Raw genomic sequence first — 288358 nt, 5'->3', positions numbered from 1 at the left:
AACGAGAACGTGGACGGGGAATACAAGCAGTGGCACACAAGCCGCAAATCGCTGGGCCACATTGCAGACAGAGACAGCAACTGAATACTATGAGCAGTATTATTCCTAGGAATGACAATACTGTCCAGCCCCATCCTGCTATTACACTCCAGAGCCAGCCGGACCAAGACCATGAGTCCTGATGCATTTCACGGGCTATCTTATGGAGTCTTGTTATTGCTGCATACACTGATGGTGCATTATTAGGAATAAACACACAACAACTGGAGCCGATCACTCTACAAGCTCCGCCCCTATCGGCCAGGATGACGTCAAGAACAAGGCGGTTCTGAAGAACAACAATTCTCATAGCAGACTGCTCCTCGGTTAAGTTTCCTAAGACAAAAGTAGTCTCATTCACTACTGCTTCCAGTGTTCTTGTTAACCTGCGTATTAACTTACTATTTTGAACGGGACCTATGAACCAGAAATATCCTTTAATATAATCCTTGTACTGGTCCCACGCTGACTCAGTGTAATCGATAACTGGGGGAAGGTCCCTCTTATGTCTAACATGTACAAGTCGGGAGTCTCGATGATAAATGGATGGGGCTAGAAAAACAGGTGGCAGTAGGAACGCAACATAACACGTTCCACCCCAGTCTAAGGGCAGACGTACATAGGCTGTCTGACCACAAATGAAATAGGAATGGCGGGAAGCTTTGAAAGTAGACTTTCCTTTATCATTTAATTCGACCACAGTATTACAATCACTGTGTCCTAGGTGCACTGAACCATTCTTTCTAACACATAATTCACCTTTTACTGGTAAGACTGTTATAGATGGTGAACCTGTATTGGTCTCGGACTGGACGTTCAGAATCATGAGGTTAAGGGAAACATTCCCTAATTCGTACACTTCATTTTCTAGATCTGTTCCTTTCCTTTGGGGAAAACCATTTTTATCGGGAAAACATGCCTTCTTCATAACTGTATTCAGGTCCCCCCAAATCCATTCACTCTGGGGGTTTGTGAACTGTCTGTCTTGTGTTGATGACATTAAAGCAAACCAGGCTCCGCACGAACCATTGTGCGAAAACGGATAAGGAAAGAGGGGCAGAACTCCCTTCATTTTCTGATAAGGTGGGAGTCGGCCGCATACCCAGCAATTTGTTACGTTGCTGGCCTGGTGAGAATGGTGTAACATACGAATAAAAGTGTTATTGCGCAATGCTAGTCGATATGACAATTCATGGGGTGGCAGGTCACTAAAAGTGTGCTCTACAGTGTCATTGAAGGAAGAATGTGTATGTGAACCAAGAGGAGGAAAGAGAACATGTAGCGTCAAGCTTATACATATAATCGATATACTTAGAAAAAACATAATGATCAGAGTTACTATGCATCTGCTGTGTAAGTTCTTGCAGTACTTCTTTTTCATCTCTTTCTGCCTATCTCTCTGTCTATTTGGGTCTACGATCTTATACATGTCAGGAACCTGTCTAACCGCTTCACCCGAGGGGGACTTAAACAATTAAACGCTGTCTGACTTACTAGACCGTAGCTTTTGTCTATATTCTTGTTGCGGAGTCTTTTCTAGCAAAGGGGGTTTAGAGTCAATGTTTTCGGGACAGTTCTCAGAGTCCTTTACTGAACCAAGTCCATGGAAGCGTTTCACGTGATGGGCATGGAGCCATCCTTTCCTCCCCTCGACCTTGACGGCGGTTCTCGTTGTTAAGAGGACCAACTTGGGCGCGCGCCAGCGGGGCTCCAGAGGACTTGAATGGTCGAAATTACGGACACACACCAGGTCCCCCGGAACAATTGAATGAGTCTTCACCTGGGTGTTGTCGGGGAAGGCAGCTGCAACCTGGGAACGACAAGAAAGGAGTGCAGACATCAAGGAAGCCAGGTAATCTGTCAGCATAGTACTGTCGACATTGGTTATTTTTCTTGGCATAGGCGTACCCCACATATTCGACGGTCTACCAAAAACCACCTCGTACGGGGATAGTCCGGTTCTGGAATGAGCTACCATACGCATGTAAAAGAGGGCAACCGGCAAGGCTACCATCCAATCCACGCCTTTGTCTGCACAGACCTTCGCTAACTTTGTTTTGAGTGTCTGATTGTGTCTCTCGACGAGACCTGCTGCCTCTGGGTGTCGTACGCAATGGAATTTCCACTGGTACCCTAACAAAAGAGATACTTGTTTCATCAATTCAGAAGAGAATGGCTGCCCATTATCTGAGTACACGACACGGGGCAAGCCGTATCGCGGAAAGAATTCTCGGACCAACTGCTTGGCAGTGGTCACAGCAGTGTAATCTGGAACTCGATACGCTTCTGCCCATCTAGATAGGGCACATACAACTACGAGGACATACTTGAATCCTCGACATCTGTCCATCTGAATATAATCCATCTGGAGGGCTTCAAAAGGGTGGTCAGGAGGATGAAATCCACCTTGTTCCACTGGAATGCCTTTGCCTGGATTGAACTGACAACAGATCATGCAGGTACGCACTTTCTGTTTCGCTGCTGCATGTAAATGCTTGTTGAACCAGATGTTCTGTATACTGTCTAACATGGCTTTTTCTCCTAAGTGTGCTGGACTATGTGCTGTGTTAATGATAGCTTGAACCATGGAGTCGGGGAGAAACCATGTGGCTTTGCCTTTTGTCTTCCATCCCTGATCTGTCTGGACCCCTCCTTGTTCAGTCCATTTCTTGATTTCATCTGGAGTGGCATGTGTCTGTATGTCGAGTACATCTTGTGAGGGATCCCTGACTGTCATACAATTTGTCAGTGATGCTACTTCAGTCTTTGTCGTGTCAGTTGGAATGTCTGTTTGAGTCTGAGCTGTAAGTTTAGCTGTTCGGTCTGCCAGGTCGTTACCCTGGGAAATGGTGTCTGTGACTTTTGTATGTGCTTTGCACTTCATGATGGCTATTGCTGTAGGCAAGTGTATTGCATCTAACAGGGCTTGAATGAGGGGACCATGCTGTATTTTGGCCCCATGGGAGGTCAGAAAACCTCTCTCTTGCCAAAGGACTCCAAAGTTGTGTACGACTCCGAATGCATACTGTGAATCCGTGTATATGTTTACTTTCAGGTTTTTGGCTCGTATGCAGGCTTGGGTCAGAGCGATGAGCTCTGCTGCTTGGGCTGACAGGGTGTCAATTCGTTGTGTTTCTATGACTTCAGTATCAGTGGTCACTGCATATGCGGCCACCAACTCTCCTGTGCTTGTTCTCATGCATGAACCATCCACATAAAGTGTCAGGTCTGGGTCGGGTAATGCGATGTCTGTCAAGTCTTGTCTTGGCTTCGTCACTGTGTTAATTACATCCACACAGTCATGTGGTGTAGGGTCTGCTGTGCTCGAGGGAAAAAGTGTAGCAGGGTTCAGGATATTGCAACGTCTGATCTCTATGTGTGGCTGAAACAATGTCAGTTCATATCCTGTCAGTCTTGCTATAGTCAGGTGCTGTGTCTGGGTCCTGTTCAAGAGAACTTCCACTGAATGTGGAACCTGTACTGTCAGGGGATGTCCTAACACTATGGAATCGCTTTGTCTGATTGCTAGAGCTGTTGCTGCAACTGATTTCAGGCACGCAGGCAGAGCCTGGGCCACTGGATCCAATGTACTAGAAAAGTAAGCACAAGGCTTGTGTTTTCCTGCCTGATCCTGTGTAAGGACAGATAATGCTGTGCCATCGCGTTCAGTGACAAATAGTGTAAAAGGTTTGCTGTAACATGGTGTCGCTAAAACTGGTGCTTGACATAGAGCTTTCTTCAATTCATCAAATGCAAGTGTATGTTCCTGAGTCCAAGGGAGGACAGTCGAAGACGCTGCCTCCTGTGTTGTCAACTGTATGAGTGGTTTGGCCAGATATGCGTACTGAGGAATCCATTGTCTGCAGTAAGAAGTGAGGCCAATGAAGGCCCGTACTTCCTTTTGTGTCTTGGGCTGTGGAAGATTTGCAATTAACTGAATGCGGTCAGGTGTCAACTGTCTACCCCTCTTGGACCGCAAGTGTCCCAGGTATACCACTTGCTGGGCACAGAATTGTAACTTTGAAGGGGACACTTTGTGCCACTTTTCTGCTAGGAAGTATAAGACTGTCAGTGATGCGCGTTCGCAGTCTCGGCCTGTCCGTGCTGTGATCAAAAGATCATCAACGTATTGGAGCAGTGCAGTGTCGGTAGGCATGTGAATACTGCCTAGTTGTCTTTTCAATGCTTGACTGTAGATACTAGGACTTTCTGTGAACCCTTGAGGAGCCCTCGTAAATTTGAAGCTTCGTCCATTTAAACAGAATCCAAAGAGGTATTGGCTCTCTAGATGGATCGGAACACTAAAGAAGGCGTTCTTGAGATCAATTACAGTGAAGAACGTCGCTTCGGAATCAATTGCAGTCAATAGTGAAGAAATGTCTGGGACCACTGGGTACTGTGGTATTATGCATTTGTTCAATTCTCGGAGGTCAATCACTAGTCTGTAGACCGGGGGTGCATTTGGGTCAGTTCGTTTAAGAATCGGAATGATAGGAGAATTACATACATTGGAGTCAGTTTCTACAACCACTCCCTGTGCAATGAGTTCGTCAACAATTTTCAGTAAGGCAACTACAGCATCAGGTGGTAACTTGTATTGTCGGATTCGTGGCAGTACAACTCCTTGCTTGAGTGTGACACGGTATGGTGTAATGTGCATGTAACCTACATCAGTCGGACCTTGCGCCCATAAATGCTGTGGTACATCCTGGAGTCTGGGGTCAAAATCTCTCAATACATAATGTCCTTTAAAATCACGTAAAAACAATCTCACTCCTTCCGGAGAACAACAAATCACTGCTCCTAATTCTTTCAATGTTTTTATACCAAGCAAGTTTTCTGGACATGATTTCGTAAGCAACAAGTCTGTAGTGCGGGACAATGGACCAACTCCTAGGGAAACTGGCTTTGACACTTCATTAACAATAGGCTTTCCTGAAAATCCCAGGGAAACATTCTGTGAGCCTGAGAGGGGTGCCCCTGGAACCTCGTCATGACTGATGGTAGTTCTGCTCGCCCCTGTATCAATCAGAAATTTTCTGTCTTTTCCCAATACACGACTATGTACATAGGGACCCTCTTGATCTACAGGAACCTCAATAAGGGGCAAACCAACCTCCCTCTCTAGGCTGTTTCATGAGTACTGTTGATAATCTGGGTAGTCTGACTGTGCATACTGGTACATTTGTTGTGTGACATGTTGTGTGGCAGCAATGGGTTGGGGTACAGCTACTGTCTGTTGCGTGTTCTGTGGCGTTTGCGTGTTCTGCGGTATGTTATCCTGTCTAGGAGGACGCGGTCTTTCTTTCGTCTTGCCTGTAGCTATATTGTGTTTCAGGACAGCACATTCATTTATATAGTGACCTGGCTGTTTACAGTAGTTACAGTTCCCTTTGACAGGTGCCGTGCCCTTTTTATGGCCATCAGCTGGAACTGATTGAGCAACTAGTACTTTCATTTTCGTATCTTTCATGTGTCTCTTTTCGTGTTCCTGTTCTTCTCTAATTCGATTCTGGTGATACTGTAACATTTGTAACATTTGGGAAGGGCTATTTGCTTGCCAGGTACTCTCAACCTTCAGTACTCTATTTTTGATCTGGGGTAAGGAATTCTCTACCAATTTGCTCACAAAAAGATGCGGGTACGATTCACTACTTGTCTTCAGGCCACTGTTAATAAGAAAACATTTTTCGAATCTAGAATAAAAATCACTAGTGTCTTCATCTTGTTTCTGTTTGCAGGCTGAAATAGCATCCCAATCTTCCTTTTTAATAGTCAATAATCTCGGCAAAACCTGTATTAATAGCTCGGGTAATTCTTTAGCTTTGTCCCCAAGACCAGTACCAGGGCCTCGGAGTCTGTCTTCGTCTTCTAATTCTGTCCAGTTAATCTTTTTCTCTCCCACCTCCCACTCTTTTTCTTTAAGCTTTTCGTAAATGCCTGCTGGTAACAGTACTTTCAACATTTTAATGGTATCAGCGTATGTGTACTCCCCCATGCGGAGCATGTCTTTTAATTCACGGTGGAACCCCCCTGGGTCTTTATCGTGACAGGGCAGTAGTTTTTTCATTTCCAATAATTCCATTTTCGTCAAGGGTGTGTAAACGTACACTCGTTGAAGCTCACCCCCGTAGTTCTAACGGGATGAACCTCTCGTAGGGGATTCTGTCTGTCTATGTGAAAGGTCTTTCTTTCTCGATGTGGGGCAGGAATCAAGTGCGGGGTCAGAAAAGTCAAGTACTTATGTCGCTGATCCAGAATGACATTAATTAATTCGGTACCTAGGCCTCTCCATCTTTCCAGAAGTAAATCGTCCAGTATTTTATACAATGGACCTGGATCAGAATGCTGACTCTCATACAAGGTGATGAGATGTTGAATCATGTAAATACCAGCTAAACGCTGTTCTTCCAGGGGAAGACTCAAAAATGTTTGCGCTACTATGTCATCTTTATATATGTTAGAATTACAAGCCCATTGAACTGCTGACCGGGCTAGTTCCTGTTCATGCATAGTACAAAATTCACTACTCCCTACTCGTTTTTTCAGTGCATGTTCAGTAGCTTGGAATAGGTGTTCAAGGGAATATCTTTCTGGTATTGGCGAGAGGGAACGTTTATTGTAATCTAGGCGTATGGGTCTGTTAAACGGCCTTGCCCTACCTACGTAATTCATTTTATTTATTTCCTCTGTTACTGCATCATCCTCATCTGAGACTTCATCGTCCTCTTTCTCTGCTTGTTTCTCGGCTTGTTCTTTCTTGTGTATATCAAGAATTTCTTTACGAATTTTCCTGTACATGCTTTCTATTCTATTCTGTGTATCATGTTTACCAACACCTATATTGTCACTCCAAGTCCTCATACTTCTAGTTACTTCTTTATCTGGCTGGTCTCGTTCCCTGATCAGACAATTAATCAAAAACTTTAAAAGCATGCTTTGAATCTCCACCTTCCTATTTGCCATGGCCTCATGTATACTTTCTGGTCTCTCCCCCGTTCTAATGAAGTGGTCTATTCTGTCTAAGTGTTCCTTCATGTCTGGTAAAGTGATCAAATAATCTGCAACGCGTCTTAAACGTACTGAGTATATGAGCATTATGCCCTCACCTGGTACTGGATCATATATACAATCAGAAAGTGACTGTCTAAGAGATGCTGGTGTCATGGGTTTTGGCGTGCGTTGTAGTGCTATGTCTCGTAATGTTCGTTTTATTGGTGGTGGGGTGTGCGGTGTATGTGGTATGTCTCCAGAGGGCCCCTCTCCCGATGCCCCTAGACTCGAGTCGTCTTGGCTTGATTTGTCTTTCACTGCCGGTGCTGCTGTTAATGCGGGTTGATCTTGTGCTACGGGTTGTTGGCGAAAAGGATTGGTAGGGATATTGACAGGAGCATTGGTCGGGTTAGGAGGAGGAGGAAGATCTTCATTTGCATACTCTGGAGCAGCGTCGTCTAAATAGGAGGAAAGAAAAATGTCCGCTGCTGTCTGTTTATGACTACGGAGTTTGGTCGGGATCAGTGGTGGCGGCAAGTTACTGGGTACTTCCGGGGTCACTCTAGGTAGGCCCTCGGCGAGGATGGGATACATGCCCTTAATAAGGGCATTTCTTTGTCTATCAATTTGTTCTGTTTTAACCCGTTCACCTTCTTCCTTTAGCTCTTTTTCTTTGGCTTTTTCTGATGCTTCTCTACTTCTCTCTGCTTTGTGGATTTCTTTCTCTGTTCTTCTATGCGCTTCTTTAAGCCACAACTCTATGGCATCTTTCTGGGATTGTCTAGCTTTCTTTTTCCACAGTACTTCCTCTACTCTCATGATGCAATCAGCATCCCATGTCCCTGAGACAGGCCATCTATATTTCTCCTCCAGATCCTTTGTGTAATCTACCCATAAGTCTAAGAACAGTATGGCATCTAAGCCATGTTTTTGGTACATAAAATGTCCAGGAGTGTCCCTAGGCGGGACGGGGACTGCCTCTTCGAGTATCCCTTTCCTGGTCCCTATCTGACGTAATTTCGAAAACAACGGCATGTTTGAACTAGCTTGAACGAAAACACAATAAGCACAATAATAGACTGAAAACAATCATTCATACCACAACATTAAAACACTAGAAACAGATACTAACTAGTACATAGAAAAACACAATCCTAAAAATCCTAAAATAAACCTTGTTTACTGGATGCACTGCTAAAACAGTACAGTCATACCGGTCTCATAAAGAGACACGTCTTTACCGCATCCACCTAAATGGACACGTCCTTACCGGATCTGTGTACCCAGACCCGTCTTGACCGGGCTCAGATAAATGAACCCGTCTATATGCGTTCCCAACAACGGTACTCACCGGGAAGCAAAACTGAAGGCCTCGGAAACTCGATACTGGACTGGACTGCTACGGCTTCTTGCTGCTATTGCTGCTGCGCATGCGCCTCGGAACAGGTGGGCCTCGGGATACCTCGGACCTTGCTCTCTCGGCTTGGGCTCTGGTCGGGATGGTCCGCAATCCTCACCGCCTCGTGTGGATGCCTGGTCGCAGTCTCCGTCTCCTCCGTGGGCCTTAGGGAGTTGGCAGGAAATCCTGCTTACGTGTACACTTGGAGTCCGTCACGGCTATAGAAGGGGTAAGGGGGCTGCACCTACATCGCCGGCGCGGGGGGAAGGGGACTCGTCCCTATTCGGGCGCCAGATTAATGTGGTAAATTAAATATTACCCGGACATAGTTTCTATACATTAATAAAGAATAAGGATAGCTCATAAAATGAGAGGCAGAGTCTGTGGTGTCCGAGTCAAAAGAGCTTTATTTCAATGACTCGAGTCAGTGGAGAATCGGGTTCCATCACCACTAAGGTTCAGGAAGGGATATCTAGCATTTTATTCACATAACACATTATATATAGTAAAACCATACAATTGCAATGAATAGAGAGGGCGGAACATTCCAGGCGGAGCAAGTGAAAGAGAGAGATAAGAACACAAGGGCGTGAAAGAAGGCGTGTAGGTAGGCGTACACGTGGGTGTTCACTTGATGAGTCATAGGTGTGTCATAGGTGGGTGGATGCATAGAGGAGGTCTGCAGGGTCAGCAGAAACTTTTACCCTACATGTTCGCGCAACTGGCCATGACGTGAAATTGACGTGTAACTGGGGAGAGCTGGGGGGCTGACTTTAGCACTAGAAGAGGAGTCTGGAATCTGGAATGTCAGAACGACCTGCACCTTTGGCACATCTGATATCTTGTCTTTGGAGGATGTATTGTCTGAAGTAAAGGTCTCTCGAGTAAAGGCTGTTCATCACTAAATGCTAGTGTGCGCATATATTTCTTCGTGCATTGCGTGGGGCCATGGGCCTTCTATGGCAACGGGTTCAGTAAATCACTTGAATGGAGACAGGAAGGCTAGGCCCTATGCTCTGCAGGCGGAATATGTTTACCTCTTTCACTAGACTGGAATGTGTTTTGCGGAGCTGAGCAGATAACTGTAGGCAAAATACCGTCTTGGCAGGCAGGCCAGGCCGGGCACCTCTCGGCTGAGCAGGGAGTAAGGGAGAGGTCAGGGATGCATACCTAAACTGCAGCTTTCAGAGTCAGAAGAGGCTCGGAGCCTGAATTCAGGGCTTGGCTCGGCTGGGCCACAAAAACGTGTGCTTCTCGACTTTTAAACGTGTACCATGCAAATGCATTGGCAACGTAGGCCTCAGTGCAGAATTAACGTTTCATTCATGGAAGGCCTAATGACTGACATGCTAACATTAGACGGAAATGCAGGGGCATTACTATTACAGGCACGGGAAGGGAATTACATGATAACATGGACATACATGGGGCATAGGTACATGGATAGGGTGCGAGGGGGGGGACACACTGACCACATAAAATTTCTGTTTCCTCAATTCCAGCCGTCTTCAGCCCGGCTTGCTTGAATCCAGTGGCAAAGTGAACAAGGGACTCATGTCTGAGCATACCCTGTCACACTTATGGCGGCCAAAAGCGGTACAAAAGGGGGTGGTGATGGACGGAGCATCTGAATCAATCAAACACTCACACCCAGTCAAAAGATCTGGGTTTAATCCATCACTGTTCTTTAGCCCACTCTGCCACCCTAGTTCAGACATGGCTATATGCAAATCAGTCTGACCCTGTGCCTCAAGGGAACAGTCCAGCCCGAACTGCCAAGCCATGTCTTCCCTGGACCGGAAACAAGCTTCTGAGGACCGCTTTCTGGCATTCCAGCCGTCTTCAGCCCGGCTTCTTGAATCCAGTGGCAAAGTGAGCAAGGGACTCACGTCTGAGCATACCCTGCCACACTTATGGCGGCCAAAAGCGGTACAAAAGGGGGTGGTGATGGAAGGAGCTCTGAATCAATCAAACACTCACACCCAGTCAAAAGATCTGGGTTTAATCCATCACCGTTCTTTAGCCCACTCTGCCACCCCAGTTCAGACATGTCTATATGCAAATCAGTCTGACCCTGTGCCTCATGGGAACAGTCCAGCCCGAACTGCCAAGCCATGTCTTCCTTGGACCGGAAATAAGCTTCCGAGGACCGGTTTCTGGCATTCCAGCCGTCTTCAGCCCGGCTTGCTTGAATCCAGTGGCAAAGTGAGCAAAGGACCCATGTCTGAGCATACCCTGCCACACTTATAGCGGCCAAAAGCGGTACAAAACGGGGTGGTGATGGACGGAGCATCTGATTCAATCAAACACTCACACCCAGTCAAAAGATCTGGGTTTAATCCATCACCGTTCTTTAGCCCACTCTGCCACCCCAGTTCAGACATGGCTATATGCAAATCAGTCTGTCCCTGTGCCTCATGGGAACAGTCCAGCCGGAACTGCCAAGCCATGTCTTCCCTGGACCGGAAACAAGCTTCCGAGGACCGGTTTCTGGCATTCCAGCCGTCTTCAGCTTGGCTTGCTTGAATCCAGTGGCAAAGTGAGCAAGGGACTCATGTCTGAGCATACCCTGCCACACTTATGGCGGCCAAAAGCAGTACAAAACAGGATGGTGAAGGACTGAGCATCTGAATCAATCAAACACTCACACCCAGTCAAAAGATCTGGGTTTAATCCATCACCGTTCTTTACCCACTCTGCCACCCCAGTTCAGACATGGTATATGCAAATCAGTCTGACCCTGTGCCTCATGGGAACAGTCCAGCCCGAACTGCCAAGCCATGTCTTCCTTGGACCGGAAATAAGCTTCAGAGGACCGGTTTCTGGCATTTCAGCCGTCTTCAGCCCGGCTTGCTTGAATCCAGTGGCAAAGTGAGCAAGGGACTCATGTCTGAGCATACCCTGCCACACTTATAGCGGCCAAAAGCGGTACAAAACGGGGTGGTGATGGACGGAGCATCTGATTCAATCAAACACTCACACCCAGTCAAAAGATCTGGGTTTAATCCATCACCGTTCTTTAGCCACTCTGCCACCCGAGTTCAGACATGGCTATATGCAAATCAGTCTGACCCTGTGCCTCATGGGAACAGTCCAGCCCGAACTGCCAAGCCATGTCTTCCCTGGACCGGAAACAAGCTTCCGAGGACCGGTTTCTGGCATTCCAGCCGTCTTCAGCCCGGCTTGCTTGAATCCAGTGGCAAAGTGAGCAAGGGACTCACGTCTGACCATACCCTGCCACACTTATGGTGGCCAAAAGCGGTACAAAAGGGGGTGGTGATGGACGGAGCATCTGTATCAATCAAACACTCACACCCAGTCAAAAGATCTGGGTTTAATCCATCACCGTTCTTTAGCCCACTCTGCCACCCCAGTTCAGACATGGCTATATGCAAATCAGTCTAACCCTGTGCCTCATGGGAACAGTCCAGCCCGAACTGCCAAGCCATGTCTTCCCTGGACCGGAACCAAGCTTCCGAGGACCGGTTTCTGGCATTCCAGCCGTCTTCAGCCCGGCTTGCTTGAATCCAGTGGCAAAGTGAACAAGGGACTCACGTCTGAGCATACCCTGTCACACTTATGGCGGCCAAAAGCGGTACAAAAGGGGGTGGTGATGGACGGAGCATCTGAATCAATCAAACACTCACACCCAGTCAAAAGATCTGGGTTTAATCCATCACTGTTCTTTAGCCCACTCTGCCACCCCAGTTCAGACATGGCTATATGCAAATCAGTCTGACCCTGTGCCTCATGGGAACAGTCCAGCCCGAACTGCCAAGCCATGTCTTCCCTGGACCGGAAACAAGCTTCCAAGGACTGCTTTCTGGCATTCCAGCCGTCTTCAGCCCGGCTTCTTGAATCCAGTGGCAAAGTGAGCAAGGGACTCACGTCTGAGCATACCCTGCCACACTTATGGCGGCCAAAAGCGGTACAAAAGGGGGTGGTGATGGAAGGAGCTCTGAATCAATCAAACACTCACACCCAGTCAAAAGATCTGGGTTTAATCCATCACTGTTCTTTAGCCCACTCTGCCACCCCAGTTCAGACATGGCTATATGCAAATCAGTCTGACCCTGTGCCTCATGGGAACAGTCCAGCCGGAACTGCCAAGCCATGTCTTCCCTGGACCGGAAACAAGCTTCCGAGGACCGGTTTCTGGCATTCCAGCCGTCTTCAGCCCGGCTTGCTTGAATCCAGTGGCAAAGTGAGCAAGGGACTCATGTCTGAGCATACCCTGCCACACTTATGGCGGCCAAAAGCAGTACAAAACGGGATGGTGATGGACTGAGCTTCTGAATCAATCAAACACTCACACCCAGTCAAAAGATCTGGATTTAATCCATCACCGTTCTTTACCCACTCTGCCACCCCAGTTCAGACATGGCTATATGCAAATCAGTCTGACCCTGTGCCTCATGGGAACAGTCCAGCCTGAACTGCCAAGCCATGTCTTCCTTGGACCGGAAATAAGCTTCCGAGGACCGGTTTCTGGCATTCCAGCCGTCTTCAGCCCGGCTTGCTTGAATCCAGTGGCAAAGTGAGCAAGGGACTCATGTCTGAGCATACCCTGCCACACTTATAGCGGCCAAAAGCGGTACAAAACGGGGTGGTGATGGACGGAGCATCTGATTCAATCAAACACTCACACCCAGTCAAAAGATCTGGGTTTAATCCATCACCGTTCTTTAGCCCACTCTGCCACCCCAGTTCAGACATGGCTATATGCAAATCAGTCTGACCCTCTGCCTCATGGGAACAGTCCAGCCCGAACTGCCAAGCCATGTCTTCCCTGGACCGGAAACAAGCTTCCGAGGACCGCTTTCTGGCATTCCAGCCGTCTTCAGCCCGGCTTCTTGAATCCAGTGGCAAAGTGAGCAAGGGACTCACGTCTGAGCATACCCTGCCACACTTATGGCGGCCAAAAGCGGTACAAAAGGGGGTGGTGATGGACGGAGCTCTGAATCAATCAAACACTCACACCCAGTCAAAAGATCTGGGTTTAATCCATCACCGTTCTTTAGCCCACTCTGCCACCCCAGTTCAGACATGGCTATATGCAAATCAGTCTGACCCTGTGCCTCATGGGAACAGTCCAGCCCGAACTGCCAAGCCATGTCTTCCTTGGACCGGAAATAAGCTTCCGAGGACCGGTTTCTGGCATTCCAGCCGTCTTCAGCCCGGCTTGCTTGAATCCAGTGGCAAAGTGAGCAAGGGACTCACGTCTGAGCATACCCTGCCACACTTATGGCAGCCAAAAGCGGTACAAAAGGGGGTGGTGATGGACGGAGCATCTGAATCAATCAAACACTCACACCCAGTCAAAAGATCTGGGTTTAATCCATCACTGTTCTTTAGCCCACTCTGCCACCCCAGTTCAGACATGGCTATATGCAAATCAGTCTGACCCTGTGCCTCATGGGAACAGTCCAGCCCGAACTGCCAAGCCATGTCTTCCCTGGACCGGAAACAAGCTTCCGAGGACCGCTTTCTGGCATTCCAGCCGTCTTCAGCCCGGCTTCTTGAATCCAGTGGCAAAGTGAGCAAGGGACTCACGTCTGAGCATACCCTGCCACACTTATGGCGGCCAAAAGCGGTACAAAAGGGGGTGGTGATGGACGGAGCTCTGAATCAATCAAACACTCACACCCAGTCAAAAGATCTGGGTTTAATCCATCACTGTTCTTTAGCCCAATCTGCCACCCCAGTTCAGACATGGCTATATGCAAATCAGTCTGACCCTGTGCCTCATGGGAACAGTCCAGCTCGAACTGCCAAGCCATGTCTTCCCTAGACCGGAAACAAGCTTCCGAGGACCGCTTTCTGGCATTCCAGCCGTCTTCAGCCCGGCTTCTTGAATCCAGTAGCAAAGTGAGCAAGGGACTCACGTCTGAGCATACCCTGCCACACTTATGGCGGCCAAAAGCGGTACAAAAGGGGGTGGTGATGGACGGACCTCTGAATCAATCAAACACTCACACCCAGTCAAAAGATCTGGGTTTAATCCATCACCGTTCTTTAGCCCACTCTGCCACCCCAGTTCAGACATGGCTATATGCAAATCAGTCTGACCCTGTGCCTCATGGGAACAGTCCAGCCCGAACTGCCAAGCCATGTCTTCCCTGGACCGGAAACAAGCTTCCGAGGACCGGTTTCTGGCATTCCAGCCGTCTTCGGCCCGGCTTGCTTGAATCCAGTGGCAAAGTGAGCAAGGGACTCATGTCTGAGCATACCCTGCCACACTTATGGCGGCCAAAAGCAGTACAAAACGGGATGGTGATGGACTGAGCATCTGAATCAATCAAACACTCACACCCAGTCAAAAGATCTGGGTTTAATCCATCACCGTTCTTTACCCACTCTGCCACCCCAGTTCAGACATGGCTATATGCAAATCAGTCTGACCCTGTGCCTCATGGGAACAGTCCAGCCTGAACTGCCAAGCCATGTCTTCCTTGGACCGGAAATAAGCTTCCGAGGACCGGTTTCTGGCATTCCAGCCGTCTTCAGCCCGGCTTGCTTGAATCCAGTGGCAAAGTGAGCAAGGGGCTCATGTCTGAGCATACCCTGCCACACTTATAGCGGCCAAAAGCGGTACAAAACGGGGTGGTGATGGACGGAGCATCTGATTCAATCAAACACTCACACCCAGTCAAAAGATCTGGGTTTAATCCATCACCGTTCTTTAGCCCACTCTGCCACCCCAGTTCAGACATGGCTATATGCAAATCAGTCTGTCCCTGTGCCTCATGGGAACAGTCCAGCCGGAACTGCCAAGCCATGTCTTCCCTGGACCGGAAAAAAGCTTCCGAGGACCGGTTTCTGGCATTCCAGCCGTCTTCAGCCTGGCTTGCTTGAATCCAGTGGCAAAGTGAGCAAGGGACTCATGTCTGAGCATACCCTGCCACACTTATGGCGGCCAAAAGCAGTACAAAACGGGATGGTGATGGACTGAGCATCTGAATCAATCAAACACTCACACCCAGTCAAAAGATCTGGGTTTAATCCATCACCGTTCTTTACCCACTCTGCCACCCCAGTTCAGACATGGCTATATGCAAATCAGTCTGACCCTGTGCCTCATGGGAACAGTCCAGCCCGAACTGCCAAGCCATGTCTTCCTTGGACCGGAAATAAGCTTCAGAGTACCGGTTTCTGGCATTTCAGCCGTCTTCAGCCCGGCTTGCTTGAATCCAGTGGCAAAGTGAGCAAGGGACTCATGTCTGAGCATACCCTGCCACACTTATAGCGGCCAAAAGCGGTACAAAAGGGGGTGGTGATGGACGGAGCATCTGAATCAATCAAACACTCACACCCAGTTAAAAGATCTGGGTTTAATCCATCACCGTTCTTTAGCCCACTCTGCCACCCCAGTTCAGACATGGCTATATGCAAATCAGTCTGACCCTGTGCCTCATGGGAACAGTCCAGCCCGAACTGCCAAGCCATGTCTTCCCTGGCCCGGAACCAAGCTTCCGAGGACCGGTTTCTGGCATTCCAGCCGTCTTCAGCCCGGCTTGCTTGAATCCAGTGGCAAAGTGAACAAGGGACTCACGTCTGAGCATACCCTGTCACACTTATGGCGGCCAAAAGCGGTACAAAAGGGGGTGGTGATGGACGGAGCATCTGAATCAATCAAACACTCACACCCAGTCAAAAGATCTGGGTTTAATCCATCACTGTTCTTTAGCCCACTCTGCCACCCCAGTTCAGACATGGCTATATGCAAATCAGTCTGACCCTGTGCCTCATGGGAACAGTCCAGCCCGAACTGCCAAGCCATGTCTTCCCTGGACCGGAAACAAGCTTCCGAGGACCGCTTTCTGGCATTCCAGCCGTCTTCAGCCCGGCTTCTTGAATCCAGTGGCAAAGTGAGCAAGGGACTCACGTCTGAGCATACCCTGCCACACTTATGGCGGCCAAAAGCGGTACAAAAGGGGGTGGTGATGGAAGGAGCTCTGAATCAATCAAACACTCACACCCAGTCAAAAGATCTGGGTTTAATCCATCACTGTTCTTTAGCCCACTCTGCCACCCCAGTTCAGACATGGCTATATGCAAATCAGTCTGACCCTGTGCCTCATGGGAACAGTCCAGCCGGAACTGCCAAGCCATGTCTTCCCCCGACCGGAAACAAGCTTTCGAGGACTGGTTTCTGGCATTCCAGCCGTCTTCAGCCCGGCTTGCTTGAATCCAGTGGCAAAGTGAGCAAGGGACTCATGTCTGAGCATACCCTGCCACACTTATGGCGGCCAAAAGCAGTACAAAATGGGATGGTGATGGACTGAGCATCTGAATCAATCAAACACTCACATCCAGTCAAAAGATCTGGATTTAATCCATCACCGTTCTTTACCCACTCTGCCACCCCAGTTCAGACATGGCTATATGCAAATCAGTCTGACCCTGTGCCTCATGGGAACAGTCCAGCCTGAACTGCCAAGCCATGTCTTCCTTGGACCGGAAATAAGCTTCCGAGGACCGGTTTCTGGCATTCCAGCCGTCTTCAGCCCGGCTTGCTTGCTTGAATCGAGTGGCAAAGTGAGCAAGGGACTCATGTCTGAGCATACCCTGCCACACTTATAGCGGCCAAAAGCGGTACAAAACGGGGTGGTGATGGACGGAGCATCTGATTCAATCAAACACTCACACCCAGTCAAAAGATCTGGGTTTAATCCATCACCGTTCTTTAGCCCACTCTGCCACCCCAGTTCAGACATGGCTATATGCAAATCAGTCTGACCCTGTGCCTCATGGGAACAGTCCAGCCCGAACTGCCAAGCCATGTCTTCCCTGGACCGGAAACAAGCTTCTGAGGACCGCTTTCTGGCATTCCAGCCGTCTTCAGCCCGGCTTCTTGAATCCAGTGGCAAAGTGAGCAAGGGACTCACGTCTGAGCATACCCTGCCACACTTATGGCGGCCAAAAGCGGTACAAAAGGGGGTGGTGATGGACGGAGCTCTGAATCAATCAAACACTCACACCCAGTAAAAAGATCTGGGTTTAATCCATCACCGTTCTTTAGCCCACTCTGCCACCCCAGTTCAGACATGGCTATATGCAAATCAGTCTGACCCTGTGCCTCATGGGAACAGTCCAGCCCGAACTGCCAAGCCATGTCTTCCTTGGACCGGAAATAAGCTTCCGAGGACCGGTTTCTGGCATTCCAGCCGTCTTCAGCCCGGCTTGCTTGAATCCAGTGGCAAAGTGAGCAAGGGACTCACGTCTGAGCATACCCTGCCACACTTATGGCAGCCAAAAGCGGTACAAAAGGGGGTGGTGATGGACGGAGCATCTGAATCAATCAAACACTCACACCCAGTCAAAAGATCTGGGTTTAATCCATCACTGTTCTTTAGCCCACTCTGCCACCCCAGTTCAGACATGGCTATATGCAAATCAGTCTGACCCTGTGCCTCATGGGAACAGTCCAGCCCGAACTGCCAAGCCATGTCTTCCCTGGACCGGAAACAAGCTTCCGAGGACCGCTTTCTGGCATTCCAGCCGTCTTCAGCCCGGCTTCTTGAATCCAGTAGCAAAGTGAGCAAGGGACTCACGTCTGAGCATACCCTGCCACACTTATGGCGGCCAAAAGCGGTACAAAAGGGGGTGGTGATGGACGGACCTCTGAATCAATCTAACACTCACACCCAGTCAAAAGATCTGGGTTTAATCCATCACCGTTCTTTAGCCCACTCTGCCACCCCAGTTCAGACATGGCTATATGCAAATCAGTCTGACCCTGTGCCTCATGGGAACAGTCCAGCCGGAACTGCCAAGCCATGTCTTCCCCCGACCAGAAACAAGCTTCCGAGGACCGGTTTCTGGCATTCCAGCCGTCTTCAGCCCGGCTTGCTTGAATCCAGTGGCAAAGTGAGCAAGGGACTCATGTCTGAGCATACCCTGCCACACTTATGGTGGCCAAAAGCAGTACAAAACGGGATGGTGATGGACTGAGCATCTGAATCAATCAAACACTCACACCCAGTCAAAAGATCTGGGTTTAATCCATCACCGTTCTTTACCCACTTTGCCACCCCAGTTCAGACATGGCTATATGCAAATCAGTCTGACCCTGTGCCTCATGGGAAAAGTCCAGCCTGAACTGCCAAGCCATGTCTTCCTTGGACCGGAAATAAGCTTCCGAGGACCGGTTTCTGGCATTCCAGCCGTCTTCAGCCCGGCTTGCTTGAATCCAGTGGCAAAGTGAGCAAGGGACTCATGTCTGAGCATACCCTGCCACACTTATAGTGGCCAAAAGCGGTACAAAACGGGGTGGTGATGGACGGAGCATCTGATTCAATCAAACACTCACACCCAGTCAAAAGATCTGGGTTTAATCCATCACCGTTCTTTAGCCCACTCTGCCACCCCAGTTCAGAATTGGCTATATGCAAATCAGTCTGACCCTGTGCCTCATGGGAACAGTCCAGCCCGAACTGCCAAGCCATGTCTTCCCTGGACCGGAAACAAGCTTCCGAGGACCGCTTTCTGGCATTCCAGCCGTCTTCAGCCCGCCTTCTTGAATCCAGTGGCAATGTGAGCAAGGGACTCACCTCTGAGCATACCCTGCCACACTTATGGTGGCCAAAAGCGGTACAAAAGGGGGTGGTGATGAACTGAGCTCTGAATCAATCAAACACTCACACCCAGTCAAAAGATCTGTGTTTAATCCATCACCGTTCTTTAGCCACTCTGCCACCCGAGTTCAGACATGGCTATATGCAAATCAGTCTGACCCTGTGCCTCATGGGAACAGTCCAGCCCGAACTGCCAAGCCATGTCTTCCCTGCACCGGAAACAAGCTTCCGAGGACCGGTTCTGGCATTCCAGCCGTCTTCAGCCCGGCTTGCTTTAATCCAGTGGCAAAGTGAGCAAGGGACTCACGTCTGACCATACCCTGCCACACTTATGGTGGCCAAAAGCGGTACAAAAGGGGGTGGTGATGGACGGAGCATCTGAATCAATCAAACACTCACACCCAGTCAAAAGATCTGGGTTTAATCCATCACTGTTCTTTAGCCCACTTTGCCACCCCAGTTCAGACATGGCTATATGCAAATCAGTCTGACCCTGTGCCTCATGGGAACAGTCCAGCCGGAACTGCCAAGCCATGTCTTCCCCCGACCGGAAACAAGCTTCCGAGGACTGGTTTCTGGCATTCCAGCCGTCTTCAGCCCGGCTACTTGAATCCAGTGGCAAAGTGAGCAAGGGACTCACGTCTGAGCATACCCTGCCACACTTATGGCGGCCAAAAGCGGTACAAAAGGGGGTGGTGATGGACGGAGCTCTGAATCAATCAAACACTCACACCCAGTCAAAAGATCTGGGTTTAATCCATCACTGTTCTTTAGCCCACTCTGCCACCCCAGTTCAGACATGGCTATATGCAAATCAGTCTGACCCTGTGCCTCATGGGAACAGTCCAGCCCGAACTGCCAAGCCATGTCTTCCCTGGACCAGAAACAAGCTTCCGAGGACCGCTTTCTGGCATTCCAGCCGTCTTCAGTCCGGCTTCTTGAATCCAGTAGCAAAGTGAGCAAGGGACTCACGTCTGAGCATACCCTGCCACACTTATGGCGGCCAAAAGCGGTACAAAAGGGGGTGGTGATGGACGGACCTCTGAATCAATCAAACACTCACACCCAGTCAAAAGATCTGGGTTTAATCCATCACCGTTCTTTAGCCCACTCTGCCACCCCAGTTCAGACATGGCTATATGCAAATCAGTCTGACCCTGTGCCTCATGGGAACAGTCCAGCCGGAGCTGCCAAGCCATGTCTTCCCTGGACCGGAAACAAGCTTCCGAGGACCGGTTTCTGGCATTCCAGCCGTCTTCAGCCCGGCTTGCTTGAATCCAGTGGCAAAGTGAGCAAGGGACTCATGTCTGAGCATACCCTGCCACACTTATGGTGGCCAAAAGCAGTACAAAACAGGATGGTGATGGACTGAGCATCTGAATCAATCAAACACTCACACCCAGTCAAAAGATCTGGGTTTAATCCATCACCGTTCTTTACCCACTTTGCCACCCCAGTTCAGACATGGCTATATGCAAATCAGTCTGACCCTGTGCCTCATGGGAAAAGTCCAGCCTGAACTGCCAAGCCATGTCTTCCTTGGACCAGAAATAAGCTTCCGAGGACCGGTTTCTGGCATTCCAGCCGTCTTCAGCCCGGCTTGCTTGAATCCAGTGGCAAAGTGAGCAAGGGACTCATGTCTGAGCATACCCTGCCACACTTATAGCGGCCAAAAGCGGTACAAAACGGGGTGGTGATGGACGGAGCATCTGATTCAATCAAACACTCACACCCAGTCAAAAGATCTGGGTTTAATCCATCACCGTTCTTTAGCCCACTCTGCCACCCCAGTTCAGACATGGCTATATGCAAATCAGTCTGACCCTGTGCCTCATGGGAACAGTCCAGCCCGAACTGCCAAGCCATGTCTTCCCTGGACCGGAAACAAGCTTCCGAGGACCACTTTCTGGCATTCCAGCCGTCTTCAGCCCGCCTTCTTGAATCCAGTGGCAAAGTGAGCAAGGGACTCACCTCTGAGCATACCCTGCCACACTTATGGTGGCCAAAAGCGGTACAAAAGGGGGTGGTGATGAACGGAGCTCTGAATCAATCAAACACTCACACCCAGTCAAAAGATCTGTGTTTAATCCATCACCGTTCTTTAGCCACTCTGCCACCCGAGTTCAGACATGGCTATATGCAAATCAGTCTGACCCTGTGCCTCATGGGAACAGTCCAGCCCGAACTGCCAAGCCATGTCTTCCCTGGACCGGAAACAAGCTTCCGGGGACCGGTTCTGGCATTCCAGCCGTCTTCAGCCCGGCTTGCTTTAATCCAGTGGCAAAGTGAGCAAGGGACTCACGTCTGACCATACCCTGCCACACTTATGGTGGCCAAAAGCGGTACAAAAGGGGGTGGTGATGGACGGAGCATCTGAATCAATCAAACACTCACACCCAGTCAAAAGATCTGGGTTTAATCCATCACCGTTCTTTAGCCCACTCTGCCACCCCAGTTCAGACATGGCTATATGCAAATCAGTCTGACCCTGTGCCTCTTGGGAACAGTCCAGCCCGAACTGCCAAGCCATGTCTTCCCTGGACCGGAACCAAGCTTCCGAGGACCGGTTTCTGGCATTCCAGCCGTCTTCAGCCCGGCTTGCTTGAATCCAGTGGCAAAGTGAACAAGGGACTCACGTCTGAGCATACCCTGTCACACTTATGGCGGCCAAAAGCGGTACAAAAGGGGGTGGTGATGGACGGAGCATCTGAATCAATCAAACACTCACACCCAGTCAAAAGATCTGGGTTTAATCCATCACTGTTCTTTAGCCCACTCTGCCACCCCAGTTCAGACATGGCTATATGCAAATCAGTCTGACCCTGTGCCTCATGGGAACAGTCCAGCCCGAACTGCCAAGCCATGTCTTCCCTGGACCGGAAACAAGCTTCCGAGGACCGCTTTCTGGCATTCCAGCCGTCTTCAGCCCGGCTTCTTGAATCCAGTGGCAAAGTGAGCAAGGGACTCACGTCTGAGCATACCCTGCCACACTTATAGCGGCCAAAAGCGGTACAAAAGGGGGTGGTGATGGAAGGAGCTCTGAATCAATCAAACACTCACACCCAGTCAAAAGATCTGGGTTTAATCCATCACTGTTCTTTAGCCCACTCTGCCACCCCAGTTCAGACATGGCTATATGCAAATCAGTCTGACCCTGTGCCTCATGGGAACAGTCCAGCCGGAACTGCCAAGCCATGTCTTCCCTGGACCGGAAACAAGCTTCCGAGGACTGGTTTCTGGCATTCCAGCCGTCTTCTGCCCGGCTTGCTTGAATCCAGTGGCAAAGTGAGCAAGGGACTCATGTCTGAGCATACCCTGCCACACTTATGGCGGCCAAAAGCAGTACAAAACGGGATGGTGATGGACTGAGCATCTGAATCAATCAAACACTCACACCCAGTCAAAAGATCTGGATTTAATCCATCACCGTTCTTTACCCACTCTGCCACCCCAGTTCAGACATGGCTATATGCAAATCAGTCTGACCCTGTGCCTCATGGGAACAGTCCAGCCGGAACTGCCAAGCCATGTCTTCCCCCGACCAGAAACAAGCTTCCGAGGACCGGTTTCTGGCATTCCAGCCGTCTTCAGCCCGGCTTGCTTGAATCCAGTGGCAAAGTGAGCAAGGGACTCATGTCTGAGCATACCCTGCCACACTTATGGTGGCCAAAAGCAGTACAAAACGGGATGGTGATGGACTGAGCATCTGAATCAATCAAACACTCACACCCAGTCAAAAGATCTGGGTTTAATCCATCACCGTTCTTTACCCACTTTGCCACCCCAGTTCAGACATGGCTATATGCAAATCAGTCTGACCCTGTGCCTCATGGGAAAAGTCCAGCCTGAACTGCCAAGCCATGTCTTCCTTGGACCGGAAATAAGCTTCCGAGGACCGGTTTCTGGCATTCCAGCCGTCTTCAGCCCGGCTTGCTTGAATCCAGTGGCAAAGTGAGCAAGGGACTCATATCTGAGCATACCCTGCCACACTTATAGTGGCCAAAAGCGGTACAAAACGGGGTGGTGATGGACGGAGCATCTGATTCAATCAAACACTCACACCCAGTCAAAAGATCTGGGTTTAATCCATCACCGTTCTTTAGCCCACTCTGCCACCCCAGTTCAGAATTGGCTATATGCAAATCAGTCTGACCCTGTGCCTCATGGGAACAGTCCAGCCCGAACTGCCAAGCCATGTCTTCCCTGGACCGGAAACAAGCTTCCGAGGACCGCTTTCTGGCATTCCAGCCGTCTTCAGCCCGCCTTCTTGAATCCAGTGGCAATGTGAGCAAGGGACTCACCTCTGAGCATACCCTGCCACACTTATGGTGGCCAAAAGCGGTACAAAAGGGGGTGGTGATGAACGGAGCTCTGAATCAATCAAACACTCACACCCAGTCAAAAGATCTGTGTTTAATCCATCACCGTTCTTTAGCCACTCTGCCACCCGAGTTCAGACATGGCTATATGCAAATCAGTCTGACCCTGTGCCTCATGGGAACAGTCCAGCCCGAACTGCCAAGCCATGTCTTCCCTGGACCGGAAACAAGCTTCCGAGGACCGGTTCTGGCATTCCAGCCGTCTTCAGCCCGGCTTGCTTTAATCCAGTGGCAAAGTGAGCAAGGGACTCACGTCTGACCATACCCTGCCACACTTATGGTGGCCAAAAGCGGTACAAAAGGGGGTGGTGATGGACGGAGCATCTGAATCAATCAAACACTCACACCCAGTCAAAAGATCTGGGTTTAATCCATCACTGTTCTTTAGCCCACTTTGCCACCCCAGTTCAGACATGGCTATATGCAAATCAGTCTGACCCTGTGCCTCATGGGAACAGTCCAGCCGGAACTGCCAAGCCATGTCTTCCCCCGACCGGAAACAAGCTTCCGAGGACTGGTTTCTGGCATTCCAGCCGTCTTCAGCCCGGCTACTTGAATCCAGTGGCAAAGTGAGCAAGGGACTCACGTCTGAGCATACCCTGCCACACTTATGGCGGCCAAAAGCGGTACAAAAGGGGGTGGTGATGGACGGAGCTCTGAATCAATCAAACACTCACACCCAGTCAAAAGATCTGGGTTTAATCCATCACTGTTCTTTAGCCCACTCTGCCACCCCAGTTCAGACATGGCTATATGCAAATCAGTCTGACCCTGTGCCTCATGGGAACAGTCCAGCCCGAACTGCCAAGCCATGTCTTCCCTGGACCAGAAACAAGCTTCCGAGGACCGCTTTCTGGCATTCCAGCCGTCTTCAGTCCGGCTTCTTGAATCCAGTAGCAAAGTGAGCAAGGGACTCACGTCTGAGCATACCCTGCCACACTTATGGCGGCCAAAAGCGGTACAAAAGGGGGTGGTGATGGACGGACCTCTGAATCAATCAAACACTCACACCCAGTCAAAAGATCTGGGTTTAATCCATCACCGTTCTTTAGCCCACTCTGCCACCCCAGTTCAGACATGGCTATATGCAAATCAGTCTGACCCTGTGCCTCATGGGAACAGTCCAGCCGGAGCTGCCAAGCCATGTCTTCCCTGGACCGGAAACAAGCTTCCGAGGACCGGTTTCTGGCATTCCAGCCGTCTTCAGCCCGGCTTGCTTGAATCCAGTGGCAAAGTGAGCAAGGGACTCATGTCTGAGCATACCCTGCCACACTTATGGTGGCCAAAAGCAGTACAAAACAGGATGGTGATGGACTGAGCATCTGAATCAATCAAACACTCACACCCAGTCAAAAGATCTGGGTTTAATCCATCACCGTTCTTTACCCACTTTGCCACCCCAGTTCAGACATGGCTATATGCAAATCAGTCTGACCCTGTGCCTCATGGGAAAAGTCCAGCCTGAACTGCCAAGCCATGTCTTCCTTGGACCAGAAATAAGCTTCTGAGGACCGGTTTCTGGCATTCCAGCCGTCTTCAGCCCGGCTTGCTTGAATCCAGTGGCAAAGTGAGCAAGGGACTCATGTCTGAGCATACCCTGCCACACTTATAGCGGCCAAAAGCGGTACAAAACGGGGTGGTGATGGACGGAGCATCTGATTCAATCAAACACTCACACCCAGTCAAAAGATCTGGGTTTAATCCATCACCGTTCTTTAGCCCACTCTGCCACCCCAGTTCAGACATGGCTATATGCAAATCAGTCTGACCCTGTGCCTCATGGGAACAGTCCAGCCCGAACTGCCAAGCCATGTCTTCCCTGGACCGGAAACAAGCTTCCGAGGACCACTTTCTGGCATTCCAGCCGTCTTCAGCCCGCCTTCTTGAATCCAGTGGCAAAGTGAGCAAGGGACTCACCTCTGAGCATACCCTGCCACACTTATGGTGGCCAAAAGCGGTACAAAAGGGGGTGGTGATGAACGGAGCTCTGAATCAATCAAACACTCACACCCAGTCAAAAGATCTGTGTTTAATCCATCACCGTTCTTTAGCCACTCTGCCACCCGAGTTCAGACATGGCTATATGCAAATCAGTCTGACCCTGTGCCTCATGGGAACAGTCCAGCCCGAACTGCCAAGCCATGTCTTCCCTGGACCGGAAACAAGCTTCCGAGGACCGGTTCTGGCATTCCAGCCGTCTTCAGCCCGGCTTGCTTTAATCCAGTGGCAAAGTGAGCAAGGGACTCACGTCTGACCATACCCTGCCACACTTATGGTGGCCAAAAGCGGTACAAAAGGGGGTGGTGATGGACGGAGCATCTGAATCAATCAAACACTCACACCCAGTCAAAAGATCTGGGTTTAATCCATCACCGTTCTTTAGCCCACTCTGCCACCCCAGTTCAGACATGGCTATATGCAAATCAGTCTGACCCTGTGCCTCTTGGGAACAGTCCAGCCCGAACTGCCAAGCCATGTCTTCCCTGGACCGGAACCAAGCTTCCGAGGACCGGTTTCTGGCATTCCAGCCGTCTTCAGCCCGGCTTGCTTGAATCCAGTGGCAAAGTGAACAAGGGACTCACGTCTGAGCATACCCTGTCACACTTATGGCGGCCAAAAGCGGTACAAAAGGGGGTGGTGATGGACGGAGCATCTGAATCAATCAAACACTCACACCCAGTCAAAAGATCTGGGTTTAATCCATCACTGTTCTTTAGCCCACTCTGCCACCCCAGTTCAGACATGGCTATATGCAAATCAGTCTGACCCTGTGCCTCATGGGAACAGTCCAGCCCGAACTGCCAAGCCATGTCTTCCCTGGACCGGAAACAAGCTTCCGAGGACCGCTTTCTGGCATTCCAGCCGTCTTCAGCCCGGCTTCTTGAATCCAGTGGCAAAGTGAGCAAGGGACTCACGTCTGAGCATACCCTGCCACACTTATAGCGGCCAAAAGCGGTACAAAAGGGGGTGGTGATGGAAGGAGCTCTGAATCAATCAAACACTCACACCCAGTCAAAAGATCTGGGTTTAATCCATCACTGTTCTTTAGCCCACTCTGCCACCCCAGTTCAGACATGGCTATATGCAAATCAGTCTGACCCTGTGCCTCATGGGAACAGTCCAGCCGGAACTGCCAAGCCATGTCTTCCCTGGACCGGAAACAAGCTTCCGAGGACTGGTTTCTGGCATTCCAGCCGTCTTCTGCCCGGCTTGCTTGAATCCAGTGGCAAAGTGAGCAAGGGACTCATGTCTGAGCATACCCTGCCACACTTATGGCGGCCAAAAGCAGTACAAAACGGGATGGTGATGGACTGAGCATCTGAATCAATCAAACACTCACACCCAGTCAAAAGATCTGGATTTAATCCATCACCGTTCTTTACCCACTCTGCCACCCCAGTTCAGACATGGCTATATGCAAATCAGTCTGACCCTGTGCCTCATGGGAACAGTCCAGCCTGAACTGCCAAGCCATGTCTTCCTTGGACCGGAAATAAGCTTCCGAGGACCGGTTTCTGGCATTCCAGCCGTCTTCAGCCCGGCTTGCTTGAATCCAGTGGCAAAGTGAGCAAGGGACTCATGTCTGAGCATACCCTGCCACACTTATGGCGGCCAAAAGCGGTACAAAAGGGGGTGGTGATGGACGGAGCTCTGAATCAATCAAACACTCACACCCAGTCAAAAGATCTGGGTTTAATCCATCACCGTTCTTTAGCCCACTCTGCCACCCCAGTTCAGACATGGCTATATGCAAATCAGTCTGACCCTGTGCCTCATGGGAACAGTCCAGCCCGAACTGCCAAGCCATGTCTTCCTTGGACCGGAAATAAGCTTCCGAGGACCGGTTTCTGGCATTCCAGCCGTCTTCAGCCCGGCTTGCTTGAATCCAGTGGCAAAGTCAGCAAGGGACTCACGTCTGAGCATACCCTGCCACACTTATGGCAGCCAAAAGCGGTACAAAAGGGGGTGGTGATGGACGGAGCATCTGAATCAATCAAACACTCACACCCAGTCAAAAGATCTGGGTTTAATCCATCGCTGTTCTTTAGCCCACTCTGCCACCCCAGTTCAGACATGGCTATATGCAAATCAGTCTGACCCTGTGCCTCATGGGAACAGTCCAGCCCGAACTGCCAAGCCATGTCTTCCCTGGACCGGAAACAAGCTTCCGAGGACCGCTTTCTGGCATTCCAGCCGTCTTCAGCCCGGCTACTTGAATCCAGTGGCAAAGTGAGCAAGGGACTCACGTCTGAGCATACCCTGCCACACTTATGGCGGCCAAAAGCGGTACAAAAGGGGGTGGTGATGGACGGAGCTCTGAATCAATCAAACACTCACACCCAGTCAAAAGATCTGGGTTTAATCCATCACTGTTCTTTAGCCCACTCTGCCACCCCAGTTCAGACATGGCTATATGCAAATCAGTCTGACCCTGTGCCTCAGGGGAACAGTCCAGCCCGAACTACCAAGCCATGTCTTCCCTGGACCGGAAACAAGCTTCCGAGGACCGCTTTCTGGCATTCCAGCCGTCTTCAGCCCGGCTTGCTTGAATCCTGTGGTAAAGTGAGCAAGGGACTCATGTCTGAGCATACCCTGCCACACTTATGGTGGCCAAAAGCAGTACAAAACGGGATGGTGATGGACTGAGCATCTGAATCAATCAAACACTCACACCCAGTCAAAAGATCTGGGTTTATTCCATCACCGTTCTTTACCCACTCTGCCACCCCAGTTCAGACATGGCTATATGCAAATCAGTCTGACCCTGTGCCTCATGGGACCAGTCCAGCCTGAACTGCCAAGCCATGCCTTCCTTGGACCGGAAATAAGCTTCCGAGGACCGGTTTCTGGCATTCCAGCCGTCTTCAGCCCTGCTTGCTTGAATCCAGTGGCAAAGTGAGCAAGGGACTCATGTCTGAGCATACCCTGCCACACTTATAGCGGCCAAAAGCGGTACAAAACGGGGTGGTGATGGATGGAGCATCTGATTCAATCAAACACTCACACCCAGTCAAAAGATCTGGGTTTAATCCATCACCGTTCTTTAGCCCACTCTGCCACCCCAGTTCAGACATGGCTATATGCAAATCAGTCTGACCCTGTGCCTCATGGGAACAGTCCAGCCCGAACTGCCAAGCCATGTCTTCCTTGGACCGGAAAAAAGCTTCTGAGGACCGGTTTCTGGCATTCCAGCCGTCTTCAGCCCGGCTTGCTTGAATCCAGTGTCAAAGTGAGCAAGGGACTCACGTCTGAGCATACCCTGCAACACTTATGGCAGCCAAAAGCGGTACAAAAGGGGGTGGTGATGGACGGAGCATCTGAATCAATCAAACACTCACACCCAGTCAAAAGATCTGGGTTTAATCCATCACTGTTCTTTAGCCCACTCTGCCACCCCAGTTCAGACATGACTATATGCAAATCAGTCTGACCCTGTGCCTCATGGGAACAGTCCAGCCCGAACTGCCAAGCCATGTCTTCCCTGGACCGGAAACAAGCTTCCGAGGACCGCTTTCTGGCATTCCAGCCGTCTTCAGCCCGGCTTCTTGAATCCAGTGGCAAAGTGAGCAAGGGACTCACGTCTGAGCATACCCTGCCACACTTATGGCGGCCAAAAGCGGTACAAAAGGGGGTGGTGATGGACGGAGCTCTGAATCAATCAAACACTCACACCCAGTCAAAAGATCTGGGTTTAATCCATCACTGTTCTTTAGCCCACTCTGCCACCCCAGTTCAGACATGGCTATATGCAAATCAGTCTGACCCTGTGCCTCATGGGAACAGTCCAGCCAGAACTGCCAAGCCATGTCTTCCCTGGACCGGAAAGAAGCTTCCGAGGACCGCTTTCTGGCATTCCAGCCGTCTTCAGCCCGGCTTGCTTGAATCCAGTGGCAAAGTGAGCAAGGGACTCATGTCTGAGCATACCCTGCTACACTTCTGGCGGCCAAAAGCAGTACAAAACGGGATGGTGATGGACTGAGCATCTGAATCAATCAAACACTCACACCCAGTCAAAAGATCTGGGTTTAATCCATCACCGTTCTTTACCCACTCTGCCACCCCAGTTCAGACATGGCTATATGCAAATCAGTCTGACCCTGTGCCTCATGGGAACAGTCAAGCCCGAACTGCCAAGCCATGTCTTCCTTGGACCGGAAATAGGCTTCCGAGGACCGGTTTCTGGCATTCCAGCCGTCTTCAGCCCGGCTTGCTTGAATCCAGTGGCAAAGTGAGCAAGGGACTCATGTCTGAGCATACCCTGCCACACTTATAGCGGCCAAAAGCGGTACAAAAGGGGGTGGTGATGGACGGAGCATCTGAATCAATAAAACACTCACACCCAGTCAAAAGATCTGGGTTTAATCCATCACTGTTCTTTAGCCCACTCTGCCACCCCAGTTCAGACATGGCTATATGCAAATCAGTCTGACCCTGTGCCTCATGGGAACAGTCCAGCCCAAACTGCCAAGCCATGTCTTCCCTGGACCGGAAACAAGCTTCCGAGGACCGCTTTCTGGCATTCCACCCGTCTTCAGCCCGGCATGCTTGAATCGAGTGGCAAAGTGAGCAAGGGACTCACGTCTGAGCATACCCTGCCACACTTATGGCAGCCAAAAGCGGTACAAAAGGGGGTGGTGATGGACGGAGCATCTGAATCAATCAAACACTCACACCCAGTCAAAAGATCTGGGTTTAATCCATCACTGTTCTTTAACCCACTCTGCCACCCCAGTTCAGACATGGCTATATGCAAATCAGTCTGACCCTGTGCCTCATGGGAACAGTCCAGCCCGAACTGCCAAGCCATGTCTTCCCTGGACCGGAAACAAGCTTCCGAGGACCGCTTTCTGGCATTCCAGCCGTCTTCAGCCCGGCTTCTTGAATCCAGTGGCAAAGTGAGCAAGGGACTCACGTCTGAGCATACCCTGCCACACTTATGGCGGCCAAAAGCGGTACAAAAGGGGGTGGTGATGGACGGAGCTCTGAATCAATCCAACACTCACACCCAGTCAAAAGATCTGGGTTTAATCCATCACCGTTCTTTAGCCCACTCTGCCACCCCAGTTCAGACATGGCTATATGCAAATCAGTCTGACCCTGTGCCTCATTGGAACAGTCCAGCCGGAACTGCCAAGGCATGTCTTCCCTGGACCGGAAACAAGCTTCCGAGGACCGCTTTCTGGCATTCCAGCCGTCTTCAGCCTGGCTTGCTTGAATCCAGTGGCAAAGTGAGAAAGGGACTCACGTCTGAGCATACCCTGCCACACTTATGGCAGCCAAAAGCGGTACAAAAGGGGGTGGTGATGGACGGAGCATCTGAATCAATCAAACACTCACACCCAGTCAAAAGATCTGGGTTTAATCCATCACTGTTCTTTAGCCCACTCTGCCACCCCAGTTCAGACATGGCTATATGCAAATCAGTCTGTCCCTGTGCCTCATGGGAACAGCCCAGCCCGAACTGCCAAGCCATGTCTTCCTTGGACCGGAAATAAGCTTCAGAGGACCGGTTTCTGGCATTCCAGCCGTCTTCAGCCCGGCTTTTTGAATCCAGTGGCAAAGTGAGTAAGGGACTCATGTCTGAGCATACCCTGCCACACTTATAGCGGCCAAAAGTGGTACAAAACGGGGTGGTGATGGACGGAGCATCTGATTCAATCAAACACTCACACCCAGTCAAAAGATCTGGGTTTAATCCATCACCGTTCTTTAGCCCACTCTGCCACCCCAGTTCAGACATGGCTATATGCAAATCAGTCTTACGCTGTGCCTCATGGGAACAGTCCAGCCCGAACTGCCAAGCCATGTCTTCCTTGGACCGGAAACAAGCTTCCGAGGACCAGTTTCTGGCATTCCAGCCGTCTTCAGCCCGGCTTGCTTGAATCCAATGGCAAAGTGAGCAAGGGACTCACGTCTGAGCATACCCTGCCACACTTATGGCGGCCAAAAGCGGTACAAAAGGGGGTGGTGATGGACAGAGCATCTGAATCAATCAAACACTCACACCCAGTCAAAAGATCTGGGTTTAATCCATCACCGTTCTTTAGCCCACTCTGCCACCCCAGTTCAGACATGGCTATATGCAAATCAGTCAGACCCTGTGCCTCATGGGAACAGTCCAGCCCGAACTGCCAAGCTATGTCTTCCCTGGACCGGAAACAAGCTTCCGAGGATCGGTTTCTGGCATTTCAGCCGTCTTCAGCCCGGCTTGCTTGAATCCAGTGTCATAGTGAGCAAGGGACTCACGTCTGAGCAAACCCTGCCACACTAATGGCTGAAAATAGCTTGAATGCCAGAAACCGGTCCTCGGAAGCTTGTTTCCGACCCAGGGAAGACATGGCTTGGAAGTTCAGGCTGGACTATTCCCATGAGGCACAGGGTCAGACTGATTTTCATATAGCCATGTCTGAACTGGGGTGGCAGAGTGGGATAAAGAACGGTGATGGATTAAACCCAGATCTTTTGACTGGGGGTGAGTGTTTGATTGAGTCAGATGCTCCGTCCATCACAACCCCTTTTGTGCCGCTTTTGGCCGCCATAAGTGTGGCAGGGTATGCTCAGACGTGAGTCCCTTGCTCACTTTGCCACTGGATTCAAGCAAGCCGGGCTGAAGACGGCTGGAATGCCAGAAACCGGTCCTCGGAAGCTTGTTTCCGGTCCAGGGAAGACATGGCTTGGCAGTTCGGGCTGGACTGTTCCCAAGAGGCACAGGGTCAGACTGATTTGCATATAGCCATGTCTGAACTGGGGTGGCAGAGTGGGTAAAGAACGGTGATGGATTAAACCCAGATCTTTTGACTGGGTGTGAGTGTTTGATTGATTCAGATGCTCCGTCCATCACCACCCCCTTTTGTACCGCTTTTGGCCGCCATAAATGTGGCAGGGTATGCTCAGACGTGAGTCCCTTGCTTTCTTTGCCACTCGATTCAAGCAAGCCGGGCTGAAGACGGATGGAATGCCAGAAACTGGTCCTCGGAAGCTTGTGTCCGGTCCAGGGAAGATATGGCTTGGCAGTTCGGGCTGGACTGTTCCCATGAGGCACAGGGTCAGACTGATTTGCATATAGCCATGTCTGAACTGGGGTGGCAGAGTGGGCTAAAGAACGGTGATGGATTAAACCCAGATCTTTTGACTGGGTGTGAGTGTTTGATTGATTCAGATGCTCCATCCATCACCACCCCCTTTTGTACCGCTTTTGGCCGCCATAAGTGTGGCAGGGTATGTTCAGACGTGAGTCTCTTTCTCACTTTGCCACTGGATTCAAGCAAGCTTGGCTGAAGACGGCTGGAATGCCAGAAACCGGTCCTCGGAAGCTTGTTTCTGGTCCAAGGAAGACATGGCTTGGCAGTTCCGGCTGGACTGTTCCCATGAGGCACAGGGTCAGACTGATTTGCATATAGCATGTCTGAACTGGGGTGGCAGAGTGGGCTAAAGAACGGTGATGGATTAAACCCAGATCTTTTGACTGGGTGTGAGTGTTTGATTGATTCAGATGCTCCGTCCATCATCACCCCCTTTTGTACTGCCTTTAATGGTGTCACAAGGTGCAAATACTGAAAACGTTTTGCCTATAAATTTCTTTCAGTTGTTTATGGGCGATGTAGTTTTGGATGATATTGTTGAGCAACAAATTTGTAAGCTGAACAGTATTTGAGGGCCAACAGTGCCAGACTTAAGCCCCACTCTAGAGCTACTCGATGGACTCCCACAAATCTGGTTGAGCTGAAGAAGTTCTGGAGTATAACGTTTTTGATGGGATTGTTAAGGAAGGCATCATTTGCTTCATATTGGTCTACTAGTCCCTTGATGGCAACCACTATATGTACTGCAACCATGAGTCGTGATCAGTATTTGCTTCTGCTTTAGATGCTGCATTTTGTTCATAATGCCTCAGCATTGCTACGGGATCACCTTGATTGTGACTCTCTCTTCAAGGTTCCGCCTGTCCATGATCATTTTGTAGATCGCTTTTCTGAGATCTATGTTCCAGAGAAAGAAATAGCTGTGGATGAGTCTTTGGTCCTGTTCAAGGACCATTTGTTTTTTACACAGTACATTTCTAGCAAGAGGGCATGTTATGAAATTGAAATGTATATGCTGTCTGAGAGTAACACAATATGGCTATAATTTCAGGTTGCACACTGGCAGGGATTCCACTATTGACCCCCCTGGTTGTCTGTCCACTTATGGAATCAGAGAGAAAATTGATTGTGTGGGAAATTGGTAGAGTAATTATTAACAAAAGGCACAGTTTATACATAGATACATTCTACACTAGTGTACAATTTTTAATGCAAATCAGTCCAGCCCGGAAGTCCAAGCCATGTCCTCCCTGGACCAGAAACAAGCATCCTAGAACAGGTTTCGGGGTTTCACCCCTCATCAGCCAGGCTATCTTGGGGAGCATGGGACCCATGTTTGGGCATACCCTTTATACTCAGGGTGACAAATGCAAAAAGAACAGATGATGGATGGAATGCTGAACGTATCAAACATTTATCCTCAGTCACAGCTCTGGGTTAAATCAATAGTTCTTATGTCTGCCATTTCAGTATCGACCCAGCAATATGCAAATGAGCCTTAACCCTGCTCCTTATGGGAAGCGCACAGCCCGAACTGCCAAGCTAGCTCCTCCCTGGACCAGAAACAAGCATCCTGGGAATGGTTTTGGGGTATCACCCTTCATCAGCCAGGCTAGCTTAATCTGGTGGCATAGTGAGCATAGGACCCACGCCTGGGCATACCCGGCACACTTAGGTTGACAAATACAAAAGACCAGATGATGGACAGAATGCTGAACAAATCAAAAATTCACCCCCAGTCACAGGTCTGTGTAAAATACATAGTTTCTTTTGCTTGCCATGCCATTCCAGTTTGGAGCCAGTCATATGTGAATCAGTCTTTTTTATTTTTCTTGCATATTGCAAAAACATACCATCATCAAAACATTAACTTGTGTCGCGTGAGTTACATTCAGCATGGACAGCATACATTCAGCACTAATGTGCTCCATCAAATGACCAAGGATAGCACAAAAATCTGGTAATCCAAATATCGTGGCCTAACCAAGAACTCATCATGATCAGGTAAGTGAATAGTTTTGTTATAACATTTTATATAGTGCACAGCTGCTCCAGCAAAGAGGCATCCCGGCGCTGACAGCTGTGAAAGAACGGGGGCTCTGGTGAGAACTAGAGCCTATGGCAAAGGAAAGAGGTGTGTTTTGATTGCCTTCCGGAACGCTAGGTAGTTGCTCAAGCTGTGGGTCTATAAAGGAAGAGAGTTCCAGAGTTTTGTTACTCTAGTGATGACTCCCCTGAGTAATGTTGTTCATTTGGCTGGTGGCGGATAGTGTGGGTGAAGGCACATTGTCTAACAGGTCAGGGGTGGCTCTAGGCTCATGGCGGCCCTGGCCAGGGAGCATAGGTAGGGGGGGCCGGAAGAGGAGGCCCCGGAAGAGGTGCAGAGGCCAGTGAAGAGGGGGTCAGGGTGTTTGTAAGTGGAACAGAGCCGAAGGCCGCCAAATCCCTGCCACTGAGGTAGCCATGCAAATATGTATCCATCCTCAGAGGATTATTATATTAAGGATATATATTGGTGTGGCAGCCCCTGGGGTTTGGCGGCCCTGTGCAGGTGCACAGCTTGCACATGCCTTATGCCGGCCCTGAACAGGTCCATGATAGCGTCTCCAGGGGCCCCCTATTTTTTAAAACTTACAGGGACATCCCCTGCTGGTGTATGCGTTATGTTCAGCAGTCATGTAGAGGTTCATCCCTCTCCTCCATTCCTGTATTGTAGGAGTCTCCTCCACTCCCCACCACCATGCCACATCTCTCTTGGCCACAGCCAGACCCAATGAAGCAAAAAGAAGCTGGGCTCTATTAATATCACCCTCACTCGGGTTCCCCAGTAGGATTAAGCCTGGGTCCACTGGCAGGGGTACCCCCAAGGTATTCCCCAGCTCTCCCAACCCTTCACTCCAGTATGTCTGCAACGCGGGACAATCCCACACAGTTTGGTAGAAGTCTCTCTTGACATTCCTGCATTTAAGACAGTATGGTATCTCCATTCTACCCATCTTATGTAGTTTCTATCTGTCATAGTATATACTATGTAGAATTTTGTACTGGACAAGGCACAGTCTAGCTTTAATGGTCACTTCCCTGGGGTGCATAAGGGCTGCCTCCCAGTCAACTTGTTCCAGGCTGCCCAGGTCACTCTTCCACCTCTTACACCGTCTCCCAAGGTTGTCTGGTATGTTATTGTTTAATGTTTTATAGGTAATGGAAATCGCCTTTCCACAAATTCTTCTTGTAGCAAATTTCCTTCCAGTGGGGCATATTCGGGTAAGTCAGAGCACAATACTCCCTCAGTCTGCCAGGCATGGCAAAGTTGTGCACATGAGAAACTGAGATCTAAGGAGCCCATATTCTGTATTGAGCATGGACCAGGTTTTAAGTTCGGCTTTTTCCACAATATCACCTATCGTGGAAATGCCCAACAGGTACCAAGCCCTAAATCCTATAATTTTCTCAGTTCACTAAACCATCCTCCACCCAGATCGGTGTACTCTTTGTAATTCGTTGTGTACAACCCACTGCCTTTGTTGCTCTATGCCATACCTCCAGGGTAACCTGCATCGCTGGCAGTAGTGTGGATCACCCCTTGCCACCGTAAAGGTAGTGCAATTGTTTATGGGGCTCCATCACATTCTTCTCTAACCTATATGTGGGATGATTCGGTACCTGTGTAGCCATTTGTTGTTTTGGGATTAGATGTGTGGACCAGTAGAATGCCTCGATGTCTGGCAGTGCAAATTCACTGTTGTAGGGTTTGCGCTGTAGCGTTTTCAGAGCTTTCCTGGGATGATCTCCTTGCCACAGTAGGGACCGGATATCTCCTTTTATCTTGGTAAACTCCTCCCGTGGGAGTGGGTGGTACGTGTTCTGGAGAGCGCACAGTAGTTATGCAAAGTAATCATTTTAAAAATAGGGGCCTTCCCCAGCAAGCAGAGGGGGTGATCCCTCCATCTCTTGGCATCTTGCTTGAATTTTGTGATTACCTTCCCAAAGTTGCTTTGCCTGCATATCTCTTTATATGATGTGATAAAAATACCCAGCTACTGGAATCCATCAGAAACCACTTTCAAATCACCGGACAAGGACAGTCCCGGAGGGATCTCACCTTGGCTGTATAGTGTGGATTTAAGCCAGTTGATCCATTACCCAGAAGGCCTCCCATACCTTCTATAGTATCAAACAGAATGGGGATAGTATTATCAGGATCTGAGACATACAGAAGGACATTGTGTGAAATCTTTTCTTCTTCCTCATCAGTGGGGGTAATTCAAAAACCCTGTATTCGAGGGTGGCAACAAATGGCACAGGCCAGTGACTCCAAGATGAGCACAAATAAAAGCGGGGAGAGGGGGCACCCCTGCCTCGTATCCCGACCAATGGGAAATGTCAAAGATGACACCCCATTCACACGAACTGTGGCAGTGGGTGCTCTGTATAATAGTGCCACCCAGCTTCGTAATTTAGCCCCCAAACCAAATTTTACTAATGGAATGGCCAGTGAACTACATCAAACTCTTTTTCCACGTCTAATGATAGAAATAGGTGTGGTGTGGTACGGTCCCTAACCATCATCAGCCAGTTATGGGTTCTTTTAAGGTTCCGTCTGGTGGCACAAACCGGCATGAAACCTGATTGGTCATCATGTATCAGCGCAGGAATATGTTTAAGGAGGTGTGTTGCTAGGATCATAGCTAATATCTTCACCTCAGTGTTCAGTAGAGAAATGGGGCGGTAAGAGTTGCACCGATCACATGGTTTGCGCTCTTTAAGTATCACTACTATTGTAGCCAGCCACAAAACTAAGGGTAAAATGCCTTCTTCATGCGCATCTTGATACAGATGCAGTAGGGGAGGACCTAATAAGTCTATGCACCTCTTACACAACTCTACTGGTATACCATTAGGAACAGGGTTTTTTCCATGCCTTAACTTGGCCATTGCCTCTTGTATTTATGCTAACGTCAGGTCGGCTTCTAGTTCTGCTGCCCCATCATCGCTCAACACTGGGGTCGGGATGACCGCCAGGTATTCTTCTATCTCCACGTATTCTCTTAGAGGACATGCTTCGTAAAGGTTCCTATAATAGTCAGCGAACGCTTTGGCAAACTGGGTATCCGTGGCATGGGTTATCTCCCAAGCATGCACGATGTCCCGCATCCATTGAGCCTGTGCCTTTTTTTTACTAAGCCAGGAAAAGAACTTCACTGTCTTGTCCCTGACCACATGGAGCTGATGTAACATTGCCAGTCTCTGCTTCCTAGCATTTTTCATGGCCAGGTCTCTATATTCTTGACACAGAGTATCAAGCTGTCAGGTTAGCTTGGGGTCCCTATCATGTCTTGCCTGTCGTTCGAGGACCAGTATCTTTTGCTCTAGTTCTTCCAGCAGCTTAGTCTTGTTCGTCTTCTCCCATGCAAATTGGTTTTGGCCTTTATCCTGTAGGACAAGCTTATAGGTCTCCCATGCTATTACGTCGAATGAGACTGAGTTCTTGATTTCAATAAAATATATTTCTGTAGCCACCACATACCTCTCAGCACCTTGCCCTCCGGCAGGTCCAAAGCATTGAGGCGCCACTCCGTGCGATGGCTGTGGCCTCGGGTCCCCAGTCGCACCAATAGCAGGGAGTGGTCCGATAAGCCCCTTGCAAGGTATTCCACTTGCCCCACCTCACCTATTTCATCCCCAGGAAAAAAAAGTAGTCTAACCTAGAGTATGCATTATGCGCCCATGAGTGGTAGGAGTATTGTCTATCTTGGGGATGGCAGAGCCTCCAAAGGTCGGCAAGCCTGAGTATACAAACAAATCGTGCCAGCAGAGTGACACCTCCTGGGTCCCCGCCGGCCCCTGAGCAGTCAAGCAATAAGGTCATATCATTAAAATCACCTACTCGCACGTGGAGTGAGGAAGGTGTCTGGAGCAGGTTGTCCACGACCTTGCCAAGAGTAGTTGCCTGGAATCTTGGCGACTCATATATGCAAATTAGGGACACTTTTCCCCTTCCACAATGTCCCGGGACACCCACCGGACACCCATGGGATCTAGCCAGTGACGTACTGCCCGGGGGAGTGGGGGGAGGGATCTCTTGATTGTATGGCCACCTCTGTGACCCAGTGGAATAACCTGCATGTGCCAACACTGTGTATGCCCCTCAGCCTAGGGATCTACGGTGGGTGCCCTGCATAGGTGCCTCCTGGAGCATCACTACATCTGAGTGAAGTCACTTAATGTATTGCATCACCAGGCCCCTTGATGATGTTGCACGTCATCACCGTGTGGGCTGGCCTTACATCAGGCGTAGTCCAGGCCATGGGGTATATCCTTTCACTCATGGATGTCAAACTCATAACACCATCCTGCACACTTTGGGGTCTCCGTCCCTTAGTAGCCCACGCGACCAACAAAAAGCAATACAAAAACACAATCATAACTTGTCTTCCTCCCAACCAGCCCCTCACAACCTCCCTTCAGCATGTCAGAGAAGATGAGAGGTCTGTGGTCCACCCCCAAGGAACTAATCATCACCCAATAAAGTAGCTCCTAAGAAAGTTCAAACCATGTAACAATGTTCATGAATGCATTCTCACAACCCTCTGCTAGGGCGCGGTGGAGTGCTAAACATTCGACTGAAAGGCCCGTCTGGGTTTGGTAGGTTTCCCTAGATGGCCATCGAACAAGGAACCAAAAACGCAGGTATCCCCTTTGCAAAACTAGGTCAGATGTTGCAGCTTGATTATGAATGATGTCATAGAACAGCAATGGATGATGTAATATGTGAGGTGATTAGCAGTGCATAACGAGGCAGAGAGTTACAGTTACTTTATGGCACGAGTTATAGTCACTTGAGAGAACTAAAATTGGTGAATTTCTCAGTGGTTTTGTTAATTTAAAATGGTATTTTTAACTGACATTTTCACCTAACTATATCATCCCTTTAACCATTTTTTCCGTTAAATTTCAAAGGCTTTTAAAAAAACATTAAGTAATATTTTTTTACCATACATAACGCCAAGCCCGCGCCACACACAGCCTTTGGTTTTGTGCGGCTTGGAGTTTGATGCAGGGCCTGGCCTGGGCCAGGTCCAGCATCCAACCCCCCGGCACACAACATTTTTGGACATGCACCACTCAGGGTTGGCCCCAGGCCCAGCATTCAACCCCCATGCACAGCGGGGTTGGCTAAAGAGCCTGGCTTTCAATCCCCTGCAGGCTAGTCCGTGTTCCCAAACACCATGCACAGCATGGGTTTGGCATGGGCTTGGCACCCAACCCTCCTCCCCCGTGGGCACGCATGGCTTACTATGTGATGTTACAAGATAAAGAGTGTCATTTTAATTAAGGCAGACCTACTGACTTTGTCAAAGGGTCAGAACACTAAAACATAAAAAGTGTGCCTATGGGGTTTAGGAAGGGGTGAGCATATGAATTAGAAAAAAGACTTTCTGTCTTTGTCAAAATATCATCTAAATTGAAATGAAACGTATATTTTAAAAATAATTTACACAGTGCAATGTTAAATAAAAGTTTTCTTTTAAAAAACGCATCAACCTATCTTTGAGTTTTTCTTTTAACACTTTTCAGACCACAAAATGCAGTCACATAAACAAACATGAGAGGACCCTGCACTCCAACTGAAGAGCATCGAGCTCCAGCAAGGAGTGCCTTAAAAAATAGTGTAAGCTCTTCTGGGTTTATGGATATAATGACCCAGGAGACTTACTTTTTGTATTAATGTTGCTGGGGCTGCTACACTTCATGCAGCCCCCTGCAAGATTAAGAAAATGCTTGGTGGTGCCGGTGCCCCTAGGGGCACCACTAGGCTCAAAATTAATTCAAAGCCTTGCATGGCTTTATGGTGCACTTTGTGCTTGGAGCAGTGAATAATAAATAGTCATTTATTAAGCTTTTAAAAAATATATTTTGGGTGTTCCAGCACCCACATCTTTCATTTTTGTTGTGGACTGCGGGTGGAGCCCCAAGGGCCCCTGCGGCCCATCGGCCCCCTGCGATCAGCCCCTTGGGCTGCAGAGGAGTTGGCAACGCTTTCTTTAACATATTTTTTTTAACTGGGGTGCTACACTGGCCCTTTGCGGCACTCCACATCATTTTCTTTTATTTGGGGCTGCTGGGGGGAGCTCAGGGCCCTCGTGGCCCCATCTGCTCCATGCAATCGCAGGACCCGGCATCTTTATTTGAAAAACAAATTGTGGGGTGCCCACACGGGGCACCCCACAGCATTTCAACATTAGGGGCTTTAGGGGGGTGCCCCATGGCCCCACAGCCCCGCTAGCTCCCTTGCCAGCACCCATCTCAGGTTCAGCGGGAGCCAACATTGCTCCAACCCAGCGGGAGCAGCTTTTCTTTTGCTCCCACCTGGTGTGAGCAATTCTGTGTTTCCCTGGCTGCAAGAGTGCGGACAGGGAGAAACCTTTTTATTCCCACCCAACAGGATCAGCTTTCTGCTCATGGCATGTGGGAGCACAATAGAATTTAGGCAGGGAATCCATTTTGTCCCGCGGGTATGGGTCCCTGTCCAAAAGCCGGCCCAGACGGATGGCCGCATGCCCCCCTCTCCTCAATTTAATACACAGCTCTGGGGAATGGGGTCCCTGGGTCTCAATGAGGCTCGAGGAGGGGGCCATGTGCCTCTGGGTCTTAATTTGTAACTCAACCCCAGGTATGGGGTTCCCGGGGCCTCAAGTAGGATTGGCGAGGTGGCTCCCTCCCGTTTCATTTAGATATCCCTTCTGGGGCTGGAGTCTTTTTTATCAAGGAGACACTGGTAGATCTTAATATGACATTTAATGAAGTGTAGAAAAACAGTAAGTCACCAAGCTACTCACAAGCACACAAGTAAGCCTCAACTACCCCATGGTTGATAGAACAACATTCTAACACAGAACCCAGGGAAAGGAAGGTTCCAAGAAGGTAAGCATATATACTTAATATATTACAACAAAGATCAATAAAGTGTGGGTAGACATTACACTTACCAACCAGTTCCGCAATGCCTAAATCACTAATCGAACAAGCTACAATAAAAGACCAAGAACAAAAAGTCCACAGGACTTATGAATGTTGGCTTCTCTATAGAACTCTTGTCTGATAGGAAGATGAGACAGTCTCTTGCAGTGAGGTGAGTGCCTGCTAGGTTGCCTCGCCCACAGGACCTTTCTACAAGTCTCCCGACCGCAGACACTTCAGAGTTGTAGGACATTACAAGTTTGTAGTAATTTTTCTGAAACTGATCACTCCTGTTACCCGCCCCATCAGAACTGCAAGGTCCACAGACTTACTCCGGAGATGGACATTTCACCTGGAGATTTCAGCTGCTGAAATCTCCAGGGCAGTTGGAATTCCGGGGAGAAATGAATTACTGGAGGAATTAGCATTCAGCCAGTATATTGCCATGTCTAAAGGGACTCTCAGGGTACACCTTACAATCCCATTTGATGCCGCTCCCAGAATTGCTAGTACCCCTCTCTTGGTAACTCCTGGGGTCTGGCAAGGCACTCGCAATGAGACCCTACTTTTCTTGAGTTGATGGTGACTAGACAGAAACCAGTGCCTAGTTTGTGCCAGTGGTTTCCAGTGCTCTGCACCAGCACTTAATTGTCAGCATCGGCTCTAGTGGCTGTCCACCACATGGTGGCGCTGTCTTTTTAGTTTGAGATGAGCTGAACAAAAGTTATTATTAAGTGAACATACATTGAGAATGAATAATATCAACCTCTCATGCCATTATTATAGCTTTGTGTGGCCTGGACTTGTCACACTTGTAGAAGTGTGAAGGTTAAGTGTTATGTTGGTACTGTCATTGGCAGTGCTGGCATCGTATGGGTGGTGCAGGTTGCAGTGGCCTTTCAAGAAGGGCCCTGGTACTTAATTTCTTTTACAAATTAAGCAGTGAGAGAAACTCCCGAAACATGCCTGAGGCCACGGTCTCAGGTTAGAAGCCAGCAGAAGAGATGTCAAACACGTTGCAATCCGAGCAAACACAGAAACCTTGCTATCTTACTTTTCAGAAAAGCTGACACAAGAGGGGCAGCAGAAAACAATAACCTCCTTTCCGGGTGGCTGGTTTCCTGAGCTATTATGACAGCTGTTGGCAAACTGGCTTCAAAGCAGGGATGTTTCCCACCTGTTTCCTGTTCGAGTTACTGCCTTGGCCAGGGTTCAAAGCCTGGAACCCTGCATGCTGCTTTCGAAAGCCCTGCGAGAAACGACACGTCAGCCTAACGGGAATTCCAGAAACAAAGAAAGAGCGCGAAAGAGCAGTGATGAGCAGTTATGTAACATTTCATGACTGATTGGTCGCCATTTTGACCTCTGAGAAGGTGGGACTTTGCCACTTAAATGGGATAGCGTTTCCAACTTTGGAACCCGAACACCAGTGTTATTAAATTATCCACTTGAGTCTGAGCAAAACAGTTCATCTCCATAAATGCGTAAACCAAAACTGTCCGGTGTGTTACCCCTCATGAAATATATTCCCTCCTCAATGTTTTTGTAAACTGGTCTGAACAGGAAGCTGCACCTGATCCAATAAAACTATACTGTGTACAGCGCCCTGGCCAACCTTTGTTCTTAAGGCCACGCTATGTCAAATATTTTCAAACTGCCCTTAACCCCTCCCATGCTCATGACGGAGCCGCTCCGTCATGAGCATCGGCTGAGCTGTGCTCATGACGGAGCAGGTCCGCCATGGCCCTGCCGCCGCGCCTGTGCGGCGCTGATTTCACGCCTGCGCGGCGCGTTCTATTGAGCGGGCGGGGCCATGACGGAACCGCTCCATCACGAGCACAGCTCAACCGCGGCTCGTGACGGAACGGCTCTGTCACGAGCATGCGAGCGCCGCTCGTCTCACCCCGCCCCCCCTAGCGCTGCGGAGGAATTGCAGCCGCAGCGAAGGGGATAAATTCCTTATGACTCACTTCAACAAACCCAAGGCCTTATTTACAAGAAAGTGCCACAGCGCTGCTTCGCAAACCCTTTGGCTGCCCCATGCTGCAGCACTTTCAAAATACAGGGATATGTCATATTTACAACAATACGACGCATCCCTGTGCATTCCCATGCGCTGGTGCTCAATCGGCTGCCATGCACCATGCAGGCACTCTTGCGTCATGGTGCAAGGGTGCCTGTATTGCAGTGAGATTGTTTCTGTGCAGCAAGGGGTACCTTTCTGCACAAAACCAATAACAAAAACCATAAAATGAGGTAATTTCCTCTTCCTATGTGTGCTGCAGAATGCAACAGCCCTAGAAAGAGGAAACAACAAGGATTTCTCCTTGTTGTGCCTCGCTATAGCACTCTGACTAATTTCCAGGTTTAAAAAGTCTCATAAATCTGAAAATGCTGCAGTATACATGGGTGTTGCGTGGGAACAACCATAGCAACACCCATGTTACGCCCCTTTCACGCAGTGTTGTGTGAGAAGGGGCCATATTTACAAGGAGAGGAAAAGCCAAGCAAGGAGGCTTTAGGTATCCTTGTAAATATGGGTTAGGAAGCTGCGCCAGGTGAGGTGTGCGTCACAAAAAGTGACGCACCAGTGAGAAAAGAGGCTTGTAAATAAAGCCCCTAAAATGGTAATCTCATCTGACAATATTTGGTTACATCTTTGTCAAATCCTTGTAGTGCTACGAAAGGGGGAGCGGTGTCCAGCCAGTGGCATAGCAAGGGTGCCATGAGCCTGATGCAAGCAAGGTTAATGGGCCACCCATCCACAAGTTTGTTAGTAAAGTACAAGCATAATATAGGTGCCTAGACCCCGAACGACCTTGAGTCCTGGTGCCATTGCACCTGTTGCACAATTGATAGCTACAGTTATGTGTTCAAAGCTCCATGCAAAATAGATAACTTTTATGCCTGCCCATTCCACTAATAAAAAGACAACATTGAGTCCTTTTTTTGTAATGTGGAGCACTTAGTGGAGGCACCCCACAACTACTACTGTCTTCGGTTTATGGAAGTACTGGGTGGCTGTAGGACTTGGCCTTTTTGGCTACAGTTCCCTAAATTTTTTGCTTTCCCCATAGACCGTTTTCCTGACAGGGAGTTGCCAATTTAGATGCTCTGGGGACTTTGCCACAGCTGATCAGTGTCAAAGTACAAGTGTTCCGTATGTAAAATGTAATGGTAATTGGTTAGCCAAGATTGGTAAGTTTACCTTACTAGTAAAGTCACTAGTGATGTGCACTGTGTGTGCCAGGGCTAGTAATGCAATGGCGCGCGGAGAAGGGAACTCAGGCCTGCAGTGTAGGGCCTGCGCGAAGAATGCTAAGTTAGCATGTTGTCCTGACAAGTGCAACCACTTTTCTGGCCTGACTTTCCCTTTTACATACACATTGGGCACCCATGTGGTAGGTCCGGGCTAATCCCTGGGCAGGGTGCTGTGTAAGTAAAAGGCAGGATATATACTAAGGTGTGTTATGTCCTGACAGTGAAAAACACTCCATGTTGTTTTTCACTGCTGAAAGGCCATCCTGCCCATAGGACAGAATGGGGGAGGCTTGGTGTTGTGTTTATTAGCCTAGTTTCCTGTCAGTTTATAATGGAGAGGTGAAGTTTAGTATGTATGAACTCACAGTGTCATAACACATCTGTCTGCGAAGGTGGTTTTATCATTGTGTGTTCAGAAACCACTCTTTTAGAAAGTGGCTGTGTTTGTGCTCTGAGCGTTTCTGAGCGTTTCTGTGTGTCTCTGCTGATATGTGGATTGTCTGTCTGGATCTGAAAGGTGAGAGGAGCTGGGAGAGTTCTTGACCATGGGAGGGGTTGAGATGGCACCAGGCTGCCCAGCATCTGGAGAGTAGGGGGAGGAGAAGCCCGGGAGGTGAAAAGGTCTGGGATGGTGCTATAAACCAATCAACCTGTCTCCTTCTGAGTGATTAAGGATCCAGACACCCAGTATCAAAAGGAGAGAAGTGACACTGGGAGGGAGACACCCAGAACTGATTTAGGGAGGGGTCAGGGACCCCTGAGTACAAACAAACTTCAAAGACAGTAAGGGGTATAACTATGAGAGCTGAAACCCCTGAACATTGGAATGAAACAGAAATGGATTGAGACTGAAGAGGCTTGGACCCATTCTGTGGTCAAGAGGAACCTCTGCTAAAGAAGGAGCAACTGAAGAGACTTCTGTGGAAAGACCAATCCTGGCTTCATGATCTGGGGCAGGTCTGCCGTTTGCTGTTCTAACCAAGGGTGAGGCTGTTGGGACTGTGCTTGGAGGCGCTGGGTCCCCCTGCTTGAAGACAACTGTGATTTGTGCTGTATCTTGTAACCCCAAGGGCCCGAGGTGAACTGGCTCCCAGTTTGGAAATACAGGGTCATAAACGTTTCTGGAGAAATTCCAAGCAACGTGGTGTGTGTGTGCTTTCTGTAGCTTGAGACCCTCAGAAGTTGTGCCTTGTGACCATGGGCATACAGTCAGCTGAGTCTCAGACGCGCAGGGTGCGTGTTGTGGTGCAGACCAGGGTGTTGGTGTGGAGTGCCTGGCCGTTGTGTGCACCAAAAGAAAAAGTGAGTCTCTGACGCGCAGCGGGCGTGTCGTGGTGCAGGCCAGGGCATTGGTGAGGAGCGCCTGGTCATTTTATGCACTGGGCGAAGAAGTGAGACTTGGACGCGCAGCATGCATGTTGTGCTGCAGCCAGGGCTTTAGTGATGAGCGCCTGGACATCGTGTGCACCGAAAGAAGAAGTGAGTCTCGGACGTGTGGAGAGAGTGTTGAGGTGCAGCCAGGGTGTTGGTGAAGAGCGCCTGGACATTGTGTGCACCGGGAGAAGAGGAGAGACTCAGAAGCGCAGCATGCATGTCAAGGTGCAAGCAGGGTGTTGTTGAAGAGCGCCGGGTCATCATGAGCACCAGAGAAGAGGCGAGTCTCGGACGTGCAGTGTGCGTGTCGAGGTCCAACCTGAGGCACTGGTGAGGAGTGCCTGGGTAGGGTGTGACCGAATTTGAAGTTAAGTCTCCTCAGTGCGGAGTGCAGGTCTTGGTGTTCACTGAGACAGCCGGAAGGAGGGCCAAGTCATTGGGCCCTCGGAGTAAAACAGCAGTGGGCCGGACCGGCGGCCCCACAGGAGCTGAGCCACTGGCCCGAGCCCGGCGCACCCCGTAATGGAGTTATGGATCAAGGCCCAAGTCGCTGACGTCGGAGAGGAGAGTGGGGTCGCATCGCCAGGTAATGTGGATCACCACCTAGGGTGGGGTGCGGGCCCGAAGGGACACTCTCTCGGCCTCTGGCTTCTGTCAGCTGCGCAAGCCTGTTGCTTTGGCTCGGATCTCGGCTCATGCTGACCCAAGGAGGGGAGGGCCAGAGTGGGAAGCAGTACCTTTGTGTCATCATTGATCCATATTGGGGGCGCTGTTAACGGAGCACCTAAATTGTCGTATTACACTTTGCATTATTGCTGCTAACAAACTATCGAACTGTCGTATGACACCTGACCTCATTTGTGCCTGACAACTACATGCTTGGTGCGCTATGCACTGCGTTATTTTTCCCTTGCAAATTACCTGATTGTAACGTGGCGTATTGCATTATTTCTTCATTGCACAGTATCTGATTATAACGTGGCGCAGTGCATTCTTTCTTCATTGCACAGTACATGATTGTAGCGTAATGCATTGCTTTGTTTCTTCCTGGTACAGGGCATGCGGGTAGTGATACGCATTGCATTATTCCTTTTATTACAAAGTACATGACAGTGACACTATGTATGGCATTGTTTCTCTGTTGACACAGTACAAGAGAAGATCGTTACGCATTGCAGTATTTGTTTTCTGTTGCAACGTGTGCGATTCTAGCAATACGACTGGCCTAACCTTTTGGAAACGGTTAGAACTGAGCATAACCCGTTCCTTGCTCGCGCGGCCTACGGCCGATGCGAGCACTACCTTCAGGGTGCTGCGCACGACCAACGGCCGACGCAGCCCCTCCCACTATGTAGAACGCCCGCACCGAGGTGGAATGTCTGCCGCTGTAAATGGGTTAACTGCTGGTTAGAAGCGGTGGTTGGGATTAGAACCTACCAACCCACCGGAGAGAATACTACCCATTCTTATATGTTGATTTTGTATCGTGTGGTCATATCGTATAACTTCTTATATAAAGTTTATACTCATTTTATAAAAACTTGTGTGGAATCTTTTTGTGGGGACATCATTGGGTTACTGTGAACGTGGTTGCACATACTGTACACTCGTGCCTTGGAGATAAGCCTGGCTGCTCGTGCCAAGCTACTAAGGGGGTGAGCAGGGCTATCTCAGACGGTGCCCTTACTTAGCCTAACATTGTAGCGAGGGGTCAGGGACTCCCGCCTCCAGCATTCGGTGGCGGCGGTAAGCGATAATGACCCCAACTTCCAACAGTGGCTCTGTGAAGCATACACATCACTGGGCTCTGCAAGGTCAAACAGATCCGTTGTTGGTGTATCTTCAATGTATGTATTGCTGAGGAGTATCAGTTTCCTTTTCCATATAAAAGATGCTAGTATATAAAATATTGGCAAAAGCAAAACAATATGGTACACCATATACACTTTGCCCCAGTGCAGTGCAATTTTGCTTCACCATTTCCACCAACCAACCAGTATAGAAACACCATTTGCACAGGCTGATTGGTGAAATGGTTGCTTTTTTGCCCCACTCGGACTGGGCAAAAGTAGTTTATAGATCTGTTTTGACAACACAGCTGTCGCCTATCTTATGTGATTAAAAAAAAGAAAACTAACATATACTGCTGAGGGAGGGGCTTTGGCTCCTCCCACATATTGGTCTTTCTGCCTACTGGATTTGATTGGGCAGAAGTTGTGTGCTTTCGCTGAAAGAGTGACTGCATTGTACAGATTATGCTCAACACAGAAGGCCTGAGTTGGTTATAATGACATGCCAAATATCAAGGCTGTGGGCTGAATGGTTAACTGGGAAAAGTTGTGTCAGGTTCCATAGGTCTGATCTGTTCATTAGACAAAGCTACAACAAAGGCAATAGGACTGAATTATTTCTTGAGAAAAGCATATGTTAAAGCTAATAGGCCTCCATGGGTGGATTGAGAGGCCAAAGGGTTAACATTTGTAATTCTACCAGAAATGTTACAAATATTTGTCATTTTGGGTATAATATTTAGTTGTGTGTGCTTTAAAGTGCTTTCCCCATTTACTGGACATTGATTTATTGCATGTTATTTTTGTGTGTTGCTTACTTCTGAGTTCCCCAAACCGCCCTGTGTCTTGATTGGAATTCTCTTCCTCATTGCCCTATTGGTCAGGTTTTACATTGTGAACTCTTCTGTCAATGCTCTAGGAAAATGGTTTAATTGTAAACTCTATTATAAATGCAAGAGGAGGAACTTCCCATTGTGAACTCCTTGGCGATCACCAATCAGAAGGGGTGGCTATGCACTGTTTAACACTAAAAGGACTTTTGACACAGATCTCCAGTTCAAGTTGTGCCATAGAGGTCTAAAATTAATTGTACATATGTGTAATTTTATGATTAGAACTTAGTTGTGTGTGCATAATAGTATTTTTTTCTCTAAGAAGTAAAATTATTGGACATTGATTACGAATTTGTGTGCACTTTGTGGAGTTATTCAACATTTATTTGAACCACATTTACTTTCATTTAGTTAATTCTTTCAGCTTTACTTTTCTTTAACTACACTGTTGATATTCAGTCCCTGATACAACAAAGTGGTAGTAACTCTGACTCTCCTCTCAAACTTTGGGAATGTTGTGTTTCGGTCAAATGCTTGATGCCCAATGACCTTTTGAAGTTTAATCCAAAATAAAATAAAATGTTTCTAGGGAATCGTCATTAGACCCGAACCCCTGCTTGGAAGTCACTGTTTCTTGTCTCACCCCTGCTACTATGACTGAACATGTAGGTGTCAGTATCAATGCTGATCTTACCCTTTGCTCGCTTGCCAGTAAGGTCACTGGTAGGTGTTACTCCATTTTGAAGAGCTTAATTAAAATCCACCCTTGTCTCTGAGTTGATAGGTGAGATTTGGTGATCCAGGTAGCTATGTCTACCTGTTAAGTGTATAGAAATGCAGTTTTGCTCAACTTACCTAAATATCTTATCTGTTACCATCTGATTGTGCAAAGAATAGCTGCCACATCTGTTACTTAATTTACCTCAGTGCAATGCTGTTAAAGGCCAGTTGTACTTTACCCCTTCCCTGTGGGGGTTTTTCACCTCCTGTGTGGGGGAAGGGGGGGCCGCGCGTGGCGCCGCCGTGCTGGTGACGAGCTCAGCTCGGCATGAGGCACAGCGGAGCTGCACTCATGTCGAGCTGAGCTCGTCACGGCCACACTCGTTTTTCGAACGTTCAGCACAGTGGGGAAATTATCCCCGCGTGCAAACGTTCCAACGGCCGTGACGAGCTCAGCTCGTCATGAGTGCAGCTCAACCGTGCCTCATGACGAGCTGAGCTCGTCATTAGCACGTAACGGGTTAATTACATGTAGTTTAAGCAACTTTGCATGGTGCACAAGGCACTGACTGGCACACACCCTGAGCATCTAAGCTTCAGCCTTACATGCCTTCGCACCAGCTTCATTCCTCCTCTAATGCACTCACTGTTGGTTGTGCCTATTTTACATCACACCAGAGCAGGCAGATGCTGTTTCTTGGAGCACAAATCCACTAGTGGTAAATGACTCTACCCATGTACGTTCAGGGTGAGCAGTGTGCATGTGAGAGTACAGGGTGGAGCACATTAAAGCCAGACTTACCGATATAGCCAATGCTGGTTTGCATTGCAGCCTTGCCATAGGATGTAAACTGGCCTCATCTAGTGAAGCAAGGCTGTTTTATCAGCCATAAAAAAAAAGAAAAACACTTACACACACAAAAGAGAAACTGTAAAACCGAAAGCTAAACAAATCTGATTCACCAGGTCACTTCAGAGAGAAGATGAACACAACTTCCTCCACAAGTTCACTTACATTGTAAAACGTTGACAAGTCAGGAAGTCCTGTTTAGAATACTTCTTCTTTGTTTTTTTGGACAAAGTGGCGACGGCAAAAATCTGTATTTTGCCAAATCTACAAAAAACAAAAAAGGAACTGAAAGTTCCGTAGCTGTGTATAGCTTCTGAAGCACCCAGAAAGGAAAAGGGCAGTTCATTAAAAAAAAAAAGCATAAGTACACGCAACGTAGGCTTGCACCATACATTTTCAAATATTTAAGCATTTCAAGAGTTTCAAACAAGCCCACAGGGTAAGTAGATGTATTTCTACTGTCCTATAATTACAACGTAAAATTGTGACCTTTGCAGACACTCAACACGAGTTCTGCGAGAGGAAATGTTCCCTCACCTTTTTTTCTCCACTGGAAAAATATTTACAACACTTCACCTACACTTATTAAAATAAGAGAATTTAGAATTTGTGCACAATTTAGTTCATCATTCGTGCTGCTACTGTAGGTGCATAGTTTGGTTATGAAATAAAATCAGTAATGTCTCTAAATATCCACAAGGAGACAGCTGTGAAGGTGTTTACTGCCATCCAAATGGCTACTCCCTGCCTCTCCACTGCGAATACGTGTACCCCCTGATGCTAAACATACTGTTGCAGAAAAGCAAGCTCTGGGCAGTGCTTAATTTGAGGCGGTGGTTTCCGGTGCTGGGCACCTTTCACTAAATTGTCAACACCAGCGCTTATGACAGCTGCCACATGGAGTTTGTCTAATTCAGAGATGAACAGAACAACAGTTGTTTATTACTTAAATATACGTTAAACACAACTAATACCTGCCGCCCAAGCCATTCTTATAGCTCCAGGGGCCTTGAACTGTCTGAGTTGTCACACTAGCATTGTGATTGTTAGTAGTTGTGTAAGTACTGCCATTGGCAGCCCTGGCATTGGCTATGGGTGGTGCAAGCTACAGTGGCCTCCTGGCGAGGGTCCTGGCAGTGGCGTAGGAAGGGGGGTGCGGTGGGTGCAGGCCGGCCTGGGTGTCATCACTGAGGAGGTATGACAAAATGGCAAAATTGGGTGTTTTAAACACATATTTCTGCCATTTTGTCAAGCCTGGGGTGACAAGAAATTTTCCTCAGGTACCACCTGACCTTGCTACGCCACTGGATCCTGGCAATGATTTCCTTTTTTTTTTTTACAAATAAAGCACTGGCTATGGGCAGATTTTGGTCATTTTCGGTTCCATCTGTTGAAGCTACTTTTCAGTAGATCACGATTCTGTGAATCAGACTCTGACATTGACTCCTTCTGATGGCACTGAGGATACTTAAGTGGGCAGAAAGCGTTGTGAATTAGCCCTGAAACTATTACTTTTAAAGCACATATACCATTCCATTAATTACAAGAATCCATAGTGTGTGTTCACGTCTAATACATTGCCAAGGATCAAAGCACAAAAACTGCAGAAGAAAAATATGTAAATGTTCATATGCTTAAATAAAACGAATAATGCGTGAAAGAGGTTATGTAAAAAAATGTATTATCCAGGCAATTCCTTATCATTTATCTTGTGTTTGGAACAATGTACATAGCATTTGTGGTATATTCTACCATCACCTCCACATGCATCTTCCTCTTCCCAGGCCTTAGTGACTTGAGGAGAGATGACTCCCAGAGACAGAGACAGTAACGGCCACATGCATCATTGTTGCCGTTTGCGATTTCTTAATTGCGAAAATTAAGGAATCGCAATTAAGAAATCGCAAACGGCTATGCATCAATAAATCACAATTTTTTGCGATTTCTTAAATTTCCTTAATTGCGATTCCCAATTTGGGAATCTCAATTAAGGAATCCCTTCCCATTGATTCATATGGGCCTAGAGGCCCATAGGAATCAATGGGAAGTCATTTTCAATTTGCGATTCGCAATTTGCGAATCGCAAATTCAAAATGCAATTTCAATGGTGCAGGGGGGTCCAAAGGACCCCCCCTGCACCCCTGAAATATAACTTTAAGTGCATTTTTCACACACACATGCCCCAAGGGCATGTGTGTGTGTAAAATGAAACTTTCTAAAATACACTTTTGTGCATTTTTGAAAGTTTTCGCAAATTACCATGAAGGTAAACTTCATAGTAATTTACCTCTCCGTATTTGCGAATTCGCAAATTTAAAATGTTCATGCATTGCATTTAAAAAATCTCAAATTGCGATTTCTTAAATGCAATCGCAATTTTAGAAATCGCAACATGATTGCGATATCTAAAATTGCGAAAAAAATGATGCATCCCAATTTGGTCAATTGCATTCGCAAATGGCCTAAAATTGCGATTCGCACCATTTGCGAATGCAATTGACAATGATGCATGTGCCCGTAAGTGTACATTTTGGAAAAAGGCTACAAAGCTTAATTTCCCTGAAAAAGAGCCTATTTCCCTTTCTGGTGCCTAACCTTGCTTAGTGGTCCCAGACCAGTGCCTTCAGCTACAACCTGTATGCTTTCTTCTGGATAGACGTTCCCATAACTTCCTCCTGGCAGTGGCAGCCGCTCCATTACAACGGAGGAAGGCTGCCCCCACTGCTGCCACCAGCAAATAAAACAATAATAAAACAGGCTTTAACCTCTTAAGTGCTGCTGTCTGCTGTTGGACGTCGCGAGCACTACCTTCGTAGTGCTGCGCACGTCCAACGGCCGACGTGGCCCCGCCTGTTTTGCGGAAGTACCGTACTGCCGCAAAATCACGGCCGCGGCAAACGGGTTAAACCTGATATATTATTGTTTTATTTTAATCCCCTGGACTCGCCTCTAGGACTCTGACGAGTCTTTGGGGTGGGTCTAGGGGATGACATGGCCTGCTGGGGGAGTGGAGGGCACTTCCTTCACTGCGCATGAGGGTTTGGCCTGCTGTCTCCAGCCCCATCTGCGATGCTGGGGCAGTAGAGAGAAGGCACAGGCTCCCAGTCGCCCTCGGAGTGCAAGTCACCAGCACTCAGGGCAATCCTGATGCTGCTTTCATGCAGCATGAGGATTGGCCTTATTGCATTCTGGGAGCCTGTGACCAGAAGAAGGAACAGTGCGATACGGCAGGAGATGGTGGCGGCATTAAGGTACGTTTATTTCGTACTTTTTTTTGTTCCCGAATCCTCCCCCGTCCCCACTTCCCTTCTCTCTCTTCCGGCTTGGCCCGCCCCACCACTTTGGCAGGGGATGGGCCGCTATGTTATTTATATATATTTTTAATTAATAGATATTTTTGCTCGCCCTATGATAGTCTGTTATTACCACCATGGACCACGAGCAGCACTGCGCTAGTGCAGTGGCTGTAGATGGTTAGGCAGGGGCAGCTCCTCCACAATGGCAGGCGAACGTCTCCCCACTGGCTCAGAGCCCGAAGCTGAAAAATAAAATGATATGTTATTATCGTTTTATTTTTCAGTTGCTGGCCGAGCCGACATGTGTAGCGGGGTGGGGCTGGGGTCACAGGGAGGAGTGGTTGTGAAATGAAATGAAATGAATGAAACTTATATAGCGCACGACTTACCCTGGGGCATCTCAGCGCTTGCTTAGGGAACCCGTCCTGGTATTCCCCTGTGAGATAACCCTGGCAGGGTATCCACAAGGTGAAAGCCAGGCATCCCGCCGCGAGGGGCCGTTGTGGAGATTAAGCAAGCTATTGCCCAGAGTCGCAGAGTGTGAACCCGTGAGTCGAGGAGGCACCGGAGCGAGAATTAACGAGTCTGTGGAATTTTGAGCCCAAGACCCGCCGAGGCGGGGAATTGAACCCTGGTCCCGGGCCGAACTCAGGCTCCAGGTCTGCTGCCTCTAACCCCTGAGGCACACTTCTCCACTCAGGGGTTAGAGGCGGCAGACCCATGTCTGTTTGGCTGGCCATCTCAACCCGACCAAACAGACATGCGCAGTTAGGTTTCTTTAACCTGGCTGAGTGGAGAAACGTGCCAGAATCCCTGTGACTGAGTGGAGTGTCTAAGGATCCCACTCAGGCCCATCCTGGTGCTGTTCTCATAGTATGAGAGCAGCGTCTGGATTGGTTGGGGATTCCGTAATAGGGACTATTGGGAGCAGCAGATGAGGTGGAGTACCAAAGCGCAAGGCGGCTACAAGATCAGGTACGTTTTAATTTTTTTATTCAACCCTCCCGTTCTCCCTCCACCCCTGCCACCGCGGCCTTGCCATCCCCCCACTGGGTATTGGCAGCAACTATGACTATGATTAGGTGTCATTGTAGTCTTCACTTTTATTCCCGCTGTCTCTGTAACGCATTGACCAGGCAAAATTAGCACAAATACCTTATGTTGGTCCTGCCATAGAGAACTGATGAGGATGTGGACTACGTGGCACCCACTCAGACGCTGGAGCTGGCAGAGAGATCCTTGCAGGGTGTGGGTCGTCCCTGCCCCGTTTAGGTACTGTATCTGGACCAGGCAGTTAGTGAAGGGCCAGCACAACTTGATTTCATGCTGAAAAGGTATTTTAAGAAGTTGTGCAGTGTTCCTACATTTTTTGAAGATTTTTGACCGACTTAGACAGGGCAGTGTCTTGTAAAGCTCCATCTTGCACTGCCTGGCAACCTATGCATGCGGAACTAGCTGTTTCTGGTTGTAGTTTCTGACGTATCCTTGCAATGTGGAAGGGTTCAAGCACACTGAAGGGAAACATCATGTCTCAGAGAACTCGAATCCTACTGAAGATGAGGAAATTCTGTCCAGTTCCTGTGCAGAGCGACAGGAGTTTATGCCTAGATGCATCAAAGTCAATTGCATTTGCAAACGGTGCGAATCGCAATTTTCGGCCATTTGCGAATGCAATTGACTAATTTGGAATGCATCATGCATTTCGCAATTTTAGGAATCGCAACCATGTTGTGATTTCTAAAATTGCGATTGCATTTAAGAAATTGCAATTTCAGATTTCTTAAATACAATGCATGACTATTTTTAAATTGCAAATTTGCCCTTCTTTGGACCCCCCCTGCACCCTCGAAATTGAATTCACATTTTGCGAATCGCAATTTGAAATTCGCAAAATGTGAATGCCTTCCCATTCATTCCTATGGGCCTTTTGGCCCATAGGAATCAATGGGAAGGGTTTTCCTTAATTGCGATTCGCAAATTGTGAATCGCAATTAAGGAAAAATACTGAATTGCAAAAAAAAAATGGCGATTTTTTAATGCATAGCATTTTGCGATTTCTTAATTGCGATTCCTTAATTTTCGCAATTAAGAAATCGCAAAATGTTACAATGATGCATCTGGGCCCAAGTGCTGATGCTGCTACCTTAGGGTCCCACGAGAAAGCCTCCCCTGATAAACATGTAGATATGGACTCTAATGTGGCGAGGACCTAGACCCACCTCCAATGGACAAATACATCCAAGGGCACAGCTGTAGGAAGTAGTTTTCCATTTTTGCCAAAATCTGAAATTATTGGATCCGGGACTGGAAGGAGTAGTTGATTTCTATGTCCATTACGAAACCCCTGCTGTAGATTCTTTGAATATTCACAGAATTATTAAAGCCAATCTTGTAAAGGAGCAGAATGATGTTGAAAAGGTAGATACTCACTGGCTGATGTTAAGGAGGAATTCCTCAACTTTCCAAGTGTAACTCTATTCTGTCTAATATGTCCTCATCTTCATCTCTGACTTTGGGTGAAGCTCCACTGAATTATGATTAAGTAGAGGGGGCGCTGAAATATTCTTAACCAGTTTTCAACTTGCCAAAACCTGTGCTGCATGTGTTACTCGGATTGTATTTAAAGATATCTAGTATCTAAGTGTATTTCAAAAGGTACAAGGGAACCCGTGACCCACTTTTCTTCAGATATGACCTATGAACATCTTTGGTCCTTGGCTTTTGGAGCATCAATTGTGGCTAGAAGTCACCTAGGAATGAGACTATGGAAAAAGAGGGAGGTCAGAAATCAGCTAGCTCTTATCAATATTATGCCCTTCCTTGGCTCTAAACTATTTGGGCCTGACTTAATCCAGAAATGTGTGTATGAGAGGAAAATCCTGCAACCTTTAAAAGTGACTTCTTGCTCCTTGCAGATCCTTATTATGGAGAGCATCACAAGAGATTCCAGAAGACAAACAGCTCTTTCGAGGTTGGTATTGTAGCCTGATGTTGGGGAGAGGAGGCTCACACTGTAAAATAATTCATAGTTATATTTGCAGCATTCCCAACAACAGCAGCAATGCCATGCCTCTCCAGGACCCATGAAATCTCCTAGTTCAAGAAGCTGGAGTCCGGAAAGCAATGAAAGATAGACATTTTATCGATGTCCTTCATCCCCGGATGAGCTTTCCTTCAGAGTCACTCCTCTTCCTCGTTTTCCGATACACCAAAAGTCACAGCTAAGAAAAGTCATTTCTCTTCCTTGTCATTAGACATGTTCCATGTTCCCAAAGAGGGAGTTTATTCCATCTTTAGCCTGGTTAGAAAAAATGATTAAAATGTTGGTCTAATTCTGGATTTGAGGGTAATCAACCAGTGTGTGAAACACATTCCTTCAACTTGACTACCCTTCCCTGAGTCATTGCCCTGGTATCTCAAGGAGACTATCTAATAACACCAAATCTGAAGGACATTTATTTCCACATTCTGAATTATCCAGCCAGACAACAGTTTCTGTGGCTTATAGCAATGAACGTTCATTACCATTTCTATTTAATTCCCTTTGGCCTCGCAGCTGCCCCAGGGGTGTTCCCAAAGTTCCTGTGATGGCTTCACTTCTTTTGGAGGGTATTCTGATCTTTTCACACTTAACCAACAGGTTATCTTCCTCTGCTTCTTTTTAACGTTTGAGTCTGAAAATTGGATGACAAGCAATCACCTGACAGGGTTAGGCTTTCTACGTGTGGAGAAATCACAGTAAAAGAACTTCATTGGAGCCCTCTTATGGACAGATCTGCGGACTGTCTTTGAAGCAGATGACTTCGATCATATCTGAAACTGTTGCAGACTTATTAGGAGGCTTTGGGGCCATGATTAGTTGCAGGTTCAGGGCATCATGGCTGCCACTAGGGTGATGGTTCCATAGCACATTTTCACATTGTAATGATATTAAGAATTATATATTGACCATTGGCTACATTTGGAATAATTGACTCCATTTTCTGTGCTGACTCCATCTTGTGTAACAGACTCCATTTTCTGAGCTCACGCCTAGTTGCAAAGTGGGGAGGGCATGTTTTTGCTCTTCACCGATCAGAGTGAACTGTAACATGTTGTGTTGGATGTGTGCTTGGTATCTTTCAGGCAATGTGCGGAATGTACAGCTCTGTCTCAGAGTCAAAATACAGGAGCCTGCCCAGCTTCTGTCTTGATCTTGACACAGACTACTACAGTCAGCTCGGTTTTTCGCAATAGAAGCAAGGGGGCAAGGTTTCTAGACCCTTCGCCTCACGTTGAGTAAAAGGTATTAAAGGCGAAGAATCTTCGTGGGCAGGTGGGAGCTCATTTGTGGAGTAGACATACAGCCACAAAGTAATCTGTATTTGGGTCCTGATCGAACTCCTTCCTGGGCTGTCGAAAGGCTCCTCCAGCTTGAGTTGGCAAGGATGTTGCATGATCGATCGGTGAGGTGTTACTTACTTTGTGTATATCATTTCTGTTTCTTTGCTCTTTGCTACATGTATATATGCTACATTTTATTCTGTTTTTGTGCTTGAGTTACTTTATATTTGGGAGTCTGCATTAACCAATATATTTTGCCATCCCTTCCAAAATTTTGAATTAATAAATATGTGTGTGTCACTTTAAATGCACCTGAATTTGTTTTCTTGCCTCGCCTTAAGAGAGTGCTGGGTCTTGTTTTATGGCATCTTCTTTTGGGAGTGCTGTTTTACGTGTGTTAACGAAAGGTGCAGTAGTGCATTTGCCTCCTCTTGGGAGTGTAGGGTTTAGGTGTGTCCTATTGTGTCAAATTACAAGCATTACACACATCGAACCATCTCCTCTATTATTGTTGCCCAGAATTCAAGGAGTTGACAACTCTTTTTCCAGTTTGAGCAGAGTTTATTCAGGCTCTCAGTTGCAGATATTCCCACAAAGGTTAGACATGGATTCCCCCTTCACCACTAGTCTTTGTTATTCATACCACAGAGAGCAGCCTTTGGGATTACATGGACACCTTTAGGGACCTACATTATCGGGCCTTTGGTCGCTGATGGAGGCCACATATTCTTCAAATGGATGAAGGTCTCAGCAATTCTTCAGTACAATCAAGAGTTTCCTCCCCTTCTTCTGTGGTTGGAAGTCATGGTTTGCACAGATTACCAAGTGGCAAAGACATATGTAAGTTATAAGGTAGTGGCAAAGTAGCAGGCACTGGCTCAAGTGTTTGAGATTTGTACCTGGGCAGAGATTCGTCTTTTATCATGGTGGGCTTTTTACTTCTCAGGGAGAGAGAGAAGCTGGAGGCAGACCACCCCAGAAGAGTTTTCCTCTCCTCAGTGGCATTCTGTTTCTCAAAGGAAATGTTTCAGATGGTAATGGATCAGCTTGGGTCTCCTGGGAGATTGCACTTCTTCCACTGTTCTGTTCAGAGAAGTGGTGTCAGGCAGCACAGCGGCTTGGATGAATTGTTTCTGTCCTGCCCTCTGGAGCTCCTTTATTTCTCCATTCCAGCTATCCTGTTTTGAAAGGAGCTAAAGAAGATTCAGAGGGAAGTGTTGACAGTGAACTTTTTTTGGCCATAATGCCATTGATTTACAAGCATTCTCCAGGCAGCTGTAATTCCCCCTTTCACATTCCTCTATGTCCATTTCTTCTTCCATTTCCACACCAGTACCAACTTCACCTCAAAGCTTGAAGGTTGAGAGGAGGAGGGGTTTGATCCCCATCATACTCTAGATTTCCTTAGGGATGTTTTTCTGAATGTATTGGTTCCTTTTATTTTCAAGATCCAGAGGTCTGCCGTTTGGGCCTTGTGAGAATCATGGCATTAAGTTGGCACAGTAGTGCCTTTGGTCAGTTGGCTTCTTGAGAGCTTCTGCAACCAACACCCTGTAGTGCATGCCCCTACCCCTATTCTTCCTGGGACCGTCAACAGTGTTAGAGAGTTTACAAAGGACCTCCAATTCATTCTTTATCTTCTAATCTACTCTTTTGGCTCCCAGTGAAGGCTGCTATTTTAGTAAAAATCACGTATGGACACACATTGGATGAGCCTGGAACTTTGGTGATTTCTTCTGGTGATTTCAAATCATTCCTAAAAGAATGATATTAAGACAAGGTCCTGAGTTTACTGTAGAGATTTCTTCCCATTTTCATATTTCTCAAGACATTTCTACCCGCTTTTCGTTGTGAACTGAATGATAACATTGGATCCCTTCATTCGTTAGGTGGTTTTCGAGCATTCCCCATTAATCTGAATCAGAGAAAGTAGCTTCAATCTTCAAAGTCCTTCAAAGGCAACTGCAGCTACTTTTAGTCATTGGATTGTATTGACTATTCTCTGGCTTTTCTTCCATGGTCTAGACGTTTCCTTGAGGTATTCAGGAAAAATCCACCAGAGTTGTGGCAGCATTGCCGGCGGAGGCCAGTGTGATTTCTTTGTCTGAGACCGAGGCTGCTTTTGAATAAACTACAATCAAAATGGTTCACAACACATGTTAATGTACTGGTCTCTACCTGATAACTTTAACATTTCCTGCATTGAGGAAGCAGTCTCCCAGGCTTCTGTACCAGTGGCCCAACTCTCAATTCCCCCGACTGCAGTGAGGGTCTTTCTCTACCAGCCCGATTGCTCCGAAGATGGCCGCCATGCGTGGGCCCTTCGTCAAAGCTCTCCTTCTCCTCTGGTTGGGGAGGGATCCAGCATCTGTGCTCTGGAGTTTCAGAGACCCCTCTGAGAGAGACCACAGCGACAAGAGAGTCACACACAGCAGAGGATTGGGAATGATAATACTACAGCTCGGCGCCCAGCTCCACACACGGTGTCTGATGCTCATGATGGAACATTTTGACGATGCCCCCCTAGGAAGAATCTAGAACCTTCTGTATGTACTGCAGTGCCCGAGCAACCTTTGGCCGATGACTGCTGGAGCTGTCCTATGCAGCTGTAGAGGAGTTTGGCTCTGGTCCACCCATCAGCTGTCAACTACCCAGCCAGACGTCGGACACTGTTTTTCCTCGTCTCCCCATTGTATTTCCTACCCACTCCCTCCTATGTTTATGCTATGCTTTTGTAACTCATGTAACTATGCTCCAGCAACTGATGTACCTTTGTAACTATGTTCTGAAACTATGTTCTTCCTCATGTAAAGCACTCTGATACTTTCGGGTCTAGCCAGCGCTATATAAAACTTTTCAAATAAAAAAATAAGGTATTTTATGTTTTTACTGCATCTTGGGCTCTGTAGTAATTGGGTCAACAACTGAGCTTTTTTATCCTTTAGTAAGAACAGGGACCAGGAAAGTGGAAGCAGGGTCAAGTCCCAACTAGATAAGGGCAATCTTCATTACAATGACGTAATTCGTGTAACTTTGGGAATTTTTCTTTGCACTTGTTACGCAAAATTCCTGAAATGATGCTGTTATGCCATGGGCTTAATCTCCCCACTGTCAATGGCATAAATCTAGCATGGGAGCAAGTGAACAATGCAGACCACCAGAATGCGAGCTACTAATGTGGATGGAAACTGTGGGGCATATTATCAAGGGGGTTTATCTCCGCTTTTTTGGCTTTAAAAGCCAAGAAAGCGGAGATAAAATTATCTCCCTATTACCTAGCTGCCGCTAACACCAGTTAGCGACAGCTAGTAGGAGATAGCGACCATCTTGGGCCCCACTTTGCATGTCAGTGATATTTATCACTAATGAGATGCAAAGTGGGCGTGCCAAGATGTTAGAGACTGAAAACAGTCGCTAACATCGCTATCTCCTATTACCAACTTTTGGAGATATTCGCGCTAAGCAGGAATATCTCCAAAAGCTAACACCTGCCCTGAGCAGTTCTTAGCCATGTTATCCAATGGGAGGTGGATAACATGGCTAAGAGCATTAGCTCGCTAATGCATGAATATCGCTGACTTTTCAGCGATATTCATGCTTTGCGGTGATTTTTACCGCATTTGCGTTAAACCTTGGTTTATTTGCGGTAAAAACCGCCGCAGCGCTGCGGTAAATTTTTGTCTCTAACCAAGCAATAGCGATAATTATCGCTATTGCTTGGTAATATGCCCCTGTGTTTTTTGTACTATTTTATTTTGCGTAAAATGCGTCCAATTCATTCTTTATCTTCTAATCTACTCTTTTGGCTCCCAGTGAAAGCTGCTATTTTAGTAAAAATCAATTATAGACACACATTGGATGAGCCTGGAACTTTGGTGATTTATTCTGGTGATTTCAAATCATTCCTAAAAGAATGATATTAAGACAAGGTCATGAGTTTACTCTATAGATTTCTTCCCATTTTCATATTTCTCAATACATTTCTACCTGCTTTTCGTTGTGAACTGAATGATAAGATTGGATCCCTTCATTCGTCAGGTGGTTTTCGAGCATTCCTCATTAATCTGAATCAGAGAAAGTAGCTTCAATCTTCAAAGTCCTTCAAAGGCAACTGCAGCTACTTTTAGTCATTGGATTGTACTGACTATTCTCTGGGTTTTCATCCATGGTCTAGACGTTTCCTTGAGGTATGCAGGAAAAACCCACCAGAGTTGTGGCAGCTTCGTCGGCGGAGGCCAGTGTGATTTCTTTGTCTGAGACTGGCTGAGTTGACATTTGGGCTCATATGCATAAATTTGTTTTACACTACCCCCTTAATGTTTTGGGGGCTGATAGTAACCATTTTCTTTCTCACCGAATTCTAAGCTGTTGGTGTTTGAGTATAATAAGAGAAATGTTGCCTTATTGTTAGAAGTGTCACAGTTGTGAGTGTGAAGTAGAGTCAGAATATTTTCAAATCTGGAGTGTATGATTTAATTTCAGAATTGTGTAGTTGTTTTTCTCTTTCCATTTTATCTTAGTTGACCTTATGATTTGGTTAAACTCAGACTTCTTTATGGATTTTTGTGGAGCGCTATACACCATGAGTGGGTGTCTCAGAGTGCTACACATTTCTTCTGCTAATCAAATTAGCACATGCGTTCTGCCTGAGCGTCTGTCACTGCCCCATTCCACTGTTTCATTAAATGAAGAAAAACAGTCCTCTTTAAATTAGCCTCTCCTATTTACTTTAATAATTATATGTATTAAGCAATCTAATACGTCTAGACGCTCTCACATCTCAATTCTTTGTAATATCCCACCCTGACCTGCCCCCACCAATACCACTGACACCATACTGAATCCAGATACCCTGCTCTTCTCATTGATTGCTTCAGTTGCGCACTGGAGCAATGGCTGACCCCTCTACTGATGTCTGAGCTCTGGCCCCTATCCTCGGAAGTGCCTCTTCCAACTGCTCTCGCTCTCCAGAGCCAGGACGAGGATGGTATTTCAGCTGCTCGGCCTAACAAGGTGCAGATTGTGCAAACTCCATTGAGCCCTGAAGGAGAAGACGCTCAAGCCGACAAATCACTCTTACCAAGGAATAATTTCGAGACGAACTGTACAGTTTTTGATCATCGCTTTTGCTCCAATAAGGCCGACGCTCCTGATCACAGCACTGTGAGCTTCTTCTGTTCTCTTCACTGTACGGCTGATTCTTGTTGAAGAAAGCAATTTATGACCCTCTGATCAAGGTACTGTTTTTGGGTTTACCTTCTCTGCGCTGTTTTTCGGCCCTGCCAGTAACTGCCTGACTTTAAAATGGCGGCCAAAATTTCCCCTCGATCCGCATCTATCTTCTTCTCACCGCAAAATTTGTTTCCCGTGTTATTGAAGACCCCAAAGTTTGAAAGTTTGCTCTTTACTCTGTGGCCCGCTTTAATCTGCTCTTTCACCCATTTTAGTCCACGAGTGTAACTGGTTTTGAATAAGCTACAATCAAAATCGTTCCCAATACATGTTAATGTACTGGTCTCTACCTGATGACTTCAACATTTCCTGCATTGGGGAAGCAGTCTCCCAGGGTTCTGTACCAGTGACCCAACTCTCAATTCCCCCGACTGCAGTGAGGGTCTTTCTCTACCAGCCCGATTGTTCCTAAGATGGCCGCCATGAGTGGGCCCTTCGCCAAACTCCCCTTCTCCCCTTGTTGGGGAGGGATCCAGCATCTGTGCTCTGAAGTTTCAGAGACCCCTCTGAGAGAGACCACAGCGACAAGGGAGTCACACACAGCAGAGGATTGGGAATGATCATACTACCGCTCGGAGCCCAGCTCCGCACACCGTGTCTGAGGCTCAAGATGGAACTTTTTGACGATGCCCCCCTAGGCGGAATCTAGATTCTTCTGTATGTACTGGGGTGCCCGAGCAACCTTTGGCCTATGACCGGTGGAGCTTTCTTATGCAGCTGTAGAGGAGTTTGGCTCTGGTTCACCCCTCGGCCGCCAACTACCCAGCCAGACGTCGGACAGTTTTTCCTCGTCTCCCATTTGTATTTCCTACCCACTCCCGCCTATGTTTAGCTATATTTTTGTAACTCATGTAACTATGCTCCAGCAACTGATGTAACTTTGTAACTAGGTTCTGAAACTATGTTCTTCCTCATGTAAAGTGCACTGATACCTTTGGGTCTAGCCAGCGCTATATAAAAATTTCCAAGTAAGGTATTTTTTGTTTTTACTGCATCTCGGGCTCTGTAGTAATTGGGTCAACATCTGAGCTTTTTTATCCTTCAGTAAGGACAAGGACCAGGAAAGTGGAAGCAGAGTCAAGTCCCAACTATATTAGGGTAATCTTCATTACACTGACGTAATTCGCGTAACTTTGGGAATTTTGCTTTGCACTTGTTACGCGAAATTCCTGAAATTATGCTGAGATGCCAGAGGCTTAATCTCCCCACTGTCAATGGCACAAATCTAGCATAGGAGCACGTGAACAATGCAGACCACCAGAACGCAAGCTACTAATGTGTGCGGAAATTGTATTCTTTGCACTATTTTATTTTGCGTAAAATGCGTCCTGGTATCAAAAATTGATGCAAGCACACATTTTACACTAAAATATAGTGCTTAATGATGTATTTTTATTTTGTGAAATTGCACTTGATTTTGCATAATTTTCCTGAAATTTTGTGTACTTACACTAAAGCACATTATGCAAATTTTGCACACCCCTACCTTTAGGTTTAAAGCTTAACTGTCTCTGGGAGGTATGCATTCTCATTTCAGCAGGTACAGGGATGAGAAAGAGTAGGACATGGTGTAATGAAAATTAATGGTAAGTAATTGGGATTTTCCCGTTAAAGGCTCTGTGGCACTTTGTGTTTAGGCCCTGGCATTATTTTATTGCACCATATTTTGTATTCAACTTTGGTTTTGATATCCCTGTTGCAAAAGCAGATGTCTAAGATACCTTAATTTCTGTTGTCAAAATGTTCACTTTGCCTTCTGTTAGAAAAGTCCTGCTTTCATCAGTCAGTTCTAGGCACTCTCTAGAAACAGCTAATTTTCAGTCCGCGGAAAATGACAGGGTGGGTCCAAAAGGGTAGTAAAACAGTTTATTTCGGTCACAGCCCGAAAAACACAATCAATCAATACAACATGAGTGCTCTAAAATAGAGTGTACTATTTACGCAATAAAAGCGATCATGAGTACTATAAACCCTGATTAAAAATCTATATGTCAATGGCAGAAAGAGGGGAAAAGTCGTCATCTAAACAGCTGGGTAAAAAAAGGCTATGGATACAAAAGATTTTACGATTTAGTCAATGTCAATGTTATTCAAGAGAATTCATGTATTTACAGCAAAGGAGGTGTGCAAAAAAGCAATCAAAGTTTACACAAGATGGAAAAAGAAAACAAAATGCAGCAAATATGTATAACTGTGCAAATGTTTTCCATAGCCATATGATCATGAATAAATAGTATAATGGATGCAGTGGGAGGCTAGGGCAATACCAATGTACAGACAGGATGTCGTGCCTGGCCAAATTCTTATCAACTTTCTATCAGGCTTCAAGATTGAGAGTGGCCTTCCTTCTTAAAACCCAAGCAAAGTGCAAGCACCGTGAGACACCAAGGGCTGGGAGCTCTCTGGTGCCACTCTTAAATAGTCTCTCCGCTTCCCAGTAATGTCTCCCACCCATGAGGTTACAAGCGGCCACCAACCATTTTTTACGGGCCTTTCTATATAGGGGGCAAAAGAAAAGAAAATAGGTCTCTGTTACTTCTATATTTAGGTCAATTTAGACAAGAGCTAATCTTGGGAGAAGTGGTGGACCATTTAGAAGTGAGGGATCTCAGGGGCAAAACCCTTCCCCCATATTGGACATACAAACATTTTCATTTGTATGGGTGCATCCTCTTCATATATGGTTCAATCCCTGGTATGCACTTGTGATTCAGAAACTTGCCTGTGAGGGTGTTAGGCTGATGTACTACCCACGTTTGGGCTAAAACTACCTCCCAATAGGATTGTTTTGCTGTTAGGGCATCAGCTTTTACTATTGTTTCCAGGACTGTCCACAGCTCAGGCATGTCTATTTTAGATGTTAATTCATGGATATGTTTCAGCTAAGGTGTATTCAGATATCTATCCAGGGCTAAAATGTATTTCACGCACTCTCGGTAAGGTGTCAGTTCGTGCGTACTCCATTGTCTGATCCAGTATAACAAGGGATTTAAAACAGCTGTTAGATGGATAGGGTTAATAGACAAATCGAGACATAGGGGAGTGGGATGGGTCCAAGAGGGCTTTGAGTTTGTTTTAGCATTTCGAATTATGGTCATATTTCACCCCAACAAGTGTTTTTCCAACACAAATTCCTGTAGGGATTACCGATCGGAATAAGAAGATGGTGGAAAAGTCATGGGGAGGCACATTTACAAGAGCATTGCGCCACGGGAGCGTCACTTATTCCGACGCTCCATTGGTGCAATGCTCATCTCCATATTTTTTAGGCGGTTCTTGACCACTTTATATATATGGCCCTCCTCACCACAGTTTTCTGCAGCAAAGTGGCGTGGGTGTTCCCATGCAATACTCATTGCTTTTTGACACTGCCTCAGATTTACAAGGATCTGTAAATCCGAGGGAACGTCAAAAAGTAACGCGTTTCCAAAAAACATATTAGAGTGGTGGAACGAGGAAAAAAACTTTTATTTCTCTTAGTTTTTTGCTCTTTCTACATGTCCTGCAATCTGCAGCACACATGGAAGTAGCAAAACACCATTCATTATTTTTTAGTGTAGGAAAGTGCAAGGGTGCCTGCGCTGGTGCTAGACAGCTTTTTTAGTGCCGGCGCAAGGGAAAATACTGGAGTGCGCCATATTCTTGTAAATACAGTGCATCCCTGCATTTTTTAAATGACACAGGGTGACAAAGCTACATTGCATGCAGCGCCACACCATTTCATTGTAAATATGCCCCATGATGAGGCAAAGCACGTCTTGCAGTGAAACTGTGTTGCTCGTTATCTCTCGTTTTGACCTGTGAAACTTTGACTCAGGAGTCAAAAGCATCCATGGTTAAAACTGAAAGATGCAGGATTGTCTTTTTTCTTGGATGACTTTACTGTCCAGTATTCCATTGGGACTCTGAGCGCCATATTTAATAGAAAAAGACGCAGCAGGGTGTTGCAGGTCTGTTTGCTGCGTCGAGCTGCATCATAAGGAAAGTGCAGGGATGCGTTATATTTACAGCAATATGGTGCATTCCTGGGCTTTCCTCTGCGCTGCCGCACAATTGGCTGCCTAGAGCCAACACAGGCACCCTTGCGCTTTGATGCAAGAGTTCCTGTGTTGCAGGGATACTTGTTTTTGTTCAGGAAGGGACATCGTACTGCACAAAAACAATCAATCTTGATGGTGCCTTCCTCCTTCTGTGTGCTGCAGAATGCAGCATACACAGAAAGAGCAAAAACCGAGGAGAAATAGAGGTATTTCTCCTCATTGCGCCATTTGAATGCCTCCCTAGGGGAGGCGTTAGAATCGGACACATTCCCAGATTTACAAATCCTTGTAAATCTGGGAATATGTCAGAATCCATGGGTGTTGCCAGGGAGCACCCATAGCAACACCCATGGAGCACCCTTTTTACAACTGAATGTGTTTTTTTTTTTCTCTCCTCAACGTTCAACTAATCCATTACATCTACTGACTTCATCCCTCACTTTCTAAATTCCCTTATCCCTTTTTTCTTCTTTGTCGTTGCTTGCACAAAACCTTTCTCCAACATCTTTTTTCTTGCTATGTCAATTAAAACATATTTTAACAATTACTAATATTTGGCGAATTACAAATAGTTTCTTTGTTTTTACCTTCACACAGGGATTTGAATTTGATACCAGGCCTGGTGCCTATTTTTAACAAATTTTATTATATTGTCACGAAGAAAGTCCCATTTGATAATTCTGCAGTTTTCTTACCGCTGTATACCACTGAAAACTATCGCCTTGTTAGCGACATATGTACAAGACGTCACCACATAGCAATAGTTTCAGGGATCAGCGGTGAAAACTGCTGCTAACATTAGCGTGATGGCGATAGGAATTCCGGCGTTAGTGGGCAAAAAAATGCACATTCGCCAGCCCACCATGAGTTTTTTTTGCCTCGACCTCCAATAGAAAATAGGCAAAAAAAACAATGAAATGCAGAATGGAGCAGCCAGGGCCAAGTGCAGAACACATCAACAACCCCCTCAAGCCACCCAACATCCAGGATTACCAGGATGAGAGCCTGGATGCCTCACAGGACCTGCATCTGGAGCCTGGATCCCTCGCTGGACCTGTGTCTGGAGCCTGGATGAATCGCTGGATCTGCGTCTGGAGCCTGGATCCCTCGCTGGACCTGTGTCTGGAGCCTGGATGAATCGCTGGATCTGCGTCTGGAGCCTGGATCCCTCGCTGGACCTGTGTCTGGAGCCTGGATGAATCGCTGGATCTGCGTCTGGAGCCTGGAAGCCTCAGTGGAACTGCGTCTGGAGTCTGTATGACTTGCTGGACCTGCGTCTGGAGCCTGGATGCCTCGCTGGACCTGCGTCTGGAGCCTGGATGCCTCGCTGGACCTGCGTCTGGAGCCTGGATGCATCGATGGACCTGCGTCTGGAGATTGGAGTGGGATGCAGAGGAGCCGTGGAGTCAATGAGCTATGGCGGTAGACACAGAGGCGCAGCAATCGCCCTTATTTGGTGGTGAAGGCTGGCATTGCGCATGGAAACACGTTGCTGACCTGTGTGAGAAGACCACCTTGAGCCCCTTGAAGCTGTGAATGGTAGAGGCGCTCCTGCGCACCAACGTAGGGAGGTCTGCATCGCATACTACCATTCACCATTACACAGGGGTGCATGGAGGGGATTACCAACGGTGGGCAGCACCTCTCTGCATCACACGCTGGATGAGGTTGCGCTGGCCGGACGCTTTGGAGGGTGAGGCCCCTGAGCTGCCTCAAACTTGTGTTGTGGGAGCGCTGCAACTTCACGCCTCAAGGGGCCCTGTTGCATCAACTACATTGTGAGGTTCACCAGCGGACTTGTCTGCGACTGCAGTACCCAGGCTTGTGAAATCCCACCAGGCTGAGGCTCCTGCTGGCTGAGTCACAGAGTTGGAGTGAGTTTAGCGGATTGCGCCATGTTGTCAATGTCCAGGTAAGGAGAAGGTGGGACACGTAGCGGAGGAGGCCCGGGCGTTGAGACACCCAGGCCTAGCACCTGTAGATGTTATCAAGAAGAGGAACATTCATCACATGATGATAACTTCAGGATGTAATCGTGCCATGTTTCTTTTGCGAGCGGTATGGTGGGTAGGGCTGCTCCACTCATGGAGCAGGTCAGGGGTGGAGTGGCATGCCCACTCAAGTGAGCAGTGACTGTTTGGTTGGCCCACTTTGGTCGCACAAAACAGTCATGCGCATGGTCCTGTTCGCAATGCAGGCTGCATTGCAGCCTGCATGGGGAACATGCCCACACCTCCAGCCCCTGGTTGAACGCCTCATCACATCACCAAGGACCAATCCCAATGCTGCATTGCAGTGTTGTGATTGGCTTAGGGGAGGGAGCCATGCTGCCTATATCCTGTTCCTGGAAGCAGACTCAGGAGAGCAGGAGCAACGAAGACACAGGACCCGGCCTCGAGGTAAGATTTCTCCCATTTAAATAGTTACAATACTCGCTCACACCCCTTCCCCTTTGGGCCACGCCCCATCCAGTGTTCTTTCTGGCATTTTCCACCTCCCAGATGTCCAGCCCCCCAGCAGCACTTCTCAATGCCGGCCGCTCAGCAGCCATGCGCAGCGGGCATACCACTGGTGTGCCAAATGTATATATGGAGTTACGACGCATACCAATATATCGCATTCACTAATACTAGGCATATTGCAACAGTAGCAAAGGTGTTGGATTGCGAAGATGTACACATTACTATTCCCACTTCAGTGAGTGCAACCCTAAAACTAACCTTTGCACCCCAAAGCATACCCTAAATCCTAAAATTCATCTTTGAGCCCCCAAAACACACCCTAAAAATCACATTTGACCCAAATGCACACCCCAATTTTCATATTTGACCCAAATGCACACTCCAATTTTCATGACTGACCCCAAAACACCCCCGAAATTTCTCATTTTACCCCATAATACACCCCAAATTTCGTCTCCGATACCCGAAATCCATACCCACCCTAAAAAAGTTAAATTCTCCATTACTGACCTCCCAATGCATTGCGATGGAATTCGATGTAAAGGCACCTGCGTTGTTGGATTTGGGTTGTAAAAGGCATTACGATGTAATGTCTGCGTTGTAATGGACATCTCCCGTGCCAAAGGCAAGCCATAGGCAAGCCCGTCTGCCCAATGACCGCGCTCAGCACCAAGGACTCTTCATCTCGGACACGCCACCCCTACGGCGGCGGCACCGTCCTCGCCATCAACCCTGGATGCCACATTGCCTGCCAGGACCAACATCTGCTCCAGACCAGACATCGCCATTGCCATCACTGACAGCTAATAAATCACCCGCAAGTACCACCCCAACCGTCATTGCCATCACCTACAGAAGCACACTCTGACTGACCACGCACTCTAATGACCCAACGGTGACCATGGAACACCTTAACTTCCAGATCTGGACCAACCCCAACCCCATACTCTGCGGCACTCTCATCTGCAGGCCCCCCCCCCCCCCGGCCATGCTCATCCATTCTCCGATACCATTGTAGACCTCACTGCACACCAGGCTCTCCCATCCACCGATGACATCCTACTCGGTGAACTCAAGTTCCACCTGGACAATCCCAGTGACCAGAACACCACCCCCTCCTGGGGTATCTCCCAAACATCAGACTCAAGCAGCTAGTCACCGCAGCAAGCCAAATAGCTGGACACACGATCGAGCACGTCTCCTCCACCAGCGGGACCTTCAACTACAGCCACACCACCGGACTCTCCTGGACCAACCATCATTGTATACATCACGTCTTCACCATGCCCACCGTACACAACCGCCATTATCGCCACCTCGCAGCTGGATGAAGGCCACCGAAGTACGTCTTGTCAACTCTCTCAGCACTACCACGCTGCCAAAGCTTACAGACGATGACACCGCAGCGAGCAACCGTCACCGATGGATCTCCAACAGCGCCGACACCCCTCAATAACGGCACTGCGTCAGTACCTTATGCATGCATGATGGCAGGTGTAACTGTGATGCAGTCCCACAGGGATAGGCTGGCCCCATGCATTGCTGGAGTTGCATCATGGTTGTGACACGACTGAAGCAATGCATGACTTTAGCGCAGACAGATACGTCTGGAAACCTGACCTATCTGTCATTACTTGTGTCGTGGAGCACTGTCCAGTGAATACAGCGCATCTATGGTGTCACAAGAAGGGGGTAGTGAAAAGTGTTGCAATGCTGTCTTGTCGCAGTGCTACAACACTTATCATGAGTGAGGCCCAGGAATGCGGACTATCTCATTGATGGTGCGCAGTCCTGCTCTGTAGTTTTGTCCCAGAGCAGCGACATTGCTTGCAGCGCGGTCCAGCAACAAAACTTGCTGAAATGAGGCCCCAAGTGTTATCTCCATTTGTAAGACCAGCTATTTTCTGCACTTTTTTTGGTACTCAAAACTTAAAGAATCCCCTTGTAAATATAACTGTTAGAGAGAAAGCCCCTCTAGGATACTTTTAGGTACAAGAGGAGGGGGGCTAGCCCATAACAACTAGTATAATACCTCTATTCCGACCTAATTTCTATTTTGACCAGAACAGGTTCTAACAAGCCAGTACCCCACACTTGAATATCACACATTGTGTTATAGAAAGTAGTCCACACGGTCGACCTTTCTTGTCTAGACTCTGAATTATTATTATTTTTTTAAAGTTTTAATTTCTTCGGATGTAAAGTATTCAGCTGGCGTCTGCTCAGCGTGAATGCCCCGGTGGGTAGCTTCACGCTGAGCGGACGCCAGCAGAATACTTTACATCAGAGGAAATTAAAACTTTAAAAAAAAAAAAAAACGGAGTCCAGTCAAGAAAGGTTGACCGTGTGGACTACTTTCTTTAACACAATGTGTGATAATTGAGCCGAATATTAGTTACTTGGACCCTATGGAAAGTCAAGTCAAGTCAAGTCATAAAATTTATATAGCGCACTACATACCCAGAGGGTTTCAAGGCGCTTAGGAAGGGGAGGAGGGTTATTTGTCAAAAATCCACGTTTTAAGCTGTTTTCTGAACGCTAGGTGATTCTGGGTGAGGCGAAGGTAAGCGGGGAGTGAGTTCCATGTTTTGGCAGCCAGGTATGAAAAGGATCTGCCTCCCATGGTGGTCTTGTTGATGCGAGGTACAGTGGCGAGGGCTTGGCTGGAAGAGCGAAGTTGGCGGGAGGGGGTGTAGAAGGACAGTCGAGAATTGAGGCAATCTGGTCCGATGTCGTAGAGTGATTTGTGTGCGTGGGTAAGCAGACGGAAAGTAATCCTCTTATTGACGGGTAGCCAGTGGAGGTCTTTAAGGTGACCAGAGATGTGTTCGTTGCGTGGGATGTCTAATATGAGCCTGGCTGAGGCGTTTTGGATTCGTTGTAGTTTCTTCTGGAGTTTAGCGGTGGTACCTGCGTAGAGGGTGTTTCCGTAGTCCAGTCGGCTCGTGACCAGGGCATGGGTGACTGTTTTCCTTGTTTCGGTGGGGATCCAGCGAAATGTTTTTCTGAGCATGCGAAGAATGTTAAAGCAGGAAGAGGATACGGCGCTGACTTGTCTGTTCATTGAGAGTGAAGAATCCAGGATGACGCCAAGGTTCCGTGCATGGTCTGTCGGGGTGGGTGCATTTCCGAGGGCTTCCGGCCACCAGGAGTCGTCCCATGCAGAGGGGGATTTACCTAAGATGAGGACTTCTGTTTTGTCTGAGTTCAGTTTCAGACGGCTTTGTTTCATCCATTCGGCGACTTCTTTCATTCCTTCGTGTAGGTTAGTTTTGGCGGTGCTGGGGTCCTTGGTGAGAGATAGGATCAGTTGAGTGTCATCCGCGTAAGAGATGATGTTGAGGTTGTGTTGGCGGGCGATGGCCGCGAGGGGGCTCATGTATACGTTGAAGAGGGTGGGACTGAGTGAGGATCCTTGTGGTACGCCGCAGATGATTTCAGAGGCCTCGGACTTGAATGGTGGGAGGCGGACTCTCTGGGTTCTTCCGCTGAGGAACGAGGTGATCCATTCCAGTGCCTTTCCTTGGATTCCGATGTTTCTGAGGCGTTGTAAAAGGGTGCTGTGGCAGACTGTGTCGAAGGCTGCAGAGAGGTCGAGGAGGATGAGGGCGACTGTGTCTCCATTGTCCAGTAGAGTTCGAATGTCGTCTGTTGCTGCGATGAGGGCGGTCTCAGTGCTGTGTTTGGCTCGGAAGCCAGATTGTGAGGGGTCGAGTGATTTGTTGGCTTCGAGGAAGGCGGCGAGCTGGTTGTTGACAGCTTTCTCGATGACTTTGGCCGGGAATGGAAGAAGCGAGATGGGGCGGTAGTTTTTGAGTTCGGTGGGGTCTGCTGTTGGTTTTTTCAGAAGGGCGGTGAGTTCAGCGTGTTTCCAGTCTTCTGGGAAGGTAGCGGAGTTGAAGGAGCAGTTGATGACGTCTCGGAGGTGCGGTGCTATGATGGAGTCTGCTTTGTTGAAGATGTGGTGAGGGCATGGGTCTGTGGGGGATCCAGAGTGGATGGAATTCATCAGGCGGATGGTGTCCTCAGTGGAGATTGGGTTCCAGGCGTTAAGGGTGTTAACGAGGGGAAGATGGTCAGCTGATGGTAGGGTGGGTTGGCTTCCGGGTTGGTTGTCAAAGCTGTTGTGGATGTCAGCAATCTTGTTGTGGAAAAAAGAGGCTAGGGAATCGCAGAGGGTTTGAGAGGGGGTGATGTCGTTGGAGTTGGCCGAGGGGTTGGAAAATTCCTTGACGATGTTGAAAAGTTCCTTGCTGTTGTGGGCGTTGTTGTCAAGTCGATCCTTGAATGCTGTTTTCTTGGCTTTTCGGATCAGTTGGTGGTGAGTGCGGGTGGCACTTTTGAAGGCGTCCTTGTTGCTGGTGGATGGGTCTTTTTTCCAGGCCTTTTCAAGGGAGCGGCACAGTTTCTTGGACTTCTTGAGATCATCGTTGAACCATGAGGCCTTCTTGTTGCCAAGTTTGTGTTGACGTTTTTTCAGTGGTGCTAAGGTGTCGGCGGTGTTGGATAGCCAAAGGGTGAGGTTGGATGCGGCTTCGTTGGCGTTAGAAGAGAGGGCTGGGGAGGTTCGAAGGAGCGATGTGGAGATCTGATCCGTGGTGATTTTGTTCCAGTTTCTTTGTAGAGTTGGTTGGAGGTGGATGATGGGTTTCGGCTTGTTGTAGGTGAAGTGAACGCAGCTGTGGTCAGTCCAGAGGAGATTCGTAGTGTGGCTGAAGGAGACATGGTTGCTGGAGGTGAAGATGGGGTCGAGTGTGTGACCTGCCATGTGGGTGGGGGAAGTGACCAGTTGTTTAAGTCCGAGGTTGGCGAGGTTGTCCAAGAGGGTGGCGGTGTTGCGGTCGTTGATCTTTTCAAGGTGGAAGTTGAGGTCTCCCAGAAGGATGTAGTCTTTGGAGGGGAGCGCGTGTGGGGTGATGAAGTCCGTGATGTCTTCACTGAATTTTGCGCGGGGTCCTGGTGGTCTGTAGAGGAGAGTGCCTCGGAGTGTGGTTTTGGGGTCGATATGGATCTGGAAGTGAAGGTGTTCGGAGTTAGCGAGGTTGGCGTCAGAGCTGGTTGAGATGCGGATTGATTTCTTATGGACGATAGCGATTCCTCCTCCTGTATGGTCTGTGCGGTCCTTGCGTGTGATCTTATAGTCATCAGGGATAGCGATGGCGATGTCAGGGGCGGAGGAAGCGTTCATCCATGTTTCCGTTAGGAAGGCGACGTCAGGAGAGATGGTGTCTAGTAGGTTCCAAAGGTCAATGGCGTGCCTGTGGACCGAGCGGGTGTTGAGAAGGATGCATTCTAGGTGGTTGGGGTCGGTAATCTGTGTTGTGGTCGCAGCGGAGATGTTGTCGGTGCCGCTAAATTTGCAGGAGAGGCAGGAGAACGGTCCATGGGTGCGTCCAGGAGCGGCTTGGACGCAGTTGGGGGCGCGACCGGGGTTAAGGGCTAGGAGGGTGGCGGCATCGTAGGTAACGCGGGGGGGCTGGGCAGTGCGAGGGGCAGGGGGACTGGCGCTGGGCGCGGTCCAGGCGCGGACGGGCGTAGACGGGCTTACCTTTGGCGCACCTTCGGCGCGGGTTGGGCGCGGTCGCTGCGCGTGAACGCTGCGCGCGGGAACTACTGTCATATATGGATAGTGGAGGGGGAGGGGCGAGGGCGCCAATGCAGAAACACTATGAGCAGATAGACAGCGCAGATCAAGCAAAGCGCTACTTAGCTATGCAGAAGGCGAGATGAGCCAAGTGAAAAATTCTGGTAAACGAGGCAAAGCAGCGCGGAGAAACCAGCTGTCTGCAGGGACAGTGGGAGCGACTCCTCAGCTCGTGGGAAAGGAGCGAGTCACGGCGCTTCCAGGGGCAGGGAGCTATTTGAGGACAGTGGGAGGGCGTATCAGCTGGGAGGCGGGGCGGGTGCACGAGGACGACGACGAGGACAACAAACAAAATGGAGGCGGAGGGGGGAGGCACAGCGTAGCGCTACAGGTAAATGCGCTGAGAGCGTAGGGGAAGCAGTTGTAATCTAATAGCGCGCAAATGAGTCACAAATAGAGCGCAAATGAGTCACAAAGCAAGCAGAATGTCAACAAAGCGGCACAATTTCTGAAGCCACAGAGCGCCAATGCAGAAACACTATGAGCAGATAGACAGCGCAGATCAAGCAAAGCGCTACTTAGCTATGCAGCAGGCGAGATGAGCCAAGTGAAAAATTCTGGTAAACGAGGCAAAGCAGCGCGGAGAAACCAGCTGTCTGCAGGGACAGTGGGAGCGACTCCTCAGCTCGTGGGAAAGGAGCGAGTCACGGCGCTTCCAGGGGCAGGGAGCTATTTGAGGACAGTGGGAGGGCGTATCAGCTGGGAGGCGGGGCGGGTGCACGAGGACGACGACGAGGACAACAAACAAAATGGAGGCGGAGGGGGTAGGCACAGCGTAGCGCTACAGGTAAATGCGCTGAGAGCGTAGGGGAAGCAGTTGTAATCTAATAGCGCGCAAATGAGTCACAAATAGAGCGCAAATGAGTCACAAAGCAAGCAGAATGTCAACAAAGCGGCACAATTTCTGAAGCCACAGAGCGCCAATGCAGAAACACTATGAGCAGATAGACAGCGCAGATCAAGCAAAGCGCTACTTAGCTATGCAGCAGGCGAGATGAGCCAAGTGAAAAAGTTTAATCAAACATTTCAAGACATACGCTTGGTCCTCAGGAAGGAGGCTTGGCCACTGAAACGTGTGTAGACCAGACCAACAGTATTCTTGAGGAGCGGCCCTGGAGAGTTAATTCCATCTATCTATTTCTGTTGGAAACCTATTACACTGCTCTCTGAAATATAACTTGGGGCCCCTCAAAAGATCGAATTTCATGTTTTTATCAGTGTATTATTGTGTAAATGTGGAGTGAATGAGTGAGAATGTTCTGGATTGGATGAGTAGGTATAGGATGTTGTGGGGTGATTGTATTTTTTTATTCATATCAATGATTTGTGGATAATTTTGAAATTATTGTGATTTTGACAAAGACAGTTTTGTATACAAGTTTTATTGACATGTATTTATAAAATGATATAAAAATAATAACAAGCAAAAAAAAGTTTTTAATGCTTGAAGAAAATGTGCGATATAGAAGGTAAAGAAAGAAATAAAATTAGATTTTTGTAATCAAGTGCGGGATACTGGCTTGTTCGAACCTGTCCCCTTGTAATATCGCAGAGTGGGGTTAGCGGCCGTTTTTGAACGGGAACGCCTCCCTTGCTTGTCATTATCCCTAACAGAAGTGGTGATGTTTAGAATGGACGTTTTTGCCGGAAAACTGCAGCTAACATGGGTTAGCGACAGCTTGTACATATGGCGATAAAAATAGTGCCACAAAACCGTCAGAAAAGTGCAGCTAAGACGCCATTAGCCCATTGTACATATGCCACTAAGTACTTAGTTCATGTGATCGGAATCAAAAAGCTTGTTTTGTCTGATGAAAATGGCTGACAAATGCTGGTCCCCACGCAGTTTCAATCTGTAGATAACTTCAAAGATGTGCGTATTTATTCCTTAAACAGTCACCCCTTACTGCCCAGTCACGCACTGAGCTTCATGTACTGACCAAGTACTAAATTAAATTAGGTCACTTTGAGGTCAATACTTTATGGTAATCAGAGCAGCGTCTGTTTACTCAGACAATATAGACTTCGTTAAAGCTGGACTTTCATTAAGAAGAAGCAAATGGCAATGGTTCTATGCTTTTATTTTTGGGAAATGTTCTGTTCTAAGTTTCTTAGCACTGTACAATAAACAGAGCACCAGCTAACAAAAATGTCCAAGGTTTAAACGACGTGTACGTCTGGACAAAGTTAAATTTAAAATGTGCATGGGGCTGATCTAAGCATATCATATTTATATTGAGCACATACAGTTTCTAAAAAGTGGTCAGGGATATGCACTGTACATTTTCTGTACACAACAAAGTAGGGGGGAGTGAAGGAACGGGGCAGGGTTAGGAAGAAGGCAGTTTGAGAGAGATAGCAAGGGGGAGACAACGTGAACCAGAGAGAGAGACAGTAGAACAGAAACAGGGCGAGAGGCAGTGAAAGAGAAAGAGAGATAGAGAAACAGCAATACAGACTGGGTAGGGAATGGATGAATGAATATTAGCCTTATAAAGCGCAAACTTTGCCCAGAGGGGTCAAGGCACTGCAAACAGGGCCATCAGACGTAGATATACGTAGGGTTCATGCTAATGGACTGGTAAAGAGCCAAGTCTTCAGGGCCTTACGGAAAAGGAAGTGAGACACTTGTCCAGAAATAGAGGAGGGGAAGGAATTCCAGAGCCTAGCAGCGGCAATGGAGATGGTTCTGCCTGGATGAGAGTGAATAAAAATGGGAGGCAGGGAGGAATACAGAGGCAGGGAAACAGAGAGAGTCTGGGCCTGCCTCTTTTCAGTATCTGTGCCTTTTCCTGTATCTGAACCTACCCATGCCTTTCTACAAGTGAGTTTCTGTAGCAATCACTTTGTGTCTGTTCAGACAGGACACAGGATAACAGACTCACCAATAGGCTCTGTGCTGGAGCAATAATGCAGGCCCTTCGTAATTCAATAGCTGCCACTGCAGCAGATTAATACAATGAAAGTGTAATTTAGGACCTATAAATTGATCTCAGTGGTGCAGTCTAAACTGACAAACTGCTGCTGGAAACAGTTCCGCAGGCATTACTTACAAAGAAGGTATTATTTCAATTCTTCTATCTTCTACCTGTCTCGGCACAGAGAGGGGAGATGGCATGGGTAACCGGGTATTATGGCCTGTAATTTTGTTAGTGTTTCGCGTGACGCGACAGGCCTCAGTCCAAGTGGATTGTTAATGTCTCCAGAACCCTGAGGCAGGACAGTAGGACCAGAAAACACATTTCCTATCAGGGATTGTTTGTTCTAAACATCCAAAAGATATCCTGTAAATTTTCTATTGGATGAAAACATGCAACTCGCCACAATGACATCACTCTCATGAATAATGGTTTAGAAAAACTCTGAGATATGGCACTAGACACTTATGTAAAACTTAGCCCCAGTACTACCATGGCAGGAGCGTTAAATATGTGTGTGTGTAAATGGTTTATGAAGACATAAAACACACCTGGCAATCTACGTAGAGAATCATGTAGAAACGGTTCCAGCCCCGTGATCAGAAGACTATTGTCCTAGACTGTGGCTTATACCACCAAAAATAAAGGCAGCAGGTCAAAATTTGGTTGTAGGAAGCCGTGGTTGCAGGTGGGGACCCAGGGCACTCATTTTTGGGGGATGGCACACATTTTTCCTCAGCAGACTTTGACCCAGATGAAGAGAAAGAAAACACAAAAAGGGAAGGATGAAGAAAAACAAGGAAAAACCATGACAAAGGGAGAAAGCAGAGACAAGCATTAGTGAGACGAAGGGGCAGGAAATGTCTGGAGGTGGATTAAAGAGGCATGACATAGAATCAAGACAAGGCAGCGTTGATATTTGGCATGCTGACGTTCAATAGAGCCAATCGCGGGGTCTGAGCAAAACTTTGGGCCCAAACGCTTATCCTTATACAAATTAAGCACTGGAGGTAATAACGTAATTGGTCAGCAGCTGGTTCTGTCTGAGGGGTGTGCTAAGTATGTAAACTAAGAGCAAATGTAGTTTCTGTGTGATTCGATGTTATGAGTAAGTCAGGGCGGTGAACTTCACCCGCTCCGACCGCAGAGGTTGCAGAGTTTTCCACACTCCGAGTTATGCAGAGCTTGCGGTGTTTAAAAAAACTCAGGGGCATACATAACACCAGGAGATAGCGACCATCTTGGGCCCCACTTTGCATGTCAGTGATATTTATCACTAATGACATGCAAAGTGGGCGTGCCAAGATGTTAGCGACTGGAAACAGTCGCTAACATCGTTATCTCCTATTACCAACTTATGGAGATATTCGCGCTAAGCGCGAATATTTCCAAAAGCCAACACCTGCCCTGAGCAGTTCTTAGCCATGTTATCCAATGGGAGGTGGATAACATGGCTAAGAGCATTAGCTTGCTAATGCACGAATATCGCTGACTTTTCAGCGATATTCATGCATTTCGGCCGATTTTTATCGCATTTGCGATAAACCTTGGTAATACCAAGGTTTATCTGCGATAAAAATCGCCGCAGCTCGGCGATAATTTTTTCACGCTAACCAAGCAATAGCGATAATTATCGCTATTGCTTGGTAATATGCCCCTCAGTTTTTTCCCTCTCGTTCATCAACGTCAAGTTGGCGAGTGTGGAAAATCCACCTCTTGGCGAAATTTTTCCTTGTTCGCGATCGTCAACATTAAGTTGGCAAGTGCGAGCGCGAGCGTGGAAAATCAACCTCCGGGTGAGATTTCTCAATGTGGGCGGTCAGATTTCTTATTGCGAGAGGTCGCGTATGGTCGCGACTGCTTGCATTGAGAAATCATCTGTTCGCTCCGAGAAAGCTGCCGCTCGTGTGATAATCTACTTGAGCGGCAGAAAGGAAGAAGCGCCCGCTTGCGCTGTGCATGGTGCCGTTCGCAATGATTGCACAGTGCTGACAAGCACCTGGCACTGAAAATCACAGCAAATGGGATTTATTAAAAGAAACTCCGCCGCTTGCGGATCTCCGGGTAGAGTAGCTGAGTTTTTTTTGCACTCCGCGAACTCCGCCCAGGCTTTTTTTTTTTGTTAAAGATATTTTTATTGAGAGAATAGAAAGATAGAAACAACAGAAGAGAAAGGGGATGAAAGCACATGAATTGCAAATCAAAGAAGTGCCCACGCAGGGGCCAATGCAAAAGGCCGAGCAGCAGTAACATTTACGAAGGGCTGAGCAGCGTCATCACTCAGGGCAGGACATAAGAGTTCAAAAATCTGCCCGAGACAATGTCAAGCCCCCCGTGAAATCCGGAGGGGAAAGCCCGTCTTGGTATCGGGCAAGGCTATCCAAGTCAGATGCTTAGTCGACCAAGTCCATGTACGCCTCCAAGTAGTTCGGCCATAAGAAAAACAACGCGGCACGGAGGATCATAAAAAGCAAATCGTCCACATCCCCCTTTAGAAAAGAAAAACAAACTAAACCCCCCCCACCCCCAGAGGCTCCAACCTCCCCAGTGCATCCATCCCCCCGATGGTGGCAGCATGACAACAACCATTCACACAAGCACAGTTCACACCTGAAACAGATGTAAGGCACGTATAGTGGGCGGGCAAACCGCTGACGGCAACCCCCGAGAGAGAAAGCGGACCAGTGGGCCCCATCTGAAAGTAAAGTTTTTAAAGTTATTTCTGAAAATGTCCGCCATACGCTCCATACTCAGCAGCCTCCACAACCTAGCAAACCAAAGGGAAAGAGCTGGGGCCTCCCTCTTTTTCCATGCAGCAGCCAGAGTCAGTTTGGCCGCTCCCAAACAGAGCCAAAGGATGTGCTTGTCAGCCCTGGTTTGGTGCTCCAGAAGCGGGTCCCGAAGGCCCAGGAGCACGAAGCCAATGGAATCTGGAATTGGGTAGCCCAGGATCTCTCTAATATGAGACAGTATCTCCTCCCAATAAGGGCGTATGATGGGGCAATCCCACCAGATATGGCGAAAGTCCCCCAGGAGACCACAGCCCCGCCAACATCTGTCAGACGCTGAGGGAAAAATCTTTTTCAACCGGGTCGGATACAGATACCAATCTAACATGGTCTTCATATATGCTTCTCTCAGATCGATCGAATGATTGAATGTGTGTAGATCTCGCCAAAGATGGGACCACTCTTCGTCGGAGATGTCCCGCCCCAGGTGCTCCTCCCACAAACCCTTGTATCTCGGGCGAGGGGAGATAGCCGTGGTTAACAGTAAATCATAGAGGAAGGAAATCACCCCCTTCATAGATGATGCACGAGTAATGTAAGATTCGAAATCCGTGGGAGGCCTCGTCGCAGCGTCCCGCACCTCAGGAGACAATGCCCAATGTAGCAGCTGGGCGTGCCGGTAGCCCTCAGTAGGTGGCACACCATAGTCACGGATGCAATTGTGGAAGGTGAGCGGCTCATAGCCATGAAACAAATGTGTAAGAGCGTGGCAGCCCCCCGCCTTCCACCCATCAAAGGGCCCCTCAACAAGAGCCGGCGGGAACGCTGGATTAAAGTGAATAGGTGTGAAGGGGGAAGGAAAGGAGGTCCATCTTTCATCATTAGAGACCGAGTCCCAGACCTTCAGAGTGGTGCTCGTAGGGGTGCTAATGTATGCGTTGCGAGGCCGATCCCCCTTCGCCTTCCAAACCAGGTCCCAAACAGAGCGCCCCGCCACACTCCTGTCCATATGCAGCCAATGCTTCTCTGACTCCATTTGGGTCCATTCAGCCAACACCCGGAGTTGAGCCGCCTTGTAGTAAAGAAGCATGTCTGGAAGGCCAGCCCCGCCCTTCCTCAAAGGCCGGCGAAGCGTAAGAAAGGAGAGTCTAGCACAGCCCCCCTGCCAGACGTAACGCAGGACCATAGTCTTCAGACGTCGAAAAAAAAACCCGTCCAAGGGAATGGGGAGGGCTTGGAACAGATATAGAAGCTTGGGGAGCAGCATCATCTTGACAGCATGCACGCGTCCAAGCCAAGAGATAAACAGAGGCTTCCAGCGATTCAGCTCAGCCTGTATCGGAGTCAGCAGAGGAGGGAAGTTAGCTGCATACAAGGTGGCGATGGAGGAGGTCAGCTTGACCCCGAGATATTGAATGGAGGAGCTAGACCAGGCCAGGGGCGTAAGCGGTCGAATGCGCTCTACCTCACAGGGCGGAAGCGTTAGATTGAGTATGTACGATTTGCCGGGGTTCACCCGGAATCCCGCTACTGCTTCGAACTGGGACAGCACGTCCTGCACCCGTGGAAGGGAAGTCCCGGGGTCAGCTAGCGACAAGAGGACATCATCAGCAAACAAAGATATTTTGTGCTGTTCCCCCGAAAAGGGGAGGCCCACAATATCTGGGTCCTCTCGCACCCAAATGGCAAGAGGCTCAATGCTAAGCGCAAAAAGGAAGGGAGATAGGGGGCAGCCCTGCCTTGTGCCCCGGGAATGAGCAAAAAATGGTGAGACATGACCATTCACCAAAACTCTCGAACGCGGGCCATGATAGTTGGCCCGAAGCATATCTACAAATTTGGGAGAAAAGCCAAAAGCATGAAGAGTACTAAAGAGAAAGTTCCAGTCCACCCGATCAAACGCCTTTTCAGCGTCAAGGCCTAACAGAACAGCTGGAATCCTAAAGCGCTCGGCTTTCTCAATCAGGTGAATCAGCCGTCTGGTAATATCATGGATCTGATGGCCCTTTATAAAGCCCGATTGATCCGGATGGATGAGAGCAGGCATAAGGTCCTTGAGCCGGGTGGCTAAAATAGAAGAATACAATTTGGCATCAACATTCAGGAGGGCTATGGGCCGGTACGATGCACATTTGGAGGGGTCTTTCCCTGCCTTGGGAATAATCGAAATCATAGCCTCCGCCATAGTGCCCGAAGTGTGGCCCGCCTCCCTCATGTTGTTGAAAAGGAGCACCAGGTGGTCTCCCAACTCGGACGCGAACGTCTGGTAAAAGGAGGCCGTATAGCCGTCCGGGCCCGGGGCCTTTTGCGGTTTGAGGGACCGAATGGCTGAAAGCACCTCCTCCCTAGTAAACGGGGCCTCCAAGAGCTTGTTCCATTCCTTGGAGACTTGCGGCAGCGACAGGCCCTCCAAGTATGCTTGTTGAGCGGCCGGCACCAGGCGGTCCGCCGAGTATAGTGTGGCATAGAAGTCGCCGAAGAGCTCTGCCTTAACCGCATCCCTGTGTTCCACTACCCCGGAGGGGGTCAGAATGCCACCCACATATTCCCTCTCTCGTTTATCATGGAGCTGCCGTGCTAAGTGCTTCCCCACTTTGTTGCCCTGAGCGTAGGAGAGGCGCCATAGGCGCAGGAGGGTGTATTCAGCTCGATTATTATAGTGCGCCCTGAGCTTCCCTCGCATCGCAGCAAGAGGGCGGAGGGTCTTTCTAGAAGGATTCTGCTTATGCGCAGTTTCCAACGACGTCAGTTCCGCCTCCAGCGCCCCCCTCTCCTCACGACGAAGCCTGTTCAGGGCGGAGTTCAATGCAATGCACGTGCCCCGTGTCGTCGCCTCGAAGGCGTCCCATTGGGTAAAGATCGAGGTGTCACCCATCTTATTCAGCTCAAAGAACTCACCAATGGCCGCCCTAAGCTTCTTGCAGAATACCTCATCTCGCGTAAGGGATGCTGGGAAGTACCATTTGCGATGGGGGGACGACTCTGGGGCCCAGTTCAAGCACGTCGCCAAAAGGCTATGATCCGAAACTGAAATTGGAAAAATTTTGCTATCGCGCAGGTCGCCCTGTAAAGATTGATGCACAAAAATATGGTCGAGATGGGAATATGTGTGGTGAACATGTGAATAGAACGTGTAGTCCCTAGTTCGGGGGTGGAGGGAGCGCCACCTATCAATAAGGCCCAGACTTAACAAAGTATCGTGCAGCTCCGGGGAAAAGAGACCCGTCTCCGTCCTCTGTTGATGTGAACAGTCAAGACTTTTATCCCAAACCAAATTGAAATCCCCCATCACAATCAACGCCCCCTCCCCAAAGTCCCCAATCACACTCAGAAGAGTCTCAAGGAACCCATGTTGCCCTGTATTTGGAGCATAAACCACCACCCAGGTGCAAAGCTTACCCATGAGCATTCCCTTCACCATCAACCACCGCCCCTCCTTGTCCCCCCGCACCCCCACAGGCTGAAATTGAAGGGCAGATCGGAACAAAAGCGCAACCCCACGGTGCTTAGTAGTGGCTGAGGATTTATAGATCAGGGGATACTGCCTGTGCTTAAGCCTGGATTCATCTTTGCGGGCCAAATGAGTCTCCTGCAGACCCACCACATCTAGCTGATGATCTAAAACATACTTCCAAACTTTCTGGCGCTTTTGAGGAGAGTTAAGGCCTTTAACGTTCCAGGAGCCTATCGTAACAGGCAACATCGAGACCAACTTCCCCCCCCAGCGCTCCAAACAATGCAGCCCACCGCTAAACACAAACAAGACATACCACAGCCATACCAGGTCCCCATCCACCACCACCGGGATCCATCCCCAACAAGCCTACCTAAATCCACAGGAGCCTCAGAAACAAACCATAAAAAAGGGAAAGCAAAAAGTAGAAAGAGAACAATGAAAGCCGGACATGACCGTAAGGGTCGGGGGTAGAAGACCCTGGTAATGCCCCCCCTGAATCCAGGGTCGGGGTAACCCTCCATCGGAGAACTGTCCCACAGAGTACCTGAGGTGGTAGAGCCCCCCGGCTCCCACGGGCCGCTGTTGAGGGGGCCTAAGCCGCCGAGGAGCTGTCCACTCGGCTTGATTCAGTCACCTGGGCCACCGAGGCCAAAGCATCTCCCCTTTCACTCTGGCTCGCCGATGGGGATGGTCCCTCTGCTGCGCCATGTCGGCCCACTCTCTGCCAAGCCGGGGATCGGGAATGGCGACGTCTTCTTGGTGAGGCGCTGGCGTCCGCCGACGCAGGTGTTTCCTCCATTCCGAGCAAGTCCCTGGCAGCTGCTACTGTTCGCACTTGCACCAGCCTATTTTGCCACCGGAAGATAAGCCGAAAGGGGTGACCCCAGGAGTAGGACACCCCGCGCTCCCTCAGGAAGGCCGTGATCGGGCGAAAGTCCCGTCGCTTTTGCAGGGTGGAGGCCGCCAGGTCTTGGAAAAGTTGAGGGCTGTGCCCACGAAAAAGCAAATTGTTAGTGTCTCTCGCCTTCCGCAAGATCATCTCCTTCAGCTGAAAGTCGTGGACACAAACCAAGATGTCGGGAGGCGGCGAGCGCGCGCCGCGCGGCAGGCCCACCCGATGTACTCTGTCTATCTTGACTTCATTGCGATCGTCCTCCGCCAATATGTGCAAAAAGAGAGCCTCCACATATTCCCGCAGGTTTCCACCGTCTCCATCCCACGGCACCGCTCGTATTCGGATGTTATTACGACGGGACCGGTTTTCCAAGTCCTCGCAGTGGGTCTGGAGGTCCAGATTCTGCTCGCGAAGCTGGAGCAAGTCTTGCTGTAGCTGATGGACATCCCCACTGAGGCCCAAGTCGTGTTCCTCCAAGGTCGCTACACGCTCGCCGATGCCGTCTACATCGCGGCAGACCTCACGGAGGTCGGAGGCTAGTTGTGCTTTCAGCTCTGTGATATCCTCCTTGATGGAGGAAAAAAGCTCAATCAGGAAGGCCTTCGTGACCGGGCCATCAGCGTCATCTTTGGTCGGCGACTTGCTAGGACCGGGGGGCGATCCAGATGCCCCCTTACCGGGACCATCCTTCCCCGGTTTATTCAGGCGATTCCTCGTCGACATGATGCGACGCCTCAGCTCAGATGGTGAGAGGCAAGATGGCACCTCCTCTCCGCCCGTTCGTCGTCTGCGCTGTCTAGCAAAACTCCAGACAGGCCGGCGCCTCCTCGTCACCTCTGCTCGGCGACGACCGCCAGCTAGGACGCCGGAATCACAGGCAGGCTCGTCACATTCCCAGTGGGGGGGACTCGCACAGAATTGCTTCACTCGATCACTCGCCAGAGTCCCGAGTCCCCTCTTGCGAAGAGTCGATGTCGCCCAAACAAGGCCCCGTAGGCCGCTCCGGTGCTCGTGCGTCACCAAAGTAACACCTCGGCTAAGTCCGCCGTCCCGCGTCGTAGCTCGACGGGAGAAGGGACAAACCAATGCAGGACGCCTCAGGGAACCCAGTGTGGTTCTGGGGGTTCTGAACCTGTGTTTTAAATGTCATGATTCTGTTATGAATTTGGTATCAGTGAACCGCAAATAATGAATGCGTTATTCATGAGTATTTTCGTCATGTTACACCAATGGATTCACTGTGCATTTGAAGGTTTTGCATTGAACACTTGGGTTTCATCTTGTAAATAGCAGCCATGTTATTCGTTGCCCTTACAGTAGGCTCTCCCCATGGCAGAGCAAGCATTTAAAGGACATAACCTTAGCATGGGTTTGTGCTGACTTCTGCATGACCTGCCGACAGCTGATCCTGTTGCTTGAGGCTAACCTCCCAAGCCAGTTCCTTGTTCAGCAGCTGGCGCAATAAAGTTCAAAGAGCAGGACATGTCCGACCTTTTATGGCACCATTCCCACCACTCCTATCTCCGTCCCATCTGTTGCTGCCTTTCCTTTAAGACATGTTCATCGATCTGGGTTGAAGGTTTTATGGTGGGTTTGTCCGGCCTGATGGAACAGGAAACCAAGCATGTGTGCAATTCTTTTCTTAGCCTGGACTTATCCTGAAAGTGGTGCTTTGTGTGCACGTCCTGGGAGTGACTAATAATAATAAGGAATGTGTGTGCCTAGAGCACAATTTTCTGTATAAAAGGCCTGTGCGAAGGCCATGCAGCAGACTCCCTCATTCAGTTGCTTTAAGAGTGGCTGGGCGACGGAGCCTCACAATTAATCATAATAAAGATGTCTTTTCATATTTCAGATTCTGTGTTGATTTCTTTGCCACTGTTGAATGGATTACTTATTGGTAAGACCCCTGAGATGGAGTATTGGATATATATGTTTCTTCAGTTGGCGCCCAACTCGGGGCTCATCATGAAGTGACTACCCGGAGGAGAGATTTTTTTCAGAGAACAGAATTCTGCTGGGGAAGGCAAGAAAGAAATCCACTAAAAGAGGTACTCTGTGCACGGAGGTTCTGGGGGATTCTCTGTCTTTGCGGCCTGGCATATTTTTGATTTTTCTGACTTAAAACTCTCCAAAAGATGTCACTCCTGACTGAGCAACCCTTTTTGGCGCAAGTTTTTTAAAGAGACTGTTAGTGCAGTTAGAAATTGGCAGTTAGAATTTGGACATCTATTTCTTTGGTACAGCTGTGATAAGTATTTAAGTGGGTCGCTCCCAGAGTCCTTAGTAGTTGACACTTTGCTGGTGCTTTTGTCGTATGCACCTTTGCGAGTGTTTTTGTTGTTGACGCTTTGCTAGTGTTTTTGTCGGTGACACTTTGCTAGCGTTTTTGTTGTTGCATGGTTCCATTGCATTTGTGGTTCTTAGTACTTGATTCTTTGTTGTGCTATTTGACGCCTGCAGACGCCAAAAACCGAGGGTATTTGTTCTTTGCAGGGACTTGGTAAATCCCGTAACCCTTGAAGTTTGATGCTGGATTAGTGAGCTATATGATGCCTGATCTTAGCGAATTTGGAGCTTTGTATTGGCCAACTTTGTATGCGCTTGAATTAGCCGGTTTATCTAAATAGGTTAGATTTACAAACATATTTCTTCCTTGGTGATTTTTGTATCCGCAGGGAACTAAAATATGACACAATACATAGCAAGGATGCTTTACTCTGTATAATTTTATGAATGGCTATGCAGAACGATTTTTGGTGTTCTGCCAGCTGCAGCTAGTGAAATTAGTGTATTTTTGGTTTTTACACTGTTGAGCAGTGTTTCTTGTAAATATGACTTACAGCTACGTATAGTCCGGACTGTCCTGTTTTCGTTCTGAGTGTTGATTTGTGGGTTTAAATGTGTGTTTGAATGCGTGGTTAAAATGTGTGTTTACATGTCTATTTTGTTTGTGAGTTTTGTTGTACATTGCGACGACGCGATTTACAAGAAATGGTTGGAGAGCGCTGTATTGTGTGTCCTAAATGTTTTCAACACTTTCTGTTTATGTCTGAAATGTGCTCAATGTGTGTGGTTCACATTTAATGGATTTAAATAAGGCCCCAGCCAAAAACGAAATTACATGTTTTTGCAGAAATAAATGCATTTACAGCGTTTTCACATAAATGCACTGTATTAAATGTTCACAGGCAAAACGTTTTTAGCTGCAGTATATTTGCAAAGGACTGTTTCTTCAGCCAGCAATTTTTTGTAGTTCAACACGGGTGGAATTTTGCATGACGGCCCTTTTACATGACAGAGGCCCTAAAATTGACGCAGAATGTGACGTTTTTTAAATTAGGCATATGCGCTCAGGTTTGTGATTTAAGAGGCAAGGGATGTAGCGGGCTCTTATATGTAAAACAATCACAACCAGAAATAATTGGGTTTTATTAGAAGACAAAAATTATTAATTATGGAAAAATAATTCATAAAAATTAGTGCTACCAGAATCGTTTTTTAATATTCATAAAGCTTAACACTCATGCTATGACCTCCTAGCATTAAAATGTGATTTGCGTTATGTTGCATCACTAAAATGACAAGAATCCATGTGTATAAATTCGCTTGCCATAGGCGCAAGCAAGCTCATTTTTATAACGTATAAATTATTATTTTCAGATACTTGACTCTTGGATTATGTAATAGACTTTCTAGTAATCCATATTCTGCAAGAAAATTGTAAAATATTCATTTTGTAATGCCCAAAATCAGAAAGTCGATTTTGAGTAAATTCACTGTTTAAACTGCATTTTTGCTTTCCTTAAAGTGTCTCAGCCTTAAGCAAATGCATGCATTTAGGTTTTGATATAAGGTTGTGCTTTCTTGTGATCCAGTGGGTTAATGTGCCAGTACACAGGCTTGTTTTAATATAAGGATTGGAGGTTCTATCTTCAAGCTAGGCCTACGGACAGTTTGCTTATTTAACACTGATGAAGTGTGTGCCATAGGATTGCAACAAGTAAATTACTCTAAAAAAACTGGTCTGTGTGTCTTTAGCTTTTGAGACATATTGACAGTGAATGTAGTCTAATAATATGGGAATAGTGATAATTTTAGCGCCTAAAAAGAGAATTTTTTTTTTTTTAAATAGCTTGAATTATTGTTGATTAGATCCAGCCTACTGGCTTTGTCAGCTCCACTGTGGCAGAAGCTGGGGGCTGGGAGACTCTGCAACAGCTGGCTCAGCGCGCTCGCTGGGATGTTCTCTTTTAAGTGTTTCCCCATAAATTATGGAGAAGGCCCCTCATGTGTTGCCATTTACAGCCTTTTAATTAGGCCTTTGTTTCCGAGGAATGCAGAATGACCTCTCTGCACGGGCTGCTAAAAGTGAGGTTTCTGGTTTCACGTGGTAACATGAAGGACCTTGATTTAAATGGGGAGATGAAAAGGGGTTTCTTTAAACATCGTGTTAAATGCTTGGCAGGACTGCTACAATGTTTGCTAGCTGTGTTTTATTTTACAGAAAAAGAAATGTTGCATCCAGTTTTAGATAAAAATAACATGCAGCCTTTTTCACACAATTTTGAAGGTTATAGGTTACAGGCCTACGTTCAATACGGATTTGCTCATTAACAGTTAAGTAATAAACAGTTATGTTTTGTGTATGGTACAATGTTTTTGTGTTGTGTATTTTTCTGTTTTTGCCAACAGATTTTTCATGGATTGTTCTTAAGAAGAGAAGACACGTGAGTTTGGCTAATTGACAAAAGATGTGTTTGCGTCATTTCTTTAACAGAAAAAAAATGTACATGTTTCTGTTTGAGGTATTTACAGCTGTCATGACATATTATATTTTGACAATTGATCTACAACTGCGTTGTGCTCAAATGTCAAACGCTGGGTATAGAGTTTGTATGGAGTTTTTGACCTGACAATTTAGACAGGCCCAAATATTGGGTTTTTGGCTGCAGGTTTAAAGTGCATAAAAAACACATGCCATGGTGCTGCATTTTGTTGTATGTTTTGTTGTTAACACCACAAGTTCTCCTGTGTTCTGAAGTTGTCCGTATAACGATACGTACCACTACACAATTATTGGATGAATTTGGTATAATGATAAATTTCACAGATATGGTTTGCATACTGTGAGGAAGGATGGCAGCACTTTTACCAGTGCATGCCTACCTTTGGCTATACATTTGGCTGTATTGAAAGAAAAAAACTAAACAAATATAACGGGTTCAAAGTGTATCACCTGATGTTACTTACTGCTCATTCTATTAAAGGAATAGGCAGCCCTAAATTGTTATATATCCTTGATTGGACCTAAGGATAGAATTATAGATCTGTGACTCAAGGTGACCTAATTTTTATATGGCGTTATTTAATCAGGTTTTGTTTCCCAAATAGCATATGGCTTTGTCCCTTGAAAGGAAGCCAGGTTTCATTTTTTTCTCTCTGCTGTTCCGCCCCTGACCAATGTCGCATTATGTTTAGTTATTAGGCATTTTTAGTTGCGTTTTAGTTGTGTTCTAATTCCATTTCCTTTTTCCCATATTCCTTTCACCAGTCAGCCCATTTATTATTATGGGTGTATTGTTTATGTGTACACTTCTAGACCGTAGTTATGTATTAGGGACCCCCATGTTATGTAAAATGTTTTTTCCCCCCATGTTATGTAAAATGTTTTTTTTTTTAGACTGACCGTCAAGGTAGTGATAGGCTGGTTCCAATGTCTATTTTTAATTTTTCAGTTCTCTTGTGTTCCTGCTGCTTTAATTTTTGGTGGGATTAGATGTGTTCTAAACATGCAAATACCAGGACTTTCTAGTGTTTGTTCTTTGTCTTCACATTTGATCATTAGCCTTTTATATTGCATAGTGCACTTAATGCACATTTTTAAAGGGACTTTTCTTCATGTTTTTGATAATGTGAATGATGTTATCTTTCTATTCGAGATGTTCTAGATAAGGAATTTAGGAACACCTAGGCTTAGTCATTGAGGGAACACATGTATTTACCCCATTAGACAATGCCACTGTGTGAGGAAATTCATTTTGATAGAATTCCTGTGTAGCTATAGATGACAGAGAATAATGAAAAGAACATAACTGAAGATTCTGAAGATACTGTTTTGCCCTTTTTGCCTTTGCTCTTGCATTTTATGCTCATGGCACATTGTCACTCCCTTGCAGATTGCAGGTCACCTGCTTGCCAGTCCTTTTGTTAAAACACATGAACTGCTTTTTGTGCTTGATTTGAAGGAAACTAACAATTGTGTTACATATCCTGCATCACTAGGGTCCTGCTAAGATCTTCCAGAGTTAAAGGAAGAGTGATTCCCTGCAGACCTGTGATCAACACTAAGCTCACACCCCATCAGTGACCGCTCTAAGATGAACAGATTTCCTGGCTCTACAATTCTTGCAACAAGAAAGTCGCGAACGATCATCAGCGCGACATCGGTGATTCCTCCAAAGCAAGGCATTTGATTTGCGAAAGGCGTTGCAGAAGAAAGGAGGAGCTGATTCATTTATTTGTTGTTTGGGCTCTGTACCTGTTATGTGCTGGAAAACCTCTGTCAGTGTACATTCCCTTGAGCCCTTGGCCCGAGTTTTGGCCACATTCACACCTCTTTTGCTTTGCACCAGTGGAAAGGCAGTGCACCCAAGGATCCACGTTTGGAAAAAGGCACTACATTCTGGTGCCCAGGAGAGAGCAGCTTGAGCGTCCTCTGACACTAAATGATGAGTGTTGGAGTCTGAAAGTGCTGCTGATTTTGCTAAATAGTGCTTGGATCTGCACAAGATGCTTTGTGCCCTTGATCAATGAACAGCACATCATTTGTAGTGTCTGCCACCAAGAAGAGACACTGGTGCATTGTTTTGAAAAACTGAGACTTTCGAGTGAGCTGTGAGTGTTTTCCCCGAGCGGCACTCCAACTAAACAGTATTGTCTCCTCATGAAAGCCCTGACTTGAAGAGGCCCAACGCGACGAAAACACTGGAAGCGGATCTGATGGACTTTGGGTATTTTCTGTGAGCTTATATAGACTTGAAGTTTGGAAAATAATTTTTGCTGCTTTGTTGGCATTGTTTTAAAGTACTATTCTGTTTAGTAAAAGCAGAATAAAGTCCACTCTCTGTGGAACAGTATCCCTTCTCATCTGAGAGCATTGATCAGGAACACCATTGTTTCACTTAAACATATAATGAATTACTGAAATGCGTAGGAAGCAATATAAAACGTTATTAGATAATTCTATGATTTGCTGTCTGCTTAGGACTGTGCAAGTATTACGCATTTGACCTTTTGTTGTTCTTTTTCCCTTGCTGAATCATATTATGTTTTTTGTTAAATTTTTGATTGGTTACCATTTGCCAGTTGCAGGGTCACGTAGGAGTACAAACGGTTCAGTTTGTGACCTGAGTAGTGGCAGTAGGCCTGCAGGACCTGCAGTGTCCCTATGACCTGCTAATAATCACAGCTGATGTACTCTACCAAGATTGCGTGAGCAACATTAGAAAATGGAGATTGTATTGAGGAATGACGATAAAAAGCAAGAGATGAAAAACAGACATTATAGAATATTGTTCTCTAAGTGCGGTATAGCTCTATCTATTTTAATACTTTTATGTATTTTATTGGCTACTATATTTTGGTTTGTTTCCTTCTATACAATTGACGTCTGCACCAACTTCCCAACACCCTCTTTCTGTTTCTTCACATGAGCTTCATATTTTACCTGAACATGAACTGGTTAGGTCAGAGTTTACTGATAATTCCTTTTGTACAGTATTTACATCAACACCAGCTAGTGATGAATATAGCCATGGTACCAGATTTAGCATGAGTATAGGTTATTGCCTATGTAAGGGCAAAAGGATGCTCTGTGGTTCTGGGGGTTCTGAACCTGTGTTTTAAATGTCATGATTCTGTTATGAATTTGGTATCAGTGAACCGCAAATAATGAATGCGTTATTCATGAGTATTTTCGTCATGTTACACCAATGGATTCACTGTGCATTTGAAGGTTTTGCATTGAACACTTGGGTTTCATCTTGTAAATAGCAGCCATGTTATTCGTTGCCCTTACAGTAGGCTCTCCCCATGGCAGAGCAAGCATTTAAAGGACATAACCTTAGCATGGGTTTGTGCTGACTTCTGCATGACCTGACGACAGCTGATCCTGTTGCTTGAGGCTAACCTCCCAAGCCAGTTCCTTGTTCAGCAGCTGGCGCAATAAAGTTCAAAGAGCAGGACATGTCCGACCTTTTATGGCACCATTCCCACCACTCCTATCTCCGTCCCATCTGTTGCTGCCTTTCCTTTAAGACATGTTCATCGATCTGGGTTGAAGGTTTTATGGTGGGTTTGTCCGGCCTGATGGAACAGGAAACCAAGCATGTGTGCAATTCTTTTCTTAGCCTGGACTTATCCTGAAAGTGGTGCTTTGTGTGCACGTCCTGGGAGTGACTAATAATAATAAGGAATGTGTGTGCCTAGAGCACAATTTTCTGTATAAAAGGCCTGTGCGAAGGCCATGCAGCAGACTCCCTCATTCAGTTGCTTTAAGAGTGGCTGGGCGACGGAGCCTCACAATTAATCATAATAAAGATGTCTTTTCATATTTCAGATTCTGTGTTGATTTCTTTGCCACTGTTGAATGGATTACTTATTGGTAAGACCCCTGAGATGGAGTATTGGATATATATGTTTCTTCACCAGGAGAGTCAAAAGCCGGGGCTGGAATCGCCCCAACGCTGCTAAACAAAGCTATGAAGGGCTCGGGGTGCCGGAGGAGCTCGCAGGCACGTCTTACTCCGTCGCCATCTTGGCCACGCCCCCTCTGCCCAGGCTTTTTTATGAGGTTAGGGTCAACTGTTCTTGCTCTTGCGTTTTTGCTCATGCATATTCCGCCAGGTAATTCCTGGATGCAAACCAGTGTGGAAAGTGGAATACTGTGCAGTTTTACCAGGTTCAAGGACCATATCTACATTTGAAGGACCCGTCCATGCTAGTAAATTCGAACCACGAAAAAAGGGAGATACATTTATCGTGTTGTAACAGGATCACTCCTGGTAGCATTTTTCTTTTTTTCCTCATTAGCCCCAGATTCACTATCCACAGCACTTCCGTCCAAAAACCATTCCCTTGTGCCGGGACAGGAGCGTCTGATCTGCATTTGACCAAAAAACCCTACCAATAGCACTTCACCGCATTTTCCCTTATATTTGACAGTCCCTACTAAACACCCATGGAGAAAGCAAAACCGTCGTGGGTGGAAGATAAAGGAATTGGAGTGATATGTGCTTTGTTGTGGTCTGGTTTAGGCTTAATCATCGGACTGTCCCTTCCTATCCTCAGCCTAATCCCTATCTATTCTGTTCCAACCATTCCACCACTGGGAGCCAAAAGGCATATCTCTTCTTTTCTAAAGAGACTCTGCATCCAACCTAAAAAAGTATTCTAAGGATGCTCTCCACTCTATATACATGGGAGGATTCAAATTAGTCAATTTCTTGCATTTTCTCTACGTGTCAACAGCACTGCATAAAATATACATTTTTGATTAACTTTATCATAGTCGCTCACTTCATGGGCCACACCAAAGATAACAAGTATAGGGCTTACCTGAAACTTTATCTTCAAAATATCAGTCCTGGCAGCATTTGTGTGATTTTACTAGCCAATCATAGATGAAGGGTAGTACTTGTAGAAACTTTCGAAAAAGGATTAATAGAAGTGTTTATCAAGGTAAAGGAATAACAAAAACCTTATCAAGATCATCTACCAAGATGAATTCTACCACCACCGAGAAGGATATGTTCTGTTTGACTAGCCCTAATTAAACCACCAATCATGCAATGCAATGTTTCCAAGGCCCACTAGAATAGAAGATGCTAGATTACTCACCTCACCACCTTAGCTATGCTTTCACTCGGAATATTGAGGGGGAATTTACAAGCCCCTCTCCATGGCTGTGTCTCAACTGAAGGAGATTATTACTGATCACGAACTGGCTGACATTTGGTGCAAAGGCACCCAGAATCACTTGAAGATACCTGTATTTCTACAACACATAACTATTTTATTTGTGATTCTCTGTGCACACTTGTTTCAAAACGATAATCTCTAATCAAAGTTCATTGTGTGCCGCTCCATTCGTTGCACTTGGTCAAAGTGCCAAGAAAATCATAAACTCAAATTGAGCACCTGAGAAGAGATATCATTGTTGTCTTGACAAACTTGGCCACAGGCAAAGAAGCCATTTACCAGAAAAGTCACAAGACTAAAGGGATACTAGAAATATTGGCGCAATAGGTAAGATACAACACATTAGCCGAGAAGGACACTTGATGGTGTCTGCAAATAACAAAGGAATATCAGGAGAATTCGCAATTGAGCCATCTTTGAATAAGAGTTCACTTATTTGTAAACAATCACCTCTAGAAGAATCGACCCCTGAAGAAGGGTCCTTTGAGCGACCCGAAATGCATTGGGTGGTTGAATTCATGGATTAAAATTCAAAAATTCGATACCACTGAAGAAATTGATTAACCTTGAAATAAAAGAAGGATTGAAACTTTGAACATATGGTCTTTATTATTTGCAGCACATGGTAATGAGTTTGGATAAGGAACCGGAGTAGTTCCCTGAAAAAGTGCGCACATTCTTCGGAGAAGGGTCTCCCTGACCGAATCTATTTGAGTTTACAACACATAACTCCCACTCAAGGATCAGCTACTGTCACCAGGGACGTAGGCAGCCACATTACATTTATTGAGCACAAGCCTAGAAACTTTCAGATTATACTCTGGCTCTTCTAACATTATCCTTTCGATTGGTATTGGCCCAAAACATTCCCTTGGAGGTTACTTCCAATGCTCAGCAAGATCCCGTGTTCAATTCAAGAATTACATACACACGGCTATGTTCGAATATTTCACCATCAATTAAAAATCTGTGCTCAAAGCTGTAGGGTGTGGCCTTTATGGTAGTAATTAAAAGGCACCTGCATCTCCGAGCAATCAGGGATAATAAAAGATATACAGAGCCTTACCCAGAACTATAAAGCGAGCTGCATGACTTGGAAAGGGAGTATTGTAAATCCTGGAATAATACACACTGGCTGACATCCTGCTAAAGCTCGAGGAATACAACTAAGCTGCAAAGATGGAAGTTAACTATCTTGGCAAGGAGGCTAAAGCTAGGATGTCATCTATGGTGAAGGAAACCTACCAAGAAGAACTCTCGCTCATTTCCTTTGGTGTCCGTGGGCCAGCTCAGAGATGATCCACATTAAACACAGGGAAGACTATGCCGTTTATATGAGGATGATGCTTGCTATCCTATAAGAATTTGTCATCTTTTACACTGATTCGTACGCCTCCGAAATGGAATCGACGTTCTTGCATTCTAAACCCATTGAACTTGCATGATTGGATGTTGCTCGCCGCCAAAACTCAGATTTGCCCATTTCCTCTGACTAGACTGTTCAAAGTATATGTGGCATGTCCAATGGTCAGCCCAGGGGGATGATGGACTGCCAGCGCAGGCTCATAAGGAATATGCGAAGATATTAGCGGCCTATCTGCTGGCAATGAGTGAGGAGGCGAGGCAAACGGGCACCCAAAGGAAAAAAAAGAAAAAAAAGAAAAAAACCTAACTAGTAATAATTTCAATTAGATATTATGTCTAACCAATTATAAGGAGCTACTGGTACAGATGAAGTGCACTACCATATACCATCTATAGCAGGGATCGGCTTAGCACAGATTTGAGTTTGGTATTGGATATATTGAAAATTAATCTCAGATAAAATTAATTGCAATTTCCAAAAGTCAGCCATGTATATACAATATGAAAAGCTGTTAAAAGTATTTCACAATTCAGCGAAGTAGTCTTTCTTCTGTGTTCATCACAACACCAAAGACACGCCAGGTATCTGTCTGTCCTTCACAGGTTTAAGGTTAAAGAATAAAGAGAAGCTCCATGAGGGAGAAGGGGGAGAGGAGCAACAGCGATACACACATAGCCAGGGGGAAGGTTCAAGAAGGAGAAAGACGGCAGAAGTAAATAAAACAAAGAATTGGCTAAAACAGGGGATACCAAGGGGTTGTGATAAGTGTGGGTGGAGAGTGACATCAATGTCCCGATTTGCGAGTCCCTAATAGCGATTATTAAGGAATCGCTATTAAGGACTTGCAAATCGGGATTCATGTAGAAATCGCAAAATAAATTGCGATTCATACAGCCTCCTTATTTGCGATTAGGCCCATAGGAATGATAGGGAGTCAATCCTTATTTGCGATTAGCAATTAGCTAATCGCAAATAAGGATGCGGTTTCAAGGGAGCCAGGGGTGTCCAAAGGACACCCTGTAGCAACCCTGAAATGTCACTGTAGACCAGAGTTCTTCAAACTGTGGGGCCCGCCCCCCCAGGGGGGCGCGACACCATCCCAGGGGGGGCGCGCCCTCGACCCCAACATCTTACCTTTGTTGTCCTTAACACTGCTCTCCACGTGGCAAGTATTTACCCATTTCAAATGGGAATTTCTTTTCATTAACGAACTCCGGTGACAGAGGGTGTGGAAGGGGGAGGGAGGGGAAATCACTGGGCGCGCTGTGCCGTGCTTTTGTCTGCTAAGTGCTAAGAGTTCACCGTCCCAGGAGGGGGTTAATATCTGGAGCTGAAATGCTTCAGCTGCAGTGGGAGGCAGGAAGTCTCCTCTGGTAACAAGCACTGGCAAAGCCAGCAGGTTACACCTTTACAAAATCTATTGGCTTTCAATTGTTTTACATATTACACAGCACTAGAGCTGCTGCACAACATAGCTTATGATTAAAAAAAAACACTATGACACAGTCAATGGTGCACGCATCATAGCACTTTTTTTTATATTAAGCCAGGTTTCACAGAAGCTCAACTGCTATGCAATATGTAAAAAAAAAAATTGCCAAACCCAATAGATTTCATATAGTCGAAACCTATTGCCTTTTGCCGATGCAGGTTGTTCAAGTTGGCAGTTATGATGGCCTGAGTGAACTTGTTCTCCCTGTTCAGCAGGAAGTCACCATACGGGAGGAAGGGCTTTAAGTAGAATGAAAAAACTTGTGGGGGCTCCCAGAGGGGCATGGTCGATGTAATGAAGGGCGTGACTTAAAACCCCTAACTGAAAATCCATGCCCGGTATAGTGTGTCGCCCCACTGGTATTTTGCTGCTTCATCATTCCATCCATATACATGTAACATTACATCTACTACTTGCATCCGTGCAGGTGGTGGGGAAGCAATGAGAGGGTGAACCAGTGTTGTAATGACTGTCTGCTGGTGGACTGTGTGCAGAGATGAGGGGCTGCTCGGTGAAGGTGTGTGCAGCGTGATTGTGAGTGGACAGTGAGTACAGGTAGTATCTGAGAACAACTGTCTGCCAGCAGTGCATGATACGTCACCGGGGGCCCTGAAAACGCGCTAGCGGTACATATAGCGCTGTGACACCCCCTCATGGAAAGTGCGTGCAAGGCGCGTGTCTTCAGAGAAATATGTGCACCGGGAACCATTGTGCAGACGTTGTATCAGAGGGAGTGTGTCAGTGAGATTGTGCATAGAGAGGCTTCTTGCAGAAAGTCACTGCAACAAAGTGTGTGCAGGGGTAGTGCGTGTATGGGGGTCACCAGCGAGGAAGTCACCACAGCCGATTAGGAAGTCACTGCAAGAAAAGTGTGTGCAGACGGGGTCACCATCTAGGTACCCTAGCCACAAGCCACTGCAGGGAGAGTGTGTGCAGGGTGAGTGCGTGCATGGTGAATACCAGCTAGGAAGTCACCACAAGGAAAGTGTGTTCAGGGTAAATGCGTGCATGGGGGGGTCACTGGCTACATGTGTCAGCCCGACCTGGAAGTGTGTCTAACTTGAATACTACAATTACATTGTAGCAGAACTAACGCGCAAGCCGCAGAGCTGCAAACAGATTTAGCAACATTATTTGTCGGATATGACCTGTGATATGCACGTGGCGGTCGATTCCAGAAATTTCTGTCAGGTCGTGGGGGGGGCCCAACATCTAAAAAATTTGAGATGGTGGGGCTCAACCTACAAAAGTTTGAAGACCTCTGCTGTAGACTGATGTTGCGCACACACATGTCCAAAGGTGTAACATACCACTTAGAAAAATGCACTAATGTGCATTTTTCTAAGTTTTCGCTATTTACCACGAAGTCAGACTTCGCGGTAAATAGCGGTAAAAAATAGCGATTTCACCATTTTTTAGAGGTTCGTCTATAGCATTTAAGGAATCTCAAATTGCGAGTTCATGACCCATTGATGAATTCCAAATGCCATTTTTGCGGGCGCAAACGGCCGAATTTTGCGATTCGCACCGTTTGCGCTCGCAAAAATGCTTGATGAATCTAGCTGACTGTCTGCTAAAATGTTTCCTAATGCTATAGGGTTAACAAAATATGGTGCTAAAGCTGTAGTACAGATGGGACAATTGACTTTATGAAGAATTTATTGATTTCTTGTTTTCTTCTTGTGTAGTAAAATTGACTTACTCTGTTTAACATTTTAAAAAACATATGAAACCAAAAAGAGTCAGAAACGTCAGGAAACCAGAAAAAATGGAAACCGAGTGCCAAGTTAACAGAAATATCTTGCAACATTATCGCAATACTATAATTAAAAAATAAGATTGATTATCAATTCAAATTAGAACGTGGAACTAATGTGAACATCGTAAAATAAAATACAAACAGAACTCCATTTTTTAATTAGTTGTAGTCAGGGTTCCCAACAATTGAACCAAAAGCAGTGAAGGACATGGTTACAATATTTCATAAAGTAGTAAGAGTTGTGGTCGTAGTCGCATGCACTGATGGTTACAAACTTATTTTTATATGCAGAATACTGCTGCATGGTGCTGGTACCAAGTTCCACACATTTAGCCGTCCATGTGAACCGTACGGTTAGAACACATTAATATAGGCCCGGATACAATTTGTATCATTAAGTGGCAAGAAGTAAGCTACAGTAATACTCTTTTAGGTCCATAAGGTTAATGACTAACTTCATGTTACTACGGGTGAACAGATCTCCCTATACATTTATTGAATTTTTCATATTTTGAAATTTCACAAAGTAATCAGAGTATGTGAATCTCCTGTTCAGCCACATTCTAGCAAGCAGAGGATCTCTCAGTCAAGCGGTGGAAGGGCCTTCACAGCTTCCATATCCTCAATATCAGAGATGGTACACGTTGTCCTGCAGAAAACATTAACACCAGGTCAGCAGTACACAGAAACAGCTTGAGGGACTCACATTGTGTTGTGTTGATCATTAATAGAAGGCCATTATCTAAAGTTCCTGTTGGTATATAACCAAAGACTGTTCTTATTACCCAAATAAATGGCAATAATTTTGTCAGGTACTATGTTTATAAAACAAATGTAAAAACATACTGAGAAAATGTTTTAAATGGTAAATTGTGGTTGTATGCTGAACCAACGTGAAAGGGCCACGGGGTTCTGCTATGAATACAAGGATAAAAAAAATAGCAACATGAGGAAAAGGAACAAATGCAAGAATTTGTAAATAAAGGATGAAACCTTTAAAAAATTGGGTGTGCTTAGACGAAAATAGAGAAAACCTCTTCCTGTTATAAAACAGATGCCCATCTACCACCAAGCTTCAACAAAATGCCACAAGTTGCAATTTTGATGGAAACATATTGAACAGTCAATGTCAATTTCTTCTACAAAGGTAGTCCAATGTTATCAAAATCAGGAATGGCACAACGAATCATGCGAAATACAGGATTTGCCTTATTTTTCTTTAAATGTAGTTTTTTTTACAACTGTTAAGAAACATTTTTATTGAGCCATTTGCAACCAAAGCCATGTGGTTAATATGTAAAACATTTAGCATTTTTTCACTTTATAATATAGGACGAACAGGGTATCCAAAAACACAGTAGAACTATACATGAAAAATAAATGTATTATTGCATGCTAAAATTACATCCACTTCCATAAACATTAAAGGTTTTAATATTTAAATAAAGCTTTCCAACTAAAAACACATATGCAAACTCACAGTCTGGAAATAGTTACAAAACCAGGTTAAGAAATTAGCGTTTAACTTCTAAAGAAAGTGAAGATAAATTGGTACAATCCTGATATCACTGCAGATGGGGAATCGGAGAAGGCAGAGAGACAGTCTGGTCTTACCAATATAAGGGAGCTTCAAATTACACATTTACAGGACTTCTTAGGTACAGGAAATGAGTTCAACCCATTTAATAACCGTGGATTATTTGCTTTCTGACTACCTGGATTTGAGTCTAAGCCAATAAAGTCTAACTCACTGTAAATTCTGTGAAAATGGACTGACTGTACCAAACACTAGTGTCTGCCTTTTAGGATAACAGAGCTGCTGCACAGATAGGGCCAGAGACTCTGTGCTGATTACATGTGAACACGTGAGTGCATGCATTTGGACATGTGAGCAGGGTCACAGTGTGAGACTACAGACTAGCTCAAACTGTATCTGGGCACAGGTAGCCGGTCACAAAACGGACAATTCAGGGATTGCTGTTGACTTGGTAGAGGCCTTATCATTTGAGCGGACACTCGTTTTGTAGGTCTGTAGTGTTTACTGATAAGACTGTGAGCTCACTGCATTATTTCCGATGAGCGAAATCTGTGCCACCATACAGGTTCCCCATACGTAGGCCTAGAGATATTGGTCAGGTATCAAACCATGTACACCAAGTGCAGATCCACTGTTGCTTTTGTGATAACTGTACTCCTTATGGCACTTTAGGAATTTTCATATTTCCTTGACCCAGCCATAATCAGATTCCAAGAATTTGCGCCCTTACTGGACCAAGTTCATTGCTCTGCTGTCGAGTAGGAGGATCAAAGGCCTATTCACACAGTTGAGTCATTAGCATTGCTTTGCCTAGTTCCTTGGAAAGGACGGGGCTTTGGAGATGAATTCTGGATATTAACTCTTCACGCTGCACCTTTGCTCGACAATTCCATGCCCACAGAAACAACGGAGGAAGGCCAGACCTTTGGACCCAAACACAAGAGGGCTCTTTTTTTTTTTTAGTTTTTGTGGAAAGGGATAAGGCAGCTGAGTTAGTTGGGGGTGGGGTCCTAATCTTTCATGGAAAGTTTTTTCATAGGATACTTTAAACTGTCGTGTTGGAATGTCCCACAGTGCTGCGCAGGAGGGTTGGGGCAGGAGTAACATGATGACTCGGTTCCCTTCAATTGGGCAGGGGTGCACACTTTCCAGAGCGTGCCACCCCCTCTTAAAACTTCCTGCACAAGGTAGAGACACTTGAGAAAACACCGGATCTGGGTCTCGACACCAGAAAATTGTAAACATGGAACAAAGAAGATCCCTGAAACTTTGCAATTATGGATTATGGGACTCTGAAATTTCAGTTGCCACCCAAGACACCCAGGACAGGACTAAGATGGGTCTCTCCAGGGCCAGTGGTGCTGAACCACTTCTGCCCCCTGAGGAACTGTATGAGTAATGGACCTGCTGGAGGGTTTCCCTGGAACTTCTGTGGACTGGCCTTTGACTCCTATGACACACAGGGGCCCTGCATATCACCAAGAAGCTGTGGGAGCTGGGTAGTGTAGCAGCAAGGGTGATCTGCTTGTTGGCTTTGGAGGAGATGTGAAAAATGCGCCCAAGCAGGAAAGGGCATCAGGAGCCCAGGCAGAAGATAGGTTAGGCAAGGGATCAGCAAAATTAAGGCCCTAAACAAGAATCCAGCTTTATTGGGCAGAAGGTCTGAACAAAATGCACCTGGTGGCTAGAACAAGCTACCAGCCCTACAAGGCCTGGCAAAATGCCTCTGAAGCTCGGTCTCTTGGAGGGAGCGGTTAAGAAAGTGAGTGTATAGCCCTCCGTCATGATTTCTACAACTCCCCTGGGGAGGGCCAAGCCCTTAGGGACGGCGCAACCTTTGTTCTTGATCATTAATGGGGAGTGCATGCATGGGGCCCACTCCCCACGAGTAAAGTGCCATGATGGAGTGCTTGGTTGTCAGTAAAGAGAAAGGTGAAGACCTATTACTTGTGAAAGACTCCTAGCTTTCTCATCTAATAACCCAATTTCTTACATTGAGCATTTGAGCAGTCTGTTGATTTGCAATCAGGAAAACTGGACAGCTTCAAATATTATAGCCTACAACACTTCAGGATTATCAAAGAAGGCTCTTTTTAGGGCTGGAGTCAGCCAAGACCTCATGATTTTTTAATGTGAGCCCTTCATGAGGTGTTGCTTTGTCCCTGGTTTGATTTGTTCCTGTTGCAGGCGCTAGGCTCAGCCACACAAGTGGGGTAGCATTTTTATTGGGAGAGGTGTGGAACCACTGGATGGTAGGAATTCTGTAAATCCCCACATATTCCAGACGTTCTGTCACCAAACAAGGAGGGAAAGATATGATTTTAGGCACTGTGGGTAAGAAAAGGTAAAGGGATTCATGCATTTCACATCGCCCTGGGCTACTCTGGGTGTCTAGATTAAAAATGTCTGGTTTGGGATGCAAAGTGCCACACATCTAGGGTTAAACGAACATAAATGAGAATATTCTGCGCATCACTGCAAGGTCCAAAATCAGGCAAATAGGGTGATATTAGCTACCAGTCTGGAAGGTGTTAATTTAACCCCTCTGAGCTTCCTTCCAACCTAATTTTCTGCCTCCTGATTCGGGACTTGGATTGGGGACTGTTCTCCCTTTTGTGGGCCTCATGCAAGGTGTTGCTCCCGTCGGGTTGTGTTTTGACACTATCACTGCTAGTGCGTGCCATGGAATAGGACGACGAGCCTTATTTGATCATCACTGTGAGAGGTCTGGCAGCTGAGCTGAGACTGTAATGTCTGATTCCGGACAGTAACCTTCCAAATCAGACTACCCTGTCTCTGCCCTTACACATTTGGGCATTTGCCCCTCAAGATGAAGGCAGACTTACTCCCTGCTGGACTAGGTTTGCCACTTTTCCACTGAAAAATTAATTGCTATGTGTGTTTGTTTTAAGAGTCTGAAAAGGCCTGGATATGATAATAAATAGGACTATAAACAAAATCATATATATTCACTAGTAACATGACTTTTCTTACTTTGTTTACCATAGCCATGAATCATTAATGTAGCTCTAGAACACATTTAAAAGTGCTTTCTATTTACATTTGCTGTTGAGGTATGCACTGATAAAGGCAAAAAATTCTGCCTTTAAGTGATTTTGCTTATTTTTGTACAGATTGGTAGAGCAGGTAGAGAACTGGCCACGTGTAAACTCTGTGCTGGAAAGAACCGGGGAAGGCTTCCCTGCTGGCTATGCATGCATGCCCTCTATACTCGCCTCTCTCCCTGCCAGGTTCTACAAACTGGATCATTTTGAAACGGGCAGCAAACCAGCAGAGAGGGCAGCTGGCAAACTCAGCTTATATGAGCAAGAAGGCTGGCCACAGGCGGCTGGTCAGTGCAAAATGCTCCTCGATACTAGTAGAGGATGCAGAACTCTAGACTTACCTTAGTTGTCATAGTTGCAAATAGTGGTGGGGCTGAGTGGTGGTGGGGTATTTCGACAGATGACAAGGTAAAATCAAATAAATAATTAACTTTGCCTCGTCATCGTCCGTCGAAATCTCCCCCCCCCCCCGTACTTTGCCCCACCGCTCTTACCTGCGCAGGCCGCGGCTGGTTGCAAAGTGTCTGTGTTATGTGTGCCTTCTTCATCCAGTAGAGAACAAGGGTATTTAGCCAGCATCACCTTGCACTTTTGGTATTTAATCTCAAATTCTTAATTGGAAAAGTGAAACTACATGTCCCAGAATGCAATGAGATGTGGATTGAAAAGTATCAACTGCCAAGAGATGTCACACATAATAAATGACCAATTGCCAGCAAACATTGTTAACTAAAAATACATTTGAATTTATGCATGACGTGAAAGAGCAACAGGAAATGAATTAGCTATTGCTCAGTGCTGTGCATTACACGTTGCTTCCCAGTTTCCGAAACCTACAGCCATCAATAACACCTGAGCAATGCATGATCTAAAGGCCTTTGGGTGAAGGCAGAGCGCACATGTTTGTACTAGCTGGTGAAGGTGGCAGGCGCCCTTCAGGGAAGGTTACCATGAGCAGAGGCTACTACCGGATTCGGGTGGTTGGGTGAGGTGGGGCGGGGATAGGGACAGGGTATGGACAAAAAGGTTAAAAAAACAAAAAAACACCTGTGACGGCCAGAGGGCCGCCGACTCTCTTCTGCCCACTTCTTCCTGTATCTGTTTCAGATGCAGGAAGCAGCAGGCAGGAAGCACCCGGGCAACCAGGCTCCCCTGAGCCAATCACAACGCTATCCGAGAGCCATGGTTCGGCGCTCAGCCAGGGAATGGGGGCCTGGGCATGTACTCCATGCAGGCTGTACTGAACCCTGCATGGAGAACATGCAAAGTGAGCATGAGTGTTTGGCCGGCCCGATAGGGCTGGCCAAACAGTCATGTGCACTTAGGAGTGGGCATACCACGCCTCCCCTGCTCCTCTGTCATGGGAGTAGCCTCGCCCCGTCCACAAAGCTGCAGCTGGAGGAAACTTAAAATGATAATAATGCGATTTAATATCATTTTGTGTGTCCTTTACTTCACTGCTGAGAAGCAGTGGGGTGATGCTCCACTGCCTTAGCGGAGGAGCCTCCACTGGTTACCATCAAGGAATCCCTAAAGAGTCTGCACTGAAGTCAATTTATGTTACTAGGCTATTTCCTGAAAGACAAAAAGTATCAGAGGGTCTAGGATAACAAGAACAAGAACGCCGGATATGCACCTACAGAGGACTCTAGTACCATGCCATGTGTATACTATAGAGACATAGGTCAGCCTTACATTAAACCCACCAAGTGATCAGATAAGGATGCCCATCAGTCACCACACGGAACCGCCCTTCATCATTTGGGTTCCTCTTAAGACCACCATTGGTGTTATCTATTATCTTTCACATGGAGGGCTGAGATTGTTAAAGACCCTCACATGATCAGATAGATTTTCCCTGGTCTTACTTCTCATCTAAGAGGATGTTTGAGTGTTGAAGAAGGGGACTAATGTCGCAGTGCAAAAATTAGTGAGAAAACAATGAAGAAGATGTGTGAAGTAAAATTGGATGAGGGGGTACTGGAAGTAAACTTTATTCTGTTGCTACCCTCTCTACCAATGTTAAAAAGTAGTCAGAGACAACCAAAATATTTTTGGATTGTCTAGATGTATTCTAGGATCAACATGTTTCAGCAATTTATGACACAGATTGTTATTGCTTTCATCAGGACCACAGTAAACTGATTGCTACTACGAACGAGTGCTCTTGAAACAAAAATTGTGCTCAAAACTTTAAATAAATTTCAAAACCGATACTTAGATCACCTGTATCCACTAGGTGTCCGCATCGGTCGCTTCACCTTTCCAAGTTAGGGGTTTCTGGGAATAGTGAAAACATGGAAATATTAAAATAGAAGTCTTGTTAGTAAACATCACATTCTTATACTTGTATACATATAATAGGTTCTGACTTTACAATCCTAGTAATAAATGACGTATGTTCAAGCACAACCATAGAAACATCTTATTCAGTGCTAAAATCTCAACAGTGGATCGAATTGTCAAAATAGCCAAAGGAGATGACATCTTACCCCACTTGGAAGATGTATGGACCTCACCCCACCTGGCCACGGCTCAGGGTTAAGGGGAAGCACCGCTCTAAAAAAGGGGCAAAAAACAGCAAAGCTGAAAATGCCACTTGTATCTCATATATTTAGACAAACAAATATCAGCGCCAAACACCGCTCTGTGTTGCTTCACTCAAAGGGAGTTGTAACCCCAGCACGTTTAGATCAAAAATCGTAGTGGAGTTATTGACCACTACCTAACACACTCAGTCTAAAAGTTACAAAACTCGCCCCAACTCTGTATGTGAGTTTGGATCAAAAGTAGTAATGGAGTTGTTAACCACTACCCAGCATACTCATTATAAAAGTTACAGTACTTCGTGTCGGCGTCTGAGCCGATCGGGGAGGTACGTGAACTGACTTCGGCTTCTGTATATGACGCGTAGCATCATTGGCCGATAGTCAGTCACGTGGGTCCCCCGGTGGTGGTACGACGTGTTCGATTGGCTGAATGCGCCCGGTAGGGCTCAATGATGATATACCGTGGGCCAGTCTATGATTTCCATAATTTTGGGACTTGCCGTAAGTTAGTGATGCATAAGACTTCCATTAAAAACTAACGATGGTGCTTGCCTGACTCTGTATGCATGAAACTTTATACATACTATTTGTAATTCTCGCCATATGAGTTTCATAACACCCCTGCTAGTTCACACAGTATAATTTATAGTAGACTTCCCTAACAACATGTTGGGCAACTTCTCACGATGAAGTAATAATGTCCCCCCTTTTTTTTTTTTTTTTTATAATCGGGGTGGTAACACACTTAGCGTAACTTGTTGCTCTTCGTTATTGTCATTAGCAACCTGGGCGCGTAGTTTAAAGTTGCATGCCTGCTTGTTTAAAAAAACCCCGGTTTGTTTACATGTCTCCAAGTAACGCTCGTCGAGCGTTTTCATTGGCCGCGCATTCAGCCAATCGAACACGTCGTACCACCACCAGGGGACCCACGTGACTGACCATCGGCCAATGACGCTACGCGTCATATACAGAAGCCGAAGTCAGATCACGTACCTCCCCGATCGGCTCAGACGCCGACACGAAGTACCGACGGAGAGGTAGGGTGCCTTTTAGAGAGATGCCGACATGTTGGGATCGTGTTTTCACGATGGTAATGGCGAATTTGGTCTCACTCGCTTCTACTTATTACAGACTCGCATACAGAGTTGGGGCGAGTATTGTAACTTTTATATTGAGTATGCTGGGTAGTGGTTAACAACTCCATTACTACTTTTGATCCAAACTCACATACAGAGTTGGGGCGAGTTTTGTAACTTTTAGACTGAGTGTGTTAGGTAGTGGTCAACAACTCCACTACGATTTTTGATCTAAACGTGCTGGGGTTACAACTCCCTTTGAGTGAAGCAACACAGAGCGGTGTTTGGCGCTGATATTTGTTTGTCTAAATATATGAGATACAAGTGGCATTTTCAGCTTTGCTGTTTTTTGCCCCTTTTTTAGAGCGGTGCTTCCCCTTAACCCTGAGCCGTGGCCAGGTGGGGTGAGGTCCATACATCTTCCAAGTGGGGTAAGATGTCATCTCCTTTGGCTATTTTGACAATTCGATCCACTGTTGAGATTTTAGCACTGAATAAGATGTTTCTATGGTTGTGCTTGAACATATGTCATTTATTACTAGGATTGTAAAGTCAGAACCTATTATATGTATACAAGTATAAGAACGCAGTGTTTACTAACAAGACTTCTATTTTAATATTTCCATGTTTTCACTATTCCCAGAAACCCCCAACTTGGAAAGGTGAAGCGACCGATGCGGACACCTAGTGGATACAGGTGATCTAAGTATCGGTTTTGAAATTTATTTAAAGTTTTGAGCACAATTTTTGTTTCAAGAGCACTTGTTCATAGTAGCAATCAGTTTACTGTGGTCCTGATGAAAGCAATGACAATCTGCGTCATAAATTGCTGAAACATGTTGACCCTAGAATACATCTAGACGATCCAAAAATATTTTGGTTGTCTCTGACTACTTTTAACATTGGTAGAGACGGTAGCAACAGAATAAAGTTTACGTCCAGTACCCCCTCATCCAATTTTACTTCACACATCTTATTTGTTTTCTCACTAATTTTTGCACTGCGACATCAGTCCCCTTCTTCAACACTCAAACATCCTCTTAGTTGAGAAGTAAGACCAGGGAAAATCTATCTGATCTTGTGAGGGTCTTTAACAATCTCAGCCCTCCATGTGAAAGATAATAGATAACACCAATGGTGGTCTTAAGAGGAACCCAAATGATGAAGGGCGGTTCCGTGTGGTGACTGATGGGCATCCTTATCTGATCACTTGGTGGGTTTAATGTAAGGCTGACCTATGTCTCTATAGTAGACACATGGCATGGTACTAGAGTTCTCTATAGGTGCATATCCGGCGTTCTTGTTATTGTTATCCTAGACCCTCTGATACTTTTTGACTTTCAGTATATGCAGGGGCCGCATCAGAGTTTGGTCTTTAAAATCCCCTTTGACCCTCTTTAAATGTTTGTTGTCCTTACTAGGCTATTTCCTACTACTGTTAAGGCAAGTCCTCTGCTGTGGGATAGTGATAAGACCAGGAGGGTAAAATCCTTTGATTGATGGGTGAAATTTCACTGGTTTGGTCATTGGTTATATTTGAAATACAGTGTCACTCAAAATGTCACAACTGAGGCTGGGCAAGGTCATACATCAGAACACTACAAAAATAGAAATGGCTCACATAAGCAGACTGGAAACTAGGCAGCCTTGTTTGATAGGTTTTCTGGGTGGCAGCCAAACCTGGGCCGAAATACTGCACCAAACCCATGGCCAAACAGGTAATTATTTTAAACAGGAATGTTGTTGCAGCAGCATTTTGGGCCTTTTATATTAGGAATGCTAGGCTGAGCCAGACAAGTAGTATAATTCATTTATCGGATAAAGTGTGGGAAAACAAAGTGGTATAACATTTTTACTATAAACTGAATTTCTCTCCATTATTGACTTCCAAATGTAAGGCAGTGTGCAAGAAAGATCACTTTTTTCAAACTTCCCTCTAAATCACTTGACCCCAAATTCAAAGGTGTCAAATACCCTCTATTTCTAAACTCAGTATCTTGTGTGTTTTTGGACAACCAACAAACACTATATATCCCTGCAACCAGTAGGGTCTGAAGAACCTTTTTGGACACAGAACAGTATGCTACTTTTCTAAACGAGTCATAGGTGTGAAAATGTGCAGATGAAAACTTTGTCACCAATTGTTTTTGTTGACATTAGGACTCTGCGCACTGTACCTATGCTAACCAGTGGTAAAGTGCTCGCTATTGAAACATGGTAAAATTGGTATACTCCCACATTTAATGTACATATATAAACATGTAAGTACACAGTATATAGTGCTACATGTACCTTGGGCCTGTATATTAAATACTACTAGTTGTGCGACAACCAAAAGTAGCACTAACTTGTCTCATGCCTGCCACTGCAGCTGGTAGTGCAGTTTAGAGCTGCCTTTTTTTACCCAGGCTAAAGAAAGCTTTTGAGGCATGACCTAGCAAAGCATGGAGTAGGATGCGTTTTGTCTTAACTCCGGACCCCTCGGCCTTCCAACACCATTTGAAGAACCGGGACTGCACTCAAGTGGCACACATACAGTGTGGGGGTGCTTGTCTTCTCCCACCCTGTCCGTGTGGAGGGGTTATCATTCTCAAGAAAAATGGTCCCAGATACAGGGACCCAGACCCCTTCATGTGGCCTATATCAGACTGCTTGACCCGCCATCTTGGTTCAAGGGGCCTGCAGACCACTCGGACTGCAAGCAGCTAATTGTCGGACCCCAGCATACACCGGAGTGTGGAGACCTTGCAAGCTGCAGTGGTCCTACCTAGGCAGCATGGCTCAACACCTGCGACGAAAGTCCAGTCGGTGAGTCACTTCCCCCAAGTGTGACCAAAAGCTGAGAAGCTGCCATCTTGGGGTGTCTGCAACGAGCAGCCTTGTGCTATTGCAGGCCTTTAGGTGCCTCCTGGGTGAGTGGACCTTCTAATGGTGAAGGGGGTGCAGTGGCACTGCGCCAGCAGCAAGCTTCTCTCACCATACTCTGAACTGTGGAAGACTGCTGGCGGGCTCAGCCGGCAGATGAGATGCCATTAAGGTGAGGGAGGCCTCACGACTTCTGAAACCGGGCTCGGTGTTGCCGGGACCCTGCCTCCAGAAAACACCCTGAAGGTTAGCACAGGCTACGCAAGAAAGCCTCCAACCGGCTGCGCCCCTGCAGATTTGCTGGTGGGTGACCGGAGTGATTGGGCTCCAACGTCTGCTGTGGATTGGTGGGGGGACTCGGCCTACCCTCCTGCACCAGCCTGAGCCTGGGTGGGGGTGTGACTCAGCGACTTCGGCTGACCAGATGATGCGCTGGTATTACCAGAGAGTGACCGAACAGAGGCGTCTGCACCGCCTCTCCTCCCACCTTCAGTGACCCTGCTGACAGAGGTGTGAGGTACAGCACTTGAAAGCGGACTAGGCCGTGACTTGGTCGCAGGCCTCATGTTCCTTCTATACTTTCTTCATGGAACGGCAGAAGAATCAGCAGCGTCCACTGTAGCCAGCATCACAGTTGGGCGTTGGAGGCAGCTCGATCCACAGGCTTTGACTGCTTGGAGGACGTGCTGTGGCCCCTCTGCATTTTGATTTCTGGGCGTGCATCCAAGATGCATGCGGGGGCCCTCTGGCATGGATGAGACTCTGGCCCACCTGCTGAGGGTCCTACCATGAGAATGAGTTGAGAAGGGTGCTGCGGGGGGAACTGTGTCATCCTCATCCCCCCGATCAGCTACCATTTTACCAACAGTGCCTCATGTGATTGCCTCATGTGATTGCCTCATGTCAGTGCCTCATGTGATTGCCTCGGGACCCCTCAGAGTGGGGACCCGCTCAAGGGCTGTTGCAAACCAGGAACCCCAGTACACATGAAGCCTTCAGGTAAGGCACTGTGGCTCAGTGGGCCGAGCTAAGGCCCAGGGGTTCCTGCTGAGAAGGGGTATGCCCACTGCCATTATCTCTCTGGGCATCCAGGGGTCTCTCTGTGCAAATTTTCATGGACATGCTGGAGTTTCTGGGTGGTCCAGAGGCACCCACAGACTGTGCACCAGGTGCTGCTGCATTTCTTGGGCGATGGCAGGGTGACATACCTTTAGAAATACTCCCCTAGCATCTCCGAGACACGCTTGCAGCTGAAGGCAGCGCCGGAAGTGGATACTAACCTGTTGCTCTAATCCACTGGCTGACTTCTGGGCTCAGATTGCGGGACATGGGCGCTGATAAGACCCTCATATGAACTGTCTGGAGGGGCCCGCTGCCTCCTTTGGGAGCCCCTGGCTAACTGGCATCCACAGCCCTCTTGGGAAGTTCGTATTACACAGCAAAGGCCCTCAACCCACACTGTGGCAGCGTCTAGCCGAACAGCTGTGTGCGCTACCCCAAACTGACTTGAACACTGCTCTTATGCAACTCACATAGGTTGCTATTATGCACCGATACAAATCCTCACAAGACAGGTCAATTGGATCAACTAAGGACAACCCAGTCACCTCGCTTTGCAATAGAGTACCCCAGCATGATGTGGACTCGTCGGACCCCCTCACCCACCACCGCAGCTGGAGATTCAGTGCCAGCACCCATATCCCAAGCTTACAATGACAGCTTCCTACAAGAAATCCTCTCTGAAATAAGTTTCCTCAAAAAGACTTTAAGCCCTGCATTCAAGACAACTGACATGATGTCGATGAAATGGTAGGGGGGATAGATGACTTGAACGCAGAGTGGATGTCCGATCACAATATCAAGAAATGCTCTGGCACAAAATTACCATTTATAACTCATTGACATCAAGTTCTCGATCTTCAAATTTCCTGTGTTTTTTAATTCATGTCCTGTTATTTGTATTAACTGATTTGTAAATTTGTGTGGTTTGTACCAGGAAAGATAACATTATCAAAAATTGATAACTGCAAAAAAAGTTTTGAAATAGGAACAAGACAAATAATCGAAAGCGCTAGATTAATGTGTATGTTGTGCTCTTTTTTGATTAATATCATTTAATGGCAATGTGGGGTTCTATATAGATTTTGTATTGTGACATTGATCCCGCCCCATCTGGTAGGCCTTATTGGATCATACTCTGTTACATTTGCACTGGCACAAAGTGATAGCACTGGAAGTACAGCAAATCGAACTACAAATGAAGCAGGAAGACATAGAGAACAGAAGCCAGCAGAACAATATCTGTATCAGTGGTATCCCAGGGGAGCAAATGCAAGTGACATCATGGGCTTCACTGCAGAGCTTCTGCAAAGGATTTGCGGTGATGACGATGCTTCTCCCCAACACAGGACAGGGCTCATTGTGTGGCATCTACACCAGGGTGATCAGGCCACTTCCTTATCGAAAAAGAAGCTATTTTGAAGGCATCACAGAGCAAAGCTTATCTGATCCTTTGTGGCCAAACTATTCAAAAAACTTTCTCCCTTCACCCCAAGCTGCTACAGGGACTTAAGGCCCGTCATCAACAAACTGCAGGAACTTAACATTCACTACCAGTGAGGCCATCTATTTGCTATCATGTTCACGTGGTAGAACAAATGCTTGGCTCTCCAGTCCCAGATGGAAGCAAAACAGCTCCTGAAGCTCCACAGATCCACAGGACGGTGCCTCGCCGCTGCGCCGCTATCCTTCCCTTGAAGCGCTGCACCCCATATGGACTACGGTGCTGCCCCACCATTCTGATAAACATTACAACGAAACAGCCCCCAGGAAACTAAAAGAGACATCATCTGGCATTTCCGCAACATGGAAAGGGAGCCCTCCCCAGTCCACTCAGCTACTGGCTCTGTATAATCTTAAACCTCTCTAACACTCTGGCTTTCCCTATGAGACAAACAGCCGAGGTCAGTTAGACATCTTAACTCATGCCCCTTGGGCTTGGTGTTCTGCCTATTGAGATAATCGCCTATGCGGAGGACATGAAGGACCCCACCTCATGTCCAGATCAAGGCGCACAATCTGTTCCTGCGGGCCTCAGCGCCTGCCTTCCATCGGGCTCACTAAATGGCAGCACTCTAAACATGAGAAGTCTCGGACATATACCTGGCCTATCCATACCTTACCATTGACCCCAACCTCTGCTGGCTGCAGGGGCCAGGGTGCTTGGAAGCCGTCAACAAGCCCTCTCCTGTTGACAGGGCGAACACTCTCAACAGATGATCCCCCTCTGTTCACACCTCTGGCGAGTTACTACTCCGTTTTTACCGGCGTGATTGGACGCTGGACGCTCCAGGACTTGAATGGATCTATTAGGTCCCGTTGGCTTCCTAATTTTTGTGTTCTTAACATAATTTATAACTTCTCTAGGTCGGTTGACTACCGGGGGGGGGGCTCTGCTTCCCTCTAACAAATGCGGCATACCACTAGTCACTTGCAGCTTAGTTGCCACTACTCGGGCCTCCTCATTTGTTCACATTTTTAGCTATGCCCTTCCCCTAATTCCATCCTGGCCAATAACTCATTTGGGATAGAGGTCCCTCCCTGCTGCACCACCTGAGTGCTACTTTGGGGAGCATCTTCCCACGCCCACTAGGAGACACAGCTGCTACGCCTTTTCCCTCGCACATTGACCACTACACATCAAACTAAACTACTCTCTGTTAATGCCTGAGACATGAACCCAACTAATATAAGGCAGCAAGTTTGGCGCTATCTTCTCTTGCAGGGCCCCACTGTCATTCTTCTTCAAGAAACCCACCTCCTACGGGAGGACTCCCATTGTGCGTAACATCCAAAATACCCAAACTGCTTTTAGGCACATGATTCCACCAAGACAGCGGGTGGCTGTTATGTATAAGGTGGGCTTTTGCACCACCATACTGAAGACGGTAAGGGATGGTTCCTGGCAAGGAGGGAGATTTGTAAACAGTGGTGCCAACCTCTAGTCCCAACGCGGCATGCCTGGCAGAAGTCAGTGAGGTATGTTAAAGAGATGAACAGGAAAAGTAAGAACAGGGCAGAGGATGAATGGTGAAATTATTATGAGTAAATTATGTCCAGTGATGAAAAACTCTCAAGTCAGCATTGGCTGGGGGATTGTGCTACAGATCCACAGCCCAGAGAACTTGCCAGAAGCAGAGTCTGATACTGAGCACTATGGGTGGCCAGAGGCCGGATTGTGCTCATTGGAGAGGTTATGAGCTCAATTAAAAAGAAAAGGGATGTGAATGGCCGTTACCTGAAACTAACCCTTCAAAGGGGAACCCATCGTCTCACTGTCCTTAATGTCTACATCGCCAATTAGGTACAGGATACATAGTTTAGAGACCTTTTGCTGTAGCAGTTTGCGAATGGGAGGAGTGATCTTGTGTGTGGTGGTGGAACTAAATTTGCTGTGGGCCCCTGAACTTGATCATAGCATTCCCTCCTTTCTAGGTGCCGGGGCTATGTCTGCTGCACTTAAGTGAGACCTTGCTGATTTGGGCTTAGTGGATGCGTAGCGTTAAAGCACCCTGATACACAGGCCTACTCCTTTTACTCATATTTTCATACATCATACTCCTGCATAGATTACCTTTTTCTCACGCACTCACTCACTGCTTCGAGATCTGGAGAACGACACCATCTCAGACATTTCCATCTCAGAGCATGCCCATGCCGAACCTGCATGGACCTGGGGTGGGAGTACGTGATGGGCCTGCCACGCTGGCGTTTCCCCCCGCACCTGATTAGACATCCAGTCGATGTTGCTGAGATCCTTAAAGGAATCACAGACTACTTTGGTCTAAACGACCTCCTGGGGATCTAAGGGCATACACTCTGGGACAGCTTCAAAACCACCATTAGGGGAGTTATATCCTCTATTGCCATTGCCCGTACGAGGGAGTCTTGACTAATGGAGATGGGTCTGGCTGTCGAGATCAAGACACTTGAGTGCCATGATCAGTTTACCCCTTCCAGAAGCAAAAGGAGGCAGTTGGCTTTGCTGCAGGGTCAGCTGAGGGCTCACAGGACAAATAAAGTTGAATGATCCCTACTGGCCCTGAAGCAACGGTTCTATGGGGAAGGAATAAGTTGGGTGCACTCCTCGCTCATTAACTACAACAGCAGCATGCTCGATCACACAAAGCCAAGATCAAGACAGAGGCCACCACTGAACAGGCGAAACAACAGGCATTTCATAACTTCTACCAAGCTCTCTGTAATGGGAAAGATGCTCCCCAAAAGGTCATAGACTCTTCCCTTAGCACCTGTGCCGGGGATCCTCTTGATCCGCAACACACTGAACTCTTGGAAGCCCCCATTACTCTTGGTGAGCTGCACCATGCTCTGAGGGACACCCATCCCTGACAGGTTTCCAGTCGACTTTTACAGAGCATTCCTTGCCCTCCTCCAGGATCGCATGTGGACAATTTTTAATGCGTTCACATCAGACACTGGCCTCATCCAGACAATGGCAGCAGCACAAATTGCCCTCATTCCAAAGTCTGGCAAAGATTGCTGCCTCTGTGCCTCCTACCGCCCCATCGCTCTTTTAAACACGGACGCCAAGATCTACATTACGATCTCTGATGAAACAGTAACAGTTGGAGTCATAACTTCCTGGCCTGATCGAGTCTGATGAGGTAGGATTTATCCCCAATCGGCAAGGGGCAGACAACATCTCTCGTATTGTGCATCTGGTGGAGAAGTCCCACTGTCATAATACCCCCTCAAGTCTTCTCTTGCTCGACATGGCGAAGGCTTTTAATATGGTTAGTTGGCCATTCCCTAGGGTGGCCCTCTGGAAGTTTGGCCTTGGCATGATCTCCGTGGTTAAGGTCTCCTATATCTCCCTTATGGCCACAATACGGGCCAGTCATCATCACACGCGGCTGATCCACCTGGCGAGAGGCACTCGGTAGGGGTGCCCACTTTCACCCTTGCTGTTTGCCTTGGCGGTGGAACCTTTGGCCATCACCATCCAACAGACGGAGTCCATCATGGGCTTTCCCTTCGGAGGGTGGCCCCACAAACTCAGTCTCTTTGCGGACAACTGTTTGAACACTCTTACACAACCTGCCACATCCTTCCCTGCGGTGGTGCACGCCATTACAGATTTTGAGCAGGTCTCCGGTTTCAGGGTTAACATGTCCAAATCCCACACATTGAACCTCACAATCCCCAAGCCGGGTCTCCTGGCCCTACAATCTCTTACCCCTTTCCAATGGGCCCCATGAGCCATATGATACCTGGGTCTTAACATGACCCCCACCTTGATGACCTGAGCGCCAGCTAACTCGTCAGGATATCAGAAATCCATCCTGGAGGATTTCCATCGGCACGGCCCCTGCATGTGTCGTGGTTAGGTTGGCTTAACGCCTTCAAAATGACTATCCTCCCAAAGGTCTTCTATCTATTCCAGACCTTGCCCACCCTCAACCTCCATACACACCATCACCTAGAGTATACATCCCAGGTTCTCGAACGCCGTGCGATGCTCCCCAGAGATTGAGGAGGACTAGCGTACCCCAACCTCCGTAATTACTATGGGGCAGAACACCTCCTCTATATCTCTGAATGGGGAGCCCGGGAGAGAGAAAAGCTTTGGTTCCACATAGATCAGGATGTGGCCTGTAGGCCCTCTGGATCTTGCCTGGCTCCCTGAACATGCTAGGCCAGGAAGTGCCTACATAGCAGCCCCTACCAGGACTATCCTCGAGATCTGGCATAGGATCACGCTTAAACAGGATCTCACCACATTCCCCTCTCCAAATACTCCACTAGCTCGCAATCTGCCGGGGCACACACAGAAGAACCAAGCAACAAGCTTGCTACTGCCTTTGTTTCTATAGCCAGACCGAGCCAATCACAGTGGATAAGGGGAAAACGGACCAGAACCAGGTTAGGAGGTTGACAAAGGACAGAGGCTGACACTGGGCATACAAGTGGCAACCCCAGAAACAGAAATCTGAAAACTCCTGGATCTATGAAGATTTAGAAGAAAGACTGATGGTTGAAGGAAGACTCGATCTGCTTGCTTCGACCTCAAGACTTCAGACGTGATTCGAAGGGTAAGTCCGCTGACCTCCTGTGTGAACTACAGTGATAAAACAAGTTTACAGAGGCCTTCCCTGCTTCCGAGCTGACCAGACCCAACTGGCCTGACCTGGTCCCATCTGCTGGCCACTGCTGTGGAGTGAGTCCTGACCCTCAAGGTGCTGTCCTCAGGGTCCTGGATACTTGACTGGAGTCAGCTCCCAACTGATAGCTTCACCACACCTGACGCATAGTTGCAGAGCAGTGCTATGCAGTCCCCATGCTGAATTCAGAAAGTAAAACTTCTAGCAGGAAGAACTGCGTCCTGTATCCGTTCCATGCTCCATGGTGGCCAGCCTGAACTTGTTACTTTGTCCCGGTCCCACAGGACCAGATCCCCACAATTGGCACTATTTTTACCTAAAACTTAAAAAAAATATTTTCCATTTTACTTATTGAAGTTTTGTTATTTTGGTGTCATTTTTCTTCTTAAAATTTAATTTTGGTTTGGTATTTTGCTTGTGTTTTCACTTAATTACTCTTTGAGTATTGCATAAATATTTTACACATTGTCTCTAGGTTAAACTTGACTTCGATTGTGCCAAGCTACCAGAGGGTTAAGTGCAAGTTTGTTTAGTGACTTTTGCGATTCACCCTCACAAGGATTGTGTTTATTATTTGAGGTGGGTTCTCATCCACCTCAACTAATACTCCACAATTCTTACAGTGTCAATGTAGCACTATGCATTCTTAAGATAAACAAATAACCTTCCACTTAAAATAATACCATGAAGAGCACACCTTAAAACAAACATTGGCAATACATCGGTTTTGCATATGTGATGAATAAAAAGCAGTTATCAGTCATCGTCCGAGACGAAGGAAAGAGTTCCCTGACAAATAACACAGGAGGGGAGAGGATGTGGCACAGCGGGCAGAGCCACTGACTAGAGAGCTGGGGATCCCGTTTCGAGTCTTGGCAGCGCAACATCCTGTGATTCTCGGAATATCACTGAATCTCTCCTGGTGATAAGTTGCAATATAAATCTGTTGCAAGACGAAAAAGTAAAAAGAGGCATAACTTTAGAAACAAATTTGTTCGATCAAAGAAGATGTTAACAGTATTTCGGCTGCGGGAAACTGATAAATAAGAGAAGCAGATGAGGAACAAGCATTGGTAAATGCAGGAAAATATGCTACAGTCAATATTTGAAATTGAGGAAAATAAGTGGCACGCACAGGAACCAATGAAAAGCCAGGGAAGAGAGGGGGTGGGATTTAAGGCCCTTTTAAGTTTATATTAAAAACAATAGATTTCACAAACACAGTGCAAGTGCTGTGCAGGCGAAACCTAACAACAGTATTAACTACACTAAAAAAGTTATGAGTCAGATATAAATTAGCAATAATGATACTTCCTGGTAGTTTTCAACCGGGGCTGGAGAATGGCACTAACACTAGCTCAATCAATAAGTACCTCAGAACCTCATATGAGTTTATATGGAGATTAATAATATCAACCTACATTTGCATAGCATCCAGTACAAAGCCTACTACTACATGGTAAGTATATTTCTCATTTCTACCTTTGCAACGTCCACCTAACCTGCCAACCACTGTATTCACCTATTATACATCACGATGCAGTGATATGACGATGTCATGGATGCCATATTATTGTAATGCAATATAATGCATGCAACATAGGGAATAATCACCCTCAGACAATATTGTTTACTATAACTATTTGTTGTATTTGTACTGCTCTTACTGTTTTAGGCTAATGTAAAATAGTGACTTTTAATTCCACATTTAACACAACACACTTCTGTTATGCCAGATACAGGAACTGAGATAAAAGTGATATATATTGCTTGATCAAAGGTACACGTCTGCTTAAGAAGGGAATTTTGGAGTAGAAACCACATCTATTGGTTAGACAGGCTCCATTAAGCAAATGTTAATGCTCTTTGGTGGATATTGATTTTTTTAAGTAACACTAGATCACTTTTTAATAAGACTCTCAGCAAGCTATTTCAGTTTTTTGAGAGAACCACAGATAGGAATAAAATGTACCCTGCTTTGCGCACATATAGGAATCAAACAGAAGTGAAAGCAGTGGAGATGTGACCTCAGAACACACTTTTCTCCCACAGAAGATTAGATCTCCCCTCACCACATGGAATGTTTACTGGGGCCTGTTTGTTTTTGCAACAGCCCACAATGAGACAAAAAATACCATTTACTTGAGTCTTGAGGTCACTGCTTGCGTGCCAGAAAGGAAGCTGTTCAATAGAACAGTCACAGATTACAGGCACACCCTTCCTCAGTCTGTCATCGCCATGCCCTGGGTCACCTTGAGAGCAACAGTGATCCCTATAATTTTAGTGCAAAATATTACAACTATCTGCATAACACAAAGCTCATTACATAGATAGCAAACATAAGGAGAATATAAATTCTGCTTCACTGAGAGCTCCATACAGCCACCTTCCTCTGCTTTATGATAGGGTCAGAGGCTCCTATAATATGCATTATATATACATAATGACTCAAAAGGCAGAAAAAGCACATCAGACATTTAAAGTATATCAAATGCATTTTTGCAAAAAAACACGCTCCATCTTTCTGTGCTGTTCATCACAGAAAGAACGTAAACTAACTGCAGGGTGAGTTGTGATAATCACACTTTAATTTATTCTTTCCTTTCAAGTTAGTGTTGGAACCCTCTTGTCAAAAGAAGATATATATATATATATATATATATATATATATATATATATATTGTTTACCAGTCCATATCCAAACCGATTAAGGAAGGCACTGACACCGTGAATTACTACTCAAGAAAGGTGTTTTATTCCATCATGCTGCAAAGACGCGTTTCGGCGGAAGCCTCCGCCTTGCTCACTCAATCTGCAAACAGTGACGCTGTCATTTATATGCATTCCAACACATTTCAACAACGCTATGGCGTGACTGGTTGTTCGTTACCATAGTTACCATGAGTCATGACATGTACGGAGATGGACATGGAAGAGTTGAAAGTTAAATACAATCCTCTAATGCACATCGTGTTGACCACTTTGAAATTGTGAAACAATGCTTACATGATCAAATGTAGTGTCGCTTTCTTTTAAATTATATAAACAACCCTGTTAGGAAATTACAAACAGAGTGGCAAGTGAACCGATTTCTACAATTTAAATCATTGCAGAAACGGCATTGTCGTTCTAGTATTCAAATGTGGTTAGTCCATCACCAAGTTCAGAATATATATATATATATTACTGCTTCCACCTCACGCCGGGTCGTGCACTCAGGCACGGGTGCTTGTTGCGAGGGGTGTTCCTCGCTATATATTATCGCTCCTTTTCCTTCTTGCTTTTCAAAGAAAACAGCACTCGCGGGAGGAGGGTTCCAAAGCTTTATTTTCTGACCCTCTGAGCACCAGACGCGTTTCGCCTACTGCCTTTGTCAGTGGTACACTGACGCGCCATTTTTTTCTTGTTTAAATCCCCAACATGTGATAATACATAGAGATAGAAATGGGACCGTTCTCCCAAACATATTCGCCATATTGGAACTGTTCTTGCTCCGTATTCCATTATAACCATTACGCCCTGGATGGGCTCGTGCTTATTCCCAAACTGGTAACCTCATATTTGATTTTAAACAATTCTTTACACAATTTATCAAAGCACTATGTTGCTCACAGCACTATGTTGCTCATAACAGTCTTATTGTTTTGCCCTGGATGGGTTTTTCAAGTCACTCTTTTTCTCTATCTCTACGAGCACACTGTGCAAATTATATTGATAATCCCCACAACCAAATGAAATAAACATAAAAAATCACAATTAAAATCTTAATTCATCAATACATATCTATGGGTTCACTGTAACTTTCAACATCCTCTCTATACTGCACCTCACGGGTTCGCTAGCCTAGATGAACTGTCATCTCTTCATGGCTATTGAGCCCTCCCGGGTTCTTGGTCCCGATGTCTATTATATATCTGGATTCCAACCTCCTAAATTTGTGTAATCTGTCCCCCCCTCTTGGATTAGTGGGTACTTGGTCTAATACAAAGTATTCCAGTTGCTCACTATCACTTTTGTGATGTTGTTTGTAGTGTCTGGCTACTGGGTAGGACGGGTCACAGTTCGTTATTGCCCTTAAGTGTTCCAGGATGCGCATCTTTGTTGGATTTACTGTACTGCCTATGTAGCGCAATCCGCACGGACATACTAGGCAGTAAACTGTGTACGGTGTGGTGCATGTTAAAAAGGATTTGATTCTACGGACTTCCCCTCTCACCTGGTAAGTTGTCACTTTTTTACTGTGTCTACACGCTTTACAGCGTCCGCAGGGATAAAAGCCCGGTTTAGGTTTACCAAATGGTAGTACCTCAGGACGTGCTCACATGTTGGGGATTTAAACAAGAAAAAAATGGCGCGTCAGTGTACCACTGACAAAGGTAGTAGCCGAAAAGCGTCTGGTGCTCAGAGGGTCAGAAAATAAAGCTTTGGAACCCTCCTCCCGAGAGTGCTGTTTTCTTTGAAAAGCAAGAAGGAAAAGGAGCGATAATATATATATATATATATATATCTCACCTGTTGATTTAACTCGAGGCTCTTTATGTTTTCAAAAAGTATTGGAGTTGTTTAGAATGTTCTTGTTCTTCTGTGTCCAGCTCCTTCTCTGTTTCAATATTTTCTAACCCTTCTAGTGAGATTCCAGTCCTAGTTTTCATGTTTACTACCCCTCTTGAAGGTCAATTGTGTGCTTTAAGTTGCAAAGCAGAAGTGCTGGAGAGTGGGGGGGGGGGGGAGGGGGGGGCACAACTACGTGTGCTTTCGCAGTGCAAAAGAGAATGTGACCCCTCCTGACGGTCAGGTCCTTTTAATTCTTCATGCTGTCTACTTTGTTGCTTCACAAATGTTTATAACGGCAGATTATTTAAGAATGCATAATTTATTAATGGCTTAATTTGCAGCAGAAGCTATTGCCATTCACAAAGATAATACGTTTTTTTGATGATGTTAATAAATTGTTCCATATATAGCAAGTTATGCCGGTTTTGCAGTTTCTATGTGCTATTAGCTTTTATGCCAGTCAGTCAGAAATACCTTTATTTCGCCAACATGATGATGGCATAAAAAGTATTCTACAAACACATATACATCAATTTCCTCTGTTACTAAGATATCAGATTACATATAATAATACAAGATTTGTTAAAAAGAGATAAAACTTAGTTTAAAAAGTTGATCACAGACTAAGAGAAAACATTAGTTTAATATACACACAAATATTGCACAGTGCAATGCCTTGATTTGTATCTTAAGTATCAGAATGAAAATATGATCTCCTTTTACTCAAAGCGGGTAAAAAGAATGAGGACAGGGAAAAGCATATAAAGGAGTCAGACAGTAACTAGTATAGGGCCACACAACATTGTTTAAAATTCATTTTGCGAATAAGAGGTACAATAAATCTTTTTCTTTCATCACCATAGAGTTTGCAAAAGAACAAAAAATGAAGATCGTTCTGAATGGATCATTTGTCTGAAGGACAAAGTGGAAGTTCGGAGATCACATAGGTTTTGGGTGGAAGACCTAGCATAAGAGGGATATAATTTAAGCGGAATCTCATTAAAATATATCTATGTTGAAGATTTGTAACAAACAATAGGTAGAGTTTACATTGATTATTGTTATACTCGGGACAGCATGATATAATCTGACTGTAGAAAGTTTAGAATTAGTATTGTGCCTCCTTGCCTGTAAATGTGTCAGTAGATGGATTTTCAACTCTTTTTTTAAATAGACCGACACATCTTCGGGTCCTCGTAAAGGTGGTGTAATCAAACCGCCTGAAGGTTGGATTCAACATATTTTAACCAAATAATACTGTTCACACCATCTAATTTCAAAGCATCATTTACAATATCTCTAGTCAACAAAAGGTATTGTTGCGCCTGACCAAGTGCCACAACAAAGTTGGAGCTTTTATGCCTATTTATGTAATCTTACTCTGAAATGACTCTTGATTTGGACTTTGGAATTAGAAAAAGTCATGTTTGCTCTATTATTTTTCCAATGTCAACATTTTCACCTTGCATGCAAAACATTCCTAGTCTCGTCTTCCGAGTCTGTAACTGACTGGCACTGACACCTGGTCCATTTAGGTATTAGATATTCCCATAAGTACAGTAAAAAAGTTGCAACATTTTTATTAATACATTTAAAGTCTATAATGTCTATAATGTTGTGGATGTTAGAAATATTTCAATCAATGTTCTTAAAACTGGTCTAATGCTCCAGTTTTAGGTCTCGCTTACAAACAGTTTTATCTGACTGTTGGCAACAGACCTATTGAATCAAGGCTTGACATAGAGTGGGTTTTGAGTATTCCCCTTGCTCATGATTCAAGAGCTTTCTTGACTATTTCAGTTTCCAACTCTTGATTTAATGGCTTCCCTTCCGATTCTTGAGCTTCTCTAACCCAAGAAGCATTTTGGTCTGATTGTGTTTTGACTATAAGAGATGTAGCCGTTCACCTCTGACATCAGACCTTGCATTGTAGTGCACGATGGGCCTATTTACTTTACCTCTCTCTCTTACTGGTCACCCTTACTCTTTCCTGCCCAAGGCTCTCTTTATTCAATAATTAGCCCACACAGGGCCCTTCCCCTCCAGCTTCTTTGCACTCTGACTACAGTCTGTTGCTCTAAAGGAGCTTGCCATCTTTAAATGGATGTTAAACCATTTCAAGATGGCTGACAGTGCATGATCATTTGTGTGCAAGTGCACACACAAGGTGGCCATCTCGGAAAAAGTTTAATTACGCTTTATGTAAAATCATTCCATGATAGTTGCAAACGCATGGAAATGCATGTGAGGTGGCCATCATGTGATGATTTTTCTCAAGTCAAAACAAAATCATTCTAAGATGGCCTCACAAGCATGCAAGCACTCGGGCCATTATGGAATTAGTTTTTTTTTTACTTGAAATAAAATCACTCGAAGTTGGCAGCCACACATTTGTGCACGTGCACAGTAGCCAACTGGGAAAAATCAAGCCCTGTAAGTAACAGCTGAGTGAAGGGGGAGAGAGCACACTGCCTCTCACCCCAGAACAGTTCACCCCATTGCATTTTGGTAAATGCAGTACGTTTTCTTCAAAGTTGCTGTAGCTTTTCACCAACGTTGGTGCAGGTAGTGTTGTTATCTCTAGACATGTGTTTCTGAGTTTAGACCTTCATCAGTAGAGAGCTGAAGTAGTAGAGAGCAGAGAAAAGTCTTCTGGGGTTGCAGAAATGCTGCCCAAGTCTTCACACATCACAGTACCACTCCACAGGCACACAGATGCATATCAGTTGAGCTTGTCAGCTTGTTGGCCAAAGGGAGCCTTTCAAACATAAGAGGGGACGGAGCACATCGCCTCTCATCCCAGCACAGTTCACCCCAGTGCATTCTGGTACATGAAGTACGCTTACTAAAACGTTGCTGTCGTTTTTCACCAAAGCTGTTGCAGGTAGTGCTGTTATCTCTACACAGGTGTTTCTGGGTTTAGCCCTTATCAGTAGAGAGAAGAAGTGGTAGAGAGCAGAGAAAGGTCAGCTGGGCTTGCTGAAATGCTGCCCAAGTCTTCTCAGGTCACAGTACCAGTCCACAGGCACACAAGTGCATCCCAGGTGAGGTTGTCAACTCGTTGGCTCAGGGGAGCCTTTCAAACACAAGGGGGGGGAGGCAGCACACAGCACAGTTCACCCCATCGCATTCTGGTGAATGCAGTACACTTAGTTCAACATTGTTGTCGTTTTTCACAAAGTTGGTGCAGGTGGTGCTGTTATCTCTAGACACATATTTCTGCATCTATCCCTTCATTAGGAGGGAGTACACCACCTCACATCCCAGCACAGTTCGCCCCACTGCATTCTGTCCAAGACCCCAACCTGCTTGTTTGTTACAGTACCACATGGTGGTGGTGTTGCACCATCCTTCCTCTTAGCGAAGGAAGAAAGGTTTTTAATACCAACCGGATCGACTGGAGCTCAATTAGGTTGATGTGAAGCCCAGACTCTGCCGGAGACCAAAGTCCTCTGATATCCAGCTGTACCAGATGCCTGAACCAGCCCAGGAGTGACATCTGTCACTGCAGTTAGCACTGGTGGAGGAAGGGAGAGGTGTCTGCCGCTGACCCAATCGCAATTCTTCAGCATTTACTGTAGGTCTTTTGCAGCTCCCTCCGAGCTCTGGACTAGATCGGAGAGATTCTACTGATGCAGTTCCCACTGAAACTTCAAATCCCACTGCAGAGCCCTCATATGCCAGTAGGCATGTTACAAGAAGGAGCAGGAGGCCATGAAACCCAACATCCTCAGAGTCAATCTCATTGAAATCTAGGATAGAGGCTTAAACATCTGTATCATAGCCTGAATATACCGGACTCGCAGTTCAGGAGGATCAGCCCACAACTGCACTGGGTCAAGATCAGCCCAGATGAAAGGAAGCATCTGAGAGAGAATCAGGTGTGACTTCAACAAGTTGATAGGGAAACCCAGCGAATGCTTGTGTTCACCGTAGTCTGGGGGTGTACACAACTGCCTAGGGTGAGCCCAATTTCATCAGCCACTCGCCAAGGTAGGGGAAGACTGGAACCCCTGACCTCCGCAGATGCGTTGCAATCACCACCATCACTTTAGGAACACAGCAAGAACCTTACAAAAAGGCAAACCTACGGACAATGGGACACATGTCCCATATGGTGGCCATATAAGGAAGGAAATACTTAAACATGAATGGTGGCAAAACTCTGGCAAGTAGCCGTCCAAACAAAAGATGGGAAGGAAAAGTCACAATTTTAACGGCACTCTGGACCAAATAGGTGCTAAAAGAACTCCACACACTTATTGGCTTCTGGAGAGGGGATGTGATAGGTATCTCAAAGTTAGGAGACATATGGGGACGAGGAGGCTCAAATCCTTTGATGAACTAAAACAGGAATACGAATCACATGACTCTCAATACCATTAATGCTTATAAATAAAACATGCACTGCAAAAGCACTCCTTACATACACAGGAGATTGAGGCAGAATCTGCTTTGGAATATATGGTGCTTTCGGCCCCACTAAATAAACATGCAATCTCATTACTATACAGAACCCTCCTGAATAATTCTCTGGAGCTACTTGCAAAATTCAAGGTAAAATGTAAGCAAGATCGTGGGTTACTGGAGGAGGAGGAGGGACACTGGGTTGAGGCATGCAGATACCCAGAGGAAAGTAGCTATTAGATTGGACTTTAAATGGGTCCTGTAGGAAGGTGGCTACCTGACTATGGTTACCCCAGATTTTTTGCCTTGTGTTTAGCTGGTTTTTGACTTAGTTGGCCTGGTTCCCTGCTAATCAGGGCCCCAGGCTATCTGCTCTCTCAGTAAAATGGATTCCATGTACCCTAGGTGCATAACTAGATTGGCTTGGGTCACCTTATCAGCCCCTGTACAGAGCACTATAGGTGCCCAGGGCATAGGTGCATCCAAGGCCTACCAGGGGCTGCAGCATATCTTTTGCCACCCCTAGCTGGCTATCTAAAATTGACACAACTGGCTGATCACTCAGCTGGGGCAAGGTGGTGTAATCACCCCTTGCATAGATATAGTATGCAAGTATAGTATCTAAACCTAACTGGAAACATATTTACCTATCAGTCACTCCTATGGCAGGCCTTAACAATCCTGGAGGCAGAGTGCTTGGTTTTATGTGAGATGGTGCTCTAGCATGAGCTGAGCCTGTCTGCAGCTGTCGGGACCAATTCCCTAAGCTGTTCCGGGATAATGCCATACCATATACTCTTAAGTGCATTATAATCCTCGCGGTTGTATGTTAACTTTGGTTTGGCTTTATCAAAACATGTTGTGTAAGGTGTCATACGATTTGGAATACTACCCCCTCGCCAGTCCAGGCGACGCGGGTAGCATGTGGAGACGACATGTTACTTTGCTAAAACGCGGTTGATTTTTAAAACAGCCTCAGATCCACAAAATGGATGCTTCTGCCACAGACATAAGTCTGGCCTCCTGCTGCCGACCGAAACTCAGCAGAGGAGGCCTGGACAAAGGCTTTCCTGTCGCAGGGAGGTGTTACACCACCCCAGACAGGAGATAGTGGATTGTAGCAGGGAGGTTTGAAAGAAACCAGACACTGCCTGGGGAGCACAAGGCTGCCCCTTGCATAATCCGGCCAAACCGGTTCTGGGGCACCCCAGCCTCTGTCCCAGCACGGCCTGGATCAAAGGAAAGGGGTGTATCCACCCCCTTTCTGGGTCCCACCCATAGGAGGGGACCTAGCAGGTAATCCAGCCCCCTAGATTGGTATAAGAATGGGAGCAGTGCCAACGCACTCAGATTATCCTGATGAAACATTTGAAACGAAACTCTGGACCCTTCGACATCCTACTCAACGTAGAAGACTGAAGAATCTCCCTTGTGGTCAAGGAGTGACCACCCTGTGCAAACAGGCACCATCCAGCACCTCGATGCCTGCTTTGTTGCAGTTCCCGCCGGACATCGAGCGACAGAGATCGACGAGATCAAGCTTGCCTGCCTTCTTACAGCCCGATCCACAGTCCCTGCAGAGCTGAGACCCGTGGAGGCGACCGGAAGCGTGGGGCACGCCATCTTGAAAAGACCACGAGACGCTGACCGTGCAGCCCACGAGTGACCCTTGAAGCTGTACACCGGGGTCTGAGAAGCCCCAACCCTGAGCCACTCTTGCACCAAAGCTCACCCCTCTACACTCGACGAGTGCTTCGTGGGGCCCTTCTGCTTTCTTTGGCTTGACGCGTTGGCCCGGTCACTTGCCAGCTGGCTTGTGGCCCCTGTGCCGGCGAAAACCTAAATACAACGTGCGATTCTGGTTGCTCCAGACTTGCACCAGCTCCTCTGAAAAGGAGCATCCGCTCTGACCCTCCTGGTCCGAGTGAGAAGCAATCTTCCAGTCCTGCGTGGATTGCTCTTGCCAAGTGTTGTTTGCTCCGATCTTGAAGCCGACAGCGCCGACGGTGAGAGCCTGCGTGGGACAGCTCGTGACCCGCTCCTGGACATCGCAGATGCCCCAGAGCCCACGTGGCAGCGGATAGAAGCTCCTCGACAACCACCTGATTGCGCCCAACATTGCCTGGTTCCGTCCTGGTTCCACCCTGGTCACTGCTGAGTGACCCAGAATCTGTCCCCTCTGCTTTCAGGTACTTTTCTACTCTGATTCACCCTTGGATCACACCGGACACTTCTCCTTCACATCGCCTGCAGCATCTTCAGCTTCAAGCACCAAGAACCTGCGTGACGAAACCCGACGCCACTTCGACCCTATGCACCCGCTTCCTGTGGGTGAGGTAACATTGCAATGCCGGTGTTCCCACACTGGTACACACCTCTAGGGTCTGTGTCTAAAGTTTTGTCCATCTAGGTTCAGCGGAAGTATCCTAAAACTCTAACTGTGTAACTTTTACGCACCATTGACTTAACATAGGTGCATGCATCTGCTTTAAGCGCTGCACCCGAATCCCGCGGGCTTTTCCCGACTTCAGCATTGCTTGTTCCGACTGCTCCCAGCGATTCCCTAGGCCCTAGGCCTAACCACTGTTCGATTGGTATCTCTTATACCACCTTTTTAATATATGGTTTGCGTGGCCAACCGCCCTCATCCATAATTGTGCAACTGTGTATGTTATACTGTGCTTTTGATTTAACGCTTGTGCCCCTTTGCTCATAAAGAGTACTGGGGATTATTTTAGAAATAAATACATATATTTTTATAATATATACTTGTGTGGTGTCCTTTCATTTGATATTACAGGACTGTGATTGGTAAAACAGCTCGCTTAACACGACCTCTTGAGTTTAGCCTTTTAAGGCTGCTTAGTCTATGCTACCATTAAGATAGCTTGTCTGTAAGGTTGACTTACAACCAGACACCATAAGGGTTGTTTGGACTGATACAAGGTGGTTCCAGAATTGGAAACATCATATATCAGGCCAACTTCTCACAGGTCCACCTTAAAATACTTCACTGGGAGTAATACACACAAGAAAAACTGATGAAATGAGGACACATCAAGGCCTGATAACTGAGTTAGAGGGTGCCACTGGTAAAGACTATGCATATATGAATGATGAGACTGTCCCAAAGTACAGATATTCTGGAGCGCATCAAGGACCAGATACGACAAGCAGTGACATTGGAATGCAGTATGCCAAGAGACCTGGAGCTCTTCGGGCTTTGGAGAGACTCTGCAGTGCCCAGATATACATGCATGTTCTGTGTCTTGGAAAGGCCAGAACAGATACTGTGAGAGAGTAGGACAGAAAACTAGCACCCAACATAGAACCGTGGGCCATATGTTTGCACTGGTATATGACTTCAGAGCAGTGTCTGAGGTGAGGCCCATGGAGGGAACGCAGAGGCCTACTAGGACAAGACAGAATGATGGGAAGCAATTTGGAATACTGAGAAAAGGAGAGGAAACGCACGGTGTATATCTGATGTAGAGAAGAAAATGACTGAAACATGAATGAAATGGTGAGAAATTGCTATCCTGTTTCTATAAGAAAAACAAGTGTATATGTGAATGACAGAATTGAACTGTAGGTTAACATAAATCAATATAAAAGTTGTTTAAAAAAAAAAGTTTTAAAGAAAACTGCCAATAGGACTTGTAGAGTTCCTCAAGGGTTGACTCTGTCACCAACGCTTCTCCATGCTGAGATGACAGAGTGCAACCTTATTCTGGACATGATCAAGATTGCTTATCATGTGTACATAGCTAAGACCCAGTTTAATTGTAAGAAAGAGGACACTGGACTCTACCTACTGTGCCTCATTAAATTTTCCTGCTGCATCAATGGACACAGAAAAGTTGGCTCAGTGAAAGTGGGGTAAAACGGAAGTTCTGCTCACAGGCCTTACCAACACAGTATCACAGCCTATACCTTGAATTGAGTCAATGAACTGTCCCTCCTCTGCTTGGGAGGGATAGGATCTCTCCTTCAATACAAATACACGCAGTTTTAGCAATTACCCCGGCTTCAAGGTGTCCTACCATTTACCAACTAACCTCAGAAGATCATCCTTATACTTGCTGTGGTCATCTCCTGCTTGGATTACTGAAATAACCTTTACACTAGCCTCCCAAACAAAAAACTTGAAAAACAGAAAAATGTGCAGAACCAGGCATCCTAACTCCTACTCCGTGTAAACTTTCATGGTCAGATTACACTGGCATTGGAACCTGGTTAAGGAAAGACTGTTTCAGAACCCTCTGCTACATCTGCAAAACACTCATTGTCTGATCAATAGCATCCACCAGACAGTTCACACCATATTATCCAACCAGAAGCTTATGCTCTGCCAGTTGAAACCTACTTCTCCGTCAGCCAACTATTGAAGAAATACAGTTGAGGTTCCCAAAGGTTCAGGGCTTCTTCCTTTGTAAATCTCCATCATTACAAATCAGACTAGAACAGAACCAGCTTAGATTTAGAAAGACCATGTACATGTGTCATTTCAAACTGGCTTAAGGGTAGTCAACCTAAAAAACTACTTAAATGATCATAGCCATCTGATAACCTATTACACACCTTGCTTCCTAACGCCAGGCACCCACACTTATTGCTGAACCTAATAAGGCTTTACCATTGTCCCTTGGTCTAATTGAACGAGGACTTATACAAACAAACACTATCCCTATACTGACAAAGGGCTGCTCACTTTATGTTAAATTACTCTTACTCAAAGTGGCCAAAGGCTGAGGGATTTCAGAACTTCACAAAAACCCCAAATAAAATATAAAATTAAAGTGCTGGAGGTTTGTCAATGCCACAAGATAACAAGCACTGGCAAAGCCAACAGGTCTTGCCTCTGTGAGGGCTGTGAGTTTCGTTTTTTAGCTGAGTTTTACAGCACTATGGTTGTACAGTATGTTATGGCTATTTTCATCTATTTAGATAGGTCCTCCTCCTCCTCTTGCTGACAGTCTCAGCGCCGGGACACCCCCGACGGGGGTAGCTGTGCGCTCTACAAGATTCATAAATAAATAAATGTTTAAAGGTTTATTCTAAATTGCTATGAAACAGGCATTATTGTTGTGTAATTTAATAATGTGTGAGGGATGGTGGGAGCTTTGAATTAAAACGTAAAATGGAAGGTAAGTCGCAACCCGAACGGCTGTCTAAAACAAGCATTTGCAATGCATAAGGTCTCGCATTAGGAAAGTTTGAGCTATTGGTATTGTAAATGACACATTTTTTATTTATGTGTTGGTTTTGAAAATAGCAAAAATAATAGCTTTGTCATTTACAGTGCCAATAGTTATAACTTGTGACACCTATAGCATTTGTAATGCAATATGTGTTGTATTCACGTGACTTGGATGTATTGATATTACAAATAACAATGGCTTATAATTTTTTTAATAATTAATACTTAAATAAAAGTTATTGTAATTTATAATGGCAATAGCTTAAACTTTTGTAAATAACTTTTGTGAAGAATATGCTCAGTTTATTTTATTGTGACGAAAATCCAAGAACAGAAGTGAAATACTAACCTCTTTTTGTGACATTTGTAATAAAGCTTGAAACATTGAGAGAGCATATTTGACCCAGTTGTTGTTGAATGGTTGCACAGATTGATGCTGTGGTGGCGCTGAGGGATGTTGTGGTGGCGACTAGTGATGCTGTGGCATTCAATGATCCTGTAGTAGCGCATAGTGATGTTGTTGGGCCCCTTAGTGATGCTGTGGTGGTGCTGAGTAATGCTGTGGTGATGCGATAGATAGAGTGAGTGGGATAGATAGATAGAGTGAGGGCCATAGATAGATAGAGTGAGGGCGATAGATAGAGTAAGGGCGATGGATAGAGTGAGGGCGATGGATAGAGTGAAGGTGATAGATAGATAGATAGATAGATAGATAGATAGATAGATAGAGTGAGGGCGATAGATAGATAGTGAGGGCAATAGATAGATAGATAGAGTGAGGGCGATAGATAGATAGAGTGAGGGCGATAGAGTGAGGGCGATAGATAGAGTGAGGCCGATAGATAGATAGATAGATAGATAGATAGATAGATAGATAGATAGATAGATGGATAGATAGACAGACAGATAGACAGATAGATAGAGTGAGGGCGATTAGATAGATAGAGTGAGGGCGAGAGATAGACAGATAGAGTGAGGGAGATAGATAGATAGATAGATAGATAGATAGATAGATAGATAGATAGATAGATAGATAGAGTGAGGGCGATAGATAGAGTGAGGGCGATAGATAGAGTAAGGGCGATGGATAGAGTGAGGGCGATGGATAGAGTGAAGGTGATAGATAGATAGATAGATAGATAGATAGATAGATAGATAGATAGATAGATAGATAGAGTGAGGGCGATAGATAGATAGTGAGGGCAATAGATAGACAGAGTGAGGGCGATAGAGTGAGGGCGATAGATAGAGTGAGGCCGATAGATAGATAGATAGATAGATAGATAGATAGATAGATAGATAGACAGATAGACAGATAGATAGAGTGTGGGCGATTAGATAGAGTGAGGGCGATAGATAGATAGAGTGAGGGCGAGAGATAGACAGATAGAGTGAGGGCGATAGATAGATAGACAGATAGAGTGAGGGCGATAGATAGATAGACAGATAGAGTGAGGGCGATAGATCGATAGACAGATAGAGTGAGGGTGATAGATCGATAGACAGATAGAGTGATAGAGATAGATAGATAGATAGATAGATAGATAGATAGATAGATAGATAGATAGATAGATAGATGGATAGATAAATAGATAGATAGATAGTTGAGTGTGCGGTTGTGTTTGTGGTTGTGTGTGCGTGGTTGTGTGTGTGTGGTTGTGTGTGTTATACTTTGTTTTGCTATGCTATATTTTGTTATGCTATGCTATGTTTTGTTGTGTTTGGTATGCTATGCTATGTTTTGCTAGGCTATGATATAATATGTTTTGTTTTGTTATGCTATGTTTTGTTGTGTTTTGTTAAGCTATGCTATGTTTTGTTGTGTTTTGCTATGTTTTGTTATGCTATGTGTTGTTGTGTTTTGTTATGCTATGCTATGTTTTGTTATGTTATGCTATGTTTTGTTATGCTATGCAATGCTTTGCTATTCTATGCTTTGTTTTGTAATGCTATGCTACGTTTTTTTGCTATCCTATGCTTTGTTTTGTTATGCTATGCAATGCTTTGTTGTATTTTGCTATGATTTGTTATGCTATGCTATGTTTTGTTGTGTTTTGCTATGTTTTGTTATGCTATGTGTTGTTGTGTTTTGTTTTGCTATGCTATGTTTTGTTATGCTATGCAATGTTTTGTTATGCTTTGTTTTATTATGCTATGCTATGTTTTGCTATCCTATGCTTTATTTTGTTATGCTATGCTATGTTGTGTTTTGCTATGCTATGCTATGTTTTGTTGTGTTTTGCTATGCTATGCTTTGTTTTGCTATGCTATGTTTTGTTATGCAATGTTTTGTTATGCTATGCTTTGTTATGCAATGTTTTGTTATGCTATGCTTTGTTATGCTATGCTTTGTTATGCTATGCTTTGTTATGCTATGCTATGTTTTGATATGCTATGCTTTGTTATGCTATGCTATGTTTTGTTATGCTGTATGTATGTATGTATGTATAGGCATTTATATAGCGCACTACTTACCCGTAGGGTCCCAAGGCGCTTCGACCGCTGCGAAACCCTTCCTGGCTTCCCTGAGAGATGGTCCCTTAATGGGTATCTCCAGGGTGAGACCAGGCATCCCCGGCGGTCTGGTGGGGCCGTTAGTGAAGATGAGGCAAGCTAATGCCCAGAGTTGCCGAGTGTGATCGCTGATCAGAGTGGGCACTGAGGCGAGAGAATTATCGAGTCCGCTGACCCTGGTCCAGAAACCTGCCGCGCCGGGAATCGAACCCTGGTCCCGGGCCGTCCTCTGCTCTCGGGTCTGCCGCCTCTAACCAGTGAGCCACACTACTTCACCGCTATGCTATATATTGTGTTTTGTTATGCTATGCTTTATGTTGTGTTTTATTATGCTATGCTTTGTTTTGCTATGCTATGTTTTGTTATGCTATGCTATGCTATGTTTTGTTGTGTTTGATATGCTATGTTTTGCTATGCTATTATATGTTTTGTTTTGCTGTGCTATGTTTTGTTGTGTTTTGTTAAGCTATGCTATGTTTTGTTGTGTTTTGCTGTTTTGTTATGCTATGTGTTGTGTTTTGTTATGCTATGTTTTGTCATGTTATGCAATGTTTTGTTATGCTATGCTATGTTTGTTTTGCTATCCTATGCTTTGTTTTGTTATGCTATGCTCCGTTTAGTTTTGCTATCCTATGCTTTGTTTTGTTATGCTATGCTATGGTTTGTTGTGTTTTGTTATGCTATGCTATGCTTTGTTGTGTTTTGATATGCTATGCTTTGTTATGCTATTTTGTGTTATGCTATGCTATGTTTTGTTTTATTATGCTATGCTTTGTTTTGCTATGCTGTTTTGTTATGCTATGCTTTGTTATGCTATGCTTTGTTATGCTATGCTTTGTTATGCTATGTTTTGTTATGCTATGCCAAGCGTTGTTTTGTTAGGCTATGCTATGTTGTGTTTTGTTATGCTATGCTATGTTGTATTTTGTTATGCTATGCTATGTTTTGTTGTGTTGTGTTTTGTTATGCTATGCTAGGTTTTGATATGCTTTGCAATGCTATGTTTTGTTATGTATGCTATGTTTTGTTGTGTGTTGTTATGCTATGCTATGTTTTGTTGTGTTTTGTTGTTTTGTTATGCTATGCTTTGTTTTGTGATGCTATGCTTTGTTATGTTATGCTATGCTTTGTTATGTTATGCTATGTTTTCTTCTGCTATGTGTTGTTGTGTTTTGTTATGCTATGTTTTGTTATGTTATGCTATGTTGTATTTTATGCTATGCTATGTTTTGTTGTGTTTTGTTATGCTATGCTATGCTTTGTTGTGTTTTGATATGCTATGCTTTGTTATGCTATTTTGTGTAATGCTATGCTGTTTTGTTTTATTATGCTATGCTTTGTTTTGCTATGCTGTTTTGTTATGCTATGCTTTGTTATGCTATGCTTTGTTATGCTATGCTTTGTTATGCTATGCTTTGTTATGCTATGTTTTGTTATGCTATGCCAAGCGTTGTTTTGTTAGGCTATGCTATGTTGTGTTTTGTTATGCTATGCTATGTTGTATTTTGTTATGTATGCTATGTTTTGTTGTGTGTTGTTATGCTATGCTATGTTTTGTTGTATTTTGTTGTTTTGTTATGCTATGCTTTGTTTTGTTATGCTATGCTTTGTTATGTTATGCTATGTTTTGTTCTGCTATGTGTTGTTGTGTTTTGTTATGCTATGTTTTGTTATGTTATGCTATGTTTTGTTATGCTATGCTATGTTTTGTTTTGCTATCCTATGCTTTGTTTTGTTATGTTATGCTATGCTATGTTTAGTTTTGCTATCCTATGCTTTGTTAAGCTATGCTTTGTTGTGTTTTGCTATGATTTGTTATGCTATGCTATGTTTTGTTGTGTTTTATTATGCTATGCTTTGTTTTGCTATGCTATGCTTTGTTACGCTATGTTTTGTTATGCTATGGTATGCTTTGTTATACTATGTTTTGTTATGCTAAGCTTTGTTTTGTTATGCTATGCTATGTTGTGTTTGGTTATGCTATGCTATGTTTTGTTGTGTTTTCTTACGCTATGCTATGTTTTGCTATGCTTTGCAATGCTGTGTTTTGCTATGTATGCTTTGTTGTGTTTAGTTATGCTATGCTATATTTTGTTGTGTTTTGCTATGTTTTGTTATGCTATGTTTTGTTATGCTATGCTTTGTTTTATGTTATGTTATGCTATGTTTTGTTATGTTATGCCGTTTTGTTCTGCTGTTTTGTTGTGTTATGTTATGCTATGCTATGTTTTGTTTTACGCTATGCTATATTGTGTTGTGTTTTGCTATGTTTTGTTATGCTATGTTTTGTTATGCTATGCTTTGTTTTATGTTATGTTATGCTATGTTTTGTTATGTTATGCTGTTTTGTTCTGCTGTTTTGTTGTGTTATGTTATGCTATGCTATGTTTTGTTTTACTATGCTATGTTTTGTTTTGCTATTCTTTGTTACGTTATGCTATGGTTTGTTTTGTTATGCTATGCTATGTTTTGCTATGTTTTGTTATGCTATGTTTTGTTATGCTATGCTTTGTTTTATCTTATGTTATGCTATGTTTTGTTCTGCTATGTTTTGTTGTGTTATGTTATGCTATGCTATGTTTTGTTTTACTATGATATGTTTTGTTTTGCTATGCTTTGTTATGTTATGCTTTGTTTTGTTATGCTATGCTTTGTTATGCTATGCTATGTTTTGTTGTGTTTTGTTATGCTATGCTTTGTTGTGTTTTGCTATGCTATGTTTTGTTTTGTTATGCTATGTTTTGTTTTGCTATCCTATGCTTTGTTTTGTTATGCTGTGCTTTTGCTATCCTATGCTTTTGTTTGTTATGCTATGCTATGCTGTGTTTCGTTATGCTATGCTATGTTTTGTTATGCTATGCGGGTGAGGGTATGTGAGGGTGTGTGAGGGTGAGGGGGGTGAGGGTGTGTGAGGGTGAGGGTTTTTGAGGGTGATGGTGTGTGAGGGTGAGAGGGTGAGGGGGTGTGAGGTTGAGGGAGTGAGGGGGTGTGAGGGTGAGGGTGTGAGAGTGAGTGAGGGTGTGTGAGGGTGAGAGGGGGTGAGGGGGTGTGCGGGTGAGGGTGTGTGAGAGTGAGGGGGTGTGAGGGTGAGAGGGTGTGAGGGTGAGTGAGGGTGAGAGGGTGAGGGGGTGTGAGGGTGAGTGAGGGTGTGAGGGTGAGTGAGGGTGAGTGAGGGTGAGAGGGTGAGGGGGTGTGAGGGTGAGTGAGGGTGTGTGAGGGTATGTGAGGGGTGTGAGGGTGAGAGTGTGTGAGGGTGAGGGGGTGTGAGGGTGAGGCAGTGTGAGGGTGTGTAAGGGTGAGGCGGTGTGACGGTGAGGGGGTGTAAGGGTGAGAGGGTGTGTGAAGGTGAGGGGGTGTGAGGGTGAGAGGGTGTGTGAGGGTGAGAGGGTGTGTGAGGGTGAGAGGGTGAGGGTATGTGAGGGTGTGTGAGAGTGAGGGGGTGTGAGGGGGAGGAGGTGTGTGAGGGTTCAGGGGGTGTGAGGGGGTGAGGGTGAGTGAGGGGGCGTGAGGGTGAGTGTCTCCAACGAATGTCACTGCTTCGCCTTCTTTGAAAATGTTCAGTGCTGCAAATAGAGCATGCCGTCCTAATTATCACAGCATGAGGCCCCAAAGTGATAATTATCACAGCATGCAGAGAGGCGCCCCATGCTGCTGGAGCACTCAACTGCACATTAATTATAGTTGAGTGCTCCAGCAGCCTGGGGCGCCTGTTGACATGCTGTGATAAGTGGGGTCTCATGCTGTGATAATTGTTACTTGCAGCACGATACTGATTCCCGCCCCTCCAGGACTCCCTGACCTGCCTCATGGTTGCCAAGGCAATATTTCTGAAAATATTGTCGTGCTACCGTAAGGCAGGTCATGGAGTCCTCGAGAGGTGGGATCCAGAGCAGACAAATCTGCTAAACAGGAGCTTTTACCAATGGCAGGCCTCCATTTCGAGAGGCTTGCCAATGGAAAAAGGGGGTGTGGTTTCACGCAGTACTGAAATCCCCCTGTTCACATTAGGTCTTTGCCTGCAGCAGGGCCATGCCCTGCAATACAGGCTTCGACCTAAAAAGGGAAGTTCTATGGAGCAGAAACTGACATATTGACCAAGAAAGACACAGTGGCGAGGAATGGGAATGGTCTGGAACTGCTGTCATGTAGAGTATTCTGGGATTGCAGTCTATAGTGTAGCGGAGAGTATGATGGGTTCTGGTTCTCCTACAGCAAGGTGCAGATGGAGGGGTTGGGGATGGATCAGGAAATGAGATCCGGGGCATTCCTGAGATGAAAAGGAAGATCATTCCATGCCCTAGAAGCACAAGTGATAAAGCTCCTACCTCCCCAGTTGACTTTTTTGAATGAGGGGGCTAGAACTTGTTTAGCTCCTGTAGAGCGTAGGATTCTTCCTGGGACGTACCATTGAAATTTACGCCTAAGGAAATCAGGTCCTGCTCTGTTGATGGCCTTGAAAACGGTACAATGTGCCTTAAAGCGTACTCTTTGTTTAACCGGGCGCCAATGAAGTTGCCTAAGTTCCTCCTTTACGGAGACAAATTTCGGACAGCAATCTGGCTGCTGCATTTTGGGCAAGTTGAAGCCGATTGATAAGTTGCTTTTGGGCATTAAGATATAAGCCATTGCAGTAGTCAAGGTGCGACATTATAAGGGATGTTAACACTGTCTTAAGGCTATTTTCAGTGAGAAAAACTTAATTTCTCTTATAATTCTTCGTGTCAGAAAGCAGACCGAGATCACCATACTTATTTGGACACCCATTGTGAGTTTGTTGTCCACCAGTACCCCAAGGTTTTTTGCTTTCCTAGTGGGTAAGGAACAGGACCAAGGTCTTCCGGCCACCATTCGGGTGTCCACACAAGTGGATTGTTTCCAAACTTTATGACCTCGGTCTTGCTAGAGTTTAGTTTTAGACAGTTGGAGGACATCCAGACCGAGATGGCACCCATACAGTCGTGGAAATGTGCCCGTTTCATACGCCACCCCCTCAGTCAACGACAACACTATTTGAGGGTCTTCAGCATAGGAGGTGAGTTGGAAGCCAAAGGATCTAATGACTCCTGCCAGGGGTGCCACATAGATATTAAAAAGTGTTGGGCTGAGTGACGAGCCCTGTGGCACCCCACATGGAAGAGAAAATGGTTTTGACATATTACTGTCCCGGTCCACTGTTTGTAGTCTATCGGATAAAAATGATTGCAGGAGTTTCCATGCTTGACCTTCAATTCCTATGTCGGACAACCGGTCCATCAACACTTCGTGATGGACCGTGTCGAAGGCTGCGGACAGATACAACAGGATCATTGTTGCATTGCCTCCCTTGTCCAAGACCTCTCTAATTTCCTCCTTGGATTTAATTAGAGCCAACTAAGCATGTGCGCAAAATCCGTTCCGCTCGCGGATTTCGCGGATTTTTGGTAAATCCGCGATCCGTGAACTCCCGCGAATTTACTGAAAATGCGCGAAATCCGCGAGCGGCGGATTTGGGGGCCAAAAGTTCAAGCCTGTTGAACTTGTAACTATTTTAGGATGGCGCCGGCAAGCTGCCAGCGCCATCCTAAAATAGTTACTAAGTTAGCTTCAACAGGAAGCACTATTAGATAAAATTAAGCAGGTGCTCGAGCACCTGCTTTATTTTATCTATTAGTGCTTCCTGAATCCTGATGAAGCTAATTTAGTAACTATTTTAGGATGGCGCTGGCAGCTTGCCGGCACCATCCTAAAATAGTTTCAGGACAAAAATGTGAGTTTTGTCGAGGTTGGGCAGGTGTGCGTTCTCCCCATATCTATCGTCGAAAATTAGCTATGATGCTTGATGGAGGCCTTTGCATTATTGACTTTCACGAGCTCAATCCCTGTGCAGTTCCTGTGACCATGAGCTTCTCAGATCCGTGCCTGTCCTTTTATGCACACAAGAGGCATGTGAACTCGCATATAAGCCCCGTCCGTTTGGCCCCTGCCCCTCACACTAGTGGTGTGCACAGTCTTGGCGCCCTTTACCCACTTGATGGACAGCTCACTCGAGGGACCCCGGCGCTCTTTGGTGTGATGGCAAAGTTAATCAGCCCCCCAAAAATGTGAGTTTTGTCGAGGCTGGGCAGGTGTGCGTTCTCTCCATATCTATCGTCGAAAAATAGCTATGATGCTTGATGGAGGCCTTTGTATTATTGACTTTCACGAGCTCAATCCCTGTGCAGTTCCTGTGACCACGAGCTTCTCTGATCCGTGCCTGTCCTTTTATGCACACAAGAGGCATGTGAACTCGCACATAAGCCCCATCCGTTTGGCCCCTCCCCACACACTAGTGGTGTGTGCACCGTCTTCGCGCCCTTTACCCACTTGATGGACAGCTCACTCGAGGGACCCCGGCCCTCTTTGGTGTGATGGCAAAGTTAATCAGCCCCCCCAAAAATGTGAGTTTTGTCGAGGCTGGGCAGGTGTGCGTTCTCCCCATATCTATCGTCGAAAAATAGCTATGATGCTTGATGGAGGCCAGTGGCGTAACGAAACATGAGGGGGCCCCCCTGCAAACTACATGGAGGGGGCCCCCCTCCCATCCTCCGTGCCAGTCTAGAGCTCTGAGGCTAGCGACCCGCCATACTGCAGCGGAAGCGGGGCGATTGTTACGCCACTGTCACCAATGCAGCCGTTATAAGTAACACTGGATGGTGGAGTTAAAGGTTGGGCTTAGTCTGCCAGCAGGCTGTCATAGGGGGTGGTCCATCCCTTACAGGGCCCCTGCCATCAGTAGGCCGGGGAAGTTTGCCCAATTTTAGGTGGGTTTCCTGATGCAGACTCCTGTCATGATATACAACACCGGGCCCACTTATCGTTCAGTTTTGACAAAAGTGCATCCACTGCTCCTTCTCGTTTCCGTTTAAAAACATTAGACAATGCAAAAATGCAGTATTTCAAAAGCAGATGTAACTACAAAGAGCACATTTTGATAATACATTTTTATTTTTATTAGACAATAGCAATCTTGAGAGGCATTGCATAGGTTCATACACACTTTGACCCCAATTCCATCACAGTCTCTCTCTCTCTCTCTGTCAGTCAGTATCTCTCTTTCAGTCAGTCAGTCTATCTCTCTGTCATTCAGTCTCTCTTAGTCAGTCACTCTCAGTCAGTCAGTCTCTCTCTCTCTCTCTGTCTCTCTTTGTCAGTCAGTCAGTCAGTCCCTCTCTGTCAGTCAGTCTCTCTCTGTGTCAGTCAGTCTATTACTCTCTGTCATTCAGTCTCTCTTAGTCAGTCTCTCTTAGTCAGTCAGTCAGTCAGTCTCTCGCTCTCTCTCTGTCTGTCAGTCAGTCTCTCTCTGTCAGTCTCTCTCAGTCAGTTTCTCTCAGTCAGTCTCTCTCAGTCAGTCTCTCTTAGTCAGTCTCTCTTAGTCAGTCTCTCTCAGTCAGTTTCTCTCAGTCAGTCTCTCTCAGTCAGTCTCTCTTAGTCAGTCTCTCTCTCTGTCAGTTTCTCTCAGTCAGTCTCTCTTAGTCAGTCTCTCTCTCTGTCAGTCTCTCTCTCTGTCAGTCTCTCTCTCTCTGTCAGTCTCAGTCTCTCTCTCTGTCAGTCAGTCTCTCTCTCAGTCAGTCTCTCTCAATCAGTCTCTCTCAGTCTGTCAGTTTTTCTCTTAGTCAGTCTCTCTCTCTGTCAGTCAGTCTCTCTGTCAGTCAGCCAGTCTCTCTCTGTCAGTCAGCCAGTCTCTGTGAGTCTCTCTCTCTCAGTCAGTCTCTCTCTCTCTGTTAGTCAGTCTCTCTTTCTCTGTCAGTCTCTCAGTCTCTTTCTCTCTCTGTCAGTCTTTGTCAGTCAGTCTATCTCTCTCAGTCAGTCAATCTCTCTCTGTCAGCCAGTCTCTCTCTCCCAGTCAGCCTCTCTCTCTCCCAGTCAGTCAGTCAGTCTCTCTCAGTCAGTCATTCTCTCTTTACCCCAGTCAGCCAGTCTCTCTCTCTCTCTCTCTCTCTCTCTCTCAGTCAGTCTCTCTCTCAGTCAGTCTCTCTCCAAGTCAGTCTCTCTCCAAGTCAGTCTCTCTCCAAGTCAGTCTCTCTCAGTCAGTCTCTCTTAGTCAGTCTCTCTCAGTCAGTCTCTCTCACAGTCAATCAGTCTATCTCTCTGTCAGTAAGTCTCTGCCTCTCTCTCTCAGTCTCTCTTTCTCAGTCAGTTTCTCTCTACCTTAGTCAGTCTCTGTTAGTCAGTCAGTCTCACTCTCAACCAGTCTCTCTCTCTCTGTCAGTCAGTCACTCTCTCTCTCAGTCAGTTTTTGAGTCAGTCAGTCTCTCGGTCAGTCAGTATTCAGTCTGAGTCAGTCAGTCTCTACTCTCTCTCCATTCTCTCTCTCAACTCTGTCCACTCTATCTCTGCTGTCTCTCTCTCCACTTTCTCTCTCCACTGTCTCCCTCCACTGTCTCCCTCCACTGTCTCCTTCCACTGTCTCCTTCCACTGTCTCCCTCCACTCTCTCTCTCCACCCTCTCCCCCTTCTCTCTCTACTTTCTCTCCACTCTCTCTCTCCACTCTCTCTCCACTCTCTCTCCACTCTCTCTCCACTCTCTCTCCACTCTCTCTCTCTCTCTTTCTCTCTCTCTCGACTCTCTCTCTCTCTCCACCCACTCTCTCTCTCTCTCTCCACTCTCTCTCTCTCTCTCTCTCTCTCTCTCCACACACTCTCTCTCTCCACACTCTCTCTCTCTCCACTCTCTCTCCACTCTCTCTCTCTCTCCACTCTCCACTCTCTCTCCAATCTCTCTCTCTCTCTTTCTCTCTCTCTCGACTCTCTCTCTCTCTCCACCCACTCTCTCTCTCTCTCTCCACTCTCTCTCTCTCTCTCTCTCTCTCTCTCTCTCCACACACTCTCTCTCCACACTCTCTCTCTCTCCTCTCTCTCTCTCTCTCTCTCCACACACTCTCTCTCTCCACACTCTCTCTCTCTCCACTCTCTCTCCACTCTCTCTCTCTCTCCACTCTCCACTCTCTCTCTCCACTCGCTCTCTCCACTCGCTCTCTCCACTCGCTCTCTCCACTCGCTCTCTCCACTCGCTCTCTCCACTGTCTCTCTCTTCACTGTCTCTCTCTTCACTGTCTCTCTCTCTCCACTCTCTCCAGTGTCTCTCCATGCTCTCTCCACTCTCTCTCCACTCTCTTTCTCTCCACTGTCTATCTCCACTCTCTCCCCACTGTCTACTCTCTCTCCACTGTCTCTCTCCACTCTCTCTCTCTCTCTAGCTACTCTCTCTCTCCACTGTTTCTCTCCACTGTTTCTCTCCACTCTCTCTCTCTCCACTCTCTCCCACTCTCCCTTACAAAGTAGTGTGCGTTCCATGGTTGTCTGCAGAAATGTTTCCAGGGGGGGCACATTTTTAACTTCATCACCATCCCCCTTGCACCCTTCTCTCCTCTGCCTTGCACCCTTCTTGCCCTCCTTCTTGCACCTTTCCCCCCTCCCCCTTGCATCCTTCTCCTCCTCCCCTTGTACCCTAGTCCACCTCCACCTTGCACCCTTTTCTACCTTGCACCATTCTCCCTCTGCCTTGCACCCTTCTCCCCTCTGCCTTGCACCCTTCTCCCCTCTGCCTTGCACCCTTCTCCCCTCTGCCTTGCACCCTACTCCCCTCTGCCTTGCACCCTTCTCCTCACTGTCTTGCACCCTATTCCACCCCGCCTTGCACCCTTCTCTACCTTTGACCCTTCTCCTCTCTGCCTTGCACCCCTTCCCCCCTCCGCCTTGCACCCTTCTCTACCTTGCACCCTTCTCCTCTCTTCTTTCCACCATTCTCCTCTCTGCCTTGCACCCTTCTCCCCTCTGCCTTGCACCCTTCTCCCCTCTGCCTTGTACCCTTCTCCCCCTCCACCTTGCACCCTTCTCCCCCTCCGCCTTGCACCCTTCTCTACCTTGCATCCTTTTCCTCTCTGCCTTGCACCCTTCTCCCCCTCTGCCTTGCACCCTTCTCCCCTCTGCCTTGCACCCTTCTCCCCTTTGCCTTGCACCCTTCTCCCCTTTGCCTTTCACCCTTCTCCCCTTTGCCTTTCACCCTTCTCCTCTCTGCCTTGCACCCATCTCCTCTCTGCCTTGCACCCTTCTCCCCTCTGCCTTGCACCCTTCTCCCCCTCCGCCTTGCACCCTTCTCTACCTTGCACCCTTCTCCTCTCTTCCTTGCACCCTTCTCCCCTCTGCCTTGCACCCTTCTCCCCTCTGCCTTGCACCCTTCTCCCCCTCCACCTTGCACCCTTCTCCCCTCCGCCTTGCACCCTTCTCTACCTTGCACCCTTATCCTCCCTTCCTTGCACCCTTATCCCCTCTGCCTTGCACCCTTCTCCCCTCTGCCTTGCACCCTTCTCCCCTCGGCCTTGCACCCTTCTCCCCTCCGCCTTGCACCCTTCTCCCCTCCGCCTTGCACCCTTCTCCCCTCTGTCTTGCACCCTTCTCCTCTCTGCCTTGCACCCTTCTCCCCTCTACCCTGCACCCTTCTCCCCCTCCGCCTTGCACCCTTCTCTACCTTGCACCCTTCTCCTCTCTTCCTTGCACCCTTCTCCTCTTTGCCTTGCACCCTTCTCCCCTCTGCCTTGCACCCTTCTCCCCTCTGCCTTACACCCTTCTCCCCTCCGCCTTGCACCCTTCTCTACCTTGCATCCTTCTCCCCCTCTGCCTTGCACCCTTTTCCCCTCTGCCTTGCACCCTTCTCGGCCCCCCTCCTTCCCTCCTGCGAATGCCCATGGTGTGTTCTAACAAGAGGGCTTACCTGAGGGCACCATTTTGCTGCCTCATCCCTTCTCATGTGAGCTTTGCCCTGGAGAATGCTCTCTCTAGGGGCCCCCACTCCCACCCTTGTCAGGGTCCAGAGCACTGCTCTGTGCTGTCTCCTGCTCTTGCTCTCTGAGGCCCCCACCCCATCCTTGTCCCACCCTGTCTCTTCTCTTCTCTTGTGGGGTGGGCTTTGCTTATGGAGAGGAGAGAGTGGGGGCCGGGCTCTGAGCTGCCTCAGAGGAGCAGTGGAGAGCGCTGTCTCTGGGGCCCCCACCCCACCCCATCCTTGTCCCTGTCTCTTCTCTTCTCTTCTCTTGTGGGATGGGGCCCCCAGCCCATCCTTGTCCCTGTCTCTTCTCGGGTGGGGGCCTGTCCCTGTCTCTTCTCTTGTGGGATGGGGCCCCCACCCCATCCTTGTCCCTGTCTCTTCTCTTCTCTTGTGGGGTGGGGCCCCCACCCCATCCTTGTCCCTGTCTCTTCTCGGGTGGGGGCCTGTCACTGTCACTGTCTCTTCTCTTGTGGGTTGGGGCCCCCACCCAATCCTTGTCCCTGTCTCTTCTCTTCTCTTGTGGGGTGGGGCCCCCACCCCATCCTTGTCCCTGTCTCTTCTCGGGTGGGGGACTGTCACTGTCTCTTCTCTTGTGGGATGGGGCACCCACCCCATCCTTGTCCCTGTCTCTTCTCGGGTGGGGGCCTGTCACTGTCTCTTCTCTTGTGGGATGGGGCACCCACCCCATCCTTGTCCCGGTCTCTTCTCTTCTCTTGTGGGGTGGGGCCCCCACCCCATCCTTGTCCCAGTCTCTTCTCGGGTGGGGGCCTGTCACTGTCTCTTCTCTTGTGGGATAGGGCACCCACCCCATCCTTGTCCCTGTCTCTTCTCTTCTCTTGTGGGGTGGGGCCCCCACCCCATCCTTGTCCCTGTCTCTTCTCTTCTCTTGTGGGGTGGGGCCCCCACCCCATCTGTGTCCCTGTCTCTTCTCTTGTGGGGTGGGCTTTGCTTGAGAGGAGAGAGTGGGGGATGGGCTCTGTGCTGCCTCAGAGGAGCAGTGGAGACTGCTGTCTCTGGGGCCCCAGTCCTCTTTCCACTGCCTCTGACTGAAGTGAAACAATGTATATTGATACTTTGTTTCTCTACAGTCAGAGGGAGGGGGCGAGGGGCTCCGAGCAGGCTGCACCTGCTTCAGACGCAGAGGGAGAGAGGCTTGCAGAGGGAGAGAGGCTGGCAGGCCTCTCTCACAGCCCTCCAAGAGCTGAGGGGGCCGGGGTCCCCTGGGGGCCCCCTTCATTAACTGTAGAGAGTGAGGCCCCCCGCACTGCAGGGGCGTTTGTTACGCCCCTGATGGAGGCCTTTGCATTATTGACTTTCACAAGCTCAATCCCTGTGCAGTTCCTGTGACCACGAGCTTCTCTGATCCGTGCCTGTCCTTTTATGCACACAAGAGGCATGTGAACTCGCATATAAGCCTCGCCCGTTTGGCCCTGCCCCTCACACTAGCGATGTGCACCGTTTTCCCGCCCGGCCTTTACCCACACAATCCGCAAAATCCGTGAATCCGCAAATTTGCGGATTTTGTGGATCGCGAATTCGCGAATTGCGAATTCGCAAAATTCGCCCATGCTTAGAGCCAACTCAGTGCTGTGGTCTGCTCTAAACCCATATTGGGATGGGTCAAGGAAGTTATTATACTGAAGAAACACACCGAGTTGGGTATTCATTGCCTTTTCCAGAATTTTGGTAGGGAATGGAAGCCGTGAAATAGGCCTATAATTGTTGGGATCTTTTGGGTCCAGGGTCTGTTTCTTCAGCAAGGGAAGAACAGAGGCCTTCTTCTACTTTTTGGGAAATATGCCTGAACTGAATACAGCATTCAGCAGGGGTGTAAGTGCTGTTCCGATAACTTCTGGGATTTGTTTGATATCCCGCGCTGGGCAGGGATCAGTGGGGACCCCTGAGCTAATCGAATTCAGAAGATTGATCGTTTCTGGTATCTCCAAGGGTGTAAATTGTTCTAAAACTGGTAGAGGGCAGGAGCTGTCCAGTCCGTCCATATACGGCCGCACTTGTGCCCTTTTGTCAGCTTGGGTGAACGAGGAGAAGATGATTTCTACTTTTTGTTTTAAAAAGTCGGCCAATTTATCACAGAGTACAGGATTGCTCTGGGTCTTGGGGACGTTAGGGGTGGCAAGTTTTATAATAGTTTTAAAAAGTTATTTCGAGTTGGATTTGGCTAATGCTATTTGCATTGTGAACAACTTTATTTTGGCTTCTAGCAGTAACTGTTTATAGATGGTAATGCTGTGTTTATACATTTCCTTGTCAGCACAAGGATACCTTTTCCGCCAAGCCCGTTCTAATTGCTTACAGGCCAATTTTTTAGCTCTAAGTTCCTCAGAGTACCACGGTGCTGAGGGTTGAGCCCGATTGGGGGTCCACTTGTTTTTGGGGGCTACGTAGTTGCAGGTTGTGCGTAGCCATTGTGTGTAGGCTGATGTGGCCTCTTCCACTCCCAGAGGGAGAGAGCGCATTGAGCGCCTCAGGGCATCTCCTAATTTCCTAGTGTCCACTCTTCCCCAGGCCCTTGTTGTAATCTCCTGGGTTGGCTTTACACTGGCTAAATGGCCCCCATGACGCTTCAATTAAAATTGAATAGCACAGTGATCAGACCACAGAAGAGGAAGAACTGAAGTGTAAACTAGGTCTTGGTTATTAGAATACATCCCATCCAGGGTGTGCCTTCTTTCATGGGTCGGGACCTTCACCAACTGCTTGAGATCTCCAGCACCCATAATTTGTCCAGTCGAGAAGTATCTGGATCCAAGGGGGCCTCTAGATGGAAATTAAAATCTCCCAGCACTTCTTTTACAAAAAAAAATCTCCCAGCACCGTGTAGGAGTCTAGAAATAGCCCTTCCTCGAGCAAGGTGCCCAATATGTCCAGAAATCTGCTTTTAGGGCCAGGTGGACGGTAAAGCAGTATACCTTTGAAGGTACTATAATGTGCTGCATGAAAACTAAAAGCTAAAGCCTCACTAGAAGTATTGGAGGTGGGTTGGAAAATAGGTTCAACTGAATCATGGTAGATAACTGTAAGCCCTCCTCCTTTTTTGCGTGGCCTATCCAGTGTGTAGCAATAAAAACCTGGAGAAGTTGCCTTCCCTAAAGCTGGTCTAGAAGCACTATCTGTCCACGACTCTGTAAAGAAGGCCAACTTAATCTCATATTCCTCCAGTAGTAGCGCACATTCTGTACTATGTTTAATTAATGATCTGGCATTTAATAAAATGCATTTTAAAGGACCTGCATCAGTTGCATTTGTCTTCTTGCTGGTCTGACAACTGGACCAGTGGCTGGCTGGTCAAGGACATGGGATAGGTATAGCCGGCAGCTGAGGCATGTGCTTTCCATGCCGTTGTCTGCGGCCTTTAGGGGAATAGGAGGGCAGCTACGTGTCCCCTTTCCAGGATTCAGCCTACATAGCTCTTCTTTGGTGTAACTCATGATATCTGGGGATAAATGACCAGGGGGACTGGCCCTGAGCCGGGTCCAAGAGCGGACAGGCGCAGACGGGCTCGGCTTAGGCGCGCCAGCTGCGTGCCCGCTGCGGCATCCGTGTGCTGTTTAAGTAGCCTAGCGTCCAACCACTACACCGCTACCAGTCAAAAATGGCGGCCCGTCAGTTTCTTCCACCTCTCTCCCTTCACCTTGTGCAAATAACAATTCAAGCAGCACGTTTAGCAGCAACAGGTAAGAGGTCCCATGAGGCTTGGGGCTGCTGAGGGAAGGCAGCAGCCCATATGTCATCACAGAATGGGATGGGTTTAGTGAGACTGCTGACCCCACCCGACTCACTGATGGACACGACCCTGGGCGCTTCAGGGCTTAAAACTGAAGCTTGTTTCCTTCCCAGTAAAAGAATTGGCTTGGTAGTTTGGTCTGCCCTGTTCCCATGATGCACTGGGCCAGGGACAGACTAATTTGCATGTTGCCAGGTTCTGAGCTGGGATGGTGCAGTGAGCTAAAAAACGGTGATGGATCAAGCCCTGATCTTTGGACTGGGTAAGAGTGGTCTGCTTAATTCAGACACTCTGTTCATCACCACCCCCTTTTCTGAATCGCTTAAAACTGAAGAGCCCAAGTGCGAGGCAATGAGTGACGTTACCCTCATCATGAGGAGGAGTGTCTCAAGGACCTTTGCTGAGCTAACGCCACAGGAGCTGTGACATCCTCAGCCAAGTTCAGCTCAGGCAATCAGGAGCCTGCGCATTTAGCGCATGTCTAGTTCCCGGCTGCCTGACCTGAAAATGAACAGTGTCTGTCAGAACGACCTTCGTTCAGCCTGCCAGACACTGTTTGTGAGGGGCAAAAGGTGAGAGGGCGTGGCCCCTCAGCCCCAATGGACCAGCCGCGTCAACACCCAGCGGCGGATCCTCCATTATGGTGGAGGAGCGTCGCCCCTGCCAGAAGAGGCAAACTTAAAAAATAAAATGATAATAAAACTGTTATATTATGAAAAAAAATTCTTCACGAGCTGAGTCTTGGGGGCGGACCATCCTGATGACATCACTGCAGCAAGCATGGAGGAGGAGTGGTGGGCACTGATGAAAGTGCACATGTCAGTTTGGCCGGCTGTCTTAGGACGGCCTAACCACCATGCACACTGAAATCTCTCCTACCCGAGCTGCGTTGCTGGTCGAGGAACAGCAGACACAAGCTCCCAGTCTGCTCAGGCCAATTCCGCTGCTTCTTTCATGCTGGGTAATAGTACTACCAGCATGAGAGCAGCATCTGGACTGGCCGTAGGGGAGCCTGGGTGCCTCAGCCTATACTAGCAGTAGAGCCAGAGGAGCAGGAGAGCGGCGAGGCAGTGCGCGGCATGTAAGTTCTTTTTGTTTGTTTGTTTTGTTATTGGTCCCCCACGCTGCCCTACTGCTTTCCCCTGGTAGCAGCAGCTACTGGAACCATCACAGGAATTCTGTACTGACTGATCTCCCAAGTACAACCATACCGCCTAAAAAGCAGAGACAAATAAAAAGTATAAAACAATAGCAGCACTCCACTGTTCATCCGGGCAGCATGGCTGCTATTACTACCGGGTTTTAACCCCTCCCCTGCTGGTGACGGAACCACTCTGTCATCAGCCGCGGTCGCGCTGTGCTGATGACGGAACGGTTCCATCACGGCCAGCTCGGAACGCCTGCGCGGCGCGGATTCCGCGCCTGCGCTGAACATTCTATTGAGCGGGCGGGGCCGTGACGGAACCGCTCCATCATGAGCACAGCGCAACCGCGGCTGGTGACGGAGCGGTTCCGTCACCAACATGCGCCCGCCGCTCTTCCGCCCCGCCCCCTTAGCACTGCGGCGGAATAGCCGCTGCAGTAAAGGGGTTAATTGAAAGGCGATCTATCAACCTTATATTATGCAGCGAGGGTGTTGATGTCAAGTGGACGAAGGGGTTGTAAAAAACACATATTTTTCTTCGAAGATTGACAATTTCTCAAAGCAAAGTCAATTTGTCAGACTTTCTTCCATGTAGGAGCAGCTACTCATTGGTTTAAGGAATTTTCCTTTTACTTTTAACCATTTGAAAAAACCCGGAATTTTTTTTTCATTGCTTTTTGTTAAACTACACATTTTTTGCCCAAATGTTTTATTATATGCATTGTTTTCGGCATACTCTAGAATCAATCTAGAGTACTATAACTGACAATAATTTTAAGTGCACATCTTACTGTATTTTTTTATTTTTGGCATTTTCGCACATATGCTCCTGTTGTTGTTCAGAGTGTACAGAAGTCAGACGCATTTTGGTTTCCACCGCATAAAAATAAATACCTATGCAGTACATGTAACATTTACCTTTGATTTCGAGCTGTTGTCTTCGGTTTGTGGTTAAAAGAAACCTGTTCTTTCTGGAATAAGAAAAAAATCTTATGTAACAAACTGATTTTTTTTTCAATAAACATGTGGACGAGAAAGATTTATGCAGTCAAAAAGATTTGTCACCTGAACAGAAGTAGGTAAGTTGAGGTTGTGTTGCGAAACTCTACTGTGAAGAGTTTATCAAAACATCCTCAACGTGGCTACATATTTAATAACTATACAAGTCTTCTGTACAGAGACTTATACATGAGGAATGGTGGACACTGGTGTTTTGATCTGTGTTCTTACCCTATTTACAATTTCCTGCATGGATACGTGAAGTGGAGGTGTAGGGACCCCATGTATGTTCTTTGAAAAATGAACAAGTACTGAAAATGCCAATGGGTGTGGCTTATAGCTGTAAGCCTATTTTCACTCATTGGTGAGTATAGGCTTTCTATAACTCACCATGCAGGCATTCTTTCACTCATTACTGGACTCATGCATCAATCTATCCACTTGTTCATTCTTACATGTATCCACTGACCTATCCACTATAAAACTCACACATAAATTCAACAATCACAAGCAAAATAAATGAAAAGCATGAAAGTAGAAAAAAGAAACTGTCAGATTCCATGTAACACAATATCCCTCTACAGGTTTTAACAGAGTTGAATAACAATACCCGCTTTATGACTTATTGGCTTAAACACAGTTTTGGTAATGTTTCATAAAACATATATCAGACATATGGCATCTGACATAACATTCCCTAATAAACCAATCAGGCCTGAAGTCTTTAAATTGGCTTGCCATAATAACCGGCTCACCTGGCTATATTGAACATAATCGTCCCCAAAAGGCAAGCATTCAGTCATTAAATCATAAAATGTGAAAAATTACAGTTAGCAAAACAGTATACAACCCCTCCTATGATGGGCCTAACAAGTATTCTAACAGTGTAAATCTTCTCCCATGGTTTGTCTGAGGAGTCACCATGGCCAAACCCCTAGCCTACTATAGCAATCTGTGAGATTACTCCATGTACAACCTACTTGTCTACAGGCTTTAGCCCAGTGTAACCACAATCAGCCCTTTATTACACAATAAATAACATCAGGCCTGATGCCCTTGTATTTTCGTAATGAAAATATCTGCTTGAGGTCTCTGACATAACGTTTTCCAGTGAACTAATAAGGCCTCTGGCATTCACCATTTGTTTGCCACCATAACCAGTTTGTGTATAATGTATATTGAGCATAAGATTTCTTACGAGGAAGTTATCTGGAATACAATCATAAGATTACAAATACATACAAATTTACCATTAGCACAACAATATACAACCCATAGTAAGAGGGCCTAACAAGGATTCTCACAGTGCAAATCTTTTTCCCCCAGATTATGTCAGAGGTGGTGACTAGCACCAGAATCGTTGCCTAATATGGTAATCTGCAAGATTCTGCAAAGCAAAATCCATTTTTACAGTCTTTGACACCATGTAATAAGAATCAGTTCTTAAATAAATAAAATATGCTTTTCACAATAAAAGTCAGGCCTACAGCTTTTGTTGGAACGTTTCATTGTAAACAGATCAGAGCTATGGCCTGTGACATATCTTTTTCCAAACAACTAATAAAAAGTATATTCTTCATCATTGACTTGTCACCATAACCAACTAGGAATTACTGAACTGAGCACACGCTTTCCCACGGGGCAAACACAAGAAGAACAGTCATAAAATTACAAATATATATAAAATTACAGTTGACAGAAACGTTTAAAAAGGATGATCATAGTGAAAATATCATTCCCTCATGGTTAGTCAGAGGGGGGTAACCAACACCATAACTTGCCTACTATGGTAATCTCAGAGATTCCATGTAATAAGACACCTGCTTACAGGCTTTAACACGATGTAATAACAATTTTCCTTAAAGGCCTATTTATTTTAAGAAACAATAAATAAACCAGGCCTACTGCATTTGTCATAACTTTTCATAATAAACAGAGCAATCCATTAGCACTGGACATAAATGTGCTTAGTGAACCAATCAGGACTATAACCTGCTTCATTAAATTGTCACCATAACTAACCCTGGCCCACTGTATTGAGCGTAAGCTTTTTGCAAACAAACCACCTGACGTATAGTCATAAAATTATAAAACGTATACAAAATTACAGTTTGCAAAGCAAGCTACAATTCCCAACCCCGAGCTGAAAGTGGGTAGAGCTACTCAAGCTCATGGGAATTCTCTTTACTAAGGGGGAAAAACCTGGACAGACAATCAGCGCTGGGGTGTTCTGTGCAGGGGCGGTGTCTCACTGTAAAGTCCATTCCCTGTAGGGAGATGAACCACCTCAACAGTTTTGGGTTCTCATCCCTCATTTGCATCAACCATCTGAGGGGACTGAGGTTTTTCTGAGCCAGGACGTGAGTGCCAAACAAGTTGGCTCTTAGCTTCTTCAGTGCAAAGACCACAGCAAAAGCTTCTGTTTCATTGTCATTACACCTCTGTTCCCGGGGAAGTAACCTCCTGCTAATGAAGGCTACGGGTTGATCTAGGCCTTCTTTGTTCAGCTGTGAAAGAACAGCTTCCACACCATGGTCTGAAGCGACAGTTTGCACCACAAACTCCTTGGAGAAGTTAGGATCCTTGAGCACAGGCGCCTTGCACATGGCGCCTTGAAAACGAAAATAAGTTTAATAAAGTGCAACATTCAGCAGAAGGGAAAGAAAACATGTCTAAGAAACTAATCTAAAGATTAAAAAGACAGGTATTAAGATTACCAGACAATTTAAAAAAAAAAATATTCGGGTCCTAAGCCATGCAATACTTTAAAAACAATGCATAATGCTTTAAAATCTATGCGCTTACGCATTGGTAGCCAGTGAAGTTGGACTAGGGCCTGAGAGGCAGATTGATGCTTAGGAATTCCTCCGAACAACGGTGCTGCAGCATTCTGCAGAATCTGTAACTTATTGAGTAATTGCTTCTGCAAATTAATGTACAGGGCATTGCAGTAGTCCAACATTTCAAAAATTAGGGTAATGACCACTAATTTCCCAAGTTCCAACTTAACAAACGGGAAAACCTTTCTCAGGACCTTTAAGGAAAAGAAGGATGAAGAGGTCACTGCATTAGTCTGCTTATCAAATGACAAATATTAGTCAAATACTATCCCCAAGTGTTTTACTTTGGGGACAGGAACAGGAAAATTCTTCATGTATGACTGAAACCAGTCTGTAGACCAAAAGGAGGTATTGTTGCTAAGAAGCAATGCTTCAGTTTAACCGGAGTTTAACTTTAAAAACAGTTATTCGTCATCCAGTAACTTATCTGTTGCATACAGCAGCGACAATTAGCAGCTGATTCCTGCTGGTTGCCGGCCACGGAGACAACGATCTGGGTGTCATCTGCATAGTTAATCACAGAAAACTCAAATGATTTGATAAGGTTGTCTAGGGGAGTAACATGTAGGTTAAAAAAAGGTAGGGCTCAACAAAGAGCCCCGGGTACCCCACATGGAAAAAAATAATGGACTGGAAGAGTAAATATCCATGGCTACAAATTGCTCTTTCTCCTATATAAAGGATTTAAGCAGCACAAGAGCTGTGCCTCTGATCCCAGAGAATTGATACAATCGCTCAATACCTTGTGATTGACCATATTGAATGCGGCTGAGAGATCTAACAAATTTAGTGAAGCAGGATTACCCTCCTCCAAGAAAGCTCTCAGCTCTTCAAATGCAGTTATCAAAGAAGACTCGGTCATCAAATGTATTCAGGGCATCAAAAGCGGTCTGGCATGTCCCAGTCCAGATCACCTGACCGTGGCTGCTTTCTTGATTTTAGCTCCGTCAATGGAGTAACAATGGTGCCATACCCCTTGATGAATCAGTGGTAGTACCTGGTGAGGCCTAGGGAGGATTTAACCTATATCTCGGTCTTGGGGGGTGCCCAATCCAAAATGGTGTCAACTTTGGGTTGTCGGGCGCCACCTGGCCACTTCTGACGTGGTGACCCAAGTAGGCCACAGATTCACACCCTACCTGGCACTTACTGGCCTTGATAGTGAGGCCTGTGCTCTGTAGAGCCTTCAACACCTCTTGGAGGTGGTACAAGTGGTCCTCCCAACTAGAACTGAGGACCGCAATGTCATCTAGGTAGGTGGCACTGAAGTTCTCCAATCTAGCCAGGACCTGGTTGACCAGCATCTGGAATGTAGCAGGGGTGTTCTTCAACCCAAAAGGCATGACTTGTAACTGGTAGTGACCTTCTGGCACGGAGAACACTGACCTCTCTTGCACCCCCTTGGCCAAGGCAATCTGCCATTACCCAGATGTTAAATCAAACATACTGGGGAACTTAGCATATCCCCACCGATCAATGAGCTTATCAGCTCAGGGGATGGGATGAGCCCACAGTAGTCCACACAAAACCACAGATAAGGAGTGACACTAGATGTGACAGCCTTTGGAACCAAGGCCACTGAGCTAGAGTAAAGACTGCTGGAGGGCTCAATCACCAATAGGGCTAGCATCATGGAAACCTCTTTCTTAATGCAGTGGCAGTGGGTCGTCTGGTTATACTTTGGAGTGTTCTCTGCTTCCTAGGCATCCCGCCTCGCTAATTACGAGCGCAGGCGCTGCATTTTCGGAAATTCCGGAAATTGTTGTTATTTTATCTGTACTAACTGATTTTAAAATTATGCAGGTTCTTACCTCATTCCGCTTGCAGGGGTGAGTTGCTGACTGGGCCTGATTGCTTCTCGGGGGCTCCCGGCGGTAACGGGCGCCATTTTGGCTTGGGCAGTATACTCCAGCATAGCCCTGCCACTCCCCCGCAGCTCCGCCCCTATTTATACGGACACCATGAGGCAGCGCAGCGGACGAGCGCAGCGGGCGCGTCGTAGGCGCGCCGGAGTCGCGCCAGAGTTAAGCCCGTCTGCGCCCGTCCGCGGCCGGCTGGGGCCCGGGCCCGGTCGCCATGCTCTTTTCTTAACTACATACCCTTCTGCGCTCATACTCTCCCTCTGGCATCCCCGTCCCCCTTCATCTCTAGTATTAGAGCGCATTGCCTCCTTGGGTCTTAGCTGCCCTTGCCCTGCACCCCCACTCCTTAGTGTCTCATCCCCACTGCCCTACCCTGACCCTTTCCTCCTCTCCAAGCCGCCCTCCAGGCACGATGACGCCCTCCCCTGCGCCCTGGACGGCCCTAAGCTTCCTACTTCTGCGATCCTCCTTAACACCAGGTCTGCGGATGGGCACCAGCTCGAGCTTTTCCATCTGCTCGACTCACGCCAGCCTGACCTGTTATTCCTTACGGAAACATGGTTTAGGGACGACTCGCTTCCCAGCCTGCTGTCCATTTTGCCCCCTACTTACGCGGCCATTAGGAAGGACCGCCCAGGAGGGAAGACTGGGGGGGGTGTGGCCCTGATCACCCGCACGGACTTCCTTTTCCAAACCCTACTGTCTCCCGTGATCCCTGCAGTAGACTGCTTAGTAGTCCGTTCCACTTCCTTTGGGATCCCATTAACCTGTGTTCTTATATACCGCCCGCCCCAGTCTACCCCTGGTTTCCTATCCGCTCTAGAGGACCTTCTGGCCACCCTTGTGGTAAACAACTCTGCCATCCTTCTATTGGGAGACTTAAATTATTGGCCGAATGACCCAGCTGAAGATATGAGATCTAAGGAGTTCACGGCTCTGCTCACCAGCCTAAACTTCCTCCCTCAGCTGAGTTCGGCCACCCATATCAAAGGTCATCAACTTGACCAAATTTGGTCCCTTAACATCCCTATGGGCCCTCCAATCATTTCCCCTTGTTGTTGGTCAGACCATTCCCTCATTTCCTTCGCAGCTAACCTCGGACGACCACCTAAACCCCCTCTGCCCAAAAACATCTGGGCCAGAAAGTGGGATAAGGCGGCCCTCCCGGCGGTCTGCTCCTCCCTAGAGGCTACTAGCCCGGAGCTTAATGATTTATCTCCTCCCTCCCAGCTCTCAGCCATTAACAACTGGCTGCTAAAGGCGTGTAATTCCATCGTTCCCCTTAAGAGAGTGACTGTCAAGCGTGCCCATGGGGCCAACCGATGGTTTACTCCCGCCCTCAGGGGGAAAAAACTTGCGACCCGCAGAGCGGAACGCGCCTGGCGGCGCACTTACTGCCCTCTCCTTAAGGCCAATTACTGCCTGTCCCTAAAAGATTACAAACGTGACATTCTAAAAGCCAAAACGGAGTATTTCTCTGGCAGAATTTTGGCTGCAGAAAACCAACCGAAAGAGATATTCAACACCATTCATGAGTTGGCGGCCTCCGATAGGGCGGTCTCTAAAATTCCCCCGTCCCAAACACTTTGTAACTCCCTTAACTCTTTTTTCTTTGAGAAGATTGCCCTCATTAGGGCCAACATTCCTCCCCCACCCACGGTACCCTCTGCTATCCCTCCACCCCTCCCTCCCCCTCCTTCACTCAGTTTCCTCCCCTCACCCGAGACTCTCTGCTTCCTCTTCTAGCTCGGATCAAATCAGGTTCCCCTCGGGACATTGGTCCTGCTTTTGTCCTAAAAGAGCTCTTTTCTAACTGCTATTCTCCACCACTTACTTTTATCAATCATTGCCTCAACTCGGGCATTGTTCCCCTTGCCCACAAATCAGCAGTCATCATTCCTATTTTGAAAAAGCCTGGCATCGATCCCTCTGCGCCCGCCAATTACCGCCCGATCTCTCTCCTCCCATACCTCGCAAAGGTCTCAGAGGCTCATATCACCAGGTCCCTGAGCTCCTTTGTGGAATCCACAGGCTGCCTGGCCGCCCGCCAAGCGGGCTTTCGCCCGCTGCACTCTACCGAGAAGGTAGTCGTGTCGGTGATGGATCAATTAAGAGAGGGGATCGATATTGGCCGGCCACAGGCTCTAGTCCTGTTAGACCTGTCCGCCGCGTTCGACATGGTGGACCATGACATCTTGTTGTCCCGTGTCGTGGCGGCGGGCATTGGGGGCTCGGCCTATGCTTGGCTCCGTTCCTTTTTGACGGACAGGGAACAGGCTGTCCAGCTTGCCAACTTCACCGCTCCTCCTAGGAGGGTGACTTGTGGAGTTCCCCAAGGCTCTTCCCTGTCCCCTTTGCTTTTCAATCTATACATTTCACCTCTCATTTTTACTTTACAGCAGATGGAGTTCTCGGTGTTTAACTACGCCGACGACCTCCAACTTGTTTTCAACCTTTCCTCCTCTCCTTCCTCAGCTTCTAATTTCCAGAAGGTTATGCTTTTTATCCAAGGGTGGATGAACTGCAACCACCTCAAACTGAACCCGGACAAGACCGAGTTGGTCCTGACGGGGGGTGGTTGCAGTCCCTGGTCTCCTTCCTTCTGGCCCTCTACCCTTGGCCCTTCCCCTCTTCCTGTTTCCAAGGTTAAAACCTTGGGTATTTTCATTAATCCCATGCTTACCCTTCACACGCAGATCAATGCAGTTGTATCTGCTTGTTTTTTCTCTCTGCGGATTATTCGAAGGGTTGCCCGCTTCTTCTCAACTGCTGCACTCAAGCTCATTCTCATGGCCATGGTGCTTTCGCGCCTTGACTATGGGAACGTCATCTACAATGGTGCGCCGGCTTATCTGCTCCGCCGGCTTCAACAGATTCAGAATCAGGCGTCCCGCCTGATCTACGGTCTCCCCAGGTTTAATCATACGACCCCTCTGTTGCAATCTCTCCATTGGCTCCCAGTGAGGGAGAGGGCCCTTTTTAAGCTTGGGTGTATCACCTACCAGGCCAGATCAGGGACCGCTCCCGTCTTCCTGTGTGAAGCCATTTCCCCTTACCTTCCTTCCCGAGAACTCCGTTCCACTCATTTGGCTTTTCTGTCAGTCCCTCGTTTCAGAAAACAGAAGTCTGGTGGGGCCAGATTTGCAGTGCTGGCTCCTTCCTTCTGGAACTCACTTCCATTTACTCTCAGGTCGTCATCTTCCTACCTGGAATTTCGCAAACATCTTAAAACATTCTTGTTCTCCAGATCTGTAGCATTATAACCCTTCCTCCGCACCCACTGGTTTTTCTGCCATCTAGCGCCATGAAACCGATTCTGGTATAAGTGCGCTCTATAAATATTTTAAAATTCAAATTCAAATTCAAATTCAAATGCTAGGCTTCACTCTGTCAGTCAGCCTATAAATCTTGTGCTTCACAGGTGGACTACTTCTCAAAAGACAGGGAGGTCTCCTTTTAGATCCAATCTGGGACAAGGAGTAGTGAAAAGAAGAAATATAGGGGAGTCCCTATCTTGCCATAGAGTTGAGAAAAAGAACGTCTACTGAATAGCAGATAAGGTACTCACAGCCCCTATGTACAAACCATAACCCCATGTATAATAAATCTCAGAAATGGATAAAATAAGCTAAAAAAACAATTTCAAATAGTATATAGAAAAGTAGTAGTAGTAGTAGTAGTAGTTTTAAGAAGTAGTGCTTCTTAAAACTTTCTTTCTGTTGACTCCATACAGCCAGATGACAGCTGCACTCTCATCTCAGTCCTAAAAACAAGGCAAACTTGTGTTCAGATCAATTAGAATATACAAAATCAAATCTTCACTGACATTATTTAGTAAAATTCATTAGTTTGCTATTTCTTGAAATTAGGCATCTTATTTTTTCCACTTACATCTCATGCTTTTCCAAAACCGGTCCCAGGATGCTTGTTTCTTTGTCCAGGGAGGACCTGGCCTGGCAGTTCAGGCTGGACTGTTTCCATGGGGAGCATGGTCAAGACTGATTTCCATATGGCTGGGTCCAAACTGGAATGGCATCGTGAGCAAAAACCTATGGATTTAGACCCAGATGTCTGCACTGGGGTGTATGTTTGACATTGTTCAGCATTCCGTCCATCAATTGTTTTTTGGCATTTCTTAAAATTAGACATTTTATTTTTCCCATTTACATCTCATGCTTTTCTTTGAGAGGAAATACATTTCAAGCCATTCTGTGGGTATCTTATTTCACCAAAACAAGAAACAAGAACTCCTATGATTGTCTCACATATTTTTCTGGACTAAACATCTTCAAAAGCGTACAATGGTGTCATTTTTGTGCGCAATTATTTTTAAATTATTTCTTATTTTTAACGTTCTCTTTTCCCCTTCCGTCCCCCCACCACACCAAAATTTCAATTCTGAAACTGAGAGAAATTTCCATGGAATGTGATGCAATTTTTGGAAGCGGAATTCTGCGTATTCAAACTCCCTCTAAACTAGTGCCACTTCGAGTTGTAAAATATACAATTTCTTGTATACCACAATAAGCAGGAATCTACTACATAAATGGGGATCATTGCTCCCATTTGCTCACTTTGGAGAAATACCAAATGCAGATAGAGAATCTCAGTATACGGCCCCCTACTGGGATATTCTTCTACCTAGCATCAGAGTCAAGGACAGCCACCCTTGATCCCAGCATTTTCTGAATGCGGTTGGTGAGGCTTTGATAGGATAAGCATTGGCAAAGCCAATAGGTCTCGCTATTTTTGAAGAAGCAGCAACATTCACATTTTTATGCAATTCCAAAAACTACACGGCAAATATTGTAAATTTTTGACGAAATAGTAAGTTGTTGCCATTGTTCTGGTGAACATTTGAACTATTTGAACAAAACAAAATTGTAGGCTCTACATGTTATCATGACAGCAAACTAAAACAAATACCTGCACAAACGCAACTACTGAATGGCCCATGACTTCATTTTATGACAGGCGTAGGCATTCAAATATCTCGACGTAAAGCCATATACCAGCAATTAGATATTAATTTGTCATTGCACTAGCAGAGTAAATATATCAAATAATGCATACTGGATACAGCTACACACCATGTTGCTTCTGCAGTTTAATAAAAGGACTACTTAAGGTAACCATCCTCAAAATGTGATGGCCTTGGTGGACAGCCCCCCCAAGCAATGGCAAAACATGAGAAAGACATGAACTCCAGTGGCTAAAGATGTCTGAGCAAAGGCACTCTTTTAGTTGGATAGGAGATAGGCGCTCTTGCAACAGAACACTAAAAGCAGTCTGTTGCTAGGGCTAAAAAGGGAGGGACTGGTCACTGAATTAGCTTTATTGACGACTGGGCTATATTATCTGCCTCTGTTATGTCTTATGGTTTGTAATGTAGATATGCTCAAGGTTGTTGCAGCATTTGTCTTAAAACTAATTAATTTAAAAACAGGATTGTAAAATATAATGCAAATTATGGGTGTCCAAAGTAGTAATTAACTGTCCTGGGATGGTTGACTTTTCTCAAAAAGTAGTCCAACTGTTTTTCTTAAATTAAAAAAAAGTTTGGGCACATCGTGCCCCTCCTATCCAGCCCACTCTCACCACTGTCTAAATTCCGATGCCAGAACAAACAAGAGCTTGCATAGAGATCAGAATTACAAGATGTGTGAGGATTATCACAACAGTTTAACCCAGTTAGATTCCGGCAGGTCAAACCTGTCGCAATTCATTAGAGGTAAAAGGCCAGGAAAAAAAGGCAATACATGCAGAGTTAGAATTAGGTGTGTTAAAAACTGATTCTTCAGGTTATGCGCGTTTTCAAGTTGAAAATCAGAATAGGAGTAATTAACGATATGTGGGATGCAGCTATATGTGTTCCTGATATAAATGTAATCTGAATAAAATGCTTCTGATAATATTTTTTCGTCAGACCTTGATTCCTTTTTCTTTATGAGTATCCTGTTTCAGGTGGGCTGTTTACAACTCCATCTTTGTACAGGTCTTTTTATTTCGAATCCTAAAAACCCAGTGGCATAACACAGGTTCCCGTTGCCCCTGCGGAAAGGGGGGGGCCAAGCTCCAGGGCTCCTCAGCACAGTACTCTGGCCGGAGAGCTCCCCATTGAGATTGGAGGGGGTCCTTCCGCGTACTTTGGAGGGGGACCCTGTTGTGTCCTCACTGCAGCTCGGAGATACACCAATCGGAGAGACACAGGTTGGTTTGTTATACTTCTTTTATTGTTTGGTATCGTAGCTGGTTACAGGCATGTCCGCTCTGCTTGCTGTCCTTGTCAGTCTACCCTTCCTGTCCCTAACCGGATGTGGTGTCCGGTGACCTGGTCACCTCCCTCATGACCCACAGGGTCCTAGTGTCCTCCTGTCCTGTCGCCCTATCTGTCGGGTCACAACATCTCCCTTTTTGTTGCAAACAAATGTTCATGGTACAGTTCTACTGATCAATGTCGCCCCATCACCCTTTACAGCATTTACTCATTGTTGTGGAGAGAGAGAGAGAGAGAGAGAGAGAGAGAGAGAGAGAGAGAGAGAGAGAGAGAGTCCAGGTGTCTGGTCGATCCGTCTCTCCAGTTTCTGACTCCTACGTTTCATCACTTTGTCTCTTTCTCCCCTTGCATTCCTTTTCGGTCGCTGTTCTCTGCAATCGCCTTTTTCTTCTGTTTGTCGGTTGTCCTCCTTCTGCTCTCCGCTTGCCAGCCTCTCTTCGTCTACTTTTAGCTCCTTGCCGTGTGCCCAATGTCCTGGGCCAGCTGGCACTATCTCCGTTGGCTCCTCTCTTTCTACGGTCACCCTTTGTTTTGTTAGTTCCTTCAGTGATTCTTTTTCGTTCTCTTCCTCTTTCTCTGTTCCCTGCGTCTTCTCTTTGCTTGCTCTCAGTGCGTCTTTCATTTTTTTCCTTGTCGTATGTCATAGTTATGAGACCCATTGTTTGGGCGGTGCTGTTGCTCAGCAGGCATGGCCCTGGGACGTCGCCTTTCAGCACATGGATGTCCTCTTTGTTCTTTTTATCTTTATACCTCAGTTCCTCTGTGAACTTTCCCAGGTTTGTTACCTGTTTCTTTGACCCCCAGGTGAAGATCTTCACCTTGGACGCTCAGTGTCGGCTTTGCTTCCATCTTCTCGTACTCTGATGCACACATGACATTGCATGTTGCACCACTGACCAGTACAAATTCCGCTTCATGTGCTCCTACTCCTATCTTTGCCAAGTCCGTCTTTTCCTGGGTGCTTCTGCCTGTACGGTGTGTTGTTTCTCCTTTTTCGTCTCCCCCACTCAGTTCTGTGTGAACCTCCGACATGTGGTATAGTCTTTCCACTTTCTCTTCTTCCTCTTCTTCGCCTGACCCTCGTGATGAACTTCTCCTTTCTCTGTCGACATACCTGACTTGTCTTGTTGTCGACTCTTGTTGTCTTCCTGTTCTTCCTCTGTCATCTCTGAATTGTACGCCTTGGCACATACTGGCATAGTGATTTCTTCCATTACATCTTTTGCACATCTGGCCAAACGCTGGGCACGGGCCTCTGAGCGGAAATTCCATTCCGCACCTGTAGCATGTTCCTTCAGGTGGTCTCCTCTCTTTTTGTCCCTTCCAGTCATTCTTCCACCGGCCTGTGCGATATTTGTTTGTCATGAGGTGTGCGTTTTCAATTTCGACGTTCTTCCCTCTTTCCATTTCCTTGGCATGTTCCGTTGCTCTCGCCTCTGCTCTCGCTAGTGACAGGATGTTTTCCAATGAGGTCGGTTCTTTTAGTATTCTTGCCCTGAATCCTGTGTCACGACAGCCTTCTATGATTCATAACCTTATTGCTTGTTCGTTATCGAATTTGTCAAACTCACACTGTGTCACCAGTTTTCTCAGCCTTGTTGCGAAGTCATCTAGTGTTTCGTCTACTTGTTGACACGCAATAGTGAATGTATATCGTTCAAAGTCAACATTCCGTGTGGGTCAAATTTGGCCATTAGGCATTTCTTTAATTTCTCATATGTCTTTGTTTCTTCGGTAGGCAGTGTCACCAAAAGTTCTTCAACGTCATCCCCTGCTAAATTCAGTAGTAATCCTAATCTCTTTCGGTCTGTTACATCTGTCGCTTCCATATTTTTTTCAAACCGTCTGATCCACTTTTCCCACCTGATTCCTATTTGTGGCTCCGATAAGTTGAACGGCAGAGGCCTTCTGTATTGTGCGCTGGGCTTTGGGTCTGCCATTCTTGCCTTCTTGCGTTCCTATGCTCTTTTCTCTTTTTGTTCTGTCGCTTCTTTGTGTGTTGTTCTCTTATTCCTTTTGTTTCTTTCCTTTTAGATTCTCTTTTTCCTTCACTTTTGCCTTTGTGGGGTCTTTGTTTCTCCTTTCCTTGTTGTTCTGCTTTTCAATGTCTTTTTCTCTTTATTCTTTTACTGTCTCTTTTCTTTCTGTTTGCCTTTGTCTATTTTCCTCTTTTGTGCTCTTTTTCCCTTTGATTTCTTCTTTTTATTTCTTCATTTGGCTTTATTTAGCCTCTTCAGCGCTTTCTTAGTCCCTTTTCTCTTTAATCTGTTCTTTTCCCATGTATTTTGCTTGTTTTCTGTCTTGCCTGGCCTTAATATGGCCGCCTTGTTGATTTCTATGGTGTTTCTTCGTTATGTCCTTTTTTAAAAATGGCCGCCGCTCTTCTCGCGAGATTTCGCGGTCGAAATCTCACTGGCCTGACTTAAAAATGGCCGCCCGCTGATCTTCCTTCTTATTGGCTCTTGCGCCTGGCCCCAATATGGCCGCCGAGACTCTCGCGAGAGCTCGCGCTGGCTTTCCAGTTCTTTGAAGCTGGCGCTCTTTTATGCTGGCGCTTACCCGATCAGTTGCTTCTTCGTTCGCGGCGATCGGGGTGGGCTCCCACGTCGCTGCAGACGCTTGAATGACGCTTCACTCTTCCCTCTTCCTCTTCACCACGACGCGATCCAGTGTGGGCTCCTGGTTTTCAATCGCGTTTTCTGCACGCTGGATTTCGATCCCGCATTCGTCGCCAGTTGTCGTGTCCTCACTGCAGCTCAGAGATACACCAATCCGAGAGACACAGGTTGGTTTGTTATACTTCTTTTATTTTTTGGTATCGTAGCTGGTTACAGGCATGTCCGCTCTGCTTGCTGTCCTGGTCAGTCTGCCCTTCATGTCCCTAACCGGATGTGGTGTCCGGTGACCTGGTCACCTCCCTCATGACCCACAGGGTCCTAGTGTCCTCCTGTCCTGTCGCCCTATCTGTCGGGTCACGACAGACCCCCTTAAGTTTTGTTAAGCCAGTGTAAAAACTTGCCCTACACCATCTATTTCACCCTACATCCTCTATACCCATCCGCTGTTCCTGTTCTCCCTTCGTATTGCTGTCCGCTTTTTTTAATTTTTTTAATTAATGGGTCATGGTAGACATGCAAGAAGGACTACTGCAACCCTTTTAAAATAAACGTTTAACTTTTCCAGGAAACATATTTTTGTGGAATAAGTATTTCGTCTTATTGACTTTTTTCTGGTCTCCTCAGGCTGACTTTCTTCGTTGGGGAAATTTGCCATAATGTCTGAATGCCGTTGCAAATACCTCACCTTGTTGTGGTAAATACACCACTCTATGCCACCCAGCTTCTAATGAGGACCTATGACGTTTTCATTTTTGCAGAGCAACCTCTATAACTCTTTGGTAGTCCAGTGCATTGTAAATGAGGTTCCCAATTTTATGGCGTTTTTAACATTTCCGTCCGCATGCATACATTTATTTGCCATTTTAATTGGCATTATCTATACTAAATTTGTGATAAAGTTAAGTTGCCACTCGTACATTTCCACATTTGTTAATCCAATAAACACAAACTTGTACTTCAGATGCCTGTCGGGTATTCGCATCTTAAACAATAACAATGAACGATTCATTAAAATGAACACATTGGTGTTGAGGCACAAACACTGTGCACACTAGCAGCATTTTTAAAGAAATCATAGTTCTTTTTAACCTTTACAGGCTGGCCTGATACCATGATTAATAATGAAAAGTCTCACAAAGGATTTCTGTTATTTCGGTTTTTAAAAATAAATTTGTAAGTGCAGTTTTCTTGTCCGCAAATGTCAATCTCAAATGGGACATGCAGATGGGAGCAGTCCAGGCTGCCAGAGCTACTGCATGAACCATATAAATGTAAACAAGGCCTACTCTAGAAACAAATGAGTGTGTTCTTTAGTGTTTGTAAATGCTTTCAACTAAGTGTTCATCCCATCACTCAGTTAAAGAAAACACAGTTGATGGTGTACCTGTCATATGTTCTGATGAAGGCAGTCTCATATTACCAAAGCACCGAAAGGTCATTTTTTTGTCAGATGAACACGAGTAGTCAGAATTCGTGACCCTAATAGGGCAGTTATATTACAATTTGGGAAAATTACCAAATGTCACTTGGTAATTAGGGTCAATGGGCCCGATTCACAGAACTAACTTAAGACAAAATCCCAAACTTACTACTTTTGGTATTCACAGAAGGCCTTTAGTAGTCTTAAATTAGGATTTTATCCTAAATTAGGATTTTGTCTTAAATTAGGATTTTGTCTTAAATTAGATTTAAGACAGACTTAAGTTAAACCTAAGTGTAACTTAAGACAAAATCCTAACTTAGGACAAAATCCTAATTTAGGACAAAATCCTAATGTGAGGCAAAATCCTAACTTGAGACAAAATCCTAATTTAGAACAAAATCCTAATTTAGGACAAAATCCTAATTTAGGACAAAATCCTAATTTGAGACAAAATCCTAATTTAAGACAAAATCTTAATTTAAGACCACTAAATGCCTTCTGTGAATACCAAAAGTAGTAAGTTTAGGACTTTGTCTTAAGTTAGGTCTGTGAATCGGGTCCAATGTGAACATATCTTAAATCATCAAGTCCAGTGTACATGCTTGCCTACATACACGTACACTGTCCCCATATCTTTGATCCATGTGTTTTTGTATGATGTCACAAAATTGTTGGCCACACAGGAAAAGTTTTCAAAATCCCATTGGTTGTCAAGCGTCAACCTCAGCGGCAGCAGAAGTAATGGTGACAAAAGCCTCACCTTGAGCCTTTCCTCCCGATGGGTTTTCAACAGAGCGATGATTTCCTCACGTTGTTTCGCCTAATGGGGAAAAACACAGGCCCTGATCAGTGGTCATCCAACTCACAGCCTCATCGGCAACACAGTAAAACTGTTTCGTTCAGTCCAGGGGTCTCACAAGCTCCCATTTTAGCTTACGCTTTTGCAGAGAAACCTGGGAAGAAGCAAGTGGCTTCTTCACTATTCCAGAGGAAGAAGACCAGCATAAACTGTTAGTAGATATCAATGCATCCCTGGTCTCTCTGCATTTTTATTTATCATGGACACCTCAATTTATATCTTCTTCACTGCCATTCCAATCACATTCACTTCAGATAGACATACTTTTAATCCAACATGAACTTCACATCGACAGAATTTACATACATACATAGCTTTACTTCGACTTACATTTTACATCAACAGGTACTTCAAATACATAGATAGGTAAGTTTACTAAGCAAAAAATCCCTTGTTGCACATTACACATCATGTCAATATTTCATGGGCCCCACAACTTCTATTCTAGTGGGAAAGAGTCTTATATCTACTTATGAACCCTCCCAGATGTATATATAAAAACAAATATAGGTTCTATGCTCAAGAGGCGTGCCTCACATGTGTTGAGTACAAAAAAATTTGATTAGGAAGTGCCTCACGTAAGCAACCACCATTGAGCGATTGGCAGGTTCTCATAAACTTGCTCACTCTCTCATCTGCACTTTCCTAAAAAGGAACGAAAACCAACACCCATAAGTGAAAAAGGAATGTATGTGTGTGTTCCCTAAAATACATTTAACTGCACATCTAGACATATATTTTCCTTAAAGATCCCCGTCTGAAGAGGAGGAGAATATTCCTTATCAACACATTAAAAATGAGTTACGGAAAAGCACATTGCACTCATCTTTAATTTATAGTGCCCGTACTCAAAATAAAAATAAACACATCTGGGAGAGTTACCCACTAGAATAGAAACTTTGGGGCACAGGAAGTATTGACATGATGTGTAATGTGCAACAAGGGCTTTTTGTATAAAGTATAGTTGAGTGGACGGCGCCTTTTTTTGCCTATATATCCCTCTAATGCTCCTTTTTGATTTTAAAAGTTTTTAGACACCCGATTCTGCTTCATAACAAGTGTACACAGCAAGATCATAAATACAATTTGCATCTAAAAAGACAAACCAGTTTGAATGCTCTTTGTTAATTACTATAATTTGACTAATAACATTTATTGGTTGTCTGAGTGGCCTGAGCTGCAGCTCAGACAGTATCTGGAAGCCTGCAGCTTTTCTCCATCCCGGTTGTGAATACAGCTGAGTTGGAGAAGCAGAAATGTGCATGTCTATTTGGCCGTCCTAAGACGGTCAGCCAAACTTGCAAGCGCATTTCTAAGTGCCCACTACTCCTCCCGGCCCCACCTCGCCATACATTCATGCTTAAACCAGCGACAGAAAAATAAAATGGTGTTTTATCATTTTATTTTTCTGTCACTGACTCTGACCGGTGGGCAACGCTCCTCTGCCATAACGGAGGATCCGCCCCTGTTCTGAGCGTGAAAATATTTCATCAGCCCTGCCTGCTCTTCCCTATTTAACAATGTACTCTCAGATTAAAACCAAGGAAGTGAAACCTCGCACCACGTCTCAGCGGATGGATGGAGCGGACTCTTTCCACACATCTGTAATATTACGCTTTGCCAAAAGCAAAGCAAGAGCTATACTTTAAGTTGAGGCACTCTCTAGTTTAGCTTTTGGAAATCAGCCTAACTAAACCACCTCTGGGGAATTTGTCAGTGTACGACCTGTTGTGGCCGTTAAAACCCCGATAACAGTGGCCCTGTACAAGGAAACTGGGAGACGGGACCAGAGCATATGCAGCAGGTCAACATCTGGTGACTGACTTTGGGGACAGTTTGAGTCTGCTCCGGGATATAGTTCATTAATATTGTTGGGTCTTAAGTAGGCAAGATTCAGGATATTGAATCAAATATATCAAAGCCAGGCATTGCGTGGCACCTCTAGGGGGTATTCTAGTATTTAACGCCATTTGGTACCATGAAATGTCTTTCCTAGATCCAATCCCCAAGTATCCTGTTGCCGCGAAAAGGCCCCATAAAACCCCTTTATCAATTTGCCGCCATTCCCTACAGTGTAAAGCATCTGATATACTTTATGCATAGTGGGTTCAAAAACGTAAATTTGAAACAGATCTTGCAGTACCTTTGTAATACATTTATAGGTGAGGAACTGCCCCGAAGGAAGAATATAATCTGTCATAAACTTTGAGAAGTCTAATAATGCACCATTGACAATAGATTTCCTAGCACTGATTGACCCGATTCAGTTCATGACTGAATCTGACCAGAAGGTATCCATCCTGACCGAGTGGTGAGGCCAAGCAGAGGAATAGCTGGTGCTAAGGGTGCTTTTGGCTTATTAATCGTACAAGTTCTGTCAAGGCAGAACAGCGCTGTTCGAAACACCCTGGGAAAGTGCAAGCGAGAAAGTTTGGAGGGGAACACAGAATAGTGAAATAAATCGTTCTTGAAGGTAATGAAGCTGATCCCAGTCCCATACAAGGATCAACCTATCAGCAATCAAGCAACCTACTGCAGCTGGGCTGCTAAATAATATTGCTCAAATCCGGAAGAGCTAGGCCACCTGCCTCAACTGGTAATTTCAAGATAGGCAGAGCCACTCTACTGCATTTCTCACCCCAAACTGAAGCAATCAGTAATTTGTCCAGGTCTCTGAAAAGGAACAAGGAGGATTCGCAAAGTAATATAAGAGGCGAGGAAGCACTACCATCTTTACCACTGCAAATCGCCCCATAACTGATAAGGGAAGAGAGGGCCAAAATGTAACTTGGCTCTGAATGGGCCAGATTGTTCTGTCCAGGTTGCCATCCTGCAGATTTGAGGGTGAATGGTAAATATTAATTTCCATGTACCTGAATGTCACCTATACACACCGTAGTCTAGGATCTCTCCGACCCTTTCTGCAGGGTCACCCCCAAACTTTTTACCTTCCTCCTCCCCTTTTTGCTGAATTCAGTTTTGTTGGCATTACTACTCTGGGCACTTTACCACTGCTAACCTCTGCTTAAGTGCATGTGCTCTGTACTCTAAACATGGTAATATTGGCTTATTCCCAATTGGCATATTTAATTTATGTATAAGTCCCAAGTAAAGTGCACTATATGCACCCAGGGCCTGGAGTACTGATTGTGCCACCAACTCCAGTAGCCCTTTAAACATGTCTCAGGTCTGCCACTGCAGCGCCTGTGTGTTCAGTTGTAAACTGCCATATCGACCTGGCAAGTAAACCTACTTGCCAGGCTCAAATCTTCCTTTTTATTACAGGCAGGTCCACATACCAACAGTTTGGTGTCTGACTTTGTCATAGGAGATGACATAGACAGATGGTTTGAGGCCTTGCTTTACAGATGCAAAATGTCCCTGAGGGAGATTGAGGAGCTAGTCTGTGAAAGCATATCCCGGTGAGGGAATGGACACTCTACTGGCTCTAGAAAGGAGTGACATGATGAGGTATTTCCCCTTGAAGGAGGCCCTAATCAGAAGAAAGCATCGTAAGTGGTTCGATGCTAAGCAAGCCCAACTGTGAGGCTTGACGACGACACATCACCTGCATCTAAAGGAGTTCAAATAGACGCAAGATCCAACTATGAACCTCAACACCAACACATCTACCCAACTATGTGGATCAGAACTATTTTCTATTTTTCTATAATGGTGTTGAGTCTTTTTGTTGTGTTTTCACTGTGTTGCAGTAATTTAAGTATTGCACAAATACTTTACACATTGCCTCTTAAGGTAAACCTGACTGCTCTGTGCCAAGCTTCCAGAGGGTGAGCACAGGTTGATTTAGGTTGTATATCTGACTTACCCTCACTAGGATTGTGTCTTCTACTTGGACAGGGTGCAAACCTCTCCCAACTAGAAACACAGTTACTAACAGGGTCCAACTGCACTTTCAGGGGTAACATATATCTTAGCCGCAGGGGAAAAATATAGGATCTGGACCAATTTACCCCGAAGCAAAACACTGCAGCAAAATGATGCAGAAGTTGGGCAACTGAAGAGAGGTCTTTCATCGCAGTCCTTGCAAATAACATTAAATCACCTGCATATATAGACACCATGTGTGTGGAATCGTGAATTGGCATGCCCCATTGTACTCCAAGAAGTTGTAGCCGAGGTATGAGGGGTTCCACGGCCATAGCGAATAGTAATGGGGACGGGGCAACCCTGCTGAGTACCCTTACCTATGGCTCCAGAATCAGAAATGCACTGCCTGGTCTTTACACGAGCCAATAGGTTTGCATGTAGAATAAGCACCCTTTTATGCCAGTATGGGCCCACCCCACACAATTCCAGGACTTTGTACATGTTTCCCCAATAAAGGGAATCACTTCCTTTTTCAAGGTCGAGAGTGACACAAGCCGCATTTGGAAACAATTCTGGTGACTCATGCACAAAATTCTATACCCAACGATGATGAAGGGAGGTAGAACGTCCAAGACTGAAACCAGATTGGTTTTCATGTACTAAGCCAGGAAGTTGAGGTAAAAGGTGGCAAACTGGTAATTTGGCAAGGATTTTATATACTGTATCCGGGATCAATAGCGGGCTTTAAGAAGCTCTTGCTGATAGATCCCGTGGAGGTTTCAACACAGTGGAAATGATAGCCTCAACTAGGGAAGGGGAGAGAGAAACCAACTCAAAAGATGAATCAGAGAGTCCAGCCAGTCTAGGTGCGAACTGCGGGGGAACATGATGTACAATTCAGCTGGGATGCCATCAGATCCCTGTGTTTTAGAATGAAGGAGGTCATGAAAAATAGATGTCAGCTCTTGCTGTGAAATTGGTAGGTCCATTGATTGTCTAGCCTCAATATTAAGAGGAGGGAGACGAATAAGAGCGGTGAAATCATCTATTGCTAGATCCCGAACATGCGCCAAAGTGTGGTAAACTCTGTATAATACATATGAAGAGCATCATTAATTGACTGAATATCAGCTTCTGCTCCAGGAGACAACAGTATGTGGAAAGGGGTACCACCGGAAATGCGAGGATTAACTAGATGAGCCATTCAAACATAATAAAAAAAGCTTTAAGAATTCTTGTCTTATATTGTCCAATCACAGCACGCAAGAAGCGGATTTCCAGGTGTTTTGTAACAGGGGATGCAGTATTTATGTGTTTTAAGGAGAGCCAATTAATAAAAGACACAAGTAGCAAGTACTAAAATGATAACACTTTTTTCTAGTGCACAGAACCTTCCAAGACATCCACTAAGTAGAATTGTAAGTTTAAAAAGGACTTATGTGTGAATGGTGGAAGGCCAGTCGTTAAATATATTTGAGGAGATAGTGAGTTGTAGCTATTGTCTGACACAAGCCATACCTTCAGTTCTTCTACTGTGCTCAGTTCAGAGTGAACGCTTGCCTAATGAATGGATTCCTGAATGGTTGACTTTACTGGGTCTTTAGAGGAATCAAAAACATCTCCGGGAGTCTCTAACTCACTGGACAGTATTAGGACTTTAGCTGATTTTGGTGTGGAGATACCAGAGGATTGGAATTTCAGATTGTGGCTGGCATTTTAGCACCAAAATCCCCCGCTCGGAACTGGGAATAATTATGCAGACGTGGGGATACTGGCTCCTTTTCTCTGAGGTTTTTCCCAATTACAGGGAGAAAAAAGGCAGTAGTTTTCCTCCTGTTCTGTGTAGTCAGAAAGTGTCAGGAAAAGGACTGGTGGAGGCTGTGGGGGAAGCTTGAGGGTGGATCAATGCAGGGTTATGTTTCTTGGGACGAGGCGCTGTTTGCTCCCCCCATGATGCTGCAGATGTCGGGAAATGACTTGCACCTTCTGCCTCTGCAGCTGAATTATCAGGTTCAGAGTTTAGAGGCCTGATAATTCCAGGCCTTGAGACACTTGTGATTGCATGTGGCAGAATTTCACCCAGAGTTATTGCTCTGGGTCAAATTCCGCCACTCATAGTTTGGGTCCCAGTATAAGGGATTTAGGGGCAGATGTATCAAAATACCTATTTGCGATTCTCAAATAGCGATTTTTTGAGAATCGCTATTTGAGAATTGCAAAATGGTATGTATCTAAAAATAAATAAATAAATAAATAAAAAATCGAAATTTTTTGCGATTTCTTATTATTCCTTATTTGCGAATTCGCAATTTGCGAATTCGCAATTAAGGAATAATTTCCCATTCATTTCTATGGGCCAGGAGACCCATAGGAATAAATGTGAAGTTATTCTCAATTTGCGATCCGCAATTTGAGAATCGCAAATTGAGAATAATTGCAAGGGTGCAAGGGTGTCATAAGGACACCCTGATCCACCCCTGAAATTTACATGTGTGTGCATATGGCGCACATACATGCCCTAAGGGCATGTATGTGCGCCACATGCCACCTTCACAATTGCAAAGAAGTGCATTTGTGAAAGAATTCGCAAATTACCACCAACTTCAAGTTGGTGGTACTTTGCAATTTCTTAATGAGGATTCGCAAAAATAAAATGCTTGATGCATAGCATTTAAGGAATCGCAAAATTGCGATTCCTTAAATGCTTGAGCAAAATAAGGAATCACAATTTTTGCGATTCCTTATTTTGCGATTTGGCTCATACATACCAAAACACCGTTTGCGATTCGCAAATGCAGGAATTCTGCGTTTGCGAATCGCAAACGGCTTCCTATATCTGGCCCTTAGTGTTTCCCAAAAATCATGTGGAAGTGAAATTTGATAACCAGGTACTTATACTGAGTGACTATTTCCAGTCCAGGCTCTTACGCAAACCAGGTGAGGCTACTTTTTCTACCCCCATAAGTCGTAAGTCCACATCACAAAACAGGTTTTCCTGCAGTTACTTCATGCTGTTGGCGGTAAGTTGAGGCACTGCTTGCTCTAAGCACCTTTTTCCACTGTATTATGAAAACAGGATTCTGGAGGTGATATTACATGACACTAATGTTTATGCACATTTGCGGTGAGGAGTTTTGTTGGTAATGTTTTCTGTTTTTTTGTGATGCTGTTTTTTTCCTGCATTGTTGCAATGTGACACTGCTGTGTTGTACTGCAGTTGAGTTATGTTCTATTATGTTGTGATATGACATGCTTTGTAGTAATTGTTTTGTTACCCTGCTCTGTGTACGGTATTTCATTATATTATGTTGCTTACGTTAGATATTTATATTTCTAGCTAAAAGGAGCACATGCCTTGAAAGTTCCAGTGACAAACAACCACTTACTACTGTCTAAGGTGTTAAATAACATGCCTCATTTCAACTATTTAAGACATAAATGTAACTAGAGGGGGAGTGGAGAGGGAAGTGGATTTGGTCTCCCCGGTCCCAAGTTTTATAAACAAAAGGAATCCACAGAAAAAGGTTACTTTGTACGGTCCCTACAATGGTGGGGAGCACACTGTGTTCTTTAAATAACCCTCACACACCAAAAGGACCCTTGGTGTCATGCTTCATCATAGGGGTCTTGGCATCCCTCTACGGAATGCAGCGTGGTACTGACCAACGACTACCTGGGAGTACTGATGTAAAACCTATGTGTGGTGCGTGAGGATGTTTGATATTAAGTGAGTAGTGGAGTCATGAGTGAAAAGTGAGTGAATACACAAATGTAAAAATACCTGACACGTGAGGTCTAAAAAGACTTTTAATGGGCCTCCGTGCTGGTATTTTTAAAAGGGGTGTGTGGTGGAGGTATTTTGTATTTAATGTACAATACCTCTCATGTACGTCGACATGTTTCGAAGCAACAGCTTCTTCTTCAGGACGGGGTGTACAGATCCCCACCGTACTCACGTCAGGGTGTGAAATGGTGTAAATTGCCAATACTATATAGATATTAAAGGAATAGACTAAATGTGCCTATTTTGTTAATTGCTCATAAGTACCTGCATTGAGGACCTGTAAAAAGAGAGAACACAGGGAGTAAAAGAAATATACATGTGGTATTTCAGTTGTAATATCCAGCATGGTTCAATAGTGACCTAAAAAGTGAAAAAAAGCACTCTCTAGACACATTAGGTCATCCTATTATGGGACAGTGCCCCGCAAATGAGAGGGGGACAAATACTAGACAAACGAACACACACTCTAGTTGAAAATCCATTCGTTGAATTGGTAGTTTCGAGTTTTTGATGGTTATTTCAATTCGAGGAAGCAACCTTAGTAAGAAAAAAATACATACTTGCTACCATTATCTGAATGGCATCATGAACCTAAAATGGAGGGGTCACATGCTTTTCAGCAATCTATAAAGTGAGGTAAAAAACATACAGTCTCGGTTCGTAATGGTACTCACTTCAATAGATGATTTCCATGTCTTGCAGCCATTCCATCGGCTATGCCGAACTAAATTCGCGAGCTATTCATTTCCCCAACCGTCCCCTCCGTGGCTCCGTGGTTTCAATGTGGAGCACGGCGTGCACAGTTTAAATACTTTCCTTCATTGGATAATTGGAAATCTCATGCCGGCCAGCCTTGTGGGGCACCAGATCTAATACGGTGTTTCCGGGTCCCTCAACCTTCCGCGTCTGTGCATTGTATGGGACAGGGCCTATAGCGCATGCACACGTTACCCAGCCCTTTCAGTAGTGAGTGGAGCGGAACAGTGATCGTTCGCACATGCGCGTTACTGTTCTTCTAGATTGGGCGTCCATTTATGATGGGAGAGGAAGTGTTTCTATTTCAAAAGGAGCCTTGGCGCGGTGCTATTGTAAACCGATATTGTAAACAGGTCACTTCATGGTGCTGGCGTATTTTCAAAAAAAGAAAAAGAAAATGTCATTTAATATGAGGGGGCGACGTTTGATCAGGTCTTCCTAGTGGGTTTATAATACATTTAATAGATAAGGGGCCGTGCAAGACCCCCCCCCCCCCCCCCCCCCCCCAGTTGGATGGTGGCTGGACTGTCAGGTAGTGCTTAAATAAGACTAAGGCAAGGCCATCATTATTGGGTTTGTGCGGATTAAGGCAAACAAACCCGGGCAAGAGTAGGTGTGGAATGAACACTAGTGCCCCAGGATAGATCAAGAGTAGGTGTGGAATGAACACTAGTACCCCAGGACTAGATCAAAGGGACGGGGAGTGACATGTGTTGACCTCATATCTAATTAATTCAACTGATTCTATGGGATGTCATCATTGAGGCCCACCACATTGGTCCCTAGACGGAACACCCATCGTTGCTCTTTCTCAAAAAGCCCAAGTTCTGATGGTAGTTGTTCAATTATTGTCCACATCATATCGTTCACTGTGTGTGTTTCAAATAAAAAATGGGATGCCATTTTTGTAGTGCTTTTTTTACACCTGATGTTGCAACTATTTAAGACACCAGTTAGTCTAAAACTGTGGCAGACTGATACAGCCCGTAGATTTTGTTTTTGGTGCTATTTATAAACAGTGTACTATTTTTGTTGTAATCCGTTTAGCCAGTTAAAGTTTTTTGCAAACTCATCCATTAGCATTAGATTGTGGTGTATGCCAGCATATTTCAAATATAGGTTTACTTCAAAAATCCTTTTACTTCAATATACTTCTTCCCAACCAGAGACATATCATCCCTTTACAAATATACACTTCAGCAAGCAGTCTCCTGCAATATACCTTTAATTAAAAAATACTTTACTTCAACCTACCATTACCTAGACATGCTCTTCACTACACACGGATATTTACTTTATTCAGACCTATTTCTAGATCAACATGATGATATCATCCAAATTAAAGCACATGTAAGTAAAGTGCATGTTGATGCACTATTAGTTATGGTGTGTCTGACTTGAGATCGAACCTCATGTAAGTGAGAAGTTTATTTCACCTCCCAATTCATCCGGTAGCATGTGGAATTTGTACTGCTGCAGGAAGCCATCTTGTGTTGCCTGGCGCCCATTCCTTAACCTATAAAACGGTTGCTTCACCAAGTACAGCAATGCGCTTTACCTTAACCTATAAAATGGCTGCTTCACAGAGTACAGAAATGTGCTTTACCTTAACCTATAAAATGGCTGCTTCACCGAGTACAGCAATGTGCTTTACCATAACCTATAAAATGGCTGCTTCACCAAGTACAGCAATGTGCTTTACCTGAACCTATAAAATGGCAGTGTCACCAAGTACAGCAATGTGCTTTACCTTAACCTATAAAATGGCTGCTTCACCAAGTACAGCAATGTGCTTTACCTGAACCTATAAAATGGCAGTGTCACCAAGTACAGCAATGTGCTTTACCTTAACCTATAAAATGGCTGCTTCACCGAGTACAGCAATGTGCTTTACCATAACCAATAAAATGGCTGCTTCACCAAGTACAACAATGTGCTTTACCTTAACCTAGAAAATGGCTGCTTCACCGAGTACAGCAATGTGCTTTACCATACCCTATAAAATGGCTGCTTCACCAAGTACAACAATGTGCTTTACCTTAACCTATAAAATGGTTGTTTCACCGAGTACAGCAATGTGCTTTACCATAACTTATAAAACGGTTGCTTCACCGAGTACGGCAATGTGCTTTACCTTAACCTATAAAATGGTTGAGCCACCAATTACGAAGCATTCCAGGGCATTTATCATGGTTATGTCCAGAAACTGACATACTGCTAAGCTCTAATCAGGAATTAGCCATTCGGCTCGGTTCAACTATCCCCCAAAGTCCCTTCGAGAAACTCAAGTATGAGGAAGATATTTGGGTGTCCACCTTCTGTGGAGTAAATGAAAAATTTTAACTTTAGGCGCATCCCGTGCACTCTACTGGACTATAACGGTCCTATTTTAAGATCTTTCACTGTTTTTTCTCTCTTCTGTTCCATGACTCTGAAGTGGCTTGTGCTCGATACAGCACTCAATGAAATAAATAAAAGAAACAGTGAGAAATGGCGCAGAGCCCAGTCGAATGCCGAAGCGGAGGTTCCTCCCACAAGGATGCAAATAAAAGCGCAGAAGACCATCACTGAAAGAGAAGAAATAGGAAAGGCACACAGAAAATCAAAACAAGGAGCATCGCTGGGGGACAGGCAAAGAAGTTTAGAGGAAGGGAAGGAGAAAACAAAACAATCAAAGGGAAAAAAAGGAGAAAAAGAAAGGAACCAAGTAACATGGTGAGGGCAGAAGAAATAAACAAAGAACAAGAATGTGTGGAAGAGAGGAAGAAGATATAACGTTAAAAAGAAAGGCAACTGCAACGAAACAAAAGACAAAATATGTTCTGTGGTAAGTGTTTTTCTAGCTATGTTACAAAACTCCCGTAGAGGTCAGCATATTTCAAATTCAGACACTTTACTTGTAGTGTATTTTTTTTTAGCAATGTTTATTATGCCACCCATTATGAAAAGTCGCCTGCGGAGGAACATGGTGTCAGATGCAGAAAGTCAGTTTGTATGACCATTTACATATCTCACAACATCAAAAGAATATTCAGCGTGTTCTTACAGTTCGGATATTATTACAACCTAATTCAAAAGGACTCATTTTATTGATTTAAGAAGGATGAAAGACTGAGTTGACTCTGCTGGAATTAAAACCCATGACATAAAAATTCCACCGAGGAATCTGCATCAGATGTTTCGATTCAAATCTAAAACATTTTTCCCGAGAAAGCATGAATGACTAGATGTAAGGGCTGGCGAAATAATCCACTCCTGTGGTGGCTCTTCTGGTTCCAGGCACCTGCTGCAGAAACCATGGAAAATTTGAAGGACAATTCTTTGAACTTAACAGTGGACAAAACAGTCACTCATCCTTGAAGGTTTGTTCCAGCTAGCACCACCTAAGTTGGGTATTAGTGACACCAGGCACTTACTTGTCTGTTCAGAAATAAAGAGAGTCATGCCTCGCCTGTGCCAAAATCCGATCAACAACCCATAAGGCTTTCAGTGTTAATTTCCGTCAATACCAAGGATGGTGGTTCCATGGGCAGTGCTGGACATCAGCTTGGTGTTCCTCCTGGTGGCCCCTAAGGGCTGACGGGTACAACCCATCCCCTGGTGGAACTTCCCTCCTCCCCACTGGGGGTCCTGGGATATCTAAGACCCCAGTGGAACTGGTGGCCATAGAAATTTGTTGGATTACCTTCTTTGTGCAGGGGCGGCTCCTCCGTTTGAGTGGAAGAGCGCCACCCCACTGAAATGCCCCCGGAGAGAGAAATAAAATGGTAATGAAGTCAATTCATAACCATTTTATTTGTCTTCACCCCGTCCCAAACAGAGCGCCGGGAAAGGGGCGGGGCTACTGCTAAATGACAGCAGCAGAGAGAACAGGGCACTTTCAAGTTTAGTGAGCATGTCTTTTTTCACATGCGAAGTTTAAACCTCTCTAAACCAGCTGTCTTAAGACAGCTGGGTTAGAGAAAGCCATAGCCTCCAGAGCGCTGTGGAGCGTCGAGTGAGGCCGCTCCCACCAATCCTAGCACTGCTCTCATCCTGGTGAGAGCAGCACTTGGATTGGTGAAGGTGCTTTGGAGTCTGCCTGCCTGCCTCGCGGAGAGAAGACCATCGAGGAGGAGGTGGCGTTGAATGTCCCACCTGCCCTACCACCTTTGGGAAATGTCAGCTGCCACGGTCGTTGTGGTGCACAATCACCTCCGGACAAAAGTGGAAGCCTGGCATCCATGTACAACACTATTCACATCCTCCTGCCCTCCTCACCCAAGGATAAAATAGTTTGTTTAACCCGTGATGGGAATGAATAATAATAAAACAATAATATACAATGGAAGAACAAACATGAAAGTTACAAAACAGCAGGGTAGAAGTCTGAGTGTTGAGAGCAGTCAGCCCAGCTGACACCATCTGTAAACCACTTTCAAGAACCTGATGAATTCTCCTTAAAGTAATTAGATGAAACTACTGCAGATTCCAATTATTTCCGGCCAATCAGTATATATATATGGCCACTGCTGCACAAGGTACTCGCCCTTTCCTATCACTGGAAATCAATTAAAACCACTTCTCTTAAATGACTAGAAATCGATTGAAATAACTTAAGCTTAAGACAAAGAATCTTTGTTCTAGAAGTTAAGCTGATGACTCAGGGGCAAGGAGGCCTGGGTTTCAAATCAGTCATCTTCAATGGACAACAATGTGTGATCTCTGTACCTCAGTCCGTTTTTTCATCTGCCCGATGAGTGGGGGTCTCTAAAAAACAAAGAACTCATAATACACAAAAACAGACAATATCTCTCCCTGACCCTAAAAAAAACCTCTGACATTTAGCGCAGGCACTGTTGAATCCCGGAAACTAGAGCTGGAGCAATGATGCAATCATAATGCTGCGAAGTGGAACAGTTCAAGTGCCCTTTAACCCCTGCTTCCCGTTCTACTTCCTGTTCATGCACAACAAGCTTCCAAATACAGTCGTCAATTGTTCTCCTGCGTCACTTATATGAAAGGCCTCTGTGGAACGAAAAGCAGCCTTCGACAAAACTGAGCTTGAGATTTAGGTTGCCTCTGTGATGCACGAGGCTGTTGCTGTTATGTCCGTTTGTAAAAATAATAGTAATAATAATAAAACACGAGAGTACTAGAAATAAACAAGAAGCAAACTCTGTAGCCTCAAAAGAAATTATTTTTTTCTTTGCACAATTAAGTTTAAGTTTTAACTGGACATCTTTAATTCCCAAGTTCGAATTTTTTGTTTGAATGTTTCCGACCCCACATTCCAGTTATTACTGGGGAAAATCTGCCACATATTACGGATTTCAAACATAAATTTGTGTAAGGTTAAGGAGAGAGAGACATGGGTGCCACAGAGAGAGGGGCTAGAGAGGGGGCAGGACATACAAACAGAAGTGTTGCAAGGGTTTCAGGAAGTCCATGACAAACAACAGTTGCCACTTGGGACCTCCATATTCACCAGTGTCAAGCCCATTTTTAGGTTGAGCCAGTGTGAGCATGAGACAGTGTATGCGCTCTCGTGACTCTTGGGTTCAATAATGGGCTTAGAACCCGCCCATTGCTTACCATTCGTTGGCCTAATGATCACAGCATCCCGGCTACAGCGCAGGGGTAGTTTACCGGCATTCGTTCCAACGAGGACAGGACAACCAAATTGAGGTGTCTTATGAAGCAAACGCTTCTAGCGAGCTGGGTTTCACTAGCCTTGGCGGGACTTCGTGCTTGCACACGGATTTAGTGGTGGGTAGGCAGACTCCGTCAATACCACCTAGTGTAGATAGTAATTTGGTCCTGATGAAATGCACTGTATCGTTTAGAACACGTCGCGTGAAACATGTTGACCACTGATATAGAGTAGAGACTTGCTCCCCTGCACCCAGAAGCCAGAGAGCACCCACTCTGTTTTAGTATAGTGGGCTACCACTCTGTGGACAACCCAAACTTTTTAACCACTCACACACATCTACACACCCCTTCCCCTAGGGCCCTCACACCCACGGCACCATGTATATATGTATGTATGTATTGGTTTTTGTTAAGCGCCCATATCACCCTTAGGTCTCATACGGCAGGAACAAAAGATCTCCGCTAAAGAGCCCCTTTATGGGTGCCCGTCGGGTATTGCACCGCCGACCCGACGAGAAGCGAGCCCATATGATGAAGCATGACACCTAGCTTGCTGGGTGTGTGAGGACTCTAGTTCCAACAAGGAGGATACCCCTCCTTTGTGCCTCCGCTCACTTTGGTTCATCTGTCCTTTTTAAACTGGGGAACTGAGTACTCTCTTTTTTGTCCACTCTTCTTTGCTGCCTTCTAATAATGCAGCGCTTGCCAAGCATCACCTCCTTTTCTTTCCGTGACACACGGACCAGCACAGGTTCATTATGTTTGAATAGTGTCCCCCATCTGGCCGTCCGCTGCTCACGCTGTGATTCAGGTACTACTTCTTCTGAATAAAAGCGATATGACGCGGTCAACACTGGCCACGTCATAATGCTTTTTTTTACCTTCTCCCTACCTGTCCCTGTTTCTTCTTATCCTGTCCTCCCACCAGTGCTACAGTCCATTTCTCCTCCTCCTCCTTCCCCGTCCCATCTCGGTTTATACTCCCTCTTTGCGACAGAAGGGGGAAAAAGAGCTACGACGCAGCCAGCGCTACCAACTTCATAGCTCTCTTTTTTTAACCATCCTATTATTCACCCGCATCCACCCCCTGCTACCCAACCCCACCTAACTACCATAAGCGAGAGCTACTGGTTTTTGCCAATGTGTATTTAAAATCTGGCGATTTCATATGATACCACTGCAAGACAGCTGCTTTTAGTTGCCCTAATGTAACAATGATACTGCATGCATATTGCTTGTACCACCCACCCTGTTGGAACTTTTGAGGTATTATTAAACATTTTGCATGATCTTTATCACGCTCACAAAATGGTAGATTTACTCCTCTACTTGGTGGGAGAAAATGTATTCCACGGGTAGGAAAAGGTACAGGACGCATCGTGATTCAAGGAAATTTGGAGAAGTCGTTTTTCCTGGACACAGTATACAACAGATACAAAAAAAGAAAAAGTTACACATGGCCGTTATGTATACTCATGTGGATTGTCTGCTGTGGTGCCTTCTAACATTCAAATACTGAAATTTCAAAAATGAAGCTTAACAGGGTCATTTAGGCCTTGGTGGGTACCAGCCAGTCTTCCGGGTCAGTGAAGTCATAGACTGTGCTCCTCTGTAGGAGGACCACTTGTCAAATCCAGAGATCCCTGCCAGGGAAGCGGAGAATGTGTGCCTTCAGTGGAGCTGACAGGTCTGAGGTTTATGCTTCCAGAGCCAGCTCTGCACCAGGTGTAAACCTGGTGCTCCCCCTGCCTCTAAATGAGGTGTGGGAACCAGGATTATTGGCATCCGGAACTTCCTTCAACAAGATCCAAAATCAGGAGCGGCCTGTGCAGGTAAGAGCGGTGGGGGGGGGGGAGGGGGGGAAGGATTCGAAAGACAACCACAAGGGAAAATTAAATAAATAATTAATTTCCCCTCATCGTCGTCTGTCGCAATCACACCCCCCTCCACCGTTTTTACCTTCACAGGCTGCTGCTGTCCAAAATGCTGGTAGACCATAAGGGTAGTCACAGACAAGTGAGCTTTATACCGGAAAGGTGAAGTTCATTGTCCTAGGAGAAGATTAATTGGATGGCCACTCTCTTTGAAGACTTTTTATTGATGTCTTTATAAGGCAATTATCAAATATTGGCTTTCTTGTGCATTTGGTGTTTTAGCAGCTCCATGTAAAGTTGGAGGGTATCAGCTCCTTTATAACGGGCAAGAGAGAAAGGGGTGGTATCCGCTAATCTCTCCAGGCCATGGTATCGGCATAGCTTCTTTTTGGTTGCATTTCTGACTAGTAATGAAAGAAATATTAAAATACAAACATATTTGGCCTAAATATAGGGAACGAAATATTGTGAAGGTTAAGTATATATTGATACACTGAAAATGTATACTCTTACCGTCACATCCAAGTACCTTGATGATATATAGTACATTGTTATGTATAAAATTCCCTTGATAAAACAAAAAAATTCCCTTGGGACGTGTTCAGGAGAAGCTAAGATTTAGCTATGACACACTTAAATATAAACTCACAAGCTAAAAAATAATCAGAATATGAATTACATATCAATTTATTGAAACGACAATAAAAACAATTTACAATTTCACATGGTGGGTATGCTAAAAAACAGTTAAAATTTAACTAATACTGTGAAACTTTGTGACCAGCACAAAATAGGGGACAGACAAAACTTAATTGTAAAACATACAAATTAAAAATTACAAAGTGTACATTCAATATTGATATTTCATCACTCCCTGGTTTTATAACCTCACAATCGTATATAAACTGGGGAGGAAAGGACATGAATTGTACAAAGACTTGCGTCACATTCCCTTGACGCATGGCCTTTGGCTCAGCACAGTGAATGTTGGCATATGGCTTTTGGCCATGGCTGGCACCTAACCACCACAGTTGGACGAACCCAGAGGGCATAACCTTCTTGCAGCTTCGGTTGGCTGACCTTGCGCTCAACCCTTAGCAGGTCGCTAACACCTTTCTTTACTGCATGGCTTTTGGCCGTGCGCAGTGGGACAGGTCGGAGGACCCAACCTGCTGTAGGTGTTTAAGCCCAGCTGGAGTTGGCCACAGCACCTTCTATATAGAAGGCCCTGTGCCCAACCCACCCCATATGACCAACCTCAACTGGGATCACCTTTAACTTAGCGAGGGTAGGCTGCAGGGTCTGGCCTTTGGCTAGGCCCTGCTCAGCCTACAGCAGGTCGCTAACTCCCACAGTGCATGGTCTTCATCTATATGCTGCTGGGGTTGGCCGTAATACTCAACCTGCTGTGAACAACCATGCCCTGCTGCTCACAGCTGAAGCCAACGGGGTTAGGCAGCAGAGCTTGGCCTGTGACCAGACCATGCGCCCTATCCATCCACCATGGAAGCCAACGCCAGCTGCACAGAGCCAAATGCCATGCACAGCAGGGATTGACCAATCACACGTATAATGCACCAAATTCAATTCACAAATCGTTCACAGGATTTGTGAATCCCATGATAAAAACTATTTTTAATATCCATCTTATTGCCAGAAGTGATTTCCTTGGGCTTAGTGCATCATGTTGGGTAATGATGGCTGGAAAGTTTTCTGTGGCGGCCAACCGATCACAGGCAAGGGATTGTGTTGCGCCACAGTTGAGGAGATGCTGCCTCACACACACAACTGACCAAGGACATGGGAGACTCTGACAGCAGACAGATGCAGGTAGGCCATGAGTGCTGTGCCTCCTAAATGTGGAGCAGTTGAATGGAGCAGCACTAGTGATTCCATACTGCACCATGACAGCAGTGTCTCTCTGCCTCACAGGTGCACCTTTGAATTCTCAGCCTATTTCCCACTAAATTATGAACCTTGGTGAAAAAGGTATGCAATGTGGACAAACAACTCTTATTAATCTTCCTATTGTTGAACTTCATTCAACTAGTCTTTGACTCGTCTCAGCTCTCTCAATGACTGTGGTAAATTGTTAGTAGATTAGCATATAGACTCAGAGAATGATTATTTTTGTTAGCACAAAGACTGATATGTTAACTCACTATTGAACGTCACCTGGTGGTATGCAAACGTTATAGCCATTAAGGAACATATCAGAATTGCTGAAGTAGATAATACAATCTTTTTTTTTTGTTACGGAGTTTTATATAGTGCAAACTTGACCCAACGGTATCGGATATCAGAGCGCTATACATAGCAGCAGTTGCGTTAAATGAGGACACATTCATTTTTGTTCGGCACGGGGAGATTAAGTGATTTGCCCAGAATCACAGCATGTTCAGTGTCGTTGCCGAGACTCGTACCCAGTTCCCCAGATTCGAGGTTGACCGCCCCAGCCGTTAGGCCAACTTCTATCCCTTGGCACAATAAGGTGCTAACCTCCACCCAGTTATCTCTGTTAGACAGCACCCTACCTCCCTTGGTTGCTGGTGCAAAGAAGGCTGGACATTGCGCGCTCCTAGATCTATGCATTCCTCGAAATTCTGTATTGGAAAATATCTGATCACAGGACAATTTACTGTGATGGGCATCGTCTTTGCAAGCACAGAGGACTACTTTGGAACGTAAAGGAACACCTTACCATCAGTTCTGCATGCAATGATACCTTGATGATCACTCTTCCCTTGGGAGAGACAAGGGGGTTATATTTCTTTCCAGCCAGAGCATGAAATGTGTTCGCTGCACAATGAGCAGACGAGTAAAAAAAAACATGAGAGTGAGTGAATCTAGCCACACAAAGAATGCACAAAAGACTTGAACTGTTTATGCATCTCCTGTTCCTCTCGTGAAACCTCTCGAGAGGCTTCAAGAACCATTCCTGGTGAGGAACAGACGCCCTCCCACAGCAGTAAATAATCTGGTCATGCACTGCAACAAGGTATCTTATGGAACAGATGCTTTTGCATAAAGTGCTCTTATGCAATCAATAACTTCTTATGGGAAACATTACTTTGATGAAGCTTTTGCTGAAATCATTCTTTTGTGAAACCTGTTTGAAACTGTCATTTTGTCAGTTGTTGAATGCAGTATGAAACTGTTCTTACTTTATACCCATTTCTTCCTTGCTCGAGCTACAAATAAATAGGAGAGGGGCAATTCATCTCATTTACTTTTATTGTGAATTGCAGGCTCACTGTTCTTTTCCCTGAAAGAGAGTTTTGGCTCTCACAAGGTCAAATGAGCAGAAATTTGAAATTACCAAGTGAAAAAAGGTCCAGCGTTTTACTTCCGCTAATATTGTAGGAGCAGTGCTTAATTTGACCCTGTGATTTCCGACGCTCGTCACCCACTTAATTGGTTTCCAGTGGTCAGCATTGGCACTGAATTGTCAACACTGCACTTATGAACTTATAACACTGCCACATGGTGGTGCTGCTCATCTAATTTAGAGATTTATTTATTTATTTCTTAAGCTTATAGAGTGCACCGCTACCCCCAATGGGGGTGTCCTGGCGCTAATGACAGGCAGCAGATGAGGTACCAGACAGGGTCTAAGGGCTAGAAAACAGCCAGGTTTTTAATACACGTCGGAAGATTGTCTCAGACTCGGCCGACCGCAAGGAGAGTGGCAGGCTGTTCCATGTTTTGGCCATGATCATGGAACAGGCTCTGCCACCCATTCTAGAGCGGAGGAAACGGGGAGTAGCCAGAAGGCAGAGACTGTTTGGTCTGAGGACACGGCTGGACTGGGAGTGCTTGAGTCGAGATCTAAAATAAGCTGGGCCATGACCCATAAGCGATTTGAAGGCCAGGACGAAAGACTTGAATTGGATGCGTTTGGTCACGGAAAGCCAATGGAGTTTCTTCAGGTAGGGATAAATTGAATGGCAATATGGGATTTCGCATATCAGCCTGACAGCCGCGTGTTGAACGATCTGCAGACGTGTAATGAGATATGCTCGAACCCCCACATAATGAGTATTTGCATAGTCGAGATGTGAGGTGTTCAAGGCATGGATGATGGTATGACGGGACTCCAAGGGAAGAAAGTGAATGATTTTGCGGAGCATGTAAAGCTTATCAAAGCAGGCAGAGGAAACCTGACTAATTTGGGATTTACACGACAGTTCATTATCAAACCGGAGCCCAAGGTTCCTAGCCAAGTTCACAGGTTTGGGAGGGGGATTCAGCTCGGATGGCCACCACAGCGATGTAGGAGGGGGGCTTTTTTGATTGAAAAATAAAATCTTAGTTTTGTCCGAGTTGAGCATAAGCGTGTTCTGCAACATCCAAGTGGAGATGTTACATAAGCAGCGTCTGAAATTGACAAACGCTGCCTTGGAGTGATCATCGAATGAGAACACCAGTTGTGCGTCGTCGGCATAGGAGATCACTCTTACCCCACAGGATTCAACCAGTGCTGCCAGGGGTGAGGGATAAACATTGAAGAAGAGGGGGCTCAGGGCCGAGCCCTGGGGGACCCTGCAATTCAAGGGTTTCTCACCGGACAAAAAGTTGAAGAGAGACTTGTTGAGTACGGCCGCTCAAGAAGGATCGATTCCAGGACAGAGGGGTGCCCTGGATCCCGAGGTTCTGGAGTCTTTCTAGTAGGTTAGAGTGAGAGACCATTTCGAATACCGTGGACAGGTTAAGAAGCACAAGCATGGCTGATCCGCCTGAATCCACGTTTTCGCGGACGGTCTCAGAGACTTCAAGGAGGGCAGTCTCAGTACTATAACCGGATCTAAACCTGGACTGGGAGTCGTGAAAAGACGCCGGGATTCAAGATAACTAGACAGTTAATCCTGAACTCGTTTTTTCAAAACTTTGGCTGGTGCTAGGAGAAGGGAAATGGGTTGATACTTTTAAAAAACAGACAGGTCAATGTCTGCTTTTTTTTTAGGATAGGCACTAGGAGGGCCTGTATCCAGATAGAGGGGAAGGTACCCGAGCGCAGTGAGGAATTCCAGATCAGGGGCAAGTTAATAAGGGGGGCTAAGGCGTTAAAGAACTGCACCGGGCAGGGATCTTTAGGAGATCCAGATTTGCAGGCGAGGAGTTTTTGAAATGAGGTGTCAATGGAGATAGGGTGGAAGAAAGTCAGTGCATTGCCGGAGACCGGCCCAGTGTCCGGGATAGGGGAAGGTAAAGATGGGGCAAATGATCAGTGAATATCCAAGATTTTGTCGTAGAAGAAATCAGATAGCCCATTACAGAGATCCTGGGTGTTGGATGCTGCAGTGACCTCCTGGAAAGGGCCCTGGCACCTATTATTTTACAAAACTGATGAACAAACTCCGGACAGTCACAAAGCACACAAGGACGCCGTCCGTGACCACCACCACCTCATCAGGGCTGCCAAGAAGACCTCCTTCAAAGATCGCCTCGACAACAACGCACACAACAGCAAGGAGCTCTTCAACATCGTGAAAGAACTCTCTAACCCCAGCTCCAACACCAACACCAACACCATCCCGCTGTCGCAAGCACTGTGCGACTCCCTTGCCACCTTCTTGCACCGCAAGATAGCAGACATCCACGACAGCTTCAACACCCAGACAGCCCCAACAGACAGCAACACAACAGACCCGCCGCACACCATCGACCACTTTCCCTTACTAGCCTAGACCAGCGTGAGCGTCAATGACACCATCAAGACCATGAGCTCAATCCACTCCGGCTCTCCGTCAGACCCATTCCCGCACAACGTCTTCAACAAAGCAAGCAGCTCCATCGCACCCTACCTACGCAACGTCATCAATCTCTCCCTTGAGACCGCGACCTTCCCAGAGAGCTGGAAACACGCCAAGATCAATGCCCTACTCAAAAAAACCCATGGCACACCCAAGAGACCTCAAGAACTTCCGACCCATCTCTCTGCTCCCCTTCCTGGCCAAGGTCATCGAGAAAATCGTTAACAGACAGCTAACCCGATACCTCGAAGAGAACAGAATCCTGGACCTTTCCCAGTCAGGGTTCCGCAGCAACCACAGCACAGAGACCGCCCTCATCGCCGCCACCAATGACATCAGGACCCTGCTAGGCAACGGGGAGACTGCAGCACTCATCCTCCTAGACCTCTCCGCCACCTTCGACACAGTCTGCCACTGAACACTACGCGCACGCCTCCACGCCGCAGCGATCCGAGACAAGGCTCTGGAATGGACCACCTCCTTCTTCCCTGGCAGAACCCAGAGCGTCCGCCTCCCCCTGTTCCGTTTCGAAGCCCCCGAGATCATCTGCGGCGTACCCCAAGGATCCTCCCTCAGCCCGACACTGTTCAACATTTACATGGCCCCGCTTGCACACGTCGCCCTACAGCACGACAGCAACGTAATCTCCTACGCCGACGACACTCAACTGATCCTCTCCCTCACCAAGGACCCCATCACCGCCAAAGCCAACCTCCATGAAGGAATGAAGGCCGTCGCTGACTGGATGAAGATCAGCTGTCTGAAGCTGAACTCGGACAACCTCATCCTCATCCTCGGCTCCAACCCGTCAGCCTGGGACGACTCCTGGTGGCCAACAGCACTGGGGGCAGCCCCGACCCCCACCGACCACGCACGGAACCTGGAAATCATCCTTGACTCAACGCTCTCAATGACCAAGCAAGTCAACGCCATCTCCTCCTCCTGCTTCAACACCCTCCGCAAGATCTACAGATGGATCCCGACAGATACAAGAAATACATTCACCCAGGCCCTCGTCAGCAGCAGACTCGAATACGGAAACACCCTCTATGCGGGAGCCCCGACCAAGCTCATCAATCGACTACAACGCATCCAAAACGCCTCGGCACGACTGATCCTCGATGTACCACGACACAGCCACATCACCCCCCACCTGAGAAACCTGCACTGACTCCCCGTCAACAAGAGGATATCTTTGAAGCTCCTCATCCACGCACACAAGGCACTCCACAAGACCGGCTCAGCCTACCTCAACAGACGGCTCTCCTTCTACACCCCCCAACCGCCAGCTACGCTCCGCCGAACCCTCACTCGCCACCGTACCGCGCATCCGGAGAACAACCACCGGCGGGAGATCCTTCTCCCACCTCACCGCCAAGACATGGAACACCCTCCCACTGAGCCTATGACAGCCCCAAGACCTGCTGACCTTCAGGAGGACACTATAGACCTGGCTGTTTGATCAGTAGCGGCCCCCAACCCCCCCCACCCCAGCGCCATGAGACCCTCACGGGTATGTAGTGAGCTTAACAAATGACGGATTGATTTAAATATTAAGCACTGGTAGGAGGCATCAATTGCTCGTGAAAACAACGAGGTTTCGCGACCAGAACGTAAACCAAACACTTCAGCTCAAATCAGATTCCAGTGGTTTACAAATCTATTTTTCAGTTCTGGACGTCCATAACTGTCAGAAGAAAAATACAATCTTTTTTTAATTTGCACCTGTGTTGTATTAACCGTGCTCTGCAAACCTTTCATAAATAAGAAGTCCCTGCGTCCCCTATAAAACATACAAAGCAACACGGCGTACTCTGCTGCGAGTGCAGTATGTACTGTTTATGCAAGGTTGTAATTAAGCTTGTAGGCACAGCATGTAATCTGCAGATGGAATATTTATCGCCTGCACGCTCCAGACTATGATTTGCAAAACTGCCCCGTCTTGCCGGTCCCTGCCGCTGTCTGACGCTAGAAAATCTGTTAGCTATCGAAAATGACAGCCTTCCCACTAATCAGATTTGGGAAGCCGGGTCTAATGGACGCTAATGGATGAAACATATCATGGATTAATTGGAAAGGTTACAGAATGCTGACTCCTGTGAACGAGAGCAGAACTCGGTGTCAGCTCCTTTCCGTGGCTGCCGTGCAATTCAATTCAATTATTTTATTAAATATGTTTTGGAGCTCCGTGGAGATCCACATATTATACAATTACAGAGTACAATATAAGTTAAAAAATTTTTAACCTTTAAAAAAACAGATCATACAAACATGGTTATACAAAGGGAATTTACCATCCTAATACATTTCTAAGAAACATTTAAAAAACTTAAAAATTTTGTTGCAAAAAATTCCATTCGGGGGGCTAAAAATAGCATCTAACAAAGCTGTTGCGGAAGAGATACCAAACTGAATACATGCTGGTTTTATCCAGAGACGCCGATAGTTCAATAATGCAGGACAAACTAACAGGACATGTTTGGAGTCTTGGGTTGCTGAATTACAGAAATTACATACATTGGATATCCCATACCATTTGGCCAGCAGCTTGTTCAGGGGGAGCAAGTCCTGCCTGAGAAGCAGCCAAAAACGGCGTAATCCGTGCGGGATATTCCATGACAAGTAGGGCTGTATCTGTCTGATCAAATAAGACTTGGCCACTTGAGTGGCCCCCTTTTTTTGTGATATTAGTTTCCGATCCCTCACAAAACTTAGCTTCCATGTAGCTTGTTTTAGATGTAATTTCAGTTGGGACATGGATAGTTCTAGGATAGATGCTTCCTTCAGCTCAAGAAGGGTAATAGCTTTCCTGTAGTTCTTTACTAGGATCGAGTAAGCATTTAAGGGGCCCATCAACTCTTTTATGATTAAAGATCTAAGAGTAAACGGCTTTCCTTTGATCAGACTGAAAACCCAACGGATCACTCCTGCAAGTCCCTGGGCCCAACTACTCCTAAGGCCAAGTTCCAGACGTAGGGTTGCCGAGCTACAGCTATTATTAACTGAGGTTAAGTTTCTCAGTAAAGAACCCTCCACTGCATCTAAAAAGCCCCATTCTGAAAAGGCAATTAATTCTACCCCATAAAGCAGAGTCGGGGGGACTTTTGCCCGAAAGGCTTCCAACAAGTAAGCAAAGTGCCTCTGACCAGTTGATTTGTATAATGATCTAAGGCCTTTACCTTGTGACTTTGCCTTTCGGGAGCAGCTTTCTATGTGTAGTTTATTACTTAAGTTACTGGTAACTACCATACCCAGAAAGATGTACGACTTTACTCTTTCTAATTTCTGACCTCCCAATTCCCAACTGATGTGATCCAATTTTAGTTTATTACGCCCCTCCAAACACATTATCTTGCTTTTTGAAATATTTATTTTCAAAAAGTGCTCTTCAGCGAAGGTATATAGAGCATGCAAACGGTTATTAAGGCCCTTTGGAGAAAGGTCTAATATTAAAATGTCATCTGCATACATTAGGCAGGGAATGGGTCTTTCCCCTAAGCTTGGAGCAATTCCTACACAAGTTGATAGGGCAAGGGGGAGGTCGCTAATATAAAGGGAAAATAGGAGGGGTGCTAGTAGGCAACCCTGTTTGAGGCCATTTGCAGATGGAATGAGCTGAGAGAGACCTCTTTCCCCTCCCAACAGGACCTTGCACCATGTGCCATCATGTAGATCCTGAACCAAACGTAGGAGGCTGTGTGGCATTCCTAAAACGTGTAACTTTCTCCACAATACCTGACGGTCAACCTTGTCAAAGGCCGTGGAGAAATCTATGAAGGCCACATAGACTCTCCCTTTCCTTGCTCTTATATACTTATCAACTATTACCTGGAGGGCGGTTAGATTATCCAAGGTCCCATGGTTTTTTCTAAAGCCTGTCTGTTCAAGTGGTAGGATATTTGCAGATTCCACCCAGGCATTTATCCTTTTGAGCAGGCATCTAGTAAAAACTTTGCCGATTGCATCCAGCAGTGCAATCTGGCGATAATTCTGGGGGAGATGACGATCACCCTTTTTGTACAATGGGACCAGGATACTTCCCTTCCAGGAAGGTAGGACCTTTCCACTTAGTATGCAGGAGTTAAAAATGGGACATAAAAGCTTGCTCCATTTTACCCTATTTTGTTTTAACACATTAATTGGGATTTCATCGGGACCCATGGCTCCTGAGTGTCTCATTTCCCCAATAGCGAGTTCTATGTCTTTTTCTAGGAAAGACTCTATCGGTTGGCTGGACTCTAGAGGCCGAACTTGTGGAGAAACTGGGAAGTTGCTAGCATAGAGGTTTGAGACAAAGTCCCTCCAAATATGTTCCTCGATAGGGATAGGCTGTGGAGAGATTCTCGTCCCGCAACCTTCCCCTATGAGGGACCAGAATCGTCTCAATTCACCATTGAATACAGCTTCTCTTAATTGTATCCAAATGGAATTCTCTTTTTCTTTTCGGATGGAATATAAGAGTCGCTTCCTTCTCGATTTTAGTAATGATATTTGACGGGATCTATCCTCAGTTCTATTTAGATATTGGGCTCTTATAAGTTTATTCAGGTCTACATTAAGTAATTTCAAAGGACAATGGGTTGTTTTAATGAATTTTTCCTTATTCTGTTTTTTGGCTCCTGTTATTATTGAACTCAAAAACAGAAGAAAGAGCTCGTTTTCACGACCATACCAAAAAGGGAGCTCGGAGATAGCTATATCTAGCATATCCTCGAGATAACGGTGGGCCCTTGCATTCCAATAACACCTTCCCGAGCTGTTATTAAAATTTATTTGGCTATTGTTCAAAGACCAATGTTCACATTTAGGGGGGTGTATATTCATTGAAATGGAAATAATTTTATGATCGCTAAAAATGGTATCGATTACAACGATATCCTTTAACAACTCAAACGAATGAGACCCTATTACAACGTAGTCTAAGATCGACTCCCCTTGATACGATCTATGGGTAAAGTTTGCCGGGGAATCCGAGGGGAGACGCCCATTTGCGATTATCCCATCGATTTCCACCAACTCATTTAGCAATAGTTTACCCCGTTTATTTGTTATTATGTTCTCAGGGAATATTGCCCGAGGAATATGAAGCGTTTCTTCTCTTACTTTGTCAGAAAACAAGTTTATACTAAAATTGGATATTTTGCAATTTAGATCCCCGGTTAAGATAATAATAGTTCCAGGGTTTTTCTCCTTAATACTCTGTATTTGGAGGAAAATTTTATTTAAAATTATATCGAAACCCGCTTCAGGGGGGATATAGGCATTTATCAGGGCCAGGCAAATTCCAGCAGAAAAGATGCCTGACCCAAACAGGGTGACTACCTGAAAAAGTTTACTTGGGTCTAAAAAATGGTTATACTCCCATTTTATACGGTTGGATAGTAGGCAGGCTATGCCCCCACTGGCGTGGCCTTTTTTATTCGCAGTGGCACTGCCTTCTAATACCCAGTAATCCTTCCCTATTTGAATATTTTCATTGCACCATGTCTCCTGGAGACATATAATATTTGCCTCCAGGGATAAGAGGAAATGTAATTTCTCTGAGTTATTTTTCATGCCTGCAGAGTTCCACGATATTATCGATAAGCCCGTGCTAAAGGAACTGATTCGATGGTAATTTTCCCGAGGATTTTTCGGCTAATACTTTGGGCAGCCAATTCCAGTGATTTGTTTCCTCTCTGAAGGTGGTATGAGTGGAAAAAGAGGGTTGGGCGTATGATACCACTCGGGAATCACTGGACTTGCTTATTTTTAATTCTTTTATTTCGCCCAAACTATTAATATTGCCTGCTGCAGCTAGCAGCATGGAAGAGGTTGAATTCCGATGGTTTGTCATTTTAACGGTGATATTCCGACTGGAGTGTGAAAATACAGGAATTACATCTATTCCTCTGCTCTGGAGGTCTTCAGCCCGTTGGAGGATAAGGTTAGCTACCAGTTTAGAGAAAAACTTCACCCTCGTGACCGTCCCCACTTCTGACTTTCGTTGCCAAACTACATCTAAGTCGGCTGACTGAATGAGTTTCAGATTGGCTGATTCCTGAAAATATTTCAACAGGAGGGATCTATTCAGGATGCAGTCAGCTTCAAAAAGGGGGGAAAAATCTACCCATACAGTGTCTATATTTTTTTCTATGTTTTCCTTGCCTGAGGAAGTCTTTGCAACGATTTCCTTTGGAGTGATTACAAAAGGATTAGAAAAGTGCATGTTTTGTACAGGGTGATTATGCTCTTGCTCTAATAATGTTGGATTAGCTGCTTCTTGATACGTAGAGCCTAGGGGAGGAACATCCTGTACTGTTACACCCTGATAGGCAGGAGCAAAGGGATTAAGAGGTATAGTTGCTTTGGTAAGAGGCTTTAGAGCCTGAGTTGGAGAGGACAATTTATGTGCTACTTTCTTATCCCTAGCATTATTACTTTGTTGACCAAAAGTAAATATGTTAGTGATTACAGGCGGGGGGGGAGTTTGAATGGGTAAAAAGGGTAATTTAACCTCAGATTTTATGGTGGGAATTTCTTTGGTTGACATATTGAATAGGTTTTCATTATTTCCCCCTGCCGTCTGTTCTTGAGAAGCCGCTACCGAAGGGGGAGAGCTTACATGTTTCCTAAATAAAACTTTCCTCCGCCTATTTTTATCTATCCGTCTTAACAATTTCCTCTTATACTTTCCATTCTTTTTAAAAGGAGCAATTTCCTCTCTATTGTTAGTTACCCCCTGGATAACCTCCTCTGCTATTTCCCCGTCCCCCTTCTGTTTCTTAAATATCGGAAATAAATTATTTCCAATATTTAGCGGGGATTCCCCCTGAAATTGATTTCCTAAATCGGACTTTACTGAGTCATTTAAATTGGAAGGTGGTTGGGGGACGCCGGTATTATCTTGTACAATTTTTGGGGTAGTTGTAGCTACTGGAGGGTACTCATTTATGCCCGTTTGGTCCGTAACCGTGGGGGGGAGTGGAGAATCTTTCCCATCCACTACTCTCTCTTTTTGAGATTTTAATAGAACTTTTAAAATTTCAGTGACTGTATCCAACACACAATCGGATCCTCCCACAAATTTTTCCAAAAGACGTAAAATGGAGGATAGTAGATGTTCTAAGATGTGGAGGGAGTCAGAAAGCGGTTTACCAGGCCCATTACACTGGAAGGAATTGGTTCCAGTCAAATTTAAATTTGGACTGGAGGAAAGAAGAGAGTGGGAAGTTTTAGATGGAGTACTGCTATAAAGTTGTAGACCGGCATGGTTTAACCTTAGCGGGGTGTTCTGGGGTAAGTCAACAATCGAGGGATCAGGATCTAGATACCGTTGACAAAGGGCTTCATCTAGAATCATTGGGGACAAATCGTTGTGAAAAGACATTTTGGTCGGAGAACTATTTGTGGGCTGGGTAGCTTCAATAACAGGGGTAACCGTGTGATTTATGTTATCTTGCACTATATCTTTTTTCTTTTGTATAATTACCTCTGGTACTAGGTCAATATTCTGTTTCAAGGTAGAGAACAGGGGGGGTGAGAATTCACTCTTAAGAGGGGATTGAAGCGTCTCAACAGGACTTGAATCTGCCTTAGCTTTTTTAATTTCAGGGTTTTCAGGGACAACATTTAGGGCAGAGTCTACGTGGATGACTTCAAAGTCCGTTGGGTCCGTTACTTTTTTATCTGACCCTAAGGCTTTATTTTTACCCTTTTCCCAAAGATTAAAGAGTTGGCAGGTACTTTTCATATTTGAGGATTGGCTATATTTGTTTCTGAGAGGGTTTGATTTAGTTTTGGAGCTGGATCTTCCTACTATTATTTTACCGGATCTTAATTTCTTTGTCATTTTGATCTGAGTATGCTACCGTGTATGCAGAATACTAGGGCGTATGTAGTATATATTATTGTAAATTAATGTAAATTATGGATAGAACCGGGTGGCCTACCCAGTAGCTAACAGGTTATATTTATGGACACTCTGGCGATTTAGATTGTATTATAGCCTACCTGGGTTAAGGGAATGGGCCTTGCCTTGCCTTTTCGTGCCTCTGAGGGCCTCAGAGGGCCCGCCCTTGTCCCGGGCTTCTCCCGGGCGCTACCCGCGCGCTCCCGCGCAGCGGTGTACCGGTTCTCTAATTATTGACTGACCTTAGAAGGGGGCGTGGCCTTGAGGGAGAGCGTCACCAGGTGAGCACGGTGAGGCAGCTGCTGGGACTCTTGGGAGTTGGAGTCCAGCAGTCTGCCCGCTCGCAGCCCTACTTGCCTCGAGCCCCCAGTCCTCAGTTCACAAACACAGCAGAAAGTGTCTCCAGGGAAGCGGGACCCGCGGAGCGGGTCCGGCGAAAAGTAGAGCTTAAAGATGACACAGAGCGCTTCAGCGGTGGCACAGAGCGCCGTCTCAGCCTCCAGCACAGGTACAGTTCCACTCGATAGGATGCAGGAAAGAATCCGCTGTCGATGATACTCCGGCGCCTTTTACCGGGGAGAAGGGGGCGTGGCCTTGAGGGAGAGCGTCACCAGGTGAGCACGGTGAGGCAGCTGCTGGGACTCTTGGGAGTTGGAGTCCAGCAGTCTGCCCGCTCGCAGCCCTACTTGCCTCGAGCCCCCAGTCCTCAGTTCACAAACACAGCAGAAAGTGTCTCCAGGGAAGCGGGACCCGCGGAGCGGGTCCGGCGAAAAGTAGCGCTTAAAGATGACACAGAGCGCTTCAGCGGTGGCACAGAGCGCCGTCTCAGCCTCCAGCACAGGTACAGTTCCACTCGATAGGATGCAGGAAAGAATCCGCTGTCGATGATACTCCGGCGCCTTTTACCGGGGAGAAGGGGGCGTGGCCTTGAGGGAGAGCGTCACCAGGTGAGCACGGTGAGGCAGCTGCTGGGACTCTTGGGAGTTGGAGTCCAGCAGTCTGCCCGCTCGCAGCCCTACTTGCCTCGAGCCCCCAGTCCTCAGTTCACAAACACAGCAGAAAGTGTCTCCAGGGAAGCGGGACCCGCGGAGCGGGTCCGGCGAAAAGTAGCGCTTAAAGATGACACAGAGCGCTTCAGCGGTGGCACAGAGCGCCGTCTCAGCCTCCAGCACAGGTACAGTTCCACTCGATAGGATGCAGGAAAGAATCCGCTGTCGATGATACTCCGGCGCCTTTTACCGGGGAGAAGGGGGCGTGGCCTTGAGGGAGAGCGTCACCAGGTGAGCACGGTGAGGCAGCTGCTGGGACTCTTGGGAGTTGGAGTCCAGCAGTCTGCCCGCTCGCAGCCCTACTTGCCTCGAGCCCCCAGTCCTCAGTTCACAAACACAGCAGAAAGTGTCTCCAGGGAAGCGGGACCCGCGGAGCGGGTCCGGCGAAAAGTAGCGCTTAAAGATGACACAGAGCGCTTCAGCGGTGGCACAGAGCGCCGTCTCAGCCTCCAGCACAGGTACAGTTCCACTCGATAGGATGCAGGAAAGAATCCGCTGTCGATGATACTCCGGCGCCTTTTACCGGGGAGAAGGGGGCGTGGCCTTGAGGGAGAGCGTCACCAGGTGAGCACGGTGAGGCAGCTGCTGGGACTCTTGGGAGTTGGAGTCCAGCAGTCTGCCCGCTCGCAGCCCTACTTGCCTCGAGCCCCCAGTCCTCAGTTCACAAACACAGCAGAAAGTGTCTCCAGGGAAGCGGGACCCGCGGAGCGGGTCCGGCGAAAAGTAGCGCTTAAAGATGACACAGAGCGCTTCAGCGGTGGCACAGAGCGCCGTCTCAGCCTCCAGCACAGGTACAGTTCCACTCGATAGGATGCAGGAAAGAATCCGCTGTCGATGATACTCCGGCGCCTTTTACCGGGGAGAAGGGGGCGTGGCCTTGAGGGAGAGCGTCACCAGGTGAGCACGGTGAGGCAGCTGCTGGGACTCTTGGGAGTTGGAGTCCAGCAGTCTGCCCGCTCGCGGCCCTACTTGCCTCGAGCCCCCAGTCCTCAGTTCACAAACACAGCAGAAAGTGTCTCCAGGGAAGCGGGACCCGTGGAGCGGGTCCGGCGAAAAGTAGCGCTTAAAGATGACACAGAGCGCTTCAGCGGTGGCACAGAGCGCCATCTCAGCCTCCAGCACAGGTACAGTTCCACTCGATAGGATGCAGGAAAGCTGCCGTGCAATGCTCCATCCAGTATGGCGGAGCCCTGTGGGATGCAGGCCGTGCATTAACTTCAGTAGGATCCGGCGACCACACGTTTAATCGCACTAACTGCCCCGTCACTTGTTGGAATCAGCAGCGTGGTATTTAAATGACGTGTCATTTAATTGCACATAATCTTGAATGCAAGCTGAAAGATACACAGGCACTCGCCAGCACTTCTCTCATAGGTACCAGCGTGTTCAGTGGGGAAGAGAGGACATTGGGGGCTAATCTCCCCCCCGCGCTATTCTGGCAGGTGGTGTAGCCCAGAGACGGACGGAATGGGATTGGTCAGGTGTTTGTGAGGCAGAGGTTGTTGGAGTCATAGATGGTCATGGATGACCAGATGTATGTAATTTTTTTTGTATACAAGAAGTACTGTTTTAATTGTCATGATTTTAATTAATCAAACAATAAAGAATTCATTCTGATATATGGAGCTTTTTCGTCCATGCATGCCAATGTATTTAAAATGAGAAAAGGGGCAATTTTGAAAAGCAGATATGGGGACTTTATTTTCCCAACAGGGGGGAGGGGCAGTGGAAATAAAGCCAATTCTGGATTAAAAAAATCGAGCTTCTCCTGCCCTTGGAATGTATGCTTAGGCCTGTCATTGGTCACCCATCAACTGTTAGTTTTCGTATGGAGGCTTGAGGCGGGAGATACTGTGATTTGTCTAGGTCAGGAGAGCGGGAGTTAGGGCACCTGCTTTAACTGTGTCGAGGAGATGAAAAGTGAATTTTGAAGGCGTTAGTGGGGCAGAGTGAGGGGATGATATGATGGCCCAGTACAAGGTTGTGGCGGCACCAGTGGAACTGTGGGAGCCAAGAAGAGAGAATCTTCGGATTACCCTGGTGCCACACCATGCTTGGGTTTCTGAATGAGCCAGGACGCAGAGGCATTCTACAGTAGGAGCGACCGCCACTGTTTTTGCCTACTTGTATTGTTGGCCGCGCCAGCAAGGTGTTGGGCAGGCTGTGGTCGGCACTCAGAAGGTGGGTGAAGGTTTGGGTGAACGGACAGGTTATTCTAATGTGGTGGGGAGGTCCAACCAGTAAAGGTGGCAGGGGCCAGTGAGAAATGGAGAGGGGAAGAAAAGACCCAGGGCAGTGGCAGGCAGATGCTGGTGGGCCTAGTCGCCTCCTATGATGCAGCAAGATGCTGGCCGTACGTTGAAGCAGGACTGTGGCCTGTGTGCCTTGGTGGTGCCATTGGTAGATGTAGCGTGGAAGCATTGCCCTCAAATGGCACTGCAGTGTGCTGTGGGATCAGAAGATATGCTACAGTGTGAGGATGAAGGACGTCCAGGAGGTTGATGCCATGGCTTGCCTCTTAGGGTCTAAAAGAGTGTTTACCAGTGAAGCGCTTAATGGCCTTGAGAGGGCAAAGGAAAGGTTGAAGAGGATAGGGGACTTAGTGCAGACAGATGATTTTGAGGCATGGACAGGTGGGGGATAGGGTATTAGGTCAGTGTAAGGAGGTTTTGGAGGGAGAAGGGAGCAGGAAAGGAGGGGAAGACAGGTGGAAGGGCAAGGAGGATGGTATGGGGAGAAAGGCTGGAGGAGCAGCAGGGGAGGTCCGTGGGTGGGGAGAGGGTAGTGCCTGGACTAGGGACTGTGTTTCTTTGGCCAAAAGGGCCAGAGTGGTCAGTTGCTTGTTACAGGAATGAGCATCAGGAAGTGCCAGGAGGGCTGGTAGGTGGATGTGGGTAAAGGAGGCCGAGGTAGCAGATGGGGTGTGGGTCTAGCTCGGCCTGATGTGACTTGGTTCAGGTGGCACCATTTGGTCAGGGGTGCAAATGGAAGAAGGGGCATTCCATGATGAGGAGGGCTACAGACGAAAAGAAGAGAAAGTGGGGAGAGTTTGGTATGGTCCCTGGATTTCAACCCTAAGGAAGGGATGGGTTTGGGATAGTTGGCCCCTGAGGTAATCCTTCATGTAAATATGGCGATGCTGTCAATAACCTAGAAAGTCCACACAATCTACACTACATTGTTGACGAAAGCAATGCTTGTCTCATTGTGTAACTTAGACCTAATATCACCCTTTGACATAATTGACCATGACCAGCGTCTCTCAACTGCTGAACAAAACTGGAAATAAAAGGAAAGGTCTTTACCAGGATTTCACCCTGCCTGCCAAATAGACACAATATGGTAAAGATTAGAGAATACACATTAGGTGCTTCAACGCCTGCAGCCTCCACCAACTAAATCCTAGCTACCACAATATTCAAAATTTACATAGAACCGCTAAGTCTTATGATAGAAAATTGTAACCTAATAACGATCTCCGATTTCACAAGGGGAAGAGAAGTCAAGAGCTGCTTCCACTGTAAGTCCTCAACTTTAATACATACCACTCCTGTCCATAAACAATCCTTCTCTGGAGCTGGTATCTTAACAAGGAATGCTCTGCCTCCCGAACTGCTAAAGATTACCTCTCTCGCCACCTTCAGGAAGTATATAAAGGCCAATCTTTTCAAACAATTTTTGAGCTATTCTATTTTCTTATATCTGCCCTATTCTTTTCACTCAATCTACTCTACTCAACTGACATTTAAGGTGATGCTATACCTTCCCCAGTAGCCCTCACAAACCACTTTCTTTGCCTCAGGGAATCTTCAAGAACTTCTCGAGTGCCAATCGCTTTAACCGAACCCTGTTTTCTCTCCTCATGTATTTCAAATTGTTCTTTTTATTGTAACAGTGCGTATATGTGCTTTAATGAAAGGCGCTCTAATACCTCCGGGTCAAGGTGCACTATAAGAATGTCTCAAATAAAATAAACATTTTTGGGGGGTGGAAATGGATACAGTGGCAATTCAGGCAAATATACTGAAAGAGAAGGTTGCCACGACTGCTTCCTTGATTGGAGAAACGTTGGTGACTTGCAAAGTACAGGCGAGGAAATGTCAAACACTTTTGGGCCATAACAACTTTGTTTATAGGATGGAGGAATAAGGTGAACCGGTTGTAGCAGGCTGGGCTTGGCAATGTCTGGAATATATTTGCAATATCAGAGTTCGACTTCGAGCAGCAGTGACGGCACATATGAGGGCTTCTGCTGGCTTTTTGCAAAATGTTAACACAACTTTGTACCGTTTCGGTGACGAAGCAGATTAGGCAACACAGCTTTTGTCTGATACAGCTTGTGATGGCAGTTATGGGCTGCTTTGACAAGGCAAGTGGAAAATCGAGCGGATAAGTGGTAACGTATGGGAAGCATTGTGTTCCTAGAATGTTGCCAGTTAGTAGTGATGTTGGATTCGTGTGGGGACATATTTCAGAAAAAAGGGACTTTAAATATTAACAAGCATTGGAAATGCAATAGGTCTCGCATTAGAAAAGTTGGAGCTATTGGTTTTGTAAATGACAATTTTTTTATGTGTTGGTCTTGAAAATAGCAAAATGAATAGCTTTGTCATTTACAATGCCAATACTTTTAACTTTTTCAAATGTGACACCTATAGCATTTGTAATGCCACATGTTTTGTATGTACACGACTTACATGTATTCATATAACAAATACAAATGGCTTTTAATTTTTTAAAATAATTAATACTTAAATAAAAGTTCTTGTAATTTATAATGGCAATAGCTTAAACTATTGTAAATAACTTTTGTGAAGAATATGTTCAGTGTATTTTATTGTGACGAAAATGCAGCCACGTCAAAACATGCAAACAAGTCCCCTAAAAAAACAAGGATGGAGGGGAAACAGTGGCATAGGGGTAAAGTACGGATGAAAAAGAACATACAAGACGAGCGATTTGCTATTTGTAATCCCCAACATTGTGTTGTGTAAACACTTGGGCACCGGTAGGTAGTCTTTTACAAGTTAACCACTACTTTTTTTTTTTTTTTTTTTTTTTGGAAGACCTTTATTGCACATTGTTCATATACACAGCGGTGTGCCTACAACCCACTGCTGGGGCCGGCCGCCATCGGAGTACCACATATATCATACAAGCTTGAGACCATACGCCAGAGGCACGTGTGCAGAAGTCCAGAAGTCTTAGCTCATGTAGGCACTACAGTAGATCCAGATACAATAAGTTCAGCACACCCATTGAGTGCGGTCGTTTCGCCCCCATGTGATCTTGGTCTAATTTTCAGTTTTTATAAAGAAAGGTAATGTCAACAAATCCCAACCCCCCCTCCCCAACTTATCCTGATCACAGTGAGTATTCTAAGTCCAGCAGTTATAATGTAATAGGGTAGTCAATACATCAGATGTCTAACAGGGCATCCCCGAGGTAGGGAACCTTCACCACCTTCTCAGAACTCCCCAGAAGCCGTAGCGAGGAACATTAAGGCATGCCTGCCATGCCAGTCTCAGCAGACCAAGACACTCCCACTTACACGACCATCGTCCAGTCACTCCGCGCAACACACAGGGCAATCTTAACGCTATCTCACAAGGACATCTCATGCAGCTCCATCCCCTCCGTCAGACAAAGCAGTAGTCACACTCTCGTCGCTGTCGGTTTCCGTCAAAGACAACATGTAAAGTGTGAACGGAGTCCATACATCCCTCGGGCGAGCCGCCGCAGGTAATTCTTCATAGTAACAGTTCAGTTGGTCCCTGCAATAGGCCATATCCTTCAGCCACAGTTGTACCTCAGGCGCTCTCCTCCCTCCCCAAACCATAGCAACCCTCCTCTTGGCCAACTGAAGCGCCAGCACCACCAGTCGGCGCGACGGAGCAGCCACACCAGAAGCAATGCCCAAAAGACACAAGCGTACATCCAGCTTCACCTCAATCGAAGTTATGACAGTCAGCCTTTCAGTCACCTCCTTCCAGAAATCGTAGACACGGGGGCATCCCCAGGCCAGGTGTATAAAGTCGGCCTCCTCGGCCCCGCATCGGACACATTGAGCAGTGGACCTAAGGCCGTATCTTACCAGTTGGGTAGGCGTATAGTACCATTGTTGCAGAAATTTATAATGTAGAAGGCGGAAGTTGCCATTGATCACATACCCCCCGGTCATAGCACAGCATTCATTCCACTCGTCATCACTCAGCGGTTCCGGGAGACTCCTGTCCCACCTTGCTCTAGCCAGCGCCGCCCCCCCGCCCTCATCTTCCTGTGCGGCCTTATATAGTTTAGATAGTAATTTAGTCCTGTCCTTGACTGTATATAGCAACTGCAGGGCACTCAGGGCCAGAGGTTCCTCCGGATAAGTAGGGTATAAGTCACGGACGGCGGCCCGTAACCTGACATACACAAAGGTGGACATAGTGGCATTCGTCGACTGGGTCGTCATCTCCTGAGAGGAGAGAAACGATGCACCCGGAAACAGGTCTCCCATAGTCTGTAGTCCAGCCTCCCGCAGGATCTGCAGCCCTCCCGGTTCTCCCGACACAGAGATATCCGAGTGATAAAGTAGCGGCATAGCCGGGGCGTATAGCGGTAGTCTACCAGCCCGTTTGCCCAAGCTGTGCCATGCAGTCGCCGTGAGTCGCACGGTGTCAATCTCCCCCTTCTCAAACACCGAGTGCTTATTTGCGATCATAGCTCTTAATGGGTATGGCAGAACCGCGCTTGCTTCCAGCGCTACGTGCGGAGTGTATGGCGGAGCGGCTATCCAGTAACTTGCGAAGTGTGCCTGCGCACACAGATAATAAAGCCTCATATCCGGCAGGGCGAACCCACCCAGATCGTATGGCTTGATCAGCACCTCCCAAGTCACTCGCGGTCTCTTGCCAGCCCAGGTGAGAGATATTAATAGGGACCTGAGCCTCGCAAAGAAGTGGGACCTCAGCGTGACTGGGATGTTTGTGAAGAGATAAAGAAATTTCGGAAGCACCACCATTTTAATCAGCGACACTCGGTCCGCCAGGGTCAGTGGTAAACGAGTCCATCTCGCCACCTGATCTTCCAGATTGGAAATGGCTACGCCGTAGTTGGCCCGTATGACTTCCGGACAATCCCTATGCACCCAGATGCCCAGGTATCTAACCGACTCCGTCGCCCATTCCAGCGGGAATTCCAAGGGGACCCGGTGGGTAACATCCGTGAGAGGCAGCACCACCGACTTGTCGCAGTTTATGGTCAGTCCTGAGTGTCGGCCGAATTTAATGAACTCTCGAAGTATGTTTTCCAGGTGGAGTGCAGGGTCCCTGACATATAGAACCATGTCGTCAGCGTACATTGACACAGCCAACGATCTGAGAGGAAACTTCAATGCTGCATCCGCATACCTTTGCCGCAAGACACAGGCCAGCGGCTCCATCATGATGGCAAAAAGCAGGGGCGAAAGAGGGCACCCCTGCCTTGTCCCCCTCTGTATCGGAAAGGAGGAAGAGACATGCCCATTAACCCTAACTCTTGCTGTGGGCGCATTATACAACAGGGCGATCAGGGACGTGAAAAAGAAAGGTACCCCCATCCGATGTAGTACGGCTAGCATATACTTCCATGCTACTGAATCAAAGGCTTTGGCGGCATCAAGCATGACCGCCACCGCGGCCAGTTCTGGCTTAAGGAGATGCAGGACGGCGAATAGGGTCCTCAGGTTGTGAGTGGTGGACCGGAGGGGGATAAACCCCGACTGATCAGGTAGTACCATGACCGGCAGGAGTAGACGCAGTCTCGTGGCTAACACTTTAGCAATTATTTTAACGTCAGTGTTCATGAGTGAAAGTGGGCGGTATGACTCGCACTTATCCAGAGGTTTACCGGGCTTGGGGAGCGCCACCAAGAGCGCTTCTCTCATAGTCCCTGGAAGCCGTCCGCATTCAAAGGCCTCCTCCAGAACCATTGCCAATCGCGGAATAAGCAAATCTGCATATGTCTTATAGAATTCGGCGGGTAAGCCATCTGTGCCGGCCGCCTTTCCATTCGGGAGTGCTGCGTTTGCATCTCTGAATTCCGCCTCAGTAACATGATGCATTAGGAATTCCTGTTGACCCCTGGAGAGCCACACCAGTGCCACATCCTCCAAGTACTGCGTTATGTCTGCCTCTTCCGCCGTTTCCCTATGTTCATAGAGTTGTGCATAATGTCTCGAGAAGCAGGCGAGTATACCATCCGACGTAGTCACCACTTCTCCTTGATCCTCAATTTCCAATACCGTACAGTGCCTCGCCCAAGGATCTCGGATTCTATCAGCAAGCCCCTTACCTGGCCTACCTCCTTCTCCATAGTACCTGGCTGTAGCGCGTTTGGACAGAAATTTCACCTCCTGGTCTGCCAATTCATTATATTCTGTGACCTTCGCCCTAATATCCGCTAACAATGTGATTTCCGCCCCCTCCTCCAGTCGGCGCTCTAGAGCCAACAACTCCCTTTCTAGTCTGGACATAGAGTCTCTGATGGACGTGAGGACCCCGGACCGCAACCCAATACATGCACCCCGCACTGAGACCTTAAAGGCCTCCCACACCGTGCTCATACTATCAACAGAGCCCACATTGATCTCAAAAAATTCCTCAACTATCTGCCGCAGGCGTTCACTCAACACTTGATCCGTTAATACTCCAGGTGAGAGTCGCCAAGTAAATGGAGCAGGAGCATGTGTAGGTATCCGCAGCTTTAACGCAACAGGGGCATGGTCAGAAAGCGTGCGGGGTAGATGTTCCGCATTCAGCACCCATCCGCTTACATCTCGGGTCAATAGCCAATAATCCAGTCTCGACCACGTATCATGCGCTGACGTGTAGCAAGTTCCCTCCCGCCTGCCAGGATTCCGCAAGCGCCAAACATCCAACAGTTGCAGTCCATTCATACCCTCACACACTGCATCCATCGCTCTCTTACGTTCATAGGGCCGGTCATGCCTCCTGTCCAACTCAGAATCCAGTGTAACATTCCAGTCCCCCCCACAGAGGATTGCCGAAGGCGGCAGGTTATACAGCTTGTTCCAGAGTGCAATGAAAAAATCAGGATCATCTATATTAGGGCCATAGACATTGAGAAGAGTGACCAACGTGCCACACAATTTACCCTGCACAACAATATATCTGCCATCCTGGTCCACCTCCTCATGCAGCACCTCAAACGGAACATTCTTTTTTATCAGAATCATCACCCCACGGGCATAGGAAGAATATGACGTGGCCCACCTCACCCCCGCCCACTGTTTGCCCACCATTTCGGCTGCCGTGCCCTTGAGATGCGTCTCCTGCAGAAACACCACTTGTGCTCCATGTCTGTTGAGAAAGGCAAGCATTTGTCGCGTTTTTTGCGGCTTATTCAACCCTCGCACATTCCATGTAACACACGTTAGGGTGCCCCCCCTATCCATATCGCCAAAGGTGTAAGCATCCCAGCAGTGATTTCGTCCTCAGCAGCCCCCTCTTGTCAGACCATCCCTCATCCCGCGCCAACCCGGAGACAACACCAGTAATGCTGTTAAGGTTCCCATACTCCCTACTGTGGCCCCACTCGCCTCCCATGAATTTCTCAGACTCAGTCCCTTTGATCAGGAAAAACAACAACAACCCAACAGATCCCAACATCCCTTCCCCCAACCCGCCACCCACTTCAGCGCCCCCAATTTGCCAAAGGCTCCCCACGTCCCCCCCCCTTTGCAACCCCCAACAATGCAAACAACCACATCTTGGGGATCTCCCTTATCTGGGGGCGTAGTGGCGCACCACTCTCGCCAGAACTGACGAGAGCGCAGACCATTGCCGTTAACAACAACCCCAACCCCTCTACCCACACCCACGGTCAAAGCATCAAACATGTTAGTATTCGTGTAACAGTACATTGCACTGGGCGCCCTCGAAGCGTCCACACCTAAAGAGCAGCACCAAGAGCCCAGAAGAGCCACCGTATCCAGCGTGGGAACACATAGCGCACAACGGGATCTCATTCAGCCAAGTTTAACTAGTAGAGAGCCCCCATTGAGGCGACAAGGTGGCATCAACAGGGATAGCGTCAGCCTGAGCGTTCCCCTCCCGCAACTTGCAAAGCAACAGTACAAAGTGGACCATGTGCTGAAACGCCCTTGCGGCTCTCACTTAGTAAAGAACGCGCTGTAGCAGAGGCAGCCCAGTGCAATACCCCGCAGTTCCCCCATCACCAGGGCTAGCAGTGCAATGCAAGTCAGTCCTCCTCTTCCAGTCTTTCATCATCTCCCTCATGACGCCCCGGCGGTTCTTTAGCACGTTTTTTCAGTCTTTTGGCATAGTCCATGGCTGCCTTGGGTGAGGAGAAGATCTTGTTATCCGAAGGAGGCCCAATCCGAAGGCGCGCAGGGTACAACATGGCATAAGCTATGGTCTCAGCCCTCAGCAGCTGTTTCACCGCAGCGAATTCCTTTCGTGCAGTCTGTACTGCCATGGTGAAGTCGGGATAAAACTCCAGTTTATTACCCTGATATTCAATGGAGCCCTTCTCCCTGGCGAGCCGCAGGATAGTGTCCCGGTCCCTGTAATTCAGGATCCTAGCCACAATAGGCCGCGGCGGCGCTCCCGGCGGAGGCTTCTTGGCCAGAGATCGATGTGCGCGCTCCACAATGAAGACCCGAGAAAGGTGGTCAGCGCCAAAGATATCGACGATCATTCGTTCCATGTAGTCCTCCATGCGCCCCACGTTTGTGGATTCCGGCAATCCTGTAACGCGAACGTTGTTCCTCCTGGACCTCCCTTCCAACTCCTCATTCTTCGCTTGTATGACCGCCAGAACTCTTTCCATACTGAACACTTTGGACGAGACCGTGGCCAGGCCATCCTCCGTGGCTGAAACCCGCTGTTCCACTTCCCCTATCCGTTCGTTCTGGCGGTCAAATTGTGTCGCCATTTGATCAAGACGATGATTGACTGACTCCATGGTGCCCTCAATGGACTGTAGAGTCTTCTGCATTGCCACCAGTGTGGATTCCAAATTAGGTGTACCCCCAGCAGCCCCACCTTGGTCAGAGTCCACGGGCGCCTGGGAGGATGTATGCGCAGTCTTTTTCGCTTCAAAGTTAATTTTAGGCTGGTTTCTTTCGGGCCTGCCCATGGCTGCGATCGAGGTCAGCGCGGTCCAAGGCTCAGCTACGCAGGGCAGTGTGTTCAGTGAAACCTTTCAAAATAATGTCGGAGCCTTCACCAGTCGTTGCACACCCTGGAGTACGTCCAGGCCCAGGCCTACAGGTACCTCCAGTCTAGGCCAAATAGTTCCTTCACCCCAGCGGGTAAAGCGCGCCAAAACAATGTCCGTGCAGCAACACAGTTCAAGGGTATACAGTAGTGCGCAGAGCCCAAAGTGATGGAATGACAGCGCTGGAGGGCCTCCGGATCCGGCCCCCCCCCCCGACAGCGCCGATGTTAAGATAGTTAGCGCTGGAAGTGCGCCGACCGCCAGTGCTTAGTGTTCAGCAGCCATGTGAAAGGAGACCCCAAGATGGCGGGCGCTCCACAGGTCCGCGACCTCCAACGCCGTAGGCCCTCCAGGGAACGTGTGTGTCGACGAGCGCCCCTCCAGGTAGCCCAGAGCGTGTTCCCGCCTATGTTCCTGACCGTCCCGGCCACTCCGTACTCCAGCCGACCCTTCCCCTAGCCTCCCCGGCCCCAGCTCGCGCGGCGCGGGCCAACGCGGCCCAGCACCACCTCCGCAGCACCGAGCTTGCGTAGCACCTCGCCCCACTCACCGGGACCAGCAGGGCCAAGTCCAGGCCGTCCAGCGCACCGAAGCCGCTCCGGGGGATCCCGCTGTCAGCTCTGCCTCGCTGCCGCAGCAGTCCCAAGGCGCCGTCTCCCAGGCTCCGCTCTCACAGTCAGCAACAGTGTCCAGCGCCCAGATCTCAGCGAGACCTCCGCTCCGTATCCGCCGGAGCCGCCGTCCTCCACGTCCCAGCCTGGGATCGTACAGTTCCAGGCGCCCGTAGCACAGCCACAATCTACACACAGAGCATCCCAGGGGGTCACCGATGATAGCGGAGCAAGCTCAGCCGGGGTGTAGGGCAAGAGCACCGGGGAAAGCAGGATAAATTAGCGGATTTGCAATGGTCGTGACGGAGCCTCACACAAGTGCGGCCATCTTGTCCGGCGCCCTCTAGCGCCCGCCAAGTTAACCACTACTTTAAGGTCCCTGCAATGACCTTTCACAGCAGAGATGCTTCAGTAAATTCCTGCAGCTGCACATGGAATTTGGATGTGCTAAAATAACACCAAGTTTGTTTTCAAACTGGATTCTTTCAGGCACTCTAATGGTGGCTTGGGAGAGATAGTTCATGGCATGATTGTATTATTTAGCGAATGTAGGCACATACTAGAAATTAGTTATGGTGGCGTAATAAACATATGTTCTACTGTGCAAAGAAACCCTCGGGCTGCCGCGGTGTCAGCAGGACTCGTATTGAATGACACCTCCTGCTGGCCTCGAATGATCTGCTCGTGTGAGTGACAGTTTGTGTGGAATGGGGTGTGATGGCCGTCACCTCAAGCACACTGCGAAGAACTGCTCCTAATGTGCCAAAGTCAGGGCCACGCTCTGGTGTAATGGGCAGGCAAGGGTGCTCTGTCCAGTGGAACTAAAGGGGTGTTAGAGAATGGTCTTTGTTATAGCTCATAGAGGCGTCAGATATGGGACTTGAAGTGCTATGTGACAATAAAGAAACATAATTAAGTGCAAGGCCAGAGAAAAGTGGCCCGCTGAAGCATTGGACCTGGGGAAGGTTGCAGGGGCTCAAAGATGAAACAGAAAGGGCCGCAGTGCTTCAGAGGATGAGGGGAAACCCTGCACGAATGTGTGAGAATGGGATAGCGTTGCAGTGTGCGGGGGAGGAGGTGAAAGCGATGCAGTGGTGCACGGCCCAATGAGTGTGACCATAGCTGTGCAGCCCGCGAGGGAAGAGGGCCACAGAAGTGCACATCACGGGACAGTGCCCTCATGACGGAAACGGGTGTCAGTGTCAGTTGGGGGGCCCAGTGGTACAATGCCCGAGAAAAAGTGGGGTGCTTTGGTGCAAATATACACAGAAAAGAAAGTATCTGGGTGGCGAACACCACAAAGGACCCAGGGAAATGGCCATAGTGGCGCAAATGCGAAGAGCATTGTGAAAAGAAGTAAACCATATATACAAAGCAAGCCCTTAACTATACATTCATTATGACAATTACAGACGCATTGCATTGCCTTGGAAGCTAATAAATACTTCAGGAAGGGGCACGTGTACTCGCTCCTGGATACTTTGTGAGGCGTTTATCACGAGGAAAGAAAAACGGACTGTTCCTGGGTCAGACATTGCGCCGAGGTTCCGCCCCGATGTTCTGTCATCACCGGAGTCCAAACCCGAGCGAGAGGCTCTGGACATATGTCTCTGTGCAAGAGGCTGTGGCAAAGCCGAGGGTAAGGAAGCCATCGAGAGCTAAGTGTCAGACACTGGGAGCAGCCAGCTAACCGGAGCCTCCCCATATTCAGCCCGGACCATGCCCCCAGCCTGGATGTCACATCTCTTGCCCGCTTTTGGGAATATTTGCCAGCGCAGGAGCGTACCAACCCCCAGTGAGTGCGGGAACAGGCTTGTAGGCCACAGGGCTCCAGCAGCAGTGGAGTTCAGAAAGGGAGCTGAGGAGCCGGGTCGTGTGGCGTGACAAATAACACATGAGGGATAGAGGAAGGCGCAAAAGTACCAGAAGATACGGAGTGACAGGACCCAAGGGAGTGCTAGGCGAGTGGATGGATGGTTATATGTTTGGCTTAGTGGGTGGAAGGGGTGAAACAGCGAATGCCTGGATTCTTCAATAGACCTTTGCCTGGGTGGGCTGTAAGATCACGTAGAGGGACCGGTAGGCCTGGGTGGACGAGCAACAAGACGGAGGGCATTGCTGTGGGGAGGGGGAGGAGAAATGCGACACGGCCGCAGCAGGGGGCGGAGCGGGGAGAGCGGCGATGAGGGAGAGACACGGCCTGGCGGCCGTGAATAGTGTGAAGCAGCAGGGGCCTTTGAAGTGAAGCTAAGCTTCACTTCAAAGGTGTGGGAGGAGTGCGGCTGAGGCAGAGCGCACGCTGGGGGAAGCTTGTGGGGCAGAGCGGGAAGAGCTGCTGGGGAACAGATGGCTGGCGATTTGATGCTGTGCACGCGCATGTTAGGTCAATGCGCTTGCGCATTGACCTAAAAGCGCACGGGCACAGCATCAAATCGCCAGTTTAGTTAAACCTCTGTTTAAGCCCCTATAGTCTCGCTCCGCTCAATGCGCATGCGCATTGAGAGGCAAGACCTAATAATGTAGCAGAGGTTGACAGACAATAACTAAGGGATGAGTTGTGGTTGCTTGGATTTATCATTCTACACCTAGAACGTAGTTTTAAGCGTGTGCCATGTCCCGGGAGTACACAATGATATTACAGATGCTTTGTCTTGTTCTTACTGAAGGAGATTTCTTGGGCTGGTACCAAGAGTGGATCAATGCAGGATGACCCTGGAGTTATGGTAACTAGGCAGGGAATGTTTATACAACTGATCAAGAGCTAACTGGAAATTTCTACCAAGAGATTATAAGCAGGCTTGGATAGAATTTTCACCTAGCATTGGCATGTAGAGTGATGGAGGGCTCATGGCAGCAAGAGAAGAGTAAGAATGACGCTGTTATCTATATTATCCTATTGATTTCGTGAGGCTCATCTCTGATGACAATTGCAATTAAGATGGCTCAGGCTGCATTTTTCAGTGCAGTGTTTGAGGAAATGAATCAACAGTAGGGGGAGGTTGGTCATTGGAGTTTAGAGGGGTAGGCTACAAATGTAGTGAGAATTGGCGAAATGACGACACTGGGATTGTTGAGGAGGATTGTGGCAATAATAGTGTTTTTATGCTCCAGAACCAGCTTTGTTTTCCTCAAGTACTAGTTGTGGTAAATGTTTGGTGTACTTCGACTATCAGAACTGTTAGGTGTTAAAAAAAAAGGGCAGGCCTTGCAAATGTAGGATGTAGTGTACAGTGGATTGATGGTTTGGATTTGGTTTAGGAGGTTGGAGGCAGATAAAAGAAGGATGCGAAGGATGGTGAAGTTGCGGCAGCATCCTGATGAGGTTCTTTGTCCCATGAGAGGGTAGTAGTGTTTTCTGAATAGGGGAAAAGGTGTGGTCCAGAGAGGTTTATATGCATGAACATGGAGAACCTTTGTCTAGCTTTCAATGTTTGATGGCATTACGCTAGCTGCTGTGAAGTCTGGTCCTGAAGAGTGAGGATTTTGACACTCATCCTTCTAGCAGCGGGACAGCAACAGAGGCAGATAAGAGTGATTTTTCAGCTCAGCATATTAGTCATTTGGAGAAGTATGGTCAACCTGACGAGTGATTTAATTTCCACAGATTTTCATTGTGGTGATGTTTCTATTATTTGCAGTAGTAGCTGGCATCAGGAAAATGTGGTGGGGCAGTGTGGGGGGTGAGATAATAAGTGAAAAAAACCTTACCTGCCGGTCTTCTGCTCGCCGGTCTTCTCCTCCTCTAGGTATAGGCTGAAGCTCCCAGCTTCCCGTGGTCGATTCCGACTTTGCTCTCATTATGAGGGATTGGGGTGAGCACACTGGTTTTGTGCTCCATTGGGAGTGGAGAGCCTGTTCCTGCTGATCTCTCCACCCAGCAACGCAGCTGGATTGGAGAGATGTCAGTGTGCAAATTGGTTTGGCCGGCCTGAGACGGGTGGCCAAACTGTCATGCGCACTGACAACAGAGCCCACCACTTCTCCTCCCCCTGCTGCAGTGCGGTGGCCCCGTCCCCAAGAGTCAGCCGCAGGACGGAAAATAGAATGATCTGTATTTAGATTATTTTGTTTTTCATTTGCCTCTACGGGCAGTGGGGCAACGCTCCTCTGCCGTAGCGGAGGAGCCATGGCCGATCCTTTGTTTCAATGTTCCATACTTGGCAATGAAGTAGGGTTCACCAGAGTGTGGTTTTCCAGCCATTCTTTTATAAAAACAGACAGCCAAAAAGGCACATCAATGATAATTTGTGATGCAGCTGAGTCTTAATGCCACATGGATATACATTCCACAGTGTTAAAAGGGTGGAATGCATGTAGGTGTCAACAGCTTCCTAAACAGATTAGCAGTAAAAGGGGGGAGATTGATCCATTTAGCCGAAAACTACCTGGTACATTTAAAGGAAGGTATTTTGCTAAAAGATATGAAGAGGGATCTTATGGAGTTGAAGAGGTTGTCGGCAGGTAAGCTGTGTCATTTGAACAAATTTGATCCTGAGGAGGGTTTGCTGAGGAGTACTAAGCTGTCAGAAATAGTTAAGAATAGGTGTAAAGTAAATCACAAGTAAGGGTTTTCTGTCAGATGGAGGTTTCTGAGATGTTTCTTTGTTTTAAGGACCATCATTTATTTAGTTCTGGTGGGATGGATTTGTCTTTTATGGATGTGGTTTGGTGTTGAAGGTTTGGGGCCCGGGTGGGATTGAAAATGCAGTGGCATAGAAAGGGGGGGGGGGGCGAACGCATGAATCACCAGCACTTCCACCCCGCTCTTACCTACGGCAGTCGTGGGGTGGCGAACACAGGAATCGCCAGCACCCCCCCTGCTCTTACCGGCGGCCGCAAAAGTAGTTATTGCAACGGGCAGCAAAAGATCTATCTACGCCACTGAGAAAAACTCCTCAGAGAAAAGTTTTTATGGATGGTGGGTTTTTATTTCTTAATCACATGGCTCAATTCCAGGTTGGTTTGCTACTGATCGGGTGAATCAGCATAAGGAGGGGTGAGGGTGGGTGGTGGTAATATTGAGAAATATGGTTTTAAAAGAATGAACGCTGGAATAGACAGAGGTTGCTGAAAAGAAAACACCTTGGAACCAATAGATGGCGTTTCGAAAGTTAAAGTGTGTAGAATTTTGTGTTGTTGGTTTTAAGGGGCGGGGTCTGTGGGAGTATTAATGGTTATGGGTTTAGCTAAGCATGTGAAGTTATGTTTTAGTAAGGCACTGGCCTGGATTCTTTTAATTATGGTATTCAAACTTGTATCATTAAAGCAGCCTTTTTCTCATATTTTTTGTGTTTTGTGCCTGAAGTATGTTGACAAGAATTTCAAAATGTTGTGACAGTAAATTGAAAACATTGCATCACATATCTACTTTCAGTAGCACTTATGGATAATTAGAATATGTGTGCATAGCAATCACACACATGATTTCAGTATGCTCACCACCTGACATTTTCCAAGGGAGTAAGTGGCTTCATATAAAAGAAAATAGTGCCAAGATGTTAATAATAAAGTCAAATAAAAGTAAAAGTACCTGAAAACGGACAGCCCATGAGTTACAATAAATAAAAAGAATGCTTGCTGCTTTCACATGCTCTATCTATCTATCTATCTATCTATCTATCTATCGCTTTTTTTTCTCCAGAAAACACATTTTATTTTTGTCATTCAGACATTTGTGCTGTGGCTGGGTGCCTCAAACTGTCACAGATTTCTCTTATAGACTACTTACAAGTACAGCATTAATAAATGCTGAGTTTTGCATATTTTAATAACGTTTTTAAAAATGCTGCTGGATAATTGAACATTATTCTTTTTCAGAATATCAAAATTAAATTATATCACGTGTATTACGCTCCATGAAACCATCTTTATCCATTATGCAAATTAACTAAAGGTCCATCATTCATTCCTCTCTATCGCCGTCATACGCTCTTCTGCCTCCATGCCTTCAGCTATGTTTTGTACAACTTGGATAATCCAGAGTTAGTATGTTGTACAAAAACACCAAAATATTGACAGACATTACCCTCCCTCTGCTTTTTCTCTCAGTAGGACATTTTATATATTGTTTATGCCATTCTGTCATCTCTTCCTATTGTTAATATACTGTAGTTCTTTTACCCATTTCTTGGTCCGTGAAGGAGGAGGTGTATACAGGGCCAGCTTTAGAGCTATTGGCGCCAGGCAAAAGTGCCTCTCATTTCTCCATAGCCCCTCTCTCACATATATTTAATGTGTTTTAAAGCACAGGTAAAGGCTGAGTTTACTAATAAGAATGTATATCTACCCAACAGCAACATTAAGAATATATAATGAAAGACTGGGTGAAAAAACAGAACGTCCTAATCTATATTATGCAGTTTACATGCAGTCCTTTAATTACCCTTTGTACAATCACTGCTCTATTTTAGGGATGTATTTTAGGTACTATGGTAGCACAAGGATCTCTGTGACAAAAGCAGAAATCCACTTGGCTATCCACACAAAATACAGATCTGTGATATGCACCATACGTGTCCTTAGTAGCAGGCATATTAACCCTTGGTGCTACTTTATGGCGAGTCAAAACTGCCCCTAGACAAATCTCTGATCTCCCTCTCTTTCAGGAACATTAATCACAAGAGTTATCGCGACATTTTAATGCTGCCTAAAAATTGGACACTCAAGGGACCCTGCTGAAGGTGTTTTTAAAATGTAAGTTTTTGCTAAACACAGCACACACCCTGAGGTCTGCGCCCCCTCCCTAGGTCAGCGCCCAGTGCGGCCGCACCAGTCTCACTGCTCTATAGCCGACCCTGGATCGATATACAAATATAGAACATACATCTTTGGCAAAAAAAGTGAAAAGCGTTAACAACCTGGAGCTGCAACCATGAACCGTTTCACCATGGAGTAAAGATGAAATCGTTGAACTGTAATGTCAGTCAACAAAACAGATATGTAATCAAAATATGCTTACATGTAAAAGGTCGAGTTTATTCCCCTCGTTTTTTCTTCTCTTGTTTCCATCATGATTTTACCCTATTTGTTTGACCTCACCACTCAAAAGGCTCTTTCCTAATTCCTCCCATCCTGTCCGCACATCACATCAGTCGTTAATTTGTAAATACATAAATAAATAAACACATGAATAAGTGGAAGGTCTGAAAGTTTTCTCAGGACTCCGCTGCCTATGCCAGAGCTGTTTTATACCATGGCTATACAGTCCTGATTCCATCTCGGACTTCTTTCTTCCACCAACCTAAACTTCCTGATTGTTATCTAACTCTCAGAGGGTTCTTTTTCATCATCGCTTTCCCCTTCGTCACTATACTCATATATTTCACTTCCTTTCTACTTTCCTGCTATCCTCAGCCTACAACAGGATCTGGTAATGAGAACTATGTCCCAGTCCCCACCAACGAGTGCAGGTGCTCACCATCTGCACAAATTAAGCATTGATAATCCATCACCTAGATTTCAGTTAACTTGCAATTTAGTTAGGTAGAATTTAATTGTCATTCTTGGGAAAATAATAATCACTTCTGTCAAAGAAGATCCAAGCAGTATATATTAAAATGTACACACAGAACTAAACAGATGGATTTATGCTTAATGTCCTCTTTGACTTCATGAAGAGGGAAAGTTTAGATGACAAAGAATATTTTTTGCTGGGTTTTGGTGTAGCTTGGACATCATTCCAAGGAGCATCGAAGTACTTAGTAGAAAAACTCTTTATCATAAAAGGAGCATCTCAAACACAGAACATAGTGGTTTGTGGGTTTAACAGAAGTAAGCTCTCGCAACTACATGTGTGTACATCAAAAAAGGGTACAATGACCATAAGTAGGAAAGAAACGCAGAAGCAGGTTCTTTGGTGTAAATCCTCTTGTCACAGCAAGATGTTTAATTTTCTCCAGACTTTGAGAGTAATATCAATCGCCGACACGTGTTTCGTCGTGTACGGTTGAGTCAACACGACTCTTCAGGGCTTTCACTCCAATTCCAATGTGTGGTTGGAGTAAGTCTGGGTCTATAAAAGCTCAGTTTCAAGCAATGGGTATTCTTTTAGTTTGTGAAACAGATGCTGCTGATTAGGAAAGTAGTCGGTAGCGGTATATGGATAGAAAATTCGTATCCCACTGGTAATTTTGATATGAAAGTATAGCGCTGTGTCTCGCTATGCTTTAAGGCGGGGAGCCGGGAGGGGATTCTTTTGTGGCGCCAAATGAGGAAACGAGTACGTATCCTCTGCGGTGGTGTTCCGCTGCAGGCAATCCCTCCTCTGTTGGTTCCCGGCGGTCGTCTCTCGTGTACGAGTTTAGATGACAAAGAATATTTTTTGCTGGGTTTTGGTGTAGCTTGGACATCATTCCAAGGAGCATCGAAGTACTTAGTAGAAAAACTCTTTATCATAAAAGGAGCATCTCAAACACAGAACATAGTGGTTTGTGGGGTTTGTTTGAGATAAGATGGCAGATCTCAAGATGCAGTAGCTGTAGGTCTGGAGAGACAGAGTCTTGACTGGTGGAATCTGTACATCACCAGATAAGCCACTGTATCGTTGGTTTTTATGTATTTACAATTTCAGGAACAGACAAAAAGGTACTGTCCCAAATCCTTGTTCAAGTATAACTAGAAATCAGAATCCGGTATCGCTGTTCCAACGCCATCATCATTCCCAATAGAAAGATGTTCCCGTTCATTGATAATAAAGTAGGTATTTTACACGGAATTACATTTTTAAAATAGATTTTGACGGTTTTGTAACTGGATTCATGCTTTTAATCGTTTTTTTTGTGCTCAGTTTGTTGACGTTTAATGTTTTTTACCTTTCTTAAATGACTGACGGCCTGATTCACAAAGGTAAACTTACACTCTTTAGTACATTTACGAATGTTTGCTATTCACAAAGGGGTTTACGAGTAGTAGCTTTACGAGTGCGGAGTCTTTGCACATAAAAAGATAGGCCTTTTTATGTGCAGAGACTCCGCTCTCGTAAAGATATGACTTGTAAATCCCCTTGTGAACAGTAAACAATTGTAAAGGTACACAAAAGGGTAAGCTTACCTTTGTGAATCAGGCCTTATGTGAAGAGTGCTACACCATACTGCTGCAAAGAAGGAGCTCTAAATCAAACTACTGAAAGGACCCCTACTAAATAGGCATTCGTTATCCAATCCATGAAGTGCTTGTTCGGCTTCCCTGGACTGAATTTAGAATCAATTTCAGGAGCAAAGACAATCCGCCCTGCTGTGTGCAGAAGGACTCCATAAAATCCTTTCTAAAGCAGAGGCACTAAAATGCAAATTGGCCTCATAGATCCAACCCAAACCACACTTGTCCAATATAGCTGATGTAATCACTGCGGTGTTGTACAGGAGAAGAACTACTCTACCGGGAGTTGTTTGGTTTTCAGACCTCGCAGAAGCATTTAATGAAACGGACCGCTATAAATGCCTCCCTGATGCGTCAGTCAAGCCAAATAGGACGCAGAGATGCTCTAACAGGGTATAGTGGGATACACGGTTATCGTTTCTCAATCAGATTTATCATATGGTGGATAAGTGACTTAAACGAGCAAACTGGATATATCATTGCAATTTAACAGTAAAACCCTTGTCTACAATTGTTTTTTACTTTACAACTTTAGATCTCTGAGAGGTGCATTACCACCATGCCCAATTACATTTCCCAATTGGATTATGCTTCTAATGTGATTAGAGTTCTGCTATTGTATTGTCTATGCCCAACATTTTAATAAACATATCAAACAAAAAAATGATCGATAAGGGACAAGAGTGCCCAGGGTAGGCCCATAAAGGCCACATCCTTGCTAGATGTTCAGGCAAATCACTGATAACTCGAGTTCTATATAGATTCACTGCAAGTAAATGTATCCTATGGGGTTAGCCTGAACATTTTTACATGGAATCGATCCTCCTAGACTATCTCGGACTAGACCGGGTCAGATTTTCTCCCTTTTAACAGATATGTAGAAATTGCCAGGCAGTATTATTAATGTTCGTTTTATTTGCATAGTACACAAACCACTCGGTAGGTTCTCGCAGCATTGTGGTTTATATTGCAGACTGGAGTTACAGTCATCCTAAAATGACATGTTTTGGGCGAAATATTAAAATAGTTTGCATCGATTTTCAGCTTGAGAATATTGCCCTGCTGGTTCTTTCCTGCCACACCCCACCAATATGTCCTTCTCTGCTGGTTCAGTCTTCCCAAAGGGGTCTACCTCTTCGGGCCTGGGCAGCCAGCATCTGCTTCTTGCCTACCTGGTACATATGGCAAGGGGTCGGTGCATATGTATCTGCCAATGGGTATTTGCATCAATTAGAATAACTGTACAATCTATAGGCCAATATGAGCCACTCTAAAGTGCACATTGTGAAGGTTCCCTGTAATGTTGTAGTGGTTTTTTATTGTGAAATCATTGCTTTACTTATTGGAAATGTTGCCCTGCTCCTGAAGGTGAAAGGTAATGACCTTCACTATAGGCCCCTTAATCAACCAGTGTGCAATGGGCAGTCTGGTGTCCACTGTCTTAGCATCACCTGCATGTGGCAGGGCTGGACTGGGAACCCAAAGCAGCCCTGGCAATTTTCTTGCCCCAGCCCCTGGAGTAGCACTGCCTGGCCCTGGGAGGCTGGAAAGGCTTGATTGTAGCTTTTGTTACTGGAGGCTGATATTGCAGCTGCACTGCAAAACAGGCCCCCAGTAATAAAACCGGCACCCCACCCTTCCGACCTCCCGGGGAAAAGCCCAATGTCCGGTACGGCCCGGCCTGTGGTGGGCGTCCTACTTCTCCTCCATCCTTCCTTGCTCACAATCCCCCTCCCAGGTCATGATTTGGTCCTAGTAGTGGTCATATGAGTGATGAGAAATCCCAGTGGACTTTATCCCCGGGGGTCGGGACCGGCCAGTGGGTGTGGGTACATGTGAGAAGACGAACCCATGGAAGATGCAATGAGGCTTGTCTACAACTGTTTCTTTAGGACCTCACCCATTTGACAACGGTTTGCCACACAGGTATTTCACCAGCACAACCATTAATTATGCCTCTTTTTTCATAGCCCAACTTTTCCTACACTTATTTGCACATTGTGAGGTTTTTCGTATTGTTGTACAGTCTTGATTCTGGACCTTTGACTATCGGGAAAGGTAGCTCTACACCTTCAGGCAGAAGGCATAACACTCAATCAGAGACTGTTATGGCGTTAGTCCAGAGCTCTTATCATTCTCAATAACCCTTCTTTCAATGTCCTCCTCTGGTCACCCCTTTCCATGTTGCTATTTGAAAATCGCACTACCTACATCTTTCCAAAGGATTAGTTACTATACCAAGATTTGTACTGCCCTAGTCTTACCCACCCCAGCATTCACTTCTCTGGGTGGCCCCAAACCACTCCTTTGCAGACCTCTGAAAGGTTCTCTCATATACTATGCTGGGATTTATAATCCCCAATCATGTGTGCGGCTGCATGCTACTCCTGGGTAGACTTCCAAGGCATGAACTATAGCTGTTCACATATCATTTGTTCATCTATGGCCCCGCCGTAACCAATCAGAGAAAATCAATGGCTGCTACACCTGGATGGGCTGTTCTGAGCATATGCCATGGGCAGCTGCACAGGGGCCATTCCTACTGGGTTCTCCCTGACAACTGCAGTGTGGACTCGAAAGAATGTGCTATAGATGGTCCAGTATTGCTCCCACCAAGGGTTTCATCCTTTCATGTCAAGTCTGGGTACTTTCTCTACCCCATAATCTATGTGCTTCGAACTGTAGGATACAAACAATTCCAAAACTGGCAGTTATGTGCATGGGTGAAAAACGGTGTCTTTCATCACCATCTATCGTACATCTAAGCATGGGCGCAACAACTGGTGACATGACTGGAGCAGTCTACCAAACACAAACACTAAGATATGTCTCTCATAAGCCATACTGTGTACTTACACACTCTCTGACTATACACTGCTTAAACATCCAATCTTACTCGCATCAAATTCACTTAAAGGCTCATCAACAAAATACTGCAAGGTCAGAACTGAGGTTCTCATGCATCCAATCACAACACTATCAATAGAAGCCACATTACAGACAAACTTTCCTCCCTCCATCGCACTGCCAAGGAGGACCACACTACTAGATCACAAATGAACTTTAGCAACTTATCTGGGGTATTTAAGCACTATATAAGTGCAAGTACAATAAAAAAAACATTTGGGAACTTGTTATTTTTATACCATGTTGCATACTGCACTTCTATTTCTAAGCACTTAATTTATGGACCTTGCAAGAACAGAAGGCTGAGGTGGCTTTGCCGGATTTCGGGCCCGTGTCTTACACAGCAGATATCAGCAGCAAACGTTTAACTCCCTCAGCCCTGTTGCAGGCCCAACAGTTGTTTCTATGAATCTCTGAAGCCAAAAAGTTAATGTTTCACTGCGAGTGCCAGCATTTACAGACCCTGATTCAAGGGTGAAATCTCTTGATACCAGCAGGCGAGTGATCTGTGTGTTTTGAAATTTTATTTGGGTTACTGTATTTTTCACAATGCTATTACACAGGATAGAGTGTTCCCCTTCACTAAGTTAATAAGGGATATCTTCTTTATATATAGTGTTTCAATAGCACCTGAGGCTACTTCAGAGTGCTTTAATAGACAACCATACACACACATGCTAATAGCTTCAAAGAGCAACATATGGAGTTGTATATATCAGTTCTAATAGTTCTGTTTGAACTACTGCGATTGGAGTGGGACCAAGGCAGAGTTCCCCACAGCCCACCCCTGACGTTAGTGGAAAGGTGAGCGATCAAACCTGATGCACTGAATGAGGCCTTCAGTAATTACCAGTGGATGCAATTAATTCACGTAAGGAACTCATCACTTTCAGGTTTTTCTCAGGGAAATGACTTAAGTGTGACAGGTGTACTTCGACCTTGGTCCACTGGTTTTGTACCTTAGGACTCAAGTTGCAACTCACAGATGAGGCCTAACAAAGCAGGACAGGTCGCAGCTGGCTTCCCTTTCGGGAGGAAGGTGGGCTTGCAATTTGGCTTAGCTACATTTCAAGTTCAAGTTCAGTCATTTGTATAGCGCACTACTCACCCAGAGGGTCTCAAGGCGCTTGAGTGAGGGTGGGTGCCTTATTAATCGAATAGCCAGGTTTTTAGATGCTTTCTAAAGGAGAGGTGGTTCTGAGTGAGGCGGAGGTGAGTGGGGAGAGAATTCCAGGTTTTGGCCCGCTAAGTAGGAGAAAGATCTTCCACCCATGGTGGATCTATTGATGCACGGGATTGTGGCGAGGGCTTGATTGGATGAACGTAGTTGGCGGGTGGGTGTGTAGAAGGATAGTCGTTTGTTGAGGCATTCGGGTCCTAGGTCGTAGAGGGCCTTGTGTGCATGGGTGAGGAGACGGAACGTTATTCTCTTGTTGACGGGAAGCCAGTGGAGATCTTTCAGATGACCGGAAATGTGAGCTTGACGGGGGATTCTATCTCAGTTGTTTATCTTAACACCCGTTCCCTCCCGAAACATCAATTTGATGTATTTCAACTTCTGGAGGGTGGCAACATTGACATCTTGCTCCTCGCAGAAACCTGGATCCATGCGGACTCCTATCCTGACATCCTGGCCGCTATACCCTCGGGTCACTATATCCTTCATTCCAACAGGACTTCTGGTAGACCTGGCGGTGGGGTTGCTGCCATCATCCGATCTCACCTACAATTCACTTCCCTAACAACCACCCCTATACTAAATTCCGATATTCTTACGTTGAAACTCACATCTCCCAAACACTCTTTCATTTGTGTGTTAGTGTATCGTCCCCCCGCTAACATGCCCTCCTTCCCATCTTTGTTTGGCGATCTCATCTCGCAGATGGCCATTAACTCTGCCAGGGTCTTGATCATTGGCGATTTCAACTATTGGCCACTAGACCCCCATGAATCCCCTCCCTCACTTGAATTTTCCGGCCTGTTACTTGGCCTTAATTTTTCGCAACATATCTCTGTTGCAACTCACAACAAGGGCCATACCTTGGACCAGGTACGGACCACCAACCTGGATATCTCCCCCCCTCTGATTTATCCCTGCACCTGGTCAGATCATTTTCTTATTTCCTTTTCCCTAAAACTCTCAGTACCCATCCGCCCCCCTCTAGTTTCTAACTTTTCGGCACGCAATTGGAAGCACGCCGACATTTCCCTCTTTCATTCGCCTCTTGCTTCCACCCTTCCCCCTGACCTCTCTGACCTGAATTCTCAAGCAGCCACATTGGACTAATGGCTGTCCCAAGCCAGTGACGTGGTCGCTCCTGTGAAAATCATTAAATCTAAACGCCCACACGACGCTCAGCGTTGGTATACTGACCAATTGAAGGCGACAAACTCCTTCTTAGACAGGCTGAGCGCCGCTGGAGGCGTAACTATGATCCTTCATTAAAGTCCACCTACACTGATTTATTAAAAGCCTACAAAAAATCTATTATTTTGGCCAAATCCTCCCATTATTCCCAGAAAGTTCTTAACTCTGCTTCTAAAACAAACGAAATTATTTCCATTGTGGCCGAACTCTCCCTTCCTGATCGGGTTACACCTCAGCCTCAACCCTCGCAGGCTTTGTGTGACTCCCTTAACTCTTTTTTTATTGATAAAATCTCCACAATTAAAGATAACATCCCCCCTACCACCACGTCTCAGGTTAGTGCCCTCCCTTCCCCGAATCCTCATTCCCTGCATGAATTCCCCCCTATCTCCCTGGATACTTTTTTTTCGATACTCCAGGCTGTCGGTTCTGGCTCCCCCAATGACTGCTGCCCCCCCCAAATTCTTAGAGATGCCTTCATGGCCTGTCCCGGCCCTCCTCTTGACCTTTTAAATCGTTCACTCTCTACAGGCTCTGTCCCCGATGCTTTCAAAAGCGCTGTGGTAGTACCTATTTTAAAAAAAAAACGGTTCTGACCCGGCGGTTCTAGGTAACTACCGACCTATCTCCCTCCTCCCCTACTTGGGAAGGTTTTAGACCGGCAGGCTTTAGACCGGCCCATTCCACGGAGGCAGTGGTCGTGGCGGTTATGGACACACTGAGACAGGGGGCTGATAAGAACCTGGCCCAGGCCCTAGTGTTACTAGATCTCTCGGCCGCTTTTGACACGGTCGACCATGACATTCTGGTCGACCGTGTCAGAAATGCGGGCATCTCGGGCCCGGCCCTGTCTTGGATTGTGTCCTTCCTCCAACACCGCTCCCAATCGGTACAACTGTCCACCTTCTCTGCTTCCCAAATCTCACTCTCCTGTGGTGTTCCCCAGGGTTCTGCTCTGTCCCCTCTTTTGTTTAATCTTTATATGCAGCCCCTTTTAGTTTTTCTCCGTCACTCCTTTGTTACCACCTTTAACTATGCAGATGATCTGCAACTCATCTTCCCCATCGACCCCTCCCCTCTCTCTTGCTCCAATTTTCAAACCACTATGCTTACCATCTACGAGTGGATGAACTTCAGCCAGCTGAAGCTCAACCCTAGCAAGACAGAGTTGGTTTTGATCGGAGGGCTCCCGCATCCCTGGACTCCCAACTTCTGGCCCCCTGCCCTCAGTCCCCCTCCCTGTCCAGTTAATTCCGTAAAGAGCCTAGGAGTCACTATCTCTAGTGACCTCTCGATGCGGCCGCACATCAACGCTGTCACCTCTGCTTGCTTTTACCATCTCCGCAGAATCGGGAAGATCCGCAGGTTCCTATCATCAGAGGCTCTTACTCTTGTCATCATGGCCCTGGTCACCTCACGTATAGACTATGCCAACTGTCTATACGTGGGGATTCCCGCATACCATCTCCATCGACTTCAACTGGTGCAAAACCAGGCAGCCAGGTTAATTTTTCAGCAGCCCAAACATCAACACGTTACGCCGATGCTGAAAACCTTACACTGGCTCCCGGTTGCGCAACGTTGCATCTTTAAAATGGGATGCACCATCTTCAAATCTCTTTCTGCCTCTGCCCCTGCCTTCATTTCTCTCCGTTTGCACCCCCACGTCCCCCCTCGACATCTCAGATCCTCTGCTCACAACCTCTTGATCACTCCTAGGTTCAAACGCAAGAAGCACGGTGGTGCCGGTTTCTCTGTTCTTGCTCCGTCCACTTGGAACTCCTTTCCTTTCCCCTTTCAATTTGGCTCACTTCTGATTATCCCACTTTCAGCAAAACACTGAAAACTTATCTGTTCTGTCTTGCTCATGACTAGCTGCCCCCACTCCCCTGTGTCCTTCGCCCACTAGTCTCCGAGCGCCAAGAAACCAATTGGTGTATGTGCGCGATACCAAATACCTTTAACATAACATAACATGTCCAGTATGAGTCTGGCTGAGGCGTTTTGGATGCGTTGGAGTTTTTTCTGTAGTTTGGCTGTGGTTCCGGCGTAGAGTGTTTCCATAATCTAGTCGGCTAGTGACTAGTGCGTTGGTGACTGTCTTTCTTGTTTCGGTGGGGATCCAGCGGAAGATTTGTTTGAGCATGCGTAGGATGTTGAAGCATGATGATGAGACGGCGTTGACTTGTTTGGTCATCGAAAGGGAGGAGTCTAGGATGAAGCCCAGGTTACGTGCATGATCTGTAGGTATGGGTACTGTGCCCAGAGCCGGTGGCCACCATGTGTCGTCCCATGCAGTGGGGGATGAACCTAGGATGAGGACTTCCGTTTTGTCCGAGTTTAGTTTTAAACGACTGTTCTTCATCCATTCGGCTACTTCTTTCATTCCTTCGTGTAGATTGGTTTTGGCGGTGTTAGGATCTTTGGTGAGGGAGAGGATCAGCTGGGTGTCGTCAGCGTAGGAGATGATGTTGAGGTTGTGTTGTCGCGCGATGGATGCGACAGGACTCATGTACACATTGAAGAGGGTGGGACTGAGTGATGATCCTTGTGGTACGCCGCAGATGACTTCGGTTGCCTCTGATTTGAATGGGAGGAGGCGGACTCTCTGGGATCTTCCGGCGAGGAACGAGATGATCCAGTCCAACGCTTTTCCTTGTATTCCGATGTTGCTGAGGCGATGTATGAGGGTGTTATGACAGACTGTGTCGAAGGCGGCGGAGAGGTCAAGTAGGATGAGGGCAACTGTTTCTCCGTTGTCCAGTAGCGTTCGGATGTCGTCTTTAGCGGCGATGAGGGCGGTTTCGGTGCTGTGTTTGGCTCGGAAGCCGGACTGTGAGGGGTCAAGTGAATTGTTGGATTCAAGGAAGGCGGCGAGCTGACTATTGACTGCTTTCTCGATGACTTTGGCCGGGAAGGGGAGAAGTGAGATGGGGCGGTAGTTCTTAAGTTCAGAGGGGTCCGCTGTGGGTTTCTTCAGAAGGGCGCTGAGTTCGGCATGTTTCCAGCTTTCTGGGAAGGTAGCGGAGTTGAAGGAGCAGTTGATGACATCGCAAAGATGGGGTGCGATGATGGAGTCTGCTTTGTTGAAGATGTGGTGGGGGCATGGGTCGGTTGGCGATCCTGAGTGGATGGAGTTCATCAGGCGGATGGTGTCTTCAGTCGTGATTGGGTTCCAGGCGTAAAGGTTGTGAGAGTGCTGTTTTGGTTCGGAGGTGGGTGGAGTGGGTTGTTCTTCGGACAGGTTTCCAAAGCGGTTATGAATGTCGGCTTTTTTGTTGTGGAAGAAAGAGGATAGGGAGTCGCAGAGGTCTTGGGAGGGAGTGATGTCGTTGGTGCCGGCGGTGGGGTTGGTAAGTTCTCTGACGATGTTGAATAATTCTTTGCTGTTGTGGGTGTTGTCGAGTCGATCCCTGAATGCTGATTTCTTGGTGGATCGGATCAGTTGGTGGTGTTTGCGGGTGGCGTCCTTGAAGGTGGTCACGTTGTTAGTGGTTGGGTTTTTTCTCCAGGTTTTCTCGAGGGTACGACATAACTTCTTGGATTTCTTAAGGTCATCGTTGAAACAAGGGGCCTTTTTGCTACCTTGTTTGATCTGGTGGTTTTTCAAGGGTGCTAATTTGTCAGCGCTGTGGGTGATCCATTGTGTGAGATTGGTGGCAGCTTGGTTGGGGTCCGATGATATGGCGGGGGGGTTTTGGTTAAGCGATGTCAAGAGTTGGTCGGTGTCGATTTTGTTCCAGTTTCTTCGAGGAATAGGTTGTGGTGAGATGTGGGTCGTGGTCTTTTTGTAGCTGAAGTGAACGCAGCTGTGGTCCGTCCAATGGAGAGCTGTGGTGTGATCGAAGGAGATGTGTTTGCTGGAGGTGAAGATAGGGTCGAGCGTGTGTCCGGCAAGGTGGGTGGGGGTGTCAACAAGTTGTTTGAGTCCGAGATTGGCCAGGTTTTCCAGAAGGGTGGTGGTGTTGTTGTCGTTATTCTTTTCCAGGTGGAAGTTGAGGTCTCCCAGTAGGATGTAGTTCTCGGAGGTGAGGGCATGTGGGCTGATGAAGTCAGTGATGTCTTCATTAAATTGTGTGCGTGTTCCTGGTGCTCTGTAGATGAGAGTGCCTCTAAGTGTGGTCCTGGGGTCGGTGTGGATCTGGAAGTGAAGGTGTTTGGCGGTCGCGAGGTTATCGTCGGAGCTGGTCGTGATTCGGATGGTGTTCTTATGGGCGATGGCGATGCCTCCTCGGCTATGGCGATGTCGGGCGCTGATGATGCGTTCATCCAGGTTTCTGTAAGGAAGGCGACCTCTGGTGATGTGGTGTCGAGTAGGTCCCAGAGTTCAGTTGCGTGTTTGTGGGCCAAGCGGGTGTTCAGCAGGATGCACTTCAGGTGTTTAGGGTCGGAGCTGTGTTTGGAGGAGTAGGATTTGGTGTGGGTCCTGATGCAGGCGAACTTGCATGAGTGGCATGCAAATGGTCCGTGGGTGTGTCCTGGGGTAGCTACCCAGCATTGTGGGGTGCGTCCGGTGTTAAGTGCGAGGAGAGTAGCGGCGTCATACGATAAGCGAGTGGGGTGGGTATTGCGAGGACCAGGGGGTCTGGCTCTGGGCGCGGTCCAGGAGCGGACGGGCGTAGATGGGCTTACCTTTGGCGCACCTTCGGCGCGCATGGGGCGTGACCGCTGCACGCGTAGTCATCTGTCATATGTGGATAGTGGGAGGGGCGAGGGAGGATCAGCTGAGAGGCGGTAGCTGGGCGGAGATCCGGGTAAGGGAGGCACCACAACAACAACAAAATGGCCGCAGGCCGAAAACGAAACCGTAATGGGACACAGACAACGCGATGCCAATGGCAGTGGCACAGGTACAATCAAGCACAAAATGTTTCTACAGGCAGCACATCAAATTTTCAAATCTTATACAAGCGCTCTATGGCAATCTAGGTCTAATTATGGTATGCAGTATAATTTCAATGAAGTCACGAAGCAAAAGCAATGTGCAGCACAGATCGTAGGCAGACAGACAGTCAGGCAATCTAGCGCAGCGATGTTAGCAAAGGCGAGGTGGCAGGCAGTACTCTAGCGGTGAAGCGCTACGATACCAGGCTTCTTGTAGGTCAGGGAGCTGCGTGTGGAGCGGCCGCTGCTGATGGATTCAGGGCGGTCACTGTACTACTGGGCCATGGCCATGGGAGGTTTGCCCACTTACGCAGGCACAATGAGCAATGGAATGGAATGCATCCTAAAGGAATTGCCAGTGGCTGGCCTTAAGGTAAGAATTTCACTCATAACATCACTTTAAAGAAAACAATAATAATTCAGAGCTAAACAATGTGTGACAGCCTGAAAGGCATGTCCATACATGGGTCATGGTCGCTGTTGTGCAGGGCTCAAACAGTACTTCACTGATGAGGCTACTAAGGGCGAAACTGTTCAGTGGTTCATTTTGTTCCAATTTAAAAGGATATAGCCTGGAAGTTCAGGCTGGACGTCCCCCATTGGAGCAGGATAAAGGCTGATTTTCATAGATCTACGCCACTAATATTTACCAGTGCCGGACATAGAATAATATAGTTCACTCATCAGCTTTTTGGTTTTCTTGTACATTTAGTTAGTGAGACGAGGAGCCAGCCTTGGTATTTTTGCTAACCTCACAATTCATGCTGTGTAATTTAAGTCTAACTTTTTAAAGGAAAAAGTACAGGTACAGGTCCTGGAGTACAAATCTGTTGGATAAAATGGCAGGAATGACTGAAGGTTTTACACTAAACTCAGGAATGTTCATACTCCTATACGCAATCTGGAATAAACGGTTTTTATGCAAGCTTGTCTAAATTGAAATTCATTAATGCTACCTGTATTTTCAGAGACACTTTGCAGAGCAGTGCTTTGTATATCCACGCATTATGCTTTACAGTAAATGAAGAGCAGCGATGAAAGATATGGATGTGAAGGGCATTTATTACAGCAAGAAGAGCGTGAAGTAAAGAACGGTAAGGATAGCTGCCATCAGGCGAACAATGTGACTGCCTGTTTTCAAAAAGACCCCACCTACAATATTCAAACAATTCCCCATCATCAGTTTGAGAACCCAGTTTCACATTCCACTTTCGTCCATCCAGGGGAGGCTCCTCCTCAGGAGCGGAGGAGCGTCGCCCCACCTGCTGCGAGAGCAGCAGGCAAACACAAATAAATAAAATTTAATGTCGTCAATGCCATTTTATTTATTTGCCTCCACACGGGCTTGTGCTGTGTACAGAGGGTGTGGGTGGGCAAATGCAGGATTACAGCACTGGTCCACAGTGCACATGACAGATTGGCTGGCCATCTTGCGACGGCCATCCCAACGTATGCCCTGTAGACTCAGCAATCCAAAGGCTGTGTAACAGCCTGAGGATTGCTGGAACAGGCACCCAGCCTCAAAATGGGTGCTGGGTGAGCCTGCTCCCACCAATCCTAGAGCTGCTTTCACAACATGAAAACAGTTCCAGGATTGGTTGGAGTTGCGTTCCACGAGCAGGAAGCAAGTCCTTCCTTTTCCTTCCTGTGGACAGTGCTGCACCGGTGGAGCTCCTGAATAAATGGTAAATTGTGTGCCTTCACGCCCCACTATTATTTTTAGGTCGAGCGTAGCGAAGCATGCATGCGCTGCACTAGGAGAATGCCTCCTGGAATCACTCGAGACTTCCAAGAGACTTCTCTGTGTGGGTCGGACTCCTCCCACACATTCGATTGGCCTTTGCGTGTGGCTTTCAATAATGAAAGCACGTAAATGGCCAAAGGCGGGTGCATGCCCCGCCCTTCCTCTAAACTATCACTCCCATGGCCTAGGGGTCTCGGGAGCGAGCAGTGGCTGGCAGTGTGTCAGCTGCATTCCTTATATTTCTTGCAGCGCGCGCACACGCACCACTCACTGGCTTTTTTTTGCCTCGCCCTCTCTGTACTACACTCTGTAGCTCAGTTTTCTTTTCTTTCTGTCTTTTTACTTCTGCTCTAAGGCGGGTTTTTCCTACCCCACTGCACTTTAGTTCTGTCTTTCTGTTTTAAGCCCTCTAACTTCATGCTGACAATGTGAGGCCGGACACAGAAGGGGCAGTGGCTGGGGACTTTGCACAGAAAGGATCTGTTGTTCCAGTGGCTGGAACCAGTCGGAGAGGGCTGCCCTTGTCACTGCGTGGAGGACAGCTCAGAGGTGCCTGTAATTGTCCCTTACCTTCTTTGATCTACAGTCTCTTTTGCTGTAATTCTTTCTATTGGCCAAGTTACATTATCTTCCCCATCTCTCACTAACTTTTTAGGTGCGTTTGGCTTACATATGTCTCTTAGTTCATTATGATTCTTTCTTTGTTTCACAGACATATATTTTCTCATAAATTGAACTAACCACGTTTGATAAAGTATTTCATCCGTGCTCAGAGTGCTGTCTTCATTTTATGAAAGAGGCTGTTAATGTTTATTTACAAAGGGGAGAAGACTGGTTGGAAGTAGTTTGGATGAGTCTGTTATAGTGAGTAACAAAATCCGATAGCATCTTTTGTGTTTTTGACCTATGTCACAATCTACTCGTTTTTTTTAATTTCTAGGCCTGGCATCAGCGAACATGTTTTGATTTTACTAAAATTATATGAACACTATACTTAGCTATAGGGGCTTTCAGTTACCCAACTTAATCCGTAGGACTTTTATTGTATGAACCATATTTATCTTCTGCCCGCTACAGCGTGGCTCAGCTTCAGCGATAGGCTAACTTCACTGTGAGTGATGGCATTCTGCCCTTTCAAAAGAGCACATCCAAACACAATGTAGTTCCCTTAAGTGCCAAGAACGTCTTTGGTAATCTATGACTTTTGTGACCAGAACAAATATTTTTGCTTTTACACAGTTTTTTTTACTACCTTTGACATGTCTCTACAGTGCACACCTGAGTGCACATATTAAAAACGTTAACAAAGCCAATAGCTCTGTCTAAACACGTATAACACCCCAAAGGCGACACCTATTGACTATGCCAATGCTAGTTTTAAGCTAGCTGTCACTGCGCTCATCCATCCCAAGCACGCCACACAACACCTTTCCGCAAGGCAAGGTTAGGGTAATACTCACTAAGCGCCATCAAAATGGCACTTGGTAGGTCCAAAAGGCGAACATGCCCTGAAATATTGCTTGGTTATTAAACAAGGAGGGTTCGAACTGGAAAATGCTACTTTTGCCACTAGTAATTTTTTTATCGAAGTTCTGCATTTCTGTTGAAGCATCACACTGATGAGCTCTACAGAAGGAGAACTGCAACTAGAATTCATGGAGATTTTAAAGAGGTCAGTATTATTTAGGACCGAATCCCGTGCCACGGTATATAGATGGTTTAGGATATTATTCTGTGCCCTGGCATGGGACATCTAAAAGTGAAAAGAGAGCACTGCCTATTGATCAGAAATCCGAAATTGCTCTGATTCACCAACTTGAAGCAAAACCCAATGTTCTTTGAGGTGTAAAGTCCATGCGGACCCACAGCCCCATCCCGAGCCTTCATCCCACCCCCTTCCCTGCCAAGACTTCATACCATCCCCTTCCCTGCCAAACTCGCACATTTTGCACCTCAGGCCACAAACATCCGACATACTGGACTACTGCAGTTCTATTCTTACTGGCCTCTATAAATCCCACCTGTCCCCCCTTAAATCTGTCCTCCACTCAGCAGCCCGTTTCATTTGTGGGGCCAAAAGAAGCGACCACATCACACCGTTGTTATCCACCCTTCGCTGGCTTCTAATCGAGGCTGAAGCTATCTACAAGACTGCCTGTATCACCCACAAAGCCTTGCACTCCTCCTCTCCTCGCTACCTGTCGAATAAACTGAAACTGTCTGGAGGCTCTAGACCATCTCGTAATGCGGAAAATCTACTGCTTGAACCCCCTACTTTCAAGAAGGAAAGATCGATGGCCCAATCCTTTCCAGGCAACGCAGTGAGAATCTGGAACTCACTTCCGCCTCAGCTACGGACCATCTCCTCCTCCCAGGCCTTCAAAATGGACCTCAAAGTTCTCCTCCTCCAAAGACACCTCCAAATCTAATTCACACCCTCTCTATCATCTGAAGGAAGACCTCCCATTATTGAAAATTCTATTGTCCGTGACTATGGAAGTGCCTTCCCAGTGTGTTCTGGTAGTTTGAGTGTTTACCATTTATTGCAGTATTATCCTTGTACCTGTGTATGATACCCTTTTGTAACTTGCACACGTCACTTTTCTCTTGTAACACACTGTTTGCTACCTCTCACATTTTGTTTGCTTTAGATACTTGCACAAATGCCACCATTGCCTACGTAACGTTTGTTCTTGTGCTGGAGTGTCTGCCATTTACTGCAGTATTATACCTCTACTTGTACTTTGTACGCTTTTGTAACCTGCACACATCACTTTTTCCTCCTGTAATGTACCGATTGCTACCTCATGTATTTTGGTTGCTCACTATTGTCACTTTTGATTCATGTAACTTAACGTTTGCTTTTGTAATTTGTCCACTTGTAATTTTCTTCTCATGTATCATTACTGTTCCTATTGTGAAGCGCTCTGACACCTTCAGGTAAAGTCCGTGCTATATAAAATCGCATAAATAAAGTAAAATAAAAATAAATCTTCTGTCTCTGCTCCATTTTCCTCCAAACCCATTTGAAATGACTGAGAAACGTAATAAGTGGTATTCAAAATAACATACAAATAAATAAAAGGGGTGGTGAATTGCAAAATATAGCTAGGGATGGCTTATTTTAAAAACATTTGTTATACTAATTCAAATTTCAGGGAACTCGTGAACATTCAAATCATAGTAACTTGTAAAATTAAAATACACACATTTCTGAAATGAAAGCAAAGGAAAGGAAATTCTTTTTAGTTCAGGCTAAACCTATGCGAGAAGAAAAATAACCCTCCCCGGAAGTGTTACAGGCCATCGTACAAAAGAAAAGAGACCTGGAGGCATAGCTCTCCACATAAAGAAAGGATTGCTTGCACTCACAGGGCAAGAGTACCTGGGAGAATAACCAGGCGTCCTGGAGGCAGAACTGATACCAGCTAAGTTGGTTCCCCTGTCAGTCCATTATTATCAGCTTCCTGATCACCTCTCACAGCTGCCAATATCTGCAGTGATTTAGGGCACAGGGAAACTCCATCTTCCTGCTCCGGACCCCCCTTACAGGAATGGACCTGCCCATTAACTAAATACACTGTCACCATCCATCACATCATTAACTGCTGCGCGGCTCAAACTACCACCAGCGTTAAACAGGAGCCTATCAGGGGCCCCTCTGCAGTGCAGAGGACTCGGCTTCTCGACATGAGCAGAAGCGGGAAAAGTGCTGAGTGAACACAGGCTGCCGTGCTTACTGCTCAAAAACACACCTCTCGCTTCTTCGGAAAACAAGCACTGGCAAAGCCAATCGGTCTGCCTCCGCAAGCTGATGCATTTTTTCAAAAAAAATGGTAAGTATATGCCACAACTGAAAAAAAAATGTAATCACCTAAATGTGGCTGCCTAATGCCTGTAATAAAAAATGTTACATTGAAAAACATTCACCGATACGGATGTTTTACTAGTGATGTTTTATTAAACAACAAGTCTTTTGTGGCATGGTGCATTTTACTATTTGTGCACGGGAAAAGAATGAACCACTGAATAATCAAGCACTCAATCTGCAGGCAGCTGCACAATCTTGCAATGCCACTTAAACTCTTACTACCATTAACTTTATAAAAGACTGCTCATAAAATATATAGCCAGTATAAAAGTTAATATAACAAATGAAATAAATAAAGCACATTTTGAACCAGCTTTCCAACTGAAGAGAAAGGAACTATTTTTAAACATTGTGCACAGGATTTGTGCAGTCACTCAAAGTGAAAGATGCCAATGTGTAAGGAGGCAGGCCTACTGACCCACGCTGTATGCAGTAGGTGGGTGGAAGCAAAATGTGAATAATAATTTAAAAGAGGAATGGATGCAGCCCGCTCACTAAAAGTCCCTCTATGTATGTATATATTATGTAGGATTTTTTGGGAAAAACAATAGTCTGGTGAGACCAGTATAGAAGTGTCAACAGTCATACCTAAAACGAGAGGCTGTAAACAACCACACACACCATAGGATCAGGTTTAAAAATTCATACTTAAAAGATTTTAAAAAAGAGCAACCAAACATGAGAGCAAAATCCACCCATATTTGTCCATAATATAATAATGTTTAGTTTCAGTAACATGGATAAACACAGCAGGCTCATCCATATTCATTTTTCAGATTTTTTTTTTTAAACACAAAAGAAAAATGTATGCAGAACACAAATTACCAAAAAGATTAGTGCTAAACAAAAGAGTAATAGTTTCCCACAACACGAAATAAAGGAAAATAATTGACATAATTAATAGTAAACATTTTATTTCCTATGAAATTCGGATTTAATATTTAATCACCCAGGACAGTGGAACAATTTGCATAATTTCATCTGATAATTTATTCCATAGCATGATTAAAAAATATTGCATTAGTTATCGAATATTTGCAGCAGTACCTTTTCGAGATAATATGCCTTCTCTTCTGCTTTTAGTGCTTTCTGGGTTTCCAAAAGAAGCTGTTCAATTTCTGAAAAACAAAAATATGGGCTATCAGAGATTAGAATTCTTCATAAATCGGTCACTTAGTCTCAAGATCAGCAGTTCCTGAATGCGAAGAAGGGAAATGGGGGGGGCGGGAGGTCCTAATGTGCTTCCCCATGTCTGACGCACGCACCCACACACACACATCTGAAAAATTGAAGGCAGAAGTCAAAGTACAGCATCTCATGTAAATGATATAGTGAGCTGTTAGTTACATAAGAACTGGATCAGTGCAGACATACATCTATCTACATGTTAGAATGGTATTCAGAACTGACATCATTTAACGTCCACTAAGACTTGAGTAATATTGGATTTTGCAATCAAGCTACAACTTCAAATGATAACACTTATAGAAAGACTTCAAAAGTAAATACTAACGCTCTGTTCTAATAGTGACAAAAACGGATTACAAATTAATACTGATTCGAACTGTCAAATGCTTACGAATCTGTAAATAGAAATCACAATAAGTGAAAATAAAAACAAATTAAAAAAATGTCATCATTTTTGGAACTGGGTCAACAATATATTAAATGAACAATTTAATATAATATTGTGAATATTCTTCCCTTCTACATTCTGTCACTCTGTAAATGCAATATATATATATTTTTTTAAAACAGATGCATATTTTTGTTTGAGTTTAGTATTCAATAAATATATTCAAACTGCAATAGGAAAAGTACACTGCAGGCTAAATTGACTAGGAATGAGTCCGCCGTGGCCAAGGTACAGACAGTGCACCCATTTACAGCAGACACACTCAAGGAGGAGCGTATGGTTCGTGGGCGTATAACAGATATTTGGAATCGTGTTAAGTATACCTTGAAACAATATCCACAAAGATTGCACCGGGAGGGCGACAAGTTGGGTGGCTTTTGGCCTGGATCCTCCATGGAGAACATTCACCGCCAATCCCGACACGTCTTGCCACCCCAGGCGGTGGCTTCATCAACTCCAAGGCGGGTATTGTAGACCCAACTATAGTCCCTCATACATACTCTCCAATTCTGGAAAGTAAGTTTAGAGCTCCGTAAGCTTGGGACGGTCATGAAAGAGGCCTTGGACGAGCCACTAGACCTGGAAGAGGTCAGGACGGCATTGACATTGCTTTTGCGGTCAACGACTCCTGGGAGCGATGGGTTTCCGCCAGAATTCCATCAGGCATACTCGGCTCCTTTAATGCAGGGCCTCCAAGAGTTTTTTTTAGAAGCCATGAAGGTTGGGATACTGCCCCCGACTATTCAGGAGGGTGGAATATGCATGTCACTTAAACTGGGGGGAGCAGCAGTTCTCTCACAATGATTAATTCTGACATGAAGATGCTTTGCAAGCCACTGGCCTACAGTTTAACGCCCCAGATGATGCAGTTGGTCCATGAGGTACAGTGTGGCTTCATCCCAGGTTCCAGCACTAGCATGAACCTTCCACAACTGACACATATCCTGCATGAGGTTAAACACTGGGACGAGGAGCTGGCTCTGGTCATGATTGAAATGGAGAAAGCCTTCGACATGGTGGACTGGGCTACCTGCTCGAGGTGCAGAGGCTAATGGGCTTGGCTCACGGTTCTGTGGCTGGATCGGTTACTTTACACAGAACCGATTGCAAGGGTGTGCAAGGGGAGATGCTGCTCAGAGTCATGGAGGCTGGGCCACGGTACACGGCAGGGCTGCCCTTTGTTGCTGCTTTTATTTGCTTTCTCAAATGAGCCCTTAACGAGTTGGGTACACAGGGAACTGCACGACTAAGGCATACTCATAGGGGACACTCCACATGTCATTTCACTCTACGCAGACAATGCCCAGTTCTTTCTCTCTTCCCCCAGAGATGTTGTGCCAAGACTATTGTGGATTCTGGATGAATTTGAGAAGATTTCAGGTCTCCAGCTCATCTGCGACAAATTCTTGTTGTTCCCTATTGCCTCACTAGTCGGAATCCCAATAGACTGCTTACCCGACGCAGTTCAGGTACCTTGGGATACAGGTAGCGCACACAAGGAGGTTGCAGCTACAACTCAACGTAGATAGGGTATTGGATGCATTGATGTAATCTGTGACCTTCTGAAACACACTGCTGCTCTCTACTTGATGGAGAGGATAGCCATTGCACAACTGGATCTCCTCCGCCGATACTTGAATGTGATGCACAACCCATTGTGCCCCCTCCCCTCAAGGGTTTTTAAGCAGCTAGACTCCACCCTTATCTCTCCATTATGGGCAGGCTGGCGCAGTAGAGTGGGCTTGGCGACAATGAATAGACGGTATGAAGATTGGGGGCTGGTGGTCCCTTGTCTTGATTTGTATTACTATGCTGCCCATCTTCAGTATGCGGCCAGCTGGCTGAACCCAAGTGATAATTGGAATAAAAGTATATTGTCTAGCAGAATTGCAGTGAAATGGTTGCTGGAATTACTGATGGAGGGTGCTGAACTCCCAGATGACATTCCATACATAATCAGGCAGTCAGCAACATTTTGCTCAGGTTGTCCTAAGACGGGACCCTTTCCATAGAGAACTTATGGTTTGGGCATTGAAACCGGTCCATAGATGATGGAGGGCATGTCCTTCAGGGCATGACAGGATGGAGGGTGCACCTATTTGGGTAATCTATATCCATGGGAGACTTTTATCTCCTTCAAGGATGTCTGCCAAGAAATCTCTCATGGGCCTGCTCAATTTTTGCACCATGCCGGCCTTACTAAAATTGCCAGGGCAACCTGGCCATGCTACCCTGAAGCGCCTGCACCTACGCAACCCCTTGGAATCTTTCTATCCAGTGGTTCAGACTGCCATTTGATTACACTGCTGTACGGAGCGATGCATACGGATGCAGAGGGGACTCCTCCGCGGGCCTGCTATGCCTGGGACATTAATCTAGATGTACCCTTGGGAACCGGGGACGAGTTAATGAGCTTACACACTCTGTTTCATGAAACGCCCGCTTTCAACTGATACATTATAATTTCCTTGAGAGGACATACTTCACACCCAGGAACTTGCATCGCATATCCCCAACCCGAGCCAATAGCTGTCTCTGCTGCAGTGAAGGAGCTGCACACTTCCTACATTTATCTTGGCAGTGCAGGCTGGTACACTAGGCTTAGGTGGTTGCATACATAAACAGGGTTATGCAACTGCACATGACATGCACCCCAAGTGTTGCTTACTGGGCAACATTGAGCGTACGAAGGCAGTAAAATGCAGAATAAGTTCCTAAAATTGGGGTTAGTCTTAGTCAGAGGGAGGGCAGCCATCATATGCATGGGTCAAATGGCATCAGAGATACTACAATGGCACAAGGACGTCATGGAGTGGACCCTGGCAGAGGAAACTCACATGCTGCAGAACAGGTGCAATGAAAGGATTGTGGATGACCTGAGTGGAGAGACCTGTGTACCACATTACTCAACCAGAACTCAGACATGGTGCCAGAAGATAGCGCTGACAAGAGCAAATGATTGCGGCAAGCCTTGGGGCTGTATGGAGAGTGTTAGTCCTGGCACTGTTGGTGAGGGTCTCCCTTCCATTTTTTGCTGTTGCCTCATGTTTTTTTGCTGGTTACAGATGCTTTGGGCAGTTTGCCACTGCTATTCAGTGCCACAGTGCAAGTCCTCCCTATGGCAAATTGATGTATGGATTAGTGACTCCATGATTGGCTGCTTTGGTTTACTTGTCAGACCCTAGTAAAGTGCATTGAGTGTGCCCAGGGATTGTAAATCAAATGCTAATGGGCCTGCCACACTTGTTGTGCCACCCACAGAAGCAGATGTAAAAGTGTGTCTCAGGTCTCCCATTGCAGAGCCTGTGTGCAGTCTGGTACTGCCATGTTGACTGGGCAAGTGCACCCACTTGCCAGTCCCTAAACCTTCCCTTTTCTGCATATTACTCACCCCTATGGTGGGCCCAAGGGCAGGGTGCATTGTAGGTAAAAGGTAGGACATGCCATGGTGTGTGTGGCATGGCCTAATAGTGAATTACAGCCATTTTCGTTTTTCACTATTGCAAGGCTACCTGTTGCCTATAGGCCAGAATAGGCAGATTGATTATAACATCTTATAAACCTAATTGACTCAGGGAACTAGGTAGACATTCGAGTTTAGTATGCCTGAACTCAGAATGATAAAATAAATCTTTTAGTGACTTTGGTTTTACCATTCTGTGTTTGAAAATACCACTTTTAGAAAGTAGGTATTTTCTTGCCTAACTATCCAATCCTGCCTCTGCTAGGTTGTGCATTCCTTGTCTGGAGTTTGAGTGACAGGGGCTGGGGGGTTTCAGGAGACAGGGTGAGTCAGCACAGGGCTGAATATAGCTATCTGCATGTAGATGGGGGAGAGGAGTTGCACCTGGGACCTGAATAAGGCTGTGTGTTTGCCTTCCACAATGCTGGCTCCACCTCCTGTGGTGCGTCTGATATCCCTGGCCTGCACTGTCAAAGGAAAGAAGGAGTCTTGTCAACAAAGTGCTCCAGGACTGCACAGAACTGGTTTGGACTGGGTACAGGACCCTCTGCCTTCAGAGGACAAAGGATTTGCTAGTGTAAATATGGGGACCCAGATCCCAGAACTTTAGATCACTTTTGGGAAACAAGAAGAACCTTTTCTGAGGAGAGGAACCAGGGAGAAACTGGAGGAGGAGACTATCCCTAAGGTGAGTGCTGTTTGGAGGATTGGCCTGCAGTGGTTGTCTGACTGCCAAAGAAAGGAGAAAATAACTTTGTGCTACTTTCATCAACTTGTAAAGGATCTCCAAGGGCTTGGAAATTGAGCTTGCCTCCTGCTGAAGTCTCAGGGATAACAGACTTCACTGACCAGCTCCCCTGAGATCTTTTGAAGTGCCTGCTGTTGTGCTGGGCCTTCTGAGGGACTGCGTGTTGCAAGGAGCTGGAAGAGCGACTCACAAAGAAGCGTGACGCCGCCGCAGCCACTGTTGTTGCATCACTGAAGAAGGGTGTCGCTGCTGTTGCATCGCGTCACCGAAGCGCCTCGCATCACTGGAGAAGTGTCAAGAAGAAGACGCCATTTGTTTCATTGCACCGGATCTTCATCGCACCACGGCGTTGCTGGTCGCATAGCCACGGAAGCGCAGTAAGAAACAGACGCATCACCTCCCCATGCAGAGAAGAACCAACACAGCAGTAGGGAACCGACGCATCATCGTTCCTGCCTATAAGGAACCGATGCATCAGCTTCCCTGCAATACTTTCGTTGTATAGCTTTACGCATCCAAAGGTACATTGAACTTAAAGTGTCGCATTTACCATCTAAAGAGAACTAAGCTATTTCTACCATTTTTAAAGTACAGTATTGTGAATTTTTGTTGTTTGCCGTCTTGTGTTAAGTCTATATAAAAATACTTATTTGTATACTACAACTTGTGTGGTGTCCATCTGTAGTGTTGTCACTGGGTTACTGTATGTGTTCACAAATGCTCAACACACTGCCTCTGAGGTAAGCCTGCCTTCTCGTGCCAAGCTACCAAGGGGGTGAGCAGGGGTTATTTTGGGAGTGTACCCTTTACTCTGACTAGATGCAAGGATCCCTATTTGCTCAAAAGGTACCTATCTCTGCCAACTAGAGACCCCCAAATCTAACAGAGAGCATGGAAGGTTCAGATTCCAGGGGCACTGTCGAGGAGGCGGGGGGAGGAGGGGGTGACAAGAGCTTGATGCCGAATTTCCCCAGGTTGGGGACTGCAGATTGATTGCAAATTACCCTGTCTGTCAAAGTATCATACTACATTACATGTCTACAGTCCCTTGGGGACCCCTTCCCATTTGCGCATGAGTTATGACCAACTTAAAATTGTTGGTAAAATGCAAATGTTTTGCAACCGCATTCACAGTCAGAAAACATTCATACATGCCCCTGCAATTTGTTATTTTGAAGGAATGCCCTAAACACACTCCTTCCAAATACTGAATCGCAAACTAATTTTGCGATTCAAATCAAATCAAATCAAAATCATCTTTATTCGGTTTTCAGTGAGAACCATAAAAGAACAATAAAAACATTTTTTCAATTAAAATACAATAAATACATTTGCACATTAATTGCGTTCATTGAGGCATGGTAATCACTCGGTATTAAGATTGGGGCGATCATTTATGAAAATTTTTAAAAAAGAAGCAATTGATTTGGCATACATTTCATTTTCCAGCATTTGCAAGGCTAAGAATGCTGGTCGGCATGTTCGACGTCCCATAATCTTTACTATTGGTATTATCCAGAGAGTGCGGGAAGCTGCAAAGAATTTACAAAAAAATACTGTGTGAATATTACTTTGAGTGGAAACAGAATCGCAGGGACAGGGTGGGAGGTGAGTCGACCAGTCTTTTTGTTTAGGAAATGAGATAAGCCTGTAAAAATTGTCCAATCTAAATCTAGTCAATAGGAATTTTTCAAAATGGTTCAGATCGTATTTTAAATATGGCTGTAGCGGAAAGGTGGTTTGAATATACAGGTGTCGTACTGAGTTTTTGCCGGCTTCTTGAGCCAGTCTGAGGTCTCTCATGTGTGACAGACATAACCTTTTTAGTTCTTTTTTTGGTATCTTAGAAGTCGTAATGGGGTCAGAAAAGTAGCTCGGAGTGCCCAGATCATTAAAAAACGCTTATACGTATTCCAGCCATCTTATTTTGTGCCATTTATCTAATGACATACAATCCTCAATGAGGGCTCTGGTTAGTAGGCATTGGTCATTCGTCCAGATGCGCCTCCACATCATTATGGGTTGGATCTTTAAAGTGTCCGAGATGTAGTCCATGCCTAGTTCTAGGTGACACCCGTATGTCGTTGTACTTCTGGGGACCGAGAGGAGATAACGAAGAAAAGAATTCTCCACTCTCTGTAAGTCATCTGTATTTGAATATCCCCATACACCCGCACCGTAGCTGGCAACGCTAATACATTTGGCCTGAAATATTTTTAACATTTCCTTGGGAGCTCTCTTCCCAAGTTTTTGGGCAAATGAAGTTAGCGCTGCTGTGGCCCTAAGGAAAGATAGTTTCCTTGTGTCGATGGCTTTTGACCATGTTAGTTTACTGTCTACCAGGATTCCTAGGTAGGATTATGACAGCGTTGTGTCTAGTGCTGTATTATTAACCCCTTTGCTGCTCAGGACGAGCTCAGCTCGTCATGAGGCACGGTTGAGCTGTGCTTATGACGAGCTGAGCTCGTCATGAACAATGGGGTTCATCCAGGATCAGCACAGGAGGGGAAAAGCCATAGCAGCCAAGGTGTTAATGTATATATCCTTTTCTTTTTTTTTTCTTCGCCCGCAGTCATAGTAAAAGTTTTCTTTATATTTACTTTTAAGTTCCAGGAGGACATGTACTCAGAGTATCTGTCCACCGAACGCTGAAGTTGGACGGGGGTTCTTGCCAAGATGACAGCATCGTCGGCATACAGTAATGCTGGTATTGGACGACGCTGAATGGCAGGCAGATCTTTACTGTCTCTGACCATTTCTTGATCAAGGATGTTGGTATACAACGTAAATAGGAAAGGGGCCAGGACGCAGCCTGCCTGACCCCCCTCTGTACATTGAATGATTTGGTGAGGTCTTCGTCTAACCCAAATCCGACCCTTGCTGTCGCATTGGAGTAGAGTTCTCTGACCAATGCGGGTTCGACTCCCATGTCCATGATTTTTGTCCATAGTTTTGAGTGACTAACGCAGTCAAATGCTGCGCTAAGGTCTACATAGACCATGTACAGTGGCCCACCTTTTGCTGATACGTATTTTTCCATTAACAGGGTATGGTTCAGTACTTGGTCGACTGTCCCAAGCCCTTCCCTGAAACCATATTGCAGGTCTGAGACTATGCGGTTTTCTTCTGCCCAACATTGAAGACGTTCCAAAAGGATACGCCCTGCTATCTTGCCAAGTGTATCCAAAAGGGAAATAGGCCGGTAGCAACCTGGGTTACTACGGTCTCCTTTTTTAAAAATAGGAACCAGAATCGATGTTGACCACGATTCAACTAGTCCTACCTGGGTGGTCGCTTCAAGTACTCGTGTCAAGAAGGGGGACCATAGATCTAGTTCGAACTTGAATAATTTTGCGATTTAGTAACAGGTTACCAAATTGCAAAATATGGTTTGATAAATAGGAAAAGCATTTTTTGCATTCGAAACGGGCCGATTGCTGGCAAAGGCAAAATAGGTTCATAGATGTGGCCCTAAACCTTTAAAGTCTTTACTGACTCCTGGTGGGGCACACAGAATCATTATTCTTTGGTATTTCTATATCCAGTTAGTAGACTATGCACAATTTTACAGATTCAATAGACTGGTCTATACTAGAGGCACTGAAGGTAGGGTCATGACAGCCCAACCAACCCAGAACTTCTAAATAACCACTGTGTAAACGACTTACATTCATTTTATGCAGATATCTTGAGGAATCTGTATGGATACAGCTTTCTATGTCCGAGGTTGGACACCATATTTTTTTATTTTGGAAAATCTTAACCTCTCGCTGGTATTAATAACAAGTATTGGAAAACTCCTTGAAGTAACTAGTTAATAAATTACTTGATGTAGCAGTTTAGCATAGGTAAGAGATACTAATGTTGCTCTTTAGTGTGCATCAAATAACATTTCATACATAATTGATTATGAAAATTATTACAGATATTGGAAGAAAGCAAACAAAACCACACTGAACTCAGAAAAAACTTCATCGTGTAATACTTACTTTGATCTAATGGTGGAATCTGGGGTACAACATTTATTTCTAGAAATAATAAATAAGATGGAAAATTTAAATGCAAATTAAAAACACAAAACATCTGCAAAGAAAACCTAAAATGACAGAAAATAAACCATTAGTACCAGCAGCAATACAAGAACAAAAAAACACAAGCAAAACTGTACTACGCAAAATAAAACAAAATGATAAGCAAGCTGCATTAGAAGCACACCAGGCTCTGAATATGAATACCTACTCTGTCAATCTTTATTGGAATTGTCAAGTATATTTCATTGTTCATCCATTGTAAAACGTTTCCAATCAACATATTTCATTTGTCAGTTGAGCACAGTTCTGAATCTGTAAAAGATGTGAATTTTAGGGTGATGTGTATATATTAGCGATTTCAGTGACACCCAAATTGAACATACTTCATGATTTTCAGCCTTATTCCTTGATTGAAAAAATCTATTAAGCTAGCAGTAAGGTAATTTCAGAGAGATCATGGTAGAGAAAGATGTGGTTATGAGTTGTGTGATGGAACCATGCATGTGTTTACCACGCATGCCGGTTCCACACGGTCTTAACCACACAAGTCTCAGCCATGCCTATGCCTTTCCCACGCATGCCCATACAACCAAATATGTGTTGTTAAGGCATGTATGGCAAAGACACATCCATGGTTAATGCTTATCAGGTACGTTTTACTCCCCGACCCCTGCCCGGAATCCTAAAACAACCCCCTCCCGCTGAGCCCTAAATACTTCCCTGCCCCTCCAAGTCTTAACAACTACCCGACCCCCCAGAGCCCTAAAACCTACCCTGCCCTTAGCCCTAAAAAGTATCCTAATCCCTGCCCACCGCCCTGAGCCCGAAAACGGCCCCCAAGCCCCTGCCCTGACACCTTAACCTACCCCCCTACCTCGGGAAAACCAACCCCCTCCCCAGTGGCGTAGCTAGACCTAATGCCACCTGGTAGGGACCTTAAGTTTGCTGCTTAGTGCAGGTAAGAGCAGAGGTAGGTGGCCAACAGACAACTTGACCCGAGGTGGGGTGGCGACGGACAACTGACTTGTTCGTGGGGGGTTGGTGGTAGTCACTTTTGTCGTCCCCAAAAACAGTGCAGTCTGGGGCGGACCAGCCTCCCCGCCCCCAGCTATGCCGCTGCCCCCCCCCTTCAGAGTCCTAAAACCTTTCCTGCCCCCAAGCCCTAAAAACTACCCCACCTCCCCTAAGCCCTAAAAAATACCCACCCCTCCAGAGCCCTAAAAACTACCCCGACACCCCAGCCCTGAATACTACCCCAAACCCCTAGCCCTGAAAACTACCTCCAACACTTACAAACTACACCCACTCCCCTAAAACCCAGCCCCACTTACCTCACCGTGTCCCGATCCTTCATCTTCCAGCTTCCTGCCAGCAGCAGCTAGACCATGCACTGCCTTAACCATGCATATGCGTGGTTAAGCCATAGCATGGTTAAGGCAAGCATTGGCACCAGCGTTGACTCCTCTGCTAGGGCAGAGGAGCATCGCCCCACTGCTTTCTACCAGTGCGAGAAGCAAAAAAAAAAAATGGTAATAGCTTTTAGTTATTCCCATTTTATGTTTGGTTTGCTGGTGGGAGGGGTGCTCTGCTCTCCGAGCAGGGCACGGAAGGAGTGTGGGCAAAGACTGTTTGGTCGGCCCTCTCGGGCCGCCCCAACCAGTCATGCACACTTTTCCCTTCTCCATGCAGGCTGCAATGCAGCCTGCATGGAGAACAAACCTGCCCACCCCTCTAGCCCCTGGCTGAGCGCCTTGTTACGACGCTCCAGACCAATCAGAACGCTGCTTGTAGTGTTTTAATTGGCTTAGGGGAGGGAGCCTGGCTGCCTGCTTCCTGTTCCTGTCAGAGGCAGGAGACGAGAAGACGCGGGACCTGGCATCAAGGTAAGTTTTACTTTTTTTTTTTTAATGACAACCCACCTCATGCGACCTCCCCCGTTCCCCCCTCAACCTTCGTCCACCCATCCGCAAGCCATGCCGGCCGTAAATAGTGGGACCACTTGCGTTGTTGGAACAGGAGTGGCTCAGCCCGCGTTGTTCAGACTGTATTCTATGGTTATGATCTGTTTATGTTACAGTCTCAATTGTTGGCATAACAGTTTTCTTCAAGTTGCAAAACCTTTGTTTTAGGTGCAGAAGGCTCTTCTTCATAACAACTATTTGTTACATAGAAAACCACTGAAACCATTTATAAACGGGGTGCTTTAAATGGGATGAAGAAGGTAGAGGTCTCTAAAAGGGTCATGGCCAAACAGGAATAATTTGGACTCTCACAAGAGGTGCGGCCTTTGTAGAGAAGAACTTACCCTAAGCTGCCACAAATACAATTCTGTGCTGTGCTAAATTCATAGAGATGTTTGCTCAACAAGGATAAATGAAATCAGAAAGGAACGAAATATTCATACATCATAAGCAGTGAACCCCTTTACAATCTCTGGTGACACTTTGTAGTCCAGTAAGTGTCCCTGTTTTGGAAAGGGATTGTCCTAATTCCAAGTGCATCCAATTTCACTTGAAATTAATTGTCAGACACCATGCCAGACTGTGAAAGGGGATTCTGCAGCAATGGATGGAAATAAAGCACTTGCAAAGATTTACTAAACAAAAGCTTTAACAGAAAACATTGTTGTATTCTCAGATGAGGCTTTGTGCCTACTTGTCCCTGGCACTAGACAAGGCATCAGAATATTATGCTTCAGAAAAGGGGGTGGTGATGAACAGAGTGTCTGAATTAAGCAGACCACTCTTACCCAGTCCAAAGATCAGGGCTTGATCCATCACCGTTATTTATCTCACTGCACCATCCCAGTTCAGAACCTGGCTATATGCAAATCAGTCTGTCCCTGTCCCAGTGTATCATGGGAACAGGGCAGACTAAACTACCAAGCCAATTCTTCACCAGAAAGGAGACAAGCTACCGGGGACCGGTTTCTGGCATTTCAGCCGTCGTCGGCCCGGCTTGTTTGAATCCTGATGGTGCAGTGAGAAATGGACTCATGTCTGAGTATACCCTGCCACTCCTATAGTGGCCAAAAACGATTCAGAAAAGGGGGCGACGACGGCTGAAATGCCAGAAACCGGTCCCCGGATGCTTGTTTCCTTCCTAGTATAAGAATTGGCTTGGTAGTTTGGTTTGCCCTGTTCCCATCATGCACTGGGACAGGAACAGACTAATTTGCATGTTGGAAATCTCAGACAGCATTCCTATGTAAACTAAGAGGTAAATCTACAACATAACCCTGCTTTTCTGACCGTCCACTTGATTGAAAATACCTGTAAATAATAATAGTAAGACAGACTGTATTTCCTTCATTTAATACAGTGACATTTGGGCATTTGAGAATCAGTGTCTGCCCTGAACCAACGCCACGATTTAAAGTGTTGCGGCCGTCTTAAATACTCATAGACGTGCACTCAAGAAATCTAAGTGAGTAAGATAACTATACTCTCTTAGGACTTTTCCTATGATTAATTAACTGTTCTTGTAAAATTCAATTGCCTTTTCTGCAGTCGCCACACCGACTTTTTTAGCCAATTGATCATTAAATGTACATAAATGTAAATATATTTTGACTTGTAAAAATAAAGAATTAGGAACCAGGTATTTAGAAAATATATATATTTATTGTAACAATGTGTTGTTTTCTTCACAGAGGGTCATCATTTGTATATATAACCTTTCTGTCCTGATGATGGTCTTGTGAAATCTTCAAAAAGACCGAAACGTCGACTACTTCGGTCCATCTCTGCATATTTTGTGTATTTACCTTCCTTTGATTTTCTTCTGATTCTTGAGTTGAAATCATTGTATTTATGTTTGAGCAGTTTGGACTTAATGTTTAGATATGTTTAAGGATGATACGACCAATACCTTGAATATCTAAATAATATCTATGTATGTACCCTGCCTGATTTGATTAATAATACTCTAATAACACAAAATCCTGGTCTTTCCGTTTTTTTACTTAAAATTCTCTACTTAATGTATATATGGTGTTAGTGTGGTAACACTGTGTTGTTCTGATTTTACTGGACTCTTTTCAAGAAATTAATAAATCCAAAAACAGCCATTGATTTATTCCAGATCCGGGTACTATGATATAATACAGGTCCCTATGGTGCTGTGAATTAGTTAATTAACAAAACCCCTTGCTGGCCAACTCTCTTTGTATTAACTTTGCCCGAGCCCGCAAGGGTATATTGGGTTGCTCACCTGTTTATTCACTGTATTTGCGCAGACAACCTCTGCTGTGAGCCATTTTCACAAGTGGTAAAACTGTTATCTAACAGTTATTTTTTATCCAAACCTCTCTGCTTACATGTCTGAGGCAGAGACTCTGTCATATACTGAGGACTACATCCTCAAAATTGCCTCTGGACCTTCGCTTTTAGGCAATAAAAGTACACCAGTTAACCTACCAGTAGAATCAGACTTGAACCAACTAGAACGTCTGAGAAAAAAATTAGTTAGAACTGAACTTCATGCTAAGTTCTTGACAGACTGCCTTAGCGCAAATATTATCCCAACTGGCCTACAGATCCGAAACATCCCTATTATCTTCACGGAAGACGGTGAATTTAAGATTGGATTTAGCCACGCGGCTAACCAATGCTCACGCACCTGGATGGTGCTTAGCATTGAAACTGCGGCCAAACAGATTAAATCACTGCTAAAAGAGATTGAGACACTAGAGAACAAAATCAACAGTGACTCTAGTATTACGAACGCCAAAGCCCTTTTAGACAAAATATCTCAAACGATAAAAGAATTTGAGGAATTTAATTCTATGAAAAAAACAGACAAACTTCAGAAGGATATTCGTAAACACAAGGAAATAACATATCCTTACTTAAATAAAGACTTCTATCAGGCACAAAATAATCCTAGAGGTCCCAACCCTAATTACCAACAACAGAAAAGAACAACATTTTCTGAAACAGGATCTGAATCGGACGGTGATCAAATACCTACAGGCCACTTTAGACCCCCATTTGACCAACAACCGTCAACTTCACGCCAATTTTTTTTAGGCCAGGACAACAGGAGAGGGAGAGAGCAACCACCGAAACCCAGGGGAGCAAAACGAGGTTGGTACAGAAACCAATACACCCCAGGCCAACGACAGACCCGCAACCAATTTTACCAATGGTAAACAATATGTCTACCATTCCGATATTTAACCTATCTAAACATATCTTGTCTGACACTGAAATATCTGTTCTATCTTCAGGTCTATCCTTTGTTCCTACCTATAGGAACAATCAATTCCAAACCAAATGCGAATTATATAGATTCTTTAGATCAATTAGACTCAAAAAAATTTTTGCTTCCAAAAACGACCCACAAGAAAGAAATGTAACGGGCCTCCATCCGCCCTCAACCTTTTTCCCTCAGAACAATATGGTCTCAAAAAACATCTTGACTTTTGAAAATGCTGTTCTTATTGAAACAGAAACACTGTTCACAAAACAAATCTTCTGCAGGAACAACCTCAATAAAGAGGAACATCTGGCATTAAAAAATCTGGAAAGCCTTAAAGACACGGTAATTAAACCGGCCGATAAGGGAGGAGGGTTGGTACTGTGGGATCGTGAAGCATATCGACAGGAAATGCTTGAACAACTATCTGTAACTGAAAACTACAAATTGCTAAGACTTGATCCTACTCCTGCTATTGAAAAAGAAATCAAATTACTTAGTGAACAAGGACTTGAAGGAGGATGGCTAAGCACCAAAGAGGCTGCTTTTTTGATCAATCAATCGCCAACTGTGCCGGCCATATATATCCTCCCTAAAATTCATAAACACGCCACAAAACCACCAGGGAGACCAATTGTCGCTGGCTGTAATTCAATTCTTAAGCCACTCGCCCAGTATGCAGATTTTTTCATTAGACCCTTTGTAACTGAATTATTTACAACAAGGGGTGGTGAGGGACAGAGTCTCTGAATTAGGCAGAAAGCTCTCACCCAGTCAAGAGATCAGGGCTAGATCCAACACCGTTTTTTATCTCACTGCACCATCCCAGTTTCAGAACCTGGCTGTATGCAAATTAGTCTGTTCCTGTCCCAGTGCATGATGGGAACAGGGCAAACCAAACTACAAAAGCCAATTCTTACACTGGGAAGGAAACAAGCTCCCGGGGACCGGTTTCTGGCATTACAGCCGTCTTCGGCCCGGTTTGCTTGAATCCTGATGGTGCAATGAGCAAGGGTCTCACATCTGAGAATACCCTTCCACGCTTAGGGTGGACAAAATTATTTACAACAAGGGGTGGTGAGGGACAGAGTCTCTGAATTAGGCAGAAAGCTCTCACCCAGTCAAGAGATCAGGGCTAGATCCAACACCGTTTTTTAGCTCACTGCACCATCCCAGTTTCAGAACCTGGCTGTATGCAAATTAGTCTGTTCCTGTCCCAGTGCATGATGGGAACAGGGCAAACCAAACTACAAAAGCCAATTCTTACACTGGGAAGGAAACAAGCTCCCGGGGACCGGTTTCTGGCATTACAGCCGTCTTCGGCCCGGTTTGCTTGAATCCTGATGGTGCAATGAGCAAGGGTCTCACATCTGAGAATACCCTTCCACGCTTAGGGTGGACAAAATTATTTACAACAAGGGGTGGTGAGGGACAGAGTCTCTGAATTAGGCAGGAAGCTCTCACCCAGTCAAGAGATCAGGGCTAGATCCAACACCGTTTTTTAGCTCACTGCACCATCCCAGTTTCAGAACCTGGCTGTATGCAAATTAGTCTGTTCCTGTCCCAGTGCATGATGGGAGCAGGGCAAACCAAACTACAAAAGCCAATTCTTACACTGGGAAGGAAACAAGCTCCCGGGGACCGGTTTCTGGCATTACAGCCGTCTTCGGCCCGGTTTGCTTGAATCCTGATGGTGCAATGAGCAAGGGTCTCACATCTGAGAATACCCTTCCACGCTTAGGGTGGACAAAATTATTTACAACAAGGGGTGGTGAGGGACAGAGTCTCTGAATTAGGCAGAAAGCTCTCACCCAGTCAAGAGATCAGGGCTAGATCCAACACCGTTTTTTAGCTCACTGCACCATCCCAGTTTCAGAACCTGGCTGTATGCAAATTAGTCTGTTCCTGTCCCAGTGCATGATGGGAACAGGGCAAACCAAACTACAAAAGCCAATTCTTACACTGGGAAGGAAACAAGCTCCCGGGGACCGGTTTCTGGCATTACAGCCGTCTTCGGCCCGGTTTGCTTGAATCCTGATGGTGCAATGAGCAAGGGTCTCACATCTGAGAATACCCTTCCACGCTTAGGGTGGACAAAATTATTTACAACAAGGGGTGGTGAGGGACAGAGTCTCTGAATTAGGCAGAAAGCTCTCACCCAGTCAAGAGATCAGGGCTAGATCCAACACCGTTTTTTAGCTCACTGCACCATCCCAGTTTCAGAACCTGGCTGTATGCAAATTAGTCTGTTCCTGTCCCAGTGCATGATGGGAACAGGGCAAACCAAACTACAAAAGCCAATTCTTACACTGGGAAGGAAACAAGCTCCCGGGGACCGGTTTCTGGCATTACAGCCGTCTTCGGCCCGGTTTGCTTGCATCCTGATGGTGCAACTGAGGCTGACACATATATTAGGGACACCACTGCTGTTATAACTAAACTTGAGAATCATGACTATAATCCGGAATCTGAATATCTAGTGACTATGGACATTAATAGTCTATACACTAACATTCCACAGGAGGAAGTTTTGACCCTCATTAAAAATCTTCTAGACAGCCGAGAAAGACCGCATAATGTCCCTAGTGAATTCATTGTTGAATGTATTAGGATCTCTATGTGCAAAAACTTTTTTCTGTTTGAGAAAAAGTTTTATCAGCAACTAAAAAGGTGTGGCAATGGGGGCAGTTTACGCCCCCAATATAGCCAATATTTATGTCAACAACTTTGAGAAAGAATTCATCTATAATAGTCTCAATCCATTCTTAGCCAACATATCATGTTGGCTAAGATATATAGATGATGTTTTCCTTATATGGAAAGGAAACAATGAACTCTTGAAACAATTCCACGAATGGTTAAATGAAAGAAACCCACATCTGCAGTTTACTCTACATTACCATGCACAGGAAATGCATTTTTTCGACCTAACCATCAAGGCGAATGAGGATAATACCATCTATACAACCTTATATACAAAACCTACCACACGCAATACCCTCCTCAAATACAACAGTCACCATCCAAAATCTTTACGTGACGGGTTACCCTTTGGCCAGTTTCTACGTTTACGTAGAAACTGCTACAAACGGAGCGACTATTTTCATGAAGCTGGGATTCTGAAAAAAAAGTTACATGAAAGAGGGTACCCCAACAAGCTCCTTAAAAACTTCGATGAAGCGTGCATGGTACAATAACAGAGAAGCCTTACTGCAAACTAAACCTAAAAACAACCAGGCACCTCTAGTATGTGTGACCACGTTTGGCACATACAGTCAGCAGCTCAAAAAGATTGTAACAAAAAATTGGTCCCTATTAAATGAACTGCCAGAGCTTAAAGAAAAACCCATGTTTTCATTTAAACGTGGTCCTAATTTGAGAGATCACTTAGTGCATGCTTATGAAAAACCTGAAGAGAACACTGTTGACAGCATGAGAGAACTGTCGCCAATACAAGGCTATTATAAATGCAACAACTGTAAGGCGTGCAACACCACCAAAAACATCAAAAAATTTGTGATTAATGAAAGGAATTTCACTATAAAACATTTCTCTATCTGTCGAACCAGTAATGTCATTTACTGTATACAGTGCCCATGTGGCCAACCATACATAGGCAAAACCACACAGATGATTAAGCAGCGAATCCTGCAACATCAGTCGCGGATCCGCTGTACAGTGGAAAATGCCCCCTTAGTTGAGCACTTCACTGCCGCCAAACATTCTGAAAAAGAGATGACATGGTGGGTAATCGATGTTGTCAAACCATCTATCCGACAAAAAAACTGCGATAAAAGCCTGCTTATCAAAGAGAATCGCTGGATAGAAATTGCCAATAGTGTGAAAAATGGGTTGAACTCCTGTACCGAATGGCATACTTTAGCATGCTTGACTTAATCATCTGAACTGTCCAAAGGTGGCCTAACTGACACCTATGCCTGCTCATATAATATAAGCGCACAGGATAGATGTCATACACTGTTAATTTTATTCCTGTCTATCCAGGCCAACAACTGTTTATATTATATAAAATTGCTGGAAGATGTTAAAGGTTTGACTATAAAAATGGTCACAGTTTTCTGAGAAGATGTATTGCCAACTGTTCTGAATCCTAAAGATTGTGAGCACACCACAGGTGACAGGACATGGAGTCACAATAATGATACACTTTGAATTATGTGTCCTCCTTGTATAACCTTTTTGTTCTACGGTAAAAAGTCCAAAGACCATGAAAGTAGCTTTTGTGATACAATAGCATATTGGTATATATTGCTATCATTTCTTGATTTTCTGAACTTAATTGAATTTTCAGATGCTAGAAAGCAAACAAATCGAATTATGATGTGAAGCCATAATAGTGTAAACGATACGATAATAATATACATAATTATGCTACCTAATCATTCATTGCTTTTAAATTATTTTTTCTAGCTGCCTTAGCATAATAGATCAAGAGCCCATTGATATTTTTAATTTAGTCTGTCTTACGACGTCAATCATGATTGACTTTTAAACCTAAAACAAGTTAATAAACGTAGGTCATGATGGCCGCCCGGTTTTCACACCAACAAGCAGTTTACCCCTGCCGATCGCGTAATCTCGCGATAATACGCTATGGTAATCTACCCATGATGCAGTATGAAATAACGCGGCAAGACAAACATAAATGTAAACCCTGCCGGACCTGCTAGAAGCTTTCTCGGATGCGGCCACGTTGTACAACTCTAAGTAAGTTATGCTACCCTATCCCCTATTTAGCCTAACTAGTTCGCTAACTGACAAACCTCTGGTAAACTATAAGGATATACCCTTATCAGCCGACAGGGGTCTTGCTAAAAGTTTCATGACTTCTAATACAACCATGCCTGTTTACCCTGGGATACTTTCTCAAACGCGGTTGATCGCAGGGCATTTTTTACACCAAAGACAATAGTCGCCCTCAAATGTTTCATTGTGCGCTATGAGTGAAATATGTCACTCTCTTTAAGCAATATAAATTAGCGCTTTAAACAAGAAGGCACCAGTCGTTTTTTTAAATAAAACGCTACACGGCCTGCAATTAATACAATGTTATTTTTCTTAAACAACTTTATCAGGCGCTTGGTAATAGATGTGATAATGGGCAGTTAAGATAAACAATGTTTAAATGTAGCTAATGACTCTACCCAGTATTAATAATATGCAAAACTATATAGCATTTCTTAAACCTTCAGGCAAATAACAGCACCACATTGCAGATCTACAAAACGTTTATTTATTTGTCTTTATTTCAGTTAGAAATTTACAAGTGTTCTGGGAAAACGACCCATTCTGGATTCCATGTTGGAAATCTCAGACAGCATTCCTATGTAAACTAAGAGGTAAATCTACAACATAACCCTGCTTTTCTGACCGTCCACTTGATTGAAAATACCTGTAAATAATAATAGTAAGACAGACTGTATTTCCTTCATTTAATACAGTGACATTTGGGCATTTGAGAATCAGTGTCTGCCCTGAACCAACGCCACGATTTAAAGTGTTGCGGCCGTCTTAAATACTCATAGACGTGCACTCAAGAAATCTAAGTGAGTAAGATAACTATACTCTCTTAGGACTTTTCCTATGATTAATTAACTGTTCTTGTAAAATTCAATTGCCTTTTCTGCAGTCGCCACACCGACTTTTTTAGCCAATTGATCATTAAATGTACATAAATGTAAATATATTTTGACTTGTAAAAATAAAGAATTAGGAACCAGGTATTTAGAAAATATATATATTTATTGTAACAATGTGTTGTTTTCTTCACAGAGGGTCATCATTTGTATATATAACCTTTCTGTCCTGATGATGGTCTTGTGAAATCTTCAAAAAGACCGAAACGTCGACTACTTCAGTCCATCTCTGCATATTTTGTGTATTTACCTTCCTTTGATTTTCTTCTGATTCTTGAGTTGAAATCATTGTATTTATGTTTGAGCAGTTTGGACTTAATGTTTAGATATGTTTAAGGATGATACTACCAATACCTTGAATATCTAAATAATATCTATGTATGTACCCTGCCTGATTTGATTAATAATACTCTAATAACACAAAATCCTGGTCTTTCCGTTTTTTTACTTAAAATTCTCTACTTAATGTATATATGGTGTTAGTGTGGTAACACTGTGTTGTTCTGATTTTACTGGACTCTTTTCAAGAAATTAATAAATCCAAAAACAGCCATTGATTTATTCCAGATCCGGGTACTATGATATAATACAGGTCCCTATGGTGCTGTGAATTAGTTAATTAACAAAACCCCTCGCTGGCCAACTCTCTTTGTATTAATTTGCACGTAGCCAGGTTCTGAGCTGGGATGGTGCAGTGAGCTAAAAAACGGTGATGGATCATGCCCTGATCTTTGGACTGGGTAAGAGTGGTCTGCTTAATTCAGACACTCTGTTCATCACCACCCCCTTTTCTGAATGAGAATATTATGCGGCATTTCACGGGTGTACAAACTGGCTTGACACGGTTTCTGCTTGCAGTAATGCACAAAAACTTTTCGCATCCGGCCACACAGCTCCAGTTATGACATGTGTAACAGTGTATAGCGAGGCAGTGTTGCAATGGAAGCCAAAAAATGTGAAGTTTGCCTAGTTCTTTGTGCTTGTGCTCCATATAGTGTGTCAGGGCTGAAGGTAATGCTTGTGCATTCCCTCTCTCGCTTTATTTTTAGAGCAGCCTACCAAAGTTCAATAAAGGTAGAAGAGAAAAAATAAATTACCATTCATACTTACCGAACGACCAACTAACTACAACGTGTACCACACAGAGCTCAGTAACCAATCACAATCTCGGCGTAGATATAAATATCTTTGAGCCCGATGAGACTGCCTCTATCTTGCTGCACGGTGGGCATGTAAAAAATGCCTGGTTATCTTCAATTTTTATTAGAATATATATTTGTTCTCCCACCGGAATCGGAGCCACGCCCTCTTTTGTCAGTGACGCTGATTTGACAGTTATATGGGCCAACTGAGTGCGGGTTAGTACTGCAGACTTTTAGCTTGAGCGCATCTTCTACCTTTTTTTCTTTTTTTGTGAAAATAAGCTTTATTATATTAAGAAGTGAAAACATAAAAAGATGCACGTAGCATTTTCGGTACATTTTGCATAGTTTGCAGTTAGAAAATGCTAGGTACATGTGCTTACAGAATCGCAAATTGTGATTCCCTATTTGCATTCACAATTTTAAGTAATTGCAATTACCTAAAATTGCGACTACAAAGCCTTTCATACATCTTGAAAGGCTATTTTGCATTTGCAAACGGTCGAATTTAGCCATGTGCACCGTTTGCGAATGCAAAATGGTTTCATACATGTGGCCCTAAGTCTAGTAGAAGGGAATTTTAACCCATTTTGATTGTAAAAAGGGTAATTTCTCTGTTTCTTACATCACTGTGAAGTACTTAATGCAATTCAGAACAAAAGGAAACATTCAATTGAATGTATGGGAATCATTAAAAAATGATCACTAGCTTTTCAAAAAAAAAGGTAGAAATCTTGCCTGCCTGCTATGATCTAGCATTCCTTTTAGTTTTAGCCAAGCATTACCCAAATAGTCCTTTCACATGGATAACACCTCTTTTTCACCTGTTTCTTACATCACTGTGCAGTACTTAATGCAATTCAGAACAAAAGGAAACATTCAATTGAATGTATGGGAATCATTAAAAAATGATCACTAGCTTTTTCATAAAGAGGTAGAAATCTTGCCTGCCTGCCTGCCTGCTATGATCTAGCATTCCTTTTAGTTTCAGCCAAGCATTACCAAAATAGTCCTTTCACATGGATAACACCTCTTTTTGGCCTCTCCCTGGCACTCCTGCTTCCAAGCTTATATAGGTTTAATCTCCTTTGTTTAATTCCTCGATTTTAGAGAGAAGTTTGGAATATTTGCTCTGAGGTATTTGATTACTACTGGTCCCCCACAGTGATACAAATTGCCTGAGTATAGCCCAAAGACAGGGGTCCATACTCATTTACAAGTGGCCTATTCAGTGTGGTTGCTGGTTGTACAGAGTTCAAGTTCAGTAATTTGTATAGCGCACTACTCACCCAGAGGGTCTCAAGGCGCTTGGGGAGGGTGGGTGCATTACTTATCGAATAGCCAGGTTTTTAGCTGCTTTCTAAAGGCGAGGTGGTTCTGAGTAAGGCGGAGGTGAGTGGGGAGGGAATTCCAGGTTTTGGCCGCTAAGTAGGAGAAAGATCTTCCTCCCAGGGTGGATCTATTGATGCGTGGTATTGCGGCGAGGGCTTGATTAGATGAGCGTAGTTGGCGGGTGGGTGTGTAGAAGGACAGTCGTTTGTTGAGGCATTCTGGTCCTAGGTCGTAGAGGGCTTTGTGTGCGTGGGTGAGGAGACGGAACGTTACTCTCTTGTTGACGGGAAGCCAGTGGAGGTCTTTTAGGTGACTGGAAATATGGGCTTGACGGGGGATGTCCAGTATGAGTCTGGCTGAGGCGTTTTGGATGCGTTGGAGTTTTTTCTGTAGTTTGGCTGTGGTTCCGGCGTAAAGGGTGTTTCCATAATCTAGTCGGCTAGTGACTAGTGCGTGGGTGACTATTTTTCTTGTTTCAGTGGGAAACCAGCGGAAGATTTTTTTGAGCATGCGTAGGATGTTGAAGCATGATGATGAGACGGCGTTGACTTGTTTGGTCATCGAGAGGGAGGCGTCTAGGATGAAGCCCAGGTTACGTGCGTGGCCCGTTGGTATGGGTGCTGTGCCCAGGGCCGGTGGCCACCATGAGTCGTCCCATGAAGAGGGGGACGGCCCTAAGATGAGGACTTCCGTTTTGTCAGAATTTAGTTTTAAATGGCTGTTCTTCATCCATTCGGCTACTTCTTTCATTCCTTCGTGTAGATTGGTTTTGGCGGTGTTGGGGTCTTTGGTGAGGGAGAGGATTAGTTGGGTATCGTCTGCGTAGAAGATGATGTTGAGGTCGTATTGTCGCGCGATGGTTGTGAGGGGACTCATGTACACGTTGAAGAGGGTGGGACTGAGTGATGATCCTTGTGGTACGCCGCAGATGACTTCGGTGGCCTCTGATTTGAATGGGGGGAGGCGGACTCTCTGAGTTCTTCCGGCGAGGAACGAGATGATCCAGTCCAACGCTTTTCCTTGTATTCCGACATTGCTGAGGCGTTGTATGAGGGTGTTATGACAGACTGTGTCGAAGGCGGCGGAGAGGTCAAGTGGGATGAGGGCAACTGATTCTCCGCAGTCCAGTAGCGTTCGGATGTCATCCGTAGCAGCGATGAGTGCGGTCTCGGTGCGGTGTTTGGCTCGGAAGCCAGACTGCGAGGGGTCGAGTGAATTGTTGGATTCAAGGAAGGAGACGAGCTCACTAGATCACCGGACGTCGCCTTCCTTACAGAAACCTGGATGAACACCTCATCAGCGCCCAACATCGCCATAGCCATCCCGGACACCTACAAGATCATCCAAAAAGACCGCATCAACCAAACAGGAGGAGGCATCGCCATCGTCCACAAGAACACCATCCGAATCTCGACCAACTCCGACGATAACCTCGCGACCGCCGAACACCTCCACTTCCAGATCCACACCGACCCCAGGACCACACTTAGAGGCACCCTCATCTACAGACCACCAGGTACCCACACACAATTCAACGAAGACATCACTGACTTCATCAGCCCACATGCCCTCACCTCCGAGAACTACATTTTACTGGGACACCTCAACTTCCACCTGGAAAAGAATAATGACAGCAACACCACCACCCTTCTGGACAACATGGCCAATCTCAGACTCAAACAACTTGTCGACACCCCCACCCACTTAGCCGGACACACGCTCAACCCTATCTTCACATCCAGCAAATACATCTCCTTTGATCACACCACAGCTCTCCATTGGACTGACCACAGCTGCATTCACTTCAGCTACAAAAAGACCACGACCCACATCCCACCACAACCTATTCCTCGAAGAAACTGGAACAAAATCACCACCGACCAGCTCTTCACATCGCTTAACCAAAACCCCTCACGGTGACCGTGAGTAAACACTTGTAACTGCCTGGTTCATGGAGGCCACAAGCATGTGGCTGTACGAGTTGGGCTTGTAAGACTTTCCCAGGAACATTATACATTATAAAAATAAAAATGTCCTGAAATTCAGGGAACCCTCTGCTTTTGCCCCTCATCCAATTTCTGTTTACAGTAGCCAATTCCACTTTGCTTCACAAGTCCAAACCTTACAAACATATGTCCAGTGGTACATATCAGCCGCTCCGAGTCCCTTAGCTCAGCAGCTGAGGACCATTTTCTCATTCCTCTCTCATTCCTCTCTGATCCTTCAGGTGCCATTCCTCAAAAAAATAAACCTTGAATTATTCCCCAACTCCAGGCAGGTAAAAAGCCACAGTCTAAGTTGGATGCCTCAAAAAACGTATTTGACTACTTAACCCAAAACACCTCCAGCTGACAAGGGGAAAGGCCACGTCTGAAATCCCACTGCCCTATCAAGATGATCGGAGGGGATGATAATCATTTCCCACAACATTTCGCCGTTGGCATTTCATATCCCGGGCATAAAACAGAGCAGCAGACTGGAACTGGAACCTCAGGGATTACTGCGAGTGGACATTTCCCTCATCATTATTTCCAAAATCATGGAGAAATGGGGTCCATGCAACATGGACCTTACTGTGTCACGTCTAACCTTTCAGATTTCCTAATTCTACAGCAGGAGACCAGATCCATTAGCGACAGATGCCTTTCTGCAGGAATGGTTTCTTGATGACTGGAAATCTATTTGTGAGTACCCCTTTATGGAGAGCACAGAGTTGGTTTGCAGCCCTACTGGACTTATCTATCTTCTTTCCCCACACTTCTCTTGCATCTAGCAGGGTAAACAAACCCACTGGTGTTGCTTCACCAAGTACAACTATTAGCATAGAGACTTTCTGGAGTTACTGGGTAATTGAGACAAGTTTTCTTGCTCATTGATAAGGCCTGGTATGACTCAAATACCAATCAGCATTAAAGAGGTATTTATGCTTGTGCATGAAATGGGATCGGGTCTAGTGGCAGCGAATGAGACCATTGTGACTAATTATTTAGCTACCGTAATGGCAGGGGGTCTGTTTTACAGGACGCTGAACTCATACCGCACAGCTATTTCTCTGTGTCACATTTCAGTAGAACACTCAGGCCCAGATTCTCAAAGGTTTAGCATTGTGTTAGTATTATTTTTTCAAAGCAAACCCGACACTAAACCTGTTTTGGGATTTACAAACCAACACAAATTGGTATTAGCGTTGGTTTGTCTGTAAATGTAACGCAAAACAGCCTTTCACCGGCTTTGCATTATTTTGCATCAAAGGGGTGTTCCATGGGAGATACATGGGTGTTCCCATGTAACCACCCATGCTTTTTGACGCTAAACCCTATTCACTAGCATTGATAGAAAGGGTTTAGCTCCAAAAATTAACGCCGCGGAAAAGGGGGAGTTAAACAGAGAAACATTTTCATTTCTCCGTGCTTTCCGACTTTGCATGGTTGCTGAACAGTACAGCAAATGTACCAAGTAGGAACAGCTTTTAAACTTGTCTAGGCAGAGTCTTTTTTGAAGGAAGGGTACACTTCCTGTACAATACCTATACTAGACTCAGGCCCACGCGCTAGCTCTATGGCGCAAAGGTGTGTGCCTACTGCATGGCAGCTGAAATCAGCGCCAGCGCTAGAAAGAGGGGAAGAGAGTTCCACTTCACTTTGAATTTAGCATGCTTTCTCTGTCACGCAACACAGTGCAGAATCTTTGGGTGACGCTTTTGGCCGCCATAAGTGTGGCAGGGTATGCTCAGACGTGAGTCCCTTGCTCACTTTGCCACTGGATTCAAGCAAGCCGGGCTGAAGACGGCTGGAATGCCAGAAACCGGTCCTCGGAAGCTTGTTTCCGGTCCAGGGAAGTCATGGCTTGGCAGTTCGGGCTGGACTGTTCCCATGAGGCACAGGGTCAGACTGATTTGCATATAGCCATGTCTGAACTGGGGTGGCAGAGTGGGCTAAAGAACGGTGATGGATTAAACCCAGATCTTTTGACTGGGTGTGAGTGTTTGATTTATTCAGATGCTCCGTCCATCACCACCCCCTTTTGTACCGCTGCATTGCCTGACACCTTTCAGAATCTGGATCCAAGTGTCTAAACTACTATTTGTGTAGTCCACTAATCACCCGAGAGGGTATCCAGGCGCTTGGGAAAGATGTGCAAGGTCAGATTCTCATCTCCTCCCCTACCTAAATATTCCTATGGGAGGTCTCCATTGTTCACCAGTTTCTCTTTGTCAAACAATGAGGCATTATCAAGGAAGCAGATCTTCACCAAGCTTCTCTATTGAGCTTTATGTTGGAGAGCCTCTGGTATGAAAGCATTGGATTTGTCGGGTAGGTTTTTCTCTCTAGGTTTAGTTGCCTTTGTGATATTGAAAAGTATAAAAAATATGCTTCCAGTCAAGTAGATCTGACTTTTCTTGGGGATACCAAGCTCTGTATTGTGAATTGCTTGCATAACTATGCGAGAATTACTGAAGATGTCCCCTACTGGATACCTTCCATTGTACAACTTTAGGACTCAATGTCATCTCTCACTCTGGCAAGGTGGATTAGGTGAATCTTGTCTGAGGAAGGGGGTTGTCTCTCAATTCTTTCACAATAAGTACACCCCTTGAGGATACTATTCGTATGGCAGACTGGTGTTCGGATTCAATGTTGATAGAGCTCTATTTTAAACCATTCGGTAACCTACTTTCTACAGATTTTGAAAAGCTTTGAACTTGCATAAGAATTGCGTCCATTGCAATACAGAATTAAAAATGGTTCTATAATTTATAAATAAGAATGTGCAATTCTATTAAGGAGACGGTGGTGAGGATTAGCCCATCCGGCATTATTTTCATTTAAAAAAAATATTTTTTATTGAACTCTGCATTGGTAGTAATAATTCAACAATTTCACAGTATTGATACATGGTCAATCCAGCCACATCCTGCATTATTCTTTGCCATTTTTGGTTCATACGCTGTTTGTGCTTTAACATGTACATGCTATTTTGCCATGCATTTTAATGACTATCCCCACCCCACCACATGTAGTAAAGAATTTAGAATGCACTGCCATTTGGGTACAAATCTCAAGCAGGAATAAAGTGTGGATAGCTTGGTTGTGGTGAATGAAAGTCCTCGCAGCAAGTAGAGGCAGTCTCCTAGGACTCAAGGATATTTGCATGTACTGACATGGTTTACCTAGCTTTGTGCCTAATGGCTGTGGTAGCTTGATTTTCTTTAAGCATTGTTTGTATTTTAGCTGTTTTCTCTTATATGTATAATAAACTGTTTAACTGGAATTTGATGTGGAGGCTGTAAAAACAGAGCAAAGGACAGAATGTGATTGTCTACCCTCCGTGTCCTTAATTAAATTGAACGCTCTTATTTATAAATGATAGAAAATGTTCCATTCAAGGACAGCTTGGCCCACTGCACTTTAAGAGCTGTGTACGCTGCAAGGGCTAGTTTGGGGGTATTTACAAGATCTGGCCATGGACAGCAGAGGTGTTTCTGTCATATTTACTATGCTGGTTTATTTATAAAGCCATGTGAGTGCTTTGTGCACAGACTGCATGCACGGGAACGGTGGTAGCGAGCAAGCCTGGCTCCCATGCACAAGGTATCCGTTTAATGAATCTCTCACTCTGACCTATTACCCCCTATTGTTCGTACTCTGCCCTCCTCCACACTTTCCCAGTCTTCACTCAGAGCTCTAAACTATCACAAGTCCATGCATGGGTAGCTCACCCAGATCAGGCTTTTGTTTTGCATTCTGGAACATGTAGTCCCAGTTTTATAATGGGATAAATTATAGGACTACAACATCAAGAATGCACAGATAAAACTAGAACTGGCTTAGCTACTCAAGTATGTGCCAGAAAACATGAAAGAGTTCGGTCTTCAGCCACCTCTTCGTGGCTGCTTGCAACAGATGTAATCAGGGGCAGGGTATACAGCACCTTAGGGATGTAAGGACCTGCTCCGGCTGGGCCTGCAGCTCCTGTTCAGACACATTCCCCCTCACACCTTCAAAACCCGCTGCAGTGCCACAGCACTATGGCATGCATAAGGAAAACCCCTTAAATGCTTCAGGTGAGAGAAAAGAAGGCAATGCCAACCTCTTCTATCCATCCCAACAAATTGCACAATGCAAAGGCCTGTGATGGAAGACGCATCTAATTAGAGTGCCATCTTCAGTCACCACGAAGTTGAATTGTTTAAACAATGTTACACAAAATGAACAGTGATCAAAGTGGACAAATGCCTGTCTGACTTTTGTTGAAGCCGCAGCACATTGTCCATTATGACCATTTCTATGCAATATTTTTTCAGTCATTTAACTTTGGGGTGAGTGGAATACAATGCATTCCAGACAGGGGGAAAAAACCTGTTACAAAAGAGAACACTCCCAACTTCCCAACCCCCTAACTAGTTCACTGTTATGCCAGAGCTCAAAGAATGCTACCCGGGTTCATGTGTAAAGTGATGGTCTCATGTGGAAAGAGATGGTCTTGCAGCTGGCTCTACTAAGCAGCTCCATCATGGGCCCTAATGTGTCTGTTCGCATCTAACTAGACAAAAAAAGGAAGGATGGCGGACAAGGGATGTGGCTTAAACAGCTCTGGCCTCCACTTCCTGCTGTATTTGCTCTTCTAATGCATGTTAGGCACAGTACAGGAGGAGGTGGGCCAGGTAACCAATCCCTTTCCCTATCACAAATTCTTTTTTTCTGTGGCATTTTGTTGTTGATTTTTTATGCTGCGTGAAGGACAAGAAAGGAGGGCCCAGTTGATGTTTGTTTGTATTGCTGGTGTTCAGAACCAACAGTGCCTGGGCCACTTAAAGCACTTTGAAAATATATGTATCATCAGCATCTGAAGTTATTTAGGATGCAGTGGCGTGACACAAAATTGTGGGGTCTCCCTGTGTGATGAAGGCCCCTCGAGTCTCCCCTACCTCAGAGATATTCATTGGCATTGCGCTGAATGGGGGCCCCGTAAATGGTTGAACAGGTGCAGGGGGCTCTGTTACTCCCCTGTGAGGAGGCAGAGCTTCCAGAACCCTTAGGTTTCCCAGGTTCCTGTGAGCATCTCGTGCATTTGAAGTTTCCTCTTTCCATGCAGACACTCGGAATCTTTTACGAGCTCGTCGTGATGCGATTAGCCCTGGGAAATTTGAGGGCTCTGAACTTCTGGGGTGAGGAAATAAGAAAACGACCTCCGTTTATGCTTCGCCGGAAGTCTACATCTGCTTGTATGTGCCCTTCTGCTGAAATAAATAGTCAGTGGTTCCCATTTCTTTTAGCTTGCTTATCACATTCACCCACAATTTATGAGTTTACTTGCTACTCTCACGTGCACTAATTAGGCACCATTGCAAGACTTCTTTACTTTTGCACTCACCAGGCATACCCCCTCTGCATTTTGGATCATTTGTTAGCTGGCCTGCACGTTTTAATCTCGCTCATTTGATTTTGCCAGCATGAAAATATTAACAAATTAGTTAAGAAATTAATAATTGATTAAGCAAAATGCTTACCAACAAATATGTAGAGTACCCCGACAGATTTCTACCTGATGTACACCTACCTTTAATACAAAAGCAAACATTCTTCCCTCATTTAAGGAGTTTTGAGTAGCTTCGACAACTAAAGATAGTCACAAAATAAAGGTACACACACGTCAAACAAAGTTTAGTAGCTCCTACTTGGTCCCATGCAATGTGCAGCCCTTTCAGTCAGTATTTGCTTTTAGCCAACACGTAGTGGTTTTCTAGGAATCGTAGTGTTGTTTTTAACATTCTAACTATGGGACAAAAAATCCCAGCAAGCTGATTGAGTCAAAAAAAAAAAATCAGGTTTGTCCTATAGCTTTACACCTGGCATGAAGTTTCTTGTCATCTTTGCAGTCTAATCAATTTACTCGTTTTATAAAACTTTCAGCTCTCTTGTGTCCCTTTGGCTCACACAGCATAGGTTGTGTGTGTTATTCTTGAATTTGTAGTTCATTCCAATATTATATGATGCCTACAAGTAAAAACACAGAAGCTTTAGCAAAAGAATTTTAGGGAAATATGTCCCAATTCATTTTCCCATTTGCTCGCCCTGGAGGCAGGCAAGTATGAAGTGGAAGAATGCTAGAAATATATAATTCTGCTGGCACAAAATTAGGAGTCTCCAGTCTACATTGAAAGTGCGGGTATGCAGGAAAGAACCGTATGCATCGAAATCAATACAATGTGGATTGACTGTTCATGGAGCCCTGTTTTCATAGTTTGGACTACTACTAAATAAATCAAGCAGCGCTCGCAAGCTGCCCTGCGTTTCATCAGGAATCGCTTTGAAGTCGAGATTTCGTCTTTGCCACTGTTCTATGAGCACATTTTCCCTCTAGTCCATTCTAAATGTAGTCCCGCGAGTATCAAAATGCACAGCAACAACATCGTCTGGATAAATTAAAGGAGAAAAAGAGTGACAAGACCCACGAGCCGACGTAAAGTCCCTAAAATATCCAACTTCCACCAATTTCTAGTGACAGTATATTGTATTTTACAGTGCTAAATAGGTTCAAGGGCCTTAGAGCGCTTTAGTTACATTACTAAAGTAAGACTGTATACCACTGCCCCCTGTCACTTACGCGGCGCAGGGGGCGGGGCAGCCCGCAGCCTCTGCCGGATGTCCCCGGATACCAGCCTGGACTCCAGCGGGGGCTGCAGGGTCACCGAGTTCCAGAAGATTCTGGCGTAGCAAACGTCCACTTCAGAGGAGCCGGCGAACACCATCACCTCGGGGCTGTCAACGTCCTGGGGGCAGGTCCCCGGTATCGGCTCCGCCATCTAATTCGCACCCGGATGTATACACCGGAAGCTTCTGTTGTCATGGATACCCGATGCCAAAAAATGAACCAAGGAGGAGGATGGGTTGTAGGATCTTTCCGGGCGCAGATTCGAGTCTTGCTCACTGAGTTGGGCCATGGGGTTAGCCTGAGCCTCCTGCACACGGAGAAGGAATTTCCCGTTGTTTTGCCTTCAGTTGTGCTGTGAGGGAAGGGGCTTTTCTGACCGACTCAAAGAAAACTGCCTCCCATTGGCTGCAGCCAGGGTCGTATTGGGATCACAATTCGGCCCCGCGCCACCAACAAACAAGCATTTACAATGCAATGGTCTCGGCATCATTAAAGGTAGAGCTATTGACATTGCTCATGACATTTCTTTTTTTTTTAAATCATAAATAAATGGTATTGTCATTTACATTGCCAATAGCTTAATCGTTAAATAAATGGCATTGTCATTTACAATGCCAATAGCTTAATCGCTCGCAAATGCATGACCTATTGCATTTACACCCACACAGAGCCACACACACACATCCACCCACACACACATACAGAGCCACCCACACAGAGCCTAGAGAACAGGAAGTGTAGGGTGGTGGAAGATAGAGGCATTATGTAATATAAAGGCTTTGCAGCTCCAGCAGCCAGCGACCCCAATGTTCATCAGTGCTGGCCACGGGCAAAGGATAAAAACCGTTGTACTCTGTGAATACTTATTACAATTTCAGCTCAGGTGCCAACCACTCTAAAGTATTCTCGATTGCAAAGTGGCTGCATTTTTGCCTCGGTTACAAGGTGGCTGAATTTATCTAGAGGCTCTGATATCCTTCGGGATCAAGTTCGCGCTATATAAAACTTTATAAATAAATACATGTGACCCAGATAATGTTTCCAGGTGGTTCCCCACAGATACATCTGCTCTCATGAGTATTTGACACCAACATGAGGAATAACAATCATACCCTAATGCAATCAGCACGTGGTAACAATCATACCCAGATGCAATCAGCATGAGGAATAACAATCATACCCGGATGCAATTAGCACGTGGTAACAATCATACCCAGATGCTATCAGCATGAAGAATAACAATCATACCCGAATGCAATCAGCACGTGGTAACAATCATACCTCGATGCAATCAACATGAGGAATAACAATCATACCCGGATGCAATCAGGACGTGGTAACAATCATACCCAGATGCAATCAGCATGAGGAATAACAATCATACCCGGATGCAATCAGCACGTGGTAACAATCATACCTGGATGCAATCAGCATGAGGAATAACAATCATACCCAGATGCAATCAGCATGAGGAATAACATACCAGTATGGAATCAGCACGTGGTAACATGCATACCAGGATGCAATCAGCATGAGGAATAACAATCATACCCAGATGCAATCAGCACGTGTTAACAATCATACCCAGATGAAATCAGAACTTGTTAACAATCATACCTGGATGCAATCCGCAGGAGGAATAATATACATACCCGGAAGCAATCAGCATGAGGCATCTCAGGTCCTGGTACAAATCTGCTTTCAGGTGTGCGGTGGGGGTGAGTGACATGAAGCAGGGGTTGGAGTAAGAGGAAAGAGCAGAGGCTGGGGGCTGCAAGCAGAGGAACATTCCTTTCTCCACCATGCCACGAAAGAGGGTTAATGGGGAAGGGGAGGGCGGGGCTGGTGCCCTGCTCTTGCAGCCCAAGCCTCATGTGATTTTATTGAGTCGATGTTCTAGCCGGTAGAGTGCGGTGTGCGTTCACACAGCAGGAAGGCCCAGGTACAGGGGCACCAGACAGGTTATAATTGGGCAGAGAGCGTCCCTCTCAGGCATACCCTCCCGGAACTTGTAACCAGGGCCTGCACTGCGAGATGGCCGCATAACCGCGGCCGGTAAAGAACTTGTCGTGCTCCGCCTAGGGAGTTCGTGGGGGGTCAGGGGCGGGGGGTAGGGGCTGCCCGCTGGCCACCAGCCAGGTGAGAGCTAATTCCGAGGGTCCGTCCGTTTCTCGACGTGTGGCAGGGAAGGAGTCTCACGCCCCGCCAGCTCGGTGGTCCACTAGCAGCTAACATCAAATGCTCGTTTTGTGCGGCGTGTTCTCATTTCTCCACTGAACTGGAAACGGTTCTCTATGCTCGGCAATAAACCGCCAACAATGAACAATATTGTGTTCAGCCGCTGCGGGGTTGACGGGGGCTGTTAGGTGCTGCTGGAACTGCACAACCAGCGGGCTGTTCCTGACAACAACACCAAAACAAAAAACAATGGCGGCCGCAAAGCTCCGAAAATTTCGGAATCGGGGGCGTGTTTTTTGCGTTCTGAGTGACGGGTGACGTCACAGGTACAAATAACGCAAAAAACACGCCCCGAATCCGAAAGAAACGGGGCTTGAACCGAGTGATGCCCCTCTCCTCCATTGGCTGGCCTCCGTTTAGGAAGCCAGCCAATGGAGGAGAAGGGCGGGTTCAAGCCCCCATACCTAAAAACATTAAATCTCCCACCGGAGACTGCGCAAGCGCAGCCTTCGGTCCTCGAAATAAAAAGTGCCCACATTCCCAGATCACGCCTGCTCCTGAAACAGCAAATATCATTGGGCTAATTTATAGACACACGTTTGATAAATTATGTATTTTAAAGCTCATAGAGCCAAAAACATTGTTAAAAACTATAACCACTACATTTTAGCCGGGCGGGCGTGGTGAAATAAAGTGGCCCGCAGGTCACAACTCCTGATCTGGTTATATTTTCCACCTGGCTGTTTTTTTAACCAGCCTTACCAGTGTTTGAAAGCCTTGCAAGTATAACAAGCATTGGCATAGCCAATAGGTTTCGCCTTTGGGACCTTATGTGTTTAGCCAGAACTTTTGGCTATGTTGTAGAGCATTGTGGCTGCTGTGCAATATGTTGAAAATGTATAGTAAAAAGTGTTACGCATTTGCTACCTTTATACAAACAAAGGCGACATTATATACAACTGAAAAACCTGATTAAAAAAGATTTTAACATAAAAAATGTCTTCTACTTTTTTTGTACTTGCACTGCTGGCAACTTCTTCCTGCATGTTCTCATGCTTGTTTGTTATAATTTTATTTGTTATGGGGGAGCGGGACATAAATAACGGGGGAGTGGAGGTTGGAAAACAGTAATTTAATTAGAACACGAGCAGCGGACGGACACTAGGGGAAAATCAACAGATATCAGATTCCAAGGGCAGACTGACGTGATGCTTAGGTGGTGCACTGATGCAAAATGGTGATGGCGAATTATGTTTGGAGCTCAGGTGGTGACACTATATGGTGTGGATTGGAGGTACGTTGTGGATTGTGGAGTTGAAATATGTCGTTTGGTGTGTAATTATGTGGTGTGTATTGGAAATGTGTTGAGTTGAATTGTGTGTGAAAATAAGATTTCGCCTAAATTTGATACCACTGATGGTAGGATATCCAGGGAAGAAATATAAACATTCTGATCTTTCCCTGTGTCCATGTGACAAGTTATCCCCACAAAATGATCTTCATCTTTTATTCTTTTGTGGTCTTTACCGCGAGGAAAGACATCATTTTATTGTACCAATTTGTAAGCGTTACAATTTTAAATTCTGTCGCGTAGCATTGTTTGTTCTCAAATCCTTGCAGAATTCTTTTGTGTATTTCTCGCTAGCATCGTTTTTATGGGCATGTTTGAAAAAAGAGGAAGCAGGTCGGCTCGTAAGACGATTTAGGACTGGTTTTCAAACTCTTATTGTATTTGTATATGTATAAAGATTACATGGATTTTAACTGAATTGGATGTTAGCAGATTTTTAAGTATCAGGACTTATGCTATTTTTATTTATATCTTTTCTTAAAATGTGACAGTAAATACTTTTATGATCTTGTTTGTAAGTTCGAATAAAGGATTTGAATGAATGAATGAATGAATTGTGTGGCCTGGAACTGTGGTGTTAAGTGAAATTATGCTTAGTGAAATTGTGTCATGGTGTGGAGTACATTTATGTTGATTGGTGGTATGTGGTATAGAGTGCATTTATGTGGAGTGTATTTATGTTGCATTCAGTACAGTGCAATTATGTGGCGTGTAATTATGTGGGACTGAGTGGTATTATGTGGAGTGTATGTATGTTGCATTGAGTAGAGTGTAATTATGTGGCTTGTAATTATGTGACACTGAGTGGTATTATGGGGAGTGTATGTTGTATTCAGTAGAGTCATTATGTGGTGAGTAATTATGTGGCACTGACTAGTAGTATATGGATTGTATGTTGCATTGAGTGCAGTATAATGATGTAGCATATAATTATGTGGCACTGAGTGGTAATATGTGGAGTGTATTCATGTTGCATTGAGTAGAGTATAATTATGTGGTGTGAAATTATGTGGCACTGAGTGGTATTATTTGGAGTGTATGTTGCATTGAGTGCAGTGTAATTATGTAGCATATAATTATGTGGTAAACAGAAAAATGCAAGGAGGTCCCCTAACTATCCAATCTGGGACAGGGGAATTACAGAAGAATCACAAAAGTCCCTAACATGAAGTTTATACAAGGTGATAGGGATATTGTGGTTGTCAAAGATTCATACTACAATATACAATTAGGCCAAACAATGTCAGAATATTTTTACCAAAAACACATTTAAAAACAATAAAAACAATAAAATACACAAATTCGAAAATGAGAGAGGAAATCTTATTTCATATAAAAAAGGAAATATATCATTTATTCAAAACATAACAAGTCCATTTCATTTCATCAAGACAAAAACACAGTTTTAAAAAGGCATTTGATATCCCAAGCAAAAAAGTTGTCGACGCAGCGTTTCGGTTTTGTACTTTACAACACCTTCATCAGGACAAAAATTCTCTATATCGTATATATAGTTTAAATCCTGGTGTTTGGAGCAGGGAGGCCATATTATATGTGCCAGGTCATATTAAAAGACCCTATGCAGGAGGCTACCCCCTGAACATCGTGCCGGCCATCAAGATATGCCCTTTGTACAATTATTCATTATCAAGTGACTTATTGCCGAATCTGGTCTCACTTGGAAAAGAACGGTGGCTCCAACACAGACCAACCCAGTCTTGGTTCCTAAAATTTAAAGAAAAGGAAGTCATTCAGATAAGAAAATTGATTTCCTCTTATACATATGAACAAATTGGTGTCATTAAGAAAATATAGGACATCGCTTTTCGTATCCACTTTATATACGATATAGAGAATTTTGGTCCTGATAAAGGTGTTGTAAAGTACAAAACCGAAATGCTGCGTTGTAACCAGGACGGGTGGCCCCCGCCCCCTGTGCCCCGAAGTGAGCTCGTAACCTGTGACCCCTCCTCTTGTTTCCGCAGGTGTCCGCGGCCCCTACCTGGAACAGGTATGAGGAGAGGTATAGCTGCGACGACGAAGAATTGGACCACGGACCCTTTAAGTGGCCAGGTGGGAGTATGGCGGAGGAGGAGTCAGGACACGCTTTAATAGAAGACCGCCCGCAGGACCAGGTGTGTCTGTACACCGGAGGAGCGGTCAGTGAGTAGAGAGGAGAGGCGTGGAGCAGGAGCGTGAGCGAGGAGGCGAGAGGAGAAGCGGAGAAGGAGGCGGGAGCGGTATTCGTGGAGCCAGGAGGAGCTTTGGAGGAGGCGAGAGCAACATCGGAGGACGAGGCGAGAACCGGAACGGAGTATTGGACGGAGGACTCCCCGGCAGCCGAGCCGAATCTGGGACGCCGCGGGACAGGAATCCTGACGAGAGCCACGGGGTCAACGGAGCCAGGAGGCCAACGGACACTCGTATCGCCCAGCCGCTCCCCTGGAGGGGCGTGGCTAACCGAGGTGCGTGACCGGATAGCGGGTTGGGTTCGGTACAAGGGTAGAAGGGCGCCGAAGTCCATAGTGTAATCCCCTATCGCACGTCCTGCACTGTACTGTTACTTTAGTGAGCACTAAGGTTATCCTCACCCCCTTTCCCTGAGTCTGTCCGTTGGTCACGCTGGTATCTAACATCACCTCTCTTGTGTCTTCCCCTTCGGTGGAGCCTGGGTCACCACGGAGCCCGAGGAGAGGAGAAGAAGGAGGAGCCCGTCCCGTCGACGAGAGGAAGGCGTGCTACGCAAGAGAAAGAAGCCGGTCACCGAGAAGACCCAATGCTAGGAAAACGTGTACTGACCGCTTGTTTAGCCAAATAAAACCTGGTTTGCACCTCACAAAGACTCGTCTCCTGCCTTTTCCCACCGATCCGGTCACATGCGTCAACAACTTTTTTGCTTGGGATATCAAATGCCTTTTTAAAACTGTGTTTTTATCTTGATGAAATGAAATGGACTTGTTATGTTTTGAATAAATGATATATTTCCTTTTTTATAAGAAATAAGATTTCCTCTCTCATTTTCGAATTTGTGCATTTTATTGTTTTTATTGTTTTTATGTGTGTTTTTGGTAAAAAATATTCTGACATTGTTTGGCCTAATTGTATATTGTAGTATGAATCTTTGACAACCACAATGTCCCTATCACCTTGTATAAACTTCATGTTAGGGACTTTTGTGATTCTTCTGCATATAATTATGTGGCACTGAGTGGTATTATGTGGAATGTATTTATGTTGCATTGAGTAGACTGTAATTATGTGGCGTATTATTTGGCACTGAGTGGTTTTATTTGGAGTGTATTTATGTTGCATTGAGTAGAGTGTAATTATGTGGCGTGTAATTATGTGGCACTGAGTGGTATTATTTGGAGTGTATTTTTGTTGCATTGAGTAGAGTGTAATTATGTAGCATATAATTATGTGGCACTGCGTGGTATGTGGTGTATTTATGTTGCATTGAGTAGAGTGTAATTATGTGGCGTTTAATTATGTGGCACTGTGTAGTGAAATTGTGTCATGGTGTGGAGTACATTTATGTTGATTGGTGGTATGTGGTATAGAGTGCATTTATGTGGAGTGTATTTATGTTGCATTCAGTACAGTGCAATTATGTGGCGTGTAATTATGTGGCACTGAGTGATATTATGTGGAGTGTATGTATGTTGCATTGAGTAGAGTGTAATTATGTGGCCTGTAATTATGTGGCACTGAGTGGTATTATGGGGAATGTATGTTGTATTCAGTAGAGTAATTATGTGGTGAGTAATTATGTGGCACTGAGTGGTAGTATATGGATTGTATGTTGCATTGAGTGCAGTATAATGATGTAGCATATAATTATGTGGCACTGAGTGGTATTATGTGGAGTGTATTTACATTACATTGAGTAGAGTGTAATTATGTGGTGTGTAAATATGTGGCACTGAGTTGTATTATTTCTTGACCGCGCTACATAAATGCCCAGGTAGATAAATACTGATGGCAGGGTGGAATATCATTTCAAAACAAATAGCAAACAGGTGTGTCAATTATATTCCGATATCCATTCTCATCTGTATGCATTTTACAGTTGCACAAGGTGTTCAGACAGCGCCTGAAAGCAGAAATCGGTGCTACATAAATCACCTAAATAAAGCCCTTACTGCCCAGCTCAGCATAGCCCAAAAAATACAGGAACTTTAAGCAATGCCTTCAATTCAGGAATTGCAGCCTTTTATGGAATGCCCATGGAGCTGCAAGGCTAGCACTACCACCCAGAAGCAGCTGAGTCCTCCCATCACTCTTCACTGGGCGATGCCCGCCGGCTCTGCAGTGCCACTATTCCAGAAATGCCCATCTCCCAATGGCGACAGGTACAGGCAAATATTGACTCATGTCCCAGCAATAAATTATCATGAAAGTGGATCCTGCAGAGTAGATTGGAAGGATAATGCAACTGGGCAAAATAGTGTTCAGGTCTGTGTTTTGAAGGTGCGGATTGCCTGGTGCACACTTTGGAGAGAGTAGGCTTACCGCTCCATGATGGAGATTGGCAGCACTCAACAGGCTTCCCTTACCTCTCGCATGAGGTATTTGGACACCAGGGTTCAAATTGGTCGACAATCTAGCCAATCCATCCTGTACTGCACCAGCCATTCCCGTCTCTCAAGAACTGTGCAACTCTTTGGCTTCTGCATTTGAGGAGAAGATTAGGACAATATTGAACGGACTGCAGATTGCTGGTCAGCCCGTATCATCCTTGTCTTCTCTTGCAGAACTCCTCCTTCTTGCGGGCTCTAAGAAGGATAATAATCGGGAGGATTTTCCTCAGCTGTCCTGTTTTCCCATTCCTTCCTTGGAGGAGTTTTGCCTCCTGGCCAATGGTGTGTCCTCAGGATCACCACTTGATCCCATGCCACATAAGATCTGGAAGGCATTTCAGGATGAGCTGTTCCCTCCACTTCATGCCATATGCTGCCAGTCATTGAGCACAGCAGTAGTCCCAGATAGCTGGAAGTTGGCGATAGTTACACCATTGCTGAAGAAGGTTTCTTTGGACCCTTCAAGCCTGGCCAACTATAGGCCCATCTCACTTTTACCATTTACAAAAAAAATTGTAGAGAAATGGGTCACGAGAGCATTATCCAGCTTTCTGGAAAATAACTCCTGCCTGGATACATCACAATTCGGCTTCAGGCCGGCTCACGGCACTGAGGCTGCACTGGTCACAGTGTTGGACGATCTACGAGCGCGTGTCGACATGGGCAAGTCAGCATTTTTAGTGCTGCTTGACATGTCGGCCACGTTCGACGCAGTGGACCATGCAGTACTTTTGAGCCGTCTCCAGAGCATAGGAGTAACTGGTTTGGCCTTGAGATGGTTAACATCATACCTCAGTAACAGACAGCAGGCAGTGGCGTTACCTCCTTTTCGATCTGCCATACGACAAGTGAATCAGGGTGTTCCCCAGGGGTCAGCGATCAGCCCGATCCTTTTCAATCTTTATCTTCGGCCCCTGGTAGACCTGATAAAGTAATTCGGCATATCTGTCATCAATTATGCAGATGACACTCAATTGATTTTTTCATTTGAGGGGACAAAGGCAGTATCGAGGGACACTTTCCACTGCTGTATGTCGGCAACAGCAGAGTGGTTGCGAGCTAACTCGCTTCAATTCAATGGATCCAAAACAGAGATTCTTCACTGCTCCCTAGATCGCACCCCTCGTCCGCTTCCGGACGATTTTTGGCCTACATCCATCTTCGGTACGGTAGAGGCTGCCGAATCGGCCCGTAATCTAGGAGTTCTGTTTGAACCTAATCTGCAGCTTGATGCCTCTGTGAATAGGACCACGGCGACATGTATGGGCTTACTCCGCGCCCTACGTAAGATGTTACCGCTCCTTCCCATAGAGGCTAGGGCAGAGGTAGTGCGCAGTTCTATACTTAGTCGATTAGATTACTGCAACGCACTACTTTTGGGAGCTCCCAAAACTCTGATCCTAAAGCTGCAGAGGATCCAAAATATGGCGGCCAAACTGGCTTTATCTCGCCCTCGCTCCTCTTCTTCTTCGGCTGCATTGGCTGATCTTCATTGGTTACCTGTCCAACAGAGGATTGCCTTTAAAGCTTTATGCCTTGTTTTTAAGGCTCTGCATGGACAGGGACCGATACCGCTCCAAAATCTTTTTTCCTGGTATCAGGCTGCCAGACTTCTGAGATCCTCCTCCGCGTTTCTAGTGACGATCCCTAAGATCAATAGAGTGAGGATGGGTGGCCGTGCTTTTAGTTTTACAGCCGCTACACTCTGGAACACCCTCCCGCTGACACTGAGGAGCAGACAAGACCTTACTTCTTTTAAAAAGGATCTTAAGACCTTTCTGTTTCCCAGAGTAATGTAAGATGGTCTATCTGCAGGAATGATGTGGTCTCAGCGCCAGGATACCCTTTGGGTGGCAGATGCGCTTAACAAGCAATAAATACATACATACATACATACAGGGTCAGAGAATCTGAGGAAGTCTGCTCTGCTGGGTAGCAAGAAGGTTGCTTGTTGGCCTCTTCCTGCCTCTCTCTAGTGACATGGGGCAGCCAAATAATCTTACATCTATTGTCCCACCTCTACTTCTTCTCTCGCAAATAACGTGCTTCTCAGGCGGTGAGGTTTGGACCAAGTCTTGGCCTCTGTCTCACTCTTAGTGCTTTTACACCAGCCACTCAATAGTTTTTACTTCCTTGTGGACTGTGAGGGTGGCACATAGGGTGGAAGTAGAGAACCATTCCATCTTTGGCGAAGCTCAACTGACCGCTGAGTCACTTGACGTAGCAAAGGGAACGTAATGGGTTGTAGCTCCTACCCCTGGTGATCACCAAGAGACATCCTGGATTTATGATACCAATAATCAGGCCCTATTACTTGGTCAACTATCACAGATTCCATTCCAACCCAGTAAAGAGACAACTTTGTGCATTCCCTCCACTAAACTGCAGATGTCCCAGTAATAATACAAATGAGACATGTATCCCAGTAAGCGAGCCTCCATCAAAGTATTTTATCCCAGTTAAACTGCACCGAATGGACAATTTTCATCTCTATAACTAGGTCTAATTAGAATCAACAGCAAATATTTGTCATGAGGACACCAAACGTTGAGAACCACAATACAAGCTGCATGGTAATAACTAGATAATGTGTCACAGTAAGTTGTGTTTATTTCACTGGGGCTGACGGTCTACATTTCAATTTGATATAGTAGTACAATTCAGTAATATTGACATGGTGAACAAGAACACACATGTACATCCAGAACTTTCAACTACATACATGTCAGTGAAGTAACGTAGTTAGTTTTCAATGATTGTTCTAGCCAAGAAAACAAACATATACTACAGCCGATTTGGGTTTTGTGACAAAGCATTTTTCAAGGCAAGTAATACTGAAAAGCTATACAGTACTGTCCAAGTCTCACTGGAAAATAATCAGAATAGTAATAGAGAGCACCAAACTGCATGTAGATTATTCGTAGATTCGAAAAGTGTCCATTCTCATGTGCTTAAGGTGAACGCAATATTGTAGATTAAGCTAGCGCAGGACATCATTATGGCAGCCGTCCTCTAGTGCGGCTGATCCAATGGAGAACCTCGGCATTTGTGGCAAGGAAGCCAGATTGGTAGGGCCTTCCCATCCCTTTGGAGGCACTCTTTTGGTAGTGGAGTATTGCCTGATGTTTCACCCTTTCCTATAATTGTTCTTCATTGTAATCACATTGCTGTAAATGAGGCCACCCCAGTTTGAGATGTGGGGCTGGCATTTTACACTGCTACTAATTAGCATCAAGCTCCTGGAAATTGTTGAACACAAAACTATGTTTTGCATTCATTTCCAAATGCAGACAAAGCAGAAATGTGTATTTATATGTATTTGTATTTAAACAGAAGCTCGGATGGATGGGGTTATTCGGGACCAAAGATGGCGGCGGGCCCTTCGAGCTCTGGCTCAGCCTGTTCCTCGTGCTGGATGTGCTGCAGCTCATTGGGAAATGTTCTGGAACGAGGAAGTGCCTTGACAGAGCCCTAAGTGGAATGGGAGCAATGGCGGTGGGCCCCTGGGGCCCTTTCGGCCCAGTACAGGGACACGCATAATGGGCAAGCACGCAAGGACTAGTCTGGGGAAGCACCAGGGACAGGGTGACCCTTTGTTCATAGTTTTGTGGACCTTTGACATACCGCAGAGCAAGGCTTAGCGGAGCTGAGGAGGAGCGGGTGAGCAGGGGATGCCTCAGGGAAAGAAGTAAGACGGCTGAAGGTGGTACAGGACGTGCCTGGCATCACACCGGGGCACCAGTCCTGGTGACAGCCCTTGAGGTTTGTCCTAAAACATTTATTACCCCGCTAGTAAAGCCGTGAGGCACGAGATGGGCAGAGGCCTGGGATGGGCTAGCCTAGCACACTGAGGGCTACTTGGCGATCCTCAGGCCTTGCGATGGCTGTAAAGAAGGGAAGAAAAGATTTATTTACCTCTAGAGGTACAACTCCCAGAAAGGATAGGAAGAGAATGAGAACCAGTAGGGCACTCCCGATGACAGGTAGGAGGAGACCCTTCCACGTTTAAATTTAAAACTGCCTTTGCACACGGAGAGAAACTCGCAGAGGCGGCATAAACTGATGAAGCTTTTGTCTTTCTGTCTGTCTGTGTTTGCTTTCTCTTTCACAGTAGGCTCTGAAGAGCCGCAGTGCTGCTTTATTAAGTGGAACTTCTACTTGAAATGGGCTTCACTTTGCTTCCATGTTTATCCTGAGACTTGTACCAGCCTTCCTATATGTAGGTCGAAATGCGCGTTTCACCTAATAAAGACAGTTAACCTAAATAGAAACTGGAAGCCTTTGTAAAGTGCAGCGTTCGGTGCCATGCTGCTCCCAGAAGCACATAACACAGCTGCCAGCACTCGAGTTTGTCTTTAAAAGGCACGCTTTATCTCTATTTTCAAGTACTTTAACAAGGCCAGTCCTCATAATTAATCAACAAACACAACTTATCCATCAAATGGGAGGTGAAGCATGCACACTTGAGCTGCTTCTACCTGAAAAGATAAAAGCTTCAACAGTTTTAAATCAGCCTCATTTAAATAAAAAATAAACTCAGACCAGAGTTCGCCCATCTTCTGCACAGCTAATATTTATTTATTTTATTTTTAAAGTTTTGTGATAATTAGTAAAGCTTTCTTCGTTCCACACGCAGTCAGTCGAAAACAGAACATGAGGGGCTCCTTAGAAGTTTAAATAAAAAATAAACACATCCCAGAGTTCGCCCGTCAGTCTTCTGCCAGCTACCAGATAATTAGCAAAACCATCTTCCTTCCAAAACCAGTCCTCATTCAATGTTTAAATAAATATAAACAGGCAGCGTTTGGAGCTGAAAGTGCACGCTGTGCTAAATGAGCCATGACGAGGGAGGAAAGCCACGCAATCGCTTTTGGAGCTGAAGGTGCACGCTGTGGTTAATGAGCCATGACGAGGGAGGAAAGCTGCGCTCGCTCCTGCAGACCCTAGGCCAGGGCAGAGAGAAGGCGGGACATGCACCCGCCTTTGGCCAATTGCGTGCTGTCTTCCATAGAAAGACGCATGCAAAGGCCAATAGCGGGTGAAGAAAATAAAAGCACACCACAAGCATGTAGTCCAAAGTTTAAAGCCCTTACTAAATGTCTCGCAAGGCAGCGCATGCGCGCTGGCTCAGGCGAGACTTAAAAATGAAGATAATCACCTAAAGCTGGTACTTTCTCATCTGATCGATACACACTTTGAAGTTTAAACAATATACATAAGGTGAAAGCATTTTAAAATGTGGTGTAAAGATCCTTTTATGACCTGTGACTGATGGTTAAAACTAAACAAAGGAAGAAACACCATGTTAGGAAGGATTACATACTTCTGTATTATTGTATAAATATTCCGCTCTCATTATTATGTTGCCACCTTTGCAGACTCTTAAAATATGAACAAGCAGAAGGTTCTTTTTTTTATTGTACATTTATTTATGTAGGGTGAATTAGACCCAAGGGCAGGGATTACATAAGCACCAGTTACATTACAGAAAATCTAATTAATTTTTATTTTAGGCCTTGGACAATTAAGTAATTTGCCCAGAATCACAGGATTTTGAGCTACAGCTGGGACTCGAACCTATTTCCATAGTTCCTCATTTGGCAGCTCTGACCCTTACATTACATCCTCTAAATTTTGGGAAACATCCTTTACAACAAAACTTTTTTCACGCAGTACCTTTACAATGCAGGATTTACAACGCAAGTCGTTACAACGACTTGCGCTGGAGGGCGCTGTAGGATAGGGAATAGTTTAATTTACTATCCAAAACCTTCCCTACTATCCACGGGGACTGGAGTTGGAATAGTAAATTAAACTGTTCACTATCCAGCGCCCCCCAACGCAAGTTGTTGTAACGACTTGAGTTGTAAAACCTGCGTTGTAAAGGCATGCGTGGAAAAAGAATGCGTTGTAACGACATACATCCCTCAATTTTTCTATCTGGGAAAGGTGCCTCACAGCTTATGCAAGCATAAACGCCCCACCAAGGCCTGAAAGACACTGGAGGCAAGGTGCTCACAACAGCTATAGCCCCAGTGTGCTAGCCTGGAAGGGAACAGTGAAGAAAAGCAGAGACCTGCTGCTGCTCCACGGGAGCTGAGGTGATGATGGCCCAACGGCCACATCACCTGCACCCAGCTGCACTCTCAACGCCTCACCATAGCTTAACAGAGGAGTGGTCGACCTCAAATCTGGGGAACTGGGTTCGAGTCTCAGCAAGGACGCGCAACATCCTGGAATTCTGGGCAACCAATTAATCTCCCCGTGCCTAACAAAAATGAATGTGTCCTCATGTAACGCAACTGGTGCTCGTGTAAAGCGCTCTGATACTCGATCGATTTGGGCCAACTTTACTCCAAATAAAATTCTGTAAAAAAAAAAAAAGGACAGCACGGCAGGGGTGTGGAAACCTGCTTCTGGGTGGAAGGAGGGGTCAAGATAAAGAATTCAGTGGCCAGAACAATACTGGCCTAGAGACGCTGCTGCAAACTTGCAATATGCTGGTGCCACAGTACAGTGGCCTGGCAGGCAAGACAGTAAGGCTCTGAGGGCTGGTTGACAAAAACCGTCCCACAGGTCATGACCCTTAGGCACAATCCCATCGCCCAATGCCCGACTGCCTGCCTTTCCAATCCGAGGATGGCTGCTATTTCATGCTCTGCCGAGGGAAGAAGACCCAGCTAAGGCCGAAGTAATTACTGCATCAGACAGCTAGCCTTCAAACTGGCCCGCTTTTTAAAATCGAAGCATCAATTGCTCCCTTTTGAATGCTCCATCGTCATGGCTTAGAGAGAGGAGGTGGGTGCATGGGGTATTCAATTATGCAAGGAGGAAGAAGTGGAATGCCTTAAGGAGACTAGAGCGTTTAGGGACTCCAGGCCATACAAAGGAGGATGTCAGTAGTCCGAGGGGCAAGAAAGGGGTTACTTCAACCGGTTAGCTTATGGAGGGACTTCGTTCTTCGTAATAATACGCTTTATCTTGAATCCAGGTTGGTGAGCCAACAAATTCACAGAGAGAGCCAAGCCAAGCGTCTTACTTGACTTTGAGAGCATGTACAAGAGTTGGTCCCTGAAAATAGTCGGCATGTAAATCATTCACCAAATATCATGTAAAATTACAATGAAGTCCCTTCAGAATTCAAATAATTGTACATTGTAGTTGTGTAGTGCTTACTCTTCTTAACAAGACTTTGAAATAGTTTGGGTTTTTCTATTACACGCAGAAGTGTTTCACATTAGGATTTCAAAATATATCGCTGCAATGAGGGTCCATTATTAAAAGTGATAGTTTTTAACATGAAATATTTGTGTCTGTTGTCCCCCTGTCGTGAACAAACAAATTGCAATTGTATTTATACAGTGATTACTACCCCTGACGAGGTGTTGAAGTGCTTTACAGCAATTAGCATGCTACTATGGAACCCAAGGTTAGTGTTTAGTCCAGTGGTTATTGTTGGTTATTATTAGTAATGTGCTCAAGAAAAACTGTATGCATTTATTTACATTGTTTACCTTGTGATATATTAATACCAGCTCAATGTGCCTATTAGAGGGGGCTATGTGGTTTCAGGTGAATGGTTGGTGCGATAGATAAATCAATGTATAACGAGTATGCAGTTCCTAAATTCATATAATGGGGGGATACCATTGGTATCTCACCCATGCCAAGAAAGGTCCGAGGAATATGCATATTCAGGAGCAAGAGTCCTCACCTGCTCAATTGGGTGGCATGCTTCATCATTGGGCATCTCCTTGTTGGGCCGGCGCTCTAATGCCCAACAGGTCATTCAAGGGGCTCTTTGCTGAAGGTCTTTTAAGATGTTTTCACTGTAATGAGCCTAAAGTGAAGGCGCTGAATGTGTTGATTTGAGAGTAGGGAGGAAGTATAAAAATGAGTAAGGGCGGCCAAATGACTATTTTATTATGATGAGGGACTTTGTCATATCTAAAAACCAGGTGAAACTTGTTGAGGAAATAATGTTCCTTTGTATCTCAAGGGACAAATTTAAGTGGAGGCCATCATGTTTGTTGCCAACAGAGTAGCCAGAGATGATCTAAGGCCATTTGTCAGGGCCGTTAAAAAACCCTAATCTACATGGGATCGGGACAGTAGTCTTATTGGTAAAGGGCCCAATACAAAAACCACCTAGATAGTATGGTAAAACCAATTCCTTCTGTAAACTGGTCACATGAGGGAAAGTCTGACTTGTAAAAAAGAGAGAAGTCTATACAAAATCTATTATAGATATATGTATTCCCACACAGCAGTGCAGTAGCGTATTAACTTTAGCACAATCCTGAAAAGCGACCAGTAATGCCAGCACATGACAAAACATACACAGAACATTTGACATTAAATAAGCGTCTCCTGTTGGATATCATAAAAACGATGAGAGGCATTGTGATGGTGGCAAGCAAATCCTGTCTGTGATGTCTTCCACAATGATAGACTGGACAAAACACACACAAAAACTTATAATGTAAGTCACTGCAAACCAACTGTATCCATACATAGTGAACAGCAGCTCATAAATCATAAATAGTGGTTATGGATGAAATTTTTATTTGTTCAGTGCACATCCTGAATTCCAGTAGTTGAAGATGCTATCAGTGATAACAAAGAAGGGGGAGGCTAGGGTCACACAGTTTGGTCAAGCCTGGAAAGAAGGATTGATCCTAGGTTTTCTGGTTTCACATTGTGTAGCTCGCAACTAGGTGGCTGTCTCTTCCTCTCCTTTTTCAGATCAAAAGTTTATGCTTTTTAAATATTTCGTGACTGTGAGGGTAGAGCGTGGGTTGTAGACAGAATGCCGATTCTCCAAGTGTAATGAAATGAGAATAAAGAGTTCATTATAGACGCAGAGGCTAACTATGTGCAAAACATATTTTATTGCCACTCCTGCAACACTTTAAAGACCTAACAATAGACAAAAACACTAGAACTTGAACAGAAAAGTCTATAAATATTTCTTTCTCCCAAAATTCTTCCTCGTTTAATGCAAAAAACAGAAACTTCCTCTGTAACGCTCTTCTTCTTTAATCTTCCATCTTTTTCACAAACTTCCTTCTCAATCTGTATAAATAAAATCAAGAAATCAGCAAATCTATCCTATCTTTTTTTTTAAATTTAAACATATTAATAACTCCACAAAATATATAAAACATGTAAGCTATCCCCTCCACTCCTTACCCAACTGGGTTGCGGAGGGCGGGATAATGTTAGCCTCTGCGTCTTTAATGAAATCTTGAATTTCATTTCATTACACTTGGAGAATCACCAATTCCTGTAGAAAAAAAAAAGGGCGAGGGGGCTCAACTGTCCTAGGGGAGCCAGCTCTATGTACTAGTAGAAGTAAAATATACCCCTAGGATCTAATTTGACAATTACCAATAGCATTCATTCACACACCAACAATCATTCAAGACCACATGTCCACAAACACCAGGGAAATCCCCCACACTGTAAATCCCCCTGGCTTATCTACCCAAATAAGCTCACGGAAGTTGGGTTATAGCGCATGTAACAACTAATAGTTTATTAAGAAAGGATTTAAAAAATAAAAATAAAAAAAAACAATATTTTATTTCAAAAACATGGAATCAATCTTCCAACTGCTGGAAGACTGGAAAATACAATTTCATTACCATCTAGTTAAAAACAGTTCATTGTGCAAAAACATATCATAATATCGCAATCTAGTCACAAAAAACAACATAATTAAAATGACTAAAAAGGAGGAAACCCTAACGACACAAGGAAAGTTCTATTGTTACACAAAGGTCCATATTTGGCTTAAATGTGAGAGACCAGGTGAGAGCCTTGCTCTAATCCTAAGGTAATTCCCAGATGCATTCCTTCTTTATCAAACTGGCGTCAACGCGTTTAGGTGGTAACTACAAATTTAAATGACCACCTTCTTCAGGAAAAAATGAATTTTCCCGGAAATTACTCCTCCATCATATTCTAAAAGATCTCAAGAGACCCGATGCTCTTTTTCTCTGTTCCTTATTTATATATGACTCTCCTTAAGTCAGGCAAGTTAGTCTTTGCTTTTAGGTGAGGGCGGGCCCCTGTCTGGTAATCTTGGGGCTAGGACCATTTTCCTATCCGGTCCCCATATCAGGTGTATCCACTTCCTTGTGGTCAAGCTCTCTTGTTTACTCTGTTTTTGAGAAATGACGATTTTCCAATGTTATATTTAAACCATAGAGGGGAGGAGGCGTTGAAATAATGACACCATGATTTTGCAGCAAGGAATTTTAGATTAATCCTATTGTGCCGCTCTTCCGCCTCTTAGAGGTCAGACTTCAATCAACCCTTTCTTTTTTAACCTTCTTTCCCTCCGTGAGATCGTCTCTGCAATCCGCCTCGTGACAAGACCGGAGGCTACCATTATGCATGTGCAAAGCCTTTCAAAACTACATTTGACACATGCATAATGGGTCTAAAATAAGGTCTCGCAAAAGTTTTTGCTTTTGCCCAATCTGCTGCTTTTAAAATGTCCTCTAATAGTCCACCTGATAAATACATCTTGCTTGCCATTGTGCCAGGTATAGAATTTGATCTGTACCTTTCCACATTTATTCCACACTCTCTCATCACGTTCTTAAACTATCTATAAATAGTAGCAGTTATTACTGCTCAAAATGTTTTCACATAAGAAATCAAAAGTTGATTATCTCCATCTCTCCTATTTTCTAAGACCCTGCTTTCATATTCGTTCAAACAATTCACTACGCACAACTTATTTTCTTCCCTATACGAAGGTTAAAATATAGAACTAGACATAGACTTTGTTCTCTATAAATTTCAAAATATATACCATCTGGTCCTACTGACTTCTTGTCTATTTCTAACCCTTTCACATCTGACACCCTTTTACAAGAAATCAAACATAACAAACATGCTAATTTTTCAGATAGTCTTTTAACATCAAAAATCTATTACCTGATCACTGATCTCCCATCTACCTGAAAGTGTCCATCTGAAATTGCAGACCTATAACAATTTATGGTCCTGAATTCCAAACCTTCATGAAGCTTCTATGTCAAAAAATTAACCACCTCCACTACTAGAGCCTCCACGGGACCCAGGCTGCTTGCTATGCACCAACTAGACCATATTCTCTAAATTCCTTTGTATCTACTCCTTGTTCCAGGAGCCCATGATTCTTCCAATAACTCTGCAGCCTTCTCTGAAAGTACTTCGACTTCAAAGGATCTCCTGACATCTTCCAAGCAAGTAGGTTCAAAACCCCGCTCAAAACCAAAGGATGCTCTTCCTCTTCTGCATTTCTGACTAGACCCACCTTCAGAGGCATCAACATAGGTTCTGCGCAAGCTAGTTCCATTACCGATGAAAACCAAACCTGAGACACTCAAAAGGGTGTCACCAGAACAACTTGACTTTTCTCCTGTCTCAAGTTCAATAATACTGTCTGAATCATCGCGAAAGGTGGAAAGGCATAGCCCTTCCTCCCTTTTCACACCTGTTGAAATGCATCCATTGCAGTCGCACATGGATCTGCTCTACAACTGAAATACTCCTTTCAGCTGAAAAGTCAATTGACTTGCAAAGAGATCCACTTGCAAGGGATCCCATACATTATTTATCTTCCCAAAACAATTCCTGTCCAATTTCCAGTCACTGTAATCCCTCAAAATCCTTGAATTCCAACCCACACTCACATTCAATTCCCCAGCCAAATATTCGCTTTTACTACCATTTTGTACTCCAAGCAAAAATTCCCAAACTCTTTTGCTAATTCTGCTAAATTCCGTGATTTCGTTCCTACTAACTTGTTTATATAAGTCACCGCAGATGCATTGTCCATTCTCATCAGAACTGTGTGACCCTCCAAACTCTTGCTGAAGCTTTGTAAAGCATAAAACCCTGCTGTTAATTCCAAACAATTTATATGCTTCAATTTCTCCTCTCTTGACCACACACCTCCTGTCTCCAAATTCCCCAGACGTGCTCCCCATCCAGTCAAACTCGCATCTGATTCTATCACAAAATCTGGTGTTACTCCAAATATCGCTCTCCCATTCCAAGCCTCCATATTGTCTAACCACCATCCAAGCTCTTCCTTTGCAGCCACATCCCAAGCTACTTTGTTTCCATTCCATAAACCTTTCCTTGATGCATTTCCTTTCAACCTCTGCAATGCTCAATAGTGTAGAGGTCCTTAAAATATTGCTTGAACTGAAGATGACAACAAACCTATTATTCTTGCTAAATCTCTTAAAGAAACAAAATCTTTCTTCAAACTTTGCCGAATTTCTCTTTTTATCATTATAATCTTTTTCTCTGGCAGTTTCAACTGACATGCCTTCGTATCCACCTGAAAACCTAAGAAATATAGCGTCTGAGTAGGTTCCATGCAAGATTTTTACCTGTTAAAAATAAAACCCAAGTCTTCCAATTTTTGCACCACTTTCTGTATATTTCCCTTCAACTCTTCCTGGCACTGCGATAACATCAGGATATCATCTAAATAAATTATCATTCTTATTCCTCTCTGACGGAAATATGCAACTACTACCCTCATCACCTTTGTGAAACACCAAGGTGCTGAAGAAAGGCCGAAAGGCAAACGTACAAATTGATAAAGTTTCCCCTTCTATCTGAATTGTAAAAACTTCTGACTTTCCTTCGCCATTGGAATTGTAAAGTATGTATCTTTTAGATCCAACTTCACCATCTAATCTTTTTCCTTGAAAAGATCCCGCAGACAAAATATTACCCCCATTTTGAAATGTCGATAAACCAGGAATCTATTTAATTCCCTTAAATTTATCACAGGGCGCCACCCTTTGTCCTTCTTCTCTACCAAAAATAGATTGCTTACAAAACATTTTTTTCCATTCTTCCATTTCTCTTATTGCATTCTTCCCAATCAGAGTAACTATTTCCTGATCTACTATTTCTTCTTCTTGTTCTATTAACATTTTTATTTCCCTTTGTTCTCTCTCCTGAAAAGGATTCCTTTTGAATTCTATTTCAAATCCTTGATCTGTATCCAACACCCAAGGATTTTTTGTAATTCTCTCCCATTCCTCCTTGTAAAAGTTTAATCGATCTCCTACTTTTTTGGAGAAAGAACAACAAATAGTCCCAATACTCACATTATCCTCCATTGTTTGTTTGTCCAAATCCTCTTAAATGTCTCCTGCCTCTTCCTGACCTTCCTCTACTTGGAAAGGAACTTTTATTCTGCCTGTATCCTCTACCTCTGTTCCGCCATCCATATTGGTAATTGTTTTGTACGCCATATTGGGACCTCTGCATTCCTCTGCCAGTAAAGGGTCCCCTTCTGCTGGCCCTTCCAAAACTCCAAATATTTTCCACGTGTCCCTGTGCTTTATGCAAAGCTGTAGAATTCCCTACATACTTTTCAATTCCTTTAACCAAACCTTCTCCAAACAACAAACCCTTACTATTCTCGTTTCCTTCCTTTCAAGCTAAATCTCCTAGCTTTGGATTGTTTTAATTAGTATGGCTATTCTCCTTTCCTGCATTAAAACTGCGTTCGCATTGCTCAGAAGCACACATACCCTCTGGCTCCAACCTCTTAATAATTCAACATCAATTTGCTCCTCATTTGCATAATCATCCTCTGACATATCAAGCATGCTTCCCAAAGGTCCCACAACATCCATAACTTATCTTGGCTGATTTTTAAAGACCTTTTAAGACCCTTCTAGGATCTCTTCCAAGCCTAAACAAAAAACTTATATGGTCTGGATCTAAA

The 288358-nt window shown here is 45.9% G+C and overlaps 1 protein-coding gene across 2 annotated transcripts; it reads right to left on the bottom strand.

Annotated features, from left to right (window-relative positions):
* Positions 1 to 99735: 99735 nt before the first annotated feature.
* On the bottom strand, positions 99736 to 266809 carry HOATZ (HOATZ cilia and flagella associated protein). 2 transcript variants are annotated; one of them, XM_086958848.1, is made up of 6 exons: positions 266446 to 266809; positions 244467 to 244505; positions 235678 to 235748; positions 167253 to 167312; positions 151392 to 151444; positions 99736 to 100502 (listed from the first exon to the last, which is right to left on the bottom strand). In XM_086958848.1, exons 1-6 carry the CDS (start codon positions 266642 to 266644, stop codon positions 100436 to 100438), a joined length of 489 nt encoding a protein of 162 aa, XP_086814974.1. In that variant the 5' UTR covers positions 266645 to 266809; the 3' UTR covers positions 99736 to 100435. The 2 variants fall into 2 exon arrangements, with proteins under 2 accessions (XP_086814974.1, XP_086814975.1); XM_086958849.1 differs by lacking the exon at positions 244467 to 244505 and having other exon boundaries at positions 266446 to 266767.
* Between the last annotated feature and the right edge of the window lie 21549 nt (positions 266810 to 288358).

Source organism: Lissotriton vulgaris, chromosome 2_1 (assembly GCF_964263255.1).
Source record: "Lissotriton vulgaris chromosome 2_1, aLisVul1.2, whole genome shotgun sequence".
NCBI lineage: Eukaryota > Metazoa > Chordata > Amphibia > Caudata > Salamandridae > Lissotriton > Lissotriton vulgaris.
The sequence above is the reverse complement of the archived record's forward strand: the minus strand, read 5'-3'. Positions and strand labels throughout refer to the sequence as shown.

Bases quoted from the DNA above. Each gene is read 5' to 3' on its own strand.
- HOATZ (XM_086958848.1), bottom strand. From the start codon at position 266,644: ATGGCGGAGCCGATACCGGGGACCTGCCCCCAGGACGTTGACAGCCCC. The intron at 244,506-266,445 runs GTAAGTGACAGG...TATTATTTCTAG, and splicing joins TGCCCCGCCCCCTGCGCCGC to AAATAAATGTTGTACCCCAG. The intron at 100,503-151,391 runs GTAAATGTTACA...TGTTTTCTGCAG, and splicing joins ACAACAGCTCGAAATCAAAG to GACAACGTGTACCATCTCTG.